This window comes from Ctenopharyngodon idella, chromosome 21 (genome assembly GCF_019924925.1).
Source record: "Ctenopharyngodon idella isolate HZGC_01 chromosome 21, HZGC01, whole genome shotgun sequence".
In the NCBI taxonomy this organism is placed as follows: Eukaryota; Metazoa; Chordata; class Actinopteri; order Cypriniformes; family Xenocyprididae; genus Ctenopharyngodon; species Ctenopharyngodon idella.
Genome location: NC_067240.1, coordinates 12,365,288 through 12,645,940, shown reverse-complemented (window position 1 = coordinate 12,645,940; position 280,653 = coordinate 12,365,288). Strand labels below are relative to the sequence as shown.

Genomic DNA, 280,653 nt, shown 5'->3' with positions numbered 1-280,653 from the left:
TAAAAGTGTAAAATTTCTCTGTTTAAACATTTGTTATGTTATCTATGTTCTATTGTGAATAAAATATTGGCTCATGTGATTTGAAAGTCTTTTAGTTTTCATTTTATTCAAATTTAAAAAAAAATATCCCAACATTTCCGGAATTCGGGTTGTACAACACTAGATGTCACCCCTTTAAGAGAAGGGGAAATTTTATTTGGATTTCCTACTTCCTCTGTGTAAAGGTCATTGCAGGTGATGGTTGATCTGATGACTTCTTTCTTTCTTATTCATTTTCATAACATTTGCTAAATTACATGTGTCACAATCTCCCTCTCTCTCCCCTAAAATAGTGGTAACACCACAGGCATAAGTTAGTTATTGGACTAAACAAATTTTAAATAGATAACTTCTCTTCTCTTCTCATATATATATTGGTACAAAGGCAGGGCAACCTGTCACTCACATGAAATCACACCAATAGCAAAGCACAACAATCCTATCAATTCCCACTGGACAAAATCAAGTCCCGCCCTACATTTTTATTTGTTCGGGAAGCCATTTAACTGGGTTACGGAAGAAAAGACTATTCCGTTTTTTAAGCATTTTACAAAGCCTCGTTTGCCACTTCAATTGAAGAAGGACTCAAATGCCGTATAATTGAGGATATGAACATGTGACATGACCCAAAAAAAAAAAAAAAACCCACCTCTGAGTCAGCCTTGTCCCCCTTGGTACAAATCAGCAACTGTGTCTCTGTGTATCGGCTGTGTGACAGTTAAGGGGTCCCATAGCAGACGCTGCCAGGGGCTTGTTTGAGGACACTAGGGTGACATGGGTTCCCTGAGGCATGAGGAGGTGACGAATGACACGTCATCGTTCTTCTGGACTTTCTGCCTGTCTATTCACACTCTAGTGCTGACCTCATCAGCATCTGACGTGTTGTCTCAAGTCTCTAACTCTAATCATGGTTGGCATGGCCTCATATTTAGTGACAGTGTGTAGTTGGGCTAAAGGCTGGTGTCTACATGGAGATGAAAATAACTGTGTGACGCTGACCAGAACAGCCAGTGGTAGCACCTCCATCCATCTATCCATTCAGCCAGAAAGAGAGAAAATGGGTCTGTAATGTTATAATGATCCATATAGTAGTAGCCTACATGATGACATTTACTGCAGTTTATCCCAAGAGCCAAACAATCTATTTACAGTGACTGATACCTTGTATGCTTTTAAAGGGATAGTTCACAAATAAATTAATATTTTGACATCATTTGCTCACCCATATAAACCTGAATGACCTTTATAGTATACAAATCATATGGACTATTTATAATATATATATATATATATATATAAATTTTTTTTTTTTTTTTTTTGTCCTTTTTGGAGCTTGACATTTTCTGTTCCTCGTCCACTTTCCTCGCATGGAAGAGATACTCAAGTTTGACAACTGTAAATGAGTGGTGAGTAAATAACACAATTTTCATTTTTGATTTAACATTGCCTTAAAGGAGAGGATCGCTTGTCAAAAAGAAATGTGGTTCCCTCCTCAGAGTTACAATGCATGTTGTGTCTGTGAACGCACATAGATGCAGTCAGGTGCTGCAGGGCATGCTGGGACAGTGTGTGGAGGTCATGATGAGCGGGAAGGCAGTCCCCTTTTCAGCGACATGAGCTGTGACAGATTCATCCGGCTGTTGGCAATGACAGATCAGAGACCACAGTTCAGTTAGGAGAAAGAAAGAACAGCCCCATGGGTGAATAAACTCATATCCGTCTGCTGATAAAGAGAAAGAAGAGAGGGATAGTTTTTATATTTAATTGGCTGTTTAAATACATATGATATAAATTATTTAAATACATAAATTGAAATTACTTTACCGATCAAAATTCTGGAATAATTAAGATTTTTTAAAATATTTTTTAAAGTTGGAATATACAATATTAATATTATTGAAATGATTGAAATTGAAATATTATTACAGTTAAAATAACTGCTTTCTGTTTGAATATATTCTAAATGTAATTTATTACTATTATGGCAAAGCTGAATTTTCAGCATCATTACTCCAGTCTCTGTGTCACATGATCCTTCAGAAATCATTCTAATACGCTGATTTGCTGCTCAAGAAACATTTCTTATTATTATCAATGTTAAAAAAAACGTGCTTCTCAATATTTTTGTGAAAACAGTGATACATTTTTTAGGATTTTCGGGATTCTTTGATGTACAGAAAGTTTAAACGAACATAATTGAAATAGAATTCTTGATTACACTTTAGTATGGGGAACAATTCTTACTTTTATTTATTGTGTTGCTGTTAGAGCATAAACAACATCTGCAAAGTTATGACGCTCAAAGTTCAATGCAAAGGGAGATATTTTCTGACATCACTAATTTCTGACATCACTAATTCTAAAATTTACATAAACCCTGCCCCCGATAACACAACAAAGGGGGTGAGGCCATGTTGGGCTGCTTTAGAGAAGAGGAAGAGTTGTTGTATAGAGTGTTGTTACCATGCTGTCATTTTACGCCGGACTGCTTCACAAACGAGGGTCAATTCAACACTAGATTTGCACAAAAGATTAACATGACGACACATGCTAGTCGATGAGTTGAATCAACTCCACAGCAACTACATAAATTTATCCACTAATCATTCAGAAACGTCCAGATGCATTCTAAAAGTTGTAACTTCTTCCTGAGTCTCTCCATCAGTGACCGACTCTGGTTTGGACAATGTAAGATTGAACACAGTTACTGACAATCGTCATTTTGGCTGCGTGAGATTCTCCAGCTTTGTTGTTGTTGAGCAAGCTGTTAAAGCTCCGCCCTCTTTTTGAAAGCGGGCAGGGAGCAGCAGCTCATTTGCATTTAAAGGGACACACAAAAATGGCGTGTTTTTGCTCACACCCAAATAGGGGCAAATTTGACAAGCTATAATAAATGGTCTGTGGGGTATTTTGAGCTGAAACTTCACAGACACATTCTGGGGACATCAGAGACTTATATTACATCTTGTGAAAGGGGCATTTAACTATTTGCTTATTAGCTTGCATATTAGCTGCTTATTAGTACTTATAAAGCACATATTAATGCCTTATTCTGCATGGCCATATTCTACATCCCTAAATCCTACCCCTTACCTAAACTTAAACACTACAACAACTACCTTACTAACCATTAATAAGCAATTTCGTAGTTAAAAGTCATAGTTAACCCCTTGTATCTTACTTTAAGTCTTACTGACCCCTTGTGAATGGTGGTGTATACATTTTTATCTACATATTTAAGTTGTATATATTGGTGGAATTTCAAACATTGATAAATATGAATATCCTGTAATGTTCCTGGAAATCATTCATATGTTACGAGTATGTTGATGCATAATTCACACTGAAGAATTATTATTATAACCATTACCTTTAAATAATTCTGTTCCCTTAATTCTGTTTAAATTTAGAAACAGAACCGGAATTTTAAAGGCATGCCAAATTGGCGCATAACCCTACAGGCTACACAGCAGATCTTCAGAGAAAAGGCCACTTAAGGCAGGAAATGTGTTGCTTTTAAACTTCCGGAAGCATCTGAACAGAGCAGTTAAGTCTTGGGTCCCTCAGGTACTGCCTCTGCGATAAAAGCCATAAGTGGTTTGAAGCTTTTTGAGATGTGTTGCATTTAGAGTGGCTGAGTACTTCCAGGATGAGGCACAGGTTTTTACCAACCACAGAAGATAATGCGTTTCATAACAGACTTGTTCATTCGGTATATCTCTAGCTCTCTTACCCTGGTCATCTGGTATTAGTCATGGATAGATGCCAAATATGGGTGTCACAAGGTACTGATACCTGGTGTGCATCATGAAATGTTGTTTTCTGAAACAAGTGTAATGACCAGTAGACCAGTGTGTTTTCATTACCATAAATCTTATCAGTAGCTGGTCTAGAAACCTCAATATGACCTTGATTTTGAAGGTTTGAGCAAGAGCACATGGTTGCTATGGTGATAGCGAGCCGTGGAACAAGGAAAACAGGAAGTGATGTTCATGCACCATCCTCCTTAAAGTGAGCAGCACTGTGTCAACTGTATAGTTTGATAATAAAATCCAAATATTGGATGATTCACTCTGTCATTTACGTGCCTCTTGCTAACACTGTTAGATTATGAGCTCTGCGGAGAGAGATGGTGGAGGCTCACGTGACACAAGAACATGGGCTTTAAATCATACTGAGGATGGTGACTCACCCTACTGGACATCACTTTTTTTCTTACCTGTGTGTGTCTGAGACACAAATTGCATTTGGACTGCAGCGATAGCAGATGTTTGATTAAATAAGTGCGCATCGCTAATGCCATGTTCATTATTGTAAATTGCAAGAATGAATCATCATATCATGTATTGTCAGAAACATTGGCAAAATTAATGAATGAAATATTACTTTCAAGAATGTTTACCCTTCACATGTGGAAGATTTACTTTTAGTCTATATGTCAGTGAAATTAATTAAGCCACCTGAGGAAGACTAATTTGTTTGTCCCTTTTCAGCTCTGGAGCAGATGTTATCTGTTATATGCTGCGTTGTGATATAGACTTCCACGCTATTTACACTCATTTAACACTCTCTAAAAAGCTTTCTGCTGTTCTCTCCGGTCAGCCTGAAAGTCTGTCGTGTTGAACATCCTATGTCACTTGACAAGCAATTACCAAAAGTAGGCCTGGTTTAAGGACACCTGCTTTAAATCTCCCATCAAACTCTGAAGTTCTGATTGCTTTGAAATGCAACTTTGGGATTTTAGTTTCAGAAAAGTGGCTTTACTGATTCAGGTGGATCTTTTATTAGAAACTGTCTGAGTCATACCCTCATGAATTACTTTCCTCAGCCCTTGATTGACAGACTCTCCTCTCCCATAATGGAGAGCGGCTTTTACAGATCTGTTCAGATCTATCCCGAGTTGCAAGGCTGCGTTAACAGTTAATGCACTTTAGAACACGGCGGTTTCATTTATAGCACACATGAAATGATGTCGTCATTTTATGTACAATGTACAGAAGTGAGTTAAAGGCTATAGGAGTAATATTGTTTTACCATAAAAAAGATAAAAAAATTTTTTGTCAATGGTCTTAATTTGTGTAGGACTAGGCCTGTCCATTGATTTAATAATGTAATTATTTAAAGGGGTAATGAAAATGAAAATTTGATGTTTATCTGCTTACACCCAAGGCACACCCGAACAATATTTATATATATATATTTTTTCCTCTAAAACACCACTATGTCCAACTGCCTTGAGCATCCGGTTGGTGAGGTCTAAAAATGTGCTCTGATGCCGGAAGTGATCTCTCGCGTGTATATGTCAATGAGTGCGAGCGATCACTTCCGGCATCAGAGTGCATTCAGACCTCACACACCGGATGCCGTGCGTGTGCTCAAGGCAGTTGGACATAGTGACGTATTAGAGGTAAAAAACGATATAAATACTGTTCGGTTTCTCGCACAAACCGATCGTTTCGTGTCTTAGAACATCAATGTGTCGTCACGAGCCGCAGGGTTTAATATGGATTTGTCTGTGGATGTTTTTTTTGACTCTTATAGATGGAGTTCCCATTGCAATATACGACTGACAGAACGCAACGGTTAGAGTTAAAAATCATCATTTGTGTTCTACTGAAGAAACAAAGTCACCTACATCTTGGATGCCCTGGGGGTAAGCAGATAACTATCAAATTTTCATTTTTGGGTGAACTATCCCTTTAATAATTTTACACAATATGTACATTAATTAATCACAATATAATTCATATAGGAATATTTGCAGAGAAAAGCCCTCAAATGAAGATATTTAAAAATTTCCATTATTGTGGCAGACAATATTTATTTATTTTATATATTTTTAAGTTTTTTGTTTGTTTGTTTGTTGTTTTTTAACATAAGGTGGACCTCGTTTTACGAAGCTTTCCACATGTGTTATTTTTTAATAGCTGGTTATGTTATCTTACTGTTTTTTAGCATCTCACTCCATGAGCACCGTCTAACTATTTCAGATGCCCAGAAAGCTGCTAAAGACATATTTAAAACAGTTCATATGACTACAGTGCTTCAACCTTAATATTATAAAGTGACGAGAATCATTTTTGTGCGCCAAAAAACAAAATAACAACTTTATTCAACAATATCTAGTGATGGCCAATTTCAAAACACTGCTTCATGAAGCTTCGAAGCTTTACAAATCTTTTGTTTCAAATCAGTGGTTCGGAGCATGTATCAAACTGCTAAAGTCATGCCCCCCAGTGGTGAACCATTGAAATTTCGAAACACTTATGGAGTAATGAAGCCTCGTTTACTGAAATCACGTGACTTTGGTAGTTTGATACAAGCTCTGAACCACTGATTCGTAAAGCTTTGAAGCTTCATGAAGCAGTGTTTTGAAATCGCCCATCACTAGATATTGTTGAATAAAGTCATTATTTAGTTTTTTTGGCGCACAAAAAGTATTCTTGTCGCTTGATAACATTAAGGTTAAACCATTGTAGTCACATGAATTGTTTTAAATATGTCTTTAGTACCTTTCTGGGCATCTGAAAGTGTTAATTATCTTGCTGGCAATGGAGGCCTCACTGAGCCATCAGATTTTATCAAAATTATCTTAATTTGTGTTCTGAAGATGAATGAAGGTCTTACGGATGTGGGACGACATGAGGGTGAGTAATTAATGACAGAATTTTCATTTTTGGGTGAACTAACCCTTTAAGATGCTTTATCAGGTTAAAAGTAATTTTGCTTTGAAAAAAAACAAACACATTTTTAAAACCTCTGTGTTTTGTTCATACTTGTCATTTTTAAGTGTGGTATTAGCTTGAATTTCTCTAATCCCTTACAGTGGAATTATAGTGGAATACCTACAGGTCAGGAGGCATAATTAAAGTTTTTGCCGTCAAAATATATATATTTTTGCATTTATTTATTTGTAATTGATCGCACTAAATTGACAGCCCTAATTTAATTTTGATTTTATGCAAATGGACTCAAAGTAAATTAGTGAAATTTTTTAGAGCACCTGAAGTGATCTATATCAGATGCTGGGTTGGTCATGCAAGTGTTTGGATGATGTGTCTTTCATTCATGCTGTTTTCAGTGGGGAGTCCTCTCTCATCTTTGACAGCGCATCGGATCTGGGAATGAGTCTCCTACACTCTTTAAGCTCCCCAGAGACAGGCAGCAGGCGGTTGTTGCCATGGTAGCTGGTCACCTGATTGTGTCTTTGCCAATAGGGATTCCCGATTTATAACATACGGTGTTGCTGGAAGTCAGGGTGTGTAGCACGTGTGTGCGTGTGTGTTTACAGTGTGTTCAGATGCATTTAGAGTGTTTGCATGTGTTTAACTAGCAGATGTGCATTTCCCCCTAATATAGTGCATTATTTCCCATGGGATCATTAACATTCTGTGTTATATCTTATCTGTACTTGTGTGTGTTTGTGTGTGAGTGTTTGTTGGGAGTGAGGGGGGTGAGCTTCCTCCCGTGATGCCCTGGGAAGGGGGGTATGAGGTATGAGTCAGGAGTGAGTCATGAGATTCCCCCTCCCTGCCCTCACACACACACACACACAGACATACTGAGATGGAGGGAGAAATGGCAGATACTCAATTTATCACATGTGGGCTAAATGCATAGACAGACTACCTTGATAACATACTATATATATATATATATATATATATATATATATAACAAAAATTTTATACAATTAAAACAGATGTGCATGTACTATCCTTAGCTCATATATGACAACAAACATTCATAATAAGAGGCCTCATATCAGTTCATACTTGGTAAAATGGTTAAATATGTCATTGAATCATTATCTTTTCTTGTATAACAAAACATATTTGCTTGTGCGAGTGAGTGCAGTTTTAAACACCAGCTTTATTAGAAACCATTAACACTTCACAATGCTGTGCTGCTGTTGTTGTTGAATAATGTCTCACAATCACTTATGTTCATCTCTAAATTATCCTCTAAAATCAGCCTACGTTCTCTAAAACCACTACTCTAAAACTTTTATGTTCTTTCAACTAAATTAACCCTCCTACACATTTTTGCTGTGTGTGTTCTGTAATATTGCTGCTGTGACCCAGATTTCTGGCCACCAATGGATTTTTGTAGCCGTGACTTCAGCCGTGACTTATTTACGATACAGCACTAGCCTCGAGTGCCTTATTGCTTTTATAAAACGGTTACCACACAATACAAATATTAAAGCCAAGAATATGTATCAATGCAACTTTCATGAAGTAAACTTTAATTCACTAAAAGCCTTCCTTCCGCCAGAAAAAATAGTCCCTGACCGTGAACAGCAACAGAAGTTACATTATTACACCAAAGACTGTCTTTATGAGTGTGTCAGTCAGCAGCGAAGACTTTTACATTGAAAAGACTGAATTGTTGTGAACACGAAACAAGACGCAACTGACAAATGCTTTGACTAGCGCTGTTAGTCATGGGAAAACCCCTTAACTGTTAAAAGGACCAGATGATACATCGGACATTTAAACAGATTTTTTATTATGAACATAGGACTGACCTGAAACTGACCTAAACTCGCTCACTCGATCTCTTTCTCACAATACTCTTTTATCGTGAATAAAACACAGCTATTGACCAATCAGAATCAAGGACAGGAACTTACCGATCCAACTGTTTGGATGCCGACATTCCTCAAAATATCTTCTTTTGTGTTCAGCAGAAGAAAGAAACTCGTACAGGTTTGGAACAATTTGAGGGTGAGTAAATGATGAAAAATTTTCAATTTTGGTTGAACTATCCCTTTAAAGTTTAAGTATTGGATAGCATTAAGGGATGCAGAATATGGTCATGTGGAATAAGGCACTAATATGTGCTTTATAAGTACTAATAAACAGCCAATATCCTAGTAATATGCATTCTAATAAGCAACTAGTTAATAGTGAGAATTGGACCCTAAACTAAAGTGTTACCTTATATACATACAGGTCCTGGTCATATAATTAGAATATCATCAAAAAGTTGATTTATTTCACTAATTCCATTCAAAAAGTGAAACGTGTATATTATATTCATTCATTACACACAGACTGATATATTTCAAATGTTTTTTTCTTTTAATTTTGATGATTATAACTGACAACTAAGGAAAATCCCAAATTCAGTATCTCAGAAAATTAGAATATTGTGAAAAGGTTCAATATTGAAGACACCTGGTTCCACACTCTAATCAGCTAATTAACTCAAAACACCTGCAAAGGCCTTTAAATGGTCTCTCAGTCTAGTTCTGTAGGCTACACAATCATGGGGAAGACTGCTGACTTGACAGTTGTCCAAAAGACGACCATTGACACCTTGCACAAGGAGGGCAAGACACAAAAGGTCATTGCAAAAGAGGCTGGCTGTTCACAGAGCTCTGTGTCCAAGCACATTAATAGAGAGGCGAAGGGAAGGAAAAGATGTGGTAGAAAAAAGTGTACAAGCAATAGGGATAACCGCACCCTGGAGAGGATTGTGAAACAAAACCCATTCAAAAATGTGGGGGAGATTCACAAAGAGTGGACTGCAGCTGGAGTCAGTGCTTCAAGAACCACTACGCACAGACGTATGCAAGACATGGGTTTCAGCTGTCGCATTCCTTGTGTCAAGCCACTCTTGAACAACAGACAGCGTCAGAAGCGTCTCGCCTGGGCTAAAGACAAAAGGGACTGGACTGCTGCTGAGTGGTCCAAAGTTATGTTCTCTGATGAAAGTAAATTTTGCATTTCTTTTGGAAATCAGGGTCCCAGAGTCTGGAGGAAGAGAGGAGAGGCACACAATCCACGTTGCTTGAGGTCCAGTGTAAAGTTTCCACAGTCAGTGATGGTTTGGGGTGCCATGTCATCTGCTGGTGTTGGTCCACTGTGTTTTCTGAGGTCCAAGGTCAACGCAGGCGTATACCAGAAAGTTTTAGAGCACTTCATGCTTCCTGCTGCTGACCAACTTTATGGAGATGCAGATTTCATTTTCCAACAGGACTTGGCACCTGCACACAGTGCCAAAGCTACCAGTACCTGGTTTAAGGACCATGGTATCCCTGTTCTTAATTGGCCAGCAAACTCGCCTGACCTTAACCCCATAGAAAATCTATGGGGTATTGTGAAGAGGAAGATGTGATATGCTAGACCCAACAATGCAGAAGAGATGAAGGCCACTATCAGAGCAACCTGGGCTCTTATAACACCTGAGCAGTGCCACAGACTGATCGACTCCATGCCACGCCGTATTGCTGCAGTAATTCAGGCAAAAGGAGCCCCAACTAAGTATTGAGTGCTGTACATACACATACTTTTCATGTTCATACTTTTCAGTTGGCCAAGAAAAAATCCTTTCTTTGTATTGGTCTTAAGTAATATTCTAATTTTCTGAGATACTGAATTTGGGATTTTCCTTAGTTGTCAGTTATAATCATCAAAATTAAAAGAAATAAACATTTGAAATATATCAGTCTGTGTGTAATGAATGAATATAATATACAAGTTTCACTTTTTGAATGGAATTAGTGAAATAAATCAACTTTTTGATGATATTCTAATTATATGACCAGCACCTGTATATTTGTTTCATTGACAGGTCATTCATCTAATTCAGAGCACCCTCCATTTGCTGTACGAGACCAGAAGGTTTGACGACGTGCAAAACTTGATATCATCGCTGTCACACTCATATCTGGCATCTATCCTCTAAAATCATTACTTGGACAGCCCGCTGTTCACCTGCCAATGTCAATCTCTGGGTTATAACCATAATGAACCATCTGCCTTGTGAGGTCAAGTTGCTTTGGAAGGAGTAGTGTCTCACAGCTTCTTTGTTCCTGCTGGTTTGTCTCGTCTCTGCGGGCATCCGATGGAACAAACACTCCAGTTCAGTGTGCCCGCGACTTTCATCATCCCCCCCGAGCATCACAAATGACTCTCCGGATGTGTAATAAGATGCTGTGCATGGATGGCCGTCTCAGCCACTGTGAACGAGGCCGGGCCAATCTCACATCAAGAGCTCTGAGTTAACTACGATGACAGCCACGCTGTTTGACTTTTTATTCCCCTTCTTTCTTATTTATATTACATCAGGTGCAAAAAGAAGATGTGACTAGTGCCGGTGGAAAGAAAAGCTGTGATATTTGGTGACGTGGAAGGGTCTGGTTATTCTGAATGAGTCTGGCTAAGTGTGAAAATACACGTCTGAATAAAGCAGAAATAAAGCTCAATTAGATCCTTTCAGCGTGTCACTATACATGCGTATATGTGCACATGTTGAGACATACAGTACAAGCTGCATCCCTCAGTGAACCTTATGAACCTCCACAGATGTATGTAAAGGTTATAACAGACATCATGATGAGCAAACATTGACATATTAAAAATATATGTGACCCTTGCTGGCAAAATGAGTCGGAATGTGCACAGGCTAATTGAAAAATTAAGTGAAAAATGTTTTCAAAAACGAATTTGAGGTTTTCACAAAAGTCCATTAAGCCCTCATCTAGCGATCCAAATGCTTCAAATAGCAATAAAACATCTAAAAGTATCTTTATTTGTGTTTTCTGAGAGAAGTACCTTTCCTTTGTCCATGAAAAATGACGTTTTTTGCACTTCCCCTCAGCACAAGTTTATCGTTTTAAAGCGCAGCATTCCAACTTTGTGAATATTCATAGCGAATTCTTGATGGCATAAGTCTGAACCAATGAAATGTGCTTTTCAAACTCATGCTGATGTAAACAAATCAATCTTAATCGTGGTGACTGACAGATCCGAAACACGCACACAAAGATGCCTCAGACAGCGCGCGATCCCGATATACACATATACACAGAATTACAGTACATTAAAATATTGAAGTAAATTTAAAATACTGACAAAAAAGTTGAATATATATATTTCCTATAGATATTTGGTTTTGGCGAGATGTGTGCCAAATTAGGTGTTATTAACAGGGATTTTAAGGCTAGGTGATTTTGTTTTAGAACCTTCAGAAAATTTTTAATTTTACATTTTTCTTAAAATTGACTTTGCTGACTCTATCAGCTTCAAACAGGTGTAGCTCAGTCATTTGTTCTTCGATTCCAACAAATCATACATCATTTTGAAGGTTTTTAATAGAGATTGTGGAAAATAACAATAACTCACTATTGAAAATTTGCTCATTGCAACTCATTTTGCCAGAACGGGTCACATAAATTCAATAATTCATCATGCACATCCAAAGGACAATTCCAAAATTAAAAATTGTATCTGTTAATATTATTTAATGGACCTGAGCTAACATGAACTAACGATAAACAGTTGTATTAATAAAAGATTAATACATACTGTAACAAATGTATCGCTCATTGTTTGTTAATACATTAAAGGCACAATATGTAAGATTTTTGCAGTAAAATATCCAAAAACCACTAGGCCAGTGTTATATATTTATTTTGTTCAGTTGAGTACTTACGATATCCCAAATGTTTCCAACTATTTGTAAAATAGAAAATCGTGAGAAAATCGTGATTTTAACCAAGGATACAGGACGTGTCCGGAAGTCGCCTGTCGGTTTCCGGTTATATTTTGTAGAAACCATGAAAACACCAAAGACGCTTTAATATATTTCATGTTTTATTAGACAAGGGAACAACTGTTTGGATACATTTATAGACAGGAAATGAATTATTGTTATATAGCTCAACACGTTTAGGGTGCATTCACACTTAGTTCGGTTCGTTTGGTTCATTTGGTCTGGACCAAAAAAGAAAAGAAAAAAAACCCATTTAGTCCTGGTCTGTTTAGCGTTCAGATTGGCAATTTTATCACCGAACCAAAAGATACCGAACCTAAAGGCATAGGGATACATTCACAACCTGATTGGTTGGATTTTATGATGTATTGCCTATTTTGAGACGGAACTTACCGAACATCCAAAACAATGCTGTGTGCTGAGGTAAATGCGCTTGTTGTGTGTGTGTAGCCTGCATATGATGGTATTTTGGCCAGCTGGGAACTCGTGAAGAGCTTATAAAATGTGTAAAGGAGTCAAAACAGCGGCGGGAATCCACACAAACGATCTGCTGCGTGGAGACCCGCGTCTGATGCCTGTGATGGGCAAACTCGCAACTATGACGAGAAAAAAACGAAATGCGTGAGGATTCTGTCTTTTTTAGGGTCTCATCTTCCTGTTTTTGATTCGTTTACATGTCTTTGGTCTGTGTTGCATTCATATATCATTCAAACCGCACCAGAGTTCGTTTGGAAGCGGACCGAGACCCATCTTTTCAGTGGTCTCGGTCCACTTGTTTGGTGCGCACTAGGGTTCGGATGGCAGCGTTCACACATGCTCAAATGAACCGCATTAACAGAGCAATCGCACCAGAGTTTGTTTTAATCAAACCAAACATGCCAAGTGTGAACGCACCCTTATTGTTTAAATCTAGTTTTCTTGATTTTCCGAGAGTACCATGCTTTTACCATGCCTCAGAGAAAAACACTATTTTGTCAAGTAGCTAACATAGCATAATCAGATGCAGCTTTATTTTTAGTAACAGTAATACAGCATTTTCTCCATCATACAATATGTTTTAAAATTAATTGCATGCCATTTATCGGCATTTATTAATATGATATTCTAATTTCGATCTAGCTTACTGCAGTGTGCAACAAGTGTCTCACAGCAGCCACCGAGCGAACGCAGAGAGTAACGTCATAACATCATTTTCAACACAGTCAAATGTATCTAATATGATAAACAGCGCTGTGTTACCTCATACACTTGACCGGAAGAAGCGGAAGCGGCGACTGTGGCATAATAAAAGTTCAGCTGAACTGGTTTGGGGAAAAAAAAATCACGCGTATGAAGCAGACGACGGCCGAGTGTTGTGGGAGCGGAACGAGGCTGCTGGAGCAATTGCTAATGAGAGACGACACGCCTCGCGAGCTGCGGAACTTTTATTATGCCGCAGTCTCCGCTTCCGCTTCTTCCGGTCAAGCATATGAGGTAATCAGGGTTGGGTGTAGGCAATCGTTATTGTGATTGACATGGCCAATGAAATGTTTAGAATCGGTTTCAGGGCAGGATTTCCGCTGAACTGGTTTGGGGAAAAAAAATCACGCGCTTCATACTACAGTAATGTTAATAATCTCATCCATGAACATGATTTCCCGTCCCAATTCTTTTCCACTGGTTGTGAGGTGAAGACGCCAAGACTCCCAAAATTCCGCACTCAAACTCTGCGTCATCAAGCTACGCCTTTGTTTTGAATAGGCGACTTCTAGCGGCGAAAAACTTCATAACTAACTTGAAGTACGCTAATGGGACCTTATTGTAAAGTGTTACCGTGATTGGTACTCATCTAGTATTTATTCTAAAGTTTCAATGAAACAATTTGAGGTTGTAATTATTAAGTTGCAATTTGATGTTATAAATGTAAAATATTTTTTTTCTATGGATTCAAAATATATTGGTACCCTATTGGGTATTGGCCTACATTCAATTTTCTTGATACTGGTTATGTATTTATTAGATATTTCATCAGAAGATATTGTATATTTAATTAGGATTGTTCATTTTTACATTTAGATCTAGATTTTCTCTCATCTAATACTTACTTAAAGTGAATCTTTAAAAACACTAGTAATTTAATGACACCGCTACATATATCAAAATGAATCCATTGTATTGTGAAGCCTAAATTTTAGTTTTATTTTGTATTTAAAAAAAAAAAAAATGAATATCAAAAATTTATCCACTATCTGCCATAACATGAAAATAATTATCGGCTTATCAGCCAGAATATTAATATCAGTGCATCCCTGCATATGAATCTACACTTGTGTGGAATAGCAACTGTTCTGCCAGTCCCTGATTACAATTCAACATGATATAACCGTTGTAACTGCAGCTGATGATTGATAAAGTTAGTCTGAGGTCTAAAAAAGAACAGTCATCTGCCTCAAGCTTCAGTGACTGCACAACTGCTGCCCTAGCTTGAGGATTTGGAGAGCTGGCTTTACCTCAACCCGTCCTCTGCTCTAACTAGTGAGTCACTTTCAGCTCTTCATCTGTTATAAAACACCACACACACTCCATCCTGCTCTGGGACAGATTGATCAAATGCACGAAAAAGTATCAACGCGAGCTGTACGGACTCAGGTGGGCTCCCTCACCCACTCTCACGTAGCCTCGCTATTTATTTCCGATCATCAGATGCATTTAATGGACTCTATTTCCCCTGCTATTAGCTATTTATCTCTCTTTAGTCCATTAGGTTGCCTGCAAAAGCAGATTGGCCATACAGTGCCTGTAAAAATAAGCATCTAGATCTACAACGTAGATGGTCTACAATGGGCTTTATGTACAACCTTATCAGTGTAGTGTGCTGAGTGAGTCAGTGAATGGGTCACTGACGGGGAGATGGGTTCCTTCATTGTCATCGTATTTTTTTCTCTCTTTTGGAAAATTACTCGTCTGATACCGCAGCTGGTTCTGAACCTTGGCCAGTGTTGCGTAACCTGAGTTTGCGTCATCAGGTAGTGGCTCACATATGCCTGCCGCTGTTAACCAGCCTGTCAGGGGATGTGGGCGTTCATACTAGAGGTCTTACTCTCTTCCTTTTCACCATCTTTTAACCTATTTTTAGTTTTTCATTTCTTCAGAATTTGTCATTGCACAGAAATGAAAATGCCACCTGGATTCCAAAACCAAATACTTTCTTCTGTCCCAGCTAAATTCAAGAATAGGGTGATATTACCATTCTTCCCCAGTTGATTAATCACAGTTCATTTAGATGATTGTTTTGTATTACACGTTTTCTGAAATGATATGCTTAAATATGCAAATTAAACATTATTGAATAAAATATGCATATACCTCCAAAACACAAATCTGAACATTGGATTTTTGTTTTTTACAGAATTTTTTGTTTTTTAAAATGTTATTTAAATCAGGCAACTGATATATAAACAATCTAAAAAATCTTTCAGAATATAGATAGGAATAAAACTGGGAAGTTTGGTGTATGTAAGCAGGGTTGCCAGGTTTTCACAACAAAACCTGACAATTGCTACTCAAAACTAGCCCAAAACTAGCCCTATCGCGTTCCGGGTGGTCCCACTGTAAAAATTCTGTGGGGTAAAATCCACATTTTGGCGGGGTCCCCCTGGTAAAATTCACATTCCAGGGGCTAAATACCATGTTATTTAGGGTCGCTTCAATCCGCGGACATGCAAAACAACCTGCGGCAACACTGTAAATGTAGCCCAATTCTGCGGGGAAACCGCAGACTTTGCAACACTGTATGTAAGTGCTACTGAAGTGGAAATTTATTGCTCAGTTCATGAGAAAAAAATAATTTTGAGAAAATGGTCTTTAAAGATAGGTATTGTAATGGAAATCTACAGACACAAATAGATAACATATAATAAAATGAACACTAAAAATGTGTGTTTGGGGTGTTTTATTTCCACTAGTCTGAAAGAAGACATGTTATGGAAAATAAATAGCCCAAAATCTCAAAATTGACCATAAAAATGGCTTTGCCTGTAGTGTCTTAGAGTTTGGTGGCAGGGTTATCTGTGTGTCCAAACAATGGAAGACAGAAAACGTGTTCAGTTCAAAAATTCACTTCAGGTGTGGTTTAAATAGTACCAAGATTGTGATGGAAAACTCACATTTTGTGTACCTAAACCGGACACGTCTGTGACCATTAAAAGAATTTTGTCCTCATTTCAAGATTCACTGTTGCGGATCAGCGGGGTCCTGATTTTTGGATTGAATCTCACAATAGAGGAAGCAAGACACCTGCTCCCCCCCTCTCCCCATAGACACACAAAGCCCTTCTGGAAGTTTCTGTGTGTGGGCCGTGTTCCACTTCCCCTTCCTGTGCTGTGCCAGAGGCAGTGGGCATGTTATTCCCCCTCATCCTTGTCTGTCAGCTGCTAGAATGAGTCACTGGGCAACGGGCAGCAGGCTGGGTCGCCTCTGCCCACCAACACTCCCCTCTGCCAGTGCACACAGATGGGCCCGCTGATGGAGACAGGCATTTTGTGTGTGTCCCTGTCCACCTACTCGCATATCTGTTGTTGATCTATTCCCATACACCTTAAGCAAAATAATGTTTCTGTGTTAGTGTTCAGAATCTGAGTTTGTCAGCCTTTTCTGGCCCAGGGACCCCCAACTCAGACTGTTGAAGTGCTTGATTTTCATGATAACACTGTGTAATGTCTTCCATTAATAACACAAAAAATCACCATGAAATCAACATTGACAATTCTTATTTTTTAATGGAATTTTGATGACGCGTTTACTGGTGCAAAGGCAGGACAACCTGTCAATCACATGAGATCACAGCAATAGCAAACCACAACCATCCAACGATCCAATCCATTCCCACCCTACATTTTTTCTGAGAAGGCCATGCAAAATACATTCAAACATGAGACAAAACATACCAAATCTACATTTTCTAAACAGGTTCATAACGCAAAGAGATTAAATCTGCTGTAAGAGCTTTACTTTGACTTATAGTGCCCCTTCAAATAAATACACTTCACTACAGTTAAAGTCTTTGTATAATAAGCACACTGGTTGTTTCTTTTGGGAGTGTGAACAAGTACTTGTCAGTCCATTGTTTATAAACTGATGTTTTTTCCTGTATTTTTTCCTATATTTTGCATTTCTGTCTGCTTGGAGAGTGACATAATGACACTGTAAAAGGCCCCAGAGTGAAAAAAGAGCTTATTTTAGCTTTTTAAATCATCCTGACAGAAAATTTAAAACCCAGTTGGATAATGATTATATGTTGCAAAACCAGTGAAAACCAATGATTTTACTGAGAGGCACATTTTTCACTGAGTGACATGGGTGGTAGAATCTTACACCGATTAATAATGTACAGTGCCGTTCAAAAGGTTGGGGTCTTTTTTTCTTTTTCTTTTTTTCTTTTGTGAAAGAAATCAATACTTTTATTCAGCAAAAGGGCACATTAAATTAACTTTTTCATTAGTACAAAAAAAAAAAAGTTTCAAATAAACGTTGTTCTTTTGAACTTTCTACTCAAAGAATCCTAAAAATGGTTCTCAATCATGGTTTCCACAAAAATATTAAGCAGCACAACTGTTTTCAACATTGATAATAATAATAAATGTTTCTTGAGCAGGAAATCAGCATATTAGAATGATTTCTGAAGGATCATGTGACACTGAAGACTGGAGTAATGATGCTGAAAATTCAGCTTTGCCATCACAGGAATAAATTACATTTTAAAATTATAATTATAATAAAACATAGTTATTTTATATTGTAATAACAATTCACAATATTGTTGTTTTTACTGTATTTTTGATAAAATAAATGCAGCCTTGCAGAGAGAGAGAGAGAGAGAGAGAGAGAGAGAGAAACTTACTGCTCCCAAACTTTTTAATGGCATTGTATCTCACTGTAAAGAAAAAAGCAGTCTAGGAGGAATAATTGGGTGAAAAAAAACTTAATCGACTGAAATTTTCAGATGGAATGTTTTGGGCCAGTTGAACAGACCTGCCCTAAAGAATCAACCAAAGATTTAAAAAAAAAAAAAAAAAAAAATTACCACTTTTTCACTGTCTGCAGTACTGTCATGGACCACCAGGGGATACTGGATACTCAGCAGGTAATATGAGTATTTCTGATCACTTTTTTTTTTTTATAAGACAGGCATTGGATATTTATTTACTCTTAAATGTGTATATATGCACATTAGCTGGGATCAGCCTGTATTATACAGATAGCTTGATTTGAGTTTAAGAAGCAATATTTATGATAGTTTTTTCTTTTATTTGCTAATTTTACTGATTTTAAATAAATATTGGAAAAAAAAAATAAGGCTTTCCCACTTTAAATAGATAGGAGCCTATTACCTATGTAGAAGATGGCACCCCAGGGCATTACCAATATGGCCGCCAAGTGAACCTGTCTTACAGGAACTTTAAAAGCAGTACACCATGATCCAGAAGATGAAACAAAGCACATCTGACAAAGGGACAACTGCAGTTCTTCAAAGCCCCCCTTGAAAGTAAAACATTTTTATCTCAAAGTAAGCCAATATATCTCTTCTCTCACTCTCTCTCTCTCTGTGACTTCCTTCCTACATCCTGAGGGAGGACAACAAAGAGCTAAAATATATTAATAATTGATGTACGCCTACCTCCACAAGGAGGAACACCCGTCCCTGCTGGTCCCCATGCCTTACTTTCACTGACCACCATTCATCCTGTATATCCACAATATCTATATCCATGCATGTTGCACATCCCTCCACCTCTAGTACATCTTGTTCTGAGGGAGTTTTTCATTTCCTCTCTGCTTACAGCCTTGTAAAGCACAATGTCAACAGCCAATATTCACCCCAGCACACTCTCACTGAATAGCAACAACCTACAAAGCTTCAAGGTCTGCCTTGAGTGACATGGTCACCTTTTTCTGGGAGCTGCTGCTTTGAATGAAGCCAGATGGCTCACCGATCATCATGGCTTTTCTTAGTTTGAAAAAAGATTTGCCTTCCTGGCCTTCCTGAGAATAGAGCAGGAAATGACTGAAACTTGAACTACTTTTTTTTTTTTTTTTTTTACCTCATCAAAAAGTATTAGCCCTAAAGAAATACTGAAGTACTGAAATAAAGTACACCCACACTCAAGATGAAGAATATTTTACTTTTGCTATAAAGCTTCAGCCACACCCCAAGGGGTCAGTGTAAGTCCAGGACAACTGACTTCAATCAATCAATCAATCAATCAATCAATCAATCAATCAATCTATCTATTGCAAATATGCATTTTTTTTCCACACAAAAATTTAAATAATTGACTGACATCATTCTCAGTGCTTCATAGGAGTGGGCAGGTTTGAAAATAGGCTCATTTTCCAACTCCCCTAGAGTTCAACAGTTGAGTTTTACCGTTTTCGAATCCATTCAGCCGATCTCCGGGTCTGGTGGTACCACTTTTAGCATAGCTTAGCATAGTTCATTGAACCTGATTAGACCGTTAGCATCTCCCTCAAAAATGACCAAAGATTTTCGATATTTTTCCTATTTAAAACTTGACTCTTCTGTAGTTACATCGTGTACTAAGACCGACGGAAAATGAAAAGTTAAGATTTTCTAGGCTGATATGGCTAGGAACTATACTCTCATTCCGGCGTAATAATCAAGGAACTTTGCTGCCGAACCATGGGTGCAGCAGGCGCGATGATATTACGCAGCGCCTGCTTGCACAGGGAGCGTGCCTTGCAACCATGGAGACATTTGTGAGAGACGCTGCGCAATATCATTGCACCTGCTGCACCCATGGTACGGCAGCAAAGTTCCTTGATTATTACGCCGGAATGAGAGTATAGTTCCTAGCCATATCGGCCTAGAAAATCGCAACTTTTCATTTTCCGTCGGTCTTAGTACATGATGTAACTACAGAAGAGTCAAGTTTTAAATAGGAAAAATATCGAAACTCTTTGGTCATTTTTGAGCGAGATGCTAACGGTCTAATCAGATTCAATGAACTATGCTAAGCTATGCTAAAAGTGGTACCGCCAGACCCGGAGATCGGCTGAATGGATTCGAAAACGGTAAAACTCAACTGTTTAGCTCTAGGGGAGTTGGAAAATGAACCTATTTTCAAAAAAAAGTGGAATGTTCCTTTAAGTGAACGTAAACAGTTGAGAAAGAAAACGCATGTGTTGGATCTGTGCATTAGGTCTTAAAGTGACAGCAGGCCAATAAACCTGCTGCTGTCTGTGTCATTACTGTTAATCAAAGAACAAAAGAAAAAGAAAATCACTCACTGATCTTGACTGAATAATGTTTGTAACTTTAATAAAGGTTAATTATATTTTACTTATAAAAAGAAAACTATGTAGTGTTATTTTACATTTGATTTCAAATTTTGAAGTTGTATTTATTTGTGCTATTGCTAATTTGCTTATTTGTTCTTATTGACTGTATACCTGTCTTAAATAATGTTTGAAATTTAGTTAGTCCAGTTTATCAGTTAGTTGCTCTTTAGGCTGCTGATTTTTGTTCATGGTATTCAACTGCAACAGAATGTTTTGCAAAAAAACGCAGAATAAATATGTTTGATATCTAAATGTTTGACTTCATTTTTTTACCATATTGGAATAAACTGGGAATCGTTAAGAATCGGAATCGATAAGCAGAATGAGAAAATGGAATCGGAATCACTAAAATTCAAATGATATAATCTTTCATATACCATTGATTAACAATCTCGTAGCTCACAGTAGGTCTGTCTTTAAAGTTATCATTAAAAAAATCAATTTAAAAAAATGTAATTAAAAAAAAATTAGTAATACAGTATGTTCTTGTTGTTTTTTTAATAATACTTTATTTTAAGTACTATGTTTTATTTTATTTTGCAGGGAAAAAGCACCAAATGAATCTTATTTTTCTAAAGAATTACTTTGGTGACTTTGTACCAAGCTCCAGCCTTGACTGCTGATAACATAACATTAGCGGATGTGGAGTGGGCAGCAAGTGATAGGTGAGAAATCAGCCAGGTGTGCGCACAGCGACACGGCAAACAGAGCGGGGGTGTGGATTCGTTTCCGCCATACACTGCAGTGACGTCCCTGCAGGATTGACTTGCTTTGAGACACGGCGCCTGCAGTCACCTCATCTGTCCAACAGCCTTCTTGTTTGTCATTAGCCAAACACTAAGATCCGAGGGGGATGCCCATTGACAGTCATATTGATAGTCTGTGTTTGCCGTTCACTGTTTGTGCTGGTCACAGCATGTTCAGTAATTACACTCTGAGTGGTACACCAACGCACTGGCGTCTTGTAACCACAGCTGCCCAATCCACCATCGCTACATCTTGACAATCCTGATAAGCACAAAGAGAGCTCCGCTTTATTCCGCCAATATCACAGTGAAAGACACATCTGCCTGAAAAGGATAACGATCACCGCTGTCGGAAATTATTCACTCGCTCATTCATTTTCCTCTTTGATGTGTTTTGATAAGAATTTTAAAGGTGGCTTACACAACCTCGGCGGCTACTTAATGTCCAACAAAAAGCCTGGATTAGAATATGATTTTGCTACGCACTCTGCTCTAATTTCCTCCAAAAGGATGTTATTTTCTCAATTTGAATAAAAATACTTCCTTTTCATAAACTGTTGACCTAGGCTGACTAAAGAAACTTATGTCTTTAAAGCTTTATGGAGAATGTGTCCAGCAGTGACGCAATCAAATGAAGAGAGAGTGACCTGCTTTAGGCTTCCAGAGATTGGAAGTGGGGGCTTTAGAGCTGCACTATTACAGCCCTGATACACATTCAGTAGCGACAAGTCAGGCAAGGTCAGCCACATTTCAAATAATCAAAAGCAGGTAACACATCACCTCATTATTATCATATATATGATTAAATATGAGTCACATATTTCAGGTGCAAATAACTACATTCTCGCCTAAAAAATTCTTAAACTACAGTTCGTGGTACAACAAGAAGTATTTGCAAAAATTAAGGTGGAATTGCTCAGCCGCCATGACAGTTGCTTCAAGCGGAGTGATACAAACGGTGAAAAGGTAGGAGTGCTGTTATCACTAGAATATTGCATGGCTATCAGCCAATCAGATTCGAGAACCAGAAAGAACTGTTGTATAAATATATTTATAAAATGGTTAGTTTCCTGTCCTTGATTCTGATTGGTCAATAGCTATGTTTTATTCATGATAAAACGTGGCTATTACTGCTTCACCCAACGGTTCTGTGTATCACTACGCACACCCTTAGCAACCACGTAAACTGTATGTTCTCAATTGATATTGTTCATTGAAGCTTTTTTATTATATAGAAGAGTATTGTGAGAAAGAGATCGAGTGAGCGAGTTTATTACCTGCATTCAGATTTAGCATTTTCCTTCAGGTCAGTCCTATGTTCATAATAAAAAATCTGTTTAAATGACCAATGTATTATCTTGTCCTTTTAACAGTTAAGGGGTTTTCCCATGACTGACAGCGCTAGTCAAAGCATTTGTCAGTTGCATCTTGTTCCGTGTTCACAACAATTCAGTCTTTTCAATGTAAAAGTCTTCGCTACTGACTGACACACTTATAAAGACAGTCTTTGATGCCATCGAATGGCGTAATAATGTAACTTCTGTTGCTGTTCACAGTCAGGGACTATTTTTTTCCAGCGGAAGGATGGCTTTAGTGAAAGTTTACTTCATGAAAGTTGCATTGATACATATTTTTGGCTTTAATATTTGTATTGTGTGGTAACCGTTTTATAAAAGCAATAAGGTACTCGAGGCTAGTGCTGTATCGTGAATAAGTCACGCCTGAAGGGCGTTGTTAGGCACGTGGCGAAGTGGAGTGCCTGCAACCCCTTTAGCCGTGACTTATTCACGATACAGCAAAGCCTTTCATACCTTATCGCTTACATATGTGTGTGTTTAGTTCAGGTACACCCTACGTTAAGATATGCCCCATAAAGATGGCAATATCCAAAAACCTTGTCCTTGTCAGGACATTTTTTGGTCCCCATGAGGAAACAGCTTATAAATCATAATAAGTGATGTTTTTTTGAAAATACAGAAAGTTTTATGTGATCGGTAGGTTTAGGTTCAGGGGATAGAATATACGGTTATATGCAGCAAGCTAAGTGCTTTTACCGTATTGTATCTGTTACCAAATAATTTCCATTGAATGAGTCAGGGGATTTTCATTTAATTTTTTAGTAAGAATTATTTTGGATCACCTACACAAACAAAACCAGGTGGCTGAGCTCAGCTAAGCCATAAACCACAAGAGAACGCTGAATCCTCCACCCACTCAAGACTACAATCTGCAGAGTTGCCCATCTGACCCAGCAAAAGACAGAGAAACCTGTCTAGCCAAAGCATTTCTTGTGTCTTGTGATATTTAGTGAGCTTTTTCTTAAAAAAAAAAAAACATCTTTGCCCCTGACCTTTAGATATTTCAACTGAGGAAAGAGTATATAAATACATTTTTCAGTATTTGAGCCCCAGCAGCCCTGCGGGGGGATTACCACACAGATGTTGATATTGGGTTTTCAGACTAGACTGACATAGCAAGTGCAACGAGGGGTGTCTGAGCGCCTAATGTGTTTTTGCTGGGAGAGAATGAGAAAAGAGTGACAGCTGGAGAGGTTTAGGTAGTGGACTTAATACAGATATATTATTATAAGAGGAAAGGACAGTCTGTGAAAGGGAGAAAATGTAATGCTCAATATGACAGCTGTAGTCCCGCCCTACAATTAAAAGAGCCAATCACATTTTTCATAGAGGCAACACCTGTTTGTTTAGTCTTGAATGAGCAAATGCATTGCCTGGACCAACCTGAATTATTTTCTTTTTCTTTACTTTTTTTTTGGTCAAATTGTACTGCTGTTGACTTATTGCTGAATATATAATAATATTGACAGTTTCTGAAATATCTCTCTTTTCCCCATTTAAGATGCTATAGTTACATGACTAAAAATTCGGAGATGAAAAAGAGGAACTTTAGGCACATGAACTTCAGGCGAAAGAGGGAGAAAATGTATAGGTTGGATCTCATTAAAACACGCCCAGGTCACATTTCACCCCAAAATCAGACGATTTATTTTTTAAATTTTTTTTATGGTTTTAAAATTTAATGTTTTTTTGTTTGTTTTGTATTATGAGACTATTTTCATGACAATTAAACATATTTCCCCCAAATTATCTTGCTGTAATGCCATTCCGGACAAGATTGTTTAAAAAAAAAAAAAAAATTAATTAATTAAAATAAATAATTCACAATGCTAAATGGTGATTCTCATTACTATAATAACAAAAATACTATAAACGATTACTTATTTCAGTCAGTTGATTTTCATTATTTCAATTCTAATTACAATTTTACTAATCTTGGTCTTAAATTGTCCTACATTTTCTTTAAGCAAAATTTATTTTCTTATTAATTTTTTATGAGTGAAATAGACATGTACTTAAAGATGCAATAGGTGATTCTCTACAGAAACATATTCATCCTGATAGCAATCACTATGTTAAATGGCCTAAATGTATTTTTATAAATATATAGAGTGTGGAAGGCGTAGGACCTGCCTGTCAACGTATGTTTTTACATATCCTCGTGCACCCTGTTCGCGCAGATATCAATACATCATCGGCGCGTTTCAAGATATGCAGAGTTTATACAGACAGACCTCAGTTACGGAGCACCGCAAATAAACAGCAGTCACCATTTACCGAATCAAAACAACGAGCTTATGCTGCGTTCACGCCATAACGCCATAAGAGATGGCAACCCATGACGTTCTAACCGGAACTGTTCAGTCAGACTCGGAATTATGTGTTTCCATGTCAACAGTATCAACACCAAAATGAATCTGCAGCAGTCAGGTACAAGCTAAGTTGTTTACGTTCATTATTGTAATGTTATGTGCTTTGAGACATGAGGTTGTTCAATGCCGTCTCTTATGACGCTTTGCCGAGAACAGCTTTGTGTGCATTCATGTGTTTTGGAGGAGGCGTGGCTTTGGATGGCGATTTGCAAGGTGGGATCATATGCTTTCAATGCTAGCAGGCTAATGTTAGCATTTCCCAGATCACCTACCGCACCTTTAACACCATTCCACATCACTGTGGGATTGATGTATTCAGGGATGGGCAGTATTTATGATACATGTATTTCAAATTTTAAATATAAAATAGTATTTTGTAATTTGTATTTGATAGGGTTGATGAAAATGGCTTCGTATTTTGTATCAAAATACTTCAGTGTTTTGTGTTTTTGTAGTGTTAAAATACTGTAAAATACTTTGTAAGAAGTCTACATGATGACATCTTAAAAATGCAGCCTCTTATTGGTGCCTGCTCAGTAGTTTGCCCAGACTTGTTGAGATCAGAACAGAAAATTGATCCATATGGAAGAAGGTGGTCAAGGTAAAAAACGTGCAGGCTGCAAGCTTTCCATCAATTTTTTGCATAAATTGCTATAGTTTTTAACAGTTCATGTTAAGTTTTGGAGTTCGTTTTAGTTGCCTAGGCTAAATAGTTTACCAATTTACATAATGTTCTTGAAAACTATTATACCGAGCAGCAGCCCCCTACATTTATGATTAACAATCAAAAGATTAATTAGTTAGAAACTAGTTGCTATGAATACAGGTGCCATCAGTTGTCTTCTTATGAATGACTTGTTTGTCATTGAGTCAGTGTTGCTGATGCAAAGTAGGCCCTTCGTTACCAAACACCAAGTAACTAAATTAGGATACAATTATGAGTCATTTGCAAACTGTCAAACATTAAACTGTTGGTCACTTTAAAACTAACCTTCATCTGGGCGATCACAGGGATATGTGAATATTTGGTCTGTTAATGCCACAATATGTAAATTTCCGCCGCTAGAGGTCGCTTATTCAAAACAAAGGCATAGCTTGATTGAACGGCTTGAACGGCTTGAAAGCCGTTGGAGTGGAACGAGGCCGCTGGAGCGATTGCTAATGAGAGACGAGTGCGACACATATCTCGAGAGCAGCAGAACTTTTATTATGCCACAGTCGCCACTTCCGCTTCGTCTGAGTATTAGGTTCCGCTGCGCTGTTTATCATATTAGATACAATTGTGTGTTGAAAGTTATGAAAGTTATGAAAGTTATTCTGTGCATTCACTCAGTAGCTGCTATGAGACACTTGTTGCACGGAACACACCAAGCTGACGCCGACGAACTAGTGGCGACGAAAGCAGACTGCAGGGTTGGTTCACGTCGGCAGCGTCTGGGTCCACCGTTCTGCGCCTGCATAAGATGAAATGCCTTTCCGTACCAGCAGGTGGCAGTAGCTGAACAGCCAATCAGAATGATCAGATGGCCCGACTGAGCGACGAGCTCCGACGCCGATTCAACATGTCAAATTGGCCGAAAAAAAAGCCGACGAGGACCAACTTCAGCCGACGGTGCGGAACACACTGAGAAAACTTAGTCGGCCGACGAACAAAAACTGCCCGATGGCCGACCGTTGGCTTGGTGTGTTCTGGGCTTCAGGCATGGTAAAACATGGTACTCAATGTAAATCAAGAAAACGAGATTCAAACAATAAGACTTACTGTGTTGAGCTATATAACATGAGTTTTCTGTCGATGAATGTATCCAAACAGTTGCTCACCTGTCTAATAAAACACATAGTATACTAAAGCGTATTTGGTGTTTCCATGGTTTCTACAAAATAAAACCGGAAACCGAGGGTAACGCGGGTATGATGTCATTGATAGGCGACACACGGACACAGCCCATGTCCTGGTTAAAATTGCTTATTTCTCTGGATTTAAACATTCTTGGAATCATTTGGGATAATGTAAGTACAAGTCAACAAAATATATAACATTGTTCTAGTGGTTTTTGGATATTTTAATCTAAAAATCCTACATATTGTGCCTTTAACTGGTTGCATATGTCAGATTTATTGCATGACTCGGGCAGAGAAAAGCTGGTACTATCAAACATTGTTTACTTAATCAACTGAGTCAGTGTAATGGTGAAGGGATGGATCACATAGGCCAGTTGATGCAAGGTTTGTGAAGAAATTTCATGCTCCCTTGTAAAAGTATTTTTTAGTATTTTTAAAATACAAAAATACAGTAGTTTATTTTGATACATGGTGTGGCTGCTGTATTTTGCTGTATTTTATACCTTAATTAAGGTATTTGGTATTTTATTTTAAAATACATTTTGATGTATTTTTGCCCAACCCTGGATGTATTGCACTGACTAGCTGAAGGTTTGTGATGATAATGATGATGATATGGATTTAAATATATATTTGAAATCATGTGTGGGTTCTTGCTGAACCAAAATGTCCAACCCCATCATATCGAAATTAAACATAAGGGGCTTCCTGTGCCCTGACAGGAAGTGTTCACACCTAGGACATACTTCACAGCTAAACAGTCTTAGTTGCTGTTTTGATGTGGTTAAAATTCTACACTGTTCACACGAAGATGTGTGGTTTTACATTAATGATGAGTCATTTAAGCACATATAAGTTTTGATGAGAACTCTTTCCACAGCCTTGTCATCCTTTTATGATTTTTCATTTTGAAAATAAAAAACACCCTGCTGACATAACCGTCAAGGAATGTCCAGTTTTGTCCGGTGATAACCAGAGCTCCTCAGACTCTCTCTCTCTCTCTCTCTCTCATAGCAACCATAACTGCCTAGCAACGGTTAGTTGAGGGTGGGTGAGTGCTGTAGTATCTGGCTGGTGTTTGTGTACAGGGTTGTTGTCATGCAGCTCTCATCTCTCCCCAGCAGAGAGACTCACGCTGGACCCTGAAAAGAAGCATCTGTATAGTGACAGTCAGATTCAGTGCTGCGTGTGGAGCTCGTCAAAACAATCATGATTTTAAGTGCATGTTGTTCCTCTTAGCATGTTCCATATGTCAGCGTTTATTAAGTACAGCAAATATCAGTGAATCTATTTTATCTCGTGTAATTCCAACAAACGAAAGTGTAGCTCCAAACCCGTATGCTGTTATTTTTTTTTAAAAGTCTTCAGGCATTAACTGTGATGAACACACTTAAAGAAAGGAAGTTGAACAGCTGGTTTCCTGCTGCAGTCATAACAACAACAGTTAAATTCTCTGAAGACAGTCGACATGATAATAGACTTCAGAAGATCCACATAACCAACAGCTTCAGATTTTTAAAAACAATCATCTCTCAAAACTCATTCATGATGGGTATTCACCCATCTCCATTGCCCAAAAAACACAAAAAGGCTAGGATACTTCCAATACTCATGAGAAAACATAACTATGAAATGGCGATTTCATACGCTGAAGAAAATTAGGTGTAGTAACAATTTTTACTCAGACATTGTCAATAAATTAATTAATTGAATTAAAGTTTGAAGTAGAAAAAGTAGTATTCTCCTGTAAAACACACTTCAATATTTTTTTAATTTACTTCGCTAAAACCTAAAATAGCTACGAATTGCCATTAAAGTGTGTTGGATATTTCCTGAGGCAGTTGAAGAAGTTTAACCTGCCAAAGGTTCTGATGATCTAGTTCAACATATTGATACTCATTTTTGTAGTCTGCTCTGCCCCCTCAAGGACCCCTATGAGAGATCCAGGAAGCCTGCTGACCCATTGCACCTTCCTCATCACAAGTGCTGCAGAGCCAAAAAAAACAAAACGACCAGACACAAAAACAGTTTTCCCCTGGAGCAGTGGCCGTTATCAATAACTGAACTGCACCATTTAAACAGATGGATGACACACTGCGCATCTGTTGTGTACAGCATTCATTGCATTTATCGCTTCTTCCTTTCACTTGTCTACTCGTTTATTCTTAATTTATTACTGTTACTGCTAAAAAACAATCATGTGATATCCTTTGTAAATATCATAATAAAAAGATGGCAGCGGCTATTTGCACTAAGTGAAAATAGCATATTTTCTTAGCGATAGATGCTATTTACACTAAATGCATATAGCTGTAGATGCTATTTGCACAAAGTTAAAATAGCAATAGATTTTATTTACACCACGTAAAATGATCAGTTCTTTGCAATAAGAGTAAATAGTAATTAGATGCTATCTATACTTTATATTGGCAGATACTATTTACACCTCAGTATTTTTGTACATTAACAGGATGCAATAATATCATAGAGTGTAAATGATCATATTTATTAAAATTATTAAATTTATGCTGCCTTATTGGGAAAGTAAAAACCCTCCCTACACCAGGGGCGTTTCCTCCGAGGAGGCAAGGGAGGCAGTGCCTCCTCAAAAAAACTGGACGAGAAAATAATCGATATTACAAAATTAAAACAACGCAAATGTCACTAAATTTGAAAGTGTAAAAGTCACTCGTTTTTCTAAAGAAACACTGTCAAACAGCGACACCCGCAGGTGATGTTACAGCGTGGAGTCCGCGTCTCTCTGCCTCCCTTCAGCTCATAGAAACAAAGCAGAGCCCCCTAAGCGTGCGGTGGGTTTAGTGGGGGGTAATTGAGAATGAATGGGGGAAAGTCACGTGAGAGGAGGCAATGCCTCAATTGCGCTATATGATCGGTTACGACTGGACATGACTGGTTCGTGCGATAAATCCCGCCTCTTGTTTTCGGGCGCGTTCTCGTCGAATCGGCCTGAATGAAGACAGTGATGGCGTCAATGGGAAGACTAATTAAAAAGTAAGTAAACAACTGTCACTTAGATATCACCGCTTTGTGTCATGTCAAAATCAAACTCGAAATGGCCTGAAAACATGATGACTGCGGGGGTTTTTAGTGAGCAATCAGCGTGGTGAAATTAAAGGTAGCCTACATCTTTGTGTCAAGCTTGATGACTGCTGAAAATAAATTGACTATTAAAAATAAAAAAACTTAATATTAGTATAAAAATAATATATATTGTTTAAATTTTTACTGCCTTTAGTTATTATTTTGGAATAAATGTAAAAATGTGTAAAAACACTAACTTGGTCAAAATTTATAGGCTACTTGGTTTTAATAAACAGAACATTACATAGTGTAAAAATAACAAAATTGAATTGTATTTGGTCTCTCTTTTTATGCAATGTTAACTTAAAATTGTGTAACAGGGACATAAATGAGGACTTTGCCTCCTCATTTTGAAACACCACCTCACACCACTGCCCTACACCTTCCCCTAACCCTACCCAATAAACACTTTTACTATTATTAAACACTCGTTCGCAGTTTATTTCCACTTTTAGAACATTATTTTAATTTTTATTGAAAATAAATGCGAGCTCGGCAAAAGGCGGATTCGAACCCGCGTCGATCGTGTTAAAAGCCAGGTTTGCGTGCCTTATTTACTACTACTGCATTACCAAAGACACTAAATTCCTCGTGTCTTTTTTAAAACTTCAGTGGCCCAACCAGACGTTGGTGGGCGGAGCTAGTGTAAATAGCTTTTGCCAACAAGGGACTCTCTGTAAAAGGATATACTACTTTAAATATAATTATACTACTTTTTGAGTTGGATATACCAACATAAATGGCAAAAAACAACAGTTAATTTTGTCTCAAATTTACATCTATTATTAAAGTTTATTTCATTAAAAAAATCTTTTGACTAATAAATTATATTTTTTAATATAACAATATTTATGATTATTTATTGAATCATTTTTGTTACATTTTAATCTGAATATTTTAGAATGGAGAAATTAGAAATTATACTGATCAGTTTAAAGAACTACAATCATTACTCCTTCTATATGTTCTTCATCTTTAACAACTTAATGAGTTTAGTTAGACACAATTGTACAAGTCTAGAAAGGCAACCTAGCTAAGGAAAAAAGTGTAAAGTGTAACCATTTGTTTTTAAAGTATAGACTCAATTCACTCAATTTAGTTCATCGTTTTTATTACTATTGCACTATAGCTGCCTTCACCAGAACACCCTATTAATGTAAATTGTATGTGTATGTGTGTATTGTTCATGCCATGTTTGCTGTATCCTTTGCTTGTTCATCAAGTCGAACACAACTTTTTTGGCCAATGAAAATCAATTCTGATTCTGTAGTGCAAATAATGTCCCAAAAACAAACAATCAAACAGGAAATCATGCTTAATTCTAGCTTTTCTTTATTTATGTCTGTAGAAAATAACACTAGTTCATTTCTAACATCATGTGTCTGTGCTGCCATTATACAACTCTGTGGCAACCACCTTGTGAAAATCTTATGCAAGAAGCTTTTGTTTGCAAGGATGTGACCCAGTGAATGAGAAATCTGTGAAATGCATGCTATGTGCCTGAACCTTGATAATTTTGGACATTGTGAAAGGAGGTTATTGTTCAGTACACATGACCTATGAAACTCATTTTCAGTTCTTTTCTTTTGCTCACACACACTCTTCTATCTGACATCCTTTTCATAGCCGAAGACAACCTAAGAACGAAAGTGTAAAGAAAAGGAAATAAAAGATTATGAGTCATACCGTGGTTTTTGGTGTGATGTATCTACATCTAATTTCCAAGCATAGATTAATACATTACGATCTTTTTATTCTATTTCTCTTGCCAGTCATGCATCATGAAATGTGTTTCACAGCACTTTGTTGAGGTGGATATATTCTCTCAGACTTTTATGAGCCGACAGTTCAATCCACCTCCTCTCTCAGGTTCAATTGTGATATAAAGGCAGGAATAGCAATATTCCTCCAGTAAAAGGTCACTGTATTCATCGTGCCTCGTACACAAAGATCTAGCACAGAAGCTTTATTAGCTTCCTGCCTCCTGCAATGACCTTCCAGTTGGGCTGGTCAACCAGACACAGGAAGAACAGCCTTTTTCTTTGGTGTGTCCAAGTCTCTCCTCCCCCCAGACAGGAGGTGGATGAGGAACCAGATGTCCCTGCAACAGGATGACCCTCCTTTAAATCGTTATCTCTAATTAGAGTGTTGCAGGTATCAGGCGCTCTGTAGCACACATCACAGACCTGCTATTCATATGCTAATTACGTAGAAAACCCAACAGGAAATTCTCTAGTCTCCATCAGGAACTTGTTATATAGATGTTTTGGTGATTGCCTACTCTGGTCTTCCCAGAGATCCAACATGACAGACCATGGACATCAGAGCTCATTTCTCAAGGGAAAAATGGAGTACAAAATATCTGAAACTGCAGATATGGGATTCAAAAGCCTGGAAATTAACAGAAATTCCAAAAATGAAATCATCATAAAATGAATCTTTCCTTATAAGTTTGCTGTTGTAAATATCAGATGTTCTCCAGCTCATCTGAGCATTACGTGATTGATCTGACTGAATAAAGCGAGGGGATCACTGCCATTGTCCATCACATTTATTTACCTATTCCAGTAAGTGTTGGTAAATGAACTCCGGTTGCTTTAGCCCATCACAGCAGGCTAGCTGAGCAGGAACAAGACAGAGAGTGGAGAGCCCCCGGGCTTAGGTCAATTCCATTATCACCGATTGAATTGGCTTCCTGTGCCTCACTGGGACTAAAATACCAGCTAACGTGCAGCTCCAGGCTGCTTTGCTGGTTTCTAGCGTAAGCGCTAGCTGCTTAGCATGAGAATAGCATTATGTGTGCTAAGCTTATAAATGAAAGAAATAAGGCAGATACCAAAGCACTATATATAATGCCATATTTGGATTCACATTTAAAATCACATAATTATGACAAAATCATTCAACAAGAGAGAGTGAGATTTGAGAGATGCTTTTATACCAAATATGCAAAATATGCTTTTATGCATATATATATATATATACACACACACACACACACACACACACACTACTGGTCAAAAGTTTTTGAATGGTAAGATTTTTTAATGTTTTTGAAATAATTCTCTTCTGCTCACCAAGGCTTCATTTATTTGATCCAGAATACAGCAAAAACAAAAATATTGTGAAATATTTTTTACAATTTAAAATATCTGTTTTCTATTTGAATATATTTTAAAATGCAATTTAGTTCTGTGTTGGCAAAGTTGAATTTTCAGCATCATTACTCTTATTATCTGAAATAGAAAGCTTTTGTAACATTATCACTATTGTTCAAAAGTTTGGGGTTGTTGTTTTTTTTTTTTTTTTGGAAAGAAATTAAAGAAATTACTTTTATTCAGCAAGGATGCATTAAATTGATCAAAAGTGACAGTATAGATATTTATAATGTCGCAAAAGGTTTATATTTCAGAGATAACTTTATTTCAGAGAGACTTTCTATTCATCAAATAATCCTGAAAAAAATTGTACACAACTGTTTTCAACATTTATAATAATAATAAATGTTTCTTGAGCAGCAAATTGGCATTTTAGAATGATTTCTGTAGGATCATGTGACACTGAAGACTGGAGTAATGATGCTGAAAATTCAGCTTTGCCATCACAGAAATAAATAGCATTTTAAAATCTATTCAAATAGAAAACAGCTATTTTAAATTGTAAAAATATTTCACAATCTTACTGTTTTTGCTGTATTTTGGATCAAATAAATGAAGCCTTGATGAGCAAAAGAGTCTTCTTTTAAAAACATTAAAAAATCTTACCGTTCAAAATTTTTTTCCGGTAGTGTGTGTGTATATATACTGTTGTTAAAAAGTTAATAATACTTTTAGTTCAGCAAGAATATATTAAATTAATCAAAACAAGTGACAGTAAAGACTTTTATATTGTTATAAATACATCCTTTTTCAAATAAATTCTGTTCTTTTAAATTTTCTGTTCATTAAAAAACTTAAAAAAATATATCACAGTTTTCACAAAAATATGGTTTCAAGATTGATAATAAAATATAAGTAAGAGATGTTTCTTGAGCACCAAATATATTGCATACCAAGCATATTAGAATAATTTCTAAAGGATCACGTGACACTGAAGACTGTAATGGTTGCTTAAAATTCAGCTTTGCCATCACAGGAATAAATTACATTTTAAATTAAAGCTGCAAGCAGCGATGAAAGGGCCCTCACACCCGGGGCCACCACCACCCGGTGGCCTTAGGAAAACAGTGAATAGTGGGTGACATGCATGACACGTGTGCAAAGTTTCATGAGTTTTCAAGCATGTTTAGGCCCTCAAAAAAATGTGATTCATTTTGGAGAAGAAGAATAATTGATTGAGCAATTAAAACAGGGTCCTCACACCATCAGTGCTCAGGCCCTAAATATAACCTTCTGGGAACCAAAAACTAACAATCTGGAAATGTTGTAATAACATTATAAGAACATTAGATTAATGTTAGCCTAACGTTAGAATAACGTTTTGGTAATAATAAGAAAACTTTCCTGGCTAAACATATGTTAGATTAACGTTAGAATAACATTATGAGAACGTTAGAATAACTTTATAATAACGTTATACAAACCAAAAACTAATGTTCTAGGAACGTTAGATTAATTTAAGAATAACGTTCTGGGATCGTTAGATTAATGTTAGAATAACATTATACAAAGCCAAAAACTAACGTTCTGGGAATGTTAGATTAATTTAAGAAGAACATTCTGGGAATGTTAGATTAATGTTAGAATAACGTTATACAAACCAAAAACTAACGTTCTGGGAATGTTAGATTAACGTTGGAATAACGTTCTGGGAACGTTAGATTAATGTTAGAATAACGTTATACAAACCAAAAATGAACGTTAGATTAACGTTAGAAAAACATTATGAGAACATTAGATTAACTTTAGAATAACATTATACAAAATAACATTATACAAACCAAAAACTAACATTTTGGGAACGTTAGATTAACGTTAGAATAACATTCTGGGAACGTTAGATTAATGTTAGAATAATGTTATACAAACCAAAAACGAACGTTCTGGGAATGTTAGATTAACGTTCTGGGAACGTTAGATTAATGTTAGAATAACGTTATACAAACCAAAAACGAACGTTCTGGGAATGTTAGATTAATGTTAGAATAATGTTATACAAACCAAAAACTAACGGTTTGATGTGATATGAGCTAAGCAATCGTTATATTTAATCACCATTGGCAGCGCGATTTATTGTAGGCCTAATGCTTTTTTCCTCAGTTGGTCAGAACAAAAGTGGCAGACATGTTACTTACTAGTTCAGACATTTTCCGGTGAAAATTCTTATTTTGATCATACTTCCAAGACTTTGAATCTGTGATTCTGAAGTACAGTATCCACCGATGTGTTGACTGACAGCATACATTAGATTCGTCTGCGCTGAGGAGCCATGCCGAAGCACAACCCACGTAAAGATGATAATTCCACATATAACTTCAATTGCAGGTTTCGTACAGACATGGTGACAAAAAGGCAAAACTTACGGACAGCAGCTTTAAGAAAACTTTCCTGGCTAACGAAAAAAAACAAAGCATAAATTAAAGCTGCAAGCAGCGATGAAAGGGCCCTTGCACCCGGGCTTACCGCCACCCGGTGGCCTTAGGAAAACTGAACAGTGGGCAATATTCATTTAAGTGGATAAATAGAGCAGAAATATGGCAAAGTCATTTTGATGCACCACAGTTCCTGCTACCAGCAGGTGGCGCTTTGACTATTACTGAATATTGTCAAGTAGATGTCTTCAGGCCAGGACTCTTATCACACATGTGAAGTTTGAGGCAGTTTGGACACTGTATGCCTGAGTTACAACAGCTTCCTCCTTCATGGCGAAACATCAGACTTTGCCAGCCCGCCACAGACACACCCTTCAAAGAAAACTCAAGATCTTTGCAATGTAACATCGCTAAGGCCTTAAGATTAGACTGACCAAATATTATGTTGATCTGATTAAATCTCTATGAGGAGTTAATCACAGTGTAAAACATGACATTTCCTGTTGCCCGCAGGTGGCGCTATGACTGTAACTGAATATTGGCATGTAGATGTCTTCAGGCTAGGACTCTAATGAATCATGTGAAGTTTGGGGCAGATCCGACATTGTATACCTAAGTTACAACAACTTCCTGTTTCATGGTGAAACATCAAACTTTGTCAGACCGCCACAGACACACCCTTCAGTGAAAACTCAAGATCTTCACAATTTAACGTTGCAAAGGCCTTCAGATTAAACCGACCAAATATGATGTTGATCTGATTAAAGCTCTAGGAGGAGTTCATGAAAGTACAACGTCTGGAAATGGCAAAAACTGCAAAAATTTTGCAGAGAAAATTCAAAATATCTCACTTCCTGTTGGGTTTTCAGATTTTGCACCCAAGGACTTTTTTTGTAAGTATTGGGCTGTTACATGTGTCTACCGAATTTCGTACCTGTACGTGAAACGTAGCGAGAATGGCGCTTAATTGAAATTTTGTAGGTGGCACTATCGAGCCACTTTGCCACACCTAATTCTGAAACCCATATCAGACATAAATTTTCACCACGTCTGACGCATGTGCAAAGTTTCATGAGTTTTCTAGCATGTTTAGGCCCTCAAAAATTCGATTCATTTCAGAGAAGAAGAGTTAACTGAACAATTACAACAGGGTCCTCACACCATCGGTGCTCGGGCCCTAAATATATTGAAATAGAAAATGGTCATTTGAAATTGTAATAATATTATTTCACAATATTACTATTTTTTGATTAAATAAATGAAGACTTGGTGAGCATAAAAGACTTCTTTCAAAAACATTTAAAAAATCTTCCCAAACAAAATTTTGAACTCAAATGTGCTACCCAAATGGCCAAAGTATGATGAAGGCAATGGTTATTTAACTTGAAATATATTAACATCACTATAAAACACATTTTATTCAGCTCTGATGTGAAAGATGGAAAAGTGCCTGGACTTCATCTAAGTCAATTTTACCCCCACAGACCTCATGTAGGCACAGACGTCATATGTAGGCCATGACACTTATTGCTTAAAGACTCCACAGAACATAATGTATTTCTTTTCCAAGTATTTCTGTCAAACTCCTTGCACTTTCACCATATTACCCTCTAGGTTTGGCCAATATCGTGGCTAAAAAAATCAGTATCAAATCAATTACGAAGCTGAAGCAACACATTTTTCACTGACAGGGGACTGAGCCGGAAGGGTGATTTAGTTTTATTTTCTCCAGTGTCACATTCCATTGCACACAGCCAAAGGCAAGTGATACAGTGGAGCAATAGGATTTAGCTAAACTGAAGGCCATGAAAACACCATACCACAGGCCTAACATTCATGTGAAGTTCAGTTCCTGTGTCAGGCCTTCGAAGAACAGGGTGCCAAAGGGGACAGTACATGTACAAACACATGCAGATGTTAGACTAAATTTGACATTGGTTAATTCCAATGTTTAGTCCATCTTTTCCTTGTTTTCCAAAACAAATAAACCGGGTATTAGAGAGATGTTTTCTTGCTCATGGATTAGTTGTTTTATTGTAAAGACTAATAAGCACAACTTAAGAACAAAATTAAGTACATGAAACCACCTTTCTTTCTCAGAGTCTTGCGCTTTCTCTGGACCGTGTGAACTCAAGCCCTGTGCCGTTTGTCTCCCCGAGCAGCTAGTCCCGTCACGGACCAAAACCGATTACTCAAAGAGTACCACAACTGTCTATTTAATAGTGTCATTTTTCATCCCAAGAGCTTCTGCTCTCCTGCCTCCTCAATCAAGAGAAGCCATTAATTGAAAACCCATTGGAAAAAAGTCTTATCCTAACGTTTCCTCCTTGACTGATTGTCTGAATCAATGTCTCTGTATAAAATTTGGAACGTGTTCAGATTTATTTTTCAGTTTTCATTTTAAGTTTAGATTTCTTTTTAACTTTATTTTTATTCCAGGTTTAGTTTATGTACTTCAACTTAACCTTAAAAAATAGAAACGAACTAAAATCAGTATTTTTATATTTATAAATAATATTATTTTCAACTTTATTTTAATTACCAAAGACTACTTTTGATAGTTTTAGCTTTAGTTTTAGTTAACAACAGCAATGTGGGTCATAACTGTTCTATCAGGTTCAAAAAAGCATCTTTCTCCATTGACGGCTATTTAAAAGTAGCCGTGTATTCAGATTTTTCAAAGTAACAACAATATAATATACAGTATTGTGAAATACTGTTCTTGAGGGTCATCAGCCAATCTCTGCTGTCATTTTCTCGTTTCCAGTGATTAGTCACATGACATTTATGGCTCAGGTGACTTGTATAAAAGTTCTCTGTTTTCATGAACGAAATGGCAGATTTTAAATGGCATATTCATGTGACATGCAGTCATGTCACATGCAGGCATCTGTTAATGAAATGAATGGGAATATTAACAAATAGTAATACCAGTTAAATCCATCAAAATACTGTAAATCCCAAAATATGCATGATATTGATGACTCGTTTTGTCACAAGGGGACTCAACGACAATTTAAACTGCACTTTAAAATATATTCGCATATATTACAGCATTTCTTTGTAAATACTTTACCAGGAAGTACAAAAATACCATTCATACCTTCCAATGCTCATGCATTGTTATCATCCTCTTGGCAGCATAATGTTCTGGACGGCTACAGTATCCTCATATTGTTCCTTAATCCAATCTAGCACATGTGCTGATCGCTCTCACTGAAATGACCCAATAGGATTTTCTTGACAAATCAATTACCCGGCAGAGTCCTTCACCCAGACTGACGCCAATCGAGTGTCGGCTGTTAAAACAACTTGCCTACTTTGTTAAGGTTAGCTAAAACAACTTGAACACAACCCAGTTCAAAGGACCTTGAGCTATTTCTAACAAGATATGGACGGCTCAATGTCACATATTTGCCAGGTGCCAAAAAGATGAGCAATGACAGCGGAAACTATGTCTGTCAAAACTTCCAGCAACTTCCAGCACATTTCACTGACTCACAGCTGGGAAATATGGTTTTAAACAGACTGCTATAAAGACTCAACAAAAGAGCTCTTGTTATTATGGCCTTGCACCTATTTTGGAGACTAAAGAGAAGATATTCGAGTCTTACAATGTTTTAATTCCAGTATTACAGATGAACGGCTGAAAGCAGAAACTATGTATTTACATAATGCGTCTAAAATAATCCCAAGATGTAAAGCAGAGTCTGGTTTCATTTTCTAAGTGCAGCTTTGTCAAAAATATTTCTTATATTCACATATGAAAACAAGTCAGTTCAGACTTGCATATGCTTACAAACATAATTTCCACAAGGCAACAATCTCCTCTTCATTATCTTTGTGCTAGATTAAAACAACATTCATCATGCTTACTTTGAAGTGTCCAATTATTCTTATTGTCATTTTGCAAACAACGTACTGCTCTAAAGCCATTTGTTATGATTCCTCCCTGAATTGGCAGTGCTGCTGTGTTCTGCATATTTTCAGATTAGCATTCATTCCAAAGATTACAGTAAGAACATTATATTGCAATCTTTAATAATCCATCAGACAGAGCAGGCTTCTGTGGTTCCAAAATATACCGAACAAACCAATAAATAAAAAGAGCAATTAATATGACTGAAGTTCTGCAGGCCCAAGGGTCTATTATGCTTTTCTTATAGTAAAAGAGAGAACTAATTTAGGTCTTATATGACTCATCAGGATTACTGTCAGTAATTTATCAAGATTATATATATATCCTTAAAAAAATCTGCACAACTGTTTTCAACATTGATAATAATAATAAAAAGTGTTTTTTTCAGCACTAAATCAGCATATCAGAATGATTTCTGAAGGATCACGTGAAAATTCAGCTTTGTCATTTCAAAATATAATGAAAAAGACAACAGTTCTTTTAAATTGTAATATATCATAATATTAATATTGTAATATAATACAGCCTTGGTGAGCATAAGAGACTTCTTTCAAAAACATTTAAAAAGCTTACTGAACCTAAACTCATATATATCTTATAACTTATAAAATATATACCAAATGTATAAAATATATACTTTATATAACAGTTCTAAAATCGATAAAATATGTTTGTGTACTATGGTTATAATAGTTACATGTTTTATAAATATTTTAGATGTGCATATATACATATATATTATTGTTTAAATATACCAAAATCTATTTAAAATACATATATTTAATACTAAGTATACTTCAAATCCTTTAACATATTTATTGACATATCACTTAAGCCTTGCTGATATAAAATTATAATTAAACTTTATATGGTGTATTTCTTTATTGCACAATGCACATTTCTTAATATTATGCCTATAAAAAGTGTTTTGATATCACTATTAATAAGGATTGTAAGATCAAAGGTCTTCAAATGCAAATTTAAATGCAAATTTAAATTGTACCTAAAGTACTTGCAATAGTTCCACTTTAACACAATCAAATATACTTAAAGCTGCAGTCCGGAAGTTTTGCCTCTTTGTCGCCATCTCTGTTTGAAACCTGCAATTGCAGTTATATGCGGAATTATTATTGTTACGTGCGTTGTGCATCGGCACGACTCCTTGCGGATGAATTTAATGTTTGGTGTCAGTCACCACATCGGTGTGTATACTGTACTTCGGAAACACAGATTCTACGTCTTGGAAGTATGACCAAAATAAGAATTTTCACCAGAAAATGTCTGAACAAGTAAGTAACATTTCTGCCACTTTTGTTCTGACCAACTGAGGAAAAAAGCATTAGGCCTACAATAAATCACGCTGCCAATGGTGATTACATCTAATGATCGCTTAGCTCGGATCACGTCAAACTGTGCAAATTATTATTCCTGTTATATTTTGTTCTCAAATTGTTAATGTTAACAACATCAGCATTGCGTGACTATGTGTATTTAGTGTGTATTAGCGTAGTCTTGAACACTGGCTGGTTATGTACTTGCTCAAAAATTGATTTTGGATAATATTTAACCAAAAAAGTTACAGACTGCAGCTTTAAGTATATATTTAGTTGGACCTCAGCACTACTTCCGCACAATTTAAGTGCATTAAGTACAAAATTAGTTGTTCCAATTTAGCAGACTTTAAGTTTACCAGTTTAGTATTCCAAAAGTACAACTGGAGGAGCATATAAATGTATTTGTAGTATACCTGGCACAAAACAAATGTATTTCAAATACATTTAATATATATATTTTTTTCACTAGGGATATTTCTATTATAATATTAATAAATCTTTTCTTAATGATGAGATGGTCAAATTCAAAATCTTTTCAGGTGTTACCAAGGCCTCTGAAAGCATTCTTGCCTTGATACACATTGGCCTCAGGTGTCTTACCTGTTTTAAAGGTTTCGGCATACCAATTAGTCTGTTTGTTTTGTAAAAGCTCAAACATGCATACTAATATTGTTTATCTGTTAGAGTGTTATTTCATGCACTCTTTTGTCCTCTGAGACAGACGCAGGAACTTTGACCATGAACAAAGCTTTTCTTTCATGCCCACAAAACATGTGGTCTGCATATATTCTGCATGCCATCCAGACTCTTAAATTAATCAATACAGTAATTGATGGCTTGTTTATTGCCAGCGAAGGTGTTACTTTTCTCTTTCCTGTCCTGCCCACTGATCAGCTTACACCAACATGGCAAGATGTGTTTGCTTTGGCTCTTTATCGTCTGTTAGGGTAAATCAAAGGCAAGGTCGTTATTCCCCCCCCAGCCCCATCAACATCCAGCTCTACACCACCACCACCACCACCACCCATTACCTCCAGCAGTACTGAGTCATACTGCCTGATGCAGGAGCGCTCATCAAAACAAACTAGAAGCCTAAAAGCGTCTGGAACTGAGGGCACAGTTAGCTCAAGCTACATCATTTGTGCACTCAATAAACAAGTGAGAAGAAAGGCTTAATAATCATACTAAAATAGCTACATGCTTATATCCCAATGTCATTTTACTTTTGGCCTGTGATTTCCAGGCAGACGTTTGCTGCCTCTCATTTGTGCTCTGTTCTCTCATAGTCGCATGTATTTGGGGTGAAATTGCTGCAGGTTGTTACAAAGTGATTTACTTTAAAGAAACAATTTCAAAAATCTAAACTGACAACTGCAGTGTTATATTAAATTAAGTATTAGTGTATGTGGACACTGTGTGCACTATATGGTTATTTATTTACTTTTTTTTTTAAATTAACTGATTTCCTTTGTCTTATTGTTACACATGGTGGATGTTCTTTTCCATGCATCCACCATTCCACCACCATCTAATTTTGTTATACACTCTAAAAAAACCCCCCGTAAAAATAGGGCACAATTTTGACAGACTTTTTCTGTATTTATTTTTTACAGGTGTTTTACCTGTATTTTGATTTTTGAACTTCATTGTGTTGTGTTTTACGGTTAACAGAAATGTCTGTAAAATTACTGGATAATGTCCTGGTAATTTTCTGCCAGTATAGCTTACATTATGCATTTTTTAACGGATATATATATATATATATATATATATACAGTCAAATCAAAAATTATTCAGACATTTTTGATATATTTTTACTAGTGGGTGCAGGACACTATAGTTCATTTATGTAAGTGAGGATAGCAAAATAAAGTAAACTGTGGACTATTCTTCATACAGTGGACTACCAGTAAAATTAATAAAAATTTGGAACCAAAAATTATTCAGACACTTTGACCTGACCATGTTTTGCTTAAGTGTTATCTGACATAATTAAGATTTTTTTTTTTTTTTTTGACACAGTTTAACTCTGAGATCTTGCCATATTTTATTACCATTTTTTTAAACTGTAGTGAATAAACTGTAATAATGAATGAAATGTTCAAGGTGCCTGAATAAATTTTGGTTTGACTGTATATATATATATATATATATATATATATATATATAAACTTAAATAACACCCAAAGCTTTTTGAATGTATATTATTTTTTACCCTTGTCTCAAAAGACTTATTGAGTTTACTTTTCTAAACATCTCTAGCACCAAAAGTGCCCATATAGTTGAAGAAACGCTCACAAGAAAAAAGGACGATGATCACAAGCATAAAAGCACAAAGCACAAGTATAAAAAATGTGGAAATTGGTCAGAGAACAGACGTAACTGCTACACAAAACTCACAACTGCCCTCAGCTTGTCTGTGAACTTCAAATGGACACTTCCTGTCGGTGAAGCACGTGCATGTGAGGCAAGAGCATGATGCAAACTTCAGGAGAAATTCTCAGGAAATACTGTAGGTGGTGAAGGTTACAATACTATTATTGTTGTATGCTCTGATTTCCATGGGACAGAGTACAAAAACACCATCAACAAGATGAAAACAACACTTCAGCAAGAACACATCACCTATGTGACAGATTCTCAAGAGGAAGCTATAACAACATCTGCTTTCCCCTGACCTCTCTGAAAACTGTTACACTTTCTATTGCTATTATTTTCTCTCTGTTCCTCTTTCTGCACTCCCCAACAGACTGAGATCATCCAGGACAAGGTTACACTGTGTGACTGGACAAAAATAGAAAGACTGGCCTGAAAAGCATCTCAACAGCATGCCAATCTTGTAACATTTGGCCAATAAATTGCAACATCCTGCTCTGTTTTTCCTGCCTATTATTGTTTTTTTCCATAAGCCATCACAGTAAAGGAATCTTCATTGCTCAACAGTACATCTGGTCCATGTAAATCTTAGTTTATACACTCTAATGTCACGTTACCAGAGAGAGAGAGAGAGAGAGAGAGATGGGAAATAAAAGAGTCCGAACACTTCCTAAATAGTATTTTTGTCTTGTTTTTCAAACAATATTAATGCTAATATGAGTATGCACTGAAACTATAATAAAAAGTAATTGAAAATATAAACTTAATATTCAATTAAAGGATTAGTTCACTTCAGAATTAAAATTTCCTGATAATTTACTCACCCCCATGTCATCCAAGATGTATATGTCTGTCTTTCTTCAGTCGAAAAGAGATTAAGGTTTTTGAGGGAAGCATTCCAGGATTTTTCTCCATATAGTGGACTTCAGTGGGGATCAACGGTTTGAAGGTCCAAATTGCAGTTTCAGTGCAGCTTCAAAGGGCTCTACATGATCCCAGCCGAGGAATAAGGGTCTTATCGATCGGTCATTTTCTAAAAAAAAATAAAAATTACAAACTTTTTAACCACAAATGCTCGTCTTGCACTAGCTCTGCCATGTGCCACGCATTACGTAGTCATGTTGGAAAGGTTGTGTGTGACGTAGGCAGAAGTACCGTGGTAGGGCGAAAAACTCTGTCTTATTTTCTCCTCCAACTTCAAAATCGTCCGACATCATTGTTTTACCTTTTCTTGTAAAGGCTGTTTGACTTAGTCTTTGCACGATAGCTTTGTAAACACTTGCTCGGCACTTCCGCCTATGTGACGCGTGACCTTTCCAACGTGATTACGTAATGCAGAGCTAGTGCAAGATGAGCATTTGTGGTTATAAAGTATATCATTTCACTAGACAAGACCCTTATTCCTCGGCTGAGATTGTGTAGAGCCCTTTGAAACTGCAATTTGGACCTTCAACCCGTTGGTAACTGTTGAAGTCCACTATATGGAGAAAATGTTTTCCTCAAAAACCTTTCTTTTCGACTGAAGAAAGAAAGTTATAAACATCTTGAATGACATGGGAGTGAGTGAATTATCAGGAAATTTTCATTCAGAAGTGAACTAACCCTTTAAATTCAATTCAAGATAAATTGTTGAATCAAGGAAACAATTCTTAATACATAATGACATTTTGTCAAATTAAATTTAAGTTAATCATAACTTAAATATAAACCAAGAAGCAATACTAAAATGAATTTGCAGTGAAAGAGAGCAATGAGGTGAGGTGAGGAGCTGACTAGGTGCCAGAGCTCTGATCTCTTATGTCTGCTTCCTCTTCTCACACAGAGAGGGAAGGCTTCCTGTGTCTGGCATTTGTCACCACTTCTGAGCCAAGGGGAGCTTGAACAGGAAATGAAGGGACACCTTTTTTGCCACCCAATATCGTCTGTCATAACTGCTCCATTCTAATACTCACCCAAACGCCTACGTATCAAAAGCGTGTGTGTTTGTTTATCACTTCTTGATCGTTTTCTATTACCGGGTCCAGCTGTGGCCTGGGCTGCTGTGACCTAGATCACGGGACCTGTGAAGAGCAAACTGGAAACATGCTCAAAAGCAGCAGGACTCATCAGATCCGTTCACGTATCGCCACTGAGCTGCCGTTCACGTTCATATTAAAGTACTTTTGTGCAGTAATGTCTCCATGACCTGCATATTCAAGCAATGTTTTGGTGAAAGCAGCTGATTTTAAAAATCTCCTTAAAGTCTTATGTAAGTCACAATCCCACTACTGCTCAATAATGCAGCGGGTCTGGCTACAGAACACATGTACTGGGGTGGCAGAGAGATTTTAAGAATGAATGATTGGCTCACAGTAAACCTGCCAACTACTGATGCAGAATAGAGGATTTCTTGTGAAGAAAGCATATTTTTTTCATGTTCAGACAGCAGCTGTGTTGCAAGCTTAGTTTCACAGTTTATAGTTAGTAATTTGTTTAATGCTTATGTTATACACTAACATGCAAAAGTTTGTGGTCAGTAAGATTTTTAAAAGAAATTACTTTTATTCAGCAAGGATGCATTAAATCAAATGTGACAGTAAAGACATTTATAATGTTACAAATATTTCAAATAAATGCTGTTCTTTTGAACTTTCTATTCAACAAAGAATCCTGGAAAAAAAATGGTTTCCACAAAAATATTAAAGAGCCCCTATTATGCTATTTTAAAGGTTTCAAATGTTGTTTTGGAGGTATCCTACAATAGGTTTACGTGCATCCAAGGTCAAAAAACACTTAAAAAGGGTTAGTTCACCCAAAAATTGAAAATCTGTCATTAATTACTCACCCTCATGTCGTTCCGCACACATAAGACCTTCGTTCATCTTCGGAACACAAATTAAGATATTTTTGATAAAATCCGATGGCTCAGTGAGGCCTTCCATTGACAGCAAGATAACTAACACTTTCAGATGCCCAGAAAGCTACTAAAGATGTATTTAAAACAGTTCATGTGACTACAGTGGTTCAACCTTAATGTTATGAAGTGACAAGAATACTTTTTGTGCACCAAAAAAAAAAAAAAAAAAAAACTTTATTCAACAATATCTAGTGATGGGCGATTTCAAAACACTGCTTCATGAAGCTTCGAAGCTTTACGAATCTTTTGTTTTGAATCAGTGGTTCGGAGTGTGAATCAAACTGCCAAAAACACGTGATTTCAGTAAACGAGGCTTTGTTAAGTCATAAGTGTTTAAAAATTTCAGTGGTTCACCACTGGGGGGCATGACTTTGGCAGTTTGATACATGCTCTGAACCACTGATTCGAAACAAAAGATTTGTAAAGCTTCGTAGCTTCATGAAGCGGTGTTTTGAAATCACCCATCGCTGAATATTGTTGAATAAAGTCTTTATTTTGATTTCGGCGCACAAAAAGTATTCTCGTCACTTCATAACATTAAGATTGAACCACTGTAGTCACATGAACTGTTTTAAATACATCTTTAGTAGCTTTCTGGGCATCTGAAACTGTTAATTATCTTGCTGTCAATGGAGGCCTCACTGAGCCATCGGATTTTATCAAAAATATCTTAATTTGTGTTCTGAAGATGAACGAAGGTCTTACGGGTGTGGAACGACATGAGGGGGAGAAATTAATGACAGAATTTTCATTTTTTGGGTGAACTAACCCTTCAATTTTCTCATGATATACATTGGACATCACCTACTATCTCAAAGAGCCTGAAAACTGTTCGTAGTTTCAGTCTCTCTAAACCCCTCCTTTCCGTAAGCCTGCTCTGCTCTGATTGGCCATATGGCCCAGTCTGTGTTGTAATTGGTCAACTGCTTACAGCGCATGTCGGAAACGAAACAGCAACTACAATATCTTAATTTCAGCTCCAGAGGCTTTCTCAGTGTTTGTATACGCAGTCCTACAAACAGTAAAGATGGCGTCAGATTTACCCTATTAATTCCAGCGCGAGTCCTCATCCTTTTTAAGTACACCAAAGTGGATTTGCTTTGTCGACAACACAAACCAAACCCTTCTAGGCCTCAGCTACAATTACAGTGTTTGAGGGTCGGGTCAAAGTAGATGTTGTTCACGGGCAGCCAATGAAGACCATTGGCTGGCATTATGCAAATTTGTTACATTGTTATAATATGTAATGTAGGTATGTAACATGAAGTGAGATTGGAACTGCTGACGACTTGTTTCGGCAGTTCAGAACTGATTCTTTCTTTTAGGAGACAATAAATTTATTTGTCGTGCACTTTGATCTTTAAAACTTTGCAGACCTTTTACATTTTTGACCTTATACCAAATTACACACTGCATGAAATGTAATATTCGAAAAAGCATATGGGCACATTAAGCAGCATAACTGATTTCAACATTGATAATAATGAAAAATGTTTCAAATGGTGCACCAAATCAGCATATTGATTTCTGAAGGATCATGTGACAATGAAGACTGGAGTAATGATGCTGAAAATTAGCTTAACCATCCCAGGAATCAATTACAAATATATTGAAATACAAAACAGTTATTATAAGTTGTAATAATGCTTCTCAATATTACTGTTTTACTCTATTTGTGATCAAATAAATGCAGCCAGTGAGCATAAGAGACTTCTTTAAAAACAATAAAAAATCATATTGAACTTTTGAACGGAAGCGTAAGTATGTTATATTGTAAAGCATTCTGCTTCTTGTACAATGTGTAAAACTGTGCATTTTATTTACAGTAGAAGATATAATTCTGTAAAATGATTCATAACATTTATGTGCAGTTCAAAAGTAGCAAGGATTGGCAGTTACATGCTGACAGTAGTTACACATTGCTTAAAATAGAAAACGTGAGCTCTACCCTCGCAAAACCACTTATCAAAGCAGCTTGAAGTGATGCTCTGTTGCTAAGTAGCAGGTAAAGCTCACCCTCTTATGCACCCAAGCAAAATGAGATAGGAGCCGCTTAGCACATGGAAAGCTATCAGGGCTACTAGAGGAACTGCTCTGCTGCAAAGGGAAAAAATTAGGTCAAGATATGCAAAATGTCTTAAACGAATCCTCTGCAACAGGAAGTCTACTTTGACAGCACATGGTGATTTTAGTTTGACATAAAAATGTCTGATTTGAAAGAAATAATGTGGTAATATGAATTTATCTGGCACTTTCCACAAAAACTCTTAAAATGAAGGTTTTTTTCTTTTTCATTAAAGGGTTAGTTTACCCCAAAATGAAAATTCTGTCATTAATTACTCGCCCTCATGTCGTTCCACACCCGTAAGACCTTCGTTCATCTTCAGAACACAAATTAAGATATTTTTGATAAAATCCGATGGCTCAGTGAGGCCTGCATAGCCAGCAAGATCATTTCCTTTTTCAAGGCCCAGAAAGCTACTAAAGACGTATTTAAAACAGTTCATGTGAGTACAGTGGTTCAACCTTATGTTATGAAGCGACAAGAATACTTTCTGTGCGCCAAAAAAACAAAATAGCGACTTTATTCAACAATATCTAGTGATGTGCGATTTCAAAACACTGCTTCATGAAGCTTCGAAGCTTTACAAATATTTTGTTTCGAATCAGTGGTTTGGAGCGTGTATCAAACTGCCGAAGTCACGTGAACCATTGAAATTTCAAAACACTTATGATGTAACGAAGCCTCGTTTACTGAAGTCACGTGATTTTGGCACTCTGAACCTCTGATTCAAAACAAAAGATTCGTAAAGCTTCGAAGCTTCATGAAGCAGTGTATTTTGTTTTTTTGGCACACAAAAAATATTCTAGTCACTTCATAACATTAAGGTTGAATTACTGTAGTCACGTTGACTATTTTAACAATGTTTTTACTACTTTTCTGGACCTTGAATATGGTCAAAAAAAAACCCTCAGATTTCATCAAAAATATCTTAATTTGTGTTCCGAAGATGAACAAAGTGCTGCAATTTTGTTGGAATGGTCCATTTTTTTGTAATGGGAAAAAAACATGCGTTAAAAGGGTGTGCAAAATGCAGGACACAGCTAAAATAATAATAATATATTTTACTATAATAAATTGAATATTAATTCATAAAATACATTTTAATTTATTTTTAAAAGATCAAATATTTCTTAGTATTCTAGTACACCCTATATGTGGAAATTTGTGCCATCCAACATACTTATTATTAGGATATAGTAATAATGTTAAACTGAGGCTGGATCTAATAATCTCCCCATGCAGCCGTGTTCATGAATGGGGTGACATAGTCATTTAGTTTATGCTGGGCTAGCATGTTTTAATCGGTTTACACAACAGATTAAAGCTAATGAGGACTTGTGTAACCAGACACAGACAAACTTTTAACACATCCACAAAACAGGTTCTGTTGGGATGGATATTTCAGGATGGCATAAATCCAATCAGAAAGATTACTCCCACAGAAATAATTACAATAATGACTCCAAACTGGAGATATTTGATTTTAACATCGGAAGCTGCATAATCTAAGACTGCTTGCTAATCTGGTACATCATCCCCCCCATCCGATCATGTGACCTGTGTCTGGCGGGGAAAGGGAGGGGAGTGAAGATGATGTCATCTACAAAGATATGATCACAGGAGATGTGAGACCTACTTCCGTCCTCTGCATCAACAAAATCCTCATCACTCAGCGCTGACATGTGACACGAACAGAGCGCAAAAGGCATGAATAATGATGACAATGATGTCTGAAAAGCAACAAACGACTGTCTGCCCTGAATACTTCATCACACAATTGCATTCTCCAATCATAACACAACTTGCAATATGTGACACTCTTGTGGGGGGTACTTTCCATAGTTATATATTTTAGGAAGCACGTAGCATGTGTAGCTGAAGAGGATTATCCTGAATTACAATATTGTATCCCGAGCTATGATAATAATATAACATGGAGTCACCTAAAAATGCTGTAGTGTTTACTCTTTTTATGTTTGGCTGCTTGGTAGGCAAATGGGATCCCCATCCAAAAATGAAAAATCTGTCATTTACTCACATTTGTGTCAAAGTGGAACACAAAAGCAGATATTTATGAATATCAAAGCTGTTCTTTACCGAACAATGAAAGTGAATGGGGACCGCTGTTTTATTGTATGATTAAGAGCAGCTTGAACATTCTGCAAGTTAATTCCTTTTCTGTTCTACACTAAAAGAAAACCATACAGGTTTGGAGCGACATGAGGGTGAGGAAATGATGCAACATATAGGCTCATTAGAAAAAACTCCAAAAACGTACCTATATATACGATTTACTGCAGTTTCCAGCTGAAATGAACACTATAGTGGCAGAAAAACACCAACAACGTTAATTCATTTTCACACAAATTATGATTACAGGAGCAGATTATCGATTAAAGGCACAATATGTACGATTTTTGGATTAAAATATCCAAAAACCACTAGAACAACGTTATATATTTTGTTGACTTGTGTACTTACATTATCCCAAATGTTTCCAACAATGTTTAAATCCAGAGAAATCAGCAATTTTAACCAGGAATTGCCCTACCTTTGATTTCCAGTTTTAGTTATATCGATCTAGATTACTGCAAAGTGCAACAAATCTCTTGTAGCAGCCACCGAGCGAACGCACAGAGTGAATTAGCATTCACTCCAGCGGCCTCGTCCCGCTCCCACGGCTCTCAACCCATCCTGTTTCACACCACCATAACGTTAGTAAAATTTTAATACATTAGCTCATCCATGAATCGAGTCCATCGGATTCCTTTCCATCTGCTGTGGAGGTGAAAACGACAACGCCCATAATTCAAACGCTCATTCACGGCGTCATTAAGCTATTCAAGTTTTGAATAAGTGACCTCTAGTGGCAAAAAGTTACATATTGTGCCTTTCATAAAAACTTATTTTTGTAGCTCACCTGCACTCAGGTACGAATCCCATGAAAAATGCATCATGATAAAAGAGCACAAATACTTGCAGAAGCAAGTTAAAATGTTGGTTGCTTCAGCTAATGCATTTTTATCTTACATTTTCTTTTTTTAACACTATTGGTTAGGTTTAGTGTAGGTGCTACATTATTTTCAAACGCGATAGAGCATTAATATTTTGTCGCCACACACCAGACATTTCATTTCCAAACTGCTGCCATATGTAAAACAATCAATTTCATAAAATGTTGCCAATTTCACGTTTATCTGTCGGATAAAACTAAACATGCTTTTAGCGTCACTTTGAAAGTTTTGCGAAACATACAAATAACGTAATATCATTTTGCATAAATGTCGTCACAGGCACGTTTTTCCAGTGAGCCTAGGTAGAAAATGTCAGAACTGTTATTTTAGAGTGAACTATAAATACAACTTTAAATACAGCCTGATTGCGAGTTAGGATGGAAGAGAGTTACTTATGCTGGTATAGTCAGGTCAACACTGCACCCATGTCCTAACCCCATCCTGCCCGGTGACACACTACTGCTTTGCTTATGCTTATGCAAAGCAGGGTGTTTTGAATGTGGATGGGGCGGATGTTGCTTCCGGAGATGCAGACGTGTGTGTGTGTGTGTGTGTGTGTGTGTGTGTGTGTGTGTGTGTGTGTGTGTGTGTGTGTGCGTGTCATATGACAGAGGATTAATGAGAGGGCGGTGAGCCATGCTGCTGCTGGTCTGAGCTGAGTTAGTCTGAGGAAACCACAATGTGGAGGCCTGTCCGCTGGTTTTAACATGCTATGGATATCAAACAAATGTCTGTGGTTATATTAGACAATGCAACAAAGAAATAAGAAGCTACTAAGTTTCAGCTTTGTCTCTTGGGATATTTGATGCATGACTTTTTTGGTAATTTTTTAGCTTAATATGTTGAGGCAGCTATAAATAATACTCACATTCTGACCAGCCTGACACAGCAACACTGTCTCAACCAATGGCATTCAGTCTGCTGATGCTAATAGTGCAGAATTTGCACACTATGACAAAAATATGGCTTTTCGAGAGGTTTCTTATATAGACAAAGATGAGTCTGTCTTCATTGCTTTCATAATGAACAAATTGTTCAGCGCAACTGATATTAACTAAAATGTTTCTCAGACCTCCTAAAGGTCAAGATAAAACCCGTTTAACTTGCATATATCATATAGGGAACAAGATGAGCAGTTTCCTCTGAGACTCACAGTGACTAATTTGGTAAACATCAGTATCACTACCCCAGTCCATAACTCACATTACTTGTGGCTTTGCATTTCCTCCCAGTCATGAGGCCGTTAAAACTCATCAAAACACGAGTTTGCCCAGCTGCCTTTGTTTTTCACTTTTTATTTATGAATGGCCACAGTTTATCACATTCTGACCCGGAGGCATCACATTACATTAAAATCAAATCTTTTAAAAGGATACTTCAAGGATACCATTTAAAAGCATACTTCACTTAGTACTGAAAATTCTTTAGAATCATTTACTTACCCCCATGCTACACTTAATATATTTAAAAAAAGCACTGGGATATTTTTCAGAATAATTTTGTGTGTGTGTGTGTTCCACAGAAAAGTCATACAGTTTTGAAATGACATAACAGTGAGTAAATGATGATTTTGATTGAACTATCCCTTCATTTGATTACATGTTTTTACAGCGGTTTTACACTTGACTCATGTGTCGTAACTTTCTGTTTCCTCAAAAATGGATGAATCATGTTCTAGGATAGCAATGGGGTGGTGATGACACATTTGCTGAACAATGTTGGAGAACATTCAGGCCTTGACACTCAAGTATTGCACAAAAGATAGTTAAAGAGCAAATCATCATGAAATCAAGAATGAACATGAGGAATCAAGGAGTGAACTTAGTGGGCTTGCTATGTGTGAATATCTTCCAATGAATAACCCAGTTAGTTTTCACCCTGAAACTAACAACATTATAAAAACAATAACAAACTAGCGTGCTCTTTGGCTCTGTAATGCTCCTTTGTCTTGTGAAATCCTCCAAATGTTTGTGAAAGGTAAAGGTCATATATCACTACTGAACTAGTATCAGTCATTGCTGAAATTTCAGCTATGGATGACAGAGATCAACAAACAAAATTATCTGTATGGCCAGGGAAATTATGAAAATAAAACACCATATACTCTTAAATGAAAAGGTTCTATATGGAAACCTAGTGTTCTTGATTCAATTTTAAAGAACCTTTATGCCAAAACGCTCTATATAAGGAGAAATGTCTTAAATGATTGCATAATACTTTCATGTTTAATGGGTTATTTCAATTTTTCCTAGTAATAAAGTATGTTTATGAGTTGTTTCATTCATAAAATTATATTAAAACAAAAAATAATTCATTAAAACTAAATCCATAATATGATGCAATGATGGGAACCCCCTAAAGCGTTCTATATATGAAGTGCCGGACAGAACCCTTTCAGGTTCTATATAAAACCTTTTCTTCTACAAGTGTATAATCATATAGTAGGATTGCAACATTATGTACTTTTAAATGGGAAAAGAATCCTCTTCCCATATCATGTTTCAGTATTTTGGCCCAAATTCATCTGTCACATATCTAAACCAGTCAAATCCTTGAAAACAGAAAAGGCACCAACAACCCAGAGTCTGGCACAAGTGACAGTCTCTGAACTGACAAGACATTCTCAAGGGATCTTCTTCCTGTTGTACACACAGGAAATGGCTAAATGGGTTGAATACGCAGGGTATGTATGTTTAATGAATGATTTTAAGGGAGAGAGCACATGACTCTTGGGTGGGACCAGTATAATGAGGTCGACCGTGTTGTATCTAGTGACTCATGTTCCATACCCCAGGACTAAACCACTTCCTGTTTGTCATGTGAATACGAATGGATGAGAAAGGGCATCGCTATAATGCCCAGATTATAATGTCCTTCTCTCCATACTGTATGCATGAAATCAGCCTCACTGCCAACCCGCTATCAATCCTCACACATAAACACACATCACAGATGTGGTAGCGAGTTTGACGTCAAGCGCTCGGCTCAAAGTGACAGCTCCTCCTCTGCGCAGAGTCACCACAACATCCTTTTGCAGTTTCTTCATGTGGCCATCGTTTCGTTGCTATGACAGCTATGATTTACCCGTGGCCCCCTTGAGAGCGCAGAGCACTACGCACGTGCACTGAGCTGCCATGGTGACATGCCACATGGCTACTCCAGAAATCCTCACCAACTCCTTTCTACTTGGAGGCATTCAAATCTCTATACATTGTCAAGAGCAGGGGTTTTCAAACCTTTTGATATCATGGACCGCCAAATATAATGGACCACCTTTGTCATGGAACTCTAGATGGTGCAGACTGATAGGTCATTAACTCAATCTGCTTGCAATCACATCATTCTCTATAGTGCACAGCTGATTGGTTCCTGCTGTATCAGCAACCAATGATCTCGCTGCTCAACGTTCAAATACTTGGTCAGCATTTGCTGTAAGCAGTGCAGCACGCTTTCAGAAACCCTTCTCCTTCCCCAGCTCCACCTGTATAGATCTGCTACGGGGTAATTCATGTACACTATATTGTACAGCAGCAGCATGTCTTACAGCATGTATGTATTGGCAGTAGCAAGTCCCGTACTTGCTCTGCAGAAGCAGCAGCGTAGCAGATCAATTTCGCCAAGACCAGACATATAAACATTGTCATATCCATTACCATGCCAAACACTCTGAAGAGTTGTCATGACAGAAATAAAGACCCTTTTGTACTGTGCAAAATACTATCTGGATAATATTTACTTCCTTATAAAGTAGCATTGTATCATTTTTTGTATCTTTACTATCGGTAAAACAAAATAATTCATAATTCATAATTCACTCATGATTTTTGACCAGAATGAAAAACAGTACAAATGTCAAATTGAGTAAATTCCTTGGACCCCAGTTTAACATATCTAACTTTGAAACCTGTCTTTGATCTATATATTATCCAAACAAAACAACTGCCTTAAGAAGATATCTACCCATTAGAACCATATAGGACTGATGCAATGGAACAGCAAGACGATACAAGATTTAGCACTTTGGCATATTAATAAATAGACTAGACTAAAATCACTTAGCTGTAACAATTCTTTAACACGCCACAATTTGATTTAGACGGTGTTAATGAATTGTTTTCAGTCACAAATGAATGCAAAGCCATGCACGTTCACAGCTTTGCTGGAGCAGAGGGGGGAAGGGAGGATGTGTCATATGATAACGTTAACACATCTTTTGGATAGAGAACCTTCCTATCTGTGCTCAACTGAAGCAATGATGGCAAAGCACTATGCAAATACAGAGCTTGTGTTAAATCATGCAAATATTTTATATTCAACATCCGGAGGAACTGAAAAACACAGCATGCTTTAAAATGCAAAACAATTTCTTCAAATTCACACATAGTGGCGGAAGCAATTTAAACAGGTCTATGTTTAACTTGTGTTCATTTGTTGTTGGGAATGTAACTTTGAATGGAATAAGGAAATTTTAGACATACTTCAGTAAAACTTTGTAAACCCCACCGGAAGAAGCTCAGCATTTGAAGGCTTATCTTTCCTGTTAACTAATTAACTAGGGGCTTTCTTAATCCCATGAGTCAATAAAGAACTCACCCTCATGCCTCCATCAAGTCAGACAGGTTCCTAAAACCCCCTGTAGGGAAATGATAATTAATCAGAGCATTAATTAACTCTTTACACATAAGACCAGAACATCTATCCAGTTGCCAGAAAATTATCGTGAATAATATGAATTACAGGACGGTAGTTTGGTGATCATACAGATTACAGTTCCTAATAGTACACTTATTTAATTATAAAATAATTGCATATCAAGGTAGCCTAAAGTCTTGTCATTTTTTTGCTACTGAAAAGCATAGGCCTACTTACCATCAGGTGGTACGATGGAAACCACAGGATGTGTGTAAAATTCATCAAAAAATAGTCTCTCCTACATTATTCATTCGACATAAACAAACTGTATTCAGTATTAGGTTACCCACACAAAACTCCATCATGGTAACCAGTAACCGGTAAGTAGTAAGCATTAATTAACCGACATAAAATGAAAATAAAACACTTGAATGTACAATAGGCTACATAACTGTTTAAAAAAGAATAACTAAGCCTAACTAGTACGTTTTCAACAAAATGTAAATTATGGGAATAGGCCTACCCATTTTTCAATAACTGCACTTTTAACATATATAAAAAGCATATTTGAAAGTATTTTAAATATAATAGGCTATAATTTTCCCTTAAATTATATGACAATTAATACTTGATACATCTAAAGGTTTTCACAGAAAACGAATTACATGTCCAATAACATAGGCTATAATTTAAATATTTTTTTTAATATATATATATATAAAATATTTCTTATATTTTAAAATATGAAAATATTTTAAAACCGTGCACACTGTGGATTCGTGTTAATTGTACTTTATTTGCTCGTCGTCTTGTCGTGGGTACATGGTCTGTTTATTTGTCCTCATTCACAATGTTGCTTGCTTTTAGACATTATTTAAATGTAATTTCAGCAGACCGTTTCGTCATTTCAAAAGAAATATTTGATGGCTGAATTCTGGTTAGAATGTGACGGCAGTCATCATCGATCGTCGCTGACACTTATGAATGAAGAGCGCCTAATGAATGGAGCTCGTAGCAGACGTCATCTTCATTGTGACGTCGCGATCCTTTTATGGAGCGCGCGTCTGAAGCCCATTCATAAAACGGAAAGAGAACTGCCCCTGGTAGTAAAGCTCTCAGGAGGGTAACACAACATTACACTGCGCACTGGCAACGCTGGATTTGACGTATTATTGTTATTAAACCACAGTTTGACCGTGACCAGTCCCCATCGGAGGAGGAAAATGGTCACCATGGACGAACTTAGTGAAATGGATTGCAACGTTTTGAAGAGGCTGATGAAGGACGACAGTGCGAAATGTCTGCTTTTGGACTGTAGATCGTTTTTAGCGTTCAGCGCAGGTCACCTTCGCGGTGCTGTAAATATTCGCTGTAACACGATAGTTCGGAGGCGAGCGAAAGGCTCCGTTAGTTTGGACCAGATTCTGTCCGGTGACGATGAAGCGAGAGCCCGTCTAAAATCAGGACTGTACTCCGCCGTTATCTTGTACGACGAGCGGACCTCCGATACAAACAATATGAAAGAAGACAGCACAATCACCCTGGTACATAACGCTTTGTGTAGGGATACATTTAGGACAGAAGTCTTTCTGCTAAAAGGTAAATTCAAATCTACTCTACACGAAAAAAAAAAATCAACTGTTATTGTATTTCTTCTTTATTTAGTCTAACTGAAATAAAGCTGCCATGTTCTGGGAAAATATCTGTTGTATAGATGTTTTCACTGTGGTCCAATCTAAGCATCATGTCTGCTCTAAGATAATGATGTAATGTAGATTGCCATATTCCCTTTTGGAAAATCCAGCTTAAGATAGTAGCTGTTTTTGGAACATGGTAGCTGGTCTAAGCTGGTCCACGCTGGTCATTTGCTGGATAACATGTTCCAACTTGACCACCTTGAGCTGTTTGACCATTTAGAAAGCCACATTTCTGAAGACAATATTCACATCTTGACAATAATTTCCATGTGTTCCCAATTTTAGGGTTGTTTTATAGACACAAACCAACTATTTAATATGCCTCACATTTATTTTTATTTTTTTAAAGATTGCTGCATTTTAGAGATTTAGGCCTTTTTGTATTGTGTTAAATTGTGAGGCTTGATAATATGTCAGGCTGACTATTTTTTGTATTGAAAATGGCATAAGGCTTGCCTGAAAAGAGTGGACCTGAATTAAAATGTCAGATCTGCGTTATATATTTTTGAGATTATCGTGGTTAATTAATGTTACAAGTGATCAGTCATTTACTGCATTATCTTTGTGTGTTGAAATGAGAAAATGGTCGTATTTTATCAACGATTATCTTTTAAGTGTAATATCTGAATGCAACCTCTGTGTGACTTCAGTAAAAATATCCAATTCAAGTATCAAATAAAATTTGGTTAAATGAAGTTGGTCTGGCTAGTCCTAAAACCCCTTAAACAGCCAACAGATCAGTGTGTATGTGTTTATTTAAGCAGGAATCAGTTTAAACAAATGCATTAAACACTTTTCACTTTTTCACTTTATAGGAGGCTACGACCGATTTTCCACACAGTATCCCGATTACTGTTTGAAAACCAAAACATTGGCCGTATCCAGCCCTCAGTCCAATGTGGAGACCAGCTGCACCTCCTGCGCAACTCCCCAGCATGACCAGGTAACTACATTAGCAGCGGTGGATACTTTGAGGTCAGCTAATGGGCAGCATTGTGTAACATTAAACGTCCTGTTGACTGCTGTCATCCGCTGCTCCTTCCGGCTGATGTAGCAGTACTTTTGAGTGCGTTCGTCCGGCCTTCCTCCGTGATGGGGGTGTACTATGTCAGACACTCCAGTACGTTTCAGTGTTGATTCCCACATCGATCATTTCCTGTCTCTACAGCTTGTTAAGCAGGCCACCAATGACATAACAGTGGGCCAAATCGATATGCATTTCCCGAATAAATAAACTGGACATTATTAGAGTGACCTTTTTAGCAGAGGTGTGAGTGGCCTGATGTTGTAATCTGTTACAATTGCTTTTGATCATTTATTGAGAGGGGCCTGTAATTTTTTGAATGTAAGGATTAATAAATTTAGGTTTTAATTAATAAACGCATTTATTACACTGTAATAAAATTATATGATCAATAAGTTATGACAACATATGTTTTTACATTGCTTTAACTCATCAAAATAAGCAGTTTTCAACTTTTTTTATGAATTATACAAGATTAAACTCATTTTTTAAAGACAGATACTGTAATTTAAGTTGAAATGACTTGAACATCCAAGTTAAAAATGTAAGGCAGCATCCTTTTTTTTCTTACAGTGTATTATTATTATTTCAATGTATTAAATTTAGTTTTTGCCCCTTTTTTATTACAGGGTGGGCCTGTGGAAATCCTCCCTTTTTTATTCCTTGGCAGTGCTTTCCATGCATCTAAAAAGGACGTGCTAGATCGTATGGGCATTTCTGCTCTATTGAATGTATCTTCAAACTGTCCAAACCATTTTGAAGGGGATTACCAGTACAAGTGTATCCCGGTGGAAGACAACCATAAGGAGGACATCAGTTCTTGGTTCATTGAAGCCATTGAATTTATAGGTATGATCAATTTTATTTTACTTTTAATAATAATTATTCATTTTTAATAAAATCTGTTTTTTATGAATGCATGCATGTATGTAAATTGGTGTTTGGATGGTTAGGGTAGGTGTAGCCGTCGGTGTGTAAATCAGTCTTGGTTGTTATGGGTCTTTTCAACTGCAAATGACGTGCATTTCATCAGCAATTAAAACGTTGATCTGCATTGCAGAGCTTTTGCAACAATTACACCCTCCTTTTTAGTCTAGCACCCATTTCAATAGCTCAGCTTGGCCATTTATGCATGTAGCATAAAGGAGCTTGTTTGAATGTGTCTTGATTAATAAACGCGATTATGAAAATGGAAGTCCACACGGCAAAGGTGCAAAATACGGGATGAATGCTGCGGTATGGGTGGGTCTTCCTCATAAAAGGGTTTCTGTGACTAAGGGAGGTGTGTGTGTGTGTGGGGGGGGGGGGGGGGGGGGGGGGATCCTGTATATCCAATTTCAGCTCAGCATCCTCTGCACTAAAGCTAGGCCCACAAGAAGGCTTGCCGCATTTGATCGCACCATCCTAGGTGTGTGTGTGTGTGTGTGTGTGTGTGTGTGTGTGTGTGTGTGCATGTGCTTGTATGTATGCGTCAGAGTGCAGAGCTTAGGGACCAGAGTCTGACTCATCCTCCATTCAGGGGTGCCTTGATACTGGAGTTACCTCAGATCTGGGTGTGTATGGCTGTGCAAAGGCATATATGCAGTGCACATGAAGAAAGTCATCTGACTAATGTTTTCATATACGTGGTTATTTTCTCTTTGTTCCATGCACATGTCATTTTTTTTTTTTTTTTTGTTAATTAGTAGCTTGTTAGTAATGACAGGTGGTGTCTGTGTTTACCGCTAGTGTGAAATCCACCCCAGACCATTTTGCCGGGGTGTTGAGTGTTTGTTGTCCAACTGTGACTATCAGCTTTGGGTGAATGTGTAATTTTCAGTTGTGCATGCATTTCTTGAATTACATTGTCCTAATTATTGGGTGTTTTGAGTGGTAATAATACCCACAGATCACAGCTCATTGTGTATAGCAAACTGTTCAACTAGTAACAGTTGAACATTTTTTTTTATCATTTTGTATTTTAATATTTAATTTTAGGGATGTTTTATTTTAGATTTAATTGTTCATATATTTTATTTGTAAAAATGACATGTTTTTATATCAAACTTTGGTAGTTTTACATGTCAATCAGACAGCCTCTTGTCTGATTGTACAGGCTTTTTAACAGTAGTGATGCACAGGAGATAATTAAATCCAGTGCTAACTGAAAAACACTGTGTTCTCACTGTAAGTTAGTACAGTGTAATAAGTGTAATTTGGTCGATCTTCAGTCAGTCTAGTTCTTTGCGTCGGTTAGTTTAATTAATAGTTTAATAAAAGATTCACAAAGTCACGTTACATTTAGAATCAGACGGACAAATTGCTTGTTTAATGAACTCTGTGAATCCTTCAGAGCGGTTTCAATTAAAACAACATACTCATTACTTCTATTAAAAAATTTGTGTAATGAATTTCATATGACAGAAGGGCTTTTCACACTGCGCTTAACCCCGGGTTATCGACGTTCTAAACATCGTTTTTAACCTCGGGTAAAGGAACGTTTCACACTCGTAATTTAGAAGCGGGGTTAACACCGCTTTTTACCCGGGGTTATGAAACCCTGCTCCGGAGCAGGATTGGCTCCGCTTTTGCGGAGTTATCCCCGCATTGCGGTGCCAAACTTGTACAGTGTGAAACGATGCGGTGTTAGAATGCTACAGCTAGACACTTAGCAACGGATAACCAATAGCGTGCCTCATATTTGCCTTCTTTTGACAGTCACAGAAACACTGTGCATTATATATAAACAGTAAATTCAACATTTGAGAGGAAAAATGTCAAATGCTGACAGAAAACGCGACAATTTGAGCGAAGAAGAGACTGTTTAATTCTTACCTTTATAGTCCAAAATGTCCATTCAGTATAAACTCGATAGTAGGCTACAGTCGGCAATTCGAGGATGCGCAATGCTAGAGCTAGCCTATGTAAACAGGTCGCGTGCTGCGTTTATCCAATCAATGACACTGACACCGCAAATATGCAAATAAGAACGTTAACCCAGAATTTAGAAATATACAATGTGAAATTGTCAACCCCGGGTAAATTATGAGCAGTGTGAAACGTGAAACAAGATAACCCAGGATTCCATTTACCCGGGGTTTAGAATGACCCAGGGTGAACTATTTCAAGTGTGAAAAGCCCTAGTGTGTACTTAAATAATAACGTTAGATTTTTTTTTTTTTTTTAAATATAATGATTTATATATATATATATATACATACATACATACACACATATATGTGTATGTATGTATATGTATGTATATGTGTGTATGATTGTTACCATGTCTTCAATATGAGCCTGCATCAAAAATTTGCGGGCGTCAGCTTCACTGTGTATGCGGTAAGATGACTCATATCTGAGCTTCATCTGTGCTCAACGACACTCTCTGCTCTTTCCTCAGACTCTGTCAAAGATTCCAACGGCCGTGTTCTGGTGCACTGTCAGGCTGGCATCTCGCGGTCAGCCACTATCTGCCTGGCGTACCTGATGAAGAAGAAGCGGGTGCGTCTGGAAGAGGCCTTCGAGTTTGTTAAACAGCGGCGCAGTATCATCTCCCCCAACTTTAGTTTCATGGGTCAGCTGCTGCAGTTTGAGTCTCAGGTGCTGGCCACTTCCTGTTCTGTAGAGGCCGCCAGCCCTTCCGCCACTCTAGGCCCCAAGTCTTCCTCCACCCCCACATCACCCTTCATCTTCAGCTTCCCCGTGTCAGTGGTGTCGCACAGCCAGCCCAGCAGCCTCACCTACCTACAAGGTCCCATCACAACATCGCCAAGCTGCTGATACAATGCGAAAAAAAACTGCACGCGCACACCGGGAAGGCCAAATTTCTCTGACAATATTTCACTCGGCACAATCACACGGTCGTTCCAGCTGAGCTGCAGCTTTTTTATTTTTATTTTTGACGGCTTCACTGGTAACCCGCCATCATCTAACTCACTTTGCAGTCTTTATTGCGAAGAATAGGTCGTAATATCCTGTGAGGACAGTTCATCTCCTTCATTTCCTGTGGTTCACTTCCAAAGACTTTTCATTTGGGCAAGTGGGGATGAAGTGCAGGAGGTCCTTCGACCCTGACAGGTTCTTCGCATTGCATCTGGACTTCCCATTTATCACTTCCTCTTTCGCAGGCCTTCCTGAATTCCTTTAATAGAGACAGCCGTGGCATGACCTTTGGCAGGAAGTGTCATTCATCAAGTTGGTTTTGCATTTGTCAGTGCCTTGTACAGAGAAGGTACACAAACACTTTTACTCACATCTGCCCCATTGCCTTTCCTTCAGAACAATCGTGAACAAGACATTCAAAGCATTTCAATCTGCAATATAGATCCACTCATGTCACAGATCAGAGCAATAACCTGATTCTCCTTCCTCCCAGTCGCCACCAAAGCACTGTATGGTCTGTTTTCTTTTGTTATATTGTTTGATCATGATTTGAAATGTCTGATTTTCTTTGCCAATTTGTACTGAGGAGATCTCATGAATTATTTCTGCTGTATGCCTTACCAACTATGACTGTGGCGTTCTTCCGCATGGAATGTTCTCATTAATAGACTATTTAAGGAATAGTTGATAATGATGCCGGGTTATACACTGAAACTTTTTACACTGGAGATTGGGATTATTGGGAAGCCACTTTCCTACGAGTCAATTTGGTTTTTAGTATTCCCTTTTGAGAAGCTCTGTGAGGGGAAACATGCCTTGAAGAGTCCATATAGCAGATGGTATATGTATGTGTGTTAGGACCTACTTTTTTATGAGATTGTGGGAACCTTTTATAGCACTTTTAAGTGATGCAAAATTGATTTGAGGTTTGTTTTGCACCTCGACGGAATTGAAGTTATAAGCAAGCAGCGTTCCCTCCCCCTTTTTTGGGCATATTACGTGGTCTGTTTGTCTGTCAATCACTGATGAGATGAATGCAATAATTTTTACTGTACTTGTGAAATGTTATTGTCTGACGGCTCATGGCAATATCATTCAGAGGGTTAAGTTTTTTTTTTAACTCTACCATGTTGTTGTATTATTATATGTACATTTTATTTATCTCACGATTGTCATTGTTAAATATAAATTGTGTTCTTTAATGAAAGTGTGGCGTGATTTAATTGTATAGAAGAAAAAAAAATCTACAGATGATGGATCATATTTTGCTCTATAGCAGTAGGCCTGTAAGTAATATTGCTATCATTTTGTAAAATGAATAGAACATGAGCCATCTCATTATTTCTTACATGGACTAAGAAAAGATATAAAAGAATAGGCCGCGCTATTATGCAGGATAAGTGAATTAGTATTATATCTGATAAATGGGGATATGATTTTGAATCGAGTCAATAGATGCTCATTTTAAAGAGTCACAGCGCCCTCTAACGTGTGTTCTGTTAGCTGAATTCACGTCATGGTCAATTCTGACTCATGTAAACAATCCTTCTCACTTATTTGACGAGAAGTTCGCTAAAAAACAAAACAATAGCGACTTCCTTTATTATATTGTTGCATTTAACCATCAGAGACACACTGTAGCTAAACTGTAACACCTTTAAAGCAAATCATTTTGCTAGTGTCTTTGATTAAATGTAGAAGCTGAAACACACAAACATAGACACAACACTATTTTTGGTCATATTTAAAGTATCACAATTCTCAACATTTTTAGTAAGCAATCGTAAAGATGTAAAATGATGTTAAGCGTAGCTTAATGTAAATATATAGAGTTGCCTACTCTGGGAAACGACCCAACAGGGTCGCCAGCGTTTGACCAACGAATTTCCATAAATTTCATGACCTTTCCGGTCAATTATTACTGAATTTTTAATTTAAATTTTAATTCAGACGAAGTCAGTATTGAATGAATCATTCGGGCAATTTTTTGAAGACGTTCAAATGATTCATTGAAAAGAACCGACAGTTCACTCCACTCACAAATCGAATACCACTATTAAGTGCAAATACTTCGCAACACAAAAGAAATGTGAATTGAATATTTAAAAGCAGAGCATAACCAGAACATGTATACTATTTCCATGAAAACAATTTTAAAATTACCTGATATTATTTCCATTTATTTTGACTTTCCATGAACGCAGCTGCACTGTAGGCCTCTAAATATGTATTGTCAGGTACTTTACAGAGGTTCAGTAAAGTGTGTGGATGTATATGTTATTATAACTGATGAAATTTTACAACATTTAAAGCCCAGCAGACTTTCTTAAACTTAAAGTCAAAATAAGCATAAATATATTTTTGTATGACCAATGTCTTCCTAAAAAACTCACATATTAAAAAAAAAAAAACCCCTCTCTGAGGGTTAAACTGACAGAACTAAAACAAGAATTTATTATTTAAATTATACAAATTAAATCAAATATATTACCATTACAAAAAGGCTATTGTACTGTGTAAAAAAAAAAAAAAAAAAAGTATTATACTGAATAGGGGAACTGATTAAGATTTAGCAAGTGTGAAAAAAGACAACAGACAGTATTTATGACATGTACTTTATTAAGACCATTTTACATGATTGAGGAGTGTTTGATTAATCCGCAGATGGCTTACAGTAGATAAGCCGCTTCTGATTATAGTTCACAGGAACATGGAAATAAAGTAAAAATACAGCTCAGAGAATTGAGAAATAGTTCAGGAGTTAATCTCCCATGTATTGGCTTGAGGGGAGCAGTGGACATGTCTGTGCTCATACTACTAAGAGAAGAAGAAAGGTCTGCGCTCTCTCTCTCTCTCTTGTTTGAACACAGAGAGTCCTGGAGTAAGGCAGATGACCTCCAGTACACATGTACAGAACCACAAACTACACCTGAGCAAAGCAACCAAACCATGAGACATCCAGAGGTAGAACCATGTCCTTCATTTCATTCTGTAACATGAACGCGAGTCAGCAGAGCTGCTGATATCAGTAGTGTGTAACAGTTAAAACGTTACGGAGACCCTCGTAAAAGAGGCGTTTCTCTGACGCCAGAGAAACAGGACTGGAATGAACAAGATTTAGGAATTCCCGTGGTTGTGATCCAAAACAAACCCAAAGCAAAAGGAGCGACTTCCAAAGCGGAGTCACATGGTCGTCCGAAAATATAGAAGGAAAGATCTGAAAGCAAGAATTCCCACTTCCTTTACAGTACTACAGTAATAAAACCCACTCTGAATCAGTAAACAACATTAAAAGCTATACAAAGGCATTGTCCATTACACAACCTGTACATTACTGGAATTTTTTTTAACCTACATCTTTTTTTAAAATTATTTTGAATAACTTAAGTCCTGCTTAAAAGTGCAAATTCTTAAAAGATCGATTTTCAGATTAGGCTATGACAATGGAATGGGACATTCTGACCAGTATTCCTGTGCAAAGATATGTAAAAATATGAGTATTTGGGGAAAGAAAAATTTTTTAATAATTTTATTTAGCTATTTTGTGGTCAAAGGCTTTTTTGAATAGTTCTGGTCTCTGCATCGACATTCTCTTTGCTTTAAAACCCCTCTAAGGCTTTTTTTTTTTTTTTTTTTTTAACAACAATGCATAAAGGAAAAAAACCCACAACAATGCGATTTTCAGGGTCTTTAGTAAACTTCAATAAAGGAAAGGAGGATTGCTGAAATGTCAGGTCCCTTTGAGAAGTGGTCTGTTATTGTGAACTATATTAATGAAAATAAAACGGGTAATTAATCACAGTACTAGTAAAACCGTTTCAAAGAAAGGAAGCTAATGCTTGAACAGTGTTAAATCGTGTAGAATGACAGGGAAGAGGTCACTTGTTGTCTTTCACGGAGCAGGCGACAGTCCTTTCAGCTGAGCCCTGAAACAACATTGTGGCCTATATCCTGACCTTTGACCCGAAGAGGAGGGCCAGGACATGGCCAGCCAAGGCAACTCTTTCTTGTAAACACTCACGAGGACAAAAATGAAGCATAACTGCAAATTAAAGAGGCAGTGCAGAGGCTTACGGGTGAGTGAATGTGAGTGTGTAAAATGTCTGGGTAACAGTCTGAGCATTTTGCAGGGCCGCTGATCTGGGACCTGCTTAGACTAGGACTTCTGCTCCGCCGCTGCTGGGGAAGGAGGTGTGCTGTCTGGCTTGATGATCTGGTATGTGATGAGGTACTCTGGGTAGGCCTGCAAAAACACAAAAATTGGATTATCTATTACTTAAAAACTTTATATAGTTCCAGCTGTTCAATATCTGAGCTCTTTTACCTGTTCCCCTCGGTAGATGACATATTCGGCATAGGCTAGCCCGTTGACGCTGGGTCGGCCGATGACGGAATGGTGCCCTGGAGGAGCGTGGGCCATCTTCATGGCACTGAATTGCAAGAAGGATTTACCCAAAGTCACCCGGCAAAACAGCATCTGCCTGCAAACAGCACAATTTCATTTGTAATAAATACAACAATAACATTGTGTTTTAATGAAATTATATATATATATTTTTAATATAATTATAATTATTACAGTATAATTTATAATATATTAATGATATAATTTAAAATAAAAACAGCATTTAAAATAAATAAAATTATAATAATGAAATTATATAACAAATATAGAATTTGTTATATATACAAATTTATATTTATAGGTTACAATATAATTTTTTTATATATACATTACCAGTCAAAAGTTTGGAAACATTACTATTTTTCATGTTTTTGAACAAAGTCTCTTATGCTCATTAAGGCTGCATTTATTTCATAATAAATACAGAAAAAACAATAATATTGTGAAATATTATTACAATTTAAAATTATGGTTTTCTATTTTAATATACTTTAAAATATAATTTATTTCTGTGATGCAAAGCTGAATTTTCAGCATCATTACTCCAGTCTTCAGTGTCACATGATCCTTCAGCAATCATTCTAATATGCTGATTTGATACTCAGTTATTATCAATGTTGAAAACAGTTGTGTTGCTTAATATTTTTTTGGAACCTGTGATACTTTTTTCAGGATTCATTGACGAATAAAAGGTTAAAAAGAACAGCATTTATTCAAAATATAAATCTTTTCTAACAATATGAACCTTTACTATCACTTTTTATCAATTTAACACATCCGTGCTGAATAAAAGTATTAATTTCTTTAAAAAAAAAAAAAGAAAAAAGAAAAAAAATTACTGACCCCAAACTTTTGAACGGTAGTGTATATTGTTATAAAAGATTTCTATTTTAAATACATGCTGATATTTTTTAACTTTTTAATTCATCAAAGAATCCTGAAAAAGTATCACAGGTTATAAAATAATATTAAGCAGCACAACTGTTTCCAACATTGATAATAAATCAGCATATTACAATGATTTCTGAAAGATCATGTGACACTGAAGACTGGAGTAATGATGCTGAAAATTCAGCTTTGCATCACAGAAATAAATTATATTTTAAAGTATATTAAAATAGAAAACCATAATTTTAAATTGTAATAATATTTCACATTATTGTTTTTTCTGTATTTATTATGAAATAAATGCAGCCTTAATGAGCATAAGAGACTTCGTTCAAAAACATTTAAAAATAGTAATGTTTCCAAACTTTTGACTGGTAGTGTACAATAATCATTTAAAATAAAAATAATAATAATATAATTTGGACATGTATCACATCTAATGTGTAAATAAAGTATTACATAGAAGTACCCTACATCCGTGGACAGTTTTAGATGAATTCATTTTAGAAATTAGAATTTTAATCAATAATTATTTACAGTGTTAGATTTTCTTTATACGTTTGTACAATAATCACTTTTGTACTAAACCAGTTGAGAAGCACTGGATTATTGGATAGACAGCACCATCAGCTGGTCATTTAGAGTAAGTACTCCTGTTTTTTTCATTAAAGGTGGGGTAAGCGATATTTCAAAAACGCTGTTTGGAAGTTACTCGGACCGACGAATAAACAACAACAAACGTGTGTAGCCTATCAGCATTAGGGAGTGTATGATGGTGCAGGAGAGAGAACGAGCAAGAGGGAGATTTCGAGAAAGACTGCATAAATGATGAGACAATACAAAAGAGAAAAGCTCAGAAGAAATCACTGGAAAATGAAGGGTTATGACTGGGCAGGAGCTTTAGGACCCACGTTAATATTACAAAACCTTTCCTGATTTCAAATATCAACAATGTCCAACAGTGTTTTTGAAATATTGTTTAATACCTTTAATAAGCAACAATTCATATCAAGAGCTAATCTAAGATCTTTTTCAATGTGGGTTACACACAACAAACTTCCATATTCTGTAAAACTGGTTTCATCGCTTCCAGTTTAGGACTTTTGTATGTGCTTCTTTAAGTATAGAGCTGTTTTACTCAAGATATCTTCAAAGGAGCGAGTAAAAACCGATGTTCATCGCATATGAAGATGGATATCTAAAAGTTTTTTATTTTTCTTCTTCTCACTAACATTCAGATATTACGATCGAATAAAACGTCAACAATAAAAATAACTAACTAGCTTAGCTGATTACCTTAAAAGTCCATAGATATCACTGTCAGCGTTTTCATGTTTGCTCAGGTGACGTTTGTCAAAGCCTATTACTCTTAAAGGGGAAGAATCAGATGTGTATGTACCTGTGACAGATGTAACAGGATCGGTCTTTATGTGTGGGGCAGCCCGTCCCTCCTCCGATGCCATACACATACTGGTTGCTTTTTGAGGAGTTCTCTGCAAAGTAGATTCCTGCCCCAAACATCCCCCCGATGTAGGCGTGCCTCTCATCAAACCCTTTATGGATGATGGCGTTGATGAATGGTGACCCTTGTAGATTAAGAAAAAGGAAACTGATTAGCCTTATGTAAAAACTGGAAAACTGGGATTACACTGTTTGAAAGCAGCTTTTGAGTCTGAAATGGGGAAAAAAAAGGTTCTTTTGTAGCTTGAACTTTCCCAAATCGCATTTATTCATCTCGTGACAGTGAGCTGGAGCAGTACCAGTACCGTGAAAGAGCATGCGCTCGTTGTGGTGGTTGTGGTTCTCGTCTGCAATCTCCTTCTGCCTGTGAGCGTATCGCTCCCTCAGCTTCTTGTTCACCACCTTCTGAATCTGTACCAACATTTTACAAAGTTGACATCGTTGCTTAGACATTTCATCAAACATTTGAACCATAAACTAACTAAACAAATGTCTAGAATATATGGAAATCACTCACCTTCAAGATGTTGTACCTGCTGAAAACGCCCCCCGCATTGCCACCATCCCTGTGCTCTCTGATCGTACTTTGGAGCTGTAAACAAAAACAATTCTATGTTATGTCATAATACAAAAAAAAAAAAAAAATCAAAGAGCATGCAGCCCTTCAATAGGGTGAAATAAAATAAAAATAAAATGTTACATAACATTATATAAGAGAGCTAACTAACTTAAATAAGATTATACTAAAGATATCAAAGACTATTAAATTATAGCTCACACACTAAAATAAAGTAAATAAGTAAAATAAGACTACAAATAATTTATATAAGACTATAAATAAGTTGTACCTTATCACACACTAAAATAATAAAATAAAATAAAAATAGGTCTACAAATAAGTTATAAAAGACCATAAATAATTTTAATAATTATAAAACTATAGAACTGAAAAATACACAAAATAAAATACATTAAAAAAATCAGTTATATAAGACAAAATTTTATCACACTAAAGTAAAATAAATAAGATTACAATGAGTTTTAGTACTATTAAAAAGTTACTTATCGCACATCAAAATGAAAAAAGTGCATCCCAATTCGTGTACTTATCTATTCTATGATGTTTTGTATTATAAATAGTCTGAGTAGCGCGTTCACACTGGAAATTCAAAAAGAAAAAGTACACTTTAAATAGCCAGATGACGTACTTAATTAACCCCCCCCCCCAAAAATGAAGTGTGGAATGTTAGACACTTCATGCACTCAACTGTCGCAGCTTTAAAGGGTTAGTTCACCCAAAAATGAAATTTCTGTCATTAATCACTCATCCAAGAGTTTTTTTTAATCCCCCATAGAAAGCAACGACATTACCACATTCAAGGTCCAGAAAAGTAGTAAAGACATCATTAAAATAGTCAACGTGACTACAGTGGTTCAAACTTAATGTTATGAAGCGACGAGAATACTTTTTGTGCGCAAAAAAACAAAACAAAAATAACGACTTTATTCAACAATTTCTTCTCTTCCCTGTCAGTCTCCTATGCAGTTGACGCAGTGCAGCGCTTCCATGTTTACGTCAGAACGCTGGCTCAGTATTGGCTGACGCTGTTCACATGAGCACCACGACGCATGCGTGTGATGCTGACTCAGGAGCCGGCCAATACAGAGGTGGCGTTCTGACGTAAACACGGAAGCTCTGCAATGTGTCTTCAACGTAAACTGTTTAGAAGAATGACAGGGTAGAAAGGAAACTGTTGAATAAAGTCATCATTTTTGTTTTGTTTTTACACACAAGTATTCTCGTCACTTCATAACATTAAAGTTGATCGACTGTAGTCACGTTGACTATTTTAACAATGTCTTCACTACTTCTCTGGACCTTGAATGCGGTAATTTTGTTGCTTTCTATGGGAGATAAAAAACTTATCGGATTTCATCAAAAATATCTTAATTTGTGTTCTGAAGATGAACGAAGGTCTAATGGGTTTGCAAAGATGTGAGGGTGAGTAATTAATGACAGAAATTTCATTTTTGGGTGAACTAACGTAACGGAGGGGGCGGGGCTATCAGACCCCACTGATGAATGACAAAACCTTATAAATTCATACACTACACGGTTCAGTACATAGTGCATAGTGTACAGTGCGTCATTTGGGACACAACTTGTAAGTTATATCTCAACGCACACTAAAATAAAAAAAAGATTATAAATAAATTATTTAAGACGTGTAGATATGTAATAACTTTTATGGCACACTAAAATAAATTGATAAAATAAGATTACAAATAGGTTATATAAGACTATAAATTAGTTATAACTTTTACTGCACACCAACACAAATCATATTCCTTCACAAAAAACAAACAAACAAACAAACTATGATATATAATAGGGATGCGGTATCGGCCCGATACCAAGCTCATGTACTTGTACTCGTACTCGTAAAAATACCCCCGATACCAAAGACCGATACCTCACGTGACGTTACCGACAGAATTTTCCGTGCACAGAGACACCGATGGCAAGAGCAGAAACAATGTCAGCCTCAGGGGTGTGGAAATACTTCAAAATTAAAGATGACAACCCACACATTGCGAACTGCATGCTTTCAATCACAATTCGTTATCGATTAGTGAAGGCGAGATAGGCAGAATCGCGCTGAATGACACAGACCAGAAGCGCTCTCTCTCGCGCGCGCGCGCGCTCTCTCTCTCTTTCTTCCGCGCGACCAGAGTTCTCTCAGACAGCGCGCGATCAGTTCTCCTCGCGCCTGAATGGTCAAATGCACACATAGTTGTCAAAATGTCCATCGTGTGGAGTATCTCACGTAAATACAGTCGGTTATGGCTTAAGTGGACGAAACATTTGGGTGAAAACAGGATGTGTGTCAGTATCCATAGATTCGGTCTTAAAGGGACCGTAGCCTAATTAAATATTTGTCATTAATGTTAATAAAACAACAAAAGAAGTTAAATAAATGTATACATGGTAAATAAACCTACTGTATCTGAAAAACAAGTTTATTTAATTTGTATCTCTATAGTATTTGTTGTATTGTTTGTAATTTGTTTGTAAATTTCTTTTCATATAACAATTATATATATATTGGTAATTATTGCCCTTTGAAGGTTATTGGACACTGAAATTTTTGTTCTTTAAGTTTGTGACAAGCACATAAAAATTATGACTTTTTTCATTGGAGTAATAATAACGAAGCTGTCCTACATTCATTAGTCTCACTGTGTTGTGCTTGGAAAACTGCAACATCACCAAAAATAAAAAAGAATGAATAAATGTATAGGCATTGGTATTGGTATCGGCGAGTACCAGAAAAAAAATATCGGTACTCGTACTCGGTCCTTAAAAAATGGTATCGGTGCATCCCTAATATATAATATATAAGCCTAAGAAATATCTTAGCATGGCTGGAGCTCTGTGCTGACCAGCATCTACAACCAGACCTGTCCATTTTATTAGGAAGAATATTTCACATGCTTTGGAAGGAAAAAACCCTTAGATCTGCTGATTTGGAATGCACACTCACCTCCTCCTCCACTGACTGAAACTCTTTGTCATCAGGTGCCAGGTCGATCAGCACCGTGCCCTGACTTGCACAGTGGAATGTCAGGTATGGGTTGGCACCTGTAAGGAAGCACACCAACACACAAAACTATCAGGTACCACAGTGTGGTTTGCTTAGTCATGAACAGATGGTGTTTGCAAGGAGACGCTGGAGCTAAACGCTTCTGAACTGACCTTGTTGACCGCCCAGCAGCCTCTCAATGCCTTTGATGAGTTTGTGTCTGTGCCCATATGCATTGATCCCAATCTCCTTGAGCTCCTCATGGCCCATGTCAGCCAGCACATCCAGCGAAATCTAATACAACAAGTGATCACCAATTAGAATTATGGAAACCAAAGTAGGCTGCAGGCAAAACCAAATCACATGAAGTTGTAATTACAAATGCCACCGAGTTATTCATTTCAAGGCCAATTTCGACTGCATCAAAAACAGCCAACAGTGCAATTTTTCATTTTCTCAGCTTGTTGGAATGTGGAACTTCCTCCTACTGAGATGATAAACTCTAAGAGCGGCAGGAGGCTTGGATGGATATTATCGCGTGTGACTCATAACACGCAGAATGATTATTGCTGAATACGCCTCCTACATGGAACACGCAGACAAAAGCAAACACACAGATGCCGATTTGCGCATGCTAGACTGTGAGGCAGGGAGCCGTTGAGCCAGCATGTGTCTTACAAAGGCATTAATGTTTAATCACACGAGACTAAGCATGTGAAATCATTTTGGAACTTAACGAATATGGCCAAACTGATATATCTAGTGAGCAGTAGAGACTTCTTTAAAAAAAACATTGTACTTTTAATCTTTTGAACAGCAGTGTATGAATTGAAGTGAATGACCGCCCCATTACCGATGACTCTGCGTCAGCCTGTGTAATCTCAAACTCTCACACTCCCAATTCCAATGGCCTGCTTATTGGCAATGCATCACATCTATGATAGGTCTGTCAAAGGCCATTAGCCCAGGAGCTGCCAACTGCTCCGTCTCTCTCAGGAAGCACTGCACACTTCAATCGATAGGACTCGCAGGACTGACCATTATCGCCGTGAAGGTGTGATGGCCACAGCTGGAAAGATTCCATTTCTTTCTTTTTTTCTTTTTCTCTCTCTCTAACTCTTTTGGCTAAGTTTTCATTTGTGCCAAAGCTAGAAAAGAACTGCAGCAGATTTACTACAGACTAGTGCAAAACCTTCAAAAACTGACTAGCTGATTTAATCAAGCCTTAATTAAGGACGATAACTATAACAATAAAGTTTTAATCAACATTCTAATTCTAAGAGAATAGGGAAGACCACATCACAACTATAACAATAACGACACAGAGGAACAATATCACTGAAATCACTTTAGGAACTTCTTTTTTTCAGCTGATGAACAATAAAAACATTGACAGCCAATCAAAATCCACCTGACTTTAAAGAGCTTGAGAATTTAAAGTGACAGGCAACATAACTGCAGCATGCGCTTATAATGAACTTTATCGTGCTTGGGTGTGAACGCTAATATATTTCCAGTTATAGTTATCTTTGTTGCTGCTAGTAGACGTTGGTGAGGGTAGCACAGTATTTATTTTTTGACAGGAATGAAAACGAACCTTGTTTTCATCCGTGTTAAAGTCCCCCTGTAGACAATAATTTTATCCCTTAAAACTCATCTTTGATCACCAAAGTGACGCATTTAAACACTTTTTCCTGTGAAAAAAAAAAAATCTTCATGCCTTGAAATAGCTTGAATGTAACTCTCCACCCTTGCTTCATTTTGTATATGCGGATCTATGAATATGCTAATTAGCCCCGCCTCCACTCTCGTGAGCTCAAGAGATCCACTCGGTCAACTTACTGAGGTAAACGCCGCACAATTGTATCGCTTTTTACAACGTCGGACACATAACAGTAATTAATATGATTAGCCTTTTGCTTGACAACATTATCAAATAGCTGCTAATAATGTGTTACTAATGTTACACAAACCATGTTCCCGTTCACCATCTGAGTCAGATGACTGCCATCTAAACATCAATATCCTTAGAAACGCTTTGAACAACTCAGAATGTCAGTGCAGAAAGGCATATAGTTCATCATAACATCGTAATATTCATCATACACCCGCCATATTGCTAAATCTATCCAATTTTTCATATCTACAGAAAAATATACTGGTATGGCTTCTCTTGAGACTCCCCTGCTTCAGAGCGGTCATAGTCAATGATATGCTAAAGCCCGTTGACGTTATTAGTTACAAGGTAGATTGTGATGTAAGAAACGCCAGCGATTTCAAACCATTTTTTTGAAACTGTCTTTAGATCACTGCAGTTTTAAAGAGAAAATACTCAGCAATGGTGTTGACTTATAAATTTGCACATGGTTTGTCTTAAAGCATATTAAAAACACCACATAGACATATAAACTACATTAAAAACTTGATTTTCACCACAGGGGGACTTTAAATTCAATATGGCGTCTATGGTTTTTAGCCTGGTTTTGTTTCTGTACCTGACTGGACGAGTTTATTAGGTGGCGTTTACATTAGTCAAATTCTTGGAATCGGTAAGAATAGCAAACAACAACCAAAATGTCCAACTGAATGTGTGTGGCGGTAGCAGTAGTGCTTTTAAAGAGATGAATTTAAAGACAGCTGTCCAATAAGGTGTTACCGTGCAAACTGTATAGCAGCTAAAGGAAAGCATGATAATTAAAAAGTAAAATATCAAAAGTAAAACATAAGAACCTAAGAATAAACTAGACAACCTCATTAATTTATCAAATGTTGGATTAGTCAACTGATCAACCAGCATGATGCATCTCTATTCAAAGGGAAGTGGAAATGCAGCAGGCATTCTGCAGACATCTAAAAATGACAAATATTTGCATGCTGCCCATCTGACGGCACTAGTAAAGTGAGGAGACAGCTCTAAACTGTGCCGAGGCTTAACTCAGATGCATCTAATGATGACACTGATGCGTGTATGAGATCTGTGAGCTTGTCCTCAATCTCATTTGCACTCAAGTCTTTCGCACCATCTCTGAAATGCTGTTGCATCTTCATGCTCCATCTCCCGTAGGCACAGCGAGGCAGAATAAGATGGAGAGCGAGCAGACGAGTGAGTCACCGTGAGACAGATGAATGCGTCTTACTAAAGCCACAATCAGAACTGATTTCAGCCCCTCACATCAAGCGCTCTTCCCAGCTGGTGGCCGCCAAGACCATTTCTGTTCATCTATGTGCAAATGAGTGGCGGGTCTGGCACAGCGTGCCAATCGCGTCCCACGGCTCGCCCTCACTGAGTCAAAGCTGAGAAGAAGAAAAGCCGGAGGAACAACAGAGTCCTGAGCTCAGTGTGAGGGAGTGGCACGACTGTATTAATCAAAAGAAGAGGCGCAGAGGTCAGCCCCATCACCCAGGATCTCTCTCACACCTAAAAGATTGAGAGATGCTAGTAATCTCAAAGTGCACGGCTGAAGAGGAGATGGCTGGAAATTATAAAGCCAAGGTGCAGAGAGTGAAAGTATATTGAAAGGAGATAATTACTAGGCCACAGATGTCATCGCATTTACATAACTTTGACGAGAAGGACCTAGAGTTCTCTTCAGGAAACAACAGCAGGCTTTTCTACATGGGACAGCTGGCAATTTAATGTGTGGAGTGGAACTGATGAGATTGAGATGATTGAGATTGGTTTGATCCTAGGAAGTGACCTTACCTGTTCCCGCTCAAAAATATCCCTCAAATGCTCCAAACCCAAACTCTTCAGGAACTGACTGATGTTCATATCCAGAATTGTAACTATAGAGAAAAAAACAAAACAAAAACCATCATATCTCATAGAACTATTATCAAACATTTAGGGCTTAGTTACATTTAGGGTTAAAGGATTAGTTCACTTTCAAATGAAAATTAGCCCAAGCTTTACTCACTCTCAAGCCATCCTTTCTTGTTCCTGGTGAACATAATCAAAGAAATATTGATAAATATCCTGACGCATTGGGGCTTTATAATGGCAGTGATAGGGTTCAATGAGTATGAGCTAAAGAAAAATCTTCAATCCACATCCATCCATCATAAATATGTGGTCCACACGGCTCTGGAGGGTTAATAAAGGCCTTCTGAAGCAAAGCGATGCGTTTGTGTAAAAAAAAAAAATGCATATTTAAACAAATATTGTTTTTATTCCACTATATTGACTTTGTCAGCTAAATTCACTGTTAGATTAGATTGATTACACTAGCTATTCACTTGAAAAATAGCATGCTGAGACTTTAACCATAAGAGGCTTTTGGTTATTATCCCATTACAGCTATTGTTCTTATAAAATATTATTACTTTTGTCTGTATTTCAACTCATATATTGCATAATTTCTCAAAAACAGTTTGTTTTAATTTGTATCCAAATTAATCAGATGATAAAATCAGTCTATAATTCATGAATTAGACTAATACAATTTTCGAATCATTAAAGATGCAATATGTAAGAATTTTGCAGTAAAATATGCAAAAACCACTAGGCCAGTGTTATATATTTTGTTCACTTGAGTACTTACAATATCCCAAATGTTTGCAACTATTTGTAAATCGTGAGAAAATTGCAATTTTAACCAAGGCTCCGGGACGTGTGAGGAGTCGCCTGTCAATTGCGTCATACCCGCGTTACCCTCGGTTTCCGTATTTTGTAGAAACCATGGAAACACCAAAGACGCTTTAATATACATGTTTTAATAGACAAGGGAACAACTGTTTTGATATATTTATAGACAGAAATCTAATTGTTGTTATATAGCTCAACACCTTTAGTCTTATTATTTAAATCTAACTTTCTTGCTCTGGAGGGTTAATAAAGGCCTTCTGAAGCAAAGCGATGCGTTTGTATAAAAAAATTTTGCATATTTAAACAAGTTATGAAGTAAAGTATCGAGCTACCACCAGAACGCCTTCCGTATTGAACGTACGCAGAAAGTGTAAAACTCTTGCAGTTCACAAAGCTTACGCTACGTCATGCCCTATTAAACTTACGGAAAAAGTGTAATTGACGTGATGCCAGCTTACACTTTCTTTGCATCGTTTCATTTCAGAAGGCCATTATTAACCCTCCGGAGCTGTGTGGAGCACATTTATGATGGATGGATGTGGATGGAGACACTTTCTTCAGCTCATACTCATTGAACCCTATCACTGCCATTATAAAGCTTGGATGCGTCAGGATATTTAATATTTCTGCAATTATGTTCATCAGAAAGAAGAAAGTCATATACACCTAGGATGGCTTGAGGGTGAGTAAAGCTTGGGCTAATTTTCATTTCAAAGTGAACTAATACTTTAAGGCCCGCTCACACCAAGAACGATAACTATAAAGATAACAATAAAGATATAGTTCTAAAAATCATTATAAATATAAAGGAATAGCACTGTCCACACCATAGCTATAACAATAACGATATAGAGAAACAATATCGTTGGGACCACTTTCAGAACGATTTTTTTCAGGCTGTTGAATGATAAAACACTGACAGCCAATCAGAATCCATTCTAATTCAAGGGCTTGCGCATTAAATGGTAGACGAAATCGCAGAGAAGTTAACCTCCAAGGTCCAGAAAAAGCCACCACTTTTTGACAAGTCAACCCGCCTTTTCAAGGATACTTTAAAGAAAATGGATACATGGAAAACAATCGCCCCTGATTAAATGTCATAGCCCCTGAATAAATGGTGAGAACAGTGTAACATAAAATTATCTCAGGTATCCAGCGCTAGTTTCGACAACAATGTCACTATATTGACTTTGTCAGCTAAATTCACTGTTAGATTAGATTGATTACACTAGCTATTCACTTGAAAAATAGCATGCTGAGACTTTAACCATAAGAGGCTTTTGGTTATTATCCCATTACAGCTATTGTTCTTATAAAATATTATTACTTTTGTCTGTATTTCAACTCATATATTGTATAATTTCTCAAAAACAGTTTGTTTTAAACTGAAATTTTATATCCAACAACAAATATTTGATCAAAAAATTGATTAGTTGTTGCAGACCTACTTACAATAAATAAAAAAAAAGTTACATCACATGATCTACTCACTTTCTCCCTCCTTCCTCTCTGATCCAGTAGCCCCATCAGCAGGGCCTGAGGCTCCAGGTACAGCTAGCTCTGCCAGGGGCCCGGCCAGATTGTCTATGCTGCTGGCGGCGGACAGGCAGGAAGGTGTGGATGCTGGAGAGATGACAGAGGCACTGACCACCGTGGCCTGGGGCTTGAAACAACTAGGCAGCGCTTCAGGGGGCATGGCATCAATCAGCAGAGCCCGGATATCATCAGCCTGGAGATCAGAGAAAAAAAAAATCAACACTAATTTTCTGATCAGTCTGATCAGTTTTAAATACAACTAAACTCATCTAAAATTCATGTTAGAGTAGCATGCTGCATGGGCAAAGGAATAAATTAGATGGTAGTTGTACACAGCATTAGTTTGGCTTCTTGGTCTAGAATTGGACAATAAAAGCTGAGAACAGCTGTGTCATTAGCACCTGGCAAGAGCACAGCCACAAGAGCCCAATTAGTAAAGGTTACGGTAGATTTACCATTTGCTTCGCACAAGCCTGAACACAGGGGATATGGGTTTAAACACTTCAGCTTATGTGTTTAGAAGATAAATGTCCCAATTTTTCAGGATAGTCTATGCCACCTGAACCATATGAGATCTTACAGCCAGAACAAATAGTCCTACAGAGCATGAAATTTTTATAGAATTTGGGTTTTTAAACTGGTCTATGTCTAGACATGCAAATCTGTAGCTCTGTTAAATGAATGACAATATATAATTATGTGCTTGAATGTCCATAAATATGAGTCTATGTGAAAGGTATTTGTGCATTACCGTCGCTAAGTCCAACGGTGTCTGTCCCTCCTGGTTCTTCATGGTGGGGTCGGCCCCGTGGGCCAGCAGCAGAGCGCAGAGCTGCGTGCGGCCCTTCTGTGCGGCCTCATGGAGGGGCGTGAAGGCCCATTTATCAGTGGCATTTACACAGGTGTTGTATTTGATCAGCAGGGCCGCAATATCCACATGCTGGAAGGGAAGAGAGAGGCTTATTAACAAAATTAATGTGCATTCTGCAATCTTTAATGCTTTTATGTTAATTTTAAAAAATGAAGAATTGCTCTTTCTATAGAAGATCTGCTTTGGTGTAAAAGTTTGCCTGGTTTTCAGACTTTAGATACTGGATTGTCACAAGTTATATTTTTAAAGTGGTCCATATAACTGTTCTAAAGCTTTGTGTGAACAACAAACCAAAATGTAAGCTGTCATTCATTGAAACTACGGACATCCTCTAGCTCTACTTGGCAAGTGAAGGAGAAAAGTAGATCAAAATGTGAATCAAATGATTTAAAACAATCATTTGAATCACTCAAAATAAATCACAGAATCCAAATTAATCAGATGATAAAATCAGTCTATAATTCATGAATTAGACTAATACAATTTTCGAATCATTAAAGATGCAATATGTAAGAATTTTGCAGTAAAATATGCAAAAACTACTAGGCCAGTGTTATATATTTTGTTCACTTGAGTACTTACCATAACCCAAATGTTTGCAACTATTTGTAAATCGTGAGAAAATTGCAATTTTAACCAAGACTCCGGGACGTGTGAGGAGTCTGTCAATTGCGTCATACCCGCGTTACCCTCGGTTTCCGTATTTTGTAGAAACCATGGAAACACCAAAGACGCTTTAATATACATGTTTTAATAGACAAGGGAACAACTGTTTTGATATATTTATAGACAGAAAACTAATTGTTGTTATATAGCTCAACACCTTTAGTCTTATTATTTAAATCTAATTTTCTTGATTTTTTTGTGAGTACCATGCTTTACCATGCCTCAGAGAAAAACACTATTTTGTCAAGTAGCTAACACAGCATAATCAGATGCAGCTTTATTTTTAGTAACAGTAATACAGTATTTTCTCCATCATACAAAACGTTTTAAATTTAATTGAATGCCATTTATCAACACAAGCCATCCAGCATTTAATATGATACTCTAAAATCGATCTAGCTTACTGCAGTGTGTAACAAGTGTCTTACAGCAGCTACCGAGCGAACGCACAGAGTAACGTTATAACATTTTCAACACACTCAAATGTATCTAATATGATAAACAGAGCTGCGTTACCTCATACTCATGACCGGAAAAGCGGAAGCGGCGCCGGCGACTGTGGCATAATAAAAGTTCCGCTGCTCGTGAGGCGTGTGTTGCGCAATCGCGCCAGCGGCCTCGTTCAGCTCCCACAACACTCGGTCCTGCTCTGCTTCATACTACAGTAACATTAATAATCTCATCCATGAACATGATTTCTTCCCGAGTCCTATCCCAATTGTTTTCCACCGGCTGTGAGGTGAAGACCACATGTCCCAAGATTCCGCGCTCAAACTTGGCGTCATCAAGCTACGCCTTTGTTTTGAATAGGCCTCTAGCGACCTCTAGCGGACAGAAAATATTACATATTGCACCTTTAAGTGATCAGGTGGTAGCGGTTAACAGTTGACTCTTTTTGATACAAAAATCTTTCAACTTTTTTTTTATAAAGCTATTATACAAAACTCTTTCTCCACCAGCATTTATAAAAAAAATAAATAAATAAAAAAAGTTGCCAGCAAGTGCCAACATTTTTTGATCATTTTTTTTTTACAAAACTTTCATGGCCATATATATATATATATATATATATATATATATATATATATATATTATTAACATTATAACATTCTTTTTTTATAACATTATTTTTTTAACAACACTTGTTTTAAGTTCCATAAAAAGAGGAACATTTTGAACAAAAAGCTGAGAAAATTGTGTTTTTGTCAAAAACTATGTTTGGATTGGATTCAGAACGATGATCAAAACACAGATGGAGTAGATCGAGTCCATCAACAACCCCAAAGCTTGCACAGTCCTGTACCTCTTCCTGGGGCAACATTTCATTCGGTAACATTAGGCAGTTTTGATTTATATGCTGTTTAATGTTTGATGATTGCGTTAACTTGCATGTGCACAAGCAATGCTTCTATCGCTTGTTTCTGCTTCTTCACCTGTGTTTTGATTGGGAGATTCTGTACTCTTTCAAAAGATGCATAATAGCACCCACTACTGTATAACAATGAAAACATGGATTGCCGGAAAATTCCATCAATGGTGGGGAAGCGTTGTGTCATAAATGACGTAAAAGAGTTAAATACTATTACAGTTACATTTTGAATTGGTTTTATTTAAAAAAAATAAATTTATTTTAAATTTTACTAATTTTTGTGTGCTTTTGTCATTTTTTATTACTTTATGATTTTGTTTTTGAAAATATTTCAGAAAAGTTTTCATTTACATTATTTCAGTTTTTGTTTAAATTCAGTTTGTTTTATTCCAGTTCAGTATATTCAGCTTTAATTATTTCAGTTTTTCATCTAATATTTATATTTTAGTTTATTTCAGCCATATTTCAATTAACTATTTTTAGTACTTTTAGTTTTCGTGACCAATAACAATACTAGGTTGACAGCATGAGGATGATAAAATAATGACAGAATTTTCATTTTTGGGTGGACTATCCCTTTAAATGGCATATGAGAACCATTCTCACTACCAATGGAGAGCACAGGACAAAACAAGTTTGGGTTTTGGCCAGCTCCGAGCTGTTGTGTGCAGTGTGTGTGTGCGAGTGTGTGTATGTGGCTGAGCTGTCCTGAGCCAGCCTCCCATCAGCAGCAGTGACTGTATGGAACTGCGATCAGCTGCCTGTGTTTGCCGAGCGCTGACAGCCTCTACACAAACAGGCTGCATATGAACAGAGGGAGGTGCACTCAAGGTCAGCCAGCATTGGCCGGCAGCCAGCTCTCCTCAAGCCAATCAGAAAAGCTTGGGCCACCTGCCACTCCGGTCACAGCCAATCAGAATCCCCCAGTTCCAGTCACAGAGGTCCTGTTTCTTGGATAACAGCAGAGCGCATACGAGTGTGGTCGAGGGCCGGAGTCAGGCTAGTTCTGATCCAGCATGTTTATGTAACTGCAATCTGCTCCCATCCATCTGCATGCTCTAATCACATCCCAGTATACCTCCAGAGGGCAGATGCTGATAAATACCTCCAACTACCATCACCTGAAATGAGTTTCCCTGAATTTGCTTGATTTGATTTCGAGAAAGAGTAAAATCCTGTATTAGAAGAGCTCTGTGCAGTGGGGATTAAGGTTTGTCTGGGTTACAGCTCGCAAATGGCATCTGGGTTGTTCACGAGTAGAAATGTAACTGAAACCACCTGAAAGAATCATGAGCCGCGGTGACGCATTAAAAGTGCATAAGCCGAGGTTCTGTTGGCAGAACAAACACAGATGTCCAAACACGTTTTGCATATAGCCACACACTGATTCCCTCAGTTACAGGAAGTGAAAAACAAAGTGCTGTATCAGAGCACAGAGGGGTTCAGGTAATAGGTTTGCATTTGTTCTAAGAGGAAAAAAGCCCTTGTGTTTAGTTTTCAGGAGCACATACATGGATTATTCAGCATCTACATCTGTTTGAGTGTATCTGAGGTACCCACAGCACCGTTTCCTGCCAGACCTGACACAACCGGAGGCATGACACGTGTCGGCTTAACAGATGGCTGTATGTAGTCCCAGTCTCACTGAAATATTCCTCTTTTTAATCAGCAATTGCACTCACCCCGTACGAGGCTGCGTTGTGGAGGGGAATAAGGCCACCTTTGTCCTGCGCATTGACATCCGCCCCATGCTCAAGTAAATACTCCGCTACCTCCAGATTGTTATAGCCAGCTGTGGAGAAAAGGATGCAAAGAAATGTAAATCCATCTGCCCATAAATCATCTGGTATCATCAAACTCAAGTCACCAATCCATATCATGTTTCAGAGTGTTTTCGAAACTTTGAAACCTGGAGAAAAAAAAGTTTTACATTGAGTACGTCCTTTAATAATGGCCATAAATTATAAAATGGTTATCAGGAGTGTGGCATTGAAAATTATTACAAACCTGAACACTATGAAATCAAATTTACATGAGGATGAAGATCACATTTACATCTAAATGATAATTAATCTACATGGAACAGAATCCAAACCCCAAAATGTAGCTATAAACTGCTTAAATAATCTGTTTTCAGTCAGATTTACGGAATTGAAAGTGCCTGTGTGCCAGTCACTGCGTGTAGAACATGCATTAAAGGCATAGTTCACCCAAAAATTCTGTCATTATTTACTCACCATCCCATACTATAGAAGTCCACTGTTTGGTTCAACTGTTTGGTTACCGACATTCTGAAATATCTTCTTTTGTGTTCAGCAGAAAAAAGAAATTCATACAGGTTTGGAACAACTTGATGGTGAGTAAATGATGACAGAATTTTCAATTTTGGGTGAATTATCCCTTTAAGCCCACCAGGTGTCTTTTTCAAACCAATAGTTTAGTAGTTTGCACCAGTATTTTTTGGTGCTTCATAATAACCTGTTTTTTACTCTGTGGGTAAAAAGGTTTATAATGCATTATCAACATGTTTTCCACAGAGTTCAGTGGTAAAAACTGTGCAGAAACTGTTTATCACATATCACAATGTAAAGCTAAACAGAAATATATATATATATATATATATATAAAAAAGAAAAAAGCACAAAATTACTAAAACTTAAAGATGTCCAAACACATTTTGCATACTAAATTACTAAAAACTAAAATGAAAAATGAATGTAAATATAAAAAGCTAATTCAAAATTTTAATACATACTATAATAGTATATAGGTACTAAAATTACTAAAACTGAAAAATGACAAAAGCACATAACAAAATTACTAAAACAAACTAAAATAAAAATGAAAATATAAAATAAAAAGCTAAATCAAAACATTAATACTAAAATAATATAACAGTATATAAATAACACTGTTCCAGCTCAATAGTAAGTTAATAGTTTTTCCCCTCCTCAGAATTTTAGCCAATTTATTAATGGTTCCCAAATTCAGATAGTTTGTCTTGGGTGGTATTTCAGTTCTAGTAGGTCTATTGGAATTCCCACCATCACCATCTCAGTGAAATTTAATCTATTCCTATCTTCAAAACTCAATTAAACTCAATTAATTAAACTCTCTTCAGGCAGTGTTATTGGAATCTTTATGCACTGACTCCTTGCGATTGCAATTATATTTATTACTCGGTGCAAAGTGGAAGCAAATCGGAGATTGAGTGTTTTCTGTCGCTGCAGATAAGCTAAGAGACTCAATCTGGCAGTCAACCTTTGGCACTGAACAAGCTGACACTGAGCTTTACCCAAAAGAACCAGACACTACTATTTTCAGCTTTAACGGTCTTCCTTTTTCCTTTCCCTCTCAGCCTCGCTCCAGACATACATGACTGCCTACAGGACAGTTACTAATTAAAGCCCTCATCATTACAGGTTGTAGCTCTCTAATAATGCACAAACCCAGCTTTGAGAACCTCACTAATGAGAACAGGCTCTCTGTCTCACACAGACAAATTCCACTGCGTGTGCTGTGTTCATCAAATGCTTCCTGCAGATTCTCCACAAACTACAAGCATTTTTAGCATTTTCTCACTTCCTTCCCTCAAATGTGTCACCTTTTTGGTTGTACCGCTCTCTTTTCTGCTTATCTTCAATGAAGCAGATTTATTCTCGTTAACACCATGATAAACATTATGATTATAGTGAATACAAAAACTATTTACAGTGTGGATATGGTGTCAGCATGTTGTAATAAAGTCGTGAAGAGTCAGCAGTCATTTTCCATACATGAGAGAAAGTGTAAACCGCATCAGTGAAATGAGCTCAATGCTAGTGAGCGAAAACATGCTGCATTTCTGAATGAGGCAATTAGCGTTGATATTTTATACTTTTAAGGATAAACAAAATGACATTTAATTTATCCATAAAAATTGTATTCCTCCATAAAATAGGGTAATTAGAAATAAAACTACATTAAAACAAATAAATTTGATTGATGGGCAGACAAAGCATCAGGATTTTCAAGCATGAGATCCAGTAACGTGAGCGAGAACGAATAGAGCCATCTTACGATTCTTCCCGTAGGCAAACGGCAGACGAGTAACGTGTTCTCTAGGCAAGTGTCACAACCATACGTTACACAGCCCATTGCACCGGTGGAAAAAGCGAATGTGTGATAGCTAGAGTAAAACCATGTTTCTGTATCTCTGCCTGATGGTTAGGGCCGTCACCCACCTGCTGCTGGCCTGGCCTAGCAAGATAAGTGGACTGACCAGAGCGCTCACTCCATCTGTTCAGTGACATTTGCTGATCTGTGCTGTTCTGCACGCAGTATGAGTCCTGCTATGAGTCACTGGCATGGCTGTAGTGTTGTACAAATGATGATCCTGGAGAAGTGCTCTCCTACTCTGAACTCAGATCTGTTGTGGGTCAATCTTTTTAGTCTGTACATGTGTAGCAGAATTGTTTTCTAGCACGATCATTCCCATTATTATTATTTTGTTGGGTATAAACTGAATGATTATTATATATTTGACAAGTGAATTGCCTACACACACACTTAAAGGATTAGTTCACTTCAGAATTAAAATTTCCTGATAATTTACTCACCCAAGGTTTTTGAGGAAAACATTTGAGGATTTTTCTCCATATAGTGGATTTCAATGGGGATCAACGGGTTAAAGGCCCAAATTGCCGTTTCAATGCAGCTTCAAAGGGCTCTACACAATCCTAGCAGAGAAATAAGGGTCTTATCTAGCGAAACGATCGGTCATTTTCTTAAAAAAATTAAATAAATATATACTTTTTAACCACAAATGCTCGTCTTGCACTAGCTCTGCGATGCGCCACGCATTACGTAATCATGTTGGAAAGGTGATGCGTGACGTAGGCGGAAGTACCGCGGTAAGGTAAAGAACTCCATCTCATTTTGTCCTCCAACTTCAAAATCATCCATCATTGTTTTACCTTTTTTTGTAAAGGGAGTTTAACTTAGTCTTTGCACGTTCGCTTTGTAAAAACTTGCTCGGTACTTCCACCTAGGTCATGAGTGACCTTTCCAACGTGATTACGCAATGTGTGAAGTCGTAGACGCACATCGCAGAGCTAGTGCAAGGCGAGCATTTGTGGTTAAAAAGTACACATATATATATATATATATATATATATATATATATATATATATATTTTTTTTTTTTTTCTTAGATCATGTAGAGCCCTTTGAAACTGCATTGAAACTGCAATTTGGACCTTCAAACCGTTGATCCCCATTGAAATCCACTATATGGAAAAAATCCTGGAATGTTTCCCTCAAAAACTTTAATTTCTTTTTGACTGAAGAAAGAAATACATGAACATCTTAGATGACATGGGGGTGAGTAAATTATCAGGAAATTTGAATTCTGAAGTGAACTAATCCTTTAAACATTTATAATATCTATGTACTTGTACATTTTCCAGCTACAACTGTATATTATTATAATTATTATTATTTAAAAGCCACTTAGCTTTGGCTCTGACATATTCTATACTATTAAATATTAAAAACACTAATAAAAACTGTTACTCACTATTGAAACAGCCATTGATAAGATTTTCATGGATTAGAGTTTTTTCCATGGGTGCAAAAGTGCTCCATAGTGTCACAGATTAACCAATGCATGTGGACAACTCTAGAAACAATCATATTCCAAAATGTTCCCATGAATACAAGAACACCCATGAATAAGATGGGGTAAGGCTCACATAAACAGATTATTCGGAATAAGACTTTATCAGGGACATGAGCCATACAGAGAATATTGTTGTGCATGTAAATGTCGGTGACGGCACGAACAGTGTGGAAGTCTTAGACAGATTTAATATTTGGCAAGGAAGCCTTTGAATCCCCGCCTGGAAGCCAGGCTTACACAGTGCTCAGAAAGGGATGAGAGCCAAGATTTAATTCAACATGTCCCCCTTTCTTTCCTTCTGGGTTTCCTTGCCTCGCCACTGGGGTAGGATGATGTCTCACATACTGCTTCAGTGCTTTTGTAGAGATGCAATTCTCTGGATGGTGGTACAGCTTGATTTTTCCATTTGAAAGAGAGAAGGGCTCTCATTTCTGTGTTGAAAGTGATGGCTCGGAAGGAAGCAGAATGATTTTTTATTACCTGCCAGGTGCAGCGGAGTCGAGTTGCGTCCCTGTGTGTCTCTGCAGTTGATGTTCTCCAAGCTGCACAGTTTCTGGACCCGGGCCAGGCAGCCTTTTTTGGCGGCATCCAAAAGCGCTGCATCTCCTCTCAGCAAGTCCTGGATATCTGTGTCTCCCTCCTTTACCATGTCCAATGGAGTGTTTCCATCCCGATTCTTCTTGGTGGGGTCTGCTCCATGCTGAAGGAGATAAGGACATTGAGCACAAATACACACAGATGCCCAAAGGCTGACTTAGCAGAGTTTAAAAACCTCATCTTTCAGAGTTTGAACCCTAAAAAAAAAAATACAGTTTACTTGTAAAGGTGTACTTCACCACTGGCAAAACAGGCTTTCAATAAAACTTGGTTGTCTATACAGTAGAAAGGCAAAAAAATAACAACTCTGTGCTACCTGCCTAGAGAAAACAAAGGAAAAAGGCTGTTGTCTTCCCTTTTGCCAAATAGGTAGGAAAACTTCAACACCCATAATGCACTGGGTACATTGCCATCTAAATCCACTCCCACCAGTCTGCTATGGATATGCTTGACCAGAGACAAATATCACCTTGCTTCAGTAGGAAAACCAACTTTTGGTCACAATGGTGGCGACATGTATTGTTCTGCAGTGCAAGAATTCAAAGGGTAAACGTTTAGTGGAGGTGAGTTACTTTCGGTTTCCAGTGAAGAATACAGCGCGTTGTAGGCAGTGGATAAAGGCTGCAAAGAATCGTAAATATGAGAGAACGCCGCAAAGGAAAATCTGAAAAACCTCTGTGTTTGTAGTCAAAATTTCAAACTGGATGACAATGAACACAGTGTTTTAGGCCAAATAAAAGGGAAAAAAACTGAAAGAAACTGCCGTTTTGTCAATTTCGCCCAACCCCTCGAAGCAAAACACCATCGCGTACAGGTAAGAAAGCTGTTGCCAATAGTGTCCATTTTTACCATAATGCTGTTTAAAGAGCAGACATCCAAACCTACCCTTACAATAACTGTTCTGGTAATAACCGATCCGACGGTCTGTGGGCGGGGATACAAAAAATGCGGAAGTACAAACTGTAGTTTTTACAAAAGCCCTGACGCTGTCAAAAGTCCGTCGGATGACGGGTTTTTCTTTTTTCGTCTTTTTCTGACAAATAAATGTGAATTTGTCTTTCCAGGTAACACGGAGAATGAGTAAACACTGTTAATTTACATATACTACCAACACTGTAACAATACAAAGAGGGTTGAAAGTTACAATTTAAGAAAAGACATTTATAGGCCACAAGTATTGAATTTAATGATTAGGGTCCATTCATATTTTAGTTGCCTGTACAGTTCATATCAACAGATCAAAGAGAATTTCCCCACTGAATCAATTTCGAATCAGAATCAAATCTAATCAAACACTTTCTCAGTAAAAATCAAATTGTATCAGGAAGTCAGTGCCAATACAAAGTACACCTCTAAATGAATTTTACAACTTCTCTTACAGATTTAGATTCAGTGAATGTGAAATGTACATTTCTTTTCTGCTGCTTCAACCTCAGCAGTTCCACTTTAGGAAACAAAGTGTCATGTTTGTTTGAAGGCTAATGTGCATATTCCTTACAGCTCTGAAGCTGAACCTCTCCGTGACAGTAACCTGAGGTGCAATGAAAGCAGACAGCATTAAAACCGACGTCTGCTCAACACCAATAATCCTGAAGTCCCTGAGCGGTTCACACTGCATTTAAAAACTTTACAGAGTGATAAAAACCATTAACAACTCCAGGCTGTCAGACGTCTAGAGAAAGAGACATCACTTGAATTAACAAGTATGCCGAATGACGTGAAGAGGTCAGTCCTGAGCCAGCAGGAGTAGCGATGACAGTACCTTGAGAAGCAGTTTGCAGATCTCGTATTTGCCCTTGGCTGCGGCCTCATGCAGCGGGGTGAACTTCCACAGGTCTGCTACGTTGACCGACGCTCCATGTCTGACCAGCAGCTCTGCCACTTCGTAATGGCCGTACGAGCAGGCATTATGCAGCGGCACCAAACCTCTGGCAGCAGACAGGGAAGTTGAGAGATAAATAGTGACAAGAAGATTATAGTTTATCTCCTAGTGCTGCTAACTCATGCGCTGAATGTTAATGAAATTCACTCCACAACGGAGGAAGAGTTTCTGATGAAGAACTGCAGGAAGTCTCACCCTTTGTCTTTGGCGTGGACATCAGCGCCGTGGTGCAGAAGGTACTCAACCACGGCCACGCGATTGTAGCCAGCAGCAAAATGGAGTGGCGTGGAGTGACGACCCTCCAGGTCTCGACAGTTCACATTCTGAGGGGAGCAAAGTTGCTGCGCAAGATGGAGAGAAAAAAAACAGAATTTAACTGAATGCATGTATTTACTTTAGTGATGATCACTTAAATACATCCAAGAATTAATTTCATTTGATCTGCTTTTATAGGGTAGCAGGCCAGAATTATGGCAAGCGTCAGTAGAGATTCTGATTAATTGCCTGACAAAAGTCTAATTGGTGCTCTGATCTAATTACTTTACGCATAATGAGGCTTTCAGATAATGAGGATCTGATTGCATCAAAGGCATCCATCCATACAGACATTTTTATCATCTGTTTCTAAATCACTATCTTCAGGCTTACATTACCAATCAAAAGTTTGAGGTTAGGAAGCTTTAGATCAAAAGACTTATGCTTAAATTATTGAAATTAGTTTTGTAGACAAATATAACTAATTATTTATAATTTTAATAACATTAATTATTATTAAAATAATAATATTAGCAATATGTTATTATATATGCAACCATTCAAAAGTTTGGAATCGGTAAGAATTTTTAATGTTTTTTAAAAGGCTCTTATTAGATCAAACTGTAAAAACAGTAATACTGTTTGTTATATATACTTATATACATACATATGTGTGTGTGTGTGTATACACTATATTGCCAAAAGTATTGGGACACCCCTCCAAATCACTGAATTCAGGTGTTCCAATCACTTCCATGGCCACAGGTGTATAAAATCAAGCACCTAGGCATGCAGACTGCTTCTACAAACATTTGTGAAAGAATGGGTCGCTCTCAGGAGCTCAGTGAATTCAAGTGTGGTACCGTGATAGGTTGCCACCTGTGCAATAAGTCCATTCATGAAATTTCCTCACTGCTAAATATTCCACGGTCAACTGTTAGTGGTATCATAAAGTGGAAGCAATTGGGAACAACAGCAACTCAGCCACGAAATGGTAGGCCATGTAAAATCACAGAGCGGGGTCAGCGCATGCTGAGGTGCACAATGCACAGAAGTCGCCAACTTTCTGCAGAGTCAATAGCTACAGACCTCCAAACTTCGTGTGGCCTTCAGATTAGCTCAAGAACAGTGCGTAGAGAGCTTCATGGAATGGGTTTCCATGGCCGAGCAGCTGCATCCAAGCCTTACATCACCAAGTGCAATGCAAAGCGTCGGATGCAGTGGTGTAAAGCACGCCGCCACTGGACTGGGTTTGTCGGTTGCCAGGAGAAGGATACTTGCCTGACTGCATTGTTCCAAGTGTAAAGTTTGGTGGAAGGGGGATTATGGTGTGGAGTTGTTTTTCAGGGTTTGGGCTTGGCCCCTTAGTTCCAGTGAAAGGAACTCTTAATGCTTCAGCATACCAAGACATTTTGGACAATTTCATGCTCCCAACTTTGTGGGAACAGTTTGGGGATAGTCCCTTCCTGTTCCAACATGACTGCGCACCAGTGCACAAAGCAAGGTCCATAAAGACATGGATGAGCGAGTTTGGTGTGGAGGAACTTGACTGGTCTGCAGAGTCCTGACCTCAACCCTATAGAACACCTTTGGGATGAATTAGAGCGGAGACTGCGAGCCAGGCCTTCTCGCCAACATCAGTGCCTGACCTCACAAATGCGCTTCTAGAAGAATGGTCAAAAATTGCCATAAACACACTCCTAAACCTTGTGGAAAGCCTTCCAAGAAGAGTTGAAGCTGTTATAGCTGCAAAGGGTGAGCCAACTCCATATTAAACCCTACGGATTAAGAATAGGATGTCATTAAAGTTCATGTGCACGTAAAGGCAGGCGTCCCAAAACTTTTGGCAATATAGTGGATATATATACATACACACACACACATACACACACACACACACATATATTTCTTTCCACAAAAATCTTTGTACGTTAGTGTATAGTATTAAAATATAAAGTCCAAACTTTAGACTGACGCTTATGTAACAAGATGCTGCATTTGTGCGTATGCTGGCTCAGCATTTTCTCTCTAACATACACACACACACACACACACACACACACACACACACACGGTCGAAGGTGAGGTCTTCTTACATCTACCCTGTTCAAGGTCATGAGCACAGAACAAAATACATTTAAAATCTGCAAGCTGTGTCCTTGAAAAGCTTAATTGTCTGGGATAAAGAAACTAAACCCATTCAGGGTTTTATTCCAGACAAAAGCCTATAAAAAAATTCAATATCCATAACCACAGATATATTTTCCCCATGTAACCTGGGGCTGCTTTGTAGGACTATACTAATGAAAACAGTTGGAAAGGTTATTACAAAGTATCTCAAACAAATTAAAGTTTTTTGCACAAAAAAAAAGCAAAAATAAGAGTTATATCCCATAAAGTTTTATGATATATCTTGGCTCCACCAGATCACAACAAGATTTTAAGGTTCCCCCACCTCCAAACCCCTTTTAACTCTTCACTCTTAGACAACTAGTCGACCATCCTGCCTATCTTTATTTGAAATCAAATTAAATTCTCACCTTCACAGTGTCCAAGTCTCCTGCTTTTGCTGCTTCTAAGAGTCTATAATCCACATCTGAGTTTCTCACTGGAATGTTTTCTAACAGACACAAGCATAAATTAGCTTGAATTTCCATAACTGTTAATGCATAAGGATACAGAACATCAAAGCCCAAACAAACAACCCCAAACCCCAGATTCAGTCTGTACCGTTTAGGATCTGCTGTACAGCTTCATTGCCCATCTGTGCAGCTGTAAAGCCCTGCAGAGAGACGATGGCGGGGTCAGCTCCATAACTCAACAGCAGCCTGCACGTCTGCAAGTGTCCAGCCAGAGCCGCCCGGTGCAACGCCGTCTGACCCAGAGTGTCAACAGCATTCATCTATAAACAAACACCAAAAATAATGGAAAGGAAGTGAGCAGCCTGAAATCTCCTCCTCCTCCTCCTCCTCACTGATCAGTGAAGTGCACATCTGAACGCAGCCCACAGAGCAAGACTGAGCTGTAAGCAAACTTGGCCTCTTTTGAAATGAACACAAATATGAATTAATCAGACAAGCCCCTGGGAAACTTCTACGCTCCTTCAAAGCCTATCAAAACTGCACAGTGAAGAAAGAAAGGGACCTACTGCGTAATTGTGTGTGTGTGTGTGTGTACTGTGTGCGGTTAAGCATATGGCATGATTACAGTTCATTATTCTGTCTCAAACTTGTTACTTTTTAAAACTCAAACTCTCAGCAAAATCATGCTTTACTAGAAGTGCAAATTGTACATGATGCAGTCCTCTATATCAAACACATTAGCTTCGTTCACTGCAACATTTATAAAATAAATGTTTGACCAATAGTAATGCATACGGTTCATTTTGAGATAAAATAGAAAATGACATCTCATTGGTCTGCTGGAATGCTTACATCAGAGTGTGTAAAAATTGTTTGCATGACTCCATAAACCCTTGCATTTTTTTTCTCTACATCTCAAAACAAACATCAAATCACATTTACATCTGTTAAAATTTCTGGTTTCTCCTCATATTTTCTGCTAAAATTTGCTCTTTCCATCAAAAAAGGCATTTTATTGCATTTTTGGATGAAAATGTTCCACAAAATGATGGTGCATCCCTACTATACACTCCATTGAGTATGACATTACATATAGAGTTGCAAACGATAAAAAGGTAACACTTTACAGTAAAGGCTCGATTAGTTAAGGTTAATTAATGCATTAACTAATATTAACTAACCATGAACAATACATTTGTTTCAGTACTTATTAATCTTTGTTAATATTAATTAATACAAATATAACTGTTAATGTAAGTTCAAATCCATTAACTAATGTCAACAGATAAAACTTTTTATTTTAATCATGCACAAGTAAATGTTGAGATTAACATTAACTGAGATTAATAAATGCTTTAGAAATTTTTTTCATTGTTAGTTCATGTTAACTAATGTAGTTACCTTATTGTGAAGTGTTACCAAAATATATGACTGAAACAAAAACTTGATTTTAAATCATTTCTTACCACATACCCTACAGTTCAAAAAATTTGGGGTCAGTAAGATTTTACTTTAAATTAATACTTTTTATTCAGCATTAATAAATGCATTAAATTGATCAAACGTGACAAAAGTGACTACTTTATATTAGGGGTGTAACAGTACAGAGAAGTCACAGTTTGGTACGTACTTCGGTTTTGGGGTCACAGTTCGGTTCAATTTCAGTAAAATACGAAAAATGGTCATGCTTTAGTCCAATTCTCACTATTACTTTGACTTCTGTGTCAATAAACCCCTAATTACTGCTTATTAATAGTTAGTAAAGTAGTTGTTAAGGTTAAGTATTGGGTAGGATTACAGAATGTAGAATATGGTCATGCAGAATAAGGCATTAATATCTGCTTTATAAGTACTAAAAAACACACAATATATTAGTAATATGCATGCTAATAAGCAATTAGTTAATAGTGAGAATTGGACCCTAAACTAAAGTGTTACCAGACAAAGGAACAAATCCACAATGCTAGGTTTCTTTTATTTTATAGTTGACTGTACCTAATTGGTACAGTCCAGCCTCTTATAGTGTATTAAAGGGTTAGTTCACCCAAAAATGAAAATTCTGTCATTAATTACTAACCCTCACGTCGTTCCACACCCATAAGAGCTTCGTTCATCTTCGGAACACAAATTAAGATATTTTTGATGAAATAGATATTGTTGAATAAAGTCATTATTTTGGGTTTTTTTGGCGCACAAAAAGTATTCTCCTCGCTTAATAACATTAAGGTTAAACCACTGTAGTCACATGAACTGTTTTAAATATGTCTTTAGTACCTTTCTGGGCATTTGAAAGTGTAAATTAACTTGCTGTCAATGCAGGCCTCACTGAGCCATCGGATTTTATCAAAAATATCTTAATTTGTGTTCCGAAGATGTACGAAGGTCTTACGGGTGTAGAACGACATGAGGGTGAGTAATTAATGATAGAATTTTCATTTTTGGGTGAACTAACCCTTTAAGCACTAAGCAGTAAATGATGTACTCTTGCATAGGTCATATTTTTCTGCAGGGCTGATAAAAAACAAAAGGTGTTTGGTCACAATCAGCTACAAAACTGAAAAGCATCTCGTGTTATAAAAGTACAAAATAAATAAATAATAAAAAATAAAACTTATGCATTAGGAGTGTTACAATTTGCTCCATTTAAACTATATTTAAACATTCAAAGCTTAAGCCCGACCCTCCTATACTTAATTTTCCACGTTCTGCTCCGAGCCTTTCAAAGCATTCTCCTTTGTCCATTAGCACAGAAAGACACATTCTTTGACGACTGGACTTTGTTTTCAAGCGCTCATTCGCGTACGTGTTCTTCTTTTACTCTTTTTCCTGTTGTGGTGGTTAGCAAACAGCGCTGTATTACCACGTGCACCCCCTTCTGGATTGGAGCGTGGATCGCCCGTGACTGATTGTATTCATCGTTTGATTGCATGCATTGAACCGTGATGTCTGTACTGTACAGTTCGGGATGAATGCATATACTGTTACACCCCTAAATAAATGCTGTTTATTTAATTTTCTATTCAAAGAATCCTGAAAAAAAAACTGTAGCACAGTTTCCACAAAAAAAATGTTAAGCAGTACAAGTGTTTTTAACACTGATATAAGGAACATTTCCTGAGCAGTAAATCAGCATATTAGAATGATTTCTGAAGGATCGCGTGACACTGAACACTGGAGTAATGACTGCTGAAAATTCAACACAGGAATAAATCAGATTTTAAAATATATTAAAACCAAATTCTTGATCAAATAAAAGCAGCCTTGGTGAACATAAGAAACTTTCTTAGGCTGTCCAGACCTACAAACTACTGAACAGATTTCAGAATATGCCAAAAACATACTTTCCTGCCTGTTTGAACAAAGTCATAAATATCAATATAGATCTTCAGCTAATAAGGAACTCCCATCGTCAGCTGATTTTCTCAGTAACTGTGTTTACTTTAGACAGCTTTAATCTTCATGCTTCCTGCTCTTCTTATTAACACAATGCTTCTGCACCATCTGTTTACTGGTTCACACATGGTCTGTAAACACACACTTGCTACAATAGCCTCTTGTCTTTGAACCTCCAGCCTGACTAATTATCCAGTCCATTAATGTCACTTAAGTCTGGCCGCTGAAGTTTGGCAGCGAGTTGGGTCGCAACACCAGTTAACGATCGGATGCGTTTCCGAGGGGTCGTATTGAAACAGATGGACGCTGATGATTGAATGATGGAATTCGGGTTAAGGCGGGTCAGTCTCCGTTTATTTATCATGCAAGAGAGCTGGGATGCGAGCGGAAGGGAGGCTTTGAAAATCAAGCTGCTCCAGACAGCATAAAAGAGCCGCACAAGCATCAATGAAGAGGACCTCTGGATAATACAACCGTGCATGAAAGTAGGGCAGGCAAGTTTGATGAACGGGGAGCCCCTTTAGATACACTCTCAGCTCGAACAAAGACGGCAGACTGTGGATGAGATTATTTACAGGAGCATCGTCTCTCCTGGTCTCTCCGCTGAAGAATAGCTGATCAGCCCTGATGCTCTCAGCCAAGGCAGTAGCTGAATGCCTGATCAGTTAGTCGATGCTTATCTGATTTGGCTCTCTGAAAGAGCTCCATTGATTTGGAAGTCTTTTACCCCTCTCTGCTCTGGAGAGGTAATGACATGACTGATGTAGCTCGTAAACGTCCTCCAGTTTCTCTGATACAGTCCAGCTGTGAGAGAGAGGCAGCAGGCTGTTTACCTATTCAGTTTCACTGGAAAACTTTGGCACTATCTTCTCAAGTACAAGATTTACTTTTTAAAAAGAATTACAGAAACAGAACTGGCTCACCACAGAGAGTTTAAACCACAGAGGATGAATAACTTACTATGAGGTTCAAGTTCAACACATCATGTTTTTGCATCCAACAAAATTGATGGGAATCAAACAATTCTGGTGCTGATTCTACTTATAATTTACTTATTTAACACATTTTGGCTCGGTTTCACAGACAGGTCTTAGGCTAAGCCAGGATTAAGCCTTATTTCAATTAGGATATTTAAGTAGCTTTTATGAACATACCCTAGAAAAAAAACATTACTGGTGTGCATCTTGAGACAAAACAATGACACTGACATATTTTAAGATATGTCAGTGCAAGTTGCTTTCAGTTAAAACAGCTCAAACATGCATTTTGGTTTTTAGTAATAAAAACGGATATATACACAGTATCTCACAGAAATGAGTACACCCCTCACATTTTTGTAAATGTTTTATTATATCTTTTCATGTGACAACACTGAAGAAATGACACTCTGCTACAATGTAAAATAGTGAGTGTACAGCTTGTATAACAGTGTAAATTTGCTGTCCCCTCAAAATAACTCAACACACAGCCATTAATGTCTAAACCGCTGGCCACAAAAGTGAGTACACCCCTAAGTGAAAATGTCCAAATTGGGTCCAATTAGCCATTTTCTCTCCACGGTGACATGTGACTCATTAGTGTTACAAGGTCTCAGGTGTGAATGGAAGCAGGTATATTAAATTTGGTGTTATCGCTCTCACTCTCTCATACTGGTCACTGGAAGTTCAACATGGCACCTCATGGCAAAGAACTCTCTGAGGATCTGAAAAAAAGAATTGTTGCTCTACATAAAGATGGCTTAGGCTATAAGAAGATTGCCAAGACCCTGAAACTGAGCTGCAGCACGGTGGCCAAGACCATACAGTGGTTTAACAGGACAGGTTCCACTCAGAACAGGCCTCGCCATGGTCGACCAAAGAAGTTGAGTGCACATGCTCAGCGTCATATCCAGAGGTTGTGTTTGGGAAATAGACGTTTGAGTGCTGCCAGCATTGCTGCAGAGGTTGAAGGGGTGGGGGGTCAGCCTGTCAGTGCTCAGACCATACGCCGCACACTGCATCAAATTGGTCTGCATGGCTGTCGTCCCAGAAGAAAGCCTCTTCTAAAGATGATGCACAAGAAAGCCTGCAAACAGTTTGCTGAAGACAAGCAGACTAAGGGCATGGATTACTGGAACCATGTCCTGTGGTCTGATGAGACCAAGATAAACTTATTTGGTTCAGATGGTGTCAAGCGTGTGTGGCGGCAACCAGGTGAGGAGTACAAAGACAAGTGTGTCTTGCCTACAGTCAAGCATGGTGGTGGGAGTGTCATGGTCTGGGGCTGCATGAGTGCTGCCGGCACTGGGGAGCTACAGTTCATTGAGAGAACCAAGAATGCCAACATGTACTGTGACATACTGAAGCAGAGCATGATTCTCTCCCTTTGGAGACAGGGCCGAAGGGCAGTATTCCAACATGATAACGACCCCAAACACACCTCCAAGACGACCACTGCCTTTGCTAAAGAAGCTGAGGGTACCTAAACCCTATTGAGCATCTGTGGGGCATCCTCAAACGGAAGGTGGAGGAGCGCAAGGTCTCTAACATCCACCAGCTCCGTGATGTCGTCATGGAGGAGTGGAAGAGGACTACAGTGGCAACCTGTGAAGCTCTGGTGAACTCCATGCCCAAGAGGGTAAAGGCAGTGCTGGAAAATAATGGTGGGCACACAAAATATTGACACTTTGGGCCCAATTTGGATATTTTCACTTAGGGGTGTACTCACTTTTGTGGCCAGCGGTTTAGACATTAATGGCTGTGTGTTGAGTTATTTTGAGGGGACAGCAAATTCACACTGTTATACAAGCTGTACACTCACCACTTTACATTGTAGCAAAGTGTCACTTCTTCAGTGTTGTCACATGAAAAGATATAATAAAATATTTACAAAAATGTGAGGGGTGTACTAACTTCTGTAAGATACTGTATATATAAAAAAAAAAAAAAATTATATATATATATATATATATATATATATATATATATATATACACACACACAGTCTTCAGTGTCACATGATCCTTCAGAAATCATTCTAATATGCTGATTTGTTTCTTAAGAAACATTTCTTATTATCAGTTGAAAACTGCTTGATATTTTTGTGGAAACCTAAGATGCATTTTTTTTTAGGATTCTTTTATGAATAGAAAGATCAAAAGAACAGCATTTACTTTGAAATAGAAATCTTTTGTAACATTATAAATGTCTCTACTGTCACTTTTGATCAATTTGATGCATCCTTGCTGCATAATTTATTTATTTATTTATTTTAAATCATACTGACCCCTAACTTTTTTAATGGTAGTGTATATATGGAATATATTTAATTTCCTCAGCAGCCAGTTCAGCCTTCATTTCAGACTTCAAGAGAACAACAAATCAGAAACAAAATTGTTTTAGGCAACAAAATTCTCAAGAGAGCTCATAACTTCATGTTTTCATATTCATTTTATCTAGCAACTGTACTATCTTTATTATCTCTTTGGATTTAATTTGTCTGCGAGGAATGTAAATGTGCCAGGCCTATGGAAAAAAAAAAATATATATATATAAAAGGAGCACCACGCGCAGAAGCGGCATATTATTAATCATGGAAAACTATAAATCATGCTACTGAATTTTATTGTTCATTATTGTGCATAGCCGACAAAAAATATGAATCAATTGCCAATTTGCTCTGATGCGTATATTGCATAATTTATGCATTTTTAAGCAGTTCCATCTGCAATGGTGGAGGAATGCAAATGTTACAGAAAAAAATAACAAAAAATAACTTCATAAAATTGAAGTGATTCAAATATTAAAGAGAATGAGCGAATGAATGAACGAACGAACGAACGAACGAACGAACGAACGAACGAACGAACGAACGAACGAACGAACGAACGAACAAACGGGTTCTGATTCAGAAATAGTTCTCAATTTCCAACTCTAGTGATCAGATTTCAAATAACAGATCAATCTGCTAAAGTATCTTTGTGAACAAAGTGATGAATGTTTGGCAGTTAATTGGAAAGATGATAGCAAATAAACACTTCCATGCTGATGATGAGCTCTTCCATCTCAAAGCCAATTATCTTATCCACTGATAAGCAGGCAAATTACTCTGACAAAAAAAGAAGTGCAGTGTTAGCAAAGCTCATTCTTCATTCTTCTCCTCTTGCAGCAGAAACGTGATGACTCAACTGCACACAAAGGTAGATGTGACAAAAATGCTGCTCCACTGAACTGATTTTTCTCAGGCTGAGAACAGACGCAAAATAGATGCTGTTGTTCGGTAGAGGGCCATAAAAAAATATCTTTTTTCCCCATAAGGTCCAATAACAATGTCAGTGAAGGGTTCTTGTACAAAAACAGTCCACGTAGTTTTAAATGACCAATTTTCTCCCTCTCTCTGACCTGAGCTGCTGTTAGATGAAAAGAGGGTTTTTTCCCCCACAAAAAAATAACAGCATACAGATTTGCAACCACATGAGGGTGAACAAATCTTGGCAATTTTTTGGTGAACTTTCCCTTTAAGGCGAACTATACTGTGAGCTGTGAGAGGTGGATGGTGAAACAAGGTGTCAGGTGTGTAAATGTGTGTGTCGCAGCTCTGCAGGCACTCTAGAGCACATGCAGGGATGTGGCGCCTGCTGATGCAGGACCAGCTGTGTACCTTCGCCCCGTGTTTCTGCAGAACCTCCATGATGTCGTTGTGCGCCCGTTCTGCTGCCACATGGAGAGGCGTCATGAAGCTGCACAGGGGAGGAAGAGAAGATAATGGAGACAAACAGAGAAGATCATGAGAAGGACAGACAGACATTAGCATCGGTCTTCAACACATGAGAGGCACATTCACTCACTCTTTGTTCTTCTCATTGACATTGGCTCCTTTCCGTAGCAGCAGTTCAGTGACCTGTTTTCGTTTTGGGTGAGGTGAAGCCACCGCACAGTGCTGAAACACAAGTTAAAGGCCTTAAAAGCATCACAGAAGTACTACCAATAGGGCTGCCCTCAACTAAAGATTTTGCTGATCGAATAGTAGTCATTCATTTTAAGCGATTAGTCGCTCCGTGCAAACACTGGAATAGGCCATATTTTTCTAGGTTAACATTAGAGCGAGCGGCCATGTAAAGTTGCTACTACTTACATGTTTCAGATGATAAGCCATATTTGAGGTCGATAAATGATAGGCGAGCGTTTGGATGTCCTGCCTCGAAATACTGTAATTATTACATACGATAACGATGTTAACGATCTGTCCATCACAGACTGTGTGACTTCGCCACTTCCTGTGGAGTTTTTTTCCCTGTGACTAAGCAACTAATAAAATTTTGGTAAACTAAACCTCTAACGGTTAGTCGACTATTAGGGGGCAGTCCTAACTACCAAAAATGCCAATTCTGTCTTTTATTTTTATTCTGTCCCTTTTTTTTTTTATTATCTTGGACACCATTTCTGGTGACCATTCATTGCATGGGGCAGAGCCGTGTGAACATCTTGCTTGAATAGCTCCAGCAGTTGTTTAAAGAACAAAAAAGCAAATCATACAAGTTTGGAATGACATGAAGGTTAGTAAATGATGACAGTATTTTTTTTTTCTGGGTGAACTATCCCTTTAACATCTGCTTTCAACCTGATCTGGAGAGATTGAAAAGTGGGCCTTACCAGTGCCGTCTCGTGCGTCTGTGGGTGCTTGAAGTTGATAATCTCCAAAGCTAAGGTCTTCTTCACCTTGGTCATGTCTGCTTCCCGTGCCGCCTGAAGAAGAGAGTGGCCCTTAAACTCGTCTGCACCGGAGGAAAAGAGAACACGTAGAGAGGTGATTCAAGACGCTCTGATAGAAGCCGGTAGGAGACATAATTCATCAAGACAAAGCGTGTAAAAATGTAATTGAAGCTTCACAGATACAATGCAGTCTGCCTTTACGGCAGCAAAAATATGAGCTAGGATTTCGAAAATGTATGACTGAATCTTGACCTGATCGAATTAATTTTGTACATTCAATTTGTTATGCTTCTGCTCATAAGAACTGCAAAGAGGGAACATTATTCCATCTACACAAGAGCTGTTTTACTGAACATGAGCACGGCTGGGATTCGGCCATAGGTAATCACAGCTATGCTGATATTTATTGGAACACTGCAATTGCAACATTTAATCTTAAAATGAATATATTTTTATACTGTACATGATAATGTTACAATGCCTAGATTCAAGTATAGCATTTAAAACATTTGAAAATTGTTAAAACAATTACATTTATTTTGTAATGATTTCAATTTATTTACACAAAATAGCATAAATAGTATCGGCCACAGCATGAAAATAATTTAAACAGAATTTTAGAATTTTAATATTGCTTTCATGCAACAGTTTTATGAACAGGTAAATTAATAGTTTCAGACAAATTCATAACTAAAATTTGACATTTGTATAATTTTTCTTAGTACAAAAAATTGTTCCATAAGAAATCAAAGCATCAAGCTTTGCATATTGCCAAAAATCGTAAAAAGAAACATGAGGATGAAAAGTATAGACCGTAATATTTAGCTGGTATTCTAAATATTAGCATCGATCACCGCTCGGCCAATCAATAACGAGGGACCATATTACATAAATATTATTAATGTAAATATTTCATTTATATAATATTTTCATTTGCCAGACACTACCAAAAGTGACTTACGAAGGAGTAATTCTACAACACAAGAGTATGTATTCTTAAATACTCACAGCACAAGCTCAAACTCAACAAATTCCACATAAAGGAAAATCTTTACACAGCAAATTGTGTAAAGTTTCAGTCAGAACTACATCACTCCACCCCACACTGGGAGAAGCCAGATGGAGAACTCACAGGCAAAATAAATAACGACGTTGCCTGCCAACCTCATCAGAACACTGGAACTCAGCCTCTACTGCGCTTGAATAATGCAGAACGAGAATATTGTATGTTTAAAGGCGTCTTTCTCAAAACCTTGATGTGTCTGTCTCCGTACCAGCGAGAATGTGGCAGGAACAATCAAAGCTGAGTTGCGTCTAGCTCACTTACACTGTGAACGAATGGGATGTTTTGCGGGCTCTGATGCCACTTATGCTAAGCAATGGTGAAAGATCCCAGTCTACTCTTAACTTCATGCTTAAGCAATAAGGAACAAGGCTGTTTTACAAAAGCTGTAAGGCAATATATGCTATATTGCGACAACAATAAATATATGCTATATAACGACAACAAAATAAGTTCAAAACATCAAAGCGTGGTGAGCCATTAACTCAACTAATTTATTGTCAGTTGAGTTAATGGCTTAGTATTGTTACTAATAAATTGGTAATTAACTTAAATTTATTTTTATTTCAGTTTTATTTTTAGCATGTTCTTGCTAAATCTTGTTTTGTTTTTTCAGTTAGTTACCAAGGCAATGTTTTTAATTTTTGTTTCACTGCTAATATTTATATTTTGCTTTATTTCACCTTTATCACCTTGTTCAAACGTTAGTACGTTTTTTTGATACTTTTAAAATTGATACTTTTATTCAACAAGGACACATTGAATTAATCAAAAAACATTTATGAAGTTACAAAAGATAATGGCTGCATCCAAAAGCTTAAAAACACTGCCTTCAGAGGACTCATTCCAAGGTAGGAAGGCATAAAGCTTGTCTAAATCCAATGTTAGCTTCTCTTGCCGTCTCCTGAGATACCTTCATCTGATCGATTTCTGAAGGCAGCATGGAAGTATCCTTCGCTGCCTTTGATATCCCACAATACTGTGCATCCCATTCCATGACAGTTAAAAATGCCAACTGAAAGTTGCGGTTGGTCAGTTTGTGTGTAAATGTACGTTTTGACCAACATTTTCTACTTTTGATGTAATTTTTAGTGAGAAATTACTATTGTAGTAATTAAATATTCACTTAGTTATAACCAAAGCTCCCTTTATTTTGTTGTAGATCATTAAGCCGGTATGCTGCCTCAGAAGTCAGTTTCGTGAGGTACATTTTGTGTGCAAATGCTGCCTGCAAAGATTTATTAAAATATAAACCAATTATTTTAAATTGTTGCACTAATTTTAATTGTTTTAAATTGGGACTTTTGCATGATAAATGCAGCCTTGGGGAACATAAGGCTTCTTTTAAAAACAACAAAAAAATCATACTGATCCCAAACATTCGTGGGGTTTAATTAAAGCAAAAACTCACATGTGAGCCTCTCTTTGAGTTCTGGGGTCGGGGCCATGTCCACTGCGCTCTTCCCGTGGCAGTTGACCAGCGTGGGGTCAGCACCATGACTCAGCAGCAGGGAACAAACTTCCACACGATTCTTGGAGGCAGCCTCGTGCAAAGGGGTGAACTGCCAGAGGTCCATGGCATTAACGCACGCCCCATGCTACAGAAAAACATTCAGGGTTAGATCACACTGAAAGGATGGCGCCATCTCAGAGGCCCCAGATTCATTTTCAAATACATTGAGAACATTATGCGGTTCCACTTGAGCAGTTAAAGCAGTTTTGGCATAGATTATTAATTTCTATCTATTAGGGAGCCTTCTATGCCCCAGAAGCCGAGTTAATAGCATAGAGGGAAAAGAATATCGAACACATTTTTAGAAAATGGCAGTTTTCCAGCAGGGAGACATCAACTTGCACAGGGTGAACAGTACAAAACGATTAAAGGCATTGATCTCCCTCTTTCAATTTTCTTTTTACCATCAAATACTAAATAAAATGTTAGACAATAAGTTCACACTGATCTTTGCCATACAATGGAAGTGAATGGCTTCCGGGACCCCATTAAAACAAGAAAATCAATGACATCTGGTGTGACACATTTCAGCCATATTTGAATAGAGGTGAATATGAATGAGATTTGAAATCAGTGGTGAAGATTATCAGTGAATAATGACCTAAATTTTGTCTTTTCATGACAAAAATCTATTGGGTGGCTTCATGGGAATTGGAATATAATACACAAGCTGTATGGACTACTTTAGAGGTGCTTTTTGTCATTTTTGGAGCTTGACAGCCCCTGGTCACCATTCACTTTCATTATATGGAAAACATTCCGCTAATTTTCTCATTTTGTGTTTCATGACATGAGGGTCAGTAAATCATTTTTGGGCGATTTATCCCTTTAAATCACTTCTTGAGCTGGAGAGATATTTATTTTTGAACTGCAAGTGAGAGGAGTGAAACAAACACTCCTGAGGTACTCAGAAACATCAAGATAATGTCAGGTGTTCACAATAATGCATCTGTGTATAATAAAATGATATCATCGTAAGGCACATTTAATCTAATATAATGATTGAGGGGGGCTTAAGGAGATCTAGGGAGCTACTGATATTGTGATAAGCTCTCCTGAGGCTGAGAACACTTTGCTCTGCTGTGTATCAAACTCCAAACATTGTTCTAGAGACAGATTGGCTGCTCCGCAGGGCTCTGTTGACACAGCAAGCATGGAAGAACACACCATGAGCATAGTGTTCCATATAACAGCTTTGTAAATAAAGGAAGCTGGACTTAAAGGCCATACTGTGTGGAAATTCTGGCTCATGGGAGACCACGTGTTTGCACTGAGACACACTGAATTCTGACAAGACATGCAGAATGAAGCAGAAATGCAGGAAGATCACTGAAGATGTCACTTTCTTATTGGGCTGGAAGATAAAGTAAACCAAGCGAGGGTTATTAACGTTAACAAAAACTAAAACTCACTGAAATTAACTGAAATAAAGCTGGTATTTTAAGTATTTGATGAAAAATGTCAACTAAATGAGAAGTAGAAATGTTAAAATAAGTATAAGTTAAAGCACTAAAATTACTAACTAGAAATAAAAACTAAAACAAATAAAAATACATTAAACCTAAATAGTAATATAATAATAACAAAAGCACATAAAATTAATGAAAACTAAAATTATAAAACTAAAAGCCAATTCAAAATACTAATAAAAAATATAATATTATATCAACACATTTACAGCCAATAAGAACTTATTTTATGTTTAAATAGATATGTGGAGCAGGACTTTGGGACAAGGACGATATACCGAGGCTGGGACTATCCATTGTGACAAGACAGAATTTCAAGTGACTGACAGTTGTAGCTGCAACTAGTACAAACTACTACTACAGTTGCAACTAGGACAAAAACTCAGATTAACAATTTGTTTCATTGCATACAGGTCACACTCACATAAATATATATGCACATTCACTCAATCAGGTTTTTGTCCTTACCTTCAGCAGCAGCTCTGTAACTTCATAGTGTCCATACGAACAGGCATTGTGCAGAGGAACAAGACCACTGACGATTGCAAAAACAGAAAAAACACACACCAAAAAAACAAACAAAAAATTCATTTATGCACAAAATGTGCTTTTAATTTAAGTAATATATAGACAAAGTAAGGCTAATAAAGTGAAATAAATTGCAAAATAGCTCATGGAAATCATCTTTATTTGAATTACAAAAAAAGTAAGACATACCCTTTATCTTTAGCGTGAACGTCAGCACCATGTTGCAGGAGAAGTTGAACTATTCGAACTCTGTTATATCCGGCTGCCAGATGCAATGGAGTGGACTATAGGAGAGAGAAAAAAAATGGAATTATGACAAAACTGTAATATATACCGTTCCAAAGTTGAGGGTCAGTACGTTTTTTTTAAAGAAATGAATACTTTTATTCAGCAAGGGCACAATAAACTGATGAAAAGTGACAGTAAAGACATCTGTGTTATAAAAGATTACAAAATATGTTACAAAATCAGCATATTAAAATGATTTCTGAAGTATCGTGTGACACTGAAGACTGGAGGATTGGCTTCTGAAAATTCAGCTTTTCCATCAAATGAATAAATTACATTTTAAAATATATTAAAATAGAAAACAGTTTGTGACGAGCAGGGCGGGCGAGAGCCGTGAGGGAACGGCGCGAGGCCGGTGACGCGAGAGTTAACGAGCTCCACCTGTGAGGCGCACCGGCCTTGAGTCTCTCACGGAGGAGCTCCGGAAGCATAAAAGGAGGAGCGACGACAGTGAAGGACGAGAGAGGACCAGGCCTGGACCTCTCTCGTCCTTCACTGTCGTCGCTCCTCCTTTTATGCTTCCGGAGCTCCTCCGTGAGAGACTCAAGGCCGGTGCGCCTCACAGGTGGAGCTCGTTAACTCTCGCGTCACCGGCCTCGCGCCGTTCCCTCACGGCTCTCGCCCGCCCTGCTCGTCACACAGTTATTTTAAATTGTTAGAATTTTTTTTTACAGTTTTACACATTTTTTTTTTTTTTTTACATAATATTACAGTTTTGCTGTATGCTGGTAACCATAAGAGGTATCTGTCAAAACATTTTTAAAAAAATATTTCTGACCCCAAACGTTTGAACGGTAGTGTATACAAATCCAACAAAGCAATGACAAAGAACCCCTCTTTGAAAACCCAATCTCTTCTTTATGCCTCTTTAAAAAGTATTAGAGTAGCCTTATTTTTCTGAAATTGGGAGGGTCTTGGTTTGTTGAACATGTTAGGAAATACGCCCATACTTGGGTTCCTCTCCTAAAGAAAGAGCTGGGCTCATGACTGAATTTTGCCGTAAGGACGTCACACTTCATTGCAGCTCTGTGGCTTGTAAACCCGCCTGACAATACAACCCTGTACTACCCTACTGTGAATGATATAGACTGTGAGTATCAAAATACAGGATAACATAATAATTAAGGTATTCAACACCATATATTCAGTGTGCCGCAGCACACAGCAGGATATAACAACAATTCCCACAGCACAGTGTGATCGTTGCAAAAACTTACATCACCTGTATACTGATGATTGTTTTACGATCTGTATTTATTACAAGAGCTAATTTAAGGCAGTAGCCGATATTTGTTTTAAGCTAACAAAAATGGAATAATAAGAGAATTTAAAATTGTTTTTCAATTAAAAGGCAGCCTGATGGCACAAATCTTAAACATTAGTTAAAATGAGAAGCTAATGAAATTTTTTATTTTCAGGCATCAAGTAATTCATGCATTTGGCATTCAAGAACAAAACAAACAAAAAGAAAATCAACAAGACAATCGAAAACAATCAAACAAAATGAGGATCAGGTGGCACAAACAAAATCAAATCCCCATTAAAGTCTCCAATGAAATGCGACAAGGCACACGGTCATAAACCATCACAGCAATGTATTGATGCGAGCAAAGCACAATGCGCAAACTCCATGTTTTCCCACACCGCCTCCTGCGGTAAGCATGGATCATTCACCATACAGCTGAAAATGCACAAAACAATGAAAAATCAATCTAGATAAAATTAGAAAACTTTGAATTGTGCCCTTCAATTGCAAAATAATGATAACAATATACAAGCTTTCAAAGGCATGCACACACCAGGGTGTTGGAGGTTGTAAACGACAAGAAACAAACCGAGTGAAAATGTGACTGGTGGGGTGGAAAGCTATAGCGGTAGAGGAGGTATATTAAAGCTCACTTATCGAACAGATGGTACACTAAACCTCTTTAGGACAGAGGTTTCACACCAGTGTTGTTTACCCTCTAACACCTTCACCCCAATCCATTGCATTCACAAAGCTGCAGTGTGTGAATAAAAAACCAAAATGGCCACAATGTGACAGTCAAAGAGATGAATATAACTGAAAAAATAATAATAAAACCAACAGAGAATAAAATGAGTGCATTCAGGCTCAGTACTTTTATAAAATAAAATAAACTTACCAGCATTTTTTGAGATGTCGACTGATAGACAATGTCGCCAGAATGACAAATAAAATCAAAAGAGAACAAAAACAAACAAAAACAAATAATGACATAATGATAGCATTATGTAATTCTGGCACATCCTGTAACAATTCCTTGTATTTTGTACTGTAACTTTACTTGGGATATTGGTACAAGCTTAATGTAACAAAGCACAGTACCAAACTGGCAGGACCGCATTGTGACGGAGACTGAAATGACATGATTTCAACACAAAGAGGATATGTGAACAGTGCAAGGAGTTCATTCCTTTTTACTCTCGAGGGAGTTTGGGCTGACTTGACAGAAGATTCAATGGCACTCAACCAAAAATCATTTCAGGCGGCTGTGACCGAGAGACCACACATGTGCTGCTGGTTTATATGATTCACACTATTGCAGAACACCGGTCTGCTGATGTGTCTTTAGATCATCCACAGAATTTGTATTAGTACAAAAAAAACAAAAAAAACAAACAAAAACAAAGGCTTTGCTCAATGGAACAAAACAAAAAGATAAGAAAAGATTTTAAATAAAAAATAGTTTGCTAGCTTGGTGATAGCAGAAAACCATAAAGAATTGTATTTTTGCCATCTGTTAACCACAGTAACACTTCTGTAAAGCACTTTTTCAAGTCATAATGAATAAGAGCATTTCTAATGCCTAAAATGTAAATTTGACCCATTTTAAATAATGATGAATATGAACGCTTATCCATTTTCATTGTCATTTCACATTTCATTATTTTCAGCAGTAACAGTAAATATAAAAAGATGGCCCAAGACTGACCCTTGGGGAACACCTTGTTATTTTACCTGGTGGGAAATATTCATCTGAGCATATTCTGAACAACCTGAATCTTGCATATGTAACGAGTCAAGAGGCTGGATCACCATGGCGACACAGTCATACAGTAGCCATGGCTACACTCAATCACTTTGGCCCCTCCTGCCAATCTGTTCACCCTACAGAAAGCAAACAGGGCTAACAGGAAAGACACATCCTGCAGAAAACACGCACACTCTCTTGTGCTCTCTACAAAACAAAAAGTAAAAGACAAAATATAATGGCAGCTTAGCCATAGGCTATTAAATCTGCTTCTTGCACAGATCCTCCATCAATTTCTTTAAGAACCCGACACACCAGCAGAATTGCCGTCTCACTTGAGAGCTGTTCCTATTGAATCACTTAAGATGAATGTGTTGCCTAAAGATGTACAGCTGGAAATATTACCCCCCACATACTTCAAATCGCAAAATCCTGGCACTGTTTAAAATGAGTGGAATGAGCGGAATGAGCGTTGGCATTGTTTTAGGGATATAGAATTGGCAAATAACGAAACTTTTGAGTATCCTTGGTGCATTTGGCTCTGTCACATAACAGCTTTCTGGTACTGGCAGAAGGATCAGACAGGTGAACTAGAGCGGAGATCCGAGTCCATTCAGATGGCTTTTAACAGAAAGCGACAGTAAAGCAATGTGGCAGGGTTGACCTTTTGCCAGCAGACCCTGAAGCATGAGAGTGAGACTGGCAGTGCAGGTCATTCAAATGAGGGTGTTTTGGGTTATTCTGCTCATTCAAACAGGCTGCCAATAAGACAAAGCACTGCACACTGAAGCTGGCCTCGGCTGCAAAAACATGGAGTTGCAAGTATTTCATGTTATTTTTTCAGTTATTTAAAAATAAATATGGTGGTAAACTTTCAACCCCATGCTAAATATACAGACAGAACTATAAGTAATATATTTCTTTACACAAACTCACACTTCAATTTAAGGTAGGGCGAGCATTTGTGATAAAGAGCTTATTAGAAAATACAAGCAAACAAAATGAAAATCTCTGGAAGGGATTAAAGAGATTGTGAAATGGTTCTATGCTTCTCACAGATGAAATCTGTGCTGCTGGTCCTGTTTTAATCAACATGAGAAATTCTGAGCACTAATCTAAACAATAACCAGAGCAGGCATTTCTTTTGAATGCTGACATTTTGAAAGCCTAATGATGTATGTCTCCACTTATATACAACAAAATAAATTATTAGTATTTCAAAAACAGGGAGACAACAGAAGGTTGAGAGAAATTATTAAATACAGGCTGTTCTTTTGAACTTTTTTTTAATTAAAAAAATAAATAAATACTAAAAAATGTATCATGGTTTCCATGAAAATGTATATACTGTTTTCAAATTCTGTTTTCACTTTTTAACATTGATAATAAGAAATGTTTCTTGAGCACCAATTAGCATATTAGAATGATTTCTGAAGGATCATGTGATGCTGAAGACTGATGTAATGATGCTGTAAATATAAAAACAAAACACTGTTAATAGGTTGATAAAATTGGTCACACAGGCATCAGTTAAATATTAGGAGTATTAATTTTACCTAATTTTAGTGCCTAGAAAAGAAAACAACACCACTAATGTTTTTTCCAAGAGTAAAAATATTCCTTTGTCCAAGTCTTTCCTTGTCTTGCCATGGAGGACTGGTGACCTGTATCCATGCCAACGGTGAGTGCTTCTCCACAGCTGTTGCCATGACTGCGGTACATGCTATAACCAGCATGAAATCTGCACGGATGGTGCCTTTGAAAACAATGTGTTGCTTGGCTAAGCAACCCTTTAGCACAACTTTGTTAGTGCTGATTTACTTATGAGAGTGTAGACAAGTAGTAGAGGGTCTCTTTTGTCCCTGTGCAAGAAAGTAAACACCAGAGAGGCATCTTACTAGCAGCAAACAGCAGGTAGGGGCTACCAAGCACACTAATGCCAGCTACACGCTGACAGGATCAATAAGACATTACCCCTTCTCGCAGGTCTACAAAACGGGGAAAAAATACAGCTTGTCGACTCCTATTGGGGCTTCTTACTGCATATTGGGTTCTTTAATAAAGGAGCTCAGGGCCCAAAGGGGGCGACGCTTGGTTCCTCCGTCCTAATCACAACACTCACCCCCCCTCCCCCATTAAAGATGGTCCCAGCAGAGCACTGAAGGCTTTAACGACCAATGGGATGCTATTTCAAATCATGTGCCGTCAAGGGCTCCAGTTTTCCCAGGAGTGTACTGCTGGAAAGCAGAGACAAATAGTCATGTGTGATAATTAACTGCAATAAAGTCTGTGTGTGAGAGAGAGTAAAGAGATAGGCAGACGGGAACACTACAAGCACTCCACATATGCAGCTGCTCTGTTTCTTCCATCCACCTACGTTTCTACGGGGGCGCATCATTGTGCAATGAGGGCCAGGAACAGACGCTCGGATAAACAAAATATTTGTTAATCCTCAGAAATATGGAAATGAAACAAAAAAGTTGCAACTGAATTAATATATTCTCACTAGCAACCACTGCACAGATTGCACATTGCTTGTTTTATCTCAGCCTGCATAGCGAGGCTGCCTCAACTTGATACTTTATCAAAGACGGCAAAGCACATTCTGCCTCGTTCGTTTCACAGTCTAAAGGGGGGATGAAACAAAACAGCACTTCAGTTGACGGCAAGCTTCACCTGAAGAGCAAAGTAAAGACAACACTATCGAGATATCTGTACATACACTATAAAATAGCTTGAAAATGTTTTGGTATGCATATGTACACACTGTTTAAAGGTTTGGGGTTAGTAGTTTAGGGTCTATTCATCAAAGAATCCTGGAAAAAAAAAAAAAAAAAAAAAATGTATGGTAGTTTCGAAAAAATATTTTCAACATTGGTAATTATAAGAAATGTGTCTTGAGCACCAAATCAGCATAAAAGAATGATTTCATGTGATGGCTGCATTTCAATAAATGCAGCCTTGGTGAGCATAAGACACTTTTTTCCAAAACAATAATAATGAATTAAAGCTGCAAGCAGCGACGAAAGGGCCCTCACACCCATGCTTACCGGCACCCGTTGGCCTTAGGAAATCAGTGAACAGTGGGCGACATGCATGTAAGAGAGTAAATACAGGAGAATTATGGCAAAGTCATTTCAAAATGCCCCATTTCCTGCTGCCAACAGGTGCCGCTTTGACTGTAACTGAATATTGCCATGTAGATGTCTTCAGGCCAGGACTATTATCAAACATGTAAAGTTTGGAGCATTGTATGTCTGAGTTACAACAACTTCCTGTTTCATGGCGTTATTCGCATACATTAGCACTGAGCCAATTGTTGCATGATTTAACGTGTTTCTAGTATGTTTAGTACTTCGTGGCATATTGAAATGTTTTTCTGGGAATTAATTACAGTGTAAAGCATGACATTTTCTGTTGCCAGCAGATGGCACTATGACTAACTGAATATTGTCAAGTAGATGTCTTTAGGCCAGGACTCTTATCACACATGTGAAGTTTGGGCCAGATCGGACACTGTATGCCTGAGTTACAACAGCTTCCTCTTTCATGGCGAAACATCAGAATTTGTCAGGCCGCCACAGACACGCCCTTCAGCAAAAACTCAAGATCTTCACAATTTAACATCGCTAAGGCCTTAAGATTAGACTGACCAAATATGATGTGGTTCTGGTTAAATCTCTACAAGGAGTTAATCACAGTGTAAAACATGACATTTCCTGTTGCCCACAGGTGGCGCTATGACTGTAACTGAATATTGCCATGTAAATGTCTTCAGGCTAGGACTCTAATAAAACGTGAAGTTTGGGGCAGATCCGACATTGTATACCCGAGTTACAACAACTTCCTGTTTCATGGCGACACATCGAATTTTGTCAGGCCGCCACGGACACGACCTTCAGCGAAAACTCAAGATCTTTGCAATTTAACGTTGCAAAGGTCTTTAGATTAAACCGACCAAATATGATGTTGATCTGATTAAAGCTCTAGGAGGAGTTCATGAAAGTACAACGTCTGGAAATGGCAAAAACTGCAAAAATTTTGCAGAGAAAACTCAAAATGTCTCACTTCCTGTTGGGTTTACAGATTTTGCACCAGGGGCTTTTTTGTTGGTATTGGGCTGCTACATGTGTCTACCGAATTTCATACCTGTATGTGAAACGTAGCGCGAAGGGCGCTTAATTGAAATGTTGTAGGTGCCGCTATCAAGCCATTGTGGCACACCTAATTCTGAAACCCATAACAGACGTAAATTTTCACAACTTCTGATGCATGTGCAAAGTTTCATAAGTTTTTGAGTATGTTTAGGTCCTCAAAAATGCAATTCATTTCAGAGAAGAAGAATAACTGACTGAGCAATTACAATAGGGTCCTCACACTACCGGTGCTCGGGCCCTTAAAAAAAAAAAAAAAAAAAACCCATACTGAACTCAAACTTTTGAACAGTAGTGTACTTATACTGATTATACTTAATCATGTAAGGTTGGTTTCTTTTAATGGATAATGGACAAACTGTTTCAGCGAAATCAAATCGGCAAACCATTTTTTGCCACAATTTCACTCTGCATGTAAATACCTTTACTGCCAAAATTGCATTACATAACATGTAAAAAAAAATTAAAATGTTCAACATTTCATGTAAATGCATTGTATTGTAGGGTTTCAATGATTAGCTGGCTCTTTGATATCTATCAGCGTTGCACATAAAACCACTCATTATTCATTGTGCTGTGAATCTTGTGAATTTTGCAAGAAGGCCGTGCTTTTGCAAACCAAAGCCAAACAACAACAGAGCAAGAGAGCTGTTTTGAGGAACGCTGGATCCAGAGTGCTGAGGACTTGGTGCAAAGCAAATCTGCCTATGCTAATTCCTTCCCGAGCCTTTTACCACATCATTCTCCTCCAGTACACATAATCTTTAAGCTAAAGTAATATTGTGATGTTTAGCTAAAAGACATCAAAAGCTAAAAGATATTTCATAATGAATTATGGCTGACTTGTTAATGAATAAATAATTCTTTCCAAACCTTTAAGACTGATGTTCTTCTGTGGAACATAAAGATGACATTTTTTTTGTCCACACAATGAATGGGGTCGAAAACCACACTGGACCCCATTGACTTATTTTTTTAAATTTGAGATTTCTTTTCAGTCAGTCAGGTTTGGAAAGACATGAGAGTGAGGAAAGCATGAACATTTTCATTTTCAGTTGAACTATCCTTTAAATTCCAGTTAGCAATTCCTCTGCTAACGAAAATGAAAATGGTCTGGAATTTTATGGCCATTTGGGGAAAGAAGATAAATAATAAAAATAACAGCATGAGTAAGGAGGGAAACAAGCTTACTGCTCAAGTTTAGTGTTGTGGTTAAAGGTTCAGACAGGTTAAGTGGAACTGACTACAATGTATATTTAACATACAACAGAGACCAGCTCAAACCCAATCTGAGAAAAAGGCAGCAGCGAGAAAGAGTAAAAGAGTAAAAAGGTGGAAAGAAAATGAAAAAGTCAATTGTTCACATTGGAACAACTGTGACATGATTGATGGGATCTGCGGTAGGCGTACGGTAAGTGATTGTTTTTCCCTGAGCCCCTGTAGAAGGCATCTTGATAATGTGCTCCAGTGTGCTGTGTTAATAACGTCCTGCACTTCAGAGAGCTCCATCATTTTCAAACCTGGACCGTGGCAAATCACACACTCTGGAGCACGCTTTCTATTCCCTCAGACACACACACACAAAGCATAGCTTTCAATCCATGTTCGGAGTCATCCTCTAAAGCTAGCATGGCACTGATAAAATCTTTTCCACTTCAAGAAAAAGAGTGAGGGCAAGCCATTCATCTTTGCTTTGATTTTACACTGATATCTTAGAGGTCAAAGGAGAACACAAGCAAATTAAAGAACGCAAGCAGGTAATGGAGCTAATCAAGACCATTTTTCCAACTGACATCGCATAGATACTTAAGATTTGGTGTGGAACCAAACTCAACTGACCATTTAGCTCAGACAGGGAGTCTGGAGTTTTAACCACTTTGATTTGTGGTTATTGTGAACGCAAATCAAGACGTTAACTTCTACCTGCAGGCTTAAATGTATTAAGTGTGAACAATACAACATAAACTCTACTAAATATCCCACCTACTATTGCTCAGAGTTTATGTAGCTTTCTCACTTGAAGGGTAATTTATCCAAAAATTAAAGTCTCATCATGGTTGTCCATACAACAAAAGTCAAGAGGGTCTAATATCATTATGGACCCTTACTGACTTTGATTGTATGGATAAAAAGAGTTGCTCCAAATGATGACAGGATTTTCATTTCATTTCCCTTTAAAAAAGGACACAAACTTGGTCAGTATGGTATGTTGCATTATATTATACATTTGAGTACCCCAGGAAGCTGTATATTGCTGTACAACATAACAGTCAGCAATTCACTTCTCGTTTTGGTTCACATTAACCAGAAACTGAAGTGATTCACACTTAAATATAGACACCTATTTTTTTTAAAAGAACTACAAAACTGGATTCTAAGAAGAATTACAAAATACTTAGTGGAATATCAAACATTTATGACTATATTTTGCAGTGTTACACACTTCCAGAGGTACTCACATTGATGGCAAAAACATACTGTTGAACAACAACAAACTGTGAAAGCAAATGACAAAGAGAGACAAATTTTGATCGACTTGAGCAAATGTGTGAAAATGACAAGATAGTATGTGAAAAATTCAACAAAAGTGAACCTCTTAGAATCTAGCTTTAATCAATTTAAACAAATTAGGGCAAAAATTCACTTCAAAATGTGCCACAGGGTCTTGATTTTTCAATTTTATTTGAGCAGTCATTCTGCTAAATGTGTGAATGTTCTCTTACAATATGATGAACAGCCTGTCCACTCATAGTGCCCTTGTCATGAATAAGTGCCACTGCAAAGAGGGCTTTTTCAGCAAAGATGGAGCTCAGCTTTTAGTGTGCCCTTAAACGTATCATGATGAGCAGTGTCTCTGTCTTCACTGACAACCTCTTCTCCAGACAGGAGACTAATGACTCTGCTTTTTCCATCGTTCAGACAGCTACAACTATGGTGAAGAACTCCTTTCTTTCACACATTGACACTCCCTCTCTGTCTCCCCGGGCCAAACCACTGTTGCCTTAAGTGACTTAACCCCCTTCACAGCCCAGTAAATGAGCCTTTTAAAGAAGCCACAAGACACCAACCATCTCTGCGCCCTCAAGTCACCCTGGATGGTCAATAGCATTGCTAACTTCTGGAGGTGATAAGGAGATTATACGCGTCTCAGAAGGGGAGATGTGCATCCATGCCTGACCCACCACTAGCCGCCTCTGGGGGAAACCCACACTGTCTCTGTTACTGGTGTGACTTCTAATGGATGCAAAAGACATCTTTGGTTGCGAAGAGCAGCTGCTCCATGGGGATCGGACCTCTCCATCAGTGCCCCTGGTTAAAGCGTGGTGTCTGATCTTGACAGGGAGCTGTTCTGGGCCCTGCCACGCTGTGTGAGAGATGCTTGCAGCATTGAGAGGTTCAGGATTAATGATGAGAGTCTCGTGGTGTGATGAACATATCAGTAGGGCTCACACTTTCTCCTGGTTTCAATAGGCCAAGTGCATGGACAGTCGAATATTCGTTCTGTAATTATTATTTGAAAAATAAAATTATTTTACTACCTGTTGCTTTGCTGGCTGTAAATGCAGTGAATCGATAAATCCCAAGAACGCAAACTATAATTCACAGTTATAACTAAATGCACTGGGTGGCTCTGTGGAGCGCGTTAACAAATTGATTGTATTCGATCACAGAATGTCGTCGTCTGTCTCACGAACTTTGGAATTACTTAGATCAAAATGATCTTGCTTGACTGACATGGAAATGTTTTTTGTGAACAATAAGTATTCTCATCATTTCTAAACTTAATGTTTGAACCACTGCAGTCACATGGACTATTTTAAAGAAGTCTTTACTACCTTTCTGGGCCTTGAAAGTGGTCGTTGTGTCTATCGGAGGCCAGATAGCTCACGAATTTCATCAAAAATATCTTAATTTGTGTTCTGAAGATGATTGAAGGTCTTACAAGTTTGGAGCAAAATGAGGGTTAAGTAGTTAAGTAGTGAGTAGTTAATGACAGAATTTTCATTTTTGGGTGAACTAACCCTTTAAGTTTCGTAGAGGGAGGCAAGTTTAAGAACAGAAAATACAAAGTGCTGTAAGAAACTCATCACCGTTGTCTTTGTGTCCCTGCAAGGTCTGTGTCAGCAGAGCACGTTTTCTCTGCAGCTGGCCTTACCTATTGCTACCTATCAGACTGGAGCCAACTTTCACCCGAGCATGTGGATATTATTTGTTTTTCTCAACATGAACAAGTGAAACAATATAAACACGATAACCATATGCCGACTCTCGAGTGTTTATGTACGTTCTGTACGATAACTGGCACAGTCTGCTGTTTTTTCCCCGTTCGCTCTGCTTGAGCTTAAATGCTTTTGTTCTTTATATTTTTTGTTTACACATTTATTTTCTGCTAAAAGAAAACCTAAGTATATATAGTAATGTGCAAAAGTCATAGGCCACCACCAGCTTTGTTGTTTTAGCAATGTTTTAATGACCATCAATATTTATTTTTTGGTCTTTATTATGATACAAACAGAAAATACAGGAAATATGTACACACAATGTAAAAAAAAATTCAGAACAAAATGGCTTCTTTAAGCAAAAATCAGTATTTAGTGTGACCTCCTGGACTTCTTCCATTTTCTCAAAGAAGAAAATCTGAGAAACTTCCCATCATATTTTGAAAGTTTTCTTGGCCTTCCAGTCATTTTCCATCCCGTTTAGGTTTAAGAGAGCCAGGTTCCTGCTATTGCTCAAGTGTAAGGGGAGGTCACTAAATACTTGCCACTTTAGCCTACAGAAGTCATTTTTATCTGTTTTTTAATACTGCATACAAATTTCCTGTATTTTCTGGTTATATTCTGATAAAGAGACTGAGAAATAATTAAATACGGTCATTATACCATTAATAAAACAACATCTAAAGGTGGCATAAGACTTTTGCAGAGTACTGTATAATGTAAGCTTATTGCATATATTGCCTAATCATAAGCTCGTTCAGAAATGGTGGCAACAACTCGTTAAACGTCATTTAAATAAACAAATATTTGAATATTCATTTTTTTTATGAGCCCTACTGTCTTCAGTCGCAGTGTCTTTCCTTCAGCATACAGGGCTTAAAAGCACAATGGGTCTTTAGGATGCCAATGTTTCAATTGAATTTTACTAAATACTACAGTTTCTAGTAAGACTGGTGGTCACTGCTTCCATACTCAAGACTTTTATTTGCAAGACAGCCACTTTTCTTTCCTCAAATCATCATGGCTCTGCAGGGCATCTAATCCTCACAGGTTGTGGTAAATTGCAATATAAGAGTGCCAACCACGTGCTGGCTCCTCACATGCAGGCAAGAGAGAGGCAGGCAGTGGCCCAACCTGAATACAAAGCAGTTCAAGGGGGTACATTTAACACGCAAACGCTTCGCTGAGCAGGAGCTCCTCCAGGGTCACAGCTGCCATGAAATGCTGAGACAACACGGCCAGCCAGAAAATACGACAGAAGAGAATAAAATGCAGTGTTACATCTGAGGGAGTACTACAAATACCCAAAGGAAATACCAATGTAAAAAATGTGTTTAAAATGTGTAGTAATCTACATTTTACAAACAGGCAGATATTAGGGCAAGTATTTGTTGTAGTGCAGAGGATTTATCCAGAGAGCTGTCATGTGCCACAAAAAAAACAAAAAAAAAAAAAAAAAAAAAAAACAAAGGGATATTTCACCCAAAAATAAACATTCATCATTTACTTGTCTTTGCCGTTTAAAACCAACAGTATATAATTTTCACTTACTGTGGTACAGAAAAGGATGGATTATTATGGTTCATTCATGGAGTTTTATTTTTTGAATTGGACTGAGCTTGGACTTTGCAAGAAATGCCTACTTCAGTATCGTAGCTGTCGGGTAGAAAATTTCTATCTCCGTCATTTGTATATTTTTTTGGAAAAATTATTACTATTGGTCACACTTTTCTTATGTGGGTTTTGCAAATATTTAACCAATGAAATGTACTAAAAAGAACTTGTGTTGAACCTCGTGTCTTCATTGGACCCTACAAACAGTCTGTAAAACCTCAACTCCACCCTGCCTCTATTGTGAATGAAGTGCCACACCCAGTTTGGACCGCATCCAGTTTATCTACTTGTTTGCAATGCAAGGGTAAATAAAGAATCGGTTCTTTGAATAAGGACAGTGTTTTCTTTTACTCAATAAACACTATATATAGTATCTCACAGAAGTGAGTACACCCCTCACATTTTTGTAAATATTTTATTATATCTTTTCATGTGACAACACTGAAGAAATGACAATTTGCTACAATGTAAAGTAGTGAGTGTACAGCTTTTATAACAGTGTAAATTTGCTGTCCTCTCAAAATAACTCAACACACAGCCATTAATGTCTAAACCGAAGGCCACAAAAGTGAGTACACCCCTAAGTAAAAATGACCAAATTGGGCCCAATTAGCCATTTTCTCTCCCCTGTGTCATGTGACTCGCTAGTGTCACAAGGTCTCAGGTGTGAATGGGGAGCAGGTGTGTTAAATTTGGTGTTATCGCTCTCACTCTCTCATACTGGTCACTGGAAGTTCAACATGGCAAAGAACTCTCACTTCTGTGAGATACTGTACATAAAGTCTAATGATTTAGTCGAGTCATAGCCAGTACTGTCTTAAATTGCCTTTGCATAGCCCTTTGTCTTTAATAACATAATATTTTGGCCGAATGACAGAAAAAACTAAGCGTCCATATAGCTACAATAAACTTTATAACCTGTAAGCTGAAAAAAAAACATAATATGATGCACTTCTTCAGAAGCGGCTGTTCTAATGACAGACAAAACATGTATGTCTAAAATTTTCTGAAATTCACTGCTCTATTTGAGCTTGATTTTGGTAAAATAATAATGTTATGACTTGAAATTGATAATATTATGATTTATATGCAGGTGTCTGACCATATATAAAGCCACAATATCAACTCTGACAACACAGTGTTTAATTGTTTAAAAAAATAGTGTTTTTTCCATTTTCTGAAAAGTAGCGTTTATGGAGATATGAGGTTTCCACCCGACAGCGATGATATAAAAAACATCATTATATGGGTTTTGCAGAATTTTAGGTTAGTAGATGATGACAATTTTAATTTTTGAGTGAACTGTCCCTTTAAATGGGCTGCCATATTTAAACATTACCATTTGAGATTAATAAAATATGTCTAACGCAAGCAAGCAAGCAAGCCACTGATGCACTGCTGTGGATTAATGCAATAACACCAAAAATATTAAATGAATTTAATTAATAAGATTAATTATATAATTAAAATGAATTATTTTAATTTGTTGAAATCTCTAATTTAAATAATAAATGAGTAAAAGAGACACTTGAGAGTGGATTGTGGCAGTAAATCTTAACAATCGCTGTTTTATGAGACCTCTTTAATCTGCAATAAATTGAAGAAAAGAACTGTCAGGACCTTTACCTCCTACGCAGCAAGAAGACATTGTGGAAAAACTGAAAATAGAATACCCTGAGGAAATCTGTACATAGTAAGCAGAGCTAAGTAGTAAAAATATTCAGATAAATAAAGACAACATTAAAAATAAGCCTTATTTTATATGGTTTGTATTACACGCAACAAATCAACAAAGAATCAAAAAAATGAAACAGCAAGGTTGAGGATGACAAATCTTTTAAATTGTTTCAAACAGAATGACTACACTGTAAAAAAAAAAATAATTATAATTTCAACGTTTATAGGAATACATTTTAAAAGAAAATGCTATTTCAGTTTTCTACTTCAAAATATCACATTTAATTCATTTTGTTACTTGCCGTTTATTTGCAATTATGAACTTTACTATAAATTTCTCATCAACTAGTAGGGCCATTTTTTTCCAGTGTATGGACTAACATCCCCTCTGGACAGCTGACTTGTCAGATTGCGACTAAATCTCACTGACATGAGGCTGGCTTTCACATTTGCAAAAATCATTGATTTTGCAGTGATCTTGATTCAGTGTAGCACAGCGAACACACGGCAATGCATATATTTAGCAACCCATAAGAAATCACAGCGCATGAGACAGCCCATCAAATAAGAAAACAGGAAGCCCTAATTTTCACAGCATGAGACCAGAGACGAGCTTTCAATATATCACTGTTGGTACAACTTTGAAGCTTCTAAAATTGGTCAACATCAAAACACTAACAACAGCAATACATGAGAAAGATGAATGTGAGGTAATTTGCAGGATGCTGAGAGAGATGTCAGTCTGTGTGACTAAGGCTGAAATGAGATTGAACCAGTGGAGAGGCTAGCATGCTCCCCCATCATCACCTCTCATTAGGATAGATGTTGGAAATGGTAGAAGCCTCTAGGTTCATGCTGTTATACTTAATAGATGTGGTAGAATAACCAAGCACAGCCCATTACAATTCAGTTTCAGATTTGCCTGTTAAGATTTGAACTATGTGAAATGCAAAAAAGGCATGGGTCACACTTTAGATTAGGGTCCAATTCTCACTATTAACTAAGACTTTCGCCCCAAACACCTAATTACTGCTTATTAATAGTTAGTAAGGTAGTTGTTAAGTTCAGATATTGGGTAGGATTAAGGAATGCAGAATATGGTCATGCAGAATAAGGTATTAATATGTGCTTTATAAGTATTAATAAACAGCCAATATCCTATACGCATGCTAATAAGCAACAAGTTAATAGTGAAAATTGGACCCTAAACTAAAGTGTTACCAAGACATGTAACAAAGCATGAGAGCTGTACATATTTAATTGAAGCAATGTTTACTTGAAGCCATTTTATTTATATTTAACTGTAATAACTTAAAGGGTCAGTTCACCCAAAAATTAAATTTCTGTCATTAATTACTCATCCTCATGTCGTTCCAAATCCGTAAGATCTGAGAAGTAAACATGGAAGCGCTGCACTGCGTCAATTGCGTAGGAGACTGACAGGGAAGAGAAGAAACTGTTGAATAAAATTGTTATTTTTGTTTTGTTTTTGCATACAAAAAGTATTCTCATCGCTTCATAACATTAAGGTTGAACCACTGTAGTCACGTTGACTATTTTAACAATGTCTTTACTACTTCTCTGGACCTTGAATGTGGTCATTTCATTGCTTTCTATGGGAGATAAAAAACCTCTCTGATTTCATCAAAAATATCTTAATTTGTGTTCTGAAGATGAACGAAGGTCTTGCGGGTTTGGAACGACATGAGGGTGAATAATTAATTAAAATAAATTTTATTTTTGGGCCTTTAATAACCCTAACCCTTTAATAAAGCATTTTAATATAATAATCACTATTGACATTGCTGTGGTCTTGAAATTGGTATCATGAGAAAATCACTTGTATTTGTAATGACTAATTAAATATTGCTGTCGTGGCAACCTTATTCCATACAATACAAGATGTGTGTGCTTTCTGCTAGGGAACATGGGAAGGGAAAAACAACAACTAAATCAATATTACTTTATGAATGATGTGTCCTGTATAATCTAAAATCCCCAGAGAGGTGAAGTGTGTGGAAAACAGCAAGCAATAAATTGAGGGCCCAAGGCCATCTGTTACAGGATCCAGGGATGAGAGCGTGATGGCCACTGAGGCAAACATATAATTATGAAATGAAAAGTGGTTCACTTGTAATGGAGAGCGGGTGAAAGTGAGTCAGGCTATTGCCGTCAACACAAAGTTGCTCGTATTCGAGAACAGCGGTAGATATAATGTTGAATGGAGATATCTTGGCTAATTAAAGCTCAGTGGGAAGGAAGTCTACAATATTCTCATGCTCCTGTCAGAATATCAAAGCATTATGCATGACAAAGACAACTGTGGTAAAGCACCATGTAGTGTAAGAACGGACAATATGCTGCAGCGGACCAGGTGGACCTCCCTCACCAGCATATGGCGTTTTCGCTTACAGATAACACAAGGGCTATGTTTCTATCCTCAGTAAAATCAAAAAATACAAATTCAACTTACTCGATTGGTTGTGCAGCTTGAAAGAACTGTGACAAAAGCTCTATAAAATGAAAATGTAGCACTGAGGACAGTGTTATCAACACAAACATCCCACTTTTAGAAACAAGAGGTGGACAAAGCCATTCACTAAATCTTGTGTTTGCTGCAAATATTTACGTTGGGTAGCAGGAAGAAAAGGCAATAAATATCAGTGAAAGATGCCTAATATTATATTAATACTAGAATTCTTCTCATGTCTGACACCACCTCTGAAAATACAAATACTAAATGTATATGAATTGCGAGGTGGCCATTTTTAAAAGCATTTATAAAACGGTTCCTGTCCTTGATTCTGAGTGGTCAATAGCTGTGTTTTTTTCACAATAAAACACGGCTTCACCCAAAGGTTCTGTGTATCACTACACAACACCCTTAGCAACCTACTCTTAGCAATGTAAACTGTATGTTCTCAATTGATATTGTTCATTGAAGCTTACTGTATTATGTAGAAGAGTATTGTGAGAAAGAGATCAATTGAGCAAGTTTATTACCTGCATTCAGATTTAGCATTTTCCTTCAGGTCAGTCCTATGTTCATAATAAAAAATATGTTTAAATGTCCGATTTATTATCTTGTCCTTTTAACAGTTAAGGGGTTTTCCCATGACTGACAGCGCTAGTCAAAGCATTTGTCAGTTGCGTCTTGTTCCGTGTTCACAACAGTCCAGTCTTTTCAATGTAAAAGTTTACGCTACTGACTGACACACTCATAAAGTCAGTCTTTGTTGCCATGCTGCAATGGTGTAATAATGTAACTTCTGTTGCTGTTCACGGTCAGGGACTATTTTTTCCGGCGGAAGGAAGGCTTTTAGTGACAGTTTACTTCATGAAAGTTGCACTGATACATATTTTTGCCTTTAATATTTGTATTGTGTGGTAACCGTTTTATAAAAGCAATAAGGTACTCGAGGCTTAGTGCTGTATCGTGAATAAGTCACGGCTGAAGGGGTTGTGACAAAAATCACTTTCTACATAACAGAGCAGAAGAAACTGAAATATTCCGAATTATTTTGTTGACGACTTACATATTTATATATCAGTATTTAGATATATTTTTACTATATCAACATATGGCTTAATGCATGTAAAGTATACTAAAATGGACTCATCGAAAAATGAACAGACAGTAATGACAGTATTGGTTGTGCTAAAATATGTTGTGAACAGCCTCAAATTAACCTAATCGCTACACGCTTAGCTAAAAAATAAAGTATTTACCGATCGAAAACAGCAATACAAACCAAGCCGTCACGTTATCTGAACCAATACACCCCCAGTTATTACAGAACATGGAGCATAAACATAAAATACTGTTTGGCGCAGAGATGTGTGGACAGAAGACCAAGGAAGTGATTTTCAGTCTGAGCGCAGAATACATAATTCAACCATATGTGGGATTGGCGGTGGTCCAGCCGAAATCTGCTCAGAGTTACAGGACGGGGGTGTTTTGTGGAGGAAGGCTCTGTCTCTAAACAGCACTGGCGGTCGCTGTAAGTCAAATCACTTTTCACGGTTGAGACTAGAGTATCAGGTGGATGAAATTGGCTATGAAATTAAACGGACAGAGCTCTAAATAACACACTTCCGAGAATCTCTCAAGGTCTTTCTCTTCACTGTGTAGCAGCGAAGATGAAGAATAAAACGAGGTAACTAGACAAGAGGGAAAACTTTGTCTGTGGATCTACAAAAGAAGGTATTCTCTGATTAAATCAAACAAAGTATTCAGGCTTTGCCAGCCTGCCATGCTCCATTCTTCCTGTGCAGTTTTTCTACATCTAATAAAGCTGCGTGTGCTCCAAAGGGTTGCATTCAGAGGCAAAAAAGCAACAAAAGGCAGAAGAGTGGCATCTCCGCGATTCAGGCAGAAGCTGCTATTGACATTACCTTAGACTGATCTTCATATATGGGAGTGCAAAACAGCCAACTAAAGCAGATGGACCCAGAAAGAGCATTTTTTCATTAAGACCAAAAGAGCTAAAGATTATCCCGGGAATAATGCACACACCAGCTCTTTGTGCTTGAATAAGCATTATCGTGGTGATTGTAAAATTCTTCCACATCATGAAACAAAATCTATTAAACATGAAATACAATGCCAATCTATTCTCTGAGTGGGTTGAATCCCTTGAGATTCATTCAAGAGCTAATACAGATCACATGTATCTAAATACTATAATCCCTTTATTAATGATGGCATCTCACATAGAAACTCTCTGTCAAATAACTAAGCATCAGACTTTGTTAGAGGTCTGCTAATACAGACAGGCGAGATATGGGCCCTTGGGTCGATAAAAGCCAATCTCAGGTACATCCTCAGTGAGCCTTTACTCCACTCACCTGTTTTAAAATGAATAGAGACCTTGTTAAACAAGTTCAGGGATGAATTTCAATCTAAGGATTTTTTTTTTTTTTTTTTTTTTTTTAAATTGAGGATGCTTAGCACAGTGTGAAATGGCCGACATTCTGATCAAAAGGACAAAATTTATGTTGTGACATAAATTTTGCAAAATAAACGTCAGCAAGCAGCACTGGGATATCGGTTTTTTAAAATGCGCAGTGCTGCATGGCATTAAAATGTCTGGGAAAAAAGTCGGGAGCTGTCTGGACATTTTTTACAGAGGAACTAGAAAAAAGTAATCTCTCAAATGAGATGTTTATACACTGAAAAAAATAATAATATATATATATTTCCTTCAGGTCAGTCCTATGTTCATAATAAATCTGTTTAAATGTCCAATGTATTATCTTGTCCTTTTAACAGTTAAGGGGTTTTTCCGTGACTGACAGCGCTAGTCAAAGCATTTGTCAGTTGCGTCTTGTTCTGTGTTCACAACAATTCAGTCTTTTCAATGTAAAAGTCTTCGCTACTGGGTGACACACTCATAAAGACAGTCTTTGATGCCATCTAATGCCGTAATAATGTAACTTCTGTTGCTGTTCACAGTCGGGGACTATTTTTTTCTGGCGGAAGGAAGGCTTTTAGTGACAGTTTACTTCATGAAAGTTGCATTGATACATATTTCTGGCTTTAATATTTGTATTGTGTGGTTACAGTTTTATAAAAGCAATAAGGTACTTGAGGCTAGTGCTGTATCGTGAATAAGTCACAGCTGAAGGGGTTGCAACGCCCTTCAGCCGTGACTTATTCACCATACAGCATAGCCTCTCGTACCTTATTGCTTACGTATGTAACTGTAGTTGGTCTATTTAGAATTATGTTTGGGGCCATATTGTAGTTTTTAAGCATTACAAAAAAATTTGTTACACTGATGTAAAATAAATAGATACGTAAAACATTTTTCATTTAAAAAGCCAAATCATACATTTATGCCTTTAAGAGAATTAGTACCTAACATAAAAAAGTAGCAATTTCTTTAAAATTAATTAATAAAATTACTTAGCAAATCATCACAGCATCCTTTAAAATGCTTCTATATACAGCAATCTAAAATTATTGTTGCCACATTCAAAATACATTCAAAATCAGTTGAATGGGAGAATCATTATGTAATAAAGCACCAATCTTTGTTAAACACTTTTCAGAAATGATGTCACACACAGTGCATTTGAGCTGAGAGTGCATGTCTGCAGCCAGGCTTTTCTCAAAATGTTTACAAAAGCAGAGAAAAAAAACATTTTGGTTAGCACGCTCGGGAAATCAGTCAATATTCAATAAATATGCATGAGGACTACATGCAGAAGCGGCTGAGAGTAATTCCTCTAAATCAAGCCCTTGATCTCACTGAGAGATTAGGACAGTTCTGCAACCATTTCACTGCTCCTATCTTGTCCTCAGTGACAAATATTGATGGAGAAGTCGTTGTACACAGTCTAACATGTGCTGCTGACAAAATTCATACAAGTATTGTTTAAAATAGCTATATCAGACAAAAAACTGAATAAAAAAAGCTCAATTTAAAGCTCATGTTCTAGACTACAATTCACACTTGCTGCAAGTAAGCTGCAGTATATCTTCGTAAAAAACCTGAGGGTTTGCTTTAATCTTGGAACCGAATGCAAGCAGTATTTCTTTGAACCTAAAACTCCCTGATAAATGAAATGTTGAGCCCTGAATTTCATGCACAACAACAACAGCAAACACTAGCCTAATTAAATGGCAGTTACACATAAATTACTTTAAAATTACTTTAAATAGTTATGTACTTTCGAATATGAACCAAAAGTGATGCTTTATAGCTTCAGCCTTAAACCCAACCCTCCAAATTCACTTTTACTTGTAATTTGATGATGATGACAATGGTGATGATGACATATTGAACTTATTTTCGAATACAAAATTAGCTCACTGAACGCAAGGTGAAGTGAAAAATGCAGCATTTTTCACAATGAAGCTTAGTCATGGAAGACACCATTTTAATTAAATATTCAAATAAAGGCATGTCTCACCAGTCGACTTGAAACGATTATATTTTGGTTGGAACTATAATTTTCAACAGGATGGAAGCAGTGTTAGTGTCACTAGTGAAACGATTTTGTTAATGAAATATATAAACTAATGTAACTTGGAAAAACTCAATCTAAACTAAAATACATTTTCATGACTGCAAAACTACTTACAGAAAGTATTCTTGGGTTTTATTTTTAGACTATATTAACTAAACCTAAAATACTGAAACGAGGGGGAAAAGCTAACACAAATTGAACAAATTGAAAATAATTGAACAAACTAATAAATTGAAAACTATAATAACCTTGGGCATCAGTTGACTGAGACTAGCGTAACTAACTCTGCTGAGAGATATTGTGTGTGAACCGATTTTCCTGATGTTTATGACTGAAATCAGCTAAAAAAACCCAGCTTGTTTTCATTCATGTAAAATGAAATATGGCCCCTACCTTGACTTAATTTTGGAAGTTTGTCAGAAGGAGAATATTAACAGCTCTATTGAGTATTCACATACAGTGGTCAAACGTTAATGGTGCAGTGAATGTTCTTACCTTACGACCATCGCTGGCATGGCAGTTGACGTTTAACGGCGTAAGCAGGGCCATGAGCTTCTCTTCATTTCCGCTCCTGAAGCAAATTTGCAGTTTTTAAAGAACAATGGGGAACAGTAAAAAAGAACAAGCTAACATTGAATTTCACAGAGAAGATGAGGAGTGAAGGAGTAAAGGATAAAAGGAAAGATGGGGGAGTAAAAGCCATAGTCAAGAAAGGAGGAGCATGTAACAGCATATATTGGTGATTTACTTTATGGAACAAAGAAGAAACCCGACAGTGTACCTTCAATAAAAAAATGTATACATGCATAGGAGTGGATAACCTATATAATGGTTCTGCCATAATCGGACTGAGCAGTGGCCTAGAGCTCCAGGCAGCAGCCTGGAGAGGTTTGACTCATCAGCACCTGCCAACGACTTTTACGTCTCGCCAGCACCATGAGCTGCACCACAGTGCTGGATTTGACAGGCCTGCCATGGCTATGGCCAAAACCTCATGCCATCTGGGGCTAGAGAGATGGGCCTGATCCCACTCTAATCAAAATGTGAACAATGGCAAGGAGACATATTAGCTGCCGAACCGTGTGGCCGTGCTCATGTGCAGGAACATGTCAACATCAAGTGTTCCATCTTTGGAAACTGTCCGGGACTTGCAGGCATGCAAAAACTATTCTATGACAAAAGCAGACTTGAGTTGGCTTGTTCTAAAAAAACTGACATACAGGAGTTTTCCTGCAGGTCAAGCCTTGCCAAAATCTTGCATAAACAGTAGAGTTTGTTCCTCTCCAGTTGCACTGGTATCCTCCTGCCAGTAACTACAGATAACTGATTTCAGTGAACAACAACATAAGTTCCTTCATTTAAATGCATACTCTGCCACCAACATGGAAAAACAGGACTGGCTGGGAGATTACAACTGGGAAGAGAGGCTGAAGAATGGGAGGGTGTCATCAATCTTCTTGATGCGTTTGCAGATGCATCCCGGTCTTCGGGAGATTACCACTAAGAAGAGCGCAGGCCATAAGTCAAACCTGACTTTCTTGCCAATTGTTTGTCTGTCTATCTACTTCGCCCATCTTCCATTTTGCAAGTCTCTACAAACATTTCTCAATTTATAGGGTTACTCTTGGCATCTTCACAAGGTGGGGCAGAGATCAACTTAATTCCACAGCAATGAAGCCCCCTGTGATCATACGTGTTCCTAACAATCTTTCTTCCTAATGTTGGAGAGAATTACAAGGCCTTTGTAGTTCCTTTCTCTCTTGATCAATAAAACAACAAGAGTCCTGATTTGTATCCATGCTGCGGGCTGCGCCTGAAGGCAGGGGTATTGGGGGGGGGGGGGCAAAGCCAATGGAGATGTAGACCAGAGTATGAAAAGGAACATCTTTTCTTTGTGACGAAGGCGGTGACTGCTGGGATTGCTGACATATCAAGTGTTTAAAAAGGCAGTCTTGTTTCTCCATGGCTAGGTGTCCTATGGTGACAATCAGGTGTTTAGTGAAATGGAGTTTCCCCTGACAACAGGTAGGATGTGAAGTTTTATGTCTCTTTCAGATCATCCTCCTCCTCTGGTTTCACCTGCAGCACTCGGAAACCAATTAAAACCGAATTCGCCACATGGAATAAAGCATTCAGCCCATGGCATGCAGCTAAATGGAAACTCTCGGGCTGTCCTCTGTGCAGGAAGTGGGCTCCTTCAGGCCATCACATGTACGTATGAAAATGAATCCACTGAGTCAGACATTCCCGGCCCTGATGGCACCTTCTCCGACACATGCCTTAATTCATATCCATGTGCACCGACAAAAGAAAAACAGTGTCTATGGAAACAGCACAAAGGAGGGAGGAAGACAACGGAATCATGGGAGAGTGGGAAATGAGATGAGGATGAGGTTGAGAAGGCATGTACTCACCTCGCAGCTTCCAAGAGTTCGTCCTTCTTGTATTCACCTAAGTGATTACAAAAAATCATGGTGTCAGAGGCAAACAGGATGAAGGACGTACAGCAGCAGCAAGAAGCCAGAGTAACTAAGGAGCAGCGGACCGCCGGCAGCCCCACACAGACACACTCAAACACACACGCACACAGGCATCAGTGCACCAATGCTGCCTTGCTTTTCTCTCGTTCTCTGCCTGACTCTCTCTTCTGGTGGTGGCGTCGCCGCTGAGCGCCAACCCCTCTCGCCTGATGAAACAGTGACGTTGAGCAGATTGTGGACGCGGCATCAGCAGTGTCTTGGATACGGCGGACGAACTGACGCATATCCCTGCTCACTCCACAAATTAAATGGCTCTCTTTCTCAGGCAGAAAGACAGCACACACATACACATATACAAACACACACGCCCCTCCCCTTGAATACAGTGAGCCCGATGATACTTCCCCTCCACTGTCAATTTTATGTTTGTATAGGAGGAGCCGTTACCGTGATAACACAAGATAAGAGAAAGGGGGGAAATATGTAATAAACAAAAGTAGCCCGCCCCGCTCTCTCCCCCCCCACCCACAATACCCAGCCTCTCAGCCAATCAGAGAGACACAACTAATTCAGCTGTGATTCCTCCCCACCCCCACATGTGCTTGCTCTCTCTCTACCGAGGCTTGTGGAGACAAGAGAAGTGAGGAATAAGGGGGGAGGATGCAAAAAGACAGGGCGAAAGAAGGAGGGAGCGGAAAAAGCAGCAGAAAGGCATGTGAAAATGTTATGGAGAGATGGATATCGTGACATATGGGCTGCATGCAGGGGGGTGTTTGAACAACAAAATGACTAAAACAAAATGCTTCGAGTGGGGCTTGTTTGGCGTTTTGGTTGCAGTCGCAAACAAAAGGCTGTAAATCATGAAGTGGAGAAGGATGATAATAAAGCAGAAAAAGGCATGTCTGGAAGACTCGTGCTCGGCAGGCCATCAGTTGCATTTTCTCACCGAGAGGGAGGCCAAGCTCTGAGCCTGACGTCCCCCCTACTGAGAGATCCTAATGGAGTGCAGTGCACAAAACACAAAAACAAACATACATAGAGTCTAAAATTCTGATTTTGCGAATGGTAGGCTATGAATATTCTTACTGTCCATTAAACTATATTTTGCATAGTTTTTATAAACAACATATATTTCTGTCCACATGACAGTGGCACTATTAAGTACGTTTTCCCTTATATATTAATGGCAAACTGATTTGTTGGCATTTAGACCTTGGATCCTGATCACACATAACCTCTAAACTAGAAAAAAAATATACTGTCACTCTGTAAAACTGCAACAAAAACACAATGATACATTAGGATTTTGTTCCTCATATATTTGTTTTTGTGGCTAAATGAGGAATATTCCATACAGGTGTCACAACAAAGAAAATTTGGAGAGAAAAAAAAAAAAAAGAAAGAAAATTCCGGTACGAACACAAACCATGTCAAATATTTTCTTTAGCAGAAGCTATGCCTTTTATTTGAACCCCAGGTAACATTTAACAACAAGGTTAAATTCAACAATTAGTTAAAGGGTTAGTTCACCCAAAAATTGAATTTCTGGACCTTAAATGTGGTCATTTCGTTGCTTTCTATGGAGGATAAAAAAAAACCTCTCGGATTCCATCAAAAATATCTTAATTTGTGTTCCGAAGATGAACAAATGTCTCACGAGTTTGGAACAACTTGAGTACTTAATGACAGAAATTCCCTTTTTGGGTGAACTAACACTTTAATGAATCAAGTATCATGAATTAACAACAAACAACACTTTTAAAGTATTTATTAATGTGTTAAATGTTAATTTCCACATATAATAATACATTTCAAAGTGTAAAAATGTATATTAGCTAATGGGTAACTGAGAAACATGAATTAACAATAACCAACAGTTCACTGATACTTACCATTAACAGATTTATGGATGTTGTTAATTGTTAGTTCACAATACCTAATGCATGAACTAATGTTAACAAATAGAACCTTTTAAATCAGCAAGGAGCAGATTATCATTTTAGTAGGCTGACTTAGACTTTGCAATATTGCATTTCCTATTAAAATTATTGATTACTGGGGCGCAACTTTTATTTATTCAGAAGCGTGCATTTGGTGTTTGGCAAGTGTTAATTCTAGATGGGAGGATGAGAGGTGGTTAGCCACCCCAGCAAAACAGTTCTAAAGACCCACTTGGTGTCTGACTGTTGATTTGCATAAATCAATCGCAAAACCGGAAATAGACTAAACGACCCAAGTTATAGAGCGTGTTTAATGGATATCATATATTTCACTGTGTTACAATCTAAAGCACAGCATGAGAGATTGGAGATGACAATGCTTGACTATGGCAAAATGATCCGGGAGTGAAATCCTGTCACGTCCTGGTCTGGTACTTTCTCTGGTAGTTTTTCTTGCTTAGTCAGTATTAAACCACTGAATGCCCCGGGACAAATTACCTTCAGAGCGATAAATGACATTATTGACAAGAAGGAGAGCTTTAAGAAAAAAGAGAGAGAGAGAGAGAGAGAGAGAAAAGAAAACACCACAGATGGTGAAGCAAAAAATATCACGACTTCAGAGACTATTAACGAGCTGCCTGCCAAGTTTAGCAATCTTTCATAACAGCATCAGAGAGACTATTAGTCTAGTCGTACTGTTGCAGTCAGATTTCAGATGCTCTCTCTGCATGAAAAAGATGCATGTTTACCCAAAAGCTAAAAGGAAAAAATTAACAATAAAAAATGAACTAGATTTATACATTATTCTGAAGTACATGCAAATAGTGCAAAACTCACTGGCATGACACTGGAGTTGGACTGACATTCTCAGTAGGGTGTCGTGTGTTGTTGCTAGGATGCTGCTGGGCAGTTGCTAACTGCCCCAAGTCAAAGGAGCCCACCCTCTATCACCTCTCTATGATATCTCCAAGATATTCTTACTCCTACATATATGTGCGACTAAAGAATGATTAAAGAGCATAGTTTTCAAAATTACTTACATTTCTATAGGGACATACTTTAAAATAAAGAGAACCACAACGAATATAGAAATTTGGCTGTAGCATCAAACACTCACTTATACAAAACAACCCTGACTCAGATTTAATGCCAAATACGAGGGATTTCAATACTGAGGATATGCAGAGCTGAAAGAACCAGCAATAATCCAGTAGTCTCATAACACTAATGGAACCTGCACTTTGAGAATGACTTACTGTTTTTATGTTTGGGGTCCCAGAGACCACACTGATATATAAGTATATAACAATAGGAGTAATTCCTCTGATGTTCCTAGGAGTAATTTCTGTGATGTTCCTCTGATCTAATCAAAACCCAGTAGGCAAATGTTACTGAAATGCTATGCCTCTGTTTTACCACTCAGAAATGTGAGAGTTCAAAACATACACTAAAAAAAAAAATCTTTTAATTGGTAAATCGTAAGAAAGAAATGAATACTTTTAATTGGCAGTCAAATATTCTATTTCAAATAAATGCTTTCATTTGATCAAAGAATCCTGATCACAGTTTCCACAAAAATATTCAATAGCAGGACTGTTTTCAACATTGATTATAATATGAAATGTTCCTTGAGCAGCAAATCAGCATATTAGAATGATTTCTGAAGGATCATGTGACTCTGAAGACTGGAGTAATGATGCTGAAAATTCAGCTTTGCCATCACAGGAATAAATAAAATTATAAATGTACTGTATTAAAATAGAAAACAGTTATTCACAATATTACTGTTTTTACTGTATTTTTTATCAAATAAATGAAACAAAAAGGTTTCTTTTTTAAAAAACATTGAAAAAAAAAAAAAAAAAAAAATCTCACCGACCCCAAACTTCTGATCTGTAGTGCAAGCAGCGCAGCATTTTATATGGAGGACGTGCATGAAGCGAGTTTAAAATTTTGTTTATAATCAGTTCTCATATGATTATTAAAAGAAGTGTCAACCTAATTACTTAACATTAATGTATAGTTTTCAACTACAAACGGCAAATTACTTTAAAAATCCTAATAAAATCCAATAAAATTCATTTTAAAAAAACCTAAAACCAAAAATGTTGTGATGACAAACAGAATATGGTTCATGTAAAAGTCATTGAAGGATTTATCTGTTGTTTTTTATCTGTCTATCCCTTCAGGATGTGCACAAATGATCATTTCCTCCCTCTTCAAACACCACCACTGAAGCAAGGCCTAATCGCCTCTCCGACTGAACTGTGAGTACATCGGTTGCTTGAATTTCAGTATATTTTTTGTGTGGGTGGGTGTGAGAGCAACAACTCAAAGTAAACATGCGCAGCCCGAGGACAAATGACCTGCCTTTGATTTCCGGGCCGACACACTGATAAAGTACACTTGGCAAACTGATAGAGTGCACTTCAGTCTCTTGCTGTGAAGGAAGTTGTTTGTGTGGTGCACGACTGTGAGTGAGGAAAGGTTAGGGGGAACTGGCATGTGTGGTCAGGGTGACTGGACCCCTGCCTAGCTGGCTCAAAGAAAGAGGATTTAACGGGACGGGTCGGTGGTGTTGCATCGTAAAGGTGTTCTCCTGCAAAATCCTAGGGCTCCTTAAAGGGATAGTTCACCCAAAAATGAAAATTTAATGTTTATCTGCTTACCCCTAGGGCATCCACTGCCTTGCGCATCCGGTTGGTGAGGTCTGAACGCGCTCTGACAACGGAAGTGATGTCTCGCACTCATTTAAGTATAGGAGCGAGACATCACTTCCGTTGTCAGAGCGCGTTCAGACCTCACCAACCGGATGCGCAAGGCAGTTGAACATAGTGGTATATTAGAGGTAAAAAATTATATAAATACTGTTCGGTTTCTCACACAAACCAATCGTTTCGTGACTTAGGACATCAATCTGTCGTCACGAGCCACAGGGTTTAATTAGGATTTGTTTGTGCCTATTTTTTTATTTTTTTTTATTCTCATAGATGGTGTTACCGTTTCAATGCATTATATGACTGTTGGAGTTAAAAATCATCATTTGTGTTCTATTGAAGAAACAAAGTCACCTACATCTTGGATGCCATGGGGGTAAGCAGATAAACATCAAATTTTCATTTTTGGGTGAACTATCCCTTTAACAGACACACTTTTGCGGAGATATGATGGGAAATGAAGGGCAAATCCTGTTTGCTGCGCCACACAATTTTCTTTCTGGAGCCAAAATAAACATTGGGAGATTAGCTTAATTTCCTCTTCCTACACCGTGGTTGTCAGCACACGTGTTTCGTAAACACATAACTAACACTGGTTTTCTTTTTTGGAGGGAAAAAAAACCAAAACAATGTTAAATGATTTTCTGAATGTTTCTGTGATACCTTTAGCTGTTATATGCAAAAAAAAAAAAAAAAAAAAAAAAAAAAAAAATACACCCCACTTCATGGCATCATTAAGACGTTTAACGTCTTTTGCAACAAGATTGCCTACGTGTGTCATGCAGTTATCTAAAATGCAACCATATTTCACAAAAAAATGCAACCATATTCTGCTGCATTAATCCATGAAATTAATTCCGCCCACTTAATTATTCAAAGGCAACACTGAACCAGCCACTGAACTATCTAACACATTTGTACAAACATACTGTCAGACAAAGATACAGCTGTGATATAAAATAATTTCCCTTCAACGTTTAAAATTTTTCAATGCTTTTTTCCGCTTAAAATTTGCATTGCATAGATTTTTTTCTCCATTCATCTCATTCTAACAAGCTTCTGAGCTGTATAAAAATGTGGTGAAATTTACATATTTTTACAAAGTAGCTGATATACAGCAGGAAAGGCCTTGTGGGTAACGTTTATGGAACTCTGCAACCCATTAAAGAGCTTAATACTTCATTTCAACTGAAGGGAAAGAGAGAGACTGCAAAAAGATATCTTACAAAGCACAATTAACTAAATAAATCTCAGTTATAACAAACATAAACTAAATATATAGCCAAAATATCATTCTTTCCATGAGTGTCTACACTGTACGGCGTGATAAGCGCCCACAGCTTCGCACTAACCAGCAATCTCCTTCATTCTTCCCATTAAATGGCAAATGTGCAGCTTAGTCCCAAAGCTGATTGAGGAAATAAACCATATTGAGAGGAGCTGCAATGTTCACCTTCTGTTAATAACTCATGATTCAGAACTCTAGGCAAGAGAGACCCAAGTGCACTACCACACAGCTGAAAGCAAAAGACTGATGATGCCTCAGACAAGACCTGCAACTCAAATTATTGCTTTGTGGGCTGCAATTTATATAAACAGTGAAAAAAACCCTTCGGTTTTGGATCAGTGACTCCAAATGGAAAGTTCTTGGGACTAGGCATTAAAAGATCAGAGCCCTGAGACACGGTCACAGTTTACTGACGGCGAAGTGGATCCCTTCTGCCAAACGGAGAGCTGGGAATTGGAACCTAAGCCACGGAAAACAATCCAGCTGAGCCCTTGCCTCTCCTCTGGCTACACCGGAGAATTTAGCTGTCAATCAAAACCTTGGCATACCCTGAATGAGCCATTAAAGAGAAAAATGTTATAGGGTTTGAGCCGTAAGGTATTGCTTCCATTCAGTCGGGACATCAATTTCACGTCCTCAATACCAGGAAAACGTAATTAAATATAACCATAATTCGAAATATTGCTTCTACGGTAGCCTATGGCTTTCTAAAGTAAATAAGCAGCACAGAAGCTAATAAGCTAACCACAGAAAGTGTGTTTCTCAGACATCAAGAGCCGTAAAGGATTCTACTGGGACATGCAGAGCTTGGATAGAATCTTAAATATTTTTCCCCCATATTGGGATATCAACTGTTACCTGTGTGGATTGCCAAGCAATACATGTCGATGTTGGTCAATGCATAGCAACTGAGGTCCATTTAGGGCAAGTCAGTTTACTTGGTGGCCAGTCTATGTCTATTAAAGGCAGTTATTTTGAACTTTCTATTCAACAAGAATCCTGAAAAAAAAATTATCACGGTTTCCACTAGAGCTGCACGATTGTGGATAAAATGAGAATCACGATTTTTTGATTTCAAATAGAGATCACGATTCTCCCACGATTCTGAATATACAACCAAACAAAATAACATGTAATTTACTAGAGCTTCTGACAAAATATAAATTGCTGACTCTAATTGGTGGAAAATGTTTGAATGAATTATTTAAAAAATGGTTTTGAATGATTTCAATGACTCATTAATAAATACTTGTTTCATTGCTGGATGAATCAGTGTTTTTGAACGAATCTTTTGAATGAACGATTCAATGACAAATACATTTTTTAACAGTCAGTTGTCGCCACCTAGTGGAATTAGATGTAATTGATACAACCGTTATTTGACGTGCCAAGTTCGTTTCAAAAGGTAGTTTGCTCTATTTTGATCGCTATCGTAGACATCGGTGTTTAAATACTAACTTAAAACTTATATCTCAGTACTTCTGTGATAATGTGAATATTTGTAACATAGAAATAACTAATGTGTGATTCAAAACGGCTCTCTCTGGCTCTGGCAGCACGAACACAGATTTGAACGTTCCGGTATGATTTGTCAAAGGTTTAATAGACGCGGGAGAATTGTTGTCATTAATAAAGTAGGATCGCGTGGGTGCTTGAATCGAGATCGCGATCTTTTTACGATTAATCGTGCAGCTCTAGTTTCCACAAAATTATTAAGCAGCACAACTGTTTTCAACATTGATGATCATAAGAATCATTTCTGAAGGATCATGTGATTCAGAAGACTGGAGTAATGGCTGATAAAAATTCAGCTCTGTCATCACAGAAATAAATTACTTTTTAAAATATATTAAAACAGAAAACAGTTAAATACTTCAAAATATTACTGTTTTTACAGTATTTTTGATTAAGAAAAATGCAGCCTTGGTAAGCATAATAGACTTTTTTCAAAAACTTAAAAAAAAAAAATCTTACCTAAAATTATATGATTTCAATAACATTTACTCTAAATTCACTACAAATGTTCAACGCTAGAATATGTGCATTATGCATTATACATCAACAAGGCTGATGGTAGATTTTGGAACGGCCACAAGGGAGAGCTAACATGGCTGTTAATTAGACAATATCACTCTATCACTGGTGGTTACCCACCGCAGGAACTGCCATTTCACAGCAAGTCAACAATTAGAGATAGCTGTCTATCCTGGCAAAAAAAAAACCTCCAGATCCAACGTTATGACTACTCCATTGCATCACTGCCAAAGACTCAACCCGACCAATCATACGAATGTAAACCTCTCAAGAGAGCATCAAACAACAGAGTAAATCAGGACGTGCTGCGACCCCCACTCTTCTCCAGTTGTTTTATCCTACATCTGGAGAGTTAGATAACTAAGCTCATTATTTCTGTTTCTCTTCTCCCCATGTCTTCTGTATTTCTGCCTACCATTTTATTACAGACAGGCCAGGCAGCCGCTCAGCCATGTGTAAAACCAGGCAATTACAGCTCGGTGATAATAGCGACCAAGGGCAACAGATAGCCTGGGAAGATGAATCACTTTCTTCTCCGTCATGGAAAAGGAAAACATCAGCTAGACCAATTGGCAAGATGTCTGATCTCCCAATGATTTTCATTGTCAGGCTTTCTGTGCCATTATCAGTGTGGGCTGATTTGTCATTTCAGGAAAGACACTGCAAAATAGCTGCACCAATCACAGAGTGTTTATGCCACAAAAGAAAGGGAAAGGTGACAGCCAACGGTGCAGAACAGAATTTGCATGTTCTCATGGTAACCCTCCTGAGAAATGCTCTGATGGATAAAGACAAATGAAAACTTGGGAGGGAGGATCTCAGGGTTGAGAGAATTCATCAGGGAGACGATCGAAAGGCAGCACACCACGGTAATCAATGAGCTGTCAGGGATGGAGGGCAGGCTTGTCACAGTTGAGAACAAAGTGATGCTCCTCTTGCTGGGCCATGAGCATCTAACAGTAAGTGAAAATGGGTGGCCGTTAAAATATATCCAATTGGAAAGTCCATTAGCCAGTTTATTTACAGGCCCTTTCAAATGACACCTTCACATAGAGGTAAAAACTATCAAACTATGGCTAAAACTTGAACTACTACTAAGAACTACTCTAGTTTTTTGTTTTTTTGGGGGGGGATATTAAGATATTTTAATGAAACCTGAGTTTCTGTCTGCCCATTTTAAAGTCCATGCAACCAAACTTTCATGCATCAAAATGTACAAAAACAGATCGTAAACATGATCCAATCGCTTAACATTATAAACAGATTTAAATTAGACCTTTATTATTTATAGAGCTCTGCAAATATGGTAACATGACAGCTTAAATGTGCTTGCTTGTCAATAAAGACAATCAAGATTCCGTTTATTGATTTTGATGAGCTCTAAATATGTCTTCATATATGAATAAAAGCCTAAATTAAAAGCAAGTATCAGATCGGGACTCGTTATCGGCAGATACTCAATATTCAATAACTCGGAACAGATCGGGGGCACAAAAAAACTTGATCAAGGCATCCCTATTTATATACGTCCCGAAGATGAACGAAAGACTCAAGAGCAACATGAGGGCGAGAAGAAGACAGAAGCCTCTTAAATAGACAGTAAAGTGAAAACTGACAAGAAACTATCAGGCAGAAAGGGGAGACATCGAATTAGACACAATGCATGCCGGACTTGAACCTGCTTTGTCCACTTGAGCAGCAAGGCTGCACAATAACCACTGCACAACAGCTCCGAACCTTTTTTTTTCTCCCCGAAATAGACAAACAGACAGTTTTGTGATTTTTAAGCATCTAAGACCTTGAATAAGACCCTGAATCATCTGAATATTGGATTTTACGCATTTCTGGTTCTGAAACCTCTTAAACCACATGATAGTGGGTTGAATATCAAATAAAGTGTTTCAGGCTTTTTTTTTTACTATGATCATGGGATGTGGGAGTTTCCTGGTGCCCTACACAGTCACAGATGTATCTGCTCCACTTCTGGTGTGTAATATACTTTCGCTGTGGGCATGCAAAAGGGATTATGTTCCTGCCGCAATAAGAGGTTTATCCTCCTCATACTAGGTATAAGAAAGGACTTAGTGAAAAACCCACCAAATGAGGAATAAAGCAATAGCAGAGGGTGGAAGGAAGGTGCAGAAAATCTTCCTTAATAAAATGGGTCATAAAAAAAAAAAAAACATCACACCAACACTTTGACGTCGTCATTGCATTTCAATTGATCTCAATGAACAACTGCGCCAATGATACTTCAAAGATAATTTGTCGGAGGCGCTCTGAAAGGCGAAAGTGAGCTATGACCTTTTCATCTTAAACCCCTCTGCTGCCAATTCCATTCAAATCCGACTCTCTCAGACTTTCTCTTCGTTTGCGCGGCCCCCGCTTCTTCTGACGGGTTTTAGCTTGTTTACTGCTGACTGCTTTGTGTACCAGTGTACGAAGGCGATCTGGCTCTGACACCGCAGGCATCCTGAGCTGTGGGCACAGAGGGCCTATTTAACATTTCTGGCTTTAAGGAGCCTCCCTGCATAACCCCAGCTCAACTATACGCACCACGCCGCTTGCTAATCTGTTCGTTGCTCCTCAGAACTGTCAGGGAAGCCAACAGCACCTGCCCGGAAACAGGCAGATTTCCCAGAAAAACCAATACGTGTCCAGCACCCTCAAATACGCCGTGGCTTCTGCAGCAGACTCTGTGTATGTGAGTATCTGAGGCAAGCTGAAGAGACTGAACCAGCACCTCCCTCTGGGAGCTAATCATAATAACAATATGAACACTTACTGGGCTATGACTTCCTTAAGAGATTCCATTTGTATGCAGGGCTACAGACATCTCATTTATGGCTTTGCATTAAAGGCATAAATCATTGAATTACACACAAGCAAGGTGGCGAATTACGGTCTGAACATCTGTGCGTCGTCGTTATATCTGTAGCCACTAGTTTGCCGCCATCCTAACAGATTTTACTGAAAAAAGGACTAATGAAAGCAAACTGATGGAGTGGCGTGCACAGAGTCTGGCGGCAGGAACCAGCAGGATACAATTTATGAGCATGGTGTCTAAGCCCATTGTTTTGTCAGCCTGATATTTGTCCAAAAGCTCACGCTGAGACTTACCCACAGGGGGGCAGTGTGAGTCCCACGACGCACGTCTCTGCCACACTAACATTCTTTAAATCTCCCATTTTACATAGACACAAGTGGGCAAAAACACACAAACACACAGCATTCCCAATGGTTCCTTCTGTAAACACCGCAAGAACCGGATTTCAGATCACTGGGTAATTTGCTGCTAGAACCTGAAAAAGGATTTCAAATGAAAATCAAAGTCTACTGCCTGACATTAAACTCTGTTTTCCTTATGCAAGATGAGAAATACTGCAGTATATAGGTTACGGTAATGTGAACTGGCAGTCTGGGCTCTTTACATTAATGATATCCTTGTGGATCTATAACTGACCTTGGTTAATCTGGACATCAAATGAGATCTGCACTACACAAGCATGTACTGTCAGGATCAATAAGACTTTGCACGTATATAAGCCTAAACTGGGCTAATCTAACAGGAATCTGCAAGAAGAGGAAGATAAAAGACTGCAGTACAAGAAATCCAGGTATAGAACCAAATCTGAAATGTGGAAAATAGGAGTGGAAATCGTTAGGCACCTCAAGACATGTCAGTTTTTCCAGCAACAGCACAGACGTGGTTCTGAATAAAATCTGTAGTGAAATACTTTGTCTGCACTGACTTACCGTTTTTATTAAAACTAACAAATTTTAAGCATTTGTTATGAAGTTCACATTAAAGCGGTCTTGGAAACGTTTTACCATGCCTTCATTACTACTTTTAAAAAATGTGTATGTTTGTATAGATTGATTATTGTGCCATATCCCAGACCAAGAATTTCAATCTTCAACTATGAAAAAAGTCTAATAAAAAATATGAATTGCTAAAAAAATGCTACTAAATAGTAAAAAAAAAAAAAATAGTAAAAATGTTTTTATGCATAATCAAGCTGTCACTTTCTCAAATTATGTTTATTGCTTAATATGCAAATGTATTATTTTTTTCTATATTTAGGATACATAAAAGATCAGTCAGCCATTTTATTAAAAAAAAAATAATAATTTCCACCATTCTCATTTCAATCACAGAATACAGAATACTAATAAATATTAAATACACTGAATACATTTTATGTGATGGCAATGATCATGAGATCATATGTATATATAGTTTATACTGTTTTCTATTTTAACATTTTAAAATGTAATTTACTTATGTGATGACAAAGCTGAAGTGTCATATGGATCCTTCAAAAATCATTCTAATATGCTGATTTGGTGAATAAGAAGAAAAAATTTTTATGTTGTGAGTGTAATATTTTAATGCATCTGCATTCTTATAAAAAAAATATGAACCAAACATTTTTGAAAAAAATTTCCAAACAATATTTGACTGTTGGCCATTGCTAGCAGACAAATTAATCAAACTATTCCGTGTGAAAAGTTTAAGTATGTTTAAAAAGAATCAGGAGATTGAAAGGTTACAGGTCCAAAAGTGTTTGTTTAAAGTTAAAGAAACACCCACAAATAAAATTAGCCATTATAATAACCTAGCATCATAGATGGCTATGTTAATAATTAGATTTTTTAATTATTATTTTTTTTAATATGAATTTGCATATTTGGATCAGTTCAATGGATCAAATCTTCTCCAACACCTTGCAGAAAAGATGTCATTGCAGTGCTCTTTTAGACTTCCACTAGAAATATAAAGATAGACAATGAACAAATCTTTGCCTGTTTGATGATAAAATCTTAATAGGAATAGGAAAATTGCAACTGTGAGACTCATTACACACCAGTCCGGCCCAGTAAGACAGACAGAGGGGCTGATTACACTGATTTAACAGCCCAGTGTCCAGTGAAGAGGACTGATCAGCTTTATACGCCCACAAGCAAGCTCTGACCATTAAGCTAAGTAATTAATTGAAGTTAATGTTGCCTCAGATATCCCTCTTTGTAAAATGGCTCTGTGAACTCCCATTATCGAAGCTTGTCTGGGTGCTTTATCAGCAAAAATTAATGAGTTTTCCTCTTTTTTTCCCTAAAGAGAGCCACAGGAAATGTGTTTTTTTATCAAAGAAAATCTAACAGCTGTAAAACACTAGAGGAAAAAAAAAAACAAATTGTATAAATGGAGCTGGGAGAGTACATGTAGACATGATCAGAGTAGAAGAGAATTGAGACAGCCATGATTGAGCAGGGAGAACATCATGCTAAATACTACTGACATGCATTCTCTCGTTACTTTCATGTGTTTGTCAGATACTTTTATCCAAAGCGTCTTGGTGCATTCAAAGCATACATCTTAGTAGATGTGGTACCTGGGAATCAAACCTTAACCTTAATCAAACCTTAGCATAGCATTACATGTTGAGCTATAAAACACAAAGCTGCAATTTTGCTTTTAGCTAAGATTCTCACTAAAGGGTTGAATAAAATTCAGATCAATGATACTTTAAATGTTCAGGTCTTTGCACAAAGGAAGCATCTAAGCATAATGAAAGCGAGGTGGCCGTAAGCTGCATACAAAACAAGGTCTTTGCATTATATTAAGAGCACTGAATGCAAAAATGGTATACAAGAAAAAAATAAATAAATTACACAGGATATTAGTCCATGTGAGGAGCTTTGTGGCTGAGCTTCTAGGTGCTCTGTATACTGCAGACAGGGTGGATAATTCAGGAGAGTATTAATTATTCAGAGATAAACAGAGACTCCCTTGATCTGAAGCTCCACAGGTGGGCTGAAAAAAGATCTCATGCTGGTCCTTGAGCTCATGGGTAAAAATGGCCTCAGATCAATGAGATATGTCTCAGTCTGAGACACACACCAAATTCCCAAGTTACAAACATTTCAGACGAAGGAACTCCATCATATATATTGGTCTAGTCACCAGTGCCTAGGGTTCCAGAACCATTTCAAACCATTAAGAACAGTTAATGTCTGATAACAGAAATAAAGGAAATTTAAAGGGGCTTTTGCACCGGAGGAACCTTTTCATAGTTCTTCGAACTATTGGCTGAAGTACCCGGATTTAGCTGTGTTCGCACCGCAGGAACTAGGAACAATTTAAGTTCTAGGAACTCCTTTTGGGGGGAACTAAATTTACTTCACGAACATGGAAAACAGAGATAACAGCATATACCTGTTGTCTGCAGGGTTGTTTGATATGTAATACTGAAAGTTGTCATAAGAGATTTCCTCTCTTAGCCTCACTTTTTGCTCTTTCAGTCGTTTTTCATTTACATTCCATCTGTTATCACGAAACCCACGACACACAACAAACACAGCGCGATCATGGCATCCTCCATCCACCGGTTTTTAGCGTTTGTAAATGCCGCGCTTAAAGACGCTGCTGTTGGCCGCTTCCTATTCCCGGTGCGAATGCAAACAAAAACATGGCCTGGGGGAGAAATTAGTTCTCGGGGAATTACTCTAGTGGCTTGTTCCTAACTGAGTTCTTAGAACTATTTGGTGCGAAAGCCTCTTATGGGATAGTTCACCCAAAAATGAAAATTCTGTCATCATTTACTCACCCTCAAGTTTTTCCAAACCTGAACACCAAAGAAGATATTTTGAAGAATGTCGGTAACCAAACAGTTGGACCCCACTGACTTCCATAGTATTTTTTCCCATACTATAGAAGTCAATGGGGCCCTGGGCCTGTTTGGTTTCCGACATTCTTCAAACTATCCCTTTACATTAACAGTCTGTGAAGGTGAACATTTTAAAATACTCATTGGAAGGAAGGAAGGAAGGAATTATTTAAATAACCAAATAAAATATTTATATTATATAACTATGGTTACGATACACCGTATAAATTGAATTGAACTACTATTCAAACACTAAAACTGTGGTGAACTTCAGATTCTGTGCCCCACACAGGTCAAAGGTTACAACCAGGCCTAGAGGCTCATGATTAATAGTTTTTAATATGCTGTAACCAAACCCAAACTGAAAGGTCTTTGCATCAGACGTACACGGGGGATAAAAGGGATTATCTGACCCACCCAGCAGGGCACAGGCTATGGATCAATTGCTAGATTTAATTGACTGGGAAGAGACTGCCTGCCTGCAACCAAAAAGTAAATCTTATAAATAAAACTGCAGCCAGTTTTATTTTCCTGTTTAAATCCTGGCGGTGGAGAGGCAAGATATTATGCTGAATAGATTAAGCAAACAACCCCTCTTTACTCTGGTGCTGATAGCTCTTCAAGATGTTTGCACTACAGATTTTTTGTGTTGCAATGTATCACAGGGCTCTTAAAACAGCATGAGAAATTTTCAATTCACATTGGGAAAAATATGTTCATAGTAACATGATAGCAAAGGTAAAAGAAGAGCCCCAAAACTCAAAGTCTAGAAAAAAGGGCAGCAATATATAAAAGAAAAACAATCAAACAGGATTTATCTTGGATTTTGGAAAATGAATTGAAGAGAGCTGGATGGAGTTGAAAGCACATTGGTGAGAAAATAAACATGGGGATTTGTTCTGTTCTCTCTTCAAAAGCAAAGAAATACGTGATGTTCTCACACACTTCATGTCTGTATTTCCAACTAAACCTAGTGATAAAGTTGTGTGATCTGACCAAAAGAGCATAAAACTCGAAAAATGCATTATATATTACGTAATCAAGTGGTACTGTCTATTCTGTGGCTGCATCTCAATTTGATTATTTTGGAAATTCGAGGCAAACTAAAAGGTACAATTTATAAAAAAAAAAAAAAAAAAAAAAAAATAAGCCTGGCATCAGTACAAAACAGCTTCATATTATATAACACAAGATAAAAACAGAAGACAGAAAACAAATACATCTAAAAAATGTCTGAATGAGACAATCGCAACAACTGGTTGAGGCATTTCTGCGATTGCAATGTTCCATCGTCATACCACCCAGCCCCACCTGGTGATCATCACCTGAGAGCAGTAGACCAAAGATGACGTCCTGACAAGCTGTAAAAAGTATCGGAGGCTGTTTACGTGATGCCAAGCAGCAGTTCAGGTCCAGCCATCTGTCCTCTCCAAGTGAAGACCAGGCTGGACGTCAAGATATCACACAAAGAACCAGAAGGTTCTCAAAGACAAAATAAAGCAGTGGTGCAGAACTAGGCTTATTTCTGCTTTATTGTGTTCTGCATTCGTACTCCGGATCCTGAGTAATGAGCAGTCAAGCTGTCGTCTGTGAGATAGGTGGACGGATAATTATGTGACAGTGCATCTATCCCTCTGTTGTACAGGGAGGGAAATTGACATGAAATACTTCTGGGATGCTGACAAATTCTGCAGTGTGACATGATATACAACAGCATTTTGTAATTATATCATGCAGCCTTTATGACCTCCTATTATTTGAAAGTATTCTAAAGTTTTAATTTTCACACTAAAGTACCATTTAAAGTAACTGGTAAAGGTAAAAATTGTTTAAAAAGGTGGGGGGGAAAAAACATTAAGGACGAGCCTTAGAATCCAAGATCCAAGCGTTTTCCTTTTTTTTTTCTATATATTTTTTTTTTTTACCCAAAGTTTTCATGCTGATAAAGTTTGTATCCATTTACACTACTGTTCAAAAGTTTGAGATCAGTAAGATTAGTTTTTTTGTTGTTTAAGAAATTAGTACTTTTATTTAGCAAGAATGTATTCGATTGATTAAAAAGACAACAACAATAAAGACATTTAAAATGTTACAAAAGTGAGTTAATGTTATTCATCAAATAATCCTTAGAAAAAAGTATCATGGTTTCCACAAAAATATTAAGCAACAGAACTGTTTTCATTAATAAAAATAAAAATGTTTCTCATATTAGAATGATTTCTGAAGGATCACATGACACTGAAGATGCAGTAATGGCTGCTGAAAAAAATGACATTTAAAATATATTAAAATGGAAAACGCATTTTGAATGGTAAATAATACAATTAAATAATATTTCAAATAAATAAAGCTTTGGTAAGAATAAGAGACAAAAAATAAATCTTACCAACCCCAAACTCTTGAACAGTAGTTAATATTCTGATAACAATAAAAATTACAATAAAGGAGGAACAGTACTAAAATTTAAGCTTTTTTAAATAAACTTAAGGTTAGACCAAAGACACAAATCTATAAAATGCAAATAAACAGCAATAGACAAACATTACTGCAGTGTTTTTCAAACTATACTTCATTTTTTACACGTATGTGAGGGTCCGCATACAGTGCACATGAAGCAAATTTCGTCACCAGAATAGTACACGTGTACTGTACGTGCGCCGCCAGACTTTATTCACTTTGTACGCACAGGTTGCAAATGCGCAATTAATTTGTTTTGTACTAATCAGTTGTTCCACATACTTAAGCCGCATTTACATTACATGATTTAAGTGACCCAATTCCGGATTCGGATATGACCCACGCATGTGTAAGCAGAAAAAATCCCCACATGGATTCCGATATTCTCCGATCGGTTTCAGACCACATTCATATGTGGAAATAAATCTGATGAATCTGACAAATCAGATATGTGACCAGCCCCCACCTCCCTTTTTTGTCATATGTTTCAACAGAATATACAGATAAATAACCAAAAAAAAAAAAAAACATTCTACAAATCAAACTTATTAATAGGCACAGCTGAAAAATACAGCACATACGAATAAAAAAAAAAAAGTCAAATAAATTAATGTATATAAGATAGCAGTATATGGATGTGCTCATCCATCATCCCGATGGCCACTCTAGGCTTGGCCACATCAATAACCCAACTGATCTAAGACTATCGGCACTTCATTAAACTTGCTATAATGCGATTTAACCTCACTTTCTTGGTGTTGAAGGTCAAAGGCATTAGTTTCATCCCTTGAGGATTTAAGCGGACTGCATTTGCACAACCGGTTCTGTGTAATCCTATAGACTGTAAAGAAAGATGCCAGTATGACAGCTGGAAAACTAGTGATTTTTTTTTTTAGCTAAATCTAAAACAGGTGGGGCATTATGATACAATAAAAAGAGACAACAGTTGGATCTGTCATAGCTAAAGCATGCTAATTTATTTAAATGTATGCATACCCACATATTCACCTAGAGTAAAACAAAATCTCTGCGGTCATTCAAATTAGACTGAAAAAATATGCACTATTGGTCGGTTTAAACTCATCTGGGGAAAAAAATGGCAAGAATATCAAAGTAATTATTTTTCTATTGGATTAAGAAAGTAAACAAGTAAAAAATACTTTGTTCGGCTAACAAATATCCTACTCCTTCCTTAGTCTAAAAATATTAAATATGACACACAAGGGAGTAGGTCTGGGTTTTCCAGCTATGTTTACGCTGGGTTTTAAGAGATTGTCTAGGGCATGGGTGCACTGCTATAAGACGAATCTTCTCCCACTCAGTTGAAAAACATTAACTTTTAAAGCAGACCATGAATGTAATTTTGCAGAAGATTTCAAAGGGAAAATATTTTCCATTATTTTTCTATTTGGTATGATGAAAGTCTAAATGGATATTCAAAGCACTGCATGAGTTGGAAAGTGACTTCATTGGGGTTAAAAAAAAATAACATCAATAGTTCTGCAGAAGAAAAATATCCTAAACAAAATTTAGCTCAATAATTCACCACTTAAGGAAATGCCACACTTGAAGTTTGCATCAACAAATTTTTTTCTATCCATACTTCTTTCTCCCCAAGTTCCAGAGAAAACATCATCCGAGACAATCAGTGACTTTGTATTCCCCTTGACATTTTCATTTTAGACTCTATAGTTCTCAGAGTAATATGACCAACATAAATCCATTTTTAGATGGAAAGGAACAGACAAAGAAAAAAGAGCTCACAACAGTGAGCAGTATATAAAAGCTCAGAGGTTCTAGTCCCTGAGAAAGACTCTTTTTGAAGCCATGCAGCAGTCCACTACCTTACTGATTCGGGTCTATATCTCATAAGAACATTTACTCTGCTTTCTTGCACTGTTTTTGTGCTGGAGGGCACTCGCACTTCAAACATCTTTCCATTACACACACAAATGTCAGAGTCATCGTTCAGATGCCTCACCCTGGGATTCGCTCTTTAAGGACAAGGTTTTTTGGTAGTCTGTGAAATTGAACTTGTATTGATTCAAAATAACTTTGGTTTTATTATGGGAAGTGGGCCCTAATGAATAGCACTTCTTGAAAGTCTATCAAGCAAAGCTAAATGAACAGCATTCTGTTTAACAGGGCAAGAGGATGATATGCCAGCGGCTATTTGATTGTTCCATACTGAAGTGTTATGAACTAATCTCTGCAAAACAAACAAGCCGAACAAATTGGATTCATCAAGCCTGTAACAATACAGAAATTTACTCACATCTGATTACAATACAACACCAGAGGCGAGGTGAACTCTGACATTTGAGAATGGCCAAACAAAACTGATTTAGTTAACAACTGCAATCTCATGCTTCATAATTTCAGATTAAACCTACTTTACATAACAAGCCTTAACCAGGTCTAAATTTTTCAATCAAGTCTCACATTTCCCTTTTCTGTGTCTCATATTAGAAGTAGTGTCACATTATTCATAAAGCTTACATCTAAATTACCTTTAATCACTACCTGAAAGTCGCTCAAAAAAAAAAAAAAAATAGTGGAGAACGCAGGCAATTTTCCTAAATATTACATATATTATCAATACCACTTAAGACAGTAGTGTTCTGCCAGGAAAATTTTCAGTTCTGCACTGGCACTTTTTGTGCAATTTCTGCACTTTTTGTTTTACACTAGCCATCAGAAACTACAGACTTTTATAAAATCCTCAGCTAAAGTGTGCGGTTCACAAATACATTATACAATTAGACATTCACATTCAAAATTAAGCTAATAACTTCCCTATCTGAACCATCAGTGTTCTAGCAAGAATAAAATGCCCCATTATTCATATAAAACTATTAGCCATTAAATAAATGAAAAAAGATAATTGGGAAAAAATAAAATGAATCAGTGTGAAATGCAGCATGCAGTACTTCTGCAGTAATTCATCATTTCACAAAAAGCTACAGTGCAAGTGTGTCTAATGCAACTTAAAGGAACATTTTGTCTTTGTAAGGACATCATACGATGGCAGAGGCATTACCACATGATCAAAGTCAAGCTCAAGGTCCTTCACAATCTGTCATTCCAAAGAGGCAATGGCTCCACATGGGTGTTATTTATGTGTCAAATATAGGCATGAATCAAACTGTCTACTCTGGTGTTCGCTGAAAAACAGCATTTTCAACCATGTATCCCTGAAGACGATATATGAAACAATGAATACTAATGACATTTCTAACTATCTGAATGAAAATTCACTAATAATCTATCAAGCATTACATAATCATTGCAATAGCCCTAATGAAAGCCATTAAGTGTTGTCAAGGAAATCTAGCTTTTTGGTCTATAAAGGATAAAAAAAATTCTTAAGACATTATATTACAATATACATTATATTAGGATAAATGCAATGAATTGAATGAAAAAAGTTAGAACAGTAATTTAAAAAAAGTTTTCTGTTTTAATATATTTAAAAAGTAATTTATTTGTGATGACGAAGCTTAATTTTTAGCAGCCATTACTCTAGTCTTCAGTGTCACATGATCCTACAGAGTCATTCTAATATGCTGATTTGCTGCTCAAGAAACATTTCTTATTACTATCAATGTTGAAAACAGTGCTGATTAATATTTTTGTGGAAACTGTCTTTTTTTTAATTGATGAATAAAATTTCAAAAGAACAGCCTTTATTGAAACAGAAATCTAAAACATTATTAATCTCTGTATGATCACTTTTGATCAATTTAAAGCATCCTTGTTTATTAAAAGTTTCTTTTTTTTATAAATCTTACGGACTCCAAACTTTTGTTGATCACCACAGCAAGTAATGATCAAGTATTCTCTTTTTAATTTTTTTTTTTCTTATCTCATTTACACTCCTAAAATCTGAAGAATAAGATGATATTTTAATATGGGAAGGGTGGGATGGGAAGAAGTGTTATTTCAGTGTTTTAAGAGTCTGGGTGATGCTCTGGTTAGTGTGTGTTTTATCATGCCTTCATCACCCAGATGCCCCAAACACAAGACCAAAGCCGAGACATGTTTACATCAAATCATCCCTTTCCTCATAAAAAATTAAAAAAAAAAAAAAAAAAAAAAATCATAAATATAATGTTTACAAAGCACCCCTTTGGTAACTGCGCAATAACTTTTGCCATGATACAAGCATCTCCAAAAACTGATATCGTCTAAAAACACAAGGGATTTACAAAATAAACTGTTAGTGGCTACGGGTTGTGCTGTTTTTCCGAAATTCCTTGCAATAAACAACAAAAACACTTGGCTTAATCATGCTGATTCTATTTTTAAATTACACTCAACAGACTGTTTATTGGAAAGCCTCCATCCAACAACAAAACCAAACAGGATGCTCGCTCAAAATAAGCAGCTGATAAGCAGCACCAAACTCTTTTGAAAAGTGCAATAAATAGCCATTCGTACAGCTGACCTAGACAAGTTAATATGCGCGATCATTAAGCTGTAACAACAAGACGAACTTGATGACCCGGAGGTTTATTCTGAAGCTGTTTGAAGAAAATGCTGCTATGCTTACAGATGGTTGGATGGCATTAGACCTCTCACGTATAGCCTTTTGGCAGCCGTGATGCAAAACGACTAATTCGCAATGTAATTTGTGCAAGCAACATTCAAATTAGCAGAGCGAAAGTGAGAGGAGATAAACTCGCCTTGGGCCAATAAACAACAGCGTGAATAACTCGGTTCACACTGCTCAGCTTCTAAGTGAATACTTCAGTTAGTAATTAGGGGTTAGGTTGCATAAAAATGAAAAAAGTTGTATGTTGTGTAGTCTGGTATGATATAGCTAGCCAACCATGATTAAGAATGAAATGAATGCTGCTCTTCAATATCTCTAGACAGATGATGGGAGGCTCGACAGGCAGGGTCAGGGAGCTGGGTAGGAAAAGTGGATCTATAACAATTATCTGTAATACTCTAGAGACTAAAGCTCTGCCTTCTGCTCTATTTATACTCACAAAACCAAACACATCACCTCTGTCACTGACACCAGGAGCTGCCATTTTTACCTTATCACCTCATTTCTGATTTGTTAGACTGAGAAGTGGATAGAAAAACAGATTTTCATGGCAAATCTCATGATTTACATATAATTTCTAATGGCTGCCGCAGTTGCTCTGCATTTTGAGTAGTTCTATAAGATATAAGCACATCATATGCATCTCTGCTATTGATACTACTTGAATAAATGTGCTCAATCATTTTTGAGACCTGAGAAATGACCTTCTAATTCATTTGATTTTGCACCTGATATATATTGCATTACAGAATACATTTCTGTTTACTTGACATGAGAAATGATCAACATCGTTATGCAGCCAGCTGTTGTATCAATGAAGTCTAATGTCTTTTAATAAAGCTTATATTGATTTCAGAAAGAGAATCGTTTTATAACGCATCACTGCTGCTGTGGTTCGACTGCGTGTTTCTGTGAGGGATGAAGAGTGAAATTTTACTACTATAATACTTGTTGGCAGCAAAACGTTTTGTCAGTTCAGAGAATTACCCCGCTGACGAAAGGCTTTCTACATCCCTTGTTGTAAATGATGTATTTACCAAATAGGAAATGATGCAACTAAGTGTAAACACAATTGAAATGTGTCTAAGAGGACCATGTGATAGATCAGTACAGCCTGATTATACACAAATCTCTGCCCCCAAACAATACAAAGATCAGGGCCAAGCAGTGTGACTAGAATGTTATAAGATTTTGTTTAATTTAGATTTGACCTAAATTAATATTTAGATTGCAGTCATGGTACATATATTTGCACAGCTATCAGCAGACAAGACTGCTTCACTATTTACATGAAAAAAACATGGGGTAATGCAAAAATACAACTTTAAAATACAGAGAATACTTCACAAAATGTTATTTTTAAAAAAAAGACTGAAATTAAGGTGAATAGTAAGTTCAACTGAACAGCAATAGCAGAAAATTAAATGTCATGTTTAAATCAAGAAATAAAATACAATAAAAAATGCTTTTCACACCATTTTTCACTAAAACACAAGGAAAAATAATTTTTGTTTACTGTGTATACACCAATACAATGATCCCTTATAAAAAAATAATAATAAAGTAGTCGGTCAATAAGATTTATTAAATTGCCAATGTTGATTTGAATATCTAAAAGCGGGTGGCAAATGGCCGATATAATGACAAAATATGAAATACAATTAATGATAGCAATGAGTTTTACACAATATTTACTTAAAATGCAATAAAAACATGAAAAAAAGAATCTAAAATTAAGAACAAACTGTTATCGGCCAATCTTAAAATTGCCAAATATTGGCTAATTAATTGAAAAGCCTAAGTAGATCGTACAACCATTGCCACCAATGGTCTCTACGATCAACTTATCTACTTATACTATTTTTACGAATATACATAGATAAACAAATCATTGAATCAAGAGTTTTGAATCATTTCATGACACAGAAATGAACACTATTAAAACATGTCCATTTTCATGCCCTAAAACTCGAAAGTCATGACAATAGAACAGCGCAATATATTACTAAACAGAGTTACAACAACTTAAAGTGGTACTTCACCACTGGCAAAATAGACTTCAAAATAGACTTGGCTGCCTATGCAGTAGAAAGATTAAAAATTGAAATCGGTGCTACCTGACTAAAGAAAACAAAGAAAAAAGGCTATTGTCTACCCTTTTGCCAAATAGGTAGGAAAACTTCAACACCCATAATGCACTAGGCATGTTATGGTCCAAGGTCACTCCCCCAGTCTGTTTTAGATATGCTTTTGCAGAGTCAAGTACCGCCTTGCTTTAGTAGGAAATACTTCTTAGCAAACTTTTAGTCATAATGGTGTCGACTTGTATTGTTCTCGGGTGCAAGAATTCAAAGAGTAAATGTTTGGTGGGAGCGAGTTACTTTCGGTTTTCAGTGAAGGATCCAGCACATTGTAGGCAGTGATTAAAGGCTGCTAAGGTGCATTAACATGCAGGTTTTTTCCTGCACTGAAAATATTTCGGCCCCCACCATAATGAATCTTCTCGCCCAAAGACTTATTTGATAAATTAAAGTGACGATACCTGCCGTTCTGCAGTACCGGCAGGTACTCACTGACTACGTTTACATGTGCACCAATAATGCAATTATTTCTAATAATCAGAGTAAGGACTGTTTAAATGACACAAGCAGAACTCTTCACTCCATTTTACACATGCTGAGCACATGCACACTTTGGTCAGAGTGGTAATAATGTGATTAAGGTGTTTACATGCTGGTTTATAATCAGCGTATGCCACATTTTAATGCAAATATGGTTACTACAATTATGAGTTTAACTGCATTAGTTTGATCAAATATAAGAAGTGTTGTGTTTGCATGAAGTAAAGTTTAATCACAATATTGCCAAAATCCCATTATAATCGCATTGTGGGGGTGCATGTAAACATACTCACTGATAGCCGGCTGCTTTGAAGCACCATAAAATGCTCCCATGAGTGTTTGTGTAAGCACTCTGTAAAGAGCGTCAAAGGTTTCTATTTACAACATGTTTTTGTAGCGCTGAGCTATACAGGCATCACAGACTTATATGTTGAATGTGTGAAAGCAATGGCCAATCAGACATGTTTTAGACAAGTTAGTCAGAATCTGCTCAACACCGCTCAAAAGGGAGGCGTTTTTGAGCATTTCATTAACTAAAAGTATAAACACAATATCAATAAGAGATTCGATGCACAGTGTAGACATCTTCATTGATTATAACAGGAGTTTTCACATTGCTATGATAACTGTATGATGATTATCATAACCATATGATAACCATAGCAATGAATAGAACAAAAAAATGTGATATTGTATGTCAAATGATCTGTTTAAGTCTTGGAGTGTAAATGCAAAATAAATAGACCTGTCACTTTTTCTATATATTGTACTTTGTTGTTCATTTAATTATTAACTTTTCAAATCAGACACTCAGTGACTTTTTCATATAAATTTACAGATTTTTAAATATAAAATAGTTCTAAGGACTTTGTTTCATGATCTGTCCTGACAGTGATTATTTTTTTTATTTCATGAATAAATAGGATAAGTTAATATTACAAACAGTTTCTTTGCATTTATTCCCTTCTGTGGGTGGGGATACAAAAATGTGGAACTATAATCTGTAGTTTTCATGAAAGCCCTGAAACTGTCAAAAGTCCAATGGATGACATGTTTTGGTGACAAATAAATGGGAATTTCTCGATCCATGTAACAAGAAGAATGAGTAAAAATCGTTAATTTACATATAATGAACATTGTAACAATACAAAGCAGGTTAAAACGGGCATTAAATGAAACGCATTAAAATCCTCACAATGTAGCTTAACTTTAAAATCATTACAAATATAATATTCAATAGTCACCCATCCCTACTAGAGAGAGAGCACGCAGGCAGAGAAGCGCTCAAGGACAACAACAGTCTCACTTTACACAAACACACTTAACGTGAAGATACAAATGCATAACAATGCTGCTCCATTTCAAAGCTGTGTAGACACAGTATCAGAGTATCAGACAAGAACAAACTGCAAACGTTCAAAGACAAAAACACTGATAAAAAAGAAGAAAAAGACAGATAGAAAGATTGGGAATGGAGAACATGAGGTTGCTGCACTCACCGGTGAGAACAGCTTTAGCGGACGGGTCAGCCAGGTCCAGGGCAGACTTGCCGTCGGTGTTGCGGATGTTGGGATCAGCACCGTGCTGGAGCAGAACTGTGCAGGGGAAACACAAGCAGTATCGTAACTCAGGCAGACAGAGGCTGCTGCTGGGGCCGTTCGCACCGCTGACTGGGAGCGCTTGCCTCGGCATGGTGCAGACATAAACACACATCGCGCACCAGCGCACCAGGAGCAGCAGCGAAAACAGCCCGCACGGAAAAACACACACTGCAGTGAGATGGGGGGGAAAAGCCCATGTTACTGAGAGAGAGTCCGACTCCAGGCATGTGACGGGAACTCGGGTATGAGAGTGGAATATCAAAGCATGTCTTCCGATCCTCTCCACAGCCTTCTGAGAGAAAGGAACAGAGGCGACGAGAGCCGTTCGCCGGCGCTCTGCTATTGATACCCAAGTAACGCAGAGCACCTAGAGCGAGTAGCATCTATCAACTGTCTCCAATCCTCTTCTCTCTCTCTCTCTGTACAACAACATACGCGTGTACACAGGCTAACGTACCCGTCCCCTCCCTCTGCCCACCCTTCCATTTCACTACCCTCCTCAGTAACACTTCCACACATCTCTCGCTCCCTACAATTCATCACACAGATCTGTGGCATCAGAGATTAATTACACAGAATACTTCGTAAAAACGGGCATTTCCATTGCTTCAAATCATAGGGAACGTCCAGGAGTTTGGTACTAATGATGTGCAAAACTACATGATTTCAAAATTAACTAGTCGACTAATCAGTCTTCAGGAAAACTTGCATAATTAGGCTGATTTGGGTTCACCTGGAACAAATTATTGATCTATTTGTGAAGGGACAATTCACTGTAATTTGACGCATTTCCAAAACAGTGATCTTAAGGGGTGAATTCACTCAAAAAATGAAAATTGTGTCATCATTTGCATCACCGTCATGTCATTACAAACCTGTACTTTCTACTGCAAAACACAAAAGAAGATATTTTGAATTAGGTTGGTAGCCAAACAGTTTTGGAAACCATTTGGTGACTTTCACTGTATGAAGACAACACCCAAGTGTCGCAGCTAAATATACAAACACATATAAGAAAAAATATTATACATTGTAGGGCTGGCCAATATGGCCAAAAAAAAAAACAGAGATATGATATATATCTCAATATTTTCAACTTTTTTCTATTTGGATAAAAAAAAAAAAAAAAAAAAAATTGTATTTATTTCAAAAAAATTATTTCACATCCTGCCCAATGTTGTCCTACAATGTTCATATTGAAGACTATGAAAACAAACATAGTCAATGTAACCATGTAGGCTACATATACATATTACATGCATTCTAACATTCTAACAAGATTAAAATTAAAATAAAAACACATTATAGCAGAAATTAACTAAACTAAAATTTAAAAGTAAATAAAAACAAAAGCACAAACTAACATTCACTCATCTGAGCTTAATAATTATTTTAGCCTTATGATTACCCCATTACAATAGTCACTTTACGGTTAATACTATCATAATACACTTACTTGTAGGTTTAAAAGTCTACATATGGCACATTTAATGTCCAACAACAAATATTTTAGAAAAAAATGTAGCTATATTTTAGAGTTCCTATTCTATTGCGCTCCATCTGTTTGGTGGCATCGCTCGGTCACTGAAATCTGTGAAGTTTAGCGGAGACTCGCTTGCCTAAGGCTCCACTCCTGACAGCAAAATGGAAATTTTGCAAGACTTACTAACATTTACAGATGGAGAATATACCTGTGAAATGTAAGTTATGCACTGAGGCAAACGCCACATCTCAAACACATTAAAGAGCATCTGATGGGGCAAGCAGCTTTAAACTATGTGTGTTTACTGTATTTTACAAGTTATTTTAAAGCTCTCAAGTCTAGGACAAATTTGATTACGCACTTTCCGTGCAGCAGCTCACTCTGTGTCCTTTGCCATTTTTTAGATGCGCTCAACTACTATATATCAATATAAACTGTATTGCCTCTTCCTATATTGTTTAGAAAAATATTGATATTGTACAAACTCAATATATTGCCCATCCCTAATACATTGTAAAATAAATAAATTAGTTGACCTCACTAATCAATGTCTCGGTTGTTGTACAATTTGTCAACCATCATAGCCTATCTTCTCTGAAAGAAAAAAAGATTCTATAACTGCAAGCTAATTACAGCACATTTTAATATATATATATATATATATACACAGCACATAAATATATATTTTTTTAAATCTCACCAACCTCAAATTTTTGAACGATAATGTTGTTGATTACCATCATGTTGGGACCGACTAATACAACAAAGCATTTGCTTTACAAGAAAGCTGTTCTCAAAACACTACAGTGTCAAATCTTTAAAGCCTGTGAAAGAAACAAGTGAAAGAATTCTGGCAAAAAAGCTTGTAACTAAAAAAAGAAGAGCACTTGTGTTGCGTGAGTATGATTGTATTGCTATTGCTATGCCGGTGACTCATAGGTCATCCATTTCTCATCAGAAAAACACAGTTTTGACAAGCATTAAACCAGTGTGAAATACACCACTGCATCAAGGGAGGACTAGGGGTTTGATGCGGAAAAATGCGGGATGAGGAAAAAGGTTTAGCTAAGTGGGAAGATACAGCTACCATCAGCCCTCTCAGTCAAATTAATATGCACTAAAGGCCCCACAGAGACCACATTTGCATACACTGGTGTCATGAAAGCTCTTGAGCAGTGGGCTACCATGGGGCGGGTGGGCACAGAGGCTTGGGATGTGTTGGAAGCATGGCGGTGATGGGGTGATTAAAATTCGCTGGCGTGCTTATACCAGCTTGCATATCCATCAGGCGACAGGCATCGAGGGGACATTTAAGTAACCTCCGTTCTGCGGGCGGTCCCACTCCCTATGAGACACCATCTACGTTGTTGGCATGCTTATACATTCTGGAGGGTCAATAACACAATGCCAGTGTTTCCCATACATTAATTTATTTGTGGCAGCCGCCACAAATAGATTTCAGTGCTTCACATTCATGAACTAGACTGTGCCGCCCCGAAAATATATTTAAACATCTCATTATAACATAAAAGGTCTTTAATGTCATGTTAAAGTCGCCATCCTGGCTCTCCCAAGCTTTATAATGGCAGTAAATAGAGGATGAGATTTTGAAGCCCAAAATAGTGCATCCATCCATCATAAAAGATACCACGCGGTACGTGATATAAGAGAAGAGGAGCTTGAGTTTGTTGCCCAGCCCTATTTGTTCGAACACCAAGAGGTGTCAAAGCTTACATTGTGTAAGGGGTTACTCTTTTGACGCAAGTCGACGTGCGTATGGCCGTCTGCCGGAAGCCAGTTATTTAAGTTTTTAAAGTTTTAAATATGGCTATTTTTCTTACACAAACGCATTGCTTTGCTTCAGAAGGCCTTTTTTAACCCCCGGAGCCACGTGGTTCTCTTTTATGATGGATGGATGCACTTTTTTGGGCTTCAAAATATATGTCTGCATGATACACATGTTCAAGTACAAAAATTATAATAAAGAAAAGAGCTTGATTGAGTAGCTTAGCAAATTTTAATCAAAATAAATTGTCATGTGGTGGAACTAACATGCAGAAATATAAATATAAAACAAAAAAAATAGAGAGAGCACGAGAGAGCGGGGGGGGGGGGGGGGGGGGGTCGGGACCCTGCAGACCCTGTATAACTTTGTGTCAAGATAAATAAGACTATAATAACATTAATAAGACTTTGTGTCTTAAATTAGAAGATAATTTGACTTCATGACTTAAAATGTTGTTTGGTGCAACTCCCAAAATCATATTGATATTTATGAATTAATAATTCATGATATATGGGGGAAAAAAAACTTTCAACATGAAAAATAAAATAATGATTAAGATGTGTACTCTCACATTTGTTCAATATGTATGAAAATAGTGTTTACTTTTTACATGATCGCTGCACCATTTGACATTTTTAAAGTCATCAGATTGAAACTTTCCTTCAAAAAAGAGTCTAAAAGTTTTTCAATACCATATAACAACAAAAAGTACATTTTAAGAATGTGGTACATGTGCTTTAAACTACAGACTTTTTTCTTTTCTTTATCACAGACAATCTTACATGTCACTACCCCTGAAATAAACAAGCAAAAACGCATGTCCAAAATACAAAGGAAAGGGCCAAAGAACCAACTACCTACAGTTGGTCATAAGGACCTTCTGAATAAACAACGGCCACGGAATGCGTAGTAATTGGTGGTTGGAGTGTGATCAGCAGAGTAGGGTAATTATGGCCGAACACTAAGAGGGCTGATTAACTGAGAGCTTCAGAGAGAACACGGGTGCTTGGGTTAATGCATAACCATGTACAAATCCCTGCTGTTCTAACAGGATTCAGAGAGGCTCAGATACACACACATATATCAGATACAGCCATCTCTGCAAGCTGCGTTCATTAAATTCTCGACATACTTAGACAACAGTGAAAATGCCCATTAGTGCCAAGTGAAATCATTAGCAATTTGATAAACCCAGATGGGAATGGAAGAAACGATGTGCGGGGCTCGCAAACACACACACAGGCATGCACACATATTATACGAGATTGAAGGCATGCGCTAGGGACGTTCATGATTAATCGATTTATTGATCATTATTTTTATCCCTTGCGTGCACAATAATGGTTAACTGCATTGGAAAATAGGAGTGGACAGCTATGAGAGTGGCTATGAAAGTGTGGAGTTTAAACTTGTTCACCTAGTAGAAAAGGAGCGAGATGGAGAGGTAAAAAAAAAAAAAAAAAAAAGTTAAACCTGCTGTCACCATTACCGTCATCCATCTTTGAGGCAAAGAATGACGGCACGACCTCTAATTTCAAACTGCACCCCTGCAGCTTTAGGTTGATGGGCACAAAAATTAATGAGTGGAGACCAGCAGCAATCCTAATTAGCAGAGGGGATGCTAATTATTTATTCATTATGAACAAAGGGCAGAGGTGATGACACTTGTTGGGTGCAGAAAGGATGAAGATCTGGGAAAAAAGCTTGTATTCATGAAATAATCTAAAGGGACAAAACTAGCCTAGTGCTGTTTATTATTTTTGTCAATCTATTTTTTGTGAGGCGAGCTTTTAGATTTGAAAAAAAAGAAACATTTTTCATCAACAATATAATTTTGCTTGGACTAGCAAATGCACATATAACAAGAGAAGTGTCACATAATTATCAAGGAATATATTTTTTGTCTTTACTATCATATTTGAGCACACACACTGTGGCTGGATGATATGACCAAAAATCAAAATTTCGATTAATTGAACATTTCACCTCGATTACAATTAATGAACGATTATTTTTTATTTTTTTAGCTTTGTTTTTTTGGGGTGCCCTCATAGAGCACTGACAAGATTTGTACTGTAAATATGCTTGACTATTAAAGATGGGATAAAATGACTTGAATCACTTGAATGTCCAAACTGGCAAGCCTTAAAACACATAGAATTGACAAAGTTTAGTGAAGATGCAAGTGAAAGACTTCACTTCGGGGCTCATCGGACTGTCTGTGTGTGTTGACTCGGAGTTTGAGTTCGCCTCCGTATTGCTTCCATGCTGCTGACTGGACTGAGTGTCACGTGACTACACGCGGTTGTATGTTTTTAAGGGGAAAAACAGGATTAAAAAACCTTGGTTAGAGGTTCTGAATTTCGGTTTAGATTATTTTGATTAATTGTCCAGCCCTAACACACACACAAACACACACACATATATTTGACCACACACACACTGTGTGTGTTCAAATATGATAGTAAAGAACATAATTAATCAGAACATTATGGGGCAGCAGTAACGTTTACAAGTGACAGCATATCTAAAAACTTTGACACAAATACAAACAAAAATACTTAACATTCATAAACGTCCATTAAAAGCCGTGCTTGCAGAGGTTCTGCTGGACCCTCTTCATCATTACTGCTATCTGGGTTTGGGCTCAAATTGATACGGCAATATTCACGCCATTATTTACATTTCCACCGAAGCAAAGACCGGACTTTGACCAAAGCACATGCGACGTTTGCCCGTAATGGTAAGGGGCGTGCCGTTTCCTGACAACGTGAATCATGACAGCGTATTCCAGACAGCGAATCACAATACACAGGGCCAGCTAACCAATCTCAGTCCATTGCGTATTTCTGAGGGAGGGGCTTCATAGAACCAGGAACTCAACAGAGCGTTTTTAGGAGAAGGGAAACAGCGGTGCAGAATAAAGGTAAAATATATGAAAAATACAGCGTTAAAAAAGCATTAAGGCATGTTAAACTGCACACCATAAACACAATCAAGCCTAGAAAAAAAAAAAAAAAACAGTGAACCTAACCCCAACCCTAAAGTAAGTACATGTACTTAATTAATTTGGTTTAGGGTTAGTTGCATGTAATAGAGTACCTCAGAGATGACGTGTTAGCATTTTTTGGACTTCCGGTTCCATCGCCCTAAAGTCTATGGGTTTTTTAAATGGGTTTTTGCTAAATCGCCTGAAATAATGTCTGTGGTTAACAAAGCCTCTAAATATTTTCACGTTTTGATCTATGACATAAGACACACCAGTTATAACCCGCTTGTGATTTTTTTAAACCTTTATTATGTCTTAAAAACGGCGGTTGCTAACAAGTTGCTAAAAGGGACTCCTTCTTTTGGCGGGGACTTTAGACGTCATCATGACAAACAGGACATTTGGACAGCATTTCTCATAAAAAAGTGGATAAGTATTCATACACAGCGCAGATCATAATCAGCAAGCATATTTTTAAATAAAGTTGTTTTCTAAATAAAGTTTGAGGAAGCTTGGTGGTGGTGTCGTTGATCCTCGACCATGGTGTGTGCTGTAGTCCGTTTATAGCCTACTGTTAGCTTTTTATATCTGACGACTTTATTTAGGCTTCAAAATGTATAAATGTTGTGTTAACTTGTAAAGATTATCCTGATAGACAAAACGTGTAAGTGTCATAACCCTTTGTTAAACACAGAGCTTATTTTTTGCAATTTTCCAAAAGTCTATGGGAAAAATGCATAGGCTTTCGATTGAGGGAACCCGTGCGCCGCTAACTTCCAGGGCTGGCCTACAAAAACACGTCATCTCTGAGGTACTCTAGTATGACTAATTTATGGTTATTAATATAGTAAATACATGTAACGTGTAACAAGGACACATTAAAGGGGTGGTTCAATGCGATTTCACTTTTTTAACTTTAGTTAGTGTGTAATGTTGCTGCTTGAGCATAAACAGTGTCTGCAAAGTTACAGCGCTGAAAGTTTAATGCAAACTGAGATATTGTCTTTTAAAGTTATGGCAGTTTAATGCCTACAAAAACAACCGGTTTGGACTACAACAAGCTTCTTCCCGGGTTGGTGACATCATAAACCCTGCAAAGCATGCCCCCGGGAACACGCAACAAAGTGGGCGAGGCCATGTCGCGCAACATAATGAAAGCGGAAGAGTTATGTACACCAGACGCGAGCGATGCGACGTGTCAAAAGATAATAGAACCCGTTATAATCTGTGATATTTTCTACACTGGATGCGGCACTGAAGACAGCTTCCAGAATCTACACGAGTTCAATGCTGGATTTGCACAAAGGCTTTTACTGAAAGATGTAGCAGTTCCCACTTTAAAAGCAGAAGCTGCTGTTTATTGGCTTCAAACTGTAAGTACGTTTTATTGTTTGTACATGTATTAACTTTTTAAATTTTAAAAGTATAGTTCTGTTGCTATTTTTGGTTGCATCAAGGACGTAAACAAAGACCAACGCGTTTTTGCTTCGCTAGCCAGTTCAAACTAAATTCAAATCCATACTTCTCCAACAAACGCCAACAAACTTCTATGTTCATAGACAAACAGTTGTTCATGCAATAAATTAAATGCTACCTTTACAAAAATGCTACTACTCAGTCATGTATTCAGCTACAGTAAAGCTTTAATCAGGATAAAACTGTATATTGAAAGCTAACAAACAGCAGTGACAGCATATCTAAACACTTTGACACAAATACAAAATGAAATACCACTCATAAACATCCTTTAAAAGCCGCGATTGCAGAGGTTCTGCCTGACCCTCTTCATCTGGGTCTGATTCGGGCTCAATTTGATACAGCAATATAGACGCCATTATTTACATTTCGCCTAAGGGATTAATAATAATAAAGTTTATCAAATAAAAATATTCAAAAGCGGTGCAGCAGAATGCTAAAACGTGACCTGTGCGAACTAGCCTTTTTGTAGTAATAGAATATAATCAAATCCACATGGAATTAAACACATTTTCTGGTATGTTCAAACATCCTAGTAATGCTAAATGTTTCTTTTCGTATTTTAGTCACGGGCTCTATCTAAAACCAACCAAGCCTGAGGATTAAGAACAATTAGGGCGTCAACCTGAGACGACGGCAACAATCGAGACATTGAACAGAGGTTGCCTAGGCTAGTACACAATAAAACAATGGGCAAAAACAAGCCACCTGCAACAGCATATCACTACAATTTGAACTTTCTTTCTTCTAAGGTTTATGTTGTGATCAATATTGAATATGAAATACCTCAAGGACAGAAGTTTTATTTCCTGCATGGGCTACTCCTGAATCCTGACTGATCTACAAAAATGAGAGGTCTACTTGTACATGGAATGATTCAGCTGGTCTCTCCAAAATAATTTTTCCTGATGAACAAGTACAAAGATAAAAGGCAGAGAACATCTACTTCAATCTTTTCAGATTGAAAGATGTGAAATTACATACGTGTCCTCAGGCCTCTGAATTCTCCCTGAGATTGCACAGATAATTCTTATCGCAGAGTTTTTAAATTGGAATTTCTCCCATTTAATTGGATTATGCTAAAAATGTAGCAAGTGGGCACTCTGGATAAGATTGCCACAAGCAGTAGACTACTTTTTGAACAAAATCAGAGAAAACGTATAAAAAAAATATATAATTGCAATACAATTTAAAGTATCCTTTTCATTTTAGAAACAAAGTCAGACACAAATCCGTAGGCTAATAACTTGAAACACAGACTGGGAAGCACATCAAGCAGATTATTCCATGATCTTCCCATTGTGATGTGGGAAACAGAAAACTAAAATGTTGAATGACATTCCATCGCAACAATATTGGCCCTCTTCACCCCTCAGATGCAATGTTAAATTTCTCATGAATACCAAGCAGTAAAGAACTGATTAATGACTGAGCACTGTGTAATAGCGTCAGTCACCGCAGCTAATCAAGAAGAATGCCACATGATTAACCCTTATTGAGAACTGTTCCTCAGGCAAAACACAGGAAAAATTAAAGTCATACATCTTCAGAATTCACTAAGGAGAGATTGTACCATTCCTCTCCTCAATCTACAGAGCTAACACGTCCCCCAACTGAAACAAACCAGCACACTCTCCTTGTGAAACACGCTTGAAGTTGCACAAGCCAACTTTTTGGACAATATACACTTTTAAAAATAAAGGTTCCAAAAAGAGGTTTTCAGAGTGCTAGCATAGAATTATCATTTTTGGTTCCCCAAAGAACCAGTGAACAGTTCTTAAAAGAACAGTTCTTTTCTTAGTGTGAAGACTTTTTTTTGTTTGTTTAAATCAAACATCTATAAAGAACTTCAACAACTATATAAACTTTTTTCACTATAAAGAACCTTTTGTGCAATGGATGTTAAAGGTTCTTCATTGTACCATAGATGCCAAATACTTTTATACTGAACCTTTATTTTCAACAGTAAACCATGGCAATCAATGTAAAAGAGACACAAGAAGAGGTACTTACCGATGCATACATCAATTTTACCCTTAATGGCAGCTTCATGGAGGGGAGTGTAATTCCAGTTGTCTCTGGAATTGGAATCAGCTCCTTGACAAAGTAGCAAGCTGACCACCTCAGCGTGACCGAAGGAACAGGCGTTGTGCAACGGGATCAAACCTCCATCGTCTCGCGCGTGTACATTCGCCCCCGTCTGCAGGAGATGCTCCACAACGTCTTTCCTTCCAAAACCTGTGAGACAAAAATATCATTTAATCAAGGTCTTTTATCTTTACAAGGTTTACAACATGCTTATCAGTCAAGCCTACCAAGAAAAGCGCGTTTCAACAGAAAAAAACAAAACAAAAAAAAACAACAACTTTATTTTGGTTTGGCATGTTAAGACTGAGAAGAATTCTACAGGATAGAAATAAACCGGTTTCTTGCAATAGACCATAATGACGATTAATACGTGTGTACAAGGATTATTCAATAATTTTGAGTAAATACATGCAATATAAGTGCCTTAAAGAGGCAGATTCCCTTAATAATATGCCTGTCCTCACAAGAAATGTATTTGTGCACATATAGAGGAAACACATTTCGGAAATAACACTGGTGTAACTGAATCACCCCATGAAATGGCTTGGCAAGTGCAGTTTTCTTGTCTGTGTGGACATATTTCCTCCTCCAACAGGAAGTTGGGGTGAGACATATCAAATGGATCTTCTATTTGTTTTTAAAAAGCCTCTAAACAAGCACACGTGGAATAAAATCCACGAAACCCCAATTGTGAGTGTATGGAGTATTTAAAGAAGACATCCAGCCATTTGTGATTACTGGATAAAGATTTTAAAAATCATTCTGTAGAGACTGCACTCACAAACTGCAATTTCTAGCTGAGCAAAAATAAAAAATGAATATAGATTTTTTTTTTAAGAGGTTTCAAAATTGTATTATTTTACAAACAGTTTTAAAATTTACTTATATTCCCAACAGTGAACAATGATGAAATAATGATGTATTTGACAATTAGCTTATTATTATTATTATTATTATTAATGTTTCTTCTGTACAAAATACTACTACATTTAGGTATTTACGGCTTTTGGCAGCTCTGGAAATTTACAATTAACACGCGAGGGTCCGGTTTCACTTTATCGTACTATTAGGTGAATCAAAGTGAACATTAATTTTGAACACTGAAGGACAAATTATAACTTTATTACGATATTTATTACTATTATAGATCATCTCCTGGTGTACTACGGTTTATTCAGTCTGTATGCTGAACTTTATTCACTTTCGGGCAGCGCATCAAACGAAAACAAACACGAGCAGACAGATATAGCTTTCAGAGTGGTTAACTTTCTACTAGATGTTACATAATTGCCCTGTTGGCCAACTTGGCCAAACTCTACATTATTCCCCTTGTCCCCGTTTCCTTTGAACTCCATTTTACTGTTTATTTAGCGACCTAAACCTTCTACCTGGCTGCTTTCCAGGTATAGTTCGCAAACATTTATATATTTGTATTTACCTGCAGCGAAGTGAAGCGGGGTGGACTTGCGTCCAGCCATGTCCTTAGCGTTTACATTGACCGAATCCACCAGCTTCTTCACCCGAGACACGTCCCCATTCCTGCAGGCCTCAAACAGCTCCCTAAAAGCCCCACTCGTCCCGCAGCCGCTGCCTCCAGGACTGGCACTACCGGAGTCGGGAGTGGAGCCCGCACTACTGCCCCCGCCGGTGGTAGACGAGCTAGTGCTGCTCGAGCTAGAGCTGCTGCTGCTGCTGCTGGTGCTGAGTAGCGGAGCGGGGATTTCAACAGTGATCTCCGGTTCCCTGATGCTCTCCGCTTCCCCACCAACTGCAGAGCAGCCGGTGTCGGTGGGTGATTCCAGAGGCGTGAGGGGACAGGAATCGGGTCTTGGTGGGGAGGATAAGTTTTGTTGTTGTTGCTGCTGCTGCTGGGAAGTGCGACGAGACGTCGCCATTTTCGCACACAAATCCCCCTCTGGCAGTGAAAATAGTCGGGGAGAACTTCCGGGAAGTGTCAAGATAAAACTTCCGCTTTCAAATGATCTTAACGGATCATAAATTAAATTTTCAGCTCTGTGAATTATTACCATGGTAACCACAGTTTCCGCCAATATAGATCAGGGGTAGTTTGGTTGGTATCATAATAAAAAAAAGGGAGGGGGAAATAAAGATTCAGATATTGTGCAGAATAAAATTAAGAGAAATGATAAACAAAGCTCTGTAAAATGGAATAAAAATATAAACAATTATGTAACGAAATCTACATGTCAAAGACAACAATATAAAGCTACAATATTTAAGATGGTCTCCCAGCACCTAACCAGTTAAAGGCCTCATTTCTGGTAGAAAAACAAAACATTACTGGTGTGCATCTTGAGACAAAACAATGGCACTGATATACTTTAAGATATGTCAGTGCAAGTTGCTTTCAGTCAAAACAGCTCAAACATGCAATCATGCATCTAACCAGACAGAGAAGCTAAAACCAGCAAACCATCCTAATATTTTTTCAAGCAGGGATTAGTGTATTATATATCGATTTATGTGTAAAATAAGATCTGTGGTTAACATTTAACAAAGTGGATTTTGAAGGACTAGTTGTATGATTCGTCAAGCACATAAGATGTTTGTCAGATCAAATCAGCATAGGCCTACTTCTGTTTACAATATCATATCCAAAGACATGGCTCAAAGTCTGTATTGGATATATAAGCACCTGTTTATAAAAACCTTGTTACTCAATTCTTTGACCCTCATTGAGCAACTCAACCATCACTGATCCAATATTGACAGATTCTCTTCTGTAACCATCTATTTTAACTGTTTCTAGGTGACATGAGGGTGAGTAATTAATGACAGATTTTTTGGGGTGAACTATCCCTTTAAGAATCTAAGTTTCTGCTTGTTTGATGCCTGTTACATGATGACAATGTTTGCGTGAGGATCATGGAACTCTTACATACAGTCCAATGTTACTGTTTACAAAGCTATTTGATTTTCTCCTCATGTCCAAGAGAGTGTAAAATTTATCAAAATATTTATATCCACAGTCTGGTCCAAAAGACCAAATTGAAGGTCTGAGATTCTAAAACTAATTTAAACCTGGAAATAAATAAAAGTTTAGGGTTTTGAAAAATAAAAAAGAAACATACAACACACATTCATAGTTTGCATAACATACTTTTTAAACAGTTGCAAAGTAATTAGGTTACTTATTCAAAACTTGAGGATTTTGGACACAATCATTCTGATTTTTATGTTGTTGTTTTTTTTCATCAAATTTTCCTTAATTTGTTATGCTGATAACATCATGAAAAATGCATTCAATTGTTTTAAAAAATATATTATTTTAAATATAAAAAATGCTGTTACAGGAATGCATTATGTGCTCTGGAAGTTCTACAGCTGCTCCATTTCTGTCCATCTAATGGGTTTTGTCACCCTGTTCTGTTCTGTCAGTCACAGGGGTTCAAAAATGACTGTAGCCACAAATTCTTAGGTGCCATTCTGCGTAGGACAGCTGTCATTTAAGTGTCCAGTGCACGTTTAAAAATACTTTTCCAAGTACATTACTTCCAGCTATTGGAATTCAAAACGGTCAGTATGTTAAAACCATTTCTGTGTTTTTGTCTGAACGAATAGGTATTGGGGTGCATAATCACAAACCATTACAATACCATGCTGAAATATATTTTGTTCATACATGATCAAACATATTCCACAAAAATCAGCATGACTTCAATTTGACTTCTTTTTGTCACCTTTACTTGTCCTATTGATTCAGAATGAACAAGTCTGAACAGCTGTTCTCCTGTTAACCTTCTCTACAGTCTGTTTTAGTTCTTATATCACAACCTACCGCTTCTTTTCTGCTGACTGTGGCTGTTTTTTCCCCTATGTTACAATGTTGGGTTTCTGTTATTTGGATTTATCTATGGATTTTTCCGCACTAGCTTTGCATCAGTTGTGGCAAGGTATACAACAGTCCCAACGTCTCCGTATTGAAATTACGGATAATTCTGACATGATGCACAGTTTTGTGAGAGACAATGGCTTTTAATTAAATAGAAAATATCATGTATGTGTTTTTAAGCCTGTTGGTATTTCAAAACTCATGCTATTTTGAATATTTTGTACAATACTGCAATTAATTAAATAAAGTTTATCTAATAAAACTAAGCTCCTTGATAAATAACTTCTTTTACATTTTGAGACAAAAAAGTAAATGAAGTTCCTCTACTTGAATATATCCCAAAACAAATCTAATCATCTAATCCAATGCAGTCTGAGTAGGTACTACATTTGAATTTGAACTTTGCAACCATTAAAGATACTTATAAAGACATGTAAAGAGTATATGTGCAGTATAAATGAAATTCGGATGTACTACATCTGCCATGTTGTTACGGTCATGTGACCTACCAGCATCAGTTGCATTGCTTCACTGTCATTCATAAATCCTCTCCTGTGGCCTCATGGGATAGTAAAGTATCCATCAAAAGCACACTTTAGTATCTTGGCAGAGGTAGTAGGTCATCCGGGTACTTTTCACCTACTGTTTTTCGAAGACTATAGGTGCGTCCCAATTCGCGTACTTATGCACTATTCTATGACGTTTTTAAGTACAAATAGTGCGAGTAGTGCGTTCACACAGAAAATTCCAAAAAGAAAAAGTGCACTTTAAAAACCCGGATGATGCACTAAATTAACGGAAAAAACAAAGTGTGGAATGTTGGACACTTCATGCACTCAACTGTCGCAGCTTTAATTACGTAGCGGAGAGGGAGGGGGTATCAGACTTCTATGTTAAATGACAAAATAATGTTATACAATTCACGCACTACATGGATGAGTACATAGTGCATAAGTGTACATAGTGTATAAGTGCATAGTGTATAGTGCGTCATTTGGGACGCAACTTATGTATCAGAAATACTTGGCGCATTGTTTTCACATACTATAAAGGGACGTATTCAATTTTGGACACAGCGAAAGTGCTTTGTAATTATACGATATCGATGTTCATTAAGATAACAAATAGCAAAGAGACTGATAACTGAGCTTTTGAGATACATTATAGAGGCCTAGTCTCTGTTGACTGGACTAAATGATCCATGTGGCTCACTGGGAGAATAGAAAGGATGTTTGAATATGATTACTTAATAGAGGTGATGCACATAATTATGCACATTATCAAAAATACAGTATTTTCCTGGTTTCTAAATGGACTTGCATGTCACGCATAGTGATGTTAATTGGAAATATACGTTAATTACTGTCATCAAAATTTTCTAAGTCAAAATCAGACACTGTTCCACTGTTGACCAACATGCACAGTCATTTTATATTTTACTTTCAAGGATTTACATGTTGCTTTGACTTCATCTACATGTGATTGGCATGTTGGACACTCATTTTAGAGTGATATGCAAGTAAAGGTCAGAAACAACTAAATAAAACCTCAGGTGTGATTAGAAATCAGTTACGTGAGCAACTGTCCCAGATTTCCTTTGTTTTACGATTCTCACCATCCTCCATGGCAACATATATTTAACTCAGCGCTACAATAATCTCCAGAATAGCTAAAAATCAAACAAACAAAATATGTTGATCTACACTGAATGTGAAAACACGCTGAAATTAGTGGGTTCATGTTCATGGGAGGAAAAGTGATATATATTTTTGTAACAGTGTGGCCTCCAGAGTCCAGACATGGCCTACTGACCCCCAGTCCTTTCAGTCACGTGACATGCCATCGATCAGCATGGGGTGCGTGCATGCCCCTGTAGCCTGCAATGATTGGTTCAAACAGGTAGTTCACGTGAACACGGCCTGATCGTCGGCAAAAGTGTAATTTTGGTGCCGGTAAAGCTTAGAAGCTCACTCATGCCGCTCACATTTCAGCACGAGCATATTACTCTCATGAGCTGAAGCTGTGTTCACTAACACAAGACACAGACACTGGGCTTGATGAAGAAGTGCGACCCAACTCAAATGCCGTAACACAGGTATGCATTAACTTACGCTCACAGTTTTCTTCTTTATGATAAATATAAAGCGCACGCGAGGAGTTACAAATTCATGCAGTTGATTCGTATTCCATCATGCAGTGTTTTTTATCTAAGGGAGGGAGGAAATTACACGGTTGTGCTGACTACAAACCAGGAAGAGCATACACTCAGAACAACAAAGGATATAAGGCTTAACGCTTTAAAGATATATGAAAAAGGAAAACAATTTTACTTAACACCGGGATTAAAAAACGATTAAGACAGGAGGGGTTGATCATAATCGATGGTAGCTGTATGATACGGCTTGATGGTATGTTGGACCTGGACGAAAGTTGTAACTGCAAATGAGCTCCAACAGGTGTGAATGCAACCGTTTCTCTCTAACGTTGATTGCCATTGCCTTTTATTTTAATGCACCATTTTTTTGTTTTAAACTAAAGATAATAGTTTATCTCGCGCTTTACCCAGACAGTCCGGAACAATGTTTCATTGTTCCTGACCTTATATGGATACAAGCTAGTAGGTGAGACCTGGGAGTTTTGTTGCACTTATGTAGTATTTCGCAAACTTTGAAATTATATTCCCACATTTATCTGCTACAAGGTAAAGTTGTTTTTAAACTATTACTTATCTTTTACATTGTGCAAATTTCTGTAAACTTCGAGGAGTGCTGCGGTTATAACCTACCGACTACTGTATTGTAGCTAATAGTCACCATTAAATAAAACATTTTATGGAATATTGCAGTATTTACGTTATTTATCCTTGCACATTTTTTTTTTAAAGTTAATGTGTCCTTATAATCTTTAATCAAAATAACTTCCCCCTCTCTCTTGCAACGACAGTCTCATCTCTGATGACGTGTTTACTGGCGCGAGGACGGGACAACAAAACCTGTCACTCACATGCGATCACAGCAGTAACAAACAATCCAATCAATATCCGATGGACAAAATCAAGTCCAACCCTACATATTTTTTCTTGTTCAAGAAGCCGTTTCACCTGCGATTCTAGTTTCACTCGGATATACATCACAATAGGGATTTAAATTTCCATTTTAAGCGGCTTGCCTTTTCAAAGTATAACAAGTTTTAGCGTGTATGAGGTAGAGATTGAGACATTTTTGGTCATATTACATAGGCCTATTAATTAGACACTAATGTAGTGAAAATAGGCATAGTAGACTTTCTTCAGATATTAACAGATGCATGAATTTATTGTGGTAGCCTAATCATTTACTTGTTGAAAGTTATTTATGTAGCTTAAAATAAAAATAATTAAAATTGTACATGTATAGGAGACAGCCATTTAAGTCAGAAACAAATATAGAAATACACAAAATAGACTAACGAATTTAAAAACCATACAGTGTATGGGTTAGCTATTCTGAATTGTCAAATGTTGGCCTATACAGTGCAATCTATATGGGATAATACTTGATATTTTTAAACCGTCTACTGTCACCCCAGGAGGGTGCTGCTCATGCATAATAGTGATTTATGTATCTGAACTGATGGTCTTACAACACACCAGTCTGAAAAAGCTTCTTTTTTTTTTTCTAAACAAAATGCCCCTTATTAGTGAGCTATAGATAATATCTCCTCAGAGAAGTAAACATTTTGTTGTAAATTAAATGTTATAAAATATGAACACTAGAGGGTGCTCAATATCCTGTTGTAGTTCAGTTTTTTTTTTTTTTTTTTTTTTTTTTGGGTCTCCATATGGCGGTCCATGTCCCCTCTGTGGCCTCCAGATACGATAAACTTGTTTGACCCATTTACTGCACTTTTTTACATAATGTTTAATTATTTCATTCTGGGTCTATATTAAGCTGTGCACGTTGTGCATAATGTTTTAATGATTTCATACTGTTTATTTTAAGGACTTCATGCTGTGCTACATTAAAGTTTGAGTTTGAAATTTAAATGAGTCATATATTGAAAAATTTAATCAGCTTTTAACCAATCTTCACAGACCTTTCTCACTCTATTAATGTGGTTTTTAATACATATTTCTGTGTTTTCAGTGCACGTGGCTGCCCTCCCAACGAATCCACCATGCCAATCGAACTGGCCATGCCGCTTTATCTGTCAAATGAAGAGTTCCTGAACCCGAGGGCATCTAAATACAGCAGGCCCTTGCGACCATGTCTACACCAGTGTCAAAGTAACAAACTTAGTTTTAGCTCTTCTAGAGAGCAATCAGAGTTGAATGGCATCAGCACAACCTTGACGAAACCTAGCAAGGGCAAAAAACATGTATCTTTTGCTGATCACAAGGGCCTCGCCCTGACAATGGTGAAGATCTTTTCTGAATTTGATGACCCCATCGAAATCCCATCCAGAATCGAGCAGTTCTTAAGCCCTTCTCTGAGTTTATCAGAAAGGAAGGACAAGTTAACCCTCGACTTTGACCAGCCGTCTGCAGATTACTTAAAGTTCCGTCAACGTATAGAGAATGATCATGTTTGCCTTGAACACTGCATGCTTAAGGAAAAATCTATAGCGGGGATGGTCAAAGTTAAAAACCTTTCCTTCGAGAAGTCTGTTAAGCTTCGCATTACCTTTGACACTTGGAAGAGCCACACAGACATAAATTGCCAGTACGTAAAGGACACTTACACCGGCTCGAACCGCGACACCTTTTCGTTCGAAGCTAGTTTGCCTGATCAGGTGCCCCCACATGAACACATTGAGTTTGCCATTTGCTATGAGGTCAATGGCGTCACATTCTGGGATAACAACCAAGGACAGAATTACAGAATCATTCAGTCAGCGCTGAAGAAGAGTTCAAATAACACAAGCGATAGCCATCAGCGATATGGTGTGAGTGATTGGGACGTTCATTTTGACCGTTTTGGCAGCCCCAGATCCTCTCAGGGAATCTTTCCCAGTTGGCCAAGCTATGCTGGATATGAAGACATTGGTCCGTATTACTAAGAATCTACTTTTGGGGCCTGCACACATACCCATCAGACATTGATGAATGCCTCTTTAAAATGCTACTTTAAAAACACAGCAACTTGTTGTTCTTTGGCCTCTAATTCAAGTACTTGTCAGATTGTAAAGCCCTAAAGACACTTGAGATATTTACCATCAATAATAATGGATTACATGGTCCAAAAATACAAGTTATGTTTTTAGAAATACTGTTCATGGTGCAATATGAATGTAATAACGAGGTTAAGTTTCTGTTTATTTTCCAAAGCCTGTCAGTTGCATTGATGCTAGTTTCTGTGTAGGGTTGTGTGAATGTTCTTGTGGTTGATTTGGGTTTGTATGGATTTGCATGGACCTTTATAATATAATACAATGTTAATTTAAGTGTAAGTGAATCTGCAGGCCAGGATAAACTGTAAATCATGACCATAAAGTTTAGTTTACAGGTTTGCTGATTATTTCTTTGAGAGAGACAAATTGTCAACATGATATTTTTTTTTCTTGAGCTTAGAGCAAAGACAGAATCACTCAAAAAAGAAAGTGTTTTTCCCAGAAATGTGAAATCAGAGATGGATACATTATGCAAATTGTCATGTTTTGTTCTTTCTTGAACAGATAATTTTAATGTAAAACTCTAAATGTATTTTAATTGACTATGACTTATTTTCACTGTAATTGACTGCACAACAGGATTATGATATTAGTGATGAAAGTAAAATGTCATTTTTGTTCTAGGTAATGTATGCACTTTATTTTGTTGCAGTGTTTAATTTCTTGTCACCCATTTTAAATTGCATTGTTTGAATGTGAATACAAGTTTGTCAAAACCACTTTAAAGACGTTGTAAAAAAGTTCTCTCTATGGTATTAGGTATGTTCAATATTTTAATGCAATGTTTTAAGTGTTCATAGTCATTAAAAACTTCAAATAAAGTATTGGCATATAAAAGCAAACAACTTATCTGATTTATACTCCCTGTAGAAGTAGGACATCATGATAATAGATAATAGAGACAAGTTTATCATGACCTGTAATGTCTTGTCAACACCTGTTGGTAAACGTATATTTTTGTCATGCTTGAATACCTAAAGTAATGCACCTTTTTGGTTCTTTTAAATATGACATGTAACGTTATAATGAACTTCCATTACCAAGGAAAATGGAAAAAAGGCATATTAACCTCAGTTAGGAGAATGTTTTGCAAAAATTACACACTTGTTTTTATTTCGGAAATTATCTATATAAAAACTTATATTTTATTTTACTGAATAAGTAGGCATACATAAACCACATAACCATGAATAAACCGTTTTAACAAAAATACGTTTGAGAGGGGCTTTTATTTTACAATTGTTCGACCTTTCCATGACGGCTTCCTGTGCGCGTTGTGACGTCAGTTGTCTGGCTCACATTTGAGACTAGCTAATCAGAGAAGTTTAATTCTTTCTCTACAGGCGCTATTTTTTAGATAAAATGTTTACAAAATAAACTTCAGACATTGAGACAAGCATTTAGGGTTGTAATATTTCGCCGGGAGTGTAATAAGTTAACAGAGACACCGAGCGTGAACGCGATAAACCAGATGTGAGTGTTTCTGAAATAAACTAGACTGTCAAAACTGATGGAGTCGCAGAAAGAAACCAGTCAACCTGCAAATAAGACTTCAACGTCTGAGGGAGATCAGGAGGAGCAGTGCTGCTCTAATGTGAGTATCTAAACACTGACAGTTTAATTTTAGTGACTATCAGTTCCATGGAAAATGAATGACATGAATATGTTTGAGTGTTGCCGTGGCAAATTGCTAAATAATCCATTAGAGATCCATTATTTTGTATGCATTCCTAACGTTTGACGATATTTTTGGGTGGGGTTTAATCATTTTTCGTTTACTAAGCATTTATATTGCAGGTAAAATACTTGGTAAATAAATTAGTAAATTGTTTATAAGTGGTGTCAGTAAGCAGTAACATATTTCTCCCACCTAGGTTATTGCTGTCAGCTTAGGTTAGATGTCTTTTTTTTTTTTTTTTTTACTCATATTTTGTAGAAATATGTATTTCATTGCTATGAGGCATTTCCTTGTCTCACATTTAGACTTCTTGTGAAAAAAATGAGGAGCAGGAGCCTTCATCCCCAAAACAGGGAGATTTCAGTGATCCGGTATATAAAGAGATCGCACTTGCAAACGGCTCCATCAACCGAATGAGCAAAGATGAGCTGCGTGCAAAATGTGTCGAGCTGAAGCTTGACACACGGTATTGAGAACTTTCTGTTTTTTACGGTTATTTAACCTACTATTTTACTTCAAATTCATTCATATTGTTCATTTCTTTATGATCTTTTCAGTGGTGTTAAGGATGTCCTAAAGAAGCGCCTCAAAAGTTACTACAAAAAGCAAAAACTGATGCATTCAGGTGCTGCAAAAGGGAACAGTGATGCGTACTTTGACTACATCTGTGTGGTAGATTTTGAAGCGACATGTGAGGAAAATAACCCACCCGACTACCTCCATGAAATCATCGAGTTCCCCATGGTTTTGATCGACACGCACACCTTGGAGATTGTGAGTTGGTGAGGGAACAGTCTGGCATACGTGTGCTTGATTCTTGCCAGGCAAACATGATACCATACAGTTTGTTTAATGTAATGTTTTGGGATTGATTTACTCGTTAATGTTTGTAATTACTGTCATTACAGGTAGACTCATTTCAGGAGTATGTGAAGCCAGTGGTGAACCCACAGCTCTCCGAGTTTTGTGTGAAACTTACCGGAATCACACAGGCAAGATTTAACAAACTGCTTACTGAATGAAATAACAATTTGAGTTATTTACAATACCATTAAAAAGTTTATGGCCAGTATATTTTTTTGTAATTATATTTCACAATATTACTGCTTTTACTGTATTTTTTTATCAAATAAATGCAGCCTTGGTGAGCACAAGAGACTTCTTTCAAAAACAAACAAAAAAAAAATTATTGACCCCAAACTTCATGCCATCTATATGGGTTCTGTCTTTAGTCTAATATTGAATGTAAGGCAATTGCTCAAACTTAAATATTTGGTTCTCAATTTTTTTTTCTCCAGAAAATGGTGGATGAGGCGAAACCATTCAGTCAAGTTCTGAAGCAAGCAGTTTCTTGGCTACAGAAAAAAGAACTTGGAACGAAGTACAAATATACATTTTTGACAGATGGGTAAGGATGAAAAAGAAATTTTAAGTATGACTTTAATAACATTCAATGTGCAGAGCAGGGGCGGTTCTAGGATTTCATCCTCTGGGGGGCTTTGCCTTCAGTGAGAATGTGTAGCAAAAAGCTATTGCCTACTATATAGTAAGTCAAAAGTAGCCTACCAGTACTTAAATTGGTCAATACAAAAATTTTATGAATAATATAATGATACCAGTCTTTCTGCAGTACAGTTCAAATAGATACACGTGTAGGCTAATGTTCGACTGACAGAAAATTGTCGTCATATCTTTATTATTAATGATTAGTGTTACTGTTAACTAGCTAAAAAACAAAAATATTGACTTGGGGCTCAACAATAAGGATTTTTTCTACTGGCCTGGTTGGACCAGTAGATCAAATATTCACTGGCCCTGCCTAAAGAAATAAATAAAAGGTATTGCTTTTATTATTTTTGACCTAACCTTACAATACCAACATTTTAGATACCAGTGAAATTTCACAATTCACTTTTCCAATTTATGATCACAAAAAAAAACAAAAAAAAAAATAGCCTACTAGCCTAACTAATATAAAGTTCAAACATTAAAGACAAGTAAACACTCAATAATAATATAAGAACAAATAAACAAATTACAAGCAATAGCACAAATAAATACAAGAGAACAAAGATATAAATTAAATAGCAAAAACTATTGCTGTATGAAGTAAATATATACACAGTTACCTGTTAAAGCTACTGAAGTTTAGTTAAGAGCAGTGATTATGTCTTTTTCTTTTGTTGTTTGATTAACATTATTAACATAGGAAACAGAAGTTATATAAGGCTGCTGTCACTTTAAGACATAATGCATGAATCTGTTATATTGACACACATCCAATATTGGATTTACTAAGATATAACTGACTGTGTTTACATGGGTACTCATCAAGATGGGCATTTTAATGTAAATTTCATGTATTTGCTAAAGAACGCAAAGAACTCAATTCGGTACTCGCGTGCTGTCTGAAAGGCAGCTTTTTGTGCACACACTTCAGGTGTGTGCGCACACAGAAACGCCTATCACAGCGTGCGAGTACCACATTGAGTTCTCTTTCGTGGCGTCTTGGTCTAGAACCGCCCTTGGTGCATAGCTATATATATTGTACAGCTCAGTGTCTTGTCTGTGTAGGTCATGGGACATGGGAAAATTTCTTTATACCCAATGCAAACTGAGTCGCATCAGATACCCCCAGTTTGCCAGAAAATGGATCAATATCAGAAAGTCTTATGGAAACTTCTATAAGGTTTGTTTTCATGTTCATTTTCCTCATGATTCCTTACATAGACCTAGTCAAATTGGAAATGAAAATAAATGATTTTGATATCTAAATTGTGAATAAAAGGAGTATTTAGAGTATTACATTTGAAAAAATTCGGAGGTTTTCATGAGTCTGTTACTGGTCTCTCTCAGGTTGCTCGTACTCAGACAAAACTAATCTGCATGCTGGAGAATCTTGGTATGGAGTATGACGGACGTCCCCATTGTGGTCTAGATGACTCCCGCAACATTGCCAGAATTGCCATCCACATGTTGAAGGATGGCTGTCAGCTGCGGGTGAATGAGTGCTTGCATTCAGGAGAACCACGGAGTGTGCCCATCTCTGCCCCTATTGAAGGAGCCCCAGCACCTCAAACACCCAAGAAACGAAACTAAAAAGACACTTTCCCAAAACTAACATTGCTTAATTTGGACAAATATGAATACCTGTCTTGGTGTAATCGTTAGGTAATTGGGACAAACTAATCTGGGTGTTCTTAAATTGTTCCAGTAATCTGTGTGATTTGTTTGCCGCAAAAGCTTACATCATTGCAGATCAGTGGGGTGAGGCTGTGCTTCACCATTACAGCAAATTGGGTTTATGTACTGTATTTTGAAACTTGCTCCTGAGGAAGAAAAACAGAAGCCTTTTTTAAAGCCTGATGGGTGATGAATAATTTTGCATTTCTTTTATTAATCCATGTTGCACGTCAGTTAAAAAACTGAAAAGCTCAATGTGTATTCTATTGCCAATAAACATTTTTTTATGATGCCACTTTACAATAGTATTATTAGAGATCATTTATACAATATTCTGTTTGTATCCCTGTTTGCTGAGATCTGATTTGCAGGTGTTGGCTAAACTTGTGTTCTTGGGTTCTTTCAAACTTATAGTATCCTCAAACTTCAAATATGTTGTGGTTATGCAACAACGATTTGTCAACACAAAGTTCACCTGGTTTCTGGCCACCATATCTAATTTTCCAAGGCCTTGCAAAAACCATGATAGAAATTTGAGTTATGAACTGTAATCTGAGAACAACGTTAATATTTCTGTTAATTTGATAAGAGACACAGTAATTTTTTTTTTCAAATGAATGCATCTGCGCACCATGTCCAGTAGATGGCGTCAAATAACATTTCTCTGCAAATAATCATAAACAACACAACGCCCTACCGTCATTAAAGTCAACAAGGTCTTATTTGAATGATTATGGCTTGAGTTTCTTCTAGTCTGTTATATATATTTTTTGTTTTTTCTTTACAGGGTGCTTGTAGAAAGACAAAAGTTCCATTCATATCTTAGACAAACAGGATCCAGATGCACCTCTTCATGCGATATGTTTTAGAAGCAAGCTATTATTTACACTGGGTGGCGCAAGGTCTTATAAACATGATGTGATTTACTGACAGTTAAACCAAAACGACTGAAACGAAATTACCTTCACAGCCCTTCTTCAGGACAACTCAATATGATCAAAACCGCTGTTAATACGCGACGCGTCCTTAGTCACCACCCAGGCCAATCAAAGCTTTTGTTTATGCGAACGTCGCGTCGCAGGCGGCGTAGAGAAGGTGGGGCTCTGACGCAGTGCTGCTCCTGAGAGCATTCACTGCTGGCTGCATGCGCAGAGAATAGGCGGAGATACACGGAAAGACTACAGCAACCACCACTGCCCTTCTTTCATTCTAACTCACTGGATATAGTTTTTTTTTCACTCATGTGGTATCAAAGGACGCGCTGGCGAAATCGCCAGCCTCACGAACTAGGCTGATGTGACATTTGATGCGCGCGTGTGTTTTTTATCCTGTGGTCGATGGCGCAGATAAAGAGGATGCGTGAAAGAACGCAGCCCAGCCCTGTTTTTTTTAATGCGATTCAACGGAACCACATATTTTCGGATGAAGATGAAATCGGCATTGTCTAAATGTTGGTTTCATCTGGATTGTTGTGCGGAGAACCCGAATCGATGAAGCAAGTGAAAGCGGCACCATGCTGCCTAGGTGATTGATTACTGAGCCCAATGAAAACAAGGAGGAGCACAGCTTCAATACGATGGCTGAGGAGAATAACCTGAAGACGGCTAGATTATGGAGGGATGCTGCTTTGCGCTCCAGGAAGCTGAGGAGCAATCTGCGACAGCTGACTCTCAGCACCAAAAACAGCCAGAAAATTACATTACCTGAGGATATAAAGGAGATTGAGGTCCTCAATCTGGGAAACAACTCCCTTCAAGAGCTTCCAGAGGGACTGGGCTCAACCCTGACCAGGCTTCGCATCCTCGTCCTTCGCAGGAACAAGTTTGCCACTGTTCCAACTGAAGTATTTCAACTTAGTCAGCTGGTTGAGTTAGACATCAGTCACAACTGCTTGAACCACTTTTCAGAAGATATTGATCTTCTCAAGGGGCTTAAAAAGTTGTGTATTAGTCATAATAAAATCCAATACCTGCCATCTCAGATTGGTACTTTGCAATGTCTGGAGGAGCTTGACATCAGCTTCAATGAGCTGCATGATTTCCCAAGGTCCTTTTCACAGCTCAGGAAGCTCCGAACGCTTGATGTGGATCATAACAAGCTGCAGCGTTTCCCCTCTGAAATCCTTGCCCTCTGTGATCTGGAGGAGCTAGACTGCTCTGGGAATAAACTAGAGGGTCTTCCAGGTAACATCATGATGCTCCAATCCATTAAAATTTTTTGGCTCAGCAGCACCCAACTCTCGTCCTTGCCTGAAACATTTTGTGAGCTGCAGAACTTGGAGAGCCTAATGCTCGATAATAATTTTCTCACAAATCTGCCACAATCATTTGGGAAACTGCAGAAGCTGAAAATGCTCAATCTCTCCTCAAATATATTTGAAGATTTTCCTCAGGTTATAATCAAACTCACCAGTTTGGAGGAGTTGTATTTAAGCCGGAATAAACTGACGTTCCTCCCTGAGGAGGTAGGACAGCTGTGCAATCTTGCTAATTTGTGGTTGGACAATAATAGCATAACTTTTCTCCCAGACTCTATTGTAGAGCTTGGGAAAATGGAGGAGCTGGTTTTACAGGGTAACCAAATCGCCATACTCCCAGACAATTTTGGAAAACTTGCCAAAGTCAACATTTGGAAGGTGAAGGATAATCCTCTCATTCAGCCTCCATATGAAGTGTGCATGAAGGGGATCCCCTATATAGCTGCCTATCAGAAGGAGCTTGCACACTCCCAACCTGCTATAAAACCCAGACTTAAACTAGTTTTGATGGGCCAGAGAAATGCAGGGAAAACCACACTCAGGCAGTGCATCATCAACAAACCATCAGATACCAAGATGGCGATTGGATGTAGAGGTATTGATGTGACGAACTGGGTAGCAGATGAGGAACGCAGTCTGACGTTCATTGTATATGATTTATCCGGTAAGCAGAACTATGATCTTATCAAACCCTTTTTCCTCTCTCCCGGAGCTCTTTATGTTTTGGTGGTGAATCTGAAATTATATACATCAAAGAGTTTCTACTCCCATGTTGGCAGTTTCCTCCACCTGCTCAGTGCCAAGGTGCCACATGCAGTTGTGTGCATCGTAGGGACCCACAGTGACTTGTGTGAAGAGGTCGAGGTTGAAGAAAAGTGCCTGGATATTCACAGACAGATTTCGCTCCAGGAAAAAACGGACATTGAATGCTTACATGTGCTTGCCCTGCAGGTTGACGAAGCCCTTGAGCAAGGTTACGATGTTCGGACTTCTAGCCCCCATGTTCTCTTTTACGGGGTCACAGATAAAAACCTGAGACGTAAAAAGTCCCAGTTGCAATATATGCTCAACAATCGACTACAAATCCTTTCTCCGGTGATATGTGTCAGCTGCGTGGCGGCACAAAGAAACATCCAGCATTTGAAAGAGAAGCTCATGTCTGTCGCCGATCACAGAGAGATTTTCCCCAATCTTCACAGAGTTCTGCCAAAGTCATGGCAGATGCTTGAGGAACTGCATTTTAAGCCACAGGATTTATGGCTTTCCTGGTGGGATTCGGCCCGATTGGGCCTTCAGGCTGGGCTGACTGAGGACCGTCTGCAAAGCGCACTCTCTTACCTACACGAGAGTGGTAAACTTTTGTACTTTGAAGACAGCATGACATTGAAGGAATACGTCTTCCACAATCTACCCCGGTTTATTGCCATCTTGAATGTGTTTTTCCAGAGGGACCTCGCTGCAATGCTTGAGAAACTACAGGATGAGGGAGATGATGGAGAGAACACCAGGTCTACGCAGATGCATGGTCATGTGGAGGGTTTTCTGTTGCACGGCCTGTTGCCGTCAAATGTCATTCGTTTGCTGCTTAAACCTCTGGTACAGACACAGCAGGACTTGCACCTGATCATGGAACTGCTGGAAAAGATGGGCGTCTGCTACTGTGTCAACAAACCTCGCAGCAAGCCGCTTAATGGGGCCACCGTCTGGTATAAGTTTCCCAGTCAGGTCAGCAGCGAGGAACCCCATCTTGAGGCCTCGGCCAGTGGGGGCTCGTCGATCCCTGGTCAGTTCTTCTCGGTCGAGCAGCTGCAGATTGAATACAGATTTCCTTTCCTCACCCCTCTTGGACTTTTTGCACGGTATAGTGTGCAAATCAACAGTCACGTGGTGCAACGGTCTGATGGAAAGCATCACATCTTTGCCTATCGAGGTAAAGTGCCTGTGACGGTGAGTTACCGGCCCTCTCGGAGCAGATTGCAGCCTGAGATCCTCTCCATTTCCAGCCATGCATCCTTGCCAAATATCTGGACAGCTTGGCAAGCCATTATTCCCCTAGTGGAAGAGTTAAATGTTCTTCTGCAGGAATGGCCTGGCCTTCACTACTCTGTGCATGTCCTGTGTTCCAAGTGCCTGAAGAGAGGGTCCCCCTATCCACATTCCTTCCCAGGTTAGTGTTTTGCTATTGTCTTCATGATTGTGTTTGATATCGTGTGTTTGTGACCATAATTTTTTCTTGCAAACATATTTTTGATTGATTTTATGGTATCAAAGGGATCGTTCACCCAAAAATGAAAGTTCTGTCATCATTTATTCACCCTGTCATTACAAACATGTATGACTTTTTTTCTTCTGCAGAACACAAAAGATATTTTAAAGAATGTTTTAATTGTTTTTGCCCATACAATTAAAGTCAATAGGGGCCAAAAAATTTGGACTCCCATTCACTTTTATTGTATGGACATTTTTCATATTATCTTCTTTTGTGTGCCACTGAATAAAGAAAAGCATACAGGTTTGAAACGACATGGGGGTGAGTAAATGATGATAGAATGTTCTTTTTTTTTTTTTAATGTGAACTATCGCTTTAATGTAATTTTGAGTAGGATGTTTATGATGAAAAACAAGTTGTTAACCAGATGCCTGCATTCATTTACGTTTATGGTTAGAGATTAGAGGTTAGAGGTTACCACTGATATGCAGTCATACATCTCGCAGACATGTATATCAGTACATATTAAGAGTAAAATTAATTCTTCAGTGATGAATAAGGTAATTTTTGGAGTGCTGTCACCATGGAGGCGTATACATGTCTGGGTTTATTGCCAAGTAAACACTGATACAATAGAGGGTGAATCAGCATGAAATGAAGTCATTTTAGGATGGATCTAGGCTAAACAAAGAATGAGAATGGCTGACCATGACAAGAGGGATGGGGGGAGTCTCGGTGGGTTTGAAGCCACACCTAGAAACACAAATTAGCTTGAGCTGTCTGTGGTGCTGCTGTGAACACAGACTCGCACATCCACAGCAGTGGAGAGGGTAGCCATGGTAACGTAAAATGCCTTTCTTCATGGGATGCAGATTAGGTGCAGCAGTCACTGGCATATAGAGTAACTTAAATACTAGGTTCCAGTGTATAATGTATTTTAAAATCATTAATAAGAAAGCTTTTTATTTCATTTTATGTTAATACACTGCCTGGCCAAAAAAAAAAAAGTCGCTGTTTGGATTTTAATGGTTAAATACTTAAGAGTCTATAGATGGATCATTATTACAGTGATTATTATGTTTCTAGCATGTTTTATGTTTGGAGAAGATGGAGTGTGTAGCTTTTCATTTCTTAAACAACCATGTAGGAAGACATATCAAGGCCATATTCCTGAATGATAATTTCAAGATTCATCAGGCTCAAATTGTGAAAGAATTGTTTGGGAGGGAGCATGAAGAATCATTTTTTTTTATACATAAATTGGCACCTCTGAGTCCAGACCTTAATTTCATTAAAAGTCTTTGGGATGTGCTGGAGGAGACTTTACAGAGTGCTCACCTCTTGCATTGTCAGTACAAGATCTTGACCAAAAATTGATGCACCTCTTGATGGAAATAACATCACAACATTTATTTCCATCAAGAGGAGCATCAATTTTTGGTTGAGATCTTGTATTGACAATGCAAGAGGTGAGCACTCTGTAAAGTCTACTCCAGCACATCCCAAAAACTTACACTGAGGTTAAGGTCAGGATTCAGAGGTGCCAATTCATGTGTGAAAATGATTCTTCATGCTCTCTGAACCATTTTTTCACAATTTTAACCCTGGTGAATCTTGGCATTGTCATTCTGAAATATGGTCATGATGTGTCTTCCTACATGGTTGTTTAAGAAATGAAAAGCTACACACTCCATCTGTTAGGGTTAAAAGAACTGTTGCCAAACATATAACATGCTAGAAACATAATAATTACTGTAATAATGATCCATCTATAGACTCTTAAAGTGCTGTTTGGATTTTAATGGGCAAATTTTTTTTTTTTTTTTTGGCCAGGCAGTGTATAATACACATTTATTTTCTTGTAGGTCTTGTATTCTGTAGTTTGCACCCTCTTAGACTAGGTTAGGTTCTAGGCCCTTTTGTCTTCTGACAGACTTTATTTATGAAGAAGTCCCACACCTCCTTAGTTTCTAAAAGGGTGAAATGTGTGGGAGAATTCTTTTACTGGCGAACTATGTAGTTGTTCTTAGCTTTAAGGATCCCACTGAGCGATATTTATGTAAGTTGTAATTTGTTGTGTTTATATCCAATGTTGAAACAGGCACATTTTGAGTGTTATTTTAAAGATAAAGTGGTTGGCTTATGTAAGAGACATACCTCACTGAACACACCATGCCCATTTTTGCCAAATAACAGTCAAAGACGGCATTTACTCAAGCTTATGAAATGAGGCCCAGCTTCATATGCTATTGCGTGCTAATTGTTTAACATGTCCTGGAAAGAAAATATGTTCACTATGACACAAAGTACCAAAGCCAAATAAAGTATTTGGTCACTTAAAATGTCTGAATGTCATTGCATTAACTAAAATCTAACAGAAATTAGGCTAAACCTTTACTCAGAACTAATTTCACATCTCTCAACCATTTCTGAAACATTTCTAGTCTACCAAATTTCTTAAAAAAAAAAAAAAAAAAAAAAAAAAAAAAAAATATATATATATATATATATATATATATATATATATATATATATACTGTATATAAATATATATAATTTTTTTTTATTATATTTTTTATGATTTTTTTATATATTGCCAAATACCTTTTGGGCCCACTGTTTTTAAAATTATCAATGCACACACAGATGGTAGTATGTTTTGAGTGTTTTCATTCTTGACACATGCAATGCATGTCATTTGTGCATTATGCAATTTACTAATTACTTATTGGGCATGTATAAAACATTGTTTTTTTCAGTGTAATTCTTGGACTTCTTGTCCCTAAAGTCATTGTTCTGCACAGTGATAATGTTTTACATACAGTAAAATAAACCAGACACTATGGCTCTTTAAAGAGTTAGTTCACCCAAAAATGAAAATGTCATTTATTTCTCACCCTCATGTCGTTTTACACCCGTAAGGCCTTCATTCATCTTCAGAACACAAATTAAGATATTTTGATTAAATCCGATGGCTCAGTGGGGCCTGCATCCAAAGCAATGACATTTCCTCTCTCAAGATCCATAAAGGTACTAAAAACATATTTAAAACAGTTCATGTGAGTTCAGTAATTTTACCTTAATATTATAAAGCGACGAGAATACTTTTTGTGCGCCAAAAAAAAAATATAAAAAAAAATAACGACTTTTCAACAATATAGTGATGGGCTGATTTCAAAACACTGCTTCGGAGCTTTATGAATCGAATCAGTGATTCGGATATGGGAAATGTCATTGCTTTGAATGCAGGCCTCACTGAGCCATCGGATTTAAGCAAAATATCTTAATTTGTGTTCAGAAGATGAATGAAGGCCTTACGGGTGTAGAACGACATGAGGGTGAGTAATAAATTACATTATTTTCATTTTTGTGTGAACTAACCCTTTAAGTTTACAGTTAAGTTTTAATGTTCTAATAAAGTACATTTGTATGATGTTTAAATAGCTGGGCAGGATGTCCTGTTAGACTTTGCAGCTCTGTTTCCTGAAGTCTCACAGTTCTTTTCCCCTCTGCTGTCACATGATGAGACAGGATCAGGTGGGGCAATTCCTGACTCACATTAGTTCTTGTCAACAGCTCACAAGATGTAAGGGCCCTGTGCCATGGTACAGAGTAAAGACTCGTTTAGCCTGCTTAATGAGTACATTAGCTTTTAAGTACCCATTATTATTGAAGGCTGGATTACTTGAGTTCATTAATGATAATAGATATCGACTACAAATTGTATTTGTGGTAGGGTGTAGATCTGTTTCTTTGTTTTACCATATACAGGTTTCCTGACCCAAGTAAAAACAGAACAACAAGTTTAGCAGCAAGGTTTTTTGATCCTACCAAATTTAGGCATGATATTTTTGGCCCACTTGCATGTTGATTTAATGTTGAAGCTCTCTGAAACACTAAACACAGTGTGATGGTCACAGAAAGTTCTCCTTTACTTGGCAGAGTACTGGGACCTAAAATCACTTGCTTTTAGATTTATATGAATGTTCAACAGCAGAACATTGTTTTCAGATAAAGTCCTATTAAGTCTTTTATGCCTTTTAGCACAATTTATCATAGTTTAACTTTATACAGCTTTTATATGAGTAAGCAGTCGGAAACTATATATTGATCTTATCGTTCTATCAATCTGTAAAACAAAGTTTTGCCAAGCCAACATTCATAGTTGTTCTTGACAAACATTGCTTTTCTTGTTTAATATGAATTTCACTTAATTTTAACATCCTTACATTCAATGCTTTTCTGTTTGTACCTAAATTCAGTTCAAATTCAAGACCTTAACTTGAATTTAAAAGGATTTCTATCTCTAGCATGTGAGAGCTTGTTTGGGTGTACATATGTTACATGTAAAACTGTTTAACATTTAAAAAGGCCTGGAAAGGAAAGCTGATGGACGTGTTTTGCAGGTGATGTGAACTTGTTGGTTTGAACATACACCTGTTCTCTTTCCTTAGATCTTGACTCCTTATTTAGTGATGCAGAAGTTTGCACATTTGGAATACGAGTATTAATATAACAAACTTTTTTGAATGTGTAACTGGTAACTAAGTGCCTATTAATACAAACAGGTTCTTGAAAAAGTGGATTTGTCCTCCACATCCTTTTAAGCACAAAGAATGGAAGTAAATTATATTTGACAGTTGGCTTGCATGGCCTGTTACATCCATTTGGCATCTTCAGACAGGGTTTGAAAATAAGGAAAATGCTGGCATAACCTGTTTGTCACTGAACCTGGATGGTCAAAATTGAGATGGCAGTAGCTTGTCTGACCCATTTAGAAACTGATATTTAGTCTTTTGGCTCCTGGACTGGGTGTTAGAAATAAGAGCCCTCTCGTTGTACCCCGAGCTAAATTGAGTCACATCAGAGCTGGCCGAAACACCTGCACTGTCAGCGCACTGTACTTAAGTCATAAAATGTTCCTGTATCAACTGCCATTAACGTATATATGACCATATGTTGTCGGTGGAGTGTGTCACTGGAGCCAGAGAGTGTCAATCCTGGTGGCAGTCAGGGCGGCAAGTCTTTTTAGCAGCTTTTCTTAGCATACACTGTCCATCACCTTGTCAACTGACCTCAGCTTGTTGGGAAACTTGTTGGTATTTTGAGATATTTTGGATGCCACCGTTTGTGGCTGTTGACAGACTAATGATGGCATTTCTTTACGAGGCAGTTTAATTTTAAAGGATTAGTCCACTTTTAAATAAACTTTTCCTGATAATTTACTCACCCCCATGTCATCCAAGATGTTCATGTCTTTCTTTCTTCAGTCGAAAAGAAATGAAGGTTTTTGACGAAAACATTCCAGGATTATTCTCCTTATAGTGGACTTCAGTGGCCTCCAGACGGTTGAAGGTCAAAATTACAGTTTCAGTGCAGCTTCAAAGAGCTTTAAACGATATCAGACGAAGAATAAGGGTCTTATCTAGCGAAACGATCGGTCATTTTCGAAAAAAAAATTGTAAATGTATATGCTTTATATAAACAAATGTTCGCCTTCTAAGTGCTTCCGCCAAAACCGCATTTCCGTATTCTCCAAAAAGTTTACGCTGTATATCCTACGCCTTCCTTATTCTACTTACGGAACGAACGCAGCGCCAGTTACATTTTTTCCGTAAGTTGAATAGGGTAGGCGTAGGACATACAGCGTAAACTTTTTGGAGAATACGGAAATGCGGTTTTGGCGGAAGCATTTAGAAGGCGAACATTTGTTTATATAAACCATATACATTTACAACTTTTTTTTTCGAAAATGACCGATCGTTTCGCTAGATAAGACCCTTATTCTTCGTCTGGTATCGTTTAAAGCCCTTTGAAGCTGCACTGAAACTGTAACTTTGACCGTTTGAAGGCCATTGAAGTCCACTGTAAGGAGAATAATCCTGGAATGTTTTCGTCAAAAACCTTCATTTCTTTTCGACTGAAAAAAGAAAGACATGAACATCTTGGATGACATGGGGGTGAGTAAATTATCAGGAAAAGTTTATTTGAAAGTGGACTAATCTTTTAACTTAGCTATAACTATAACTTTAATGTTTCTGTTGTAAATAAGAACTACATTTTGATGGCCTTGATTTATTTGTTGGCCTTGGTAAGGAAACCTCAAGATGTTACTGTATAGTATACTTTTTTTTTTTTTTTTTTTTTACATTAGCTCTCTGCTTTCAGACATTTATGATGTAGAATACTCAAACATTTTCCCTGTCTGTTTGGGTACATAGGGTCAGTCTGATCTGATTCCTCTCAGAGATGCCCTCCTGTAATCCCCTTACTGGATTTGACAGGATTACCCCATGAGTGAAAGGGAACCTTAAGGACTGGCAATTAAGTCAAGGCAGAGTTGGTTAAGTAATCATAGGCTGAACTGTAACAACTAATTGTCATACAGTCTTTGGTGATGCAGAGTCATAAGTGAGTTTGTATGTTTCTACCCTCAGGGTGAGAGCTGTTCCTGGGTGATTTAGAGATGTGATTTACCTCATTGGTGTAACAATAAACATGTCAGAACCTGTACTAAGATAAAACATTATGGCTTTAGAACAAGAAGGTATAATGTATGTCATAAAAAAACTCAAGATAAGACAGAATTTATGAGATGGATATGTTATGATCCAGACATTGCAGTTTGATTGTGTGGTGTGATCAGTCAGGGTCAACAGGAGTTTTGTATGTTTGCAAGTGTTTCCGATATGTAAAAACCTGCTTCCCTCTATTCTTGCACTGGACCTCCGGAAATTCTGCTTGTGGAAACATTCCACTGTCGAAATTCTGGGAAATTATGCTAATTTTGAGATTTGGTAATGGTCAGCTGCGGCGCTTTCTTTGGGTTTCTTTGATTTTATCTGCTCTCATTGGATCATGATGACTTTGGCTGTATTACAAAGACAGTTTTATCTCTCGCCATTATGATTATGGCCAAACTCTTTAGTTTAGAGCATAGATATGGAGGACTGTTTAAAATATTACATTTTAAGCACGTTTGAATCATTATTATTCAAATTTTCATTGTTCTATATTCCTTGTATTTAGGACACAGCTCACAGGCAGGAAAGATGGCTATCATATCTAAAAGTGGAACAGGAAACCTTGTGGTGGTTCTGCAGTAATTGGCTCAAATGTCTGTCTCACGTGAGAATGAAAGTCATATGTCTCTCATTGCACGTTTGTGCTAATGATCTCAAATGTTTATTTCATACATATATTGCTGTAATTTTGTTTAAAATCTTGGGTTATGACAATTCAAGACTGCCATTCTTGCTCAAGAAGAGTCTGTAAACTGTCACCCCATCTGTATGATTTCATGTTTGTTTTGCACGTTTCAGCCTGAAACCTTGTATTCCCTAGCACCGGAATAATCTGATGCTGTCAATCTTGTTATGTCACTACTTTCCCTCGAGGTCTACATTGTAAGCCTGCAGAATTATCCATGTGACCTGTGCAGGGCTGGATGGCTAAAAGGGTTTGTAATGCATGTGCCGTCTTTTTTAATGTTGTCATCACATGAGTCACATCAGCAGATTCATCCACGTCAGACATCAGGATTGAGGGAACGGAATTAAATCCTCCCTATGCTGAAATGTTTCAGAGCCCAGAATATTAGGAAATATGAAGAATATTGGTGTTTTTTCTTGTGATATATTTAAAGGGATAGTTCACCCAAAAATGAAAATTCTGTCATTAATTACTCACCCTCATGTCGTTCCACACCCGTAAGACCTTCATTCATTTTCGGAACACAAATTAAGATATTTTTCATAAAATCCGATGGCTCAGTGAGGCCTCCATTGCCAGCAAGACAATTAACACTCTTAATTTCCAGAAAGGTACTAAAACCGTATTTAAAACAGTTCATGTGACTACAATGGTTTAACCTTAATGTTATGAACCGACTAGAATATTTTGTCCACCAAAAAAAACAAAATAGTGACTTTATTCAACAATATCTAATGATGGGCGATTTCAAAACACTGCTTCATGAAGCATCGAAGCTTTACGAATCTTTTGTTTCGAATCAGTGGTTCGGAGCGTGTATCAAACTGCCAAAGTCACGTGATTTCAGTAAACGAGGCTTCGTTATGTCAGAAGTGTTTCAAAATTTCAATGGTTCACCACTGGGGGACGTGACTTTGGCAGTTTGATACATGCTCCGAACCACTGATTCGATCACTGTACCATTGCACCACCTTATATTTTTCTATAAGAGCAAGATGATGATTTATTGAGCCTCTTTGGTTAAAAATAAATGATAAATGATCACGTTTCTCAGGTTTAGAGACAAAACAGAAGTGCAGAACCTTCCATCCTCCATAATTTTTTTGAAATTGTTTTTGTGGTCACATATGCTTGGTGCAAATCAGCATAGCATTGTGGCAGTGCCAAAAGCCTTGACAGGATATTAAAATATCAAATGTGCTATCTGGATTCACACTGTGTAAGCAGGATTAGATAGCAGCTATCACCTGGTCCTGTTTCCATCTCTGTTTCTGTGTCTGCTCTTTGCTAGTCAGATGTTTACATGTTTCTTTTAGCCTCAGCTTATTTTAGCCCTGATCTTATCTCTGCCTGTAGGCCTCATCAAATTCTGCTTTGCATCTGCTGAAATAGCACTGCAGACTTCACCGTAGAATATACCTTTCAAGTGTGTACTAGTCAAAAACAGCATTTATTGTGACTCCAGTCTTATTGATTTGTGCAATTGTGCGTAGCTGGAGAACATTGATTAGCTTCTCATGTGGTATTAATGTAGCACGCTTCATTTGTTGATTGCATAAGTGCTGTACTGCCAGCTGCAGCGTGTTGTAAGTGGACAGATCTGTCCATACGGATGAAGTGCTCCAGCCGTGACCTTTGGCAGTAAAAGCAGCGTGTGCTTCCTCCAGAGGGAGAGATGCTGCTATTCCTGGAAACCAGTGTTTAGGGCTGCTCTGTGGCCAAGAAAAGTCTTGTGTGATTTCAGGTTAGGACAAGCATTACATTCTCATATACTAGATACACAGGGTGCATACTCAGCGAATGTTTGGGTGGAATAATTGATGCTGTGTTTATAAATACGTTCAATCATTTTGCATCACTGAGTACTGGGTTAAATTTATGAATGCAGTATGAGTGCTGATTTGCTTCACACTTTTACTTGAGTGTGTTCAGCATACATGATTACTCATGCACTGTGAAGTAAAGCTGAGACAAACAGACGACTTACTTTAAAAATTAAATGAATAAATAATATATTCTTCCAGAATGGAAGTCAGTTGTGGGAAAGGGTAAGGTTTTCAAACTTATTTGTCAGTAAATAAATTAAATAAATATAAAATTAAATAAATATAAAAAAAAAATTAATTATTTATTAAAAAAAAAGCAACTCATAATTTAGTCTAAGATATATATATATATATATATATATAAGATATTGTACATATATTTTTCTTTTTAAATAAATAAATACTTTTATTCAGCAAGGATACATTAAATTGATTATCAATGACAGTAAAGAAATATACAATGTTACAAAAGATTTCTATTTCAAATAAATGCTGTTGCCTTGAAATTTCCCTTTTTATCAGAGATTCCTCTTGAATGTTAGTGTAAAAATATCATGCATTATTTAAAAAAATGAATTTCAGATATTTTGTAGTAAATAAATATAAAAGTAACTAAAGATTTATTTGAAAAAAGGCTGTATTATGTTGGTAATTGAAGTAAAAAGATATTTACATTTTAATGTTGAAGATGAAAATATGAAATGAATGACAAAAGACAAAATGAATGTTTTAGTTCGTTCACAAAGAAGCGTCGTCCTCCCTGCTGCCGCCGTTGAATTTAGAGTGCTCTGTTTCTCTCTCTGTGGTCTTCCTGCATTTCTAAAATCATTACAAATTCAATTGAGCATGATTGGCATAATGTGTCAGCCTTAGCTAGTGCATACTGATGGTGGCTTGGTGGATGGCCATGATGTATGTCGGCAGTGATCTCATTACAGACCAGATGTGAACATCTATCTCGAACTGGTCAGATGACAGATCAAGCTTACAGCAGCCTTTTTGCTGTTTATGTTCTACATACAGATAGATAGCAATGCTTGCTAGGTTAAAGTGATTTTTTTCAGATTAAAGTGATAATTTTTTCAGCTGTCTTGAATACAAAGTACTTCTCATATGGCTTCTATTGTCACTGCTTTGAATAGTGTCATTAAGATGCTGCAGCAGACTGCTTGACCTTTAACCAGGCCTCTTTGCTCTGTGCAGCAGATATAATTGGGTGTTTGCTCACTTCCAGTGCCTATATTTAATTAAAATCCACTCTCAGTCAAGGCTGAGAGTTATGTTTAAGTGAATCTCTAGTTCAGCAGGTTCTACCGGCATAGCAATCCTGTTTGAGGACCCAGATTCCCAGATTCATGTTATAGACTACTGGGTGTTGTATAAAACTATATATTCCACTTTATTTTTGAGTTGTCTGTGAAGTAGCCAGTACATACGTATTACGTTTGGATGGCCAAATATTCTGATTAGTCTGTATACACTGATGGATTTTATTTTATTTTATTATTTTATTTTATTTTATTAAAACAAACCGTGTTCATTTGAATTACATGTCACTCAGATGGGCTTGTCTTGTCTAAGTGGGCGTTGAGACTACAAGCTGTCAACACTGCAAGCAGCGAAACACAAAGCACTTGCAATCAAGAGAGCGTATTAGAATAGAGTGGGCACAACCTAGTTCTGTTTAATCTTTTTCATCTGGCTTGATCTAGATCTAAACAAATGAAGCCTTGATGTTAAAATATTACAATATATACAATATTACAGTATTGTTTGACATTGTGTTACATTTTAATGGACATCTCCTATGTGGGGTTCACAAATAGCAAAGGCACAATAAAGAGAGGATTTAAATTGCGAGATATAAACTCACAATTGCGAGTTATAAAGTCAGAATTGCGAGATATAAACTAGCAATTCTGAGTAAAAAAGTCAGTCTTTTTGTACTCAGAATTGGACTTTATAACTCATAATTGTGAGTTTATATCTCATAATTCTGAGAAAAGAAGTCAAAATTGCGAGGGGAAAAAAGTCAGAATTGCAAGATATAACATGCAATTGTGACTTTATACAGTCAAACCAAAATTTATTCAGACACCTTGAACATTTCATTCATTAATACAGTTTATTCACTATAGTTTAAAAAAAAAAAAGAACTCAGTTAAACTGTGTCAGAAAAAAATAATCTTAATTATGTCAGATAACACTTAAGCAAAACATGGTCAGGTCAAAGTGTCTGAATAATTTTTGGTCCCAAATTTTTATCAGTTTTACTGGTAGTCCACTGTATGAAGAATTTTTGGGTATAATGTCACAGTTTACTTTATTTTGCTATCCTCACTTACATAAATGAACTATAGTGTCCTGCACCCACTAGTAAAAATATATCAAAAATGTCTGAATAATATTTGGTTTGACTGCATATCACAATTCTGAGAAAAAAAGTCTGAATTGTGAAATGAAAAAGTTGCGATTTCTTTCTTTTTTTATTTTGTGCCAGAAACAAACGTCCATAGGAACAGATAAAAAACACACCTACTACTCAGATTATGGTAGTGTTACTCAGATAGAGCGATTTGTCATGGTACCGCCCCCTGTTGATTTCCCTTCATTGTCTGCAGTGAATGAAGTCTGATGGTGCTGATTTTGAGTCATTTTCCATTTCCAGTCATGACACGTCTCCCATGTCAGTAATGGCTGTTGTTATAATTCTGTCTCTCAGAGTGAGATTGTGTTTTACAACCCATGAAAATGACCTAGAGAAGTTAGCAATTCCAGCAGATGTTATTTCCTGATTTTGTGTATGAATCTAATACAGGTTCATAAATAATGACATTTGAAGAGTGTGTTAAAGGAATAGTCATCATTTACTCACCCTCATGCTGTTCAATCCTGTATAATGTTATTTTTTCCATGGAACACAGAACAATACAGTTAGTGAGTTGAATCATTCAGAGTACTTTTGTTAAACAAATCAAACAATTTTATTTATTTACAAATCAGACATTGCTGCATCTTTCACAAACTCTATTTAGCTACATTTACCCTGCAAGCATTAGTGCTGCTCAATTCTGATTTATTGCTCCGATGTTTGGCTGTTCATCAGATTCAGGTATGAATTGATCAGGGTCCCAAACAGACCTGCATTCGCTACAGAACAATAACAATAAGCACACTGTCATATAGACATGAACATGGAGGACACTAAAAATCAGTGTTTACGCATTCATTTATAAGCTGATTTGCCCAAATCAGAATGTAAAAATCAGATTCCATGTGGTTTGTGCTATTCACACTGTTATTAAAACAGATCAGAATTCGGATTTGGGTCACTTTTGCCTGCAGTGAGTCTGAACGTAGACTTTGTGTTTGAAATGACATGAAGGTTGAACTATCCCTTTAACTTGTGTTTGTTGAGCGTAAGTCAGAAATGTATAACCAAAGTGGTCACCCTAGTTAATGATTGTGTCTAATTGGTTACGTCTGCTGTGTCAACCGCTGACATTAAATACATCTCTGTCATTCTTATTAGAGATAGGAAGAATAGAGATTTATTTGATTCTTCATGGTCTTGAGCAGACCTTTGATTTCAAGGCTATTCAGTGACAGATTTCTTAAAGCATTGAGCATGTGTTTAAAAGGGATTCACTTCTAACCTCAGCCGTTTGGCTTTTTCAGCTGAGCAGACAGCTGCATGGAAATCTCATCAGGACGCACGGCACTGACCGAGACATCTGAATCCATACGGCTGTTAAGCTCTGGCCACATGCCGATGAATGCTTGCATGTGTGATGCATTTGTTTACATCTATGTATATTGTTGTATTCTGTTACTGTAGTATATACTTACTGTTTTTAAGGTTGGATGTGTAGGGGAAAGGAAGATTCACTTTCACTCAGTAGCTAGTCATCATTCTTTTCAGATAAAATACACCTTTCTGTGTAAATTAGGCTAATATTTTATTTTATTATTAACTAATCATTTAACCAACTTTATTAATGCTTGAAGCGAGATTAAAGATAAAGTGTTTTATTTTTTTGAAAAAGAGATGTTTATTTTCTATGATAATGGCAGTTATTCATCAAATGATGAAGAGTATCATAACAATATCAATATATCCAAAGCCCAGCAAGTAACCACCACTGTGAGCAGACACTATTAATCCCAGAAGATTCAGCAAAAAGAAATGAGCAGGACTTGATTTTTATCCATCAGAATTTTACCATGAAGAGTAGGCCGTCATATAATTGTTTAATAAACATACATATTTTTATTTTAATATAAATATTTGTTTTAATTTATTTATAAATGTAAATTTATTATGATTTTTTTTTATTTTATTGGGCAATTGGGCAAAAATTAATTTTCCCTGCCCACAAGGCTTTGATTACATCAGCAGAAAAGTACTTTTAGAGAAAGTTCTGATGAAACTTCCTTTTGTGTTCTGATGATTTTGCAATTCTATTTATGACCACGTGGTTGGGAGGAAGTTCATTTTGATTTCGTTTACTTAAAGGGGTCATTACATGGATTTTTTTTTTAATAATTTCAATATGTTCCATGAAGTTCACTTATGCAAGCAATAAGGTACGATAGGCTGTTCTGTATCGTGAATAAGTCACGGCTGAAGGGCGTTGTTAGGCACGACGTGAAAACGGTTACCACACGATACAAATATTAAAGCCAAGAATATGTAACAATGCAACTTTCATGAAGTAAACTCTTACTAAAAGCCTTCCTTCCGCCAGAAAAAATAGTCCCTAACCATGAACAGCAACAGAAGTTACATTATTACACCATTAGATGGCGACAAAGACTGTCTTTATGAGTGTGTCAGTCAGTAGCGAAGACTTTTATATTGAAAAGACTTGTTTTGAATTGTTGTGAACACGGAACAAGACGCAGCTGACAAATGCTTTGACTAGCACTGTCAGTCACTGGAAAACCCCTTAACTGTTAAAAGGACAAGATAATACATCGGACATTTAAACAGATTTTTTATTATGAACATAGGACTGACCTGAAGGAAAATGCTAAATCTGAATGAAAGTAATAAACTCGTTCAATCGATCTCTTTCTCACAATACTCTTCTACATAATACAGTAAGCTTCAATGAACAATATCAATTGAGAACATACAGTTTACGTTGCTAAGAGTGGTTGCAAAGGGTGTTGTGTAGTGATACACAGAACCGTTGTGTGAAGCTGTCATAGCCGTGTTTTATAGTGAATAAAACACAGCTATTGACCAATTAGAATCAAGGACAGGAACCATAATTTGCAGACAAAGGATTATGATGTAGCTGCTATCGTGTTCAATACAGTTGGCTTCAACAAAAGTTTCTTTGCAAACTATCCATTACACTGTACCTCGTTTACAAAACAAAATGCTCCGAACAAACATATAATCCTCCGATGCAATCCGGGATACCATTAAAATAAACCATCTACTAGTATATGACACTGGGATCCTTCTGAACTCTATATAAAGACGCAAACAGTGTAGACAGCGTCAGTGATTTATAATGGATTATATTTGCTTTTGACACAATGCAACACTTCCATCCAGAGTAGGCAAAGTCAGCCGTTAAGTGACTAAAGCCAGTGGGCGGGGCCAATGATGTATATCTATTCGTCATTGTCTTGTTCCGGAAGCAATCACAGGTCACCCAATATCAAAACGAGCTGTTTTTGGAGCTTGATTAAATAAATACTTTGTTTTAAGCTATGAAACTTGCAGGATGATTTTATGGTTCAAAGACCTCTTATATGTCAAAAGATCAAGGCTAATTTGATTTCTCATCATGACCCCTTTAAGTATCACTTAAGTCTATTTCTGTGTCAACATAAGCTGTGTGTATACGTGCGTACATGCGTGTGCATGGGGATGACCCTGATACACTCGCTGATGCGCTTTGTGCTTTATCACTCTGAGTGATAATCCTCCGCCGAGTCGCCGGCCTTGAGTGGCTGGCTGCTCACGTCTCATCCTGCTGTTCATGCTGCAGTCTTGCCTGATCACTGTTTACCATCCACCACACTGAGCTAGAGGTCAAACTGTAAGAAATGAGTGATACATACCACCATATGTGGTGCAGAAAGACAGTTGCAGCACAGTTTTCCCTTGTTTTAAAACCTACTGAGCATTTTTGAGCATTAAACATAGGTTCAAAAATTCACGAATAATCACAGTGTGGTTTTGTTCTGTTTTGTTGAGAATGATTCAATAAATCAAGCTGAACGTCTGCATGACAAGCGCTATGTCAGCTACACGCTGTTAATTCCGGAGGCAGTTTATTTTGGCAATATCTTTATGAATCCACATCCTCTGGACACTCAGGAAAAAGATGAAGCATTCCAGGATGTCTTTGACCCAGATTTCAAACTTCACAAAGGGCCGCAGAGCGAGTCACAGCATGAATGCGTTTAAGATAAAACAGCTTTGGAAAATATCTGGAATGTGACTGGAGGTCTAGACAAGCTTTTGTCTTTTGTATGTGTGTTTTGTGGTTGGAATGTGTCTTATTCAAGATTTAACAGAGACACAGAGCTCATTGGACACTTAATAATTGTCTTAATAAAGGTAGCTTTATAAATATATATATATATATATATATATATATATAATCTCAATTTCATAGGGAAAAATAAAACATTTTTATAGGGCTCTAATTTATATTTCTATAATATCTCACTATAATATTCTCATTTTCCCTACTTTTATGTTTAGATTACCCTTGCCGTCATCTAACACTTAGTTAATATTTAAGTTTAGAAAAACTCAAAAAATAATTTCCAATTTTTATACTGTATATTATGTTGTGATGCCTACATTCACTTTTATTTTTATATTTTTTGAAATTGAGATTTAGTCATCATCTGATTTTATAAGCTTTCCATTGATGTATGGTTTGTTAGGATAGGACAATATTTGGCCGAGATACAACTATTTGAAATCTGGAATCTGAGGGTGCAAAAAATCGATTTTAAAGTTGTCCAAATTAAGTCCTTAGCAACACATATTACTTACAAAAATAAATTTTTGATATATTTACGGTAGGAAATTTATGAAATATCTTCATGAAACATGATCTTTACTTAATATCCTAATGATTTTTAGCATAAAAGACAAAACGATAATTTTAACCATACAATGTGTTGCTGGCTATTGCTACAAATATACCCTTGCGACTTATGACTGGTTTTGTGGTCCAGGGCCACAAATATTTACATATTTCCCTTTGAAAAATCACCTTTATTTTATGTCATATTGTTTTAGTTATTGAGAGTTAGTCCATGATAGTGTATGGCTTATAGTTGATGGAAAATGTAATGCTCAGCAAACAGAAGATGAAGAATGTGCCATTGGAATGCAAGATCTTAAGTATGAGCAATAGACTGTAGGAGTGAAGTGGAAGCTAGACATGACACGAGTGAATGTAGCAACAGTGGGCTTTGTTATGGAGATGTGTCTCATTGTTTCATTCTCCTTGCTGCTTCCTGTCCCAGCGAGTACAGGATGTTTAAACTGCAGTGTGCCTTTATGGAAGTGTGTTTTTAGAGACAGGGTTTGGAGATGTATTGTGTAGGTAACTAATTCTCTTTAGGTTCAAGTGTTTGTCCTCCCTGCCTCCAGGCATGGGACAGGTTTACCTCTCAGTATTGACTGTGTGAATTAGGTCTCCATTTGTGAATTAAGCCTCCATTTCATTATTGAAAAGCTGTGGCCTTTCTCAAGGTGTTAGGTGGCAGTGTTTCACCTGTTAAGTTAGACAAGGAAATGCATTTTAAGAAGTGTGTGTGTGTGTGTGTGTGTGTGTGTGTACTTTTGGGGCTTCTCAAGAAAAAAAAACTAGATCACTGTATCTTTTTCATTAGTTGTTATAACTAAAGCTAGATTCAGTGATAAACAGTGTTTTAATACGTTTCATGTGTGTCATTCTCTTTCAAGCAGTAAAAGTAGAATCAATCCATTCACTGTCATTCTGCACCCTGGCTCTCATTAATAAGTAATAATTGTGGACTGAAGCGAGTCAACTGACCTGACCTTCACATCACAACATTGTCACCCCGGATGTTTGGACTTTAAAATTCCTTCAAGACCGCAAAGTTGATCCACAGACTTCAAATAGCTAACCAGTTACATGACCTGTAAACCATATTTAGAAATCTTCAAGGCTCTGAGGGGAGTCTAATGGGTCATAGGGGTGGGGGGACCTTTATTTTCCCCCAGGCTTCCTTAGGTACACCCCTACAGTGCAATTATGTGTCCAACAGTCTCCACCCCCAAGACCACTGATCTACCTGACCTGTTTATTACTTATTAACTCTTTCCATCAAGAAGAGGAACTTCTCCTGATCATTTAGAGATGTTTTAATACATTTTATGTACGTTGTGTGTTGTGGACATGCACAATAGAGATAAGAATGAGATAATATTCCCAAAAAAAGAGATGATATTCTCAAGCATAAAATATTATCTCTCATATTTTTATTCCGTTTTAGTTAGTCAGTGTAAACAGCCATTTGCATCCCATTTTACTTTGCACAATTTGTATGAGTGTTGTATGAGAAGAATGGAGGGTGTCTTTATTGGTAATTAATTGGATCGTGAATTGATTGGATCATTTGTCTGGTTTATAAAGAGACAGATTTGTGCTACAGTGGGAGTTTTATTTATATTTTCATTTTAAAAAAAATTTATGTACATGTATAACACTATACTTTGTTTTATTGTTTCTTTGTTTCTATGTTTTATTACCTTTGCATTAAATGACAGAAAGCTGGTTATCGCTATGGTGTGTTTCTAATACAACAGCCCAGGAAATGATGGCAAAATGTTTTTTCTTTTGGTATTAGGACAAATGTCAATGCAAAAATCATAATTGTTGTAGTTTCTGTTCATCACTATAGAAGTTTAACTATGATGAATTCCACTTCTGAGAACCCTGAGTTTATTATGTTGTGCTTCCTGTCTTTCATAGGAAATGAAAAAGAGCGAAATTTAAAATGATTCATGTCCATTTTATTGTGACAGAAAACATTTGAATATGTGGTATAAAAGGTATTTAGATTAAATATTACTAAGCCACTTTTTTTGGAATAATTTGTACCATTGAATCATGCGCAGTAAGATCAAGAATTTGCATTAAAGGCACAATATGTAGGATTTCGGATTGCAATATCCAAAACACACTAGAACAATGTTATATATTTTCTTGACTTACTTCATACCAAACGTTTCAAACAAAATCCAGAGAAATCAGCTATTTTAACCAGTGTTATGTTTTTTTTAAGATTAAAGAATGGCCAGTGTCATTGTATCACCTGTCAATGACATCATATCTGCATTACCCTTTACTTCTGTAGAAACCACCTAAGACACTTTAATATATTATGTTTTATTAGACAGTTGAGTGACTGTTTGGATACATTTATCGGCAGAAAACTAATCATTGTTATAGTCTTATTGATTGAATCTCTCCTTTTCTTGATTTACCTTTTATTAATATGATATTCTAATACATGTTTCATTAGAATGAAATAAAATAATGTGAATTTAAGTGATCAAACGTAACTGTAACAAAGTTAAAGTTCAGGGAAGATGGAGGCCGACGTTAAACGTAACTTTAATCTTAATAACCATAAGCAACAAAATGAAAGTAGTGGCAGTGGCTGACTGCGGCATATAAGCGTAATAAAAACGGCATTGTCCCAGGCTCTCGGCCCCACCCTTCTTCATACCACAGTAAAACATTAGCTTACCCGTGATTTCTGCTGAGCCGTCGAATTGCTTTCCATCGGCAGTGGAGGTGAAGACGACAACTCCCATGATTCCACGCTCATTCACGGCGTTATCAAGCTATGCCATTGTTATAGTTTTGAATTGCGACCTCTAGCAGTGAAACTGTGCCTTTAGGAAAGTAAATATTGATTTCTTAGTGACTTTAAGGAAGAATAAAGGAGTATTCTGCGTCATCTTTTCTGTGACTGTGAGCATATGGCTACAATAAGACTGTCTGCAGAAGTCATTGTTCTTCACACAGGCCTTGATAGCTCATCACAGTTCATTGCTCTTGTGTTTTATCCATAAACCTGCTAGCCATTCTTGCTTACTGGGGATTGTTGTACGGTGGTATTGACTTGAAGCTTTTGCTGGGGAGTGCAGTTTACCTTTTAAGGACCTGCTAATGCACCTCAGAGAGCAAGAACAAAAAGAATGTGATGCAGATATGGAGAGTTTGGCAGACGAACAAAAGACCCGAGTGCCAAAACGTACCTGGAAATGTTATTCAGGGCAAAAATCAAGAAAGAAGGCAGTTTGAGTTTTGATGCCAGGAATGACTGCATTTCAAAACATATTAGCAGCACTATTACTCAGGCTAGAGAAGGAGCAAGTAATAATAATAACTAGTGCATGAATCAGCAAGAATACTCACCTTCACCTTTATTCCCTATGATTCCCATAAAGGGAGTGCTGACTAATTTCCTAATCACTACAGTCTACAGTGAATACATGTATAATCAGTAATGAGACCTTTCACAATCACTGTGTGCTAACTGTTTGTTAATCTCACATAACTCTGGCTTCTAGCTATTGGACTTACTTTGGCCTTCATTTTTTCAGCTGAGTGACTAAGTTCAGTCTAGTGAAATTCCTCCTTTATTTAGAACGAAGGAGAGCAGAAAATCAATAGGCCTAATGGTGTAACTGATGTACCAGTCAGGCCACTGTGCCGAGGGCATATAGTAATGTAGTGCCATGATGTACGCAGTTATTTTAAGTGTTAAAGTACATAACTAAAAGTTTTCACAGGAAATGTTAGCATTTGTCTAATCTTTTAAGCTAATTGCACATCATTTGTCAGGAAGCTGCATCGTTAAACAGCTTCATGGCATTAATTGCTTCCCTGTTGGTGTGGGAGATGTTTTGCAGCAGTGCCTTGGAAATAAATATGTAGTTTAAGCAGGTCAGCCTGTGGTTTCTATTGTTAAAACCAGATCAAACCTGATGTTATTAGGATAGATCTGGGCAATATTAGTGGCTGATTACATCATTAATACGGATCAGATTATTTATAGTTCTTCTGTGGAGTTGATACTTAGTTTGGATCCTTAAATAACCCTTAAAAATGTATAAATGCCATTGCATTAAATATAAAATATATTAATAAAAAAATTTAAGGTGAATTGGAGGGAAACAGACTTAATACTTACACTAAAAATCACCTTGGAATCATTTGGTAAAAAAAAAAGAAAAGAAAAAGGTAACACTTTATTTTAAGGTGATGTAGATACATGTTACTACATTTACTTTTTATAGTAATAACAGTAAATTATACATGATTACAAGTAACTAACCCTAAACCTAACCCTAACTGTAACTCTGTAGTAAGTACTTAGTTAATTCATATTTCTCAGTACTTATTGGAGTAAGTACAATGTAACTATGTCACCTTAAATAAAGTGTAACCAAAAAAATTGCAACACTATCTCTTCTCTGATGACGTGTTGACCGGTGTGAGGATGGGACAATAATCCTTTCCCTCAATTAGCAAATGACATTGATCCAAGATCCAATGAATTTCCGATGGGCAAAGACAATTGCATTTTCAACTTCATGCCTTCTTCAAGTGTCCGAATACTTTTGGGGCTACTGTATATGTACAGTGGATTCAATTCCCTTTTAAACATTTGGTCACAAGTAACATCAATCCCATTTCCAGTATATAAAAATTCATTCATGTTAAAGGCGTAGTTCACCCAAAAGTTAAAATTTTGTCATCATTTACTCACCAAACCCTATGAATTTCTTTCTTCTGCTGAACACAAAAGAAGATATTTTGAAGCATGTCGGTAAATAAACAGTTGATGGGCCCCATTGATTTTCATAGTCTTTTTTTCCATACTATGGAAGTCAACGGGGTCCATTAACTTTGATTTTAAAAATGAAAATGAGACGCACTGAAATCTGATGAAATAAAAAACATTTTGGCTTCTTTTCCAATTAAAAGTCACATGGAAGCACTGTACAGATGACTGTGGTCTATAATCTCCTCTTGGACTGACACATGATGTAATGCTTTGTCTTCCTGCAGTTGGTTTGATCCCCTTTAAGTACTCAAAGTGTGCCCATTAGCTTACTGACTTGCTGACTAGCACACTGGAATCCTTCATTACAGTCTCTATTTATAGGCATGGACGACTCTCCTATCAATTCAGGCTGCTTAGGCTGAACTTAACACCCTTGTTTTTGTGCTGTAGATATAAAAACACATTGAATCTCAAAACCATCAGGTTTTGCTTTTTGAAGATGAACACGAACTGACATAATCCAATCCGTATAGGCATAAAGGCATATAGATGCTCTTCTAAAGTATTATGGGAACTGGTACTGGTTCTTCAGAGGATCAATGAGTTTTAAATGATAAAGTAAGCTTTAATATCTTTAGGCCTTATTGCAAGCCATTGTGTTTTTGCTGGGTGATTTACTGGGCACAGCGAGAGTTCTTACTCATGCCCGTATATAAGCTTGTTAAACAGCGCCACCTTGTGGTAGATTTTAAAGGTGCTCCTTTAGAACAGCCTTTGAGAAAATGTTAAATAATTTGGATATTTAAAAGAAATATAAATCAAATTGGAAAAATAATACTTCATATGACCATGTAAATAATATCTGTCATAAATAGGGCTCCAGTCTAAACTGGTCTCAAATGTGACAAACAATTTAGAATCTAGTCACCACTGGCAAGTTTTTTTTTAATCTCCTTAGAGTGTGCAACTATATGTTTCGTGAAAGCAGCAGAGTGAAACAATGCCTGTCCACTTTTCCATCGGCCTTGGTTCTGGAAGTATTTTTCCCACTCTTTTTTCCCAATAGGAATTAATAGGAAAAGTCATAAGCCATTCAGCTATAAGATGAACATTAAAAACGTTGATTTGAAGCAAAAAAGTATTTGAAAATTGGACAAAAAGACAAATGGGTCCCATTTTAATGAGAGAAAGAACTACAATCCCATGAAGCATTGTGGATGACAAAATTAAAAAAGTATGGATACATTTTATTTAAATAAGCTGATTATTGTAACAATGTTCACATTCAGAGAAGAAGAACCGGTGTTGTACCGAATTCTGACCCCAGATTATTACCCCACTGAGTCCCCTGTATAGGTAGGTTTAGGATTAGACAACCATTTAGTGCCCTCAACGAGGGCGGTAATAATTTGGCAGTGAGTTAAATTCAGCACAACACCTGCAAATGATGAACGTAACTTTTAAACATAAACAACAAAACAAAAGTACTGGACTACTGCCGCATAAACTAAAACAAAGTCAAGGCCTGGTCTTCTCTAATTCTTAACTATCGTCACTCCTCTGTGGGACTCGTGTACAGCTTAATCTTTAACACTAGCGCCACTGGCTTCGCTCCATTCCCACGCCTCTTGGCCCCACCCTGTTTCTCACCACAATCATGTATAAACAGTATACATAATATAGATGCATACAATAATAAATATTTATAGTATTTGAGTAGTTTGAGAGTGTAGGGAGACTGACTCTATTACGTAATTCGCAGTGTTTCATTGGAGTGGGCGGGCACTAAAGAGTTCTTATGGAGTGAATTGCTTGTTTGGATTTCTTGATTGGTGGAGTTTTTAGCAGAATCATGGGTAATGTAGTTTTTCATCAGAAATTCCACTATTAAAGATCGTAATTCGCAATAGGACTGTCTTTAAAGGTTTATAGTCAAATTAAAGATTATATTGTCAAATAACAATTCACTTATCTACTTTTATGAACCAGTTCTTTTTAATGAGTCAGTTTAAAAGATTTCTGAAACAGCCTTGAGCTCCCTCTTGAGGTAGTGTTTTGAATCAGACTCAGTCAATGAATTGTTCAGAACAAAGTTCACAAATGAATTCCTCACTGAACCACGAGTCATATTTTGTTCGATTTGAAATTAACAATGAACTGTTACTGTGAAGTATACGCTAGGTCTGTCAGACTTTTCTGTCATCAGCGATTTTTTATTCTGGAAACTACAAAAGTCATTGTTTTTAATATTGTGGAGCCCTGTAAAATTGTAAATTTTGTAAACCAGTGTAAATTAAAAACCTATTTTCTTTTTTTGTTGACATTATAGGTGAGCTGTTAAGTCAGCCCCGACCTGAGGGACTTACTGAGATCATCTGCCCCAAGAACGGCTCAGAGCGGGTCAACGTGGCACTAGTTTACCCTCCAACCCCGACTGTGGTTAGCCCCAGTCATAAATGACACTGACTTCACCTGCACTTACCTGCCTGTGAATGGCCTTCACAGACCGCTGCACCTCTTTCCCCTACATCTTATGTGCACACGTGTACACACACAGAAGTATACGTGTTTGTGCTTGCAAAAGCGTGCGCTCCAATTTCCTGTTGCCTCTACCTTTCATTCCTCATCTGAGGGGGATGATGGACCACTGGATACCGGACAAGTGCAAAGAAGGTTTATAATGGAAGCTTGTCATGGGGAGGTCATCATAACAGGACATACTTACAGGTATACTATTTTGTAGCTACATATAAAACGATGAATCATATTTTGGATCTCCAACTTTTTTTCTTATTTTAATCATGTTCTCTTCTTTTTCAGGTGTTCAGCTTTGACTGCCAACACACGATGGACTGAAAGTATTAGAAACTTTTGCACTGACATCCTGTTTTTGTCTATATACACCTAAAGCATTTTCAATCACCATGAGCCTTCCTTGACCTTTGAGCTTTTCAGTTCAGTCTGAGATGAGCTGTTCCTCTGCAAGTTCTTGGACGTCCCCAGTTGTTACATCTCTTGGACTGAACCCACATCTTGTGCTGCTGCGGGTGGTTCAGCTGACAGAATATGGAAGAGAATGGACACTGTTTCCCCTCAGACACAAGACAGACTTTGCTTAGCGAGGTTAGATGTTGGATTGATGCTTTAAGTGATATTGTACTTTAAATGCATGCATTTGAAATACTAAAAGGATTATAAAATGACGAATGCACTAGCTTGAGAGGTTTAGTTGTATCGAATATGAAAAGAAAGAATTGTTGGGCATAAATCTCCGGGATCTATTTACTGGTTTCCTGCTCACATACACTGCTAATTTTGGGTGGAGAAGAAGAGATATTTCATGCGATTTTAGTGATGCGTGCAGCCAAAGATGTAAAAATGTTTCCCTGAACCACTAACACAAAAGCTTTTATCCATCCATCCATTCATCTCTGTTTATCTACCGATCCATCTATCTATCTATCTATCTATCTATCTATCTATCTTTTCAAGATTGTCATATTGTTTCTTGCATGTTCAAATTTTCCTAAGATGCAGTTTTGGATACATATGACCAGAAATACTGATGTACAGTCACAGATGTACAGAAAATGGTACAAGTACTATAATTCAGCCAAGGATGTCTTTTCACTCTTGAAAAACATTGTGTAAGCATATCTGCTTAACTGTAAGGTTATTTGATATATATTTAATTCACTGATTGTGCTCCTTAAAAGCAGTGTCTGAATCATATTGTATATATTTATCTAAAAAGTGCACATTATCTAGAACAAAGAAGCAAGACTTTTTTATAAGAATTCATTCATACTTAGAAACTACTGTGCATTGTTTCAATGTTTCTTTTCGGAGAGGAGAGAATCTGCAATACGTGTAATGTTTTGTGAACAGTTGATAAACTTTTGTATGTAATATTTTATTTTTGTAAGCTGATAAGCTGTCACCAGTATCCCACACATTATTTACTGTGCATTGTGCATGGCTACTGTGCTCAATGTAAAAGCCACAAACTTTTCTAAATTATATTAAAAAAACCCTATTATTTCTCATTGTAGGACCACAGAAACACCAAATATAAAGGCTGGTTTCCATGCTGTTGTACTGTTGCTTTCTTTTTTCTGTGTTTTGTTGTTAGTGCATGAAATACATGAGAGCAGTGACTGAGGAAACAACACTGTCCAATAATGATACTAACAATTTACAAATAATGTGAAAAACATTTTTTGTGTGTGTGTTTTGAGGAAAATCGCATTTAAAGAATCTGTTCTAGCAGAATCTGCTAGAAAGCCAGGTAAAATGATTTGTGTGAATGCACATTGCCCCAGTTAACATGATCCCCAGTTCATCCGTGACAGCGGCTTAAAGCTACAAGAGGGTGAAGACTACAGACTCCATTCCTGTTACATAGTGATGCTGGTTATACTCAAGGGATGATCTATGGTGTGAAATTATATAATATCAGCTAAAAAAAAAAAAAAGACGAGTGAATGAAGTACAGTTCCTGTCAATAGTCTAATGAACGATACAGCCATAGCCTACCTCATCTAATGAAGAGTTGGGAGTCAAGAGTTTTGTGTTTGCTTGTTTTATTACCTGCGCATTTTAATTAAACCGACAACACAGTCCCCATTGACAGAAGACGATCGATACCTTTGTTTGACAGACTATCACCTGATTGCCTGGTGACACCTAGACACTCACTGTGTCTCAGTGTGTTATACATTAACACAGTGAACCAAACAACATGAAGGTATGAATCTAGGCACATTTAAAAGCAAGTGAACATCTGTTCCCAGATAGCACAGGTATATCTGTAAGATGTCTGTTAAAGATCTAGAGATTTGGAAAACATCTGCTGAGTAAATACATCTGATAAATGTCTTAGAAAGAGCAGTTTTACATACATTCTAAACCATAAACATCTTAAAGACATCTTCTAAATGTCTATATGACATCTGACAGGAGACGTCCTATAGACGTATTGCAGATGAGCAAAAACTAAAAATGATGTAAATGTAAATATCAAACAGATGTCTCTGGGATGTTTGTGTGCTATCAGGGTTTGACCTGTTGGTGAGATTTGATGAACAACACAAAATTGTGGATGCGTGATCACAAAAAAAAAAAAAAGGTGTGTACTTTATTAGTTTTTATTATTATTATTATTATTATTTAAAATAAAAGCCAGTGATTTTCAACCAGGTGGCCAGGGCCCACTAGGGGACTTTAACAAACTTAAACAAATGCCACAGAAAGACTATTGTTAAACCTATTGTTTTTGTTGTTGTTGTTGTTTTGAAGAAAATACTGTTCTTAAAACTTCTGGAATCACAAAGTAAATCAAGGTTAATTTACTATATTAACAGTAAACACATAGTTTGAAAAGAAGCAGTTTTGTCATAATTACTGCAGAAATACTTGACAAAATTATCTTAGCCAATATAACCATCTTTCTAAGCTAATGGCTAATACGTGTGTATATGTACGTTTTGTTGATCAGCAAGCATTATGAAGAGCTGAGGGAGAAATGGGAACTATAACCTTACATCGTCAATTTAAGCTGCTATAATGTCACTTAAGAGCATCACTGCATTAAAATAGAGAATTATTTTTAAGAAAGATAAATCCATAGGCAACTCGGAAGGGCCTGGATCACACCTCGGTCATTTAATTCAAGATCAATCCGAACATACCTGCCTGACTCGTGACTCCATGTGCGACAGCCATTTTGTCAAGTTCAAGTTTTTTTTTTTTTTCATTCAATAAATTTTTAGGTTTCAGGATTTTTTAAACCAAACTTTGTTTAAAGATGTTTCTCAACTATGTTATGGAAGATATAATGGAAATAATTGATATACCATTTTACTTTATGCAATATTTGGGTAAAATGGTAAAATATGTGGGTTTTCCCATTCAATACAATGTATCTATATCTAATTTGCATATGAATGTGTTCTTGGAGCAACGTGTAATGAAAAAAGAAGTGTTATAATGGGAGTAATAGTTGGCAACATTTTCATAATAATATCTAATTTTCCATAGGAATATTGATATGTAATTTCTTTCCCTATTCACTTGTTGTGTCTCCTAAAATGCCTAATAAACATGTTTTTTATGTCCTGGTGTCCTCTACAGTGGACATTTATGATATCAATGCCCTGTTTTGCAACAGAAAGTCATATTTTGATTAGAAACCCCATAACATTTTTCTGAGATGTTGATTTATAACAAACAATTTGAAAATTAGTCAGATTTAAATGATAATTACAAAATATTATCATATTTCCATAAGAATGCTAAATTTGATCATTCAGTTATGTTTAAAGATCAAGGAGATGTTGTTGTCCTGGTGAAACCTCCAAACATTTGATATCTCTGAAAAGCCCTGTATGTGTTCTTTACAGGACATCCAGACTTAAAACTGTGACATGTATGGTGTCAAAGAAATTCACTAAAATATAATGTCCTCATATACGTGGACAGGGACCCAGGAAGTTAAAATGTCCTTGAGATGAGGCTGGCTTACGTTCTTTAACATTGTTGCACCAATCAGCAAGTTTCTGGTATTCTGTTTGATTTTTAAAGAGAACGCAGGTCAGTTATGGCCACAAAGTTGACATGCATGAAAATCGCTTTTAAAAAAGCCCCATAGTTTATATCCTCCTTTGCAGACTGGACAATCTGAAGTTCTGAACGATTAGCATCAGTTGCTAAAAAAAGAAGAAGTTACTTCTTAAAAAAGATTGCAGATTGGACAGTCTGAACCATTAGCATCCGCACAACACTGTTCTAGTGATCTAGCCCCTGATTTGGGGGCTGGAAGGTTCCTTTATCAGACTCATTAGAACCACTTTGAAATTGAGTTTGTAGGGATAGCCTGGCAAAAGATTTTTTTTTCTTTCCCCTTGGAATTGGGCTACTTTTACACTGTTGCCATGGGATGTTTTTCTAGTACATGGGTTGAAGCGACCCCACCCCCAGAACAAGATTTAGGACCCCCAGAACAAGACTGGGTTAGTTGTGGCTGTGATTGGGCTGGTTGTGATTAGCAATTGGGCAGGTTTTGTTGTGGAGACCTGGCAACCCTGGAATGGAGCAACATTTGAAGGTGAGGAGTTTAAAAAAAAAAAAAAAACAATGAAAGAGTACATGTTTGAGTCATGCTTTTCTGTTCTACATAAATCACGTGAACACAGATGTAATAATTCAGTGCAATAAACATGTTCAATTTAAAATTGAAGCAAATGTATACATTTATTAGCATGTAATGAAAACAGTTCTCAGTCTTTTGTTGTGTAATATTTACAAAAAAACGCAAGTAAGTGAGCAAATTAAGACCAGTTACAAAATACTGCCTTTCACTCAGCAACATAATTACAGTGATGAATTATTAATGTGTCTTAGAACTCATGACAGGAAAAAGAATGTGAAAGTCTCTGGAGAACTGGCTCTATTTGGTAGCCAATCTGGACAAGAAGCCATTTATTTTCACTCATGCAAGGTAACTATGATATCATGATGGTACTAGGCTGTTTATTTCAACAGATTAAGTGAACTCCATCTTGTGTCCTTATAATAAATACACTCAACATCAACAATCAAGAAGACAAAAATAGGGCCAGAAATAATGAGCTGCACCAGAAGATGAGATGATGATGGTGTGAGATCTTCAGTCGTTGTCATAGATACAGTCTGCAAAGACATGTTTTTTAAAGATGTGAATGAATTTCTCTCTTTTATTAATATTGTCTGCATTCTGATCTTAAATTACATCACATCTGCAGTAGAAGAACTGCATTTTTATATTTTCATGTAATGTTCAGGTGCATTTATTTGCTACGTACCATCTCCAATGTCATCATAGACCTCCTCACTATGTAAACAAAATGTAAAATTTTAGTTTTGCATGTTCACACATTGACAAAGCTATTACAAAAAAACTTTGAGAAACGTAACTTACTCTGTTTGGATATTGTTAGCCGAGACATATCCAACTGAAAGTAAATTTTACAATGTCATCATTACCATTACTTGTCTTGGTTTAGATCAAGTCTCATTTGGAGTCACAAATGATGTTACTTACATTTGCCCTCCTTGTTCCTACAGATGAATTTGTCAGGGTCAGATTTGTTGATGACATCCACAGTCTCCCCAGCCTGTACAGCCAGCTCTTTCCCACTGCCCTTCTTACTGGTGGCAATTGTTGCTTGATGAAGTACCTGAATCTCACCATCGTACTGTTAAAGTAAATACCAAATTGTTTGCTTATAAATTCAATGAAGAAAGCACGGTATGTGAACTCTGCATTTTGTTTCATTGACCATAATGTCATACAGTATGGCCAAAGTTATCTCAAATGCACCTTAAACTTCTTTCTGAATTCCTTTTCTTCTTTCTCAAACTTCTTTTGCTTTTTTGGGTCCTCATGCACTTTGGTCGCCTTAGATTTCATTGGAGGAAGGCTGCAAAATATCATTATCATCAAGACAGACCAAATTAAATATGCTAATGTACGTTTTAAGAGTTTAATTCTGTATATTGCATCATATGGCAAAGCACTGTTTACCTGCAAGGTGATGGAGCGGGAGGGAATGAATCAACATCATCGTATATGTCTTGGGAAATATCTGTGATGTAAAGACATTTGAAGACAAAAGATAGAGTTGGTTTCACAGTTACTTTGAAAGCACTATATAGGTCTAAAAAGATTTTTACCTTTATTTCCTTCAGGTGTAAATTGTGGAGGTGGAGGAATGCTGAAAAAGAAGGATATAAATATTTGATCATTTTATTGGCAAAAAACAATTAACAGACTTAGTTTGGAGTTAATAAATTTTTCTGTAGTTAAAAGCAAAATCAAGGGAAGTCTTGGGAATAGGACACAGCATTAGTGAATCATCCACATTCAGTAACGTTATGGTCAGAAAATATTAGAAAAGCATTAATAGGAGGCTCAGAAGAATTTCCTTGAAGGTGGTATTTAATTGGCACAGATTGGATTGATTATGAAAGGAACAATTAATCAGTTTGCTTTGTTAGAACAACTGCATATGCAATTTTGATTGATAAGAATTTAAAATGCAACACTGACTGATTCCATCTTACTAATATAAAAATTACTCATTATTCTGGATTTGGCTTTTTCTCCGTTCAACCGAACTTTTGAGCATCTCCAAGAAGTGGCGCTTTTTTAAGAGAGACCTGGGATCTCCAATGCTATGGTTTCAGAGGAATGTAATGTAGGTGAGTCCCAGGAATACATGTACACACATATAAACAAAGTATGGAAACATATATTATATTATATTATATTATATTATATTATATATTGTTTGCTCTTACCTGATTGGATTAATATTGGAATCGGGTATATCATCATACACATCATCATCTGGCGGTGGAGGTAAAACAACTATAAACAGCAGAGGGCAGACTTGTTTAAGTATTTGTTTAAGCACCTCTTAAACTGAAAGAGATAGTTCACCCAGAAATGAAAATTCTGTCATTAAAGGGATAGTTCACCCAAAAATTTGAAAATTTGATGTTTATCTGCTTACCCCCAGGGCATCCAAGATGTAGGTGACTTTGTTTCTTCAGTAGAACACAAATGATGATTTTTAACTCCAACCGTTGCAGTCTGTCAGTCGTATAATGCATGTCAATGGGAACTCCATCTATAAGAGTCAAAAAAACAGATGCACAAACAAATCCAAATTAAACCCTGCGGCTCGTGACGACACATTGATGTCCTAAGACACGAAACAATCGGTTTGTGCGAGAAACCAAACAGTATTTATATCATTTTTTACCTCTAATACACCACTATGTCCAACTGCCTTGAGCACACGCACGGCATCCGGTGTGTGAGGTCTGAATGCACTCTGATGCCGGAAGTGATCGCTCGCGCTCATTGACATATACACGCGAGAGATCACTTCCGGCATCAGAACGTGGTTTTAGACCTCACCAACCGGATGCTCAAGACAGTTGGACATAGTGGTGTATTAAAGGTAAAAAAATTATATAAATACTGTTCGGTTTCTCGAACAAACCGATCGTTTCGTGTCTTAGGACATCAATGTGTCGTCACGAGCCGCAGGGTTTAATATGGATTTGTCTGTGCATGTTTTTTTGACTCTTATAGATGGAGTTCCCATTGACACGCATTATACGACTGATAGACCGCAACGGTTGGAGTTAAAAATCATCATTTGTGTTCTACTGAAAAAACAAAGTCACCTACATCTTGGATGCCCTGGGGGTAAGCAGATAAACATCAAATTTTCATTTTTGGGTGAACTATCCCTTTAATTACTCACCCTCATGTTGTTCCAAACCCATAAGACTTTTGTTCATCTTTGAAACACACATGAAGATCTTTTTGATGAAATCTGACAGCTTTCTGTCCCTCTGTTGATAGCTACAGAACTGACACTTTGACGCTTCAAAAAATTCATAAAGAGATAGTAAAACTAATCCATATGAATTAAGTGGTTTAGTGCAAATTAAAGAGACACGATCGCTTTATATGATGAACAGATTTAACTTAGGCTTTTATTCACACATAAACATTCACATTCATCAGCTCACACATCAGTTGTAGTTAACGGAAGCTCAAGCAAGTTCGCTTGATGTGATGAAGTTCAGTCTCGTGTGTTGCAGCACGTTTGAGCTTCTGCAAGAACCAACGAGGTTGTTTATCGCGCGTCAAAGCAAATACGGTTGATCTTCTGTTTATTTTCACTAATCATTGTTTATATGTAAATAAAAGCTAAATTAAATCTGTTCATCATATAAAGCGATTATGTTTCTTCAGAAAATTTGAACTAAACCGCTCAATTCATATGGATTAGTTTTACGTTCTTTTTATGAACTTTTTGAAGCATCGAAGTGTCAGTTGCATAGCTGTCAGTGGAGGGACATAAAGCTCATAGATTTCATTAATAAGATCTTTATTTGTGTTGCAAAGATGAAGGAAAGTCTTATGGGGTTGGAACGACAATAGAGTGAGTAATTAATGACAGGATTTTCATTTTTGGGTGAACTAACCCTTACAGTTACAGTTAATAATTAAAGTAGTAAACTTAAACCTTACAGTCAGTTAGTCAGAAAAAAAGATTAGTTATATTAACACTTACCCCGCGGCCCATTCATATTCCTGAAATATGAAAGAGAAATATAAATTTTCATAATATAAATGACAACAGCAATATTTGCTGTGCAAGTTCTAATTAAACTTTATTGACTGTTTCTAGACTGGACTAAATACTGACTGGACTAAATACTAGAGAGGTGTTTAATGTGGCATCCAGTAAATACCCAGGTCCAGATCAAATCTGCCTTTTCACTTCTTTCTATTATTAATTATTAGGAAAAATCTGTCGAATTCTGCTGAATGGATTTAAACATGTTAAAATGAACTTTTGTTTGTAAATATTACAGATTCTTACCCTTGATTATCCATAGATTCCACATCATCGTACACCTCCTCATTTTCCACGTTAAGAGGTAAAGACAGGCCTTGATTCTTCAAGACGCTAAAGTCGATCTCAACCATTTCTGTTTTAACATAGCCAACTGAAATATAGAGAAATAACTACATGTGTCTTTTCTCAGTCAAGTTTTGTCAAAGTGCTCATGTGGGGTGATCAAACTTTTTATAGTGTGAACTCTTACATGATCCATCTTGACTCCGGCCCAGCCATTTGCCCTCTGGGTTGTCAGTGATTCGAATAATATCAACTGACTCGCCCTTCTTTATGCAGAGGTCATGTTTCCCACCCTTGCAGTCAGCTTTAGCTTTTACCTGATGAATAACTTGCAGGGGTGGTGTTATCTGTGGAAAGAACAAACCCTGAATCTTTATAATCCTGTCACAATCCAGTAGAGTAAACCTCAATAACTGGTTGGTAATAAATTCTAAATATATGCTTTGGTTTATTTGTTTTTGTTTTGTTTATTAATTCCAGCTTACTTTAAACTTCTTAATTGCATCTTTCTCTTTTTTCTCACGGTCTTTCTGATTTTTAATTTCTTTGTCTTGCTTCTTTTGAGGTGGACTCTCTGCAGCAGACCTGTGGTATAGCAGACCATAAACCATTTATTAGCCCAAAGCACAAGTAAACACTACAGAAGATGAAAAGAATCAATTAATTATTGCCAAAGCAGCAATTTGTTTTACTATTTTTTATTCTGTTCCAGGTGGCTAAGATCACTGTCTGCAATAAAACATCTTACCGACTATCATCAAGATCCTCATATATTTCACCATCACTTCCACTTCCCTATAAGAAGTAAAACATGAGACACTGCACCACAAACTTTCAGTGTACCTTCCAAGCATCTGTATGCCTTCACTAAGATTCTTACCTCCAATTTCTGGCCTGTAGTGAGAAAATGTGAAAAGATATTGTAAAAGATATATAAACACTTTTATTGAGCAAGGATGACTAAAATTGACAGTAAAGACATTTATAATGTTACAAAAGTTTTCTGATTCAAATGCAGTTTCAACTGTTTAGAACTTTCTGTTTATCAAAAAAATCCTGAAAAAAGTATCAGGGTTTTCACAGAAATATTAAGCAGTATAACTGCTTTCAATATTGATAATAATAAGAAATTTATATAGGAATAAATAACATTTGGAAATATATTAAAATAGAAAACATTTTGAAGCACAATATTACTGTTTTCATTGTATTTTTGAACAAATGAATGCAACCTTTGTGAGCACAAGAGACTACTTTAAAAAGCATTCATAAAAATATGTGTCTGTGTACATACAGTATGAATTGTGTGTGTGTATGTGTATGTGTATATATATATAACTATTATATATATTATATATCACTCACACATGTGCACTCACACATGTCACAAAAATTGGGCTGCACACGGACGGGGTGTGCAGACGTCCGCTGACCCTCCTAGTGATGAAAATTAAGTCACACGGACAGTGCGCAGATTGTGTTACGCACAGACAGCATGTGTCATGAGCAAGATCCATATCCACATGAATGGCCCGTTCAGGGCACAAGCAAGAAAAACTCAATGTTCAGAGAGTCAAAGCTACTCCACAGTCTAGTAAACATTGGCAACCTCTTTAAATTATTCTTTGCTGTGCCAATGAACACTGCATCATGTGAAAGAAATTTTTCTTATTTGCTCCAACTGAAAACATACATGAGAAAGGAGAGACTCTCGGACATTGCAGTACTAAAAAGTGAACAGGCCACTCATGTGGATTTGAATAAAAAGTTAATTGCTTTGATTCCGTGCCTAGTGGACGACGTATAGCCCTTCACAGTGGTGTAGAGCACGGGCACACAGGTCATATTAAATTATTATTATTATTATTATTAGGCTACTTTTATTATTAAAGGTTATCCTATAATGCCTCTTTTACAAGATATAATATAAGTCTCTGGTGCCCCCAGCATGTGTCTGTGAAGTTTCAGCTTAAAATACCCCACAGATCTTTTATTATAGCTGATCAAATTTGCCCCTATTTGGGTGTGAGCAAAAACACGCATTTTTTCTCTGTCGCTTTAAATGCAAATGAGCTGCTGCTCTCGCCCGCTTTCCAAAAGAGGGCAGAGCTTTAACAGCTTGCGCTTCGGTTGCTCCACAACAACAAAGCTGGAGAATCTCACGCAGCCAAAATGACGATTGTCAACTTATAGAATGCATCTGGACATTTCTGAATGGTTAGTGGATAAATTTATGTAGTTGCTGTGGAGTTGATTCAACTCATTGACTAGCATGTGCCGTCATGTTAATCTTTTGTGCAAAACCATCTTTGAATTGACCTAACGCTGTTGCGGCTGGAGACTCTATTCTTTCCAGTGAAATCACAAAACAAAATACACATAAACGTGTCCCTGCTCTTGATATACAATCACTGATGAACATCTTTGGTTTTAATGAGAAAAAAATAAAATAAATTATGCGAGGGCGGATTAGAACCCAGAACCTCTGACATGCTAAACAGAAATTTTACCCCTTGTCCATCAGGTCAATCTAACAATAATGGCCACATATTTATTGACTAATGTAAATGCTCTTGGGACTAACAACAGATGTAAGTACGAAACTATCATATTAAACATGAGGTCTATGTCAATAAATTTTGTGCATTTATTATTGTAATGATACAATTACAATACCCCCCCCCACTACACACATTCCTGTCCCACCCACTTTTTAAAACAAAGTTACGCCACTGAACACTCTACTACAACAACTCTTCCTCTTCTCTAAAGCAGCCCAACATGGCCTCACCCCCCATGTTGCATGTTCTCAGGGGCAGGGTTTATGTAAATTTTATGGTTAGTGACATCAGAAGAAGCTCTGTAGTCCCTGCCAGCCATTTGATGTAGTCTTTAAAAAGCAAATTCTTTAAAAGAAAATATCTCCCTTTGCATTGAACTTTGAGCGTCGTAACTTTGCAGATGTTGTTTATGCTCTAAAAGCAATATTACACACTAACTAAAGTTAAAAAAGTAAAATCATAATCAACCACTCCTTTAAATTAATATTACAATTAATTTGCGACACAATAATTTTATAGCACATAACTGACGCGCTGCGAGGATAATAAATGATTAATTAGATTAGCTTTCTCCTCATTTCAAAAACAACTTGTTTAACACAAAGTACTTCTCAAATCACTATGGGCCACAAGAGAAATATTAGAAAATAAATTAGGTTCATCTCTCATCGTCTCTAAGAGAATATGCACCGTTAATGCAGCATCAGATGCCAAAAGCTTGGTCAATTTTTACTATTAGTGTCTGTAATGAATAATTGACTGGCGTTTGAAACTTCTTCACTGGCATAACTTGCTTGTGTGATATCCACTGGCTCGCCTTCGTGGTTTAAAATAGAACTATTTTCAATATTGCGATGCGGCATTTTTCTTTATCACCAGCTGCTCGCAAAATGATGGACAATGATTCACATTTTGAGTGCGTCATTTCCCGTGATAACAAAATTAAGTAAATTATTAAATAAATATTATTAAGCAATTAATCAAGTAGGTAAATAAACAAGTAACAAGCAAACTTAAACTCATTTGCTTAAAATTTCTGCGAATAATTTGCTGATGCAGGGACTAAAAGACATGCAAAGATTTTTCTTGACCCCCCAACTTGAGAGTTAAATGTCGCCCATGTATGTACACTATATTGCCAAAAGTTTTGGGATGCCTGCCTTTACGTGCACATGAACTTTAATGACATCCTATTCTTAATCCGTAGGGTTTAATATAGAGGTGGCCCACCCTTTGCAGCTATAACAGCATCAACTCTTCTGGGAAAGCTTTTCACAAGGTTTAAGAGTGTGTTTATGGGAATTTTTGAAAAAAGCGCATTTGTGAGGTCAGGCACTGATGTTGGCGAGAAGGCCTGGCTCGCAGTCTCCGCTCTAATTCATCCCAAAGGTGTTCTATCGGATTGAGGTCAGGACCAGTCAAGTTCATCCACATCAAACTCGCTCATCCATGTCTTTGTGGACCTTGCTTTGTGCACTAGTGCGCAGTCATGTTGGAACAGGAAGAGACCATCCCCAAACTGTTCCCACAAAGTTGGGAGCATGAAATTGTCCAAAATGTCTTGGTATGCTGAAGCATTAAGAGTTTCTTTCACTGGAACTAAGGGGCCAAGCCCAACCCCTGAAAAACAACCCCACACCATAATCCCCCCTCCACCAAACATTACACTTGGCACAATGCAGTCAGGCAAGTACCGTTCTCCTGGCAACCACCAAACCCAGACTCGTCCATCGGATTGCCAGACAGAGTAGCGTGATTAGTCACTCCAGAGAACACGTCTCCACTGCTCTAGAGTCCAGTGGCGGCGTGCTTTACACCACTGCATCCGACGCTTTGGATTGCACTTGGTGATGTAAGGCTTGGATGCAGCTGCTCGGCCATGGAAACCCATTTCATGAAGCTCTCTACGCACTGTTCTTGAGCTAATCTGAAGGCCACACGAAGTTTGGAGGTCTGCAGCTATTGACTCTGCAGAAAGTTGGCGACTTCTGAGCACTGTGCGCCTCAGCATGCGCTGACCCCGCTCTGTGATTTTATGTGGCCTACCACTTCGTGGCTGAGTTGCTGTTGTTCCCAATTGCTTCCACTTTGTTATGATACCACTAGCAGTTGGCCGTGGAATATTTAGCAGTGAGGGAATTTCACGAATGGACTTATTGCACAGGTGGCAACCTATCACGGTACCACGCTTGAATTCACTGAGCTCCTGAGAGCGACCCATTCTTTCACAAATGTTTGTAGAAGCAGTCTGCATGCCTAGGTGCTTGATTTTATACACCTGTGGCCATGGAAGTGATTGGAACACCTGAATTCAATGATTTGGAGGGGTATGTGTGTATGTATGTGTGTATATATATATATATATATATATATATATATATATATAATAGGGTTACCCTCGACTAAAGATTTTTCTGGTCGACTAGTAGGCTAGTCATTCATTTTAAGCGATTAGTTGACTAATCGCACGTTTATCAATAAACCATATAAATCATAATAATGAAAAATAATAATAAAGTTTGCCACAGTGCACCGGCAGAAGGATTATGAATGCGTCGGGGAAAAACAGCAAGGAGACTGCTTTAACATTTTAAAAAATTAATTGATAAACTACTGTTTTCTGTATTTTCGGCTGCAGTGGCAAAGTCGACGATGCTAACTTGCCATCTCCACAGTGCCTATATGCACGTTTCACATGGATTACATAACCTGAGAATATTTGTTTTCTATTTGAATTGGTTCATATAAAAGTAGACATTTCACTTTCTATTGGCTAGATATATTTTTCATGCCTGTGAGGCAAGTTTACATGGAGTTTCAGTTCTTTTTTTTTTTCTTTTTGACACGCTCAAGTTCAGAGACAGCAGAAAGCGCACCCTGCTTGGTTTCATTATTTTACAAAAGCACATTTTGTTTTTATTGTAAGTGCATAATAACAATGAATAGCCCACTGTTAACGTTCTGTTAATGTTAGCCATGTAAAGTTGCTACTACACGTTTCATGTGATAAGCCATATCTGAGGTCGATGAATGATAAGCGAGGGTTTGGATGTCCTGTCCGATGTACTGTAATTACGACCAGCTATTAATAATGATCTGTCCGTCACAGACTGCGTGACTTCACCACTTCATGTGGATTTTTTTTCATGCGACTAAGCAACTAATAAAATTTTGGTCGACTAAGCCTCTTCTCGTCGACTAATAGTTAGTTGACTGTTAGGGAGCAGCCCTAATATATAACACACACAAACTAGGTATTGGCTCTAAAATCATTCCTATTCAATAATGTAAAGGTAGGTCTTACCAGATGACTCTCTCAAACTCTCCACGTCGTCATAATTCTCATCTTGAATTCTGTAGACAAAAATAAGGTTGTGAATTATCATCACATTCAGATGTTAAAGAAATTGTCATTACCTGAAAATTCAGTCACAGTACTAAGAGTAGCATTTCTGTGGTACTCACAAAGGTCCTGGATGTCGTGGGGGCAGGCTGGGAGGGAAGGGTTGAGAAGGCAGTGGTGGAGGCGCTTGACTACTGGGGTGAGAGGCGGGTGGAGGAGGTGGAGCTACAATCTTTGGTCCAGGAACTGCAAAAAATAGTTAACCTTATGACCAGCTTTTATCTTTTAAATGAACAGTTTACCCAAAATATCAGTTCTGTCATGATTTACTCACCCTGACTTTCTTAGTTTTGCAGAACTCAAACAGTTCACTGACTTACATTGTATGGACAAAGCTGAAACACTTAAAAATGTCTGCTTTGGTGTTCCACAGAAGAAAGTCATACTGGTTTGGATTGACAGGACAAATGAATTTTCATTTTTGTGTGAACTATCCCTTTAAAACATGACTGACAATCTGTCTAACAGTTTTTCAAAAGAGAAAAAAGTGAAGAACTGACACTACAACAACCACCCCCACAGAGGGTGAAGTTCAATCTTTTCATCTGGTGCTCAAGAGCAAAACCTGTTCATATACAGGATCTCACCATTATCACAAGTAAAAAATGAAAGCTATCTCTAAAACTATGTTCCCATTTTAAATTAGCTTCCCTGTTTTTTTTTTACTGACTTCAGCTCTCAAGTGAAAAGAGAAACTCAAATGAGGAAGTTAGCTCAGGTCATGCAGGAAATCTTGAATTTCCAAAATGTTGATATTGGTCTCTGATAGAAGATGCACCTGAATGTTCGTTTCACGATGGCACCTCTGATGCCGATTCACATGCTGTGCTGTAATAGTGTACTGAAGAGCAAAAACAAGTATGTTGCACTCTGTCAAAGTGCAGAAATCAGCAGCATCTAACCTTTAGATATAGTCATGTGATGTTCCTCATTTGGGCATAAATTACTGAGTAAGATATGCATCTACACAGTTTCTCATTTTTATTAGTTTATGGTGTATGTTTTATTGTGCATACTTGTTAATGTTCTCAGAGGAAAGCAGATCAGTCACAAGTAAAACCACGGAAACCACTTTGGCCCGAAGTCTACTCTACTGTTATGAGCAGTGGCAGCTACGCATACAAAGTCTTTGTGGCTTTGATATGACTGGTGAAATACTTATTGCCTATTGTTTTTTTTACCTCAGATTCTTCTGTACAGAAAGTGTGTGCAGTTTGTGCCAGATGGGCAGTACTCACTCTCTGGTACAACCTCTGATCCCTTCTTGAACTTCTCAAGGTTGACATTGGGCGGTCTGTTGGGTTTGGCAGGCGCACTACCCAGGGCATAGCTGTTGGTTAAAGGTTTCTTCTTGGGGGCTGAAGGGTCATCGTTCACTGTTTGTACAGGAGGTCCGGTTGGTTTTCTTGGGAAGTTGGGTTTATGAGGCGCTACGGGCTTTGAGACTGACTCATTAGCACTTGGTACTTTTGCATTCTCTTTAACACCTTCCTCTGGTTTGTTGAAGCTATTTTTAATACGGAAACTTGATGGTTTCATTTGAGATACTGGGGAAGGTCTTGCAGCAGACTCAATAGTGCTACTTTCCTCCGGCTGCTGCCGTAATAAAGCCATGGTGCTTTTCGGTTTGGGTGCTAATGGCATTTTTGGAGGGGTGGGATTAGAGCTAGAGTTATTGTCTTCAGCTTTTGGGAAGTCTTTGACCCAGGGTGGTGGCTTTGAACTCGTCACCTTTGAATCATTCGCGATGATGCTTGAAGGAGGCTTCTGTAGAGGTACCTTTGGGATTGGGACCTTTGAAGTCTCAGAATCATGGCTCAAGTCTGGTGGTTTAGGTTTAACGGGTACTTTAAAGTTGACTCTGTTGTTCTCTTGTGTGTTTTCAAACCTAGTCCCGAAAGCTTTATGCTTCGGAGGATCATGCATGTCTGGAGCGCTTCGAGCTGTGTTGACTGTGCTCTTTAAATAGTTTGGTTTGGGGGCAGTTGAGGTAGTGGTAGCTCCACCGGAGAGGCTAGTTTCAAGAACAGGCTTCTTAGCAGGCACCGCTGGACCTGAAGACAAGGTGGGCTGGACAGGTGGTTTTGGACGAACAACTGGAGTCCCTTCCATAGATGCACCTCCTGCTTGGAAACGAGCCATAATGGCTTTTACGTCCGACTTGTTGTCCTGCAAGCATAGATTGAAAGTCAAAGTTTAAGGAACAGAGACAAACATAGGCAGAGTGTACACATCCATATTTGTCCTTGTCATTTTATTTAAAGGTGCAGTGTGTTAATTTTAGCGGCATCTAGCGAATTCTTGTGAACTGCAAATATAGAGAAGCTAAAGTGGCCAACACAGGACAAAGATGTCGTCGTCTGAGTCAGCAGAGAGTAGCCAGTCAAGCAAATGCGCTCTGTAGAGCAGTTTGTCCGTTTAGGGCTACTGTAGAAACATGCCGGCGCAAAATGGCGACTTAACATATAAGGGGACCCGCGGTGTACGTAGATAGAAACGGCTCATTCTACTGAGTTGGCGTTCAGATGTAAACAAGGAAGCCTGCACTGAGTTCACTATGTATGACAATGGTTAAAATTGTTGAATAAAGTCGTAATTTTTGTTTTGTTTTTGCACACAAAAAGTATTCGCATCGCTTCATAACATTCATAACCACTGTAGTCACGTTGACTATTTTAACCATGTTTTTAACTACCTTTCTGAATGTCAAAAGGTGCAATGACTTTGCTGCCTTTGTGTGGATCAGATACCCTCGGATTTCATCAAAAATATCTTATTTTGTGTTCCGAAGATGAACGAAGGTCTTACAGGTTTGGAACAACATGAAGGTGAGTACTTAATGACAGAATTTCATTTTTGGGTGAACTAACCCTTTAAGCTTTAATCTGTATGTGATTAGTATACATCATAGTTTACATTACATTAGAATTTATGCATTTTATGACACTTTTATCCAAAGAGACTTGCGTTACAGTAAGAATTTTTTTAGTTCATGCATTTCCTGGGAATTAAACCCATGACCATGGCATTGCTAGCTCTATAATAATTATTGTTTGGAGAGCAAAACGCAACAAAAAAGCAGTGCAAAGTGTACCACAGTAACCGTTGAGTGATAGGCAAGGCCTCTTTCCTGGACCAAAAATTATATTTCTTGGTTTGACCAAAACTAGTCTGCAACACTGTTTGGTAAAACTCTTTCAGGGTAAATTAATTATGTACACATTATGTAACTAAAAAACAATACAATATAAACTTTCCACTTAAATATATATATCAAAGCAATATAAAATATTAAAACTCACATATTTTTAATGCCTGTCCTAATTAATGTGTATTCTATATACATTTTTGAGTTTGAGTTAGGTTTACATCAAGTGTATTTTTTTCTTATTTTTTCTTATCTTGTAATCTAAAACAGCTGCTTTTGTTGTGTTGAGCCGTCCGTAAAATTGTTCTTTTCAAATATATATCAGATTTATGCTCAATGCCTTAAGTGACAATGCAAATTAAAATACCTATAAAAACATCTTTACCTTTGATTTGGGGTCTTCATTATCATTTAGCACAGTTGATATTTCCATCAGAGCTGTTTGTAGTCAGCTGCACTAAACCTGAGAGTGTCTGAGATCACACAGGAACTGAGAGCATTTTTCATACCAAACTAGCAGGAAGTCGCGATGCTCACTACTATACTCATATACAGAAGAATAAACAGAAAAGGCTTTTTTTTTCAGCAGTATATGTCTAATTTGTGATAGATGCACAAAAGTCACAGTTAAATGCACTGCTTTAACTTGATGTAAATATAACCATGAAATAGCATTAGCTTTGTAAAGCCAGTTAGTTAGTTCCCCGTCATTCAAATCTTGCGCAATTGGATGCAAATGTCTTTCTGGAAAAAATGTCATTTATGTGTTCCTGATGTATCCTCAATGTGTAAATGAGCTGATTTACCCAGATACCTCAAAGCTGTGGACTCCTCTTTGTTTACACACAAAAATGATGCTCTAGCATTTTGTGTTAACGTGTCTAGCAATACAATGGTGTACATGAGAGACTGGGCGACATGTGTGATGCAGCCTTTGTAACAAGCGCTTGAATCAGGACAGACCTCTCACCAGGAAGAACTGATAAGCTCTGGACAAGTTTCTAATGTGACTGGCCTGACCCAGAGGTACACACTGTGCTGTTGACTCACTGAGCGAAAAAGAGAAACTGTTAGACACAGGAACTGACATTGGCCAACTAATTACAATATCAGTACGCTCTTGACAAACAACAGCAACACAGACATTTTTAAACCACATACAGTACTTTATATGGACATTTTTAGGCCACGTCTTTATATTTATGTCAAAAAATCCTGATAAATTTACAGTAAAAAATGTTTCTGGTATTTCAAGATGCCTGTATATTTTTCAGTAGAAAACCACTCATAAGATGTCGGCCCATAAAACATGGTCAATACTCGTGTACAGCCACCTCCATACAAACCCCAATTTGTTAGGTTTCAAAGAGTAAAACAACAAAATGTTCACGTGAATGAGAAAGTGGGACAATGGGAAGTTCATGTTTGGTGAACTCTAGCCAGGTTGACAACTTAGCTAATAGCTAATAGCTAATAGCTAATAATAATTCAACTTTGAAAGCGCCAGGGTTTGTAGTTTTGTGAGAAAGTGAATTTGTTTGTATATTTTAACATTGTAAATTATTATTATTATTATTTATCATTTATTTTATTTTTTAATGTTGTTTTATAATATTATTTATTTTATAATTTTACTATTCTTTTGCCCATATTCATTGCAGGGTAGTGTAATTATTATTTATTATTATTATTATGGCGTTTCTGATTAATTTGCTGGTTGAGCTTGTTAGAGACACCAGTATACTATCTGCTGGGGACCAGATGGGCCTAAAATATGTAATTTCTGGTTAATTTCTTACCCTGTGCAATTTTGCAGGTTAAAATGTGACTTCTAACTTTCTGGTTGTAAACATTAGTTGAACAAGTTGATAGTTGATGTGATGAATTACACCTCTATTTACTCTCTTAGGAGAACACTTGCACCAAAAAACCTTGACACATTCCACTTGAATTGAACATTCGTTATCTAATGCAGTGAGATCACACAAAGAGCATGTCTGTGTAATCTTAGACATGGCCTCAGGTATAGTGCAACTGACATCAAACAGCTCTCATGAAAAAAACAGCTGTGCTCAAATGAAGTAAAGACCCAGAGTAAATGCAGTTCATACGTGTCAAAATATTTGTATATAATGGTTTTAAAAGTGCACTATATTGAATAATATTGCTCGGGGCAGTTTTGAATTGTGATATATTGTTTATTTTGTAATAGTTAAACTGTTTTTCTCTTTATTCAAATAGCAAAATTAATATCATAATCTTGTCACAATGGCTACACTAAGTCTGAAACAAACAACCTAAAATGGAACATAAGCAGAGACGAGATGTCTTCTCATGTTATTCAAGCTTTCAGTTTTTATGCTTTCAAAAATGAGTCCTAATAGCTACAAAGATAAACACAGAATATTTTTTATTTATTTATTTATGGTCATTGCTATAACAACAGCTGAACTGTTGAAGGCTCCCAACATGCAAAGCAGCCACACAAAAAGTCCACAGTTGCGTTCTTTAGATGGATGATTTGTGTAATGTGTGTTTTGAATATTGGACCTTGCGTGTGTTAACACGTGCTTATTAAAGAACCAATGGAAGGTCTGTGTGTGTATTTCTGAGATGGTTATGGTGAACCTTAGATGACCATTAGAAGGTGATTTGGGAGATCCCACAATGTGACTGTGATGCAATCTGAAACAGGTGTCCTGCTGTAGTTTCACATTGATAATGTGGTATTATTAAGCTGAAACAGAATGGGTTGCTGTAGCCACAAAGAGCAGAACCAGATATAAATTTAAACTGGTTTGTGAGACTGTTTGTCTATGGATTAAAAGAACGGTTAAATGGCAGTAAGGTACATATAGCTACAAAACCAGATGTTAGATGAATTCTCAAGAACTCGAGAGTGAACTAACTTATGTTTAGACAAAGAGGAACTAAGTTGTGTTGGTGAAGCAAAAACTGGCCAAACATTACACAATTTTTTTTTTTTACACGATAAAATCCCCCAAGTTTTATTTCGTAGCAATTTAGTTTAGTTTTTTTTGCGTCTCATCTTTTACTGATGTCCAACAAACAAAGCCTATGATAATGGAAAGTGCATGCACATACATAACCAATAGAAATATTTAAGGTAAAAAGTAACATAATGAGTTAATATGTAGACAAACTATATGATACTAACATAGTGTGCTACAAGAAACAATTTATGAACAGAAAAACTCCTGCACCATAACAAGTTCACCTTCTGATTTCATACAATCATTTTCTCTGAACTAATTTCTATAAAACTGTCATAAAGTTACATGCTGGCCATTACAATATGACAATTAAGGGATGAAACCATGAAAGAACACTCACCATTGTGGTAGAGCCAAAAAAAAGACCCTCTCCCAGATCTTCCTGTGGACTGGTAGCTTACGACCAGACTAATGAACGTGCTTCTGTTTCTGCTTCAGTTTATTTGTGACTGTAAATGCCTGCCCACTCCTGGCTACTTCCCCTATCTGCTGGCAGGCCGCTGCACTGTCATCACAGGAAGCTCTATCGCTCTCCTCATCAAATCTATTTGCCTATCCCACACTGGACAATTGCTCTTTCTTTACTCACATATGCTTCCCTGCTGTGCATGATTGAATACTTTAAGAACTAATATAAGTACACTAAAGCTTATTAGTCTTTGTTGACAGGAGCAATATTCATTTATTATTATTTTTTTATTATCTTTTTAGTATATGTTAGTGATTTTACAACACCATCACAGGAATACATTACATTTTGAATATATTAAAATAGAAAGCTAAAAATATTTCACACAATATTGCTGTTTTACTGTATTTTTAATCAAACAAATGCAGCCTTGGTGAGCATAAGATTTTTTTTGGCAAGAAGTTTCTTACCAACCTCAAACTTTTGAATAGTAAACTCATAAAAGACATTTTCTCCAGCTTAGAAAAATATCATTTAATATCAGAAGCTTTAAAAAAAAGAAGAAGCTATACTAAGCATAGTAGCATGTGCAACCAGGTGCCAGGAAGTGAAATTTTACAGTACACGGCAACAACAGGTAAGATGAATGTGTATGAATTTCATCCAAGACCTGTTTATTATAGAGGTAAACTTTTGCATCGCATGATATGGGGATGACAAATGTACAAATGCATGCCGTGTCCATTATTTGCATGTCCAATGTCTTTGTTTGGATGACTTTTAGTCCTCAGATCTGTGGTACAAGTAGCTGTCCTCTGTCTCTTCTGTGTAACCATGGTAAGTACCTGTATTCTCATCTGGACAGTGAATTCCAAGTGTTTGCTGCAGTTTATGTTCCTGTTGACGCAATTCCATAGAGTCCACAAGGTCGTAGATGCTTCCCAAAGACCACATTGGAGATGTGAACCAGGCCTTTACGTCTCCGTCCTTACCCACCACCAGCATGCTGAAGTAGTCCCTGTTTACCTTTAACTGATTTCTGAGACTCTCCACCACATCCTGCGAGAGTGTCTCTTTCTCAGGTTGACTTTTTCCTGTAGGGCATGATCAATATTCCATCCTCATTTCATAATATTTAATATTAAAGCTTTAGGTATTACTTGCATGAAATGAGAAAGAGTTTTATGATCTCACCATTCAATGGAAAAAACTCCACTGTTCCTGAAGCTGTCGATCCAGTACCCACAATCTTCAACAAGGCAAAATGACGGATACCTGTCCATGTGGATTAAATTTTAATAGGTTGCCAAACATACAGTGAATCAATCATTTTAAAAGAAATATCCAGATTATAGCTCAGAAAACATGACACTTACCCATTGGACACTCCTGTCCATTGAGGGCCTGAAGCTGCTGATGGAATGAGTAGTCATCTACAGTAGGTGCTGAGATGATTAGAAGTCTTCGTTTGGACATAAACCTAAAAATTCATATGATTAGAAAGATTAGTAATCAGCGTTCAAAACAGGGTGAAACTCATTGTGTTTACCTCAGAAGCGAGTTCTCCTGATTGTTTGTTTCGTCTTTAGAGCAGGGTGATGGAGCTTTTCGCTCCTCTTCCTTCTCAGACTGACGTGAAGGAAAGCTGTCGATGTAATCCAGTAAATCAGAAGGAGCTGTTGGCTTGCTGAAAACCCTGTTGAGCTAAAAAGCACAAGACATATGTCTTTGATTCAGTAGTCATTCAAAGTCACTGTGAAGTGTGAATTAGAAGAAAATAAAGTGTTCTTACATTTGGCCTCAGGTCATAGTCAGTCAACACCATTGAGAAGTTTTTGGAGTCCAGCCCATATTCTCTGCGGATCTCGCTGATTAACTCAGGGTTTCTGAACTTTTCTGGCAAGGATGCTTGTGGTGGCTCGGAGTCTGTTTCAAAAAGAGCATTGAGCATACATTTTTGACAAAATTGTGCGTCGCAGTAAGCGCAAGACAAATTCAAAAGCTTAGTTGGGTACAAATACAGATTTTCTTATTAATCGCGGCCTTCATTTGAATGATCCAGATAGCGACTCGACTATTGATCCTATAATCGATTTTAAACACTTATTTCATTAGGCCTAAGTGCATGAAAACATATAGCGCTGTTCAGTCTCATGCATGCTTCACTGCATTCTGCTGATCTAATGCTGCCTTTATGTGCTATCAGAAATTTGATAATTTCCACTTCTAAAGTCATAAATATGAACTCATCGCATTCAAGTTTTGAAATGGGAGGGCGTTCATGTGCATTTTTTTACCTAGGAAACTTCCGAGAGCACACGAAGGCAGCATAATTCACTCAACTGCGCATTCAAAGACCTGCAAAATAATGTCAGAAATGTCTTTTGAGTTGTCTGCACAGCAACAAAAAATGTTTTAATTAAAAAAAAAAAAAATGAGCTGGTTCTTTTAAAGGTGGTCCTATAATGCCTCTTTTATAAGATGAGTCTCTGGTGTCCCCAGAATGTGTATGTGAAGTTTCAACTCAAAATACCCTACAGATCATTTATTATAGCTTGTCAAATTTGCCCCTATTTGGGTGTGAGCAAAAACACAAGTGGTGTATTTGTGTGTGTCCCTTTAAATGCAAACGAGCTGCTGCTACCGGCCGCTTTCCAGAAGAGGGCGGAGCTTTAACAGCTTGCACTTTGGTTGCTCAACAACAAAGCTGGAGAATCTTCCGCAGCCAAAATGACGATTGTCAGTAACAGTGTTCAGGCTTACATTGTTCAAACCAGAGTCGGACACTGATGGAGAGACTCAGGAAGAAGTTACAACTTATACAATGCATCTGGACGTTTCTGAATGATTAGTGGATAAATTTATGTAGTTGCTGTGGAGTTGATTCAACTCATTGACTAGCATGTGTCGTCATGTTAATCTTTTGTGCAAATCCAGCGTTGAATTAACCCTCGTTTGTGAAGCAGTCCGGCATAAAATGAAAGCATGGTACACTCTACTACAGCAACTCTTCGTCTTCTCTAACGCAGCCCAACATGGCCTCACCCCCTTTGTTGTGTTATCGGGGGCAGGGTTTATGTAATTTTTAGGGTTAGTGATGTCACTAACACGGGAAGAGGCTCTGTAGTCCCTACCAGCCGTTTGTTGTAGTGCCTTGAACAGAGAATTCTGAACTTCAGAGAATGCACTGAACTTTGAGCGTCGTAACTTTGCAGATGTTGTTTATGCTCTAACAGCAACATTACACACTAACTTAAGTTAAAAAAGTGAAATCATAATCAACCACCCCTTTAAGTGAATCAAAAACGTACAGTGGGACAAGTGCGGTTCAATTCACAAACAAATGAACCGATTGTTTAAAGTGAATGAAAAACATACAGCACGACCTGTGTAGCCTGATTCCTGAAACAAATGACTTGGTTCTTTTTAGTGAATCAAAAACGTACAGTAACCATGACAAGTCTACTTCGTTTCTCAAACGAATGACTCTTCTGTACAAATCTGTATCGTCATAAACATTTTCACTAGCCGTTTACTAATGTCAGGGTTTAGACAGTTGAATTACCTTGGTAGTGTTGGATGTGTAGCGTAGGACTACGTTCTGAACCCATGATGGACAGCACTGAGACCTTTCTTTGGGAAAACTCACAGCTACGTAGTTCATTATCATCTCTCTGTTTGATATACTGACTTGAGACATCACTTGGGGATGAAATCACCTGCATCACAAAAAAAAAAAAAAAAAAACCCTCAATCAGTTCCACCCTTCCATTGTGAGCTGCAAATATGTATACGTTTTTTAATCAAGAACTTACAAGAAGTCTTCTTCTCCCTTTGAGGTTTTTCATGAATTCTTTAAGAGCTGCCTTTTCCTTATCATCTGCTTCTCGTTGCGACTTCCTCCTCCCTCCTTTTCCATTTTTCTTCTTGCCATCCTTTCCTTTGCCTTTCTTTTTAGAGGTTGAATGGTCAACGGTTTGTTCTCCTTTGAAATTTTCATTGAGGGTGTCAAAATTAGATTTTGTGCTTGCATGCCTTTTATCTGCTTCCGGAGGTTTTTTCACTTCTGTTACTGGCTTTCTGTTGCTGTCACTAGTTTTCTTATGGTTGTCATACTTTCCATTAGATCCAGATTTTGAACCTGCTTTAGTTGATAGTTTGCCATTGCCTGAGCCTCCCATCTTTTTACGGATGACGAATCGCGAGCGTCCGCTCAATATATCTTGGACTTTATTTCTTAATGTTGCCTTTTTGTCTAGGCGTATCTTCTGAGTGAGGATGGACGTGGTATTCATTTGCCTCTGTGGGCTGAAGGTCCTACGCTTGCTGGAACCCTGTTTCTTTATCACTAACCTCTTCTTTGTGATCTTGCATTTAACTGGCAAGCCCTTTCTGGCAACCTTCTCCAACTTTCGAACAGGCAGCTGATCGATGACCTCAAGGATTGCCTCAACACGAACCGGGTAAGGAAATCTCTCACTAACCCTCATGTTCTTCTTCAGAATCAACATGGAGAAAGTATGGTCCTCCAGCTCAAGGTAATGGAGAAGTTTGCTCACCATTTCAGAGTCCATGGCCTCCACAGTTGCTTCTCCTTGCAAGGTTGTGCGTTGGATTTTGCCTTCCATCATGGCATTCTGAATAATAGTGACGACGAGCGTGTCTCTTTCTGCCAAGCGACAATTTAGTCCCTCAGACTCCTGAATCTGTTTCTCCATCATACGCAGATAGTTGTCACTATGTGAAGGCGCGGTGATCACCCACAGGCGGTGTTTCCCAGAAAAATCCGCCAAGAAGTCAGACTCTGACGGACTTTCGCGAGCCCCATCTGACCCAACGTCCTCCTTGGGAGTCGCAAAGTCACTTTGATTCTTCGCTTGGTGTTTTTTCTTGCCTGCTTTTGCAGAAAGCACTGGGTTGTTGATCCAGTGTGCCAGCAGGAGCAGGAGGATCCACAGACGAGACATATCGAGACTTCACACTCTCCACTAACCAACAGAGTGAGAAGACAGAGAGAGAGAAAAAACAGCTTCTGGTTCACATTAGAGTTTGACCTTGTTACAGGAAACTCCTGGAATTTCTAAACTTCAAAGCAACTTTGAGCTGTGTGGCATGCGGAGCAGCTTCTTGTGCTTCATAACTTTGTGTCTGCATGGAGGATGAGCTTTTGTAGGAGAAGAATGGAAGGGCAGGGTGAAACCCAACCCCTTTACAACTTTATTGTGACTTGATCTTAGTGGTCAACACCTAATGTGCTTTAGCCATTTCTTCTGGACAATAATTATTATTGTAGATTATATCTGGACAATTTTAGTACGTGTTCTGAAAGTCAATATTGAAGTTTAAATAAGAATAACAGACATTTTTCATTTATTCACAAAGGCAAACCAGTCTTTGTTGTCTCACACGCAATCCATGCATCTGCAAAACAGACATCAAAACTTTGATGATTAGTACTAGAACTGTAAAACTAAATAGCCTGCAAATCTATACGTGTTTGTATCAGACAATATTATTTTATTTTTAGATTGCCTTTTATTTTTTTTAGACATGAAACTACATGCTTGTTTTGTTCTCCAAATAACTTTCCATGACACAATTTGAAATTTGTTTCTTATTAATCAGCATGAATTGAGAAATGCATGTCCAACCCACATGATGTTATCAAGAAAAGGTTGAAAGTGTAAAACTTACATTTTTAGATAGAAATGTAGATAGCAAGGTTATGGTATTAAATGTGATCCACACTAAAATAAAACATGTTAAATATGTTCTTCTTTAAATTAACTTTTTTTTTTCTTCATATAAATGTACATTATAATATGTACAGTACATTACAAGAGATCTATAAATAAGGTGGAAAAGCATTGTTTTAATTAATGCATTGGATATTAATTTGTCATATAGTGCAAAGCTAAAACTTTTCCAGGTGTGAGAAGAATTGTGAGAAGCAGCTGTTGCAATCTGAGAGAAGAGTAAATGGTTAACAGTCATGGTACGCAGACATTCCACAAACGGATTTAGTTGAACAGAAACATATGAGAGACACGAACAAAAAAAAAACACATCCAATGCTGACAGAACATAAGGAAAGGATGTATTTTAATGCAAAAGTTTCTTAATTATATTCATGATTTTTAAATAAATAAATATTTAGCATATATCAGTGTTACTTGTTGAATTGTTTCAGTTTATTACTATATATATATTCTACTATTTTTTACTACAATTAGCCAACTGTTTTTATTTTTTATTTTTATTCCTCTTCTATTAACTACCTTGAGTTTCACTCATTAATCAATTAGTCTATTTTTTAAGACCTAAGAAACCAAGAAATTATCAAAGGCTAAAACACACTTCAGCAGGTCAAAAATTGTGAGGTTTAGGGGCTTTATATGGATGTACTTCGAACAGATGTCGAATCGTAATTGCACTGTGATTATTGCAGCAAAAATCAAGAACCTCTAGGGCACCTTTCTCAATATTTCTAAGATCTTTGTAATGTCAGTTGCATTTAGTGTTGAAGGATTGTCCTTGTCTACTACCGCCCCCTGCTGGACATGAATTTGTCGATATCATATGCTTATCTGCCATATGAACATGTTCAATGTTCAATTTATTTATAAAGCAATATTAAAACATCATTAGTTGCTGTACAAAATTCCAATCAAAATGAACGCAACATTAAAAATGACACAGTCACAAAACATTAAAAGCACGAGGGGAAAGATGGGTTTTTTTTTATGCTGCCTTCACGTGCTATCGGAAATTTCATAATTCCAACTTCTGCAGTCGTGATCACGAGCTCATTGCGTTCAAGTTTGTTCACGTGCAATTTTTACCTAAGAAACTCGTATTTACGATAATTCCGAGAGCACGTGAAGGCAGCATTAAAGGGGTAGTTCACCCCAAAAATGAAAAGTTCTACTCACCATTTCTTTCTTCTGCAGACCACAAAACAAGATAAGTGATGACAATTTTCATTTTTGGGCGAACTGCCCCTATTAATATACTATTAATAATATTATTAATATGTACTCTTTTAATTGTCAAATTGTCTTTAAAAATGTACCATAGTTTCCTTAAAAAATACTAGTTTACAACAAAGTATATCCCAGTTTAATCTCCGATAATAACACAATTCAAACACAATTTGATGTCACACCGACAAACTTTGTTTTTTGCTAATATTCTGTTCGAAATCTTTTTTAAGCCTAAAATATACCTAATTATCATAAACTAGTTTGTGTTCAATCTTGTTAACAAACGCCTATAGCACATGACTGATTTACATATGTTGAGCGACGGTCGAATGAAACCACAGAAACGGTGCAGAGAGAGGTGAGCGCGAGTGCTTCCGGGTGGCGGCTGTAAACTCTGCGTCCCTGCAATTCAAAGGTCGCTCATTGATGCTCTGTCTCGTCTCGGTGAGAATTTAAATTGTTCATTATCGAACCCCGCCACATTGTCAATTAATCGTAAGAAATGCATTAGGGCATGCATTACTTTGGTACCTTAATGCAAACAATAGTATGTAGTTATTGCTCTCTGTGTAGCTATCAAGCTAGTGTGTGTTACGAAAAGGAAAGAAGGGGAAATGAGTGCTTGTGCCCGCCTTCTGTCGATCCCAAAGCCGCATTTCTCTGCCGGAAAAAGACGTGCAAACTCATGCTTTTGAATTAGTGGTTCATAACAGATTTTATTGAATATAGCTGTTTGAGCCGCATGATAAGAATGAAAATACGCTATCCGGAAATTCTGTGCCTTGTGCCGTTGAGTTGTTTGAATGAATGACTTCTGCAGTGTCCAATAACAAACTCTAGACACAAGGACGATCACCGTTATTTTGGCGCTACTCGTTTTCCCCTCACCATATATGTTGAATATTGCAATTTTCATTCAAACTTTGTAGTTTATAAATTAAAGTGAGTGTACGGGTCAATAAGTGTTGCCCCACATCTGATAGAGACTTGTGTCACTTCTCTGGTCCGGTGACGTGGTGCTGGAATTGGATTGTATTTGGCACGATAATCCAATAGAGTCTGTCTGCACACGTTTAATTAAATCGGTGATTTGATTGTTTCCCACGCCCTCATACACGCATAACAACTGCACTGCTTTTATGTGTGGGATGCATGTATATTTTTAAAAGGGTGTATAAGTGGAAACCTTGTATTACTGGGACGTTCCATGAATACACTACGCGTTGGGTTTCTCTTGTCTTTTTAAGCACAAATTTTTTATTTATTTTGTTGTGAGACCTATTAGATGTTTCATAAACTATTTGTTTAATTTAAAATTTACCTAGCATGAAAAGTAGCTAGTTTTAAATGCATCACATGGCTGTACCCTTTAAAGCTGTGATGACCTGTTCGACCTGAGAGACCATATTGTCAGTATCCAAATTTAAATGTTTTGAAAATTAATTATAGAATAATAATATTCAATATTGCAAAATTAATCCAAAACTGTATAATGATTAAATGATTAAAATGATCAAAATGAATGATTAAAATTATCAAAAATTACAAAACAACATGCAAGTTATTTTTTAAAAAAAATTGTCCTTAATTTTTCTTTTTGTGTATTTAGTATATTCTGGTATATTCTCAGAATATATGCAGACAGTGTTTATGGTGTCATAGACCTACAGTAAAAGGCCTCCTGTTTGTAAACCGCTACTGTGTGACCCACACTGGCCCACTGAGAAAAACCCTTATCACATTCACATAGACAGTCCTTACCTAAACAAATACACTTCACTTCACTTCACATTTCAGTGTTTGCTTCTGCGTGCCCTTGACTGTTTAACCCTGTGGATTAACTGATCGGTTTTGTGTTTCTGCAAATGGACTTGCAAAGAGCCATGAAGTTGTTTAGAAACTGGAGATATAGTGGAGAAACGGGAACAAAATGTGTAAAGATATAATTTTTTTTAGATTTTTTTTTTTTCTCCACCATCTCTCTCTCTCTTCTCACACACACACACATATATATAACGGTTAGTTCCTGTCCTTGATTCTGATTGGTCAATAGCTGTGTTTTATTCACGATAAAACACGGCTATGACCGCTTCACCCAACGGTTCTGTGTATCGCTACACAACACCCTTAGCAACCACTCTTAAACGTAAACTGTATGTTCTCAATTGATATTGTTCATTGAAGCTTACTGTATTATGTAGAAGTGTATTGTGACAAAAGATCGAGTGAGCGAGTTTATTAAAATCTGTTTAAATATCCAATGTATTATCCTGTCCTTTTAACAATTAAGGGGTTTTCCCGTGACTGACAGCGCTAGTCAAAGAATTTGTCAGTTGCGTCTTGTTTCGTGTTCACAACAATTCAGTCTTTTCAATGTAAAAGTCTTCGCTACTGGTCTGTACGCCCTTCAGCTGTGACTTATTCACGATACAGCACAGCCTCTCGTACCTTATTGCTTACATAGCATATGTGTATGCTACTGTTCAAAAGTTCGGAAAACTTTTTTTTCTCACCAAGGCTGCATTTATTTAATAATAAAAAAAAAAAAATACAGTAAAACAAAAATATTGTAAAATTTTATTACAATAACTTTTTACGTTTTCTATTTTTTATCTTTTTTAAAGTTTATTTTATTCCTGTGATGGCGAAGCTGAATTTTCAGCAGCCATTAATCCAGTCTTCAGTGTCACATGATCCTTCAGAAATCATTCTAATATGCTGATTTGTTCTGTAGTGTTTTTAAGATATTTACTTTATGAATGTGTGAGGACATAGTGACTTAATATGCCCAGTCACTCACTTGTGTGAATTTTGAGCATATGTGTGTCACCTTGGAGGTGGGTAAACAGCTGAGCTGCTGTTACTGGGGCAAAGTGAAGCATTGTGGGATAGGTCATCAGGCTAACTTTTTTTTTCCCTTCTCTCTCTCTCTCCCTCTCTCTCTCTCCCTCACATGTAGGAGGAGGGTTATTCCAACTGCACGGCTCCTCCTTGTGTCTCCGATGGCGAGTCTTCTGCGTGTGGTAGCCACCAGCTGTTCCAGCCCCCTGTTCTCCGGGCTGGCCTGTGCTAAGCTGCATAGTGTGCGGGCGGTGAAGACACCATGTGTGCGCTTCTTTAGGACCCATCAAGCCCTCAGTCGTCTCGCTAGTCCAGGTAACCTTTTTTAAAACATGTTCTGTTTCAGACATTCGGTTTTAGGTCCTAAAATCATGTTTGGTTGAGATATTTTTCCCTCAGTATACACTAATAAACGAGTTGACTGAAAGACCTTGAATATGGTTCACTTATGCTTATGTATAAACATTAATTTGTTTTACCTCAGATTGTTTTAATGTATGACAAAAGCAAATGAGACATTCCCAAACTTCTTACCCTTCTGCTAATATTTCTGTAGCAGTCCATGTACGTATGCGGTGACCTTCAAGGTCACTGTGTCCCTGCCCTGATTGTTCTGCCTCTATTACCTGCGTTGAAGGTCCCAGGATATGAATGAGTGTATTGTAAGTGACCTGTGTAGCGTGCTGGCTGCTTGGATACAGCACATGTTTGGACCAGCCATTAATTTTTGAAAGGGGGAAGAATGGTAATGACAGCTGGGGCAGGTTATTTCTGGCACTGTATCAGCTGAGGAAACAGGACTGACACAGCTTGTGCAGGAGCATGCCTGCTGGGAAAAGTAACACATGTCTATGATGACTGCCATAAGAAGTTTTTGGGCCTCAGATATTCACTTTGTTTCCATTTACATCTGGAAATGCTAAAAAAAATATTTAAACTACTTAATTCTTTTCTTTTTTTTTTAATTTTATTTATAGTACTGTTCAAGAGTGTCTATGTCGGTATGATTTTAAAAAAGAATCTCTTATTCTAACTAAGGCTACATTTATTTGACCAAAAATACAGTACAAACAGTAATATTGTGAAATATTACGAATATATTTATTTATTATTAATTAAAATAACAATAACGCTTTACAATAATGTTATCAAAATAACTAATATATTTAATATATTATTAAAATAACAGTTTATTTTAAAATGGAATTTATTCCTGTGATGGCAAATCTGAGTTTTCAGCTGCCATTACTCCAGTCTTCATTGTCACATGATCCTTCAGAAATCATTCTGATTTGCTGCTTAAATATTTCTTATCATCATCAATGCAGAAAAGAACAACATTTATTTGAAATAGAAATCATTCTAAATGTCTTTGTAACTTTTGGCCAGTTTAATGCATCCTGGATTTTTTTTTTTTTTTTTTTTTAAATAAAAATCTAACCCCATGTAAAACTTGACCTTGGTGACAAAGTTCTCAAACACATTTAGATACTTATGCCATACTGAATTGAATTGCGTTTGATAACAAGATATCACACTAGAAGCACAGATTTCCAAGGCAGCAAAAGAATAGTCACAGTCAACAACTTAATGTAATTTTTGTAATAATAAATGCCACTTGGTTTGTTGTTTGATATCTAATGCAGTGACATTCATGCATTTTACATATGAAGTGTCCAAATCATTTTTGAGTTGCCTTTGTGGTCTGTGGCCCAGTTTAACCACCTCCAGGCAGCTCAAGTCTGTGATTCACGTGAGCTCATGTTGTTGTTATCTATAGATCAGACCTGTGGTGGAATTTTCCACAAGCGACCTCCTGCTACCAGTTGCAGGACATGACTTGGATGACTTCTTGATGCATATTCAGCCTGTCTAGACCACATGTTGTTTGCACATCTTTTACAGACCAAAACACATAAAACGAAGCTCTGCATAAAAATTCAACTTGATTTACTTTATTACACATGCCAAAACCCAGTTATGCTCTGTTTTATAGCTTGAATTCTATTTTTGAAAATATGACTGCAGAATTGGAGCTGTTGCAAAAGTCACAAGGTCTTGTCTTACTGTAAAAATGCACGCAATTGTAAAACCACAAGTCTCACAGAGACTGCATGAACCTCCAGCCCATCACAAAGGTCTCAAAGGTTTTACACGTTTCTTCTTACCACCCTTTAAAAACTGCTTCGGCAGTTGTTTCTGCTCCCGTATATGGTGCTTATCTTTATTGTACAGCTTTACTCTTTGACCTCTCTTTGACTTCGAAATAGTCTCAAGAGATTATATTGGCCATGAGAGTTACGTTGTTTCTGAGGTGTTGGTTTCTCTAAAATTATAATTTAATTTAATCTGAGCTTAGCTGACAAAGAGGAACATTTTAAAAAAATTTAAAGGATCACAATATTGGTATATGACTTAAGCTGTTGTACTTTAAAATCAGACATTATATTTCAGTAGTTTAGTTTTTTTTTTTTTTTTTTTTTAATAAAAAAAAAGTATTTTTTACATTATATTACAATGTAAATATTTTTATAGTATATAAAGTAATATAAAATACTATTATTATTATTATTATTATTATTATTATTGTAGTTGTATTCTAAATAAAAAATAAATAAAATACATTGTTTTACATAATACAATGTAAATATTTTATAGTATATAAAGTAATATAAAATAAAATTTGTTGTTGTAGTTGTTTTAAATACAAATAATAAAATAAAAATATATTATTTGTTTTACATTATAATACAATGTAAATATTGTAATTTTTTTAAATGAAAAATAATCTAAAGTATTTTTTCCATTATATTACAATGTAAATATTTTTATAGTATATAAAATAATATAAAATAATTTATTATTATTGTAGTTGTATTCTAAATAAAAAATAAATAAAAATACATTGTTTTACTTAATACAATGTAAATATTTTTATAGTGTATATAAAGTAATATAAAATAAAATGTATTATTGTAGTTGTATTCTAAATAATAAATATACATTGTTATACATAATACAATGTAAATTATTTTTATAGAATTTAAAATATAAAATAAAATGTATTGTTATTATTATTGTAGTCTAAATACAAATAATAAAATAAAATAATATTTTTTACATTATAATACAATGTAAATATTGTGATTGTTTTTTAATAAAAAGTAATACAGTATTTTTTTACATAATTGTGTTATAAATACAATGTAAAGATTCTTTAGTGCTACTGGTGCAGGGCCCACCTGTTGAACTTTTGCATTAGGCATGTGCACTTAGAAATATGTTCTTCTCCAGGCTCTGCTTGATTCTGTAATTCTGTTATTTCCTGCAGGCATTCCATACAAACAGCTGACTGTTGGCGTTCCTAAGGAAATCTTTCAGAATGAGCGTCGAGTGGCCATCTCTCCAGCCGGAGTGGAAGCTCTCATCAAGCAGGGCTTTAATGTGGTGGTGGAGTCTGGTGCTGGGGAATCTGCCAAGTTCTCCGACGACATGTATACAAAAGCAGGAGCCACCATCAAGGACGTCAAAGATGTCTTTTCATCTGATGTTCTACTTAAGGTGTTGTTCATTAATCTTACCTTCACTTAACCGAGTCTCCATTAACACTCAAGCCTTGTTTATACTTCCGCAACGCTAGCCTCTGCTGACTGCGTGTGCACTTCCCCAAACGGATCAGGTGTTTATAGTTGTAGCCGTTGTACTATTCTTTAAAATGACAGCAGGCGACTCGGAGTAATTATCCTCTAAACCATCAGGAAGCAGCAGTGAGAAGTAAGGTACTCAAAACTTGTAGCTTGACAGGACTCAGAATGGGCTGTCAACAGTAGTGCGGCAAACTCCAAAGTACTTGAACAGTGTTGTTGTTGTCATGTGTTGTGTCTATTTTTTGGGCTCTAAAATATTTTTTTATTGATGCAAAAGTCATTATAACAACATTTGTAATAAAACAAATCTTAAACCTATTTTTTCAATTCAATTCACATTTATTTGTATAGCGCTTTTCACAATACATGTCGTTTCAATGCAGCTTTACAGAGAATGCATGTCATCATTACAATTTAGAGAATGCAGTTAGCTAATAATGTAATAATTTATGCAGTTAATTTACAATCTCTGTTAGCAATTTAATTGAAGGTAGAAGCAAAGAGCTCCTGGAAAAATGAATTACATATTAACAATAATTAGGATATATAGAAATTTGGGAATGTGCGTGTTGATCCAGATGTTGCGTCTTCTGAAGTCCTCGCAGGAGTTGGCGCCGTCTCTTCAAAAGTGTTGGTCATCTGAGGTCTTCTTAAGAGGCTGGAACCAAACTGAAGCTAATGTACTCTCTAGTCACCTTGGGACGGGCGTCCCGAGGTAAAACGGAAAAGCAAATGGAGAATAATTAGCGTAGCTGCTGTTCATAACATTAAGCAAAGATAGTCATGTGCAATTGATCTGATGAGATTCATTATGTGAATGCTTGGCTAAAGAGATGCGTCTTTAATCTAGATTTAAACTGGGTGAGCGAGTCTGAGTCCCGAACATTATCAGGAAGGCTATTCCAGAGTTTAGGAGCCAAATGTGAAAACGTTCTTCCTCCTTTAGAGGACTTAGCTATCCTAGGTACAACCAGAAGTCCAGAGTTTTGTGATCTTAAAGAGCGTGAAGGATTGTAGGGCGATAGAAGATCGGTTAAGTACACAGGAGCTAAACCATTTAGAGCCTTGTAGGTCATTAGCAGTACTTTATAATCGATACGGAACTTAATAGGTAACCAGTGAAGAGATGATAAAATTGGTGTTATATGATCATATTTTCTTGACCTGGTAAGAACTCTAGCAGCTGCATTTTGTACTAATTGTAGCTTGTTTATTGAGGAAGCAGGACAACCAGCTAATAATGCATTACAGTAATCTAGTCTAGACGTCATGAAAGCATGAACTAACTTTTCTGCATCAGAAACAGCTAACATTTTTGTATTTACTCTTGTTAAATAAAAGGTACCAAAATGCTAATAGAACAATCCCTGGTTGTATTATAGTCCTATTTAAGCTGTTCATCTCTGTCTGGGACACTAACTTTTTTTTTATTTATTTTTTTATATAAACCATGTATAAACTGATTAGGTTGTTGGTCAGTTTGGAGGACACATGTTATGATGTTTGTTGTTAGTACGCTTCACCAAACCCACACTACCAAAGGATCAAAGAATTGTGTAAAACACAGTAAACCTTGAGATTATTACTTGTGACATTATAACAAAATATGTGGATATGAGAACATATGTATAAAAGTAAATTAAACTACAATCTCTTTAATATTTTCTAATTTCATTAAACATTTTCATTTTATGAGAATTTTTATTAAACCTGGAACTTTATTTTCATTAAAAATGCTTTTTTCTGCTATTGTAGGCTCATTTTGAAAATGTAAGACACAGACATACACAAACGTATCTGCTCGGCCAGAGTTGCCTCGAAGTCGCGCATCGGAAGCTGAGACACGTGCAAAGTTACACAAAATACAGTGCACACCGCCTTACGAAATGGAGTCTTGCGTAATCAACGCACGCCACCGAGCTGACGTCATTTTTGCTACGCGCACCTTTGCACTCATGCGGACGCTGCGAGTATAAACAGGCTTTATTCTCTCCACCTTTTTGCCACAGGTGCGTGCCCCGATGTTGAACTCTGTTCTGGGACTTCATGAGGCCGACCTCATGAGTGAAGGATCCACTCTCGTCAGTTTCATCTATCCTGCTCAGAACCCTGAGCTGATGGACCTGTTGTCCCAGCGCAAAGCCACCGTCCTGGCCATGGACCAGGTGCCCCGTGTTACTATCGCTCAGGGTTATGATGCCCTCAGCTCCATGGCCAACATTGCTGGGTAAGGCCATCTAAAACCAAAAACACAAAAGACTAGCTGCCTAATTTGTGTAATGATGGAAAGCATTTAGTATTTGCATGGATGTTTTAATTTTAGTAATTGACATCGTGTTATATAATAAAAAAAATAATAATGTCGAAGCCAGAAGCCTTGTGGGCATTCTCCGACATATAGTGCAACTGCGCCTCCAGAGACCGGAGTTCTCTTCCCGGCTCGAGGTACTTCGAATTTCGTTTTCTTCTCTCCAACAAAATTTTTTTTCCTGACCGTATTTTATGGAGTGATTAAAACAAAAACCAAAATCCTCTCTGTAAACCTCTAGACCTTTATATTTTAAACAAGATTTTGAACCTGGCTTAATCCAATATAAGATTTCTGTTCTGGAAATGTATGCAAATTAGTGCCTTTTTAATTAGATATGCCTTATTTACATATTTAGGTATAACATTGCAGGAAACTTTTATTAAAAAATTTATTTATATACATTATATGTCTTGATTCCTGCTTCATCAGTGGCCATGACTGATGTGCATCTTTCTTTTCTTTTTTTTTTTTTTTTTTTTTTGGCAGCTATAAAGCCGTGGTCCTGGCAGCCAACAACTTTGGCCGCTTCTTCACGGGTCAGATCACAGCCGCGGGGAAGGTTCCTCCTGCTAAGGTATGTGCTGGCATAACTGCACACATGTCCTGAGTGCTTATTTTGAGTTTGCTTGATTCATTGCGGTACATTTCTCACATTAGTTCTTGGATGAAGATATTAGCACTGTTCATACTTTCCCAAATTAGATTTTTCTGTTTATTTCAGAGTTTGAATTTTTTTTTTAAAAAGGCTGTTCTTATTGGCAGGTGTTGATCATTGGAGGTGGAGTGGCTGGTTTGGCTGCTGCTGGCTCTGCCCGTGCTATGGGTGCCATTGTCAGGGGATTTGACACCAGGTAAAAAGTCATAACTTAGTTACTTGCAATTTTTATTTTTTTTGTTGGTAAAATTAATACTTTTATTCAGCAAGGATCATTTAAATTGCTTAAAAGTGACAGTAAAGACTTCTACTTTGTTACAAAATGCTTCAAATGCTGTTCTTTTGAACTTTCTATTCGTCAAATAATCCTGAAAAAATGTATCTTTGTTTTCAAAAATATTAAGCAGCACAACAGTTTCAACACTTATAATAATGAGAAATGTTTCTTAAACACCAAATCAGCATGTTAGAATGATTTCTGAAGATCATGTGACACTGAAAACTGGAGTAATGATGCTGAAAATTCAGCTTTGCTGCCACAGGAATGAATTACATTTTGAAAAATAAATTAAAATAGAAAACTTTAAGTTAATAATAATATTTCACAGTATTACTGTTTTTACTGTATTTTTGATTTAATAAATGTTTTATTTTTGTCTAACATGAAATGAAACTTGCACGGTCATCCATCAAACAGTAGGTGGTGCTATAATATACAAAAAGCTTTACTGGAATCTTCACAACACATTAAATGTGCTGACTTATTTTATAATTTTTTTTTTATTTAAAAATGAAGTGGAAAAAAAAAAATTCTTGTGCAAGAAAACAGTGATGTCACTGCTAATCCTGCTAAAATGGTTTGAAATGTGCAGATTTTAAAAAGCTTTATTTTACTAAAGACTGTAATCTTACAGCTTTAGAGCCAAGCTCAGTGTATTTATCCTTTCTGTGCTTTGGGGAGAAAAAAAAATAAATAAAAAATAGGGTCCCGGTCAAGGTTTTTTTTTTTTTTTTGTTCCCCCAATCCTTTCTGAGTCATTGAATACTTAATATCTGCCAATACCGATATCCAATACTTGCATATTCCTAGTGCTTGGTGCACACTTCAAGTATATTGAAGTTATTAAAGCATGAAGCTTGTGGTGACAGAATGCCAATCTTTCAGTCAAATCCGAAGCAAGACTCAATCCATGGCAGAGGGTTATTGCAACGACGTCTTGGAGTTTGACTTGTGCCAGTAAATTAAAGAAAAGAGCTGTAAGAGGGAAGGGAAGTTATTCTAATAAAGAATTACAAGGGCACATGAATTATAAAAAAAAAAAAAAAAAAATGTACAATAAGAATTGTCAATTTCTATTTCATGTTGATAAAATCCATGAATTCCATAAAATTCTAAGAATTCTATAGAATTCCTTGATTTCACCAAGTTCCATCAGCTTCAGTTCCAGCAAGTCTCCTCTCGGTGGCAGTGTTGTATTAGTCATGGAGTCTTGTCCTTTTCTTCCAGAGCTGCTGCACTGGAGCAGTTTAAATCCCTGGGTGCTGAACCCTTAGAGGTGGATGTGAAGGAGTCAGGAGAAGGCCAGGGTGGTTACGCTAAAGAGATGTCCAAGGAGTTCATAGAAGCAGAAATGAAGCTGTTTGCCAAGCAGTGTTTAGATGTTGACATCATTATCACAACTGCACTTATCCCTGGTACGCACACCTGCAACATTCACTCCCTTCCCATTTCCTTTTTTTCCATAACATGCCCTCTATGGTATGTACTCTTGCAGATCATAAGTGATCTTGTTTGCTCATGCTCTTATTTTTCCATCATTTGACTTTAAAAGGAATAGTTCATCCAGAAATGGATTCTCTTTATTTACCCGCCCTTATGTCATTATAAATTGTGTTGCTGTTATTTTTTTTCTTTTTCTGTGAAACGCACAAATCTTCATACAGATTTTCCCATGCATAGATTTTTTTTGTCGTAGTGATCAGACTGTCAAGCTCCAAAGGCCCAAAAAGCATCATAAAATAGTCCATGAGACTCTATATTTGCTATATTATAAGTCTTCTGAAGCTGTATGAAAGCTTTTAAGTCAAATTTAAGCCATTTTTTTACTCATTACCTTAACTGTACTGTGGCTCTCAAATAAAATGCCATTTTGAGGTTTGTTATCATTGTCCAACCTGTGTAGTAGTCACCACAGTTGATTTGAGAGCTGAAGGTTATCACTGCATAATAACTTAAAAGGTTAGTTCACCCAAAAATGAAAATAATGTCATTTATTACTCACCCTCATGTCTTTCTACACCCATAAGACCTTCGTTCATCTTCGGAACACAAGATATTTTTCATGAAATCCGATGGCTCAGTGAGGCCTCCATAGACAGCAATGGTATTTCCTCTCTCAAGATCCATAAAGATACTAAAAACATATTTAAATCAGTTCATGTGGGAGTACATTGGTTCTACCTTAATATTATAAAGCGACGAGAATATTTTTTTGTGCGCCAAAAAAACAAAATAATGACTTTTTAACAATATCTAGTGATGGCCAATTTCAAAACACTGCTTCATGAAGCTTCGAAGCTTTACGAATCGAATCAGTGGTTCGGAGTGCCAAAGTCACGTGATTTCAGCAGTTTGGCGTTTTGATACACGATCCGAATCATGATTCTACACAAAAGATTCATAATGCTCCGAAGCAGTGTTTTGAAAATGGCCTTCACTAGATATTGTTAAAAAGTTATTTTGTTTTTTTTTGGCGCGCAAAAAATATTCTCGTCACTTTATAATATTAAGGTTGAACCACTGTAGTCACATGAACTGTTTTAAATATGTTTTTAGTACCTTTATGGATCTTGATGGAGGAAGTACCATTGCTGTCTATGCAGACCTCACTGAGCCATCAGATTTCATCAAAAATATCTTAATTTGTGTTCCAAAGATGAATGAAGAAACCCTTTAATTTAAGTCTATTATATTCTTTTTGAGAAATATTTTGGAATACTTTATGGTGCATTTATAAAGCTTTCTTGTCCATTTTGGAGCTTGTCTGTCCCTGATCATGATGAGCTGTCATTCTATGGGGGGAAAATTCTTAAATTCCTTTTTTTATTGTTGTTGTTCATGGAAAAAATAATGACATAATGATTGGAACGACATGAGGGTGAGTAAATAATGTCAATTTTAAGTTTTTGTATTATCTGTTCCTTTAACTGTGATCCTGGCTTATCTTAAGATCTTTAGCTTAATACGCATATGACTATCATTGGCACTTGAAAAGAGAAATGGATTAACCAGCATAGCTAATTATGTACAGCACAATTACCAATTTAACAGCTCTGTGGCTGCAGATGTGCCTTGTGTTCATTTGAAGCATGTGTTGTCCTAATCTCCATGACTGAAAGCTATTAAAAATCAGGCCATGTCCATAACACAGAATGTTTACAAAGTGTCATAAGAGTTGCTTTGGGTCGCTCTTGCTTTAGGTTGGCAGAGAGTTCTTTCCACTCTGTGTTGCTTGTTCAGTACCGCTGGCACTCAAAGTCAGTTCCTGTGACTTTTACATGCTCATGCACACTCCTGGTGTCACTCCAATGTTATTTTATTTCCATCCCTGAAGCTATAGAGCCACCGGTTGGACTTTTAGAACTTAATTCCTAAACAAACTGCATACCTGGCAGTTTTTAGCACGCTCAGATTGGTAAAACGCATGCAATCTGTTCCACTTTTATCAGAATAGCGTTTTTCTTTTAAAACCAACAAGCCGCAAAGCAGCTTATCAGTATATTAGGTTGCATGGATAAAAGGCACATCAGACGAGTCTTATTAAATGCATATCAGTCATGGTTTTAGTTTACTAGTCTCACTGTACTGAAATTATTATGCAGGTCGGAAGGCCCCTGTGCTGATTACTAAGGAAATGGTGGAGACCATGAAAGACGGTTCAGTGGTGGTGGATCTGGCTGCAGAGGCTGGGGGCAACATCGAGACCACGGTTCCTGGAGAACTGTCTGTTCACAAAGTGAGTACACTACAACTGCAGCTTACATGAGCTTCATGTGTTTGTCAGGAAGGTTCAGGTACACTACCATTTGTAGTCAGTAAGAGTCTTTTTTTTTTTTTTAAAAGAAATGATTAATTTTATTCAGCAAGGATGCATTAAATTAATAAATGTAAATGTTGGTCTTTTGATCAAATTCAAATGCTCAACAACAACAAAGCTGGAGAATCTCCCGCAGCCAAAATGACGATTGTCAGTAATGGTGTTCACCCTTACATTGTTCAAACCAGAGTCGGACACTGATGGAGAGACTCGGGAAGAAGTTACAACTTTTAGAATGCAACTGGATGTTTCTGAAGAGTTAGTGGATAAATTTATGTAGTTGCTGTGGAGTTGATTCAACTCTTTGACTATCATGATAATCTTTTGTGCAAAACCCAAATGGACGGCCACTATACATGGCGTACCTGTTTGCCAAACAAGAGTCATACACACCGGGCTAAAGTTTATGATTGCTATCAAATGCTGTGAATGGTCTAATATTTTTTCCAAAATATCGCTCTGATAGAAACGCTCCTCTTTTTTTTAGCAATCGAGCTTGCCAGGGTCAACTTGTAGGCTATCCAAGCTAACGAGACTCTAAATAGTGTTCTGTGCTCTTCTGTGCAGCCAACGACAGAACAGTTATCATGCTTTGCTCACACGTTTGCCATGACCTTAGAACTGGTACACTGTTTTCACATGCGAAAACGAAATGGCGGCACCACGGGTGGAAACATGCAGCGCTGGTAATATTATAATAAGATCCCCTTCCTATGTCACAAGGGGAGCGAAATCTGTGCGGCTCGTTTTTTTTTCACATGCTTGCAGAGAAAGACTTGCCAAAACAAAGTTACTGGGTTGTCCTTTTTCGCATTTTCTGGGCTGGAAGATGCACCGGGGACCTGATTATAGCACTTAAACATGAAAAAAGTCAGATTTTCATGATATGTCCCCTTGAATTTAGGTGTTGATAGTCTTGCCATAAAACGCATAATTCTGAGTGAACGGCTCTGAGTAAAACGTCACTTGTTGTCATCTCGAAATGATGGTAATTATGACATGGCGTGAATGCAGCATAATGCCATTACAGGAATAAATTGCATTTTAAAATATATTTAAATTATACAGTTATTTTAAATGGTAATGCTATTTTACAATATTTCTGTTTTTACTGTGATTTTTCTTAATCTACAGAATATTCATATGTTTGTTTGATATATTTCATAAAATGTACTTGTGTACTTTCCTCTAGGGTGTGATCCATGTTGGCTATACTGATCTTCCCAGTCGCCTCCCGACTCAGGCCAGCACATTATACTCCAACAACATCATCAAACTCATCCGTGCCATCAGCCCAGACAAGGAAATTTTTTACTTTGATGTCAAAAACGACTTCGATTACGGCACAATGGACCACGTCATCCGAGGTTCAGTAGTTATGAAGGTAAACCTTTTTTTCCCCACAATGTTCTTAGCTACAGGAGGACAGATAAACCCTTTATTTTGTGTTGCATGCTACAAGTCGCACCTTAAATCGGTAGAACCTTTCTTTCAATTGCACGCAACATCTGACTCTCAAACTTCTGGCAAAATTACGTGTTTCAGCTGAAATTGGATCTGTGGGTGCCACAACTGTCCCAGGGCAAAAGTTTATTTTCCCACTTTGAGTTTTGACATATACAGGTATAAGAAATTATAAAAAAAAAAAAAAAGGGAATTACATAATAAAAATAATAACAGTAACACTTTACAATGTTACATTTGTTAACAGTAGTTAACTAGATTAGTTAACATAAAATAACAATGAAAAATTACTTCTTAAACATTTATAATCTTAGTTAATGTTAATTTTAACATTTAATAATACATTATTAAAATTAAAAGTTGTATCTGTTAATATTATTTAATAGACTTGAACAATTGTGAACTAACAATGAACAGTTGTATTAACCTATCCTAATAGAAATATTAGTTAAAATATTTATTATAATTTTTTTTTGTTAGTTAATGCATTAACTAACATTACCTAATGAAACCTTATTGTAAATTGTTACCATAATAATTGTATGCCATAATATTGGTGAAATAAGCATCAAAGTTGATGATGGACTTGTGTTGTGCATTCACTCTCCATGGATACACTAAGGTTTAACAAACACAAAAATTTGGCCCACACAAGATGACGTTTTATCCAATCTGAACATTGACCTAAAATGAGTTTGACTCCCCTGAGCTCAAGCATGTGAGCAGTTTAAAATTTATGACTCAATATCACTCTGGCGCTTATTTAGCTTTCAAAGAGTTGTGGTGGTGTTTTTTGAGTTCTGGCTTTCACTCTGTCTGTCTGTCTGCAGGATGGAAAAGTGCTTTTCCCTGCACCACCACCTAACAACGTCCCAGTAGCAGCGCCTACAAAACACAAGTCTGTCCAGGAGCTGGAGAAGGAAAGGGCAGCTGCCATCTCACCCTTCAGAGCCACCCTCACCACGGCTGGGCTTTACAGCGGAGGTAAATCACAGTCCGGGCTGCCCTTTCGGCCTCCCTCTTCCCACCGGATCTCTGCGGGTCCCCCGGGGTTAATATGAAAGCTGCTCCCCGTGCATTTTAAGAGGAAGAGACTGCTGCATTGGTGGTCTCTGACACTGAACTATGTTAATAAGGCTGTCTTGTACATTTAAAATGCCCCCCTTTATTGCTTTTGAGATTAATCCGATTTTTACTTTCTTCCTTTTATCTACTTTAGCAATCTGCATTGCTCAGAAATTCCAAAAATAGCAGCTCCCTTGTTTGCCCGCTTTGTCCCAAGATGTGATTAGACTCCAAAGCTCTGCTAAACCAAACGGCACACAAATGAATTCTATTGGTTGCAGACGCCTGAGGAACACTTGTGTGAGGAAAGGCAACGTTGGCTTCACATCAAAGCGCTCACTTCCTCACTCAGACAAGCCACAAATACAACTCGCACGTAAATAAACACCGGCTGATAAACAAACATGCAAATGAGATCTTCCTGCCCTTTCATGGTTTGCTGTATCTGTATGAGCTTAGGTACAGGGACTCCTGACTTGCTCGGAAAGGCCAAAATCGCTGCCTTTTTGAAATTGTGATTGGTCACCTAATTGCAGCACAAGCTGTTTTATTTTCCACATCACCTTGGCCCATTCTGGCATCTGGATGCCAGGAAACTGGGATGATAAAATGGTGATGCTGTTGGTTCTGCCCTCCTGCTTTGTATGCCTGTCACGGTGAAGAAGGTTTCTTACCCTCATGGCCAGTGGCTGATCATCCCAAAATACAATTTATTTATATCTACTAAATATTATTATTATTATTATTATTATTATTATCAATAATAACACACCCCCAGTGGAATTATTAAATATTAAAAATAACATATTTCATTATTTATAAATATAAAATCTTATATATAATAAAATAATACAGGTATAATTATTTTTTTTGTATTTTATTTTAGTATTTATTTATTCATGTATTTATTTATAAAACTATATATATTTATTTCTTTATTTTATTTTTTACCAACTTACAAACTAAAAAGTTGAAAATTTAAATGGTGTATTCAGTTTTACACAGTTTTACCCCTACCCACTATTAGAGTCGAGGTGTCAAGTGTACATGACCCACAGTAATATTGCCGTTTTAAGAGGATTCTGGGATGTATAAATGGGACATATTGCTGGCTTATTTGTCTGTTTAAATAGTTAAGCAGTGAAAATGACCAAAACTTACATCCTTACTGAAAAACAAAAAAAAATTCTTAACATGTCTTGTTATTTCTACTTAGGTCTGGCTTCAGCGATCGGCCTTGGGCTGGCGGCTCCCAATGCTGCTTTCACCCAGATGGTTACAACCTTTGGCCTGGCAGGAATCGTGGGATACCACACTGTATGGGGCGTCACTCCTGCTCTTCACTCCCCACTTATGTCCGTTACAAATGCCATTTCTGGTAAGTTAGTAAATAAAGCGTATATATCTTTTAATATATAATTTGCTTAGTAATTGCTAAATTATTGCTAAATTAAATGTTTTTCCCTTTGCCATATATCCCTATGTATTTTTTTTTTTTTATGTATTTAATGTAAATTTTGCGTGTGTGTATATATGTGTGTGTGTGTATATATATATATATATATATATATATATTAGTGAAAAGTGTTCTGAGACAAATTAAAATGTGAAAATTCTCTCAAGCACAGGTCATCAAAGCGTTCCATTTTCTTAATCTGAGTTTGCCCCTTAGCTATGGGGAGCTCTCAAGTGGGTGTGAATTAGCTACTTGCTTTAATGGGCAGAAAATGTCACCTAATTTATTTTTTTTCCCCCCTCCCTTAAATTAGCGCCTGTGATGAACCGACATAGCCCACCCGTTAGGCGGCGAGTTTGGCTCTTCATTAGTCTAGACGTTATCATCAGCCAGGCAGATCAAGGATGCTTCTGTGCTTCATTAAGCTTTTATTCATTTCTCTCAGCGGGCTGAGAAACCAGGAAACGTTTCATTGTTTTTAACAAGTCCTTGGTGGTCTGCATGAAAGAGTCCTTTATGTCAAGAAAGCTATAAACTTCACATCGAGAGTGTGGGGAATCATCTGAAGCAATTAGAACCGTTGTACACTTCCTGTGAACTGGTTTATTAGACAGTCTCTTGCTTTTCTTTGTCTTATTTGTGTATGAGGTGTAACATATTTGACACTTATTGGACTGTCTTTCACAGGCCTGGAAACGTGAGCGAGTTGGAATTTGCTTATTTCAGTGCCAAAAGTAATGAAGCTTTCACAAAAGTGACCGAGACGTTAAGCCACTAATGTGGAATTTCTCATTCTCATTGAAAGTGTGGGAGAACTTTTCCAGAAGCATAAAGTTACTCTTTTGCTCCCGGTGGAGTAGAGTTCATCTCTCGTTCTTTAATCTACCTGAAACTGGTGAATCAGAATGACTCCACATCTCTTGATATGACTGTTTGAACGTCGCCTGAGCCAAGGAATCTTTACGGACAAACGTAGTCTATTAGATATTGGTTTTGGTTCCATTTTGCTGATGTGACCATGACTTAACGGATGTGTCATTTGCTTAAAACGACCCTTCTTTCCAAATACCTCATCGCTTTATCCTCCGTGATCATAGAAAGTCAGAAATATTATCCAGCCGTCAGAACAGCAGCAATCCGTTTGTGGATTTCAAGCGAGCTCCGACATCTTTCATTTTCATCCAAGAGTTTTATTTTACAGATATCCAGACCTCTGCATGTCTGGGTGCGTGTGTGGCGGTTCGTGCCTGTGTAGGTTTACAAATCGTCTGTTGCGTTTCCTGCAGTGTTGTGGTAGCGTGCTCTTGGCCTGCAAGCTGGTCTGTGATCAATTGTTACTGCAGAATTACAAAGTGAGAGGAAATGCTTACCAACAGTTACACACTTCATTGACTTAAGATACCGCTAACTAACAGGGCCACCTCAGGTTTGGTCAGTCGATTCAATGCCGCGGAAGCATTTGAAAACGATTAAAGAGGTGATGGTTATCAGATTTCCCTCTGGGATGCCAGTGTTGTCCTCGTTAATTCCCGGTCAAAATGAGTTACAAACGGCTTGTTTTGAGTGCTGTGCCAGTGTCAAACGTATGATGTAAGAATTCTTCTAGTGGAAGGGGAAAATGACTGGGACAGTTGTCTTGTTTTTCTCACTTTAAATAGTCACAATTGAGAAGCAAATCTGTAAACAAATGCAAATTCCATGAAATGTGGCATATTTTTCAATAATTATTCTCTTAGATCTCTCAGTTGCCTCATTGCCATTCAATGTTAGTGGCGTGTTCTGGTGGAATTCTAATTTTTGCTGTCAACATGCATTATTTGGTTATTTTAATCCATTCATTTATTTTAACCTTTCAAAATTAATGGTGTATTTTGATAAAATGCTAATTTTTGCAGTCAACATGTCGCTAATAGTTCATTTTAGTGTAGTAGCTGTTATCAGCACCCAATAATATATTATTTTATTCTTTTTTTTTTTTTTTTTTTAGGAAACATTTTTAATTTAAAATATTTAAAATATAATTAAAACTAATTTTAAATACTTTTTATGTATTTTAAAAATACATTAAAGGGTTAGTTAACCCAAAAATGAAAATTCTGTCATTAATTACTCACCCTCATGTTGTTCCACACCCGTAAGACCTTCATTCATCTTCAGAACACAAATTGAGATATTTTTGATAAAATCCGATGGCTCAGTGAGGCCTCCATTGACAGCACATTCAAATGCCCAGAAAGGTACTAAAGACATATTTAAAACAGTTCATGTGACTACATTGGTTCAGCCTTAATGTTATGAAGCAACGAGAATACGGTTTTGTGTGCAAAAAACCCCCCCCAAAATAACGACTTTATTCAACAATATCTAGTGATGGACGATTTCTAAACACTGCTTCATGAAGCTTCGAAGCTTTACGAATCTTTTGTTTCGAATCAGTGGTTCGGAGCATGTATCAAACTGCCAAAGTCACGTGAATCATTGAAATTTCGAAATGTTTTGAAACATTTATGACGTAACAAAGCCTCGTTTGCTGAAGTCACGTGACTTTGGCTGTTTGATACACGCTCCGAACCACTGATTCGAAACAAGATTTGTAAAGTTTCGAAGCTTCATGAAACTTTGTTTTGAAATCGCCCATCACTAGATACTGTTGAATAAAGTCGTTATTTTGTTTGTTGTTTTTTTTTGGCGCACAAAAATTATTCTCGTCGCTTCATCACATTAAGGTTGAACCACTGTAGTCACATGAACTGTTTTAAATCTGTCTTTAGTAGCTTTCTGGGCATCTGAAAGTGTTAATTATCTTGCTGTCAATGGAGGCCTCACTGAGCCATCGGATTTTATCAAAAATATCTCAATTTGTGTTCTGAAGATGAACGAAGGTCTTATAGGTGTGGAACGACATGAGGGTGAGTAATTAATGACAGAATTTCCATTTTTGGGTGAACTAACCCTTTAAGATTTTATTATTTCAAGAAAAATACATTATTTTAAAATACTTGTTTAAATTGTTTTTGTTTGTGAAAAATAACATGCTGCGTGTTTTTAGGTTTGACTGCTGTTGGTGGCCTCTCCCTCATGGGTGGTGGATATCTTCCTAGCTGCACAGCCGAGACCCTGGCCGTACTCGCTGCTTTCATCTCCTCTGTCAACATCGCTGGTGAGTGCACTGAACACACGATGCCATACCTGCCAACAGCAAAAGGAAAGATAAAACATCACTAAAATGTCAGAGGCTGAAAGTCGAGTAAGATTACTGATGCGAGCAGGTGAGGGCTCTGTACTTGGGCCGCCCGCTGGCCTCTGGCTGCCCTGCATCTTGTGTTCGTGAGAAGGGTGGCGTATTCCGTTCCTTCCAGGTGGAATAGTTTAGTTCGTCAAACCTCACACCTGAAGCAGGAAATGTCAGCGCGGCAGTTTTGCTTCAAAGAGCCTCGGCCATGTCATAAATCAGGCTATGCTCAAAACCAACCAATAGGGCCATTAAGGAGGAAAAGGGGGGGGAAAAATGGCTTAAAGTGGGAAGGTGGCCAAAATGCCATCCTGAATCCAGTGACCCCTTCATCCTGAGTCTTGGTACGGTGGGCCAAGACGCCAGTCCAGGTCAGAGGGTGTGTTAGTGATTTAATGGCATGCTACTAGGCTTTTACAGACATTTTTCATCATGCTACAATAACAACTTTTTGATATCTGTTCCAGCGCATAAAGTGTCTGAATTTATATATTTATCTTCTCAGAAGGCAGGTGTTTAATTTCAGTTGAAAGATGGTTTTTGTTATTTCCATTCCTCATACATGATGTTTCGTCCCACAGTCCCATTACCCATAAACCTTTGGAAGTTAGAAATATGGACATTCTAGTCGCTTTTTCCTATCCCTTTTTTCGACCGTTTTTATTGTTACAAGTGCATGCAGGGAAAAAATAACAATTGCCCTTTCCAATTTAATTTCAATAAAAGACAAGGAATTTATGGTGAACCTGCTCCATTAATGGCAGGAATGAAAACATATTTTATTCTTTGGCCCCAGCTGTAATGTCTGGATATCCTTCACATTTAATTGTGGGAAAACGGAACGTTCTTTCTAATGCTGTATACATTGTGTTCAACCGTCTGAGTGCATTTACTTTTTAAATATTTTACCGGGATCCTCAGAGGAACGGGTCACTAAGGTTTGAGTGAAACTGGATATCCGTCTGAGTTTAAAATGAAAAGCTTTGGTTTGGTAATCGTCCTAGTAAGTTGCTTTGTTAGGGCGGCGTAAGCCAGGAAAATGAATGTAAATGCAATCACATGGCTGTTTAAAAATACTTCACTAATGAGCAGCAGGTGAGTGACTCCCGTCATTCTTCGTGGCATCCTTCTGCAACTCAATTAGAACTTGGAAAAAAAAAAAGTGACATTATTAATTTTGATGATATATAATTTTTTTTATACAATTTAAAAAGAAATTAAAAATGAAGTGATGAAATGAAAAAGTGAAAAAGGACTACTGTCAAAAAAAAAAAAGAACAAATAATCAAACTGCTCTAATGTATTTTTGTGCTGTTGCTTGTAAATATACTAATAAAATAAACAGCGCTTTTTAGATTATTTAGGTATCTAACAGTAGTTTTTAGGTACAAAAATTGAATAAAGTAATCAAATGTAAAATAACACTGCATATAATCTTCACTGTATAAATTAAAGAGAACAAAACATTAAAGTTACAAAAACTATTCAGTCAAGAGCAGTGAGTGATTTCCTTGTCTTTTGTTGTTTGATTAACATTAAAAACACAGACAGTAGGAATATTAGGCTGCTGTCACTTTAAGATATAATGCAGGTGTCCAAAATACTGATACTGATACACATGCGTTGTCTTTCTCGACTGTTTACGTTTACGTTTACTTACAACATAACCTACTATGTTTGCTAGGATACTCAGCATGTTGACATCATTTTCATGTGAATTTGTCAGTTCAAGTGCAAGACTTGAAAGAGAACTCAATATTTGCGCGCTGTCTGAGATGCGGCTTTCCATGTGTGCGCTTTGGAGTACACAAGCAAATCTTCTCATCCTCTTTCGTGTCATCTTGCGCTTGTACGTTTAAATTGTCAAGGCTTAAATGAGTGTAGTTTAAACAAGATAGCAACGTATGCATGCATGCTTAAGATGATATCAACTCAAGATTGTGTTGTGTGTGTGTATATACTGTGTTCTTACTATGTGTTTGTTTGTTCAGGTGGTTTCTTGGTTACTCAGAGGATGTTGGACATGTTCAAGCGGCCCACTGATCCCCCAGAGTACAACTACTTGTATCTTCTTCCTACTGGTTTGTTTATTGGAGGTTATGGGGTGGCTCTTCAAAGCGGCTACAATATTGAACAGGTAAGACAGCATTACTTAAAGTTAACTTAAACTCTTCAAATCGTGTAGCTTGTTGAGTTGCTTAGGCTCAAACTTGCACTTTTCAACATGGCAGATGATAAAAGACAAAAACGTTTGTATTGAAGGCTTTGTTGTTAACTAAAACTGAAACTATTATACATTAACATTATTTCAATTGACAAAAATTAAAATGATTAGTTTGAAAAAATAGTTGCCAACTAACTGAAATAAGTTTAAGTTGGAGTACTAAAAAGTAAAACTGAAATAAAAATAAATTAAAGCTCAATAGAAATTTAAAAAGATGACAAAAACACATAAGTTATATAGCGAAAATCTAGTTATGTGCTGTAGTAGTGCAAAAGAGAAATGGATTTTGGAGGATATATATCCTCACTTCCTGTGAACCTTCTTGTGTGCAGATGATGTATTTGGGCTCCGGCTTGTGCTGCGTAGGGGCTCTGGCGGGTCTGTCTACCCAGTCCACGGCCCGTCTCGGTAATGCCCTAGGCATGATCGGAGTGGCCGGTGGCATTGCTGCCACTTTCGGAGCGCTGAAACCTTCCCCAGAGCTCATGGCACAAATGAGTGCGGCCATGGCAGTGGGTGGCACTGCTGGTGAGTACATGTGTGTGCTTGTGTCTGTGTGCATTTCTTCTTTAGTCAGCAGCCTTTGAACCTAGTGTGTGTAAGTAAATTGGAAGTGACCTTGTGATTTCCCCACAACCCCAGGTAATGGTCATCAGGTTGTGTGAGTCACACAGCGCGGTATCGCTCTTTGTAGCCAGTCATGTCTAATCTAAATTGCTAATTATTCCTGGAAACCTGCTGGAACGTAGTTTAAACCGTCCCAACCAGCCCCAGCTCAAACCAGAAATCTGCTTGATTCCAGATGCTTCCACCCTAAGGTCTCAGCCCGCCCCAAACATGCCCTGTACACACCCTTCCCCCAACCTGCACTCCAGATTCACATCAACACACACACCGCTTCATTGGATGTGACCCGCTTACCCTCTTTCTTGTTTGCTCCACCTTTGCAGGTTTGACCATCGCTAAGAAGATCCAGATCTCAGACCTGCCACAGCTCGTCGCCGCTTTCCACAGTCTGGTGGGTCTGGCAGCCGTGCTCACATGCGTGGCTGAGTACATGGTGGAGTACCCCCACTTTGCAACCGACCCTGCAGCCAACCTCACAAAGATTGTAGCCTACCTGGGGACCTACATCGGAGGAGTCACCTTCAGTGGATCTCTGGTGGCTTATGGCAAACTTCAAGGTCCTGCTTGTTTGGTCAGATAACACTTAAAGGGATAGTTCACCCAAAAGTGACCAATTTTGTCACAATTCATTCACCCTCATTTCCTTCCAAATCTAAATGGCTTTCTTGTGTGGAAAACAAAAAAGATTTTGTAGAACAGTTTTTGTCCATACAATGAGTCAAAGAACAGAACAACACTAGGCCCCATTGACATTCATTGTATGGACAAACAAACACATCTTTTGTGTTCCACAGAAGAAAGTAATTCGGGTTTGGAGTAAATGATGAGCAATTTTTCATTACTGTTCAGTGTCCGTTTTAACCAATTTTTGGGAAAAGATCTTATTGTACCTGATTAAAAATTATTGCTGTCTTAAATTGTTCATTTTCAAATGTTAAACATCAAGCTTTTTGGAGGAAAGCCACTGGAGCCCTTTTCTTTTGTTGACAACAGCCAGTTTATAAGAGCTTTTCATTACAAATGCACATTATAAGCGACCCAAACTCATAGCAAGTGTGTTCGTGTAACAGCATTTACTGTAAACCAAGCCGCTCTGAGACACTGAAAACACTGGATCATGAGCTGCTTATGTTTAAAAGAACGCAGTGCCACGCTTCACTCTTAAACATGCTGCTTAATTAAATCGGAGGCATTGTGTTTAGATAATCGCACTAAACTATATAGAAATTCCATTTTATTTTAATTAATTGTGCAGTCCTAGTAGAAATCCCAATCCTCATTGTCTGGTGCAGCTTTGTTTGTTAACTCACCATCCCACCAGTGCCACACATGCCTCATGTTTAAAGCTTGGCCAGGCGGAACCTCTCAAAATTTGGCACTAATTAGTCCCTCCGCCCCCCCAGTCATTTTCCACTTGTCCCTCAAAGCTGGGATGCATTATATTCAGGAGCTTTCCCATTCCTCCACCACTACCACCGCTCTGAAGCCTGCAGGCTTGCACTGATAAAGCAGATTAGAAGTCTCATTTTTATCTTTGTGAGTTTTTCTTTCAGTGTAAAAAGGGTGTAGAATGCTGTACATAATCGCCCAATCCAACTGTATTGCTAAGTTGTTACGCGGCAGATGCTGAAGTGTAATTGATTCGGCTCCTACTGAGTTTTTCCTGCATTCACATACTTTGTCTTGCGCTGATGATATGTCTCATACATATTATTATAGTTTACAGAGCGCTAACAGCTGCTTAAAGTGCACTTTAACAACATGACATGCAGTTGTGTACCTTTGTTTAAAGCACAACTCAAACAAGCTTCTCGTTTCCAAGAACTTCTCCTCCTAATTTCCTTTCACTCATCGCGTTCCCAAACAGCACATGGTGTTCAGCGTATATGCTAACCCACTTTTTGCCAAGACTCAAATTGTTTTGCTCTTCTCACTTCACTTCCTCCTCATGCAGGTCTTCTGAACTCTGCTCCCCTTATGCTTCCTGGTCGCCATGCACTGAACGCCACCCTAATGGCTGCCAGTGTGGGTGGCATGATCCCCTACATGCTTGATCCCAGCTATACCACCGGCCTGACCTGTCTGGGCTCCGTGTCTGCACTCTCTGCAGTCATGGTAAGGGATTCAGTTTTCTAAAATCTTTTTGCCAGGTTGTATTTTATACAATTTATTTTATAGTATTTCTTTTATATATAATTTATTGTGTTTGTGTATATATGAAGAGTTCAGATGCAAAAGCTGCTAAGCGCCACCTCTGTCAAAAATGAGATGATGTTAAGCGAGTGCTCTCCGCGCATAGTATACGTTCATCAAAAACTTTCACTTCAAATCCGCTAAATCCCAGCGTCAGCCCATTCAGAAATACTGGTTCGTTGGCAGAAACCACTAAATGCCACTTCCCTTTGTCAGCAAAAGCCTCTAAGTCCACAGAAGAACCAATTGGAAGACGTGAATCCAGTCATATGATTTCAAGATGAATGACGCTGTGCGTATGAGCCGGCTTTCAATTGTCAAGCTGCAGGTTTTTATTGTGTTTTGTCCATCGTTACAGTGGCAATGACAGGATTTTGTGAGTAGCAAGTAAACACAACAGTGTTCCTTTTGCTGCTGTAAAACTGACAGAAACAGACATTTTACTATGCCTTGTCCAAAGAGGTGGAGGTTTTTACAAAAAAGCACACATGGCAAGATTTTTAAATACCAATGAATTGACTAAGGTGGCATTTTTGAAAATAAGACATTTCAATAACTGACTAATAACATTTTTCATTGCCATTAAAGTGAAATTTCTGAGCCTGGTAAAAAAAAATGCTCTTTTAAAAGAAAAAATGTCATAATGTACATCATCAGCCAGTATATTGGCTTTCTTAAGTAGGGTCAGTCATCTATAAAATTGCTCATTTGGTTAGTCTTGATATGAGAATGTAGAGATTAAAGGGTTAGTTCGCCCTAAAAATGAAGATTCTGTCATTAATTACTCAGCCTCATGTCGTTCCACACCCGTAAGACCTTCGTTCATCTTCAGAACACAAATTAAGATATTTTTAATAAAATCTGATGGCTCAGTGAGGCCTCCATTGACAGCAAGACAGTTAACACTTTCAAATGCCCAGAAAGCTACTAAAGACATGTTTAAAACGGTTCATGTGACTACAGTAGTTCAACCTTAATGTTATAAAGCGACGAGAATACTTTTGTGCGCCAAAAACAAAATAACTTTATTCAACAATATCTAGTAATGGGTGATTTCAAAACACTGCTTCATGAAGCTTCGAAGCTTTACGAATCTTTTGTTTCGATTCAGTGGTTCGGAGTGCGTATCAAACTGTCAAAGTCACGCCCCCCAGTGGTGAACCATTGACATTTCGAAAAGACACTTATGACTCCGAACCACTGAATCGAAACAAAAGATTCGTAAAGCTTCGAAGCTAAATCGTTTCATAAAGCAGTGTTTTGAAATCGCCCATCACTAGATATTGTTGAATAAAGTCGTTATTTTGTTTTTTTTGGCGCACAAAAAGTATTCTCGTTGCTTCGTAACATTAAGGTTGAACTACTGTAGTCACATGAACTGTTTTAAATACATCTTTAGTAGCTTTCTGGGCATTGAAAGTGTTAATTGTCTTGCTGTCAATGCAGGCCTCACCGAGCCATCGGATTTTTTTCAAAAATACCTTAATTTGTGTTCCAAAGATAAACGAAGGTCTTACGGGTGTGGAATGACATGAGGCTGAGTAATTAATGACAGAATTTTCATTTTTGGGTGAACTAACCCTTTAAGATTTTGAGTGATGTCTGAAAAAGATTTTGCAACTACACTATGTACAACTTCTGTTCAGCGCTTCAGAACGGCGGCCCATACGTAAACCTCTCAGCTCATGAAATCCATCTCCCTTTGGCTTTAGTTTTATTTATTTATTTTATATAATCCATAAGAGCACACCACCATATGATGACAGATATAAGTAAACCGCAATCATGAAACTTCAAGAGAGGGTTCTCTGAGTCTCAGTAAACATTGTCGTCATGAGGCTTTCGTCATTTGTCAATAATCAGGAAGCTGACATTTTGATACAGCTCCTTTTACCTCTATAAAGATAAACAATCACCTGCAGTATGGTGTCTGTCTCTTTTTACAGCGAGATTCTTCAAGTCTCCGTCTTTTTGCTTGTTTGAACGTATTTTTTACATGATGTGTGGTAGCTGGCTTTGTTCAAGCCTGTTCCCTGAGGAAAGCACATTGTTTGATAATACAGGAATGATATCATGGACGAGGGAAACGAATACTGTGTTTTGACAAACACCTCATGCCTTAATTGAAGCCCATTGCAACCAAATCTGTGTGAAATATGTTGCTCTGGCGTGATCTAGATCGCATTTCCTATTTGCATCATCACCCAGTGTGTATATGAACAGACTTGACGAACCGCGTGTACAATGCTCATACCTCAGGCTTGTGGTTTTTCTTTTGGTGGACTTCCTTTTTGTTTAAATGTTGGAATCGAGTTACTGTTGTGCTTTGCTCACTTGTCATCACCGTAACCTTTGATCTCCACCCTTTTTTCTCTTTCTGACCTCGCTTTTCTTTTTCTTTGTAGGGCCTGACCCTGACAGCTGCCATCGGAGGGGCCGACATGCCTGTGGTGATCACGGTGCTAAACAGCTATTCTGGCTGGGCCCTGTGCGCTGAAGGCTTCCTGCTCAACAACAACTTGCTGACCATTGTAGGTGCCCTCATTGGCTCTTCTGGAGCCATCCTCTCCTACATTATGTGTGTGGTAAGTTTACAATGACAGTTCATTCCATGGTTGATTTTGTTCACACCTCTTTTATGAAGTATAGTTTGCGGCTTTAATATGATTTTCTAAATGGATATTGTGGTGGTTATTCGTGGAAAGTCACAGTGGCAATGTTTTCTCCAGCCCGCAAGCTCTAAATATTATTTAAAATACAACATATTTTTATACATAAATGTTTAAATATTTATAGTTCTATTACAGTTATATATTATTTTAAATGTAAATATATAATTATATTAAATGTGAACTAGTTTGGGGTAATTTTTTTTTTTTTTTTTTTTTTTTGACAGAAGTCTTTGCATTTATTTGATCAACTGAAAACAGAAAAAAATGGTCAAATATTACTACAATTTAAAATAACTTTCATATTTTAATTTATTTTAAAATGTAATTTATTCCTGTGATGTCAAAGCTGAATTTTCAGCAGCCATTACTCCAGTCTTCAGAGTCACATAATTCAGAAATCATTCTGTGCTGACTTGGTGCTGAAGTAACATTTTATTTTATTGTTGGGGGGGGGATTCTTTCGTGAATAGAAAGTAAAAAAAAAAAATTATTTGGTTATAACTTAAAAATGAACAAATATTTTTCTTAGACATGATCAGTGGATCAATTCATCACAGACTTATCAAAATGTTAAAAGGTCATGTTAAATCATTTGTGGATACCCTAATTAATATTAGGTTATAAAACACATGTGTGCGAGTCTAAAAACCTTGATCCCAAAGACTTCATGTTCCTGTTATAATGACTCCCATGGCTTGAACCTCTGTGGGATTTGGGAATTCAACACCATGGTTTTCTTTTAGGATGGACTTATGGTATTATTTTATGATGTACCCGCTTTTATTCTTCTCTCACATGTAAATTCCTCTCGAGTCATTTTGGCTGTCTGGCACGCTTCTTAATATCCTGTTAATAATGTCTAAATGTCATATGGAGACACATTTTCTTGACACAATCTTTTTTTTTTTTTTTATTCACTGAGAAGGCGGTCTTCATACTCTGCGACCTGATTTCCAACCTCTGGGTGTCTTTTCCTTGCTAGGCCATGAACCGCTCCCTGGCAAACGTTATTCTGGGTGGTTACGGCACGTCATCCACCGGCACGGGCAAGCCCATGGAGATCACAGGTACCCACACGGAGGTCAACGTGGATCAAACGGTGGAAATGATCAAGGAGGCTCATAATGTCATCATCGTTCCAGGTAATGGAGGCCCTTTGTAGCCGTGCACATCTGAAACTCCTTGGTTTAAACTAGATCTGGAGTGTCCCCGTCAATGACTTCAAACGATCCTTTATGTTATGGCTGTTAAAGCAACCTTGGTTCACCTCCATTACATCACTGGTAATTTTTTGACCCCTCCTGTGCGGGATAACCCCCCTAGAGTGCGCCCTGTGGCATGCTGGAGCTTGTTCTGAGGTGGTCTTGAATTCTCACTCGTTTTTTTTTGGGGGGGGGACCCTAGACACATTCGTGTGCAGTTTTTATCTGTCTGTTTGAGTTCGACTCTTCGGTGTGTTGTTTTGTGGAACGGCGCGGTTGGCCTCCTGTGGCATTGTTCGTGTGAGCAGAGCTGTCGAGGGTGATGTCAGGTTTATCTCTTCTGGCATGTTTCTATTGCCCAGCTACAGCTTACTGATTGAGCAAGATGTGTCAGATGAACTTTAACTGTGTTTACATTAGATACAACTTCAGTTGGCAAATAATTTAGTTGGACTCGTATATCTGAAGTGAATATTTTTCTATGGCTGGTTCCTTAGCAGGGGCCTCCGTAATGGCCTCTAGCAACGGCAGCAACTCTCACGCTGCTTTGTTTTCCGCAACGGACTGTTTTATAGTTGCGTTTTATGGTCCGACAGCAGGTCGAAAAGATCAAGACCTTGGAGGCGACAGGACAGTGGAAAAGAGGAGCGATTAGATGTGGGAATATGAACAGAAAGAAAAGGAGAAATGATAATAAACAGCTCAGTCCAGAGTAAACAAGACTGCAGGGCCAAGCACAACAAAGACGGCCCCTTTTATTTAAAACAAATGGCCGTCCAACAGGCTCTGAGGCATCCAAATTTTTCCCTCTTGACCGTTGCCCGTTTAGCCACTGCCAAGATGTCTGAGAGAGCCCTGTGCTCACGGACAACAGAGGCCTGGCCATGATGAACGCCATGATCTGTTGGTATGAGCCTCAATGGGATGGGATGTAGTTGGGCCAGGAGTTCTGATTTTTAATACCTGTTAACTTATTTTTCTCACACTTTTTAGAGAAAACAAATTTTCCAAAATCCCAATGTTTAAATATGGCAGCTACACTACACTCTTTCATTGGTCCTGGACGATCGGACCATCCTTATTATTGAGCACTGGATTGCTAAATAACATAACTGAACCCACTTAAGTTTTCTCCCCTCATTTGCCGCTAAATCAATCCATCAGCCATCATTGTGTGTTTTTTTTTTTTTTTTTTTGGGTTATTTTTGTATATTTTGCATGGGGTTCTCTTCACTGATCAGTCCTTACGCTGAGTAAGCAATGGCCTTGTTTCCATTTCCACATTTTTGTATAATTTAAGTAGTCATATTCACTTTTGGTGATTGACAGCTGTGAAAACATTTAAGACTTTTCTGTTTAAGCTTGAAGTTTGCCAACCATGGCTGTTTTCCCAAGGTGAAATGTCTTTTATTTAACAAAAAGAGAGCTGCAAAAAATCATTAGGAGTGAGGAGGGTTAGTCAACATGCACCGTGACATGCTTGTTTAAATGGGAGGATATGAAGGTTGTTGTGACAGGCCTGTCCGAAGGTGTCAGCTGTAACTGAGGCTTTAAACTGACTGACGTGTGGAATTTATATTCATTTTCCTCACTGTAGTACTAAACTGCTTATTGATGAAAGATAAGTCTTTTTAAATTGTTGCACAGTGTATATTACTCTTTCTGATTTCAGTTCAACCTATTCTGTGCTGTTTTCAAAGTGCACCAAAGGTGTAAAAATAAACACTTTTGTGAAATATTATTATGAATTCTGGTGCTGTAGATTCATTAAAGATGTATTTCAACATGAAGGAATTTTCTCATCTTTTCTGTTTGTTTATAATCCTGCAGGTCATTCAAGTTTTAATTACTCTATCTGTGATTGTAAATGAGTGGGAGCAGGTCGCTTGTTTGCTTTACTTTCAAAACAGATTTGTCTTATTGTTTATAAGTTGGGATTATTTATTATGGTAAAATCAATTCTTATGACATATTGTGAAAAAGATGAGGTATGATTACTAAAAGTATAAAATGATTTGTAGGGATCATGCAGAGTTCATTAGAGTTTTCCAGGCTTCAAATAATAGTAGCAGTGGATGTTTTGCATGTCTGTGTTTAGGTGTGTTCCTTATTTAATTGTTGTGTCTTTTACTTCAGGTTATGGTCTGTGTGCAGCAAAAGCTCAGTATCCTATTGCTGATCTTGTCAAGTCACTGTCTGAGCAGGGAAAGAAAGTCAGGTAAGAAACATTCAAACATCTTCACAGTCGTTTTCAAATCTTTGCTGCTCAGCTGTGATTTGAAACCATGGTTAAGCCACGTGTGCACCACGAGATCTGTGATACCAAGAGAAAGCTATCCGTTAACATTTCCCATTCATCTCAGTGGCGGTTGCTCTGTGGTTGCTGGACACACCCCTTATTAGTAAACAATGTCCTATGAATTATTGAACTGTGTGACACTTAGAATCTCTCCTTTCTTTGTGAAAAAACAAGACTGGGAGAGTGAGGATTTGGACAAAGCCACTTTAAAACTTTATTTTAGAACTTTTCTTTAGTTCTAATCCATAATACATGTTATCTGTAAAAGATTTTAAAGCTATTATTATATATTATAAATAATAATATAGTTATTTATTTATGTTTTTCTTATTGTTAAACCTCTTGTTGACTAGTGACTCAGGCATCAGTCTGGCCATTGATGTTTTTCAATCCTGTATCTTTAAGTCCAAAGTTAAGCCAAAAATCAAACATTTCATCATATCTCTCTAAGTCTTGTCAGTACGGCTGACAAGTGTTTAAGTGGCTCACTAGTTGCAGGTCAGTGTGGTAAACCTCTGAATGGCAGCCTTCTCTCTCTTTCTCTCTGCATGTCGGACTCCTCCATTTCAAAGAGTGCTTTTGAATATCGTCATTCAGTTGCTCTATTGTCTGGGGCTTTTGTTGCCTTTCCAGTGTATGTGTAATGCCCTGTGATCTGAGAGCACAGTGTACCCCAGGCCTCCCAGTGCAGTGAAAGAGCCGGTGAAGAGCAGAGCGATAGGTGCGGGCTACGCAATACTTTCCACAGTCCCAATGTCGCCTCTCAGGTTGCAGGGTGTGGAAAGACTGTGCCTGACCCTAGAAATGCTTCAACAACCATGCACTTTCAATATTTGTCATATTGATGGGAGGAACATGTAACATAATGTAAAAGTTTCTCAAGTTGAGACTGTGGATGGTGGAGCCAGAGAGTGTTTAGCTGCTGTGGGACTGATGTGTTACATGGGAAAAGACATTCCACTTCGCGTACAGAAGTGCAAGCCAAAATTCACGTCACTGCATTTAGACCTTCAAAAATTAAACAGGTCTTGAACATGCCAAAGCAAATTGGACATTGTGATGCTACACATTATAATGGATGATTTTTTAACATGCAGCATCATCTTGCACCCATTCAGAAAGACAGATGGACCAGTTTAAAACTTCAACTTTGTGTCCAGTGTAGACATCCTCAAACAGTTGTGGTGCATCATGTCAAAGAATGCACCCAATACAGATGCGTTGAATACGTTTTTATTATAAGCGAGATGCTCACGTTTGTTCTAGAAGACAGTGTTAGCCTACTCATTTGAGTACTCATGAAATGGCAACATAGCTAAAACGTATTTCTAAAATGTTGGAAATGCTTTTTATTGAAAGTAGCATACTTTTATCTGTTGAGACATGATTTCACAATCACGCATATATTATATTAACATATAATATTTGTGATGTTTGAGTTGGGGAGGTGTGACATGTGAAAATGTTGTTTGCAAAATATGCTTTATTTTTACATACTTCACTATATATTTCACCTTTAAAACTTGTTATATTTAAATTTACACACTTTTCAAATTATTCACTTTTTTTAAATTCCCCTGTAGTCAATCATTTTATCCTTTAAAACTCATCTTTGATCACAAATGACACATTTAAATATTTTTTCCTGTGTAAAAAAAAATTGCTTTAAAATAGCTTAAATGTAACTCTACACCCTTGCTTCATTTAGTATACGCAGATCTATGAATATGCTAATTAGCCCCGCCTCCACTCACTCGCACGAGCTCAGAGATCCACTCGGTCAACTTACTGAGGTAAACGCTGCACAATGGTGTCACTTTTTTACAATGTCGGAGATATAACAGTAATTAATATGATTAGCCTTTTGCTTGACTACGTTATCAAACCGCTAATAATGTGTTGCTGATGTTACACACACTATGTTCCCGTTCGCCATTTCAGAGTCAGACAGCTGACCCTGGGTCAGGCCATTAATGTAGATGTAAATTTGGCATGTGCCAGCCCTGGGTATAAAATTATAATAACGCACATATTGAACTGTAGCTCTCATATGGACAACACAAGTTCAAGTTCTGGCTTGTGACATTTCACAATACTATTCTTTTTTTTTCTTTTTTCCCCATCTTCTCCATTCCTCTCGTCTGTCAATAAAAGCAGCAAAAAGGCCAAATGAGAGATGTGGCCAATACTTTATAAATGGGCATCTGATTTGAATATACTCTTTGCATGGCTACAGCTGACCACTGTGGCTCCTTTTTTCACTTTTCATTTCTCCCTCTTTTTTTTTTTCTTTTTTTTTTTGTCTCTCTCACTAGATGGTGTCGATGCTTTTGTTGCCCTGTTCCCACTAGATAGTGGTTGTCAGCACTAGCATGGTTTAACCACACTCTTGGCAGTCAGAGGAGCCAATTACAGCATCATCTATGACTTAAAGGTTCCCTCAGCATTTTTCATGAAGGGACTCACTCACATAAACACTTTTTAATCAGTCCCAGAATGTCATGGTGTGCTGCCAACCCGTCTTATACACTTAAAAGATGAAGTACTGGTCAGCAACTTGGTCACAGTGGTCAGCCGTGCGTGTTTTTTGCTCAAAAGTGTTTTGCTGTTGATGGAGACTGTTGCGTCCTGCATCAGATTATCATTCCCTGCCACTTTATTGTGAGCTTCATTATCATTTCCCATAATGCAGCTTGTGGGGTACTTAAACAGTCAAGTTGAAATTGTCAACTTATTTCATTCAGATGCCACCTTGTCAGATCTGTCACATATGCTAGATTCCTGTTTTTCTTTCTCTTTAGAGCTGCGGGCACTGTGTGATTGTGGAGGAGAGATGCAGACCGGAAGCTTGTGTAATTTTCGTTCATTTGTTTGATCTGAGAGCCCAACAGCTGCTGCCAATTAGAGCATTTGCAGTTGATTAGAAGGGGAGATGGGTGGCCAAATAGTGGACAGATTAGGTAGCGCACCCGCCGCTCTCCCCCTCGCTTTCTTTGGGATAATTGGCTGTGGGTGTCGCCCTGTTGAGAGGACTGTGGGTAGAACTGACACTGTGTAAACTGTCTCCTTATCATTCACATTAGGTATCTGTCTGTCTCTCCGTAAGGATCATTACATTTCTTTTTTGCTGCAATGTAGAGTTGGAAAGATTTAGTTGAAAGTAGTTTGGGCAGGAAAGCACAGCAGTCTGAATTTCCATTGGGCCGCAAGCTATCGAAGTTATTTTCAGAGTGTGTGTTGGTTCAGCGTGGTGAAACGCAGTGTGATGGTGATGGGAATAGCAGGACGATCGGGTTGGTTTGGATGGGATAGTTGAGTTTGGACTCATTGTCCGCCCAGACTGTTTTGCACACACACTGCAGCTGCAGCTTATGTAAGAAGCTGACTGACAAACCTCATGTCTCAAGTTTTGAGGCCTGTCCACTAAAGTATATTTCTGTTTGGTTTATTATTGAATATTTTGTCCTCATTTCCTATTTGATAAATAAGTTTACTTGAAGGAAACTGATGAACAGATGTCGGATTTGATGGAAAGCAACTGCAAGAATGATGTGGTCTTTGTTTTGCAACTGGACACGGCACATTTTGTTAGGAAAAATAGCCACCTTCGACTGAATGAGTCCACTTTTCAGTAACCGCTTAGGACATTTTCTCCAAGGAGGTAGTGCTGCCTTCAAAATTTCAAAGAGAAGATAATTGACAATAGTGTAAAATAAAACAAATATGAGATCAATAGTGTGTACATATGTTGCGCAAATTGGCCTAAATGCTCTGGAAATGGACTAATTACAAAGTAAACAGCTCAACATGTTAATTCAAACAAGAAGTGAAGTGAGCTGGTTTTAGTGACTGCTCAGGTCAGGTAAATTGGTTAAAGGTGCAAATTCATGCTTGCGATCATTACACTTGTGATGTTTTCCGAGAACTTTCCTGATTCTACCATTTAGTTCTTTAATTAAATCCATGTGGCTGTTTTTAATTATAATTATGTCAAATAAATTAATTATTATAGAGATATAATTTTCCAAGCCTTCTTTTTATGTTTTAAATGGTCAATTACTTTTTTACTGTGTGTCTATTTTAATTATATGTATAATGTTAATTATTATAAAGAGATTTTCCCAAGTCTTCTCTTTATGGTTTAAATGGTTTTACTTTTATTTTATTTTATTATAATTAATATGCTTGCTTGATTGAATGATGCTACGCCAACCTCTACAAAAAAAATAAAAATAAAATTATATATACATAATATGAAGAGTTTGGTTCCAAAACGCTATAAATCCATTTTGATTAATTTGAGTAAAAATGTGTTTTCTTTACCAAGAAAGCAGCAAGATGAAAACCACTATTTCTGTTTCAAACTTTTCATATACCATCTTTATAGATTTTGATTTTCAAAGGTTTTGTTTTATAAAAAATTTTTATTTTTTCCCCAAAATGCAATAAATCCATGACACGTTTTTTTTTTTTTTTCAAAATGCAATTAATCCATCAATATAAAAGTTATTTTTCATATTGAAAATACACAACAAAGTAAGTTGATCCACAGCCTCTGAACTTTGCCAGTACTAATCTTATATACAGGCATTTGACTAAAAAAACATTCAGTCGTCTCTCCCAAAATGAATTCAACGAGTCATCTTGTTAATGTTATAAATTAATTATGTCTCTGTTTGTCATTACCGATTAAAGAGTATCTGGCGCTACCGCATGGTTAAAATAAACACATTTGTCGAGTACATTGGTATAAAAAACGGCTTTTAAAAACTGTTCATGATTCAGTTTTGGGGACCGTGACAGAAGTTTGATGCTAAAGTCTCTTATTTCTTTTTAGAAACAGTGAAAAGTTTTTATAAAAAATAGATTTTGAAGTAACTTGGCTTTGTTGAAGATAAAATGAATATTGTATGAATATATTGGTTTCTTTTTGGTTAAAGGCATATGTAACTGCAGTGTAAACATCAAATAGAAATGGAACACAAATTTACTTCAGTTAAAAAAAACAGGAACGAATGCAGGAATATCACTTCCTGTGTCTCTCCTAAGCCTGTAGGCTGTGATCTGTTTTTACAGTGAAGTTGTAAAGCTGCCCACGTGCCCTGAGGGTCCACTCGTCTTCCTCAAGCCATTTCCCCTGAGCTCATGCACTTTACTACCCGGCATTAAAAAGATACCTTCAACTGCTGCTTATTTCCTTCTCTGTTAACCTCTTGCAAACAGCCTGACCCCAAAGCACTTCTACTTAACTGTGTTCAAAGACTCCTGCTTGTACTGTATGAAAAGTCATCCTGACCTGCACTGCCGGAAAGTGCTTTATTTGGATGCCATGTGTGTATCAGGCAATCCAAGAGGTCAAGTGATCTGTGTTGTGTGTTTGTGCCTGTTCAGGTTTGGTATCCACCCTGTGGCTGGTCGTATGCCGGGCCAACTGAATGTACTGTTGGCTGAAGCTGGTGTGCCATATGATATTGTGCTGGAGATGGACGAAATCAATGAGGACTTCCCTGGTATGATATCCATTTTTGGTGCTTTTGCCATCATCTTTTGGGATATCCATAATTTTGCTTTCCATTATCTGTCTATTTTTCAGAAACTGATCTGGTTTTGGTAATTGGAGCCAATGACACAGTTAACTCAGCAGCCCAGGAGGACCCCAACTCGATCATTGCTGGCATGCCTGTTTTGGAGGTCTGGAAGTCCAAGCAGGTAAGCATATTATTTGTTGTTAAAATCAGGCAACCTTTAAATATAATTATAGTCTTATACAGTCATTTTTTTTTAAGCTGATTTTGACATGAAATACACTACCTATAAAAAGTTTGGGAATAAAAAAAATAAATAGTCTTATTCAGCAAGGGCACATTTAAATTGTTCAAAAGTGGCAGTAATGGCATTTATAATGTGACAAAATATTTTAAATAAATGCTGTTCTTTTGAGCTTTTCTATTCATCAAAGAATCCTGAAAAAATATATCACAGGTTCTACAAAAATATCAAACAGCACAACTGGTTTCAACACGGATTATTAGAAATGTTTCTTGATCGCCAAATCAGAATATTAGAATGATTTCTGAGGGATCATGTGACACTGAAGCCTGGAGTAATGGCTGCTGAAAAGTCAGCTTGGCCATCACAGGAACAAATTACATTTAAAAAAATATATTAAAACTGAATTTTGAATGATAATATTTCACAAAATTACTGTTTTTACTGTACTTTTTGAATAAAAAAATGCAGCCTTGAGCATAAGAGACTTCATTAAAACATTAAAAAAATAACAATAGTGTACGTGATATACTTCATATTCCATATGTTTCAGGCTTTACTTTTATGGCCTAGCTGTAATAAAAGCCAAGATAGCAAGAATTGCCCTCAGGTTTTGTAATACAGACCATCCCTCATTCTCCCACCCAGAGCGATATGAAAATTTCGATCCCATCCCCACAGCTGGTTCCCACTGTAACCGCGCTACAGTCCAGGTGTATCTCCAGCAAGACAGCCTCACGCTGCTTTCATTAGCGCTGACTCGCTCATTCTGGAATGATGACATTTCAGAGCATCCGACCAATACTTTCCCTAAAATGCAGGGCTGGTGTTCCTCACCACATGACAGACCCGTTGCGGCCAGACCTTCTCTGGGGAAATCATTTGGAGTACTGGGGCTTGACGTTTGCAAATGTGCAAATACATAGACCTTCTCCCGCGAGTAATTGCGTGTAGCTTGTTAACCTGTTCCATAATTCTGTATGGAATTTACAAACACTAGAGCTTTGAACCAAAGCCTTTCTTATTTGTAGCAACTTGGATGTGTAGCCAAGTCTCAACGAGGGAACTCGACCAACTTAGAACCTAGTGACGCTCTTGATGACATGATAGCGCAGCCGAATCTGAAGTTTCCCTGTCAATGGTCTCCGTTGATTTTGTTATCCTCAATCTCGTGCAACATCCACCCCTGCTGATTGCTCCCAGCCTTGTTAGAGACCTTCATGTGTAACCTCATTCCCAAATGAAACCAGCTGCCCTATGAATAATTTAACAAAAGGATGTTGTCCTGTCCTGGGGGATGCTGAGCCTGGGTAAAGTGGTCACATGACTCTTTGAGAAGAGGGGCTGGGTTTGTTTGAACGCCATCCCGATCACCTGCCTGGCATCGAACATCTGCAAGGCTTTTGAGGGACAGATGATGATATTAAAAGGATCCGCCTGCTGATTTTGAAGTCTCAAGATGAGGGTCATTTCGTTCCAAATATCTTTCAGTGTATTGAATAACACTAAAGCTAGACCAGCGGCAAGGGCTCTCCTCTCTGGTTTTACTTATTCAATTACCAAGTGTTCCTCCTTCCCAAACAGATGCTCCCAATCAAAGCGCTGCTCTCGACGATTTTCCCAGAAACTGCTCAGCCTAAAAACTGGTGTTTGAGACACTAATGACTCTTAATTTTGCAAATGGCAGATACTTAAATAGCCATTACATGTTGGAAGCTTAGGCTCTTTTTGCACCCTCTTGTACGAATCCTAAAGCCATTCTCTGCCACTTCACGTGCAGGTGCATGCAGTGTTTTTACAGACATAATGTTGCAACGGATTGTATTAGCTGTTAATTTCCATTTGATAATCTTAAAGGGTTAGTTCACTTCTGAATTCAAATTTCATGATAATTAACTCACCCCCATGTCATCCAAGATGTTCATGTCTTTCTTTCTTCAGTCGAAAAGAAATTAAGGTTTTTGAGGAAAACATTCCAGGGTTTTTCTCTGTATAGTGGACTTCAGTGTGGTTCACTGAGTTGAAGGTCTAAATTGCAGTTTCTGTGCAGCTTCAAAGCACTATACATGATCCCAGATTAGGAATAAGGGTCTTATCTAGCGAAACGATCGGCCATTTTCTAAAAAAAAAATTAAAAATTACATACGTTTTAACCACAAGCGATCGTCTTGCACTAGCTCTCTTCCTCCTCCTCTTCTTGTAGAATTCCGGCAGTGTAGATGCTGCTAAGTGTATTACTGCCCTCCACAGGTCAAAGTTTGAACTAAATTGTCATATACAATATGCTAGTGCAAGTATATAAGAATTAGTTCAAACTTTAGCCTGTGGAGGGGAGTAATACACTTGGATGACATGATAAATTATCATGAAATTTTAATTCAGAATTGAACTAATCCTTTAAAGGCAACATACAGACATACAGGATTTTATTTCATGTGAATTTTCCAGCTTATTCCATAAAGTATCGTTCTTTGTTCCTCGATAAGACAAAATGCATCAACCTCTGTTTTCACCCCTCCAGGTCATCGTGATGAAAAGATCTCTGGGAGTTGGCTATGCCGCTGTGGACAACCCTATTTTCTACAAACCAAACACATCCATGCTTTTGGGAGATGCCAAGAAGACTTGTGATGCTCTGTCTGCCAAGGTCCGCGAGGGCTAGAGAGAAAAGAGAAGATCTGACCTTGCTTTGCACCAGATGAGTCACAGAGATGAGGAGATCGAACAAATCCAATAAACCCTTAGATATAAATTAGCACTAATAGGATCAAGCTCTTAATGACACTCTTTGCCCGTTTTGATTATTAAGCTGTAGATATGTAGTTTATTCAGTATTTCCAGAACTTCTGTTTATTTTTCTTTTCATTAAATGTCTTTTTGATCCCCCATTTAAATCAAGTTTAAAGGAAAAAAAGCATTACAGCATCACATTAATTAGCATTAATAAATGAAGCCAACCAGTTGTCATCTGGTTTTGTATGTATTATAGTTAAATTTTTATATAACAAAGCAATCTGTTTTTAAAAACAAGGTTTTTTGTTTTTTTTTGGATAGTGTTTGCATACATATGACTAATTTGAAAGCTATAGACAACTCCAAACTGTATGCTTTTTTTTCCCTTTTTCTTGCTTAATTGTTTTGTCTTGTGAACTTACCATGTGCATTAAGTGACCAGCTGGTGGTATATGGTGGTGTTCCAAGCAAGGAATCAACCTTTTTAGATACAGCTTCAGAGGACCATTTCGCAACATTTCCCAGCACGAAGCTTTGAAGGATCGCTGCTGAGATTAATTAAAGTACTAGCTAATATCACTAAAGATTTACGCACAGAATCCCAAACACCTGTGGCTCCTCCACAAGATGATTTGTATTCCCCAACCACTCTTAATTCAAGCGAATGTCACTGTAGCAGTGATGTTAGTATGAGTAGTTACTGTATATCTGCCCTGTTGTGCTCCCAAATTTGTTCTCAGCAGTAATCCTCTGCAGTATTTGACAGGGATTTGAACAGATGTACTGTACTTTACCAACCGGGACCTAATGGAAAAGATCCTATGAGATACAGGAACCAAGACAGACCATTACAACGACCCTACCTCTCCACAGTTTCAACTCGACCAAAACAATCCCTCACCTCCCCGATCTCACACTCCTCCGCTAATGTTCGCCTCGAGCTGGGCTGCATTGGGCACATAGTTTGTTCTTCGATGTAGATTTTGTGGATGTAGGAAGGTTAATCATACTTTGCAAATAAGCCGCAGCTTAGATGCTGAATATCATCTAATTCAGGAATGTTTTAATATGTGAAGGGAATCAATTGCTGCAAGGGAAAGGAAGTATTTATCAAACATCATCTGGGTTAATAAAGAGTTTTGCATTCCCTCCCGCTTCTTCAGGATATGTTTGTGTAGACAGGTTGTTGTGTAGAAACGATGCTTTGATAATTCTGCTTTGACGCAATACATGGGAGGGAAGAGGGTGAATCTTCAGATGTTTCATTGTGCCATGGTGAGGAATTAATGTCATACTGTGAAATGTTTTTTCTCTCTTCACTGTATCACAGAGCATCCCTCTTAATAAACATCCTGATAAGAGAACCGATGGCACGAACGATCATTCATTTCTCAATATCGCATGCCTTCAATGTTGCGGGCACCACAATGCCTAGATTGGGCTGTTGAAGAAGCCACTTGCATCTTCTGATGAGTGAATATCTGTGCACAAGTGATAGTGATTACCCATTGTCAGTTTCGTGGTTACCTGAGGTTTTTCCTCCCGATTACATCTAGAATTAAGGGTTGAGATGTTTGATCTGATCTCAAGTACATGTGGGTTCTTTCACCTTTGCAACAAGTGGCACTCTCAGACATGATGGTATCTTCTCCCAATCTCTCTTAAGAGGTGAGGGATTATTGGGAAAGTGCTTCAAAGAGTTATAAAAGGCTTCAAACAAGCTTTTATACATTTATTTTCAGTCAAGGTATGGGACATTTGTGACGTATATGGCAAAATACATTCCAGCCATTACTGGTTCATTCATTTTTTTATTTTTTTATTTTGGATCTCAATGTCTGGTCCATCTATCAGTTTCAGCATTTTATGTGCTTTATCTCTTATTTCCAGCCCTTCGAATGTTCTGGAGGGTCTTGTAGATGTTTGTGGCCACGCTAATAGGTTTTGCAGAGGATTTCTGGCCTGATGTTTCTCCTGCAACAGTGCTGAAAGCAGTTTAAATGGGCCTTCATGACTGTTTCATTACCCTACAAGTTATCTCCAGTGCTGAAAGTGCTGAACAACACCAGATGAAATATGATTGGAACTAGCTAGGCACACTGTGTTCCTTAACCACAAATGTGAAAATTATTGTGTGGTTTGTCTCAGTGATGTCAAAGGATGTGGCTGTGACTGTGACTGTTACCCAATCCACATTCCTGGAGCTCATCCTGATGATCCCACATTCCTGATGCTCCTTTCCATGGATAAGCTACATCTCTATTGCAGATAGAGTAGGATCCAGTTCCGCCATATTAGTGTGTTCACACTAGACTTTGTGCTCCATTCACTTCCATTTGGTAAGCACTGGATTCATGTGCGTACCAAGTTTGGTGACCTGCATGTTTGTAGATACAAGTTGTCAAAAGTACCTACTTCAGTACCAATCGGTACGGAAATTTTAAAATTGTGACCTTGTTGAGCAGATTTGTAAACACCTCTGATTGGCTATTGTGTTGATGCACTCATCGGATATGTCTGTGATTGATCAATGAACAATGCACGGGAGTGTTTGAATTTGAAAGCGGGAGCGTTTGAAAGCAGGCATCTTATCAGCGGACTGATCCGCGATAGACGCCTGCTTTCAAACGCTCCCGTGTGTATCCGTGTAAGCGCTCGGCGAAGAGCATAATTGACTATTTACAAGCGCTGATCATTGAATCCAATCTCAGACATATCTGATGAGCATGTGAACACAATGGCCAATCGGAGGTGTTTACGAATCCATTCAACAGCGCTCAAAACATCACATTTTCAAAATTTCAGTACTGACTTGGTACCGAAGTTGGTACTTTTGACAACTCTGTAGAGCCTCCCAAAAATTGACAAAACATGGCAGAATTCAAAAAACAAAACAAAAAAATCTATACTGATCAATACTTCATTTTTAGTCTATGGGCTTTTTATTTGCCTGCGAAGTTAACAGCACATCTCTCCTCAACAAGTCACATAATTTAGGGAATTGTTCATGTATGGGGTGATACTTGTTCCAAACTTTAGCCTAAAATATGACACTTGTCTTGACAAGCACTATTAAAAAGTTTCATGCCTGCACAGAATCTCTTAGTTTGTATGGTGGCATCTTATCTTAATCTCCAAAGGAAGCTGCCACTACAGATAAAAGGGATGTCTAACAGTTGATCATTTCTCTATATTTTCTGAATCATGCCCACCTGTTCCACCTGTTCAGCT

At 37.3% G+C, this 280,653-nt stretch overlaps 8 protein-coding genes across 18 annotated transcripts; 5 read left to right on the top strand and 3 right to left on the bottom strand.

Annotated features, from left to right (window-relative positions):
- The first annotated feature begins 57,151 nt into the window (after positions 1-57,151).
- dusp4 (dual specificity phosphatase 4) lies at positions 57,152-66,286 on the top strand. The gene is made up of 4 exons (XM_051877779.1): positions 57,152-57,665; positions 58,579-58,706; positions 59,417-59,636; positions 62,170-66,286. The coding sequence occupies exons 1-4, from the start codon at positions 57,290-57,292 to the stop codon at positions 62,547-62,549; spliced, it is 1,104 nt and encodes a 367-aa protein (XP_051733739.1). The 5' UTR covers positions 57,152-57,289; the 3' UTR covers positions 62,550-66,286.
- Positions 65,253-168,690, bottom strand: tnksa (tankyrase, TRF1-interacting ankyrin-related ADP-ribose polymerase a). 4 transcript variants are annotated; one of them, XM_051877696.1, is made up of 28 exons: positions 168,190-168,689; positions 166,677-166,901; positions 156,828-156,923; positions 130,983-131,019; positions 129,064-129,139; positions 109,080-109,100; positions 106,837-106,931; positions 106,588-106,654; positions 104,549-104,735; positions 102,015-102,136; positions 101,210-101,301; positions 101,023-101,101; positions 93,140-93,311; positions 92,950-93,029; positions 90,350-90,495; positions 90,035-90,200; positions 88,156-88,375; positions 83,699-83,808; positions 79,862-80,050; positions 79,066-79,303; positions 76,693-76,775; positions 73,163-73,283; positions 72,951-73,048; positions 69,923-69,997; positions 69,711-69,816; positions 69,344-69,530; positions 66,976-67,132; positions 65,253-66,894 (listed from the first exon to the last, which is right to left on the bottom strand). In XM_051877696.1, exons 1-28 carry the CDS (start codon positions 168,644-168,646, stop codon positions 66,808-66,810), a joined length of 3,789 nt encoding a protein of 1,262 aa, XP_051733656.1. In that variant the 5' UTR covers positions 168,647-168,689; the 3' UTR covers positions 65,253-66,807. The 4 variants fall into 4 exon arrangements, with proteins under 4 accessions (XP_051733656.1, XP_051733658.1, XP_051733657.1 ...); XM_051877698.1 differs by lacking the exon at positions 156,828-156,923 and having other exon boundaries at positions 168,190-168,690; XM_051877697.1 differs by lacking the exon at positions 109,080-109,100.
- Positions 168,691-172,476: 3,786 nt separating this feature from the next.
- Positions 172,477-176,597, top strand: ppp1r3b (protein phosphatase 1, regulatory subunit 3B). Of its 2 annotated transcripts, none has more exons than XM_051877786.1 (2): positions 172,477-172,699; positions 174,729-176,597. In XM_051877786.1, exon 2 carries the CDS (start codon positions 174,760-174,762, stop codon positions 175,639-175,641), a length of 882 nt encoding a protein of 293 aa, XP_051733746.1. In that variant the 5' UTR covers positions 172,477-172,699; positions 174,729-174,759; the 3' UTR covers positions 175,642-176,597. The 2 variants fall into 2 exon arrangements, with proteins under 2 accessions (XP_051733746.1, XP_051733745.1); XM_051877785.1 differs by lacking the exon at positions 172,477-172,699 and adding an exon at positions 172,750-173,060.
- Positions 176,598-176,994: 397 nt separating this feature from the next.
- eri1 (exoribonuclease 1) lies at positions 176,995-180,908 on the top strand. 2 transcript variants are annotated; one of them, XM_051877781.1, is made up of 7 exons: positions 176,997-177,346; positions 177,736-177,896; positions 177,988-178,204; positions 178,339-178,422; positions 178,729-178,838; positions 180,005-180,119; positions 180,287-180,908. In XM_051877781.1, the coding sequence occupies exons 1-7, from the start codon at positions 177,263-177,265 to the stop codon at positions 180,527-180,529; spliced, it is 1,014 nt and encodes a 337-aa protein (XP_051733741.1). In that variant the 5' UTR covers positions 176,997-177,262; the 3' UTR covers positions 180,530-180,908. The 2 variants fall into 2 exon arrangements, with proteins under 2 accessions (XP_051733742.1, XP_051733741.1); XM_051877782.1 differs by lacking the exon at positions 177,736-177,896 and having other exon boundaries at positions 176,995-177,346.
- Positions 180,909-181,643: 735 nt separating this feature from the next.
- On the top strand, positions 181,644-210,019 carry mfhas1 (multifunctional ROCO family signaling regulator 1). 2 transcript variants are annotated; one of them, XM_051877714.1, is made up of 3 exons: positions 181,644-185,037; positions 192,109-192,538; positions 208,261-208,409. In XM_051877714.1, the coding sequence occupies exons 1-2, from the start codon at positions 182,190-182,192 to the stop codon at positions 192,183-192,185; spliced, it is 2,925 nt and encodes a 974-aa protein (XP_051733674.1). In that variant the 5' UTR covers positions 181,644-182,189; the 3' UTR covers positions 192,186-192,538; positions 208,261-208,409. The 2 variants fall into 2 exon arrangements, with proteins under 2 accessions (XP_051733674.1, XP_051733673.1); XM_051877713.1 differs by lacking the exon at positions 192,109-192,538 and adding an exon at positions 208,752-210,019 and having other exon boundaries at positions 181,660-185,037; positions 208,261-208,658.
- A 3,137-nt stretch (positions 210,020-213,156) lies between these two features.
- Positions 213,157-230,037, bottom strand: fybb (FYN binding protein b). 4 transcript variants are annotated; one of them, XM_051877743.1, is made up of 19 exons: positions 229,884-230,037; positions 224,620-225,550; positions 223,444-223,567; positions 223,283-223,332; positions 218,298-218,311; positions 218,166-218,212; positions 217,903-218,002; positions 217,605-217,764; positions 217,379-217,505; positions 217,067-217,086; positions 215,271-215,340; positions 215,049-215,144; positions 214,644-214,684; positions 214,495-214,555; positions 214,291-214,390; positions 214,012-214,165; positions 213,889-213,922; positions 213,773-213,801; positions 213,157-213,620 (listed from the first exon to the last, which is right to left on the bottom strand). In XM_051877743.1, exons 1-19 carry the CDS (start codon positions 229,884-229,886, stop codon positions 213,598-213,600), a joined length of 2,184 nt encoding a protein of 727 aa, XP_051733703.1. In that variant the 5' UTR covers positions 229,887-230,037; the 3' UTR covers positions 213,157-213,597. The 4 variants fall into 4 exon arrangements, 3 of the variants coding, with proteins under 3 accessions (XP_051733703.1, XP_051733702.1, XP_051733704.1); XM_051877742.1 differs by lacking the exon at positions 229,884-230,037 and adding an exon at positions 226,915-227,039; XM_051877744.1 differs by lacking the exons at positions 215,049-215,144; positions 229,884-230,037 and adding an exon at positions 226,915-227,038.
- Positions 230,038-230,220: 183 nt separating this feature from the next.
- Positions 230,221-237,111, bottom strand: ccdc80l2 (coiled-coil domain containing 80 like 2). Of its 2 annotated transcripts, none has more exons than XM_051877751.1 (8): positions 236,885-237,111; positions 233,768-235,373; positions 233,518-233,671; positions 231,745-231,878; positions 231,502-231,656; positions 231,329-231,432; positions 231,147-231,227; positions 230,221-231,046 (listed from the first exon to the last, which is right to left on the bottom strand). In XM_051877751.1, the coding sequence occupies exons 2-8, from the start codon at positions 234,917-234,919 to the stop codon at positions 230,733-230,735; spliced, it is 2,094 nt and encodes a 697-aa protein (XP_051733711.1). In that variant the 5' UTR covers positions 234,920-235,373; positions 236,885-237,111; the 3' UTR covers positions 230,221-230,732. The 2 variants fall into 2 exon arrangements, with proteins under 2 accessions (XP_051733711.1, XP_051733712.1); XM_051877752.1 differs by having other exon boundaries at positions 233,768-234,940; positions 236,885-237,021.
- Positions 237,112-237,210: 99 nt separating this feature from the next.
- On the top strand, positions 237,211-278,786 carry nnt (nicotinamide nucleotide transhydrogenase). The gene is made up of 22 exons (XM_051877700.1): positions 237,211-237,379; positions 239,895-240,091; positions 243,108-243,337; positions 245,433-245,650; positions 246,221-246,308; positions 246,497-246,585; positions 247,897-248,084; positions 250,272-250,405; positions 251,679-251,870; positions 252,781-252,934; positions 254,232-254,393; positions 257,521-257,631; positions 259,695-259,840; positions 260,260-260,455; positions 260,878-261,111; positions 262,509-262,669; positions 265,153-265,332; positions 266,402-266,561; positions 268,758-268,839; positions 274,312-274,430; positions 274,514-274,629; positions 277,211-278,786. The coding sequence occupies exons 2-22, from the start codon at positions 239,938-239,940 to the stop codon at positions 277,349-277,351; spliced, it is 3,255 nt and encodes a 1,084-aa protein (XP_051733660.1). The 5' UTR covers positions 237,211-237,379; positions 239,895-239,937; the 3' UTR covers positions 277,352-278,786.
- Positions 278,787-280,653: the final 1,867 nt, after the last annotated feature.

Bases quoted from the DNA above. Each gene is read 5' to 3' on its own strand.
- mfhas1 (XM_051877713.1), top strand. From the start codon at position 182,190: ATGGCTGAGGAGAATAACCTGAAGACGGCTAGATTATGGAGGGATGCT. The intron at 185,038-208,260 runs GTTAGTGTTTTG...TTGACATTATAG, and splicing joins CTATCCACATTCCTTCCCAG to GTGAGCTGTTAAGTCAGCCC.
- dusp4 (XM_051877779.1), top strand. From the start codon at position 57,290: ATGGTCACCATGGACGAACTTAGTGAAATGGATTGCAACGTTTTGAAG. The intron at 57,666-58,578 runs GTAAATTCAAAT...TTCACTTTATAG, and splicing joins AGAAGTCTTTCTGCTAAAAG to GAGGCTACGACCGATTTTCC. The intron at 58,707-59,416 runs GTAACTACATTA...TTTTTATTACAG, and splicing joins CAACTCCCCAGCATGACCAG to GGTGGGCCTGTGGAAATCCT.
- fybb (XM_051877742.1), bottom strand. From the start codon at position 226,962: ATGGAAATATCAACTGTGCTAAATGATAATGAAGACCCCAAATCAAAG. The intron at 225,551-226,914 runs GTAAAGATGTTT...CTATGCTTGCAG, and splicing joins ATGAAGACCCCAAATCAAAG to GACAACAAGTCGGACGTAAA. The intron at 215,341-217,066 runs GTAAGTGTTAAT...TGCTGTTTATAG, and splicing joins GAATATGAATGGGCCGCGGG to TTGTTTTACCTCCACCGCCA.
- nnt (XM_051877700.1), top strand. From the start codon at position 239,938: ATGGCGAGTCTTCTGCGTGTGGTAGCCACCAGCTGTTCCAGCCCCCTG. The intron at 240,092-243,107 runs GTAACCTTTTTT...TATTTCCTGCAG, and splicing joins CAGTCGTCTCGCTAGTCCAG to GCATTCCATACAAACAGCTG. The intron at 254,394-257,520 runs GTAAGTTAGTAA...GCGTGTTTTTAG, and splicing joins CGTTACAAATGCCATTTCTG to GTTTGACTGCTGTTGGTGGC.
- eri1 (XM_051877781.1), top strand. From the start codon at position 177,263: ATGGAGTCGCAGAAAGAAACCAGTCAACCTGCAAATAAGACTTCAACG. The intron at 178,839-180,004 runs GTAAGGATGAAA...TTGTCTGTGTAG, and splicing joins TATACATTTTTGACAGATGG to GTCATGGGACATGGGAAAAT. The intron at 180,120-180,286 runs GTTTGTTTTCAT...GGTCTCTCTCAG, and splicing joins CTTATGGAAACTTCTATAAG to GTTGCTCGTACTCAGACAAA.
- ccdc80l2 (XM_051877751.1), bottom strand. From the start codon at position 234,919: ATGTCTCGTCTGTGGATCCTCCTGCTCCTGCTGGCACACTGGATCAAC. The intron at 231,879-233,517 runs GTAATTCAACTG...TTTTTGAAACAG, and splicing joins ACACATCCAACACTACCAAG to ACTCCGAGCCACCACAAGCA. The intron at 231,657-231,744 runs GTAAGAACACTT...TGTGCTTTTTAG, and splicing joins ACTATGACCTGAGGCCAAAT to CTCAACAGGGTTTTCAGCAA.
- tnksa (XM_051877696.1), bottom strand. From the start codon at position 168,646: ATGGCGACGTCTCGTCGCACTTCCCAGCAGCAGCAGCAACAACAACAA. The intron at 131,020-156,827 runs GTGAGTGCAGCA...GTAATCACTTAG, and splicing joins CGCTAAAGCTGTTCTCACCG to GTGAATACAAGAAGGACGAA. The intron at 129,140-130,982 runs GTGAGTACATGC...AATTTGCTTCAG, and splicing joins GAACTCTTGGAAGCTGCGAG to GAGCGGAAATGAAGAGAAGC.